Source organism: Falco biarmicus, chromosome 7 (assembly GCF_023638135.1).
Source record: "Falco biarmicus isolate bFalBia1 chromosome 7, bFalBia1.pri, whole genome shotgun sequence".
Lineage (NCBI taxonomy): Eukaryota > Metazoa > Chordata > Aves > Falconiformes > Falconidae > Falco > Falco biarmicus.
The window spans coordinates 39222036-39505011 of NC_079294.1; the positions used below are offsets into that span (position 1 = coordinate 39222036).

The 282976-nt window shown below is 45.1% G+C and overlaps 7 protein-coding genes and 1 non-coding gene across 29 annotated transcripts; 5 read left to right on the forward strand and 3 right to left on the reverse strand.

Moving 5' to 3' along the window:
* The first annotated feature begins 16026 nt into the window (after positions 1–16026).
* Positions 16027–28368, forward strand: MAPK1IP1L (mitogen-activated protein kinase 1 interacting protein 1 like). 2 transcript variants are annotated; one of them, XM_056346786.1, is made up of 5 exons: positions 16041–16137; positions 16627–16717; positions 23933–23960; positions 24498–25211; positions 25689–28368. In XM_056346786.1, the coding sequence occupies exons 2-5, from the start codon at positions 16644–16646 to the stop codon at positions 25698–25700; spliced, it is 828 nt and encodes a 275-aa protein (XP_056202761.1). In that variant the 5' UTR covers positions 16041–16137; positions 16627–16643; the 3' UTR covers positions 25701–28368. The 2 variants fall into 2 exon arrangements, with proteins under 2 accessions (XP_056202763.1, XP_056202761.1); XM_056346788.1 differs by lacking the exon at positions 16627–16717 and having other exon boundaries at positions 16027–16137.
* Positions 28369–40452: 12084 nt separating this feature from the next.
* Positions 40453–45266, forward strand: LGALS3 (galectin 3). Its single transcript, XM_056346744.1, has 7 exons — positions 40453–40532; positions 42714–42767; positions 42899–42921; positions 43239–43586; positions 43810–43898; positions 44154–44322; positions 45009–45266. The coding sequence occupies exons 3-7, from the start codon at positions 42904–42906 to the stop codon at positions 45162–45164; spliced, it is 780 nt and encodes a 259-aa protein (XP_056202719.1). The 5' UTR covers positions 40453–40532; positions 42714–42767; positions 42899–42903; the 3' UTR covers positions 45165–45266.
* DLGAP5 (DLG associated protein 5) lies at positions 45145–69236 on the reverse strand. Of its 2 annotated transcripts, none has more exons than XM_056346743.1 (19): positions 69180–69236; positions 66515–66762; positions 64991–65199; positions 63928–64020; positions 62900–62984; positions 60716–60829; positions 59529–59599; positions 57590–57864; positions 57061–57182; positions 56849–56978; positions 56373–56458; positions 55603–55763; positions 54069–54161; positions 52636–52855; positions 51249–51495; positions 50833–50890; positions 49252–49420; positions 48790–48839; positions 45145–45545 (listed from the first exon to the last, which is right to left on the reverse strand). In XM_056346743.1, the coding sequence occupies exons 2-19, from the start codon at positions 66750–66752 to the stop codon at positions 45537–45539; spliced, it is 2430 nt and encodes an 809-aa protein (XP_056202718.1). In that variant the 5' UTR covers positions 66753–66762; positions 69180–69236; the 3' UTR covers positions 45145–45536. The 2 variants fall into 2 exon arrangements, with proteins under 2 accessions (XP_056202718.1, XP_056202717.1); XM_056346742.1 differs by lacking the exon at positions 45145–45545 and adding an exon at positions 47525–47750.
* Positions 69237–75420: 6184 nt separating this feature from the next.
* Positions 75421–115737, forward strand: FBXO34 (F-box protein 34). 5 transcript variants are annotated; one of them, XM_056346510.1, is made up of 5 exons: positions 75421–75551; positions 89753–89831; positions 89950–90046; positions 103995–104194; positions 112968–115737. In XM_056346510.1, exons 4-5 carry the CDS (start codon positions 104118–104120, stop codon positions 115150–115152), a joined length of 2262 nt encoding a protein of 753 aa, XP_056202485.1. In that variant the 5' UTR covers positions 75421–75551; positions 89753–89831; positions 89950–90046; positions 103995–104117; the 3' UTR covers positions 115153–115737. The 5 variants fall into 5 exon arrangements, with proteins under 5 accessions (XP_056202485.1, XP_056202484.1, XP_056202486.1 ...); XM_056346509.1 differs by lacking the exon at positions 89950–90046; XM_056346512.1 differs by lacking the exons at positions 75421–75551; positions 89753–89831; positions 89950–90046 and adding exons at positions 100150–101092; positions 107781–111517.
* A 3644-nt stretch (positions 115738–119381) lies between these two features.
* On the reverse strand, positions 119382–139168 carry ATG14 (autophagy related 14). 2 transcript variants are annotated; one of them, XM_056346774.1, is made up of 10 exons: positions 138885–139168; positions 133391–133453; positions 133211–133253; positions 132719–132800; positions 127878–128115; positions 127229–127458; positions 126655–126772; positions 125483–125573; positions 125287–125372; positions 119382–122475 (listed from the first exon to the last, which is right to left on the reverse strand). In XM_056346774.1, exons 1-10 carry the CDS (start codon positions 139151–139153, stop codon positions 122169–122171), a joined length of 1527 nt encoding a protein of 508 aa, XP_056202749.1. In that variant the 5' UTR covers positions 139154–139168; the 3' UTR covers positions 119382–122168. The 2 variants fall into 2 exon arrangements, with proteins under 2 accessions (XP_056202749.1, XP_056202750.1); XM_056346775.1 differs by lacking the exon at positions 138885–139168 and adding an exon at positions 138351–138370.
* A 2556-nt stretch (positions 139169–141724) lies between these two features.
* TBPL2 (TATA-box binding protein like 2) lies at positions 141725–149174 on the reverse strand. Its single transcript, XM_056347859.1, has 7 exons — positions 149038–149174; positions 148341–148747; positions 147256–147343; positions 146493–146584; positions 145471–145638; positions 143759–143853; positions 141725–141961 (listed from the first exon to the last, which is right to left on the reverse strand). The coding sequence occupies exons 2-7, from the start codon at positions 148709–148711 to the stop codon at positions 141882–141884; spliced, it is 894 nt and encodes a 297-aa protein (XP_056203834.1). The 5' UTR covers positions 148712–148747; positions 149038–149174; the 3' UTR covers positions 141725–141881.
* A 2488-nt stretch (positions 149175–151662) lies between these two features.
* Positions 151663–151734, forward strand: TRNAG-UCC (transfer RNA glycine (anticodon UCC)). Its single transcript has one exon. It is a non-coding gene; the product is annotated as a tRNA-Gly (tRNA).
* Positions 151735–163905: 12171 nt separating this feature from the next.
* On the forward strand, positions 163906–241901 carry KTN1 (kinectin 1). 15 transcript variants are annotated; one of them, XM_056346145.1, is made up of 44 exons: positions 163906–164043; positions 187875–188433; positions 190045–190182; positions 192656–192823; positions 195170–195300; positions 197346–197462; positions 199987–200127; positions 202247–202353; positions 203937–204069; positions 205089–205176; positions 205471–205637; positions 206281–206349; positions 208174–208211; positions 208814–208904; positions 209247–209315; positions 210048–210085; positions 210202–210292; positions 212632–212700; positions 214031–214065; positions 214197–214287; positions 215177–215245; positions 216135–216172; positions 216802–216892; positions 217053–217121; positions 218728–218765; positions 219427–219517; positions 219620–219697; positions 220601–220638; positions 221679–221769; positions 221873–221941; positions 222364–222401; positions 223335–223425; positions 225574–225660; positions 227471–227560; positions 228699–228779; positions 229222–229311; positions 229400–229492; positions 230821–230892; positions 231353–231436; positions 231626–231709; positions 234096–234179; positions 235514–235606; positions 240100–240223; positions 241389–241901. In XM_056346145.1, the coding sequence occupies exons 2-44, from the start codon at positions 187914–187916 to the stop codon at positions 241391–241393; spliced, it is 4089 nt and encodes a 1362-aa protein (XP_056202120.1). In that variant the 5' UTR covers positions 163906–164043; positions 187875–187913; the 3' UTR covers positions 241394–241901. The 15 variants fall into 15 exon arrangements, 14 of the variants coding, with proteins under 14 accessions (XP_056202120.1, XP_056202126.1, XP_056202124.1 ...); XM_056346151.1 differs by having other exon boundaries at positions 163910–164039; positions 187875–188328; XM_056346144.1 differs by having other exon boundaries at positions 163911–164039.
* Positions 241902–282976: the final 41075 nt, after the last annotated feature.

A 282976-nucleotide genomic window follows, 5' to 3' on the forward strand; every position in this document is an offset into this window, starting at 1 on the left:
ATTTTGGTTGGAAGAGAGGAAGGCTCATCATCATCAGAGCAGCAGGCTTCTGGAGCAGCTTTTCATTTTGTGTCTTAGCAGTAAAAAGCGAACTAGTCATAAACTGGGGTTTGATCCGTGCCTGGAAAGGAGAATGATATAGATACTTATGATAGATGGGGCTTGGACTTGGTAACTCTGTGTTACTATTTCATTATATGAAATACTCTGTTTTCACTCTAGGACCTGCTGCTTCTTAAATGATACAGCATGGGGTGGAAGGGTGAGAAGGAAGATACTTCCCTAAAAATCTGCGTATTAAACTATCTGGTCTTGCATGGTTGATCCTGAGGTGATGATTAATAACTTTCCTATGTTGTTAGTGGGAGGGTTGTTTTTTTAATAACTATAGTTAAAAAAAAAAAAAGTGTGCAGATTTTTCTTACAACGTGAAGCATTTGGTCGAATGGCCTCCTGCCAAATTCCATGTACGGGAAACCCATGCATGGATAATGCTTCTAAAAGCATTACTTACATTACACGGATAGGCAGATCTGCTGCTGAATTATTGGTGAAATCCCCACGAGACTCAGTGGATCTGGGTTCAGGCAAGAAACTCCATTGCTTTCCATGCCGGCTTCAGGGTGCAGCTCCGGGAGGTGCAGGAGTGACCTACGGCTCTGTGGTCTTCATTTGTATGTGCTTTATCTCCTTTCACAAAACTGGGGCCATAACAACTCTGCCAAAAGTAGGTGAGATGATGGAACTACAACCACTGCACTGCTTCCTCTCCTTTGATCACAGGGAGCGTTTGTCTCCTCTTGAAATTCTTTTGAAACTGAGACCCCAAGCCTGCAGAATTAAAAATAAGTTTAATCTCATGCATGCAAAAGATCTTATGAAAAAATCAGTAGCTACCTGTGTGCGTGAGGTCATGTTTGTGTGCAGGCTAGGAGCAGTAGAGCGCAGTGCTGTAGAGTCTCACTCTGAGACTGTAGACTCAGATTAAGCAGTTTTTCTATTTGAATCTTTTAATTTCATCTTGTACAGAATCCTATGGATTTGTGGACATCAAATCTGTCCTGCAAGCTGAGTACTCTGGAGTTACCAAGGAGGCTTTGCCATGCAACTCCACAGGGGACCTGCTACCCTGCCCTTGCCCAGCCCTCGAGCAGAGAAAACCCTTTCCACTGAACTGCTGTCACTATGATGATGTAAACAGATTTCCAGGGACATCTGCTTAGAGACCAGCCCATTTGTTTTCACTGTGTTTTAAATAGGTTTTGAACCAAAGTCTCCAGGGAGAAAATGCTAACACATCAATCTATCGCATTGCACACGGATGAATACGCTACAGGACAAACTCTCAGCTGCTATAAATCAGCGTGGCTTTATTGATACGCTTATAACAGCTTATACCAGCTGAGATTCTCCCTCCTCCATATGCAAATGTAATTGTATGACTGATGTCAGAAAAATTACCCTTTTTTTCTGTAATCTTTTCCTTGTGCTGCTTCCATTCAACTGACATTGCCTTTTGCATAAACTGTATTTTATCAGGGACAGCTTCCTACTAGTAAATCTGTTTTTCCCTCTATCCCTGCCATTTTCCAAACACAAAGTGAGTGAGCAGCAGGGATCATCTTTGCTCTTTTATGTGGGGCTCATCACGGTGAAGTGGTGGCCTGTGGTGTGCATGGCTGCAGTATGCAGTCATAGTATCTGGTTCAAAATCTGACTTTGCAGAGTGACATAAGAGATGTTTGCAGGCTGCTTGATAAAAATTCTCTTTCAGAAACTCTTAATTAGGGCATAAAGCTCATAATTTTAGATAGCTATTAACATTGTTGTTATTTTTATTGCAAGATCACAGAAAAATACATTTTGACCAGAAGTTGTACTTGCTGTGGAAGTTAGGGGAGGCCACCGCCTCTTTCAGTATCAGCAAAGATTTTGTCCCTTCAAAATGAAAGGCCATGAAGAACCTTTTTTTGGGGTATAGTTCCCCAACACACTGTGTTTTCAGTGTCATTCTGTATGCAGCCTACATTGTTTTGACACTAGTTGATGCATCACTTACCCAAAAAATGTCTTGAATGCTCCAGTTTTAGGAGATCTATGTAATATAGCAGTTGAAGGAAGAAGGTGTGGCACATAAAAATAGTGCCTTTGGATTGTGAGCCAGTTCATTGCATTTATTTAGAGAAATCCATAGAAAACATTGAGGAATGGGGGTTTGTGGAAGTTCACCCTATTTTTTCCTGGTTTATTTGTCCAGGTCATACCCGTGTGACATTTATACCTAATGATGTTGAGTTGTGTATACACGTGCAGTCTGTGAGAGAAAGATCCATTTCATGAAGTATACATTTTTTATGAAACATGAGATCTCAAAAGGTCTGTTTTGCTTAAATTTTCTCTTTTTTTTTTTTTTTTTTTTAATAAGCTTTGTAGAAATTCAGGGTGTTTATAGTATGCCAGGAATTGTCATCCTGAAGTTTTCCCCCTGCTTTACCAGTCTTACCGGTGCTGCTCACTCCCGTAATACTTTATAACATCTTGCATCTGAAGTATGATCTGAAGATAACCAAGTCTTGAAGTTCAGTGTTGAAGCCCTCTAAAAAATTAGCCTCAGAAACAGGGTAAGAACTTCAATTTTCTAAGCCTAAGCTCTTGCAAGACAGAGTTCCCAAGTTCTTCAGGATGAAGACTAAATGTGGAAGAGGGAGATGTCTGGAAAAAGACTAGGCAGCTAGTCTGGACTAGACATGCTCAAGACACGGCAGCAGGTCAGTGGTGGAGCGAGGATGTAATCCAGAGGTGACCCAGCCACAGCCTCCTCCTGTTTCGGGGCACCCAGCCAGCTTTGCATCAGGAATTGTGTCTGCATGACGGGGTTTGTATCATTTTGAAGGCGGTTCCATAGGAGGACAGTATTGAATCGGTGTGAACAGCTTCTGGTAAGAGAAAAGATTTGATTTTGATGAATTATTTTGATACAAGGGGGGAAAAAAGGTCAGGCTTTTAGTGCATGCTGGGCAAACTAAATATACAAGCTATTTTTGCAGGATGGTTTAAAAAACCATGAAACATTCTTTCCACTAATTAGGTTCTCTGGAGTTTGCTTTTGCCTGAAGTGACTTTTTGCAGCTCTGTAGTAATGACAGTTGTTGGCCCAGCGCCGTCAATACAGAGCAACTTCAGCTCCATCAGAACCATTGATGGATTTGAGGTGGTTTGTGTGTCCGATAATTGGGAGTACACACTTCTCAGTTTTCCTATTCTCAGCACTTGCCTTGATGAAATCCAGGGCACATTTGGAACAGGATATGTGTATCTATATAGTAGCATATCCAACTTAAAAAAAATAAATGAGTGATCATAATTTGAATGCTTTCCTTTTAAAGATGCTGGTGTGTTTCCAATATAAAGAAGAAATCCTTGTATGATGCAGTCATACATGGCCTTACTGTAAAATTGACATGCTCTTAAATAATTAAAAAGGGGGATACTTTAATTTTGAAAAAGGATGCTGGAGGAAGGAGGTTAAAGGAAGCTTTTAGTCAGCTCTAAGGTTAGATTTATTGATCTAGTGATCAATCCCTTTCTCTTTCCTGAATTTAAAGCTAATGGGAGACTGTGGTCAGAGATGAGTGGCTTTTAGTTAAGGTTTTTGACTCTTATAAATAATACAACAAATGTCCTAGTAAGTAATAAGAAATAAGATACTCGCTCATTCTTTTTAAATAGAACAAATGTGGCAAACAAGACTCGGCTGTAATTTTTGAAGTCATTTATTAGACAAATTGCTCTCCTCTCCTTCTTTTACAAGAGAGACATAAACCATTATATTATTTATTCATGAATCATAGCCATTAAGATGATAAATCAAATTATCAGCTTCCTGTCTCTCTTCAGTTTTAATCATTTTTTATAGTTCATGCAATATAAAGACAGCTTCCTTCCTATGAAACAAGAGACCTTCAGAGACCTTTTTATTGTAAATGTACATTTCCTTCCCATTTTTAAGTATATCCTAGTGATTTTCTCTGTCAATTTTATCTACAATAAAAATCCAATAAGGAACTTGTACATTGATTCAATATAGCAAAGTTAGCTATGAAGTAAGTGATTTTGGTTAACCTCTGAAATAACGGAGTACTGGGGAATGCAGTTAAAGGATATTTTTGTGCCACCGCTAAATGTGCATGGTAGTATCATACATTTAATAGAGAAAAATACTTAATAGAAAGAAATCCTGACACAAGTTCACATACTGATAGTAGGACCTTTCTCAAAAGGTTTAATGTGAACTCTGCATTAGTATCACTTTTTAAAATATATCTAAGCTTTTTCTGCTATATTCACACAGCCAGTATGTGTTTGCCTCTTCCCATAACGTGGGAGAGCTAAGGTTACTCTGTACAAGCTGAGATGGTTTCACGCATCCTTTCTTCACTTGCTTTCCATCTGCATCTGGCTGGTTCAGCGTCTAAAGCAGTCATAGGACGAGTCACACGTGACATGGTGTGGGTGGAGAAGTTGTCCATTCAGAAAGAAATACACATTGATTTCCATTCCGAACAGCAGCAGCTAACTGGTTTTAAACTTGATCGTCCTTGTTAAATACTACTCTCAGGAAGCACCAATGAGGTCAGAATTGCCGAGGATGGAAGAGGAGCCTCTGTATCATTAGAAATACTTGTCTGTGCTACAGTGTAAAAATCAATACTTATTTACTCAACTCTATGAATAATAGAGTTTTGAATGTAAATATATAATTTATGCATTTAAAATCTATAGCATGGGGCTGACGCGAGGTGCAATAACTTCCCTCTTCCCTACATCCATTTTAAAAATCCCCTGGGTGTTGTGAGCGATGCGTTATCTGGCCACATGTCCTCAGCCCAGGCTCCCTGCAGACAGGTCATTACAGACACCTTCGTGCGGGGATCCGCACAGAGTTAGAAAGGACCGTGAGCCCCACAGTACCCCGCTTGTGGTATTGCTGGGGAGAATCCCGTGGATGGTGTGTGGGACCAGTCAGAGGGATGTCTGGATCAGACAGCATAGCTCCCATGGTTGCCACAACATAGCCGCCACGTAATTAAAAGTCATAGCAGGCTCATTGGCCCTTTAAGGTTGTCTGGCCACTGCCAAGGCCAGAGTCCCTCTGCTAAAGGTGGCCCTTGCGAATACAGGTCCCTCTTCCCCACACCAGTGCAAAGATACAAGGACAACTGTCTTGCAAGATAACAAGGACAACTGTCTTGCGAGATAATGAGGACAACAGCCTTGTGAGATACGAGGATGGCAGCCTTGGGAGATATGAAGACGACAGCCTTGTGGGGCAGCTGCCACACAAGCAGTGCATCTCCACATTCCCGCCATGGTAGTGATGCCTTTTCACAAAGAGCATGCCCTTTAAAATCCCAAACTGTTTCTCTCCCTGTCTCCTTCATCATGCTTGTGGCTCTTGCATGTCAAAATGATGCACCCGGAAAAACACTGGGCTTGTGTTATGGACTGTAACGCAACAGCACAAAGCCATTGCTGGGAAGTGCCAACTTAAGAAAGATTTGAGTCCAGCTTCAAGGTAGGAGGCCCTGCTGGCTATCCGGGAGCAATTCCATCTTATTTTCCTTAATTTTAATTCTTTGAGGGAGAAAAAAAAGATCTTAGTTATATCTTAAGCTCCTGTTCAGCCACCAGTGCTGAACTGCCATCATTGCATCTCAGAGTTTGTCTCAGCTGAAGAGGTTCATGGCCAGACTTCTTTTTCATACACGTCAGCTGGAACAGACTGCAGTCCGTTGCTTGTGCTAACGTGGGATTTTTTGTTTAAGGAAAAGGCTGGGTTTGTTCCTCGGAGCAGTTACATGATTGTATTTCTAGGTCAGGTCTTTATGTGTAGTCACATGAAGTTTCAATTTGGACAAAACGCTCAGTAAGGGTCTTGATGCTTGATGCTGTTATGATTAGAAAGTTGTCTAATCAAATTTTGTTTCAAATTAAAAAAAATTGGATTAGCTCTCAGACTGAGACCTTCACTGTTATTTTTAGTCTACAACTAATGAACCCCTGAAAATAGAGTGTATAATGAAAATACGGTGATTGGTTCTGCAGGGATGGTTGGGAAAATACATTAGCAGATCAGAAAGGGTAATAAATCTTCCATCACAACCTTCCTCATTAAACTAGATAATTTGAAATTGCCTCTAGTGTATTAAACAGTTCATTATTTTGTAGGGGAGCAACACACAAGACAAAAGAGTAGTGTTCTTGTAATTGATATCCAAAGCCTGAAAAAAAAAGATCAAGCAAATTTAGTCAAGAAAAATCAATCTGAGCACTGGCTGTGCTTCTGCACAACTTGTTCGGAGCCATCCAACACTTCACATCCTCTGACTTAGGGGAACGAGGAAAGGGCTCTGGAAAATACTGGGGGAGAGAGGGCAGGGGGAAGGGAATAGCTCTACTAAATCTGACACAGTGCTTTTCTCCACCAGCACAGTTGCAAAATTAGATAATTTCAGGTTTGCGGATATTTTTCTGATGGTAATTAACAGCCCCCCCAACTGGATTTCTTTATATCATCACCTTAGTGTTATTCCAAAGGCATCTAATGCTTGAAACAGGCAAAGGGTGCTGTCAGCCCGAGGGAAGGGTGTCTGGAGCAGCAGGAAGGATAACCTGCATGGGAAAGTGCAGCAAGAAAGAGGAAGTTGGGGTGACAGCTGAGGTGAGGAAGGAAGCAGTGCCAGGGTGCAACAGAGACTTGTCTTGGTGTAGCTGGCTATGACCAGTAGTCAGTAGGAATGGGAAATCTCCACCCTGGTGTTTTTGGCAAGGAATATCTCTCTGTGATCTTCAACCTCCCCTGCACTTCCTCATTTTTCAGGACATCTTTGACCTGGCAAGTTGGAAGCTGAGGGCAAGCTGAAGGCTTTTCTCGTCCATCTCTTTACAGCAAAAACAATTGGCATTAGACTAGAAGATGCCTGAGATCTTGCCGCCGCCAAGGTAACACAGGGTTGGCGAGAGAGACATCCTGTCATTTTTATACTCTTGTCATTTTTATTCTCTCCAAGCCAAATTATATCTCGGTGTGATGCTGCTGGCTCTCGTATCCTTGTACACAAGAAATCTTGGTCCTGTGCCCAAAGACAGAGCAAATGAGAAGGGGAAACAGGAGAAGATTTTATTGGGGAAGATATATTCAAAGGTGGTGGTGAGTGGGAGGGTGCGAGTTTGAGTACACCAGCCATATGAGGCACTTGCCCTTTGTTGATTCACTAAGAACACACACATTTATTAAGTTAAGCCAAAAAAAATAATAAAGTTCCCTGTTTGAGCAAATGCCTCTTCCCGAGTCCTCCTCTCCTCCAAATGAGTCAAAAAAACCCCAAAAAACCAGCTCTCACCCCCTTCCCAGCCAGCCTTTCTCACGCATGAGCAGTGCTTGGTTTCTGCTGGATATTCCCTTCTGACAGGATCTTCTGCTACCGCAGGTACAATCTGTTGGTACAAATTACCTGAGTGGGCGGCAGATTCCTGGCTAGACAAAAGACTAGCCAAGGTATAAAAGGATCCTTTCTTTCACATGAGCCAGGGTGATGCACTGAATACTTTGATATTGGGCTTCATTTAACAGCGAAAAAAGCACAAGGAAATAATCCCTTGCTTTATCTGATGCACTCCTTTATTGTGATTCCAGGCAGACAGGATTATTGAGGGGGAAGGGGGAGGGATGGAGAAGACCGAAAAGGAGGGAAAGCGATGGCAGGGAAACCGGGGAACCCGAGCTGACTTTTCCAAGGGCTTCCCAAGCAAAGCATTGTGCCTCTGCTCTTTAATCTCCTGTCCTCCTTCCCCCACATTGTACTCTGAACTGCTTTGATACCTGCACACTGTAATCAAATAGCGCTCCAAAACCCACATTTTAGAACCCTGTTTGTCAAATATTTGGCCATGTTAGCATAGAAATTCTTCCAGATAAATTCCTTCAATGCTTTATGAGCTAAAACCAGCTCATTTGTTATAACACAAATAACATATGGCATTAGCAAATGAAATTTAATATTGTAACAGCTGAAATGACAAGTGTAGCTTATCCACCTTAACCTGCAACGCACAGTGGTAGGAAGGAAAGCAAAAAGATGTACACCTCCCTCCGTCTCCCGCTGGCTGGGGTACTGTCACGAGCATCCAAAATTCTTTCTTTCACTGCCTCTGCCAGTTCCAGCTTTATCATATTTGCCTTCTAATACAAGACTTATACACTGACTTACCTATTTTATATAAGCCCATCGAGCCGAGTAGCCCATCCCCAACAGTGGCCATAAGTGAAGGCTCAAGGAAGAGCAGCTTAGACAGTGGCCAGCCCAGTTCGGCGACCTGTGCTTTGCTTGTCTCAGAATCAAAATAAGCATTACTATAGGAAGTTCTTTTGAATGAGGCGCTAAATGACTGTGTGCTGGTGTTTTTACAGTCTAAATATGACAGTGTGCCTTCATTTCTAACAGTAGGGAGATTGACTGCAAACCATTGAGAGCAAATTGGTGAATGAATGAGAGTACATCTCCACAAAAGTATACTTCATTTATTTGCCAATTATACTTCATTTTTAATTATGAAAATACATTTTAGCAAGCATGTGATAAAATATATACTTCATCTAAAAGAAAAGCAATTTCTAGCAGTATCAGACCTAACTACAGCGCTGGTTATTAAATTTTTGCTGAGAAGGAAGGGAGAGTGCCCATTTTTTACTACACTTCAGCGTAATCGTTTTGGAGTCTGATCCTGCAATCCTTGCTACTCCCTACTTGTTGTTTAGAAACAACTTGTGTGATTAGGAGTTATTTATAAGTTTAAAGAGCATTGCACTTGTTTTTACCTCCTGTTACTTCATTAAACCTGTGGTTCAAATAGTGGAGCTGGAGGAAGGCCTCCTGTTTGGGGAGTTGGTTCTTTCTGCAATTTTGGCAGCATATCTTGTTGTTCTCCCAGAATGTGTTTAGCTGAAGTAGCGCCAAGGAAGGAGTGTGACACGGTCCAGAATGAGACTGGTTTTCTCAGGTCACCAACCGGCCTGGACCCTGTGACGCTAGGCTGAAATATGACTGAGGAAGTGTTATTCATGTTCATTATTTGTGTTGCAACAGCAGGTTGATACTGCTGACCTCAAAACTAAAACAAGGAGATGCTCCACGTCCTAAGAATTTCAAGTCTAAGCATAAAATGGGAAACAATATATGAATATAGGAGAGCTGGTGGAGGGGAGTGGGCTCTGTAACAGTGCTGTTAATGAAGTCCAGGACAGCAGTCATGGGATGGGGAATTAAAGGATGGGAATTTCCCAGAGGAGGAGGAGAATGAGCTCCTGCCAAGCCAAGCAAAGGCAACAGGGGACCTGGGAAAGCAAGCAGCAGGGCGTGGAGTTTGCTGGAGGCAGTTTTTAGGTGCCCATGCTGCTAAACTGCCTCCAGCACAGCCCTGGGGAACGCGAAATAACAAGGCAATTACGTCCTCCGATCCCTCGGATACTGTTAGAGTGGAGCGCAGAATGTTTTGCCATGTACTTTATCACAATAGTCAGTTCCTTTTCCTTCTAAGTGGCAGTATAGGAGGAGTATTTCTGCTAATTAATTAGGATGCATTTACTCCGGGGGTGGAGTGGGGGAGTGGGATGTGTGTGTGTAGAGTTTACAGTGGAGATTTGAAAACTGTTTCTACAGACAATAGTACAAACATTTACGGGGAGGAGTAGTACTTGCCCCCAGGCAGGGAGAACTGAGATTAACATATAATGCTCACTCACACAGCCTGGAGCGGTTAGGTTCTGGCCTGGTGGGGAGAAGAGCAGCCTGACTGTTGGGAAGACTTGGGATGAAGTTTGGATGTAGGACTTCCATAAAAAAAATCCAGTGCTGGCTTAACATTTTTTTGCCCTCCTTCAGTGGGAACTCCCCAGGGTAAACCTGCACGAAAACAAACCCATCACCCAAACTTAGCCAGGCTGAGACTTTCTCAGCTCAAACCTCATACAAAAAGCCCCGAAATCAATGAAGAAGCTTTGAAATTAACTTTGGATCAGGCTCATTCCAAACCTTCCGTTATCTCGCTTCCAATTTATCACTGAAATGTCTGTAATTCTCCCCAGGGAGACTTTCTAGTATTTAAACAGCTACTACCTTGCATAATTTCTTCCTGTTTTTGTAAGAGAGAAAAGGAACTCAGAACATCATGCTAAATGCCTTACGAGTCCAAAGAATAGAGATTTTCATGGAATTTTCTGAATTTGTTAACATTGGTAGGGACGTGGCTGGAAACAAGCCCAAGGTTAAAAAGTTCAGATGTTTGTTTTCTTTTTTTAAATGACTCTTTCTTGAAATGATCTTGACTTCAGTTAATTCCAGCTACATTTGCACTTTAAAGGAGCTCTGTCAGACAGATCTTAAAAATATTTAAGTCTCATTTATTTATAGGAATCCTTCACACTTGGGTGACTATTGACTTGACAAATCCATTTGACCTAAAATATGACTAAGAAGTGTATTTGCGGTATGTTTATTAGTTCAGAAGTCTTTCCTGGGCTAATCTGTTTTCTGGCTGTATTCTTCCATCAGGCTGATGGAAAAATAAGACCCAGAGAAGGAAGTGGATTCTTAGGAGCGATCATGAAAACTGCTTTATTCTCAGGGCATTTTTGCATGGCATTAGCAACTAAAAGGCACCACTTCAGCACGGCATTTAAGCTATTTGCTGAATAAGGGCCTGAAAGCTGAAGGGGAGGAGGAATGACATGGGTGTTATTCCCACAGATTTTCTCAGAGCATTAAATGACTATTAGCCAATATGGCAAGATTTTACTGTATTAAAGTTGCAGTGGATGAAATTTGTGCTCTTTTAATGGGGTAGCCCAAAACTGACAAGGCACTTGCAGCCATGAAGTCCCTACCTGGAGCAGGGAGGGGGAAGGTAAGGCACAAAACCTTAGTCCTGGCATGGAGTGAACTCCCTCAGCTGCACCAGGTACCTGGAAAATGTCCATTCCAGATCAGCATAGAAATGTTGGGGGAAAATACCCGCACTCCGAGAGATTCCTAAAACTACTGTAATTAACAGGTAAGCATCGACTTGGATTTCGTCTGGAGGATTTTCGGTCAGGTGCCAGCATCTCTTCAGCTGCTATAAACCTCCCAGATGTGTGAGTAAAACTAGAGCACCCCTGGAGCCAGGCTCTCCACCAAACCTCATGCAAGCAGAGAAGGCAGCTCTGCCCACACTGCCACACACCGCTGGCTCAGCTCTAGATGTAACGCTTTCCACATGGTGTTTTATACTGAATACTCCTGTCAATAATTCATCACACACCCTTCGGTAGCACCTTTGTCATATCAGTGGCTTACAGATCCTTCACAAGCTCAAATGATCCTTACACACATCATTCCCTGAATTATTACAAGCCATTTCACTGTAAATGTGTTCTCTGGCACCAATCAGTGGATCATTGACCTTAGCAGCATGGCTACACCATCAATATACATCTGAAGTAGAGACATGAGCAACTTGGTACTGAACAATTAATTTCACATATAGAAATACATACGTCAGTGGCTGCGCAAAAAGCAGAGATCTCAAAGGCCCTCAGACAGTGTACAGAGAGAAGTGCCCAAGCAGAGAAGTGTCTTCTTAATAAACAAACAGATCTCAACTGCTTTGCACATAAAGGTAAAATGAAGCACAAAGATACAGTTGGACTCGATCTTAAGGGTCTTTTCCAATCTAAACGATTCTAGGATTCTATGATACAGCCACAAATGGCTTCATAGGGAAGTGATAAAAACCTGAGTGAGTGAGATTTAGCAATCCAGGCACATTCTCCCCACTGGGAGCTGCTCACATGACCACAGAGATACGCAGCAGGCATCCCTTGGCACGGACAGTACCTTCATACAGTGCTGGCCTTGCCTCTGGTGGGTCCCCAGCGGGTGAGGATGCAGATGGAACCCCACACTGCCAGCTGCCAGGGGCTTGGAGGCTTTGTGAGGGGGGGATTATTCCACATTTCTTGTCTTTCTCCTTTTCCTAAGGATCTGGCGTTGCCTGCAGTCACATGGGACTGGAGGCCAGCCAGACCTTTGGTCTGTCCCACTATGACTATTCTTAAGTTTCTCCAGCAGGGATGCGGGTGTGTGCCTGCGTGTTTGTATGCGTTAGAGAATCTGGGCCATGGGGAAAATCAATTCTCCCCTCACTGCCAGGCCCCAAGCGAGCTACTCCTCACCTCTTTCTCCCTCGCTATAAAACCAGCTCAATTTACAATTACAAAATAAGAGTGCAATAAAATAAGGGGTTCTTTGATTTGTTTTGAAGTTTTTGGAAAAAGACATTTTCCAGCTTGTCTCCACAGCAGTGAGCACTTGGAAACATGATCCTTCAGAGAACGAAGGGCCATAATTTCATATTATCATCTGCTTGTCAAAGCCGTGGCTGTAAGCCAAACAGCAAATGTCATAAAACTCATTGAGAAACTGTGAGGTGAGTTTCATTGGTGTCACACAGAGAGGAATTTTCTACTTCTTACTCACTAAAGAACAAAAAGAAGTAGAGAGAGCTCTGTCTTCTGCTGCCTGACATAATCACTAGCTCCAAAATCTGAAAACAAATACATGCAGTAGCTTGACACATGATCAAGGTTCTACATATCCACCACTGTGGAAAGAAAATGTACCCAGGAAATTCACTCCTTGTCACAAAAAAACTCATCTGTTAGTACCTAAGTGACTGCTGAAGTGTCTTCAATGACAGTTCACCTGCTCATCATTTCACAACAAGCAGACAGCAATGCTTCCTTCCCAGTTCAATCCAGTTTATCTCATGTCCTCAATAGGGTGCGTTTGCCATCCCAATGCACTTTGAACCAGTTTTATGATTTTATCTTCATGGCAACAAGCCTCTGCTTTGAGAAGGAGCACTTATTAACTAGAGACAGCGTCATTTTCAAAGTGATTTATTTTATGAGGGTTTTGAAATAAATGATCAGTCAGTGATTGGCCATAGGGGAAAAGCATATAAAAGCTTACCACATGCATTGAACATACCATCTGGTATCCTTTAAAATCTAGCTTCAGGGTGGCTCAGCTAATTCTTCAGAGCACATGATGTTCACAGTGCACAGTGAAGCACGAATACAAAAGCTGAGTGACATCGCCCAGGAAGAATCAACACTGTAACTGAAGCTTAATATCTTACATCTCACTGTTCTAGCCCATCGTCAGAGACTGGCATTTTTTTAACTAAAACTGACATGACATTCCATAGTTTTAAACTCATTACAAAAAATAAAACCTAATCCTTTTATTTTCTGGTTGGATAAAAAAGGGATGCCTCCACTGTGTCTCAGTTCCTCCTTCTGACTAGCTCATGTAAGAGCAGGAGGTACAAAAAAGATACTGTTATTGTTCTTCTGAATTTATTGTTTGTGGCATGTACAGCCCTCTGGGTGCGATAAAGTTTCCTGACTCTGATGCTTGTCACATTTCAGGATCTGTGTTATTGTCCCTGAAAAGTATTAAATCAGACAATTTGGGTATTGTCTGTTGTTCTTCCACCCCGAAGTAAAGGCTAAGGCAGGCAATTATGCTCGAGTTTGCCACTGAAAGATGAGAGAGATGTCGACAAACTGGAGGGAGTTCAGAGGGGGGCCACTGGTGTGGCTGGGGGGCCAGAGGGTATGAAGAGAGGTTGCAGAAATTGTGGTTTTGAGCTAGGAGAGAGGGTAGGAGGAACTCACCGCAGCCTCTAGCCACCCAGAGGGGTGTTAAAGAGCAGGCAGATGCTTCGCAGAGGTACGTGGCAAAAGGACAAGCAGCAACAGTCACAAGATACAGCAAAGGGAAGTCTGACAAGATGCAAGGAATAATGGCAGCATTCACAGTGACTGTATTTAGGGACTGCACTGGATGTCCAGAGAGGTTGTGCAATCTCCATCTTTGGAGACACTCAAAACTGACAAGGTTTGAAGTTAGCCCTGTTTTGAGATGCAGGTTAGACCGGAGCTTCTCTCCAACCCAAATATTTATATGATGCTGAAGGGAAAACAAAGTGGCCTGTACTTGTAACATACAGGCAACAGTGCAGGCCCTGCAACGTAGACCTGTAATAAAGAACTGTCCTCACATTATTATACCAAACAGCCTGTCTGAGTAATTTAAATAATACCCCAGCAGGTCCTACAATAGAGGCATGGAAAATAATGCCTCTTACTAATAGTAAGCCAAATTTCTTTCACACAACTTCCATTGTCTTCCTTAAGAGCTACATACAAGCTCTAAATTTGCAATTTCACCCCAACTTTTTTTTCTATTACATAATTCAGAGTGCAAAGTAATGTCTTCCAATAGGATGTGGCCAGGGCTTGACATTAGGCCCCCTGAGTCCAATTCCTGGCACTAAGACGGATCAATTGCACACAAATTATGTAAAGTCATGTCTGCAGCTCTTTTTACAGCTTTAAGTATATATGTACACACAGATGAAGAGCTGCCTTTGCCCGAAGGAGGGGAAAGCTGTGAAACAAATAAATGTTTGTGCAAAAATTCATCATCCTTTCTGCTTCTGCAGAAAGGGGGGTGACATTTATTACACATCAGGCGATCCTAATGTGAAGGCTGGCTGGTAAGGTTATTGATTAAAAGTGCTATTGCCATCCCAGTTTGAGATTTAAAGTGAGGCAACATCACCGTCATCGGCCGTATGTTTGCTCATTAATTAAGGTTTCTAACTACCAGATTGCTCAGGAAGAAACATCATGCTCTGGGGACTCCTGCTGTCACCGCTGGCAAACCAGGACCCAGCAGCAACTGCCCGCGGTGGAGCCCTTTCTAGGATGGAAAAGTGAAGGTGAGCTGAACTGCTGTGTGAGAAAGATTGATTTCATTCTTACTTGTTTGTTTCTTCCAACAGGGCCACACAAGATATGCTGTTTCTACACAAACTCCCAGTGATCGCTGTGCTCAGGAAGGCGGTTGTGACATCAGCCTAAATTTTCCATGGTGTTTAATTAAATTTGGAGGGAGCTGATTAACCAAGTTACCATGCCGTCATGGGACTGGGTCTGTAGTGAACGCCCATTTAGTTTTAGTAGTGATGATTTATGCAAAGAAATAAGTAAAAACGTTACAGTTTCATGCCTGTTGCAGCTACCATAGCTGCCTGGGGCCTGCCCCTGCTGGTGCTTTTTCCCAGTTGCTTCAGAAATGGCAGAATAACGACCTTGAGAAGTACAAATAGATGTGCAGTCACAAGGGGAAGGGCGCCAGCACATGGGGCATAACCGTTGGCATGTGCTTGGCATCTGCTCGGCATCGCCCATGCCCGCGTTTCTGCTGAGTTTAACGGAATAATCTGTGTATGCAAACGCTTGCAGGATTAGTGTCATAGCTTGGAGGGGCAGGGCAGGAAAACGATGCTGTATATTTAGTTCTCCTTACTACAAGGGTCTGAGGACATGAAGGTAAGCAGGGAGATGTCGTTATCTGCGAAAACCCGCCAAGTTATCAGGTGTGCCGCCCAACCCTTAGGTCTAAAATGCTAAAACTGTACGTTTTGGGTAACTTTACATAAACCTTGGTGGGATTTTGTGCTAGCTGAGGGGAAAGCGGCCAGCCAAGCCAGCAAAGGGCTCGAGGTCACCCTCCCGCCGCTGCAGACACCTTTCGGCGGGCGGTGGGACGCCTGTTGCCAAGTGGCCCCGCCGCCCCGTGCCCCGAGGCCGGGGCCGGGCCGGGGAGGGGCCGCCTGTCCCTGCGGGGGCCCGGGCTGTGGCCGGCGCCGGGCGGATCCTGTCAGCGCCGCTGCCAACCCCCGGCGCGCGGGGGCGGGAAAGCTCCACGTGACCGCGAGGCCGCGCGGCGGCGGCTGGCGGGGGGGGGTAGGGGGTGTGTGTCACGTGGCCCGCAGCGGGGCGGGCGGGGAGGGCGGGGGCGCTCCTCGGGGGTGGGGCCAAGCGCGGGAGCTTCCGGACGGCGGGGAGGTGGGGCCTGTGACGTAGTTCCGCTTCCGCCTGGGCGTCGGGGTGGCGGTGGTGCTGCGGGCCGCCGCCTGCTGCCTCGCTCCTGGCCTGCGCCGCGCCGCGCTCCTCCCGCCCAGGTACCCGCCGCCGCGCAACGGCGGGCTGCTGCCCGCCCGGCCTCTTAGCCAACGGGAGGGAGGGCCGGGCCGCTGTGTGGGGAGGAAGGGGAGGGGGTTCCATCCCCCACCTCGGCGGCGGGGCCGTCCCCCGGGGACTGCCGGGCCTCAGCTGGCTCTTCCCCCTTCAAAGCCTCGGGAGAGGCGGGTGGGGAGGTGCCGCCTCCTCTCCCGGCCCCGGCGAGCTGCGGAGGGGTGGTACCGGGGGGTGGCAGGCCTCCCAGCAGGTACCCTTCCCCGCCCGGAGACCCGCCGCCTGGGGAGGGCCGATCGCTTCGCGGGGCCGGTGGCGGCCTAGTGGTTGCCGCCGCTCTCCGTGCCGTGGGGCTGGCTTCGCTGATGCTGCAGAGCAAAGGAGGTTCCTTTGTAGAAGATCTGGTTTACGCTGTAACAGTGGTAGCTACTGTGTCTTGACTGGGCAAAATGTTTTGTTGGCTTTATTGATGCTAGATGATCGTCATCCGTAAATGACTAAAAATGAATGCGGATCGCACATAAATGACTGTTTAACTCAAAGGTTCTTCGTTAAAGAAGGTCTCAGGCAAGTCGATTTTTCATAGTTTATGAGAAGTTGATTCATTTTATCAAATGTTAATATACTTAAGGTAGCTACTTACTGGGAAAGCTAGCACTGTGTGGTATTAAAGGGTGCATTGCTTGGAGAGATATCTGACAGGTTTTTATCTCTGAGAGGGAACTTGTTTCTAGGTAGATTCCATAGAAGACAGTGTTGCTCTGATGCTGTTCAACCTTATTGTCAGTGGATGTAAAACCAAAGGTAGCTTTTTTAAAAAAAAACACTGATACACCTTGAAACTACCCTCTCCTAGACCTATGGAGACCAGTGGCTGATGCAAAAATTTGAGGTAAATATCAAGCCAGGCCTAGAAACCTCTTTTGATATTCTTGAAACTTGAGTTCATTCAAGTATGTTTTAACAGTGCCAGATCAGCATGTGAAAGATGCCAGCCATATCCATGCAGTGGGTTTGGAGCCTGAAAAGCGGTTATTACTGTATCCTGGAAAAGCTCTGAGCCTCTGTTCAGAAGCAAAAAGCTTTGTGACTTTGTCACATTGATGCTAGAACTGGAATATGACATGCAGTTTTGGTGGTTTTATTGGTGGGGGGCACACATGCGCCAAAAACCCTCCAGTGAAGATAGCAGATAGTCACTTACTCTTGGGGTCAGTATGTTTATTTCATCCAAAACAAATAAAAGTAAGTAAGCTGATAATTCCTGAGTATATAGCTTTGATAGGAGGAGAACACAGGTATTCTTTAAATAGTTTTTATAGCTAGTTCAGGAAGACTTCGTAAGAATTGATAATTGGAAGCTGGATAACGTGATGAGCATGGGGTCTGTAGTGCTAAACAAAGTTTAGAGGCAACTATGGAAGTTATGTTTTAATTGTTCTGAGCTGCTGGAGTAATAATCTTTTGCAAGATTCATGGGGTAGGATGGTGCGGACAGGAATAATCTTGCGTAGTGGAGACTCACTGTTCTCCGCTGATTCTGTATCACAGCTGGCACATGAACAATCCACCTCAGAAGTGATATATGTCTGCTGGGTTTAGAACCATCTGCTTGTGATGTGGTGACCATCTGAAGTGATTAGGTCTGGTCTTGGTAGGGAGGCAGCTGTGAAACTGAATGGCCTGTCACGGGTGGAAAACTGGAACAGATTACAGTCTTTTATGGCTTTGTATTTTACAGGTCTTGGAAACTGATAAGACTTCTATTTTGAAGATTTTTTTTTTTTTCTGGTAGTTGATAATTTATAGCAAATGCAACATTTTAGTTGTCTGGTCATAATTAAATCTGTCCTGAAAACGTGAAAACTAAAAAGCTGACTACTGTCCTTTTTGTTAGTCAAAACAGACATGGGAAGGGGCAAAAAGATCACCAAATCTCATCTAGCTACTAATGATATAACCGTTTATTTTGTTTATTTTTTCCCCTCCTTCTGTCTGTTTACCAGTTGTCTTTATTCTCCCAGTGAATAAACATGCAGGTCAAATTAAATGAATGCGTGGTACGCAAGCGCATCAGTGTGGCTGCTGAGAAGGCATTAAAGATAGGGAAAGGCCAGCTATAAAATGTTGATGTTTAATGCCTGAAGGTAGAAGCTGCAGGAATTTGCATATTTTAGGAAACATTTAGAAGCTGTCTAAGATTTGGTCTCTCTTCCATTTTATCTGTATAGCTATGTTGGGTAGTTATACTTATGTGGGCAGAAATCTTGTAGATGAGGTTATGCTGGTAGGTATTAGTCATGTTAGAGTGACAAAAGAACCTCTTTCCTGATAGAGCCATGCCACCCAGTGGAAATGCAGCAGAGCCTGTTGCATCTAAAAAGCATTTTTTCTGTGTTTGAAAAATGATCTTGGAGACGGGAACTAAATCTGGCACATCAAGTGTTTGGAAAATGTCATACAACTAAAAAAAATGAAAGCAGTTGATGCTTAGTTTTGGAGAGCTTTATTAAAAGAAAGTGATTTGGACAGCTCTTTCTAATGAGGGTCCCTAAGGACTGATGATGGATAAAAGTCAGGAAAGGCAAGAGTATGAGAAAAAGTACTACTACATCCATCCCTTTCAGTTGGGCTGGATGTGATCAGGGAGAGTTTAGAGCTTAAACACTGTGGAGCTGTCTTACTGTGGAAGCTGTTTAGTAGGACAGCTTTAGTATGCCACACGTAACACCACACTTCCAGAAACTTTCCAGGGCTTTCACAGACCTCTCTGAAAATCACCAGTTGGTCTTGAACCCTGTTGGTAGAACTAGCCAGCCAGTGCTGTGTTGGAGGGGTGCTTCCCAACCTTTCTCCAGCCTGTGGCGTGGAGCTTGGTACGCTTGCTTGTCTCACCTACCTGCTGTTAATTTTTGGGAGCAACTCATGTGTCCAGGAGAGCCTGGACTGTGGTTTGAAGATTTTGCTGCGTGTGCTTTCTGGGTAGGTGCAATGGAAGTCCTTCATGCCCTTTCATCACTCTTCAGGATAAAGGATTAGAGAGTTTCTGCTCCTGGATGCCTTTTTTGCAGACAACGGTGATCTCTGTCTATCCCTGGCTTCAGTTTGACACTTCTGGCCATATGCGTTCTCAGAGGTGGCTGGGAAATGGTGCCCTGACCAGTGGTTGGGAGCTGGCAGGCTCTGCACTTCTGGAAAGCAGGGGATGTTACCAGGGGCGGTGGCCTTCAGAAAACAAAGGAAATCGTATCTTACGGCACAGTGGATGTGAGCAGGACTTCGGTTTGAGTGCTGCCAGTTCTGTAGTCTTTCTACTCCCTGCCAGATTACTTAAATTCCTGAAGCCTTCTCCTTCCACTCACTCTTTACTTCCCTCAGCTCCAGGAAAGAATAATTTGAAGTAAAGTTTAGATGTGGCAAAACAGACGTCTGTGACATGAATCAGCTTTTCTCTGCTTGTATCGGTGCTTCTAGGAAAGCTTGAATAGAAAATGGGAGTCGATTTGTTAACTGTACTGACACTAAAACTCTAGTCAAGAGCCATTCAGTACATTTTTCTAAAATCTTGGGCCCATGCATGATGAGTAGGTACGTTAAAATGGAGTTACTTGGAGGTCTTCTGTCTGACAGTGTCTCTCAAGTCCAGTTTGCAAGCATCTGAATGCCTTCGGCAATATTCTTACAAATATAATTGATATTTCTGTAAGGTTTTGATTGAAATTCTTTATACTAGTGTTGTAGATTCTGGATTTAAGTACAAATTAGTTCATATATTGTCTGAATATGTCTAATGGTAATTTTCAGTTTCCTATTTACTAATTGAAGGTGGCAGTACCCAGATGAAATGTGTGCTTAAAAAACGTCCCTGAAGTAGGCCATCCTGTCTGCGAGAGGATCCTTGACATGCTTGGCATTGGCTCAGTAATGCCAAATGTTGCCAACAAATGTTGCTCTTGTCTGCTTGCCAAAGCAAAAAAGCCACTAAATCTCACTATAAGCTATGCTTAACTACGCTTTTTTTTTTAATAAGTCGCGCAGCAGAATTGTCTCCTTAATTTTCATGACACAGAAATCTGCTGACAAATATTGGGGTTATTTGTTGATATTTTGTAAGCAGGCCTGTTTCAACTGTATTCATTCACAGTTTTGACTTGAATTTACTACTCCCTGTCACTTTTCTGACAGATCATGGGATTTTCTTCTGCATTCGCCTGTAGGTCTGTTCTTTTCTTCCTTCTGTCCCTTGCAGCATATGTTCTAACTTCTTCTGTGGGCTTTTTTCAATCTCTTGTGGATCTGTTTTTCAGTTGGTCTTATCCCATCTCTCCATCTGCCCAAAAAAAGGATGATTCTTGTGGCCTGTTCTGGTGTTACTTTTTGTTAACCTGGGTTTGTGGTTTTTTTTTTCTTTTTTCTTATGAATACATTTACATGCATACCTCTGTAAAAAGTTATTTTTGTTCTTGTCTCTATATTAATGATTGATTACCTATATTTTGTGGATTATATTAGTTTCTGTGTCTGTATAGGTAAAGTACATATTGAAGTACAATGCCACTAAAAAGCACATACCAACTTGTGATTATTATTGATTATGGTTCATTGCAAAAAATAATGAATTTTAATGTAAGAGGTATCTATTGATGAGAAATTGAACTTTTTTTGGTAGATGTCTCTTGAACAGCTGAGCTGTTAATAATGGGAGCAAAATCTACCTTCCAGAAGTAGATCAGTTGGTTTCTCAACTTTAAACAAGTAGTCATTGATCATTGAGCACAAATAATGGGCTGGGCAGAGAACGGATCGAGAGCAGCCCTGAGGAGGAAGACTCGGGGGTGTTGGTGGACGAGGAGCTCAGCATGGCCCAGCCCGGAAAGCCAACCGTACCCTGCGCTGCATCACCAGCGACGTGGCCAGCGGGTCGAGGGAGGGGATTCTGCCCCTCTGCTCCGCTCTGGTGAGACCCCTCCTGCAGTGCTGTGTCCAGTCTGGGGCCCCCGGCATCAGGGGAACACGGACCTGCTGGAGCGAGTCCAGAGGAGGCCACGGAGATGCTCAGAGGGCTGGAGCCCCTCTGCTGTGGAGACAGGCTGAGGGAGTTGGGGCTGCTCAGCCTGGAGAAGAGAAGGCTGCGGGGAGACCTGACAGCACCTGCCAGTACCCAAAGGGGCCGACAGGGAAGCTGGGGAGGGGCTTTTTACAGGGGCCTGGAGTGCAGGACAAGGGGGAATATTTTTAAACTAAAAGAAGGCAGATTTAGGTTAGACAGTAGGAAGACATTCTTTACTTGTGAGGGCAGCGAGGCACTGGCACAGGCTGCCCAGAGCAGCTGTGGATGCCCCATCCCTGGGAGTGCTCAGGGCCAGGCTGGATGGGGCTGGGAGCAACCTGGGCTGGTGGGAGGTGTCCCTGCCCATGGCAGGGGCTTGGAACTAGATGGTCTTTAAGGTCCCCCCCCAAACCAAACCAATCTATGATTCCAATTTGATCAGTGTACCCCATCTGACTTAGGTATTTGTACTTACTTGAAGGAACTACTGCTGTTGTAAGCTAATGTTGAAGCTTTAACTAACCTTCAGATTCATACAGTTAGGCAGTGATTTCCACCAGGATGCTACCTTTGTAGATAACGTATTTCTTAAAAGGTTTATTTAAATTATTAAGTGTAACGTGGAAGTTCACTGTGTTTCCACCGGGGTCTAGGCTGCTCAGTGTGGTCATAAATAACTTGGGAAATGAGATGAGTGGTGTCTTGTTGATATGAAGCCATTCAGGAAAGTAAGGATTAGGTAATAAATGACAGGTACAATTCAATGTTGATAAATCTGATGTAATTCAGAGTAGATAAATGTATAGTGGTGGTGCATATAATTTCATATATAAAATGATGGGCTGACCCTTAACACTGAGGAGTGAGATATTGCTACAAAATTGTCAGTTTGATAGTCATCAAAAAGCAGATGAAACATTAAGAAGTATTAGGAAGGAAATAGAAGACGAACCAGAACATAATTATGGAACTGTATAAATCAGTGATTATCCTGCACCTTGAATTCTGCGTGGTTCTTCTTGTCATTCATCTCAAAAGGTATAAAAGAATTGGAAAAGCCTCAGAGAGGCAGTGAGAATAATCAAAAGTATGGAATAGCTGCTGCACAAAGGTCAATGAAATAAGATAGAGCTCAGCTTGGAGAAGGAACAGCTGAAAGAAAATGGTAAAAATCTGTAGAATAATAATAGCATGGACAGTGTGGATAAGAATAGACTTACTGATTTCCTCAGCTGCAAGAATGAAGGCGCAACAACTGAAACTAGTAAGATCCCAGGTTAGAACAGAAAGAAGGTGCTTTTTTGTATAACAGATAGCAGCCCTGCGGAGTTCCTTGCTAATGGATGTTGTAGGTATGAGTGGTACAACTGGATGTGTTTGTGGAAAAGAAATTATTTGAGGTTTATTATTCCATAGAAATTGCCTACAATTTTGGAAGACTCTGAGCTTGGAACTGTTGAAGTATCAGTTCTTGTTATTCCCTACTGGTCATTGTTGAAGATAAGATGGGATGCTGAGCTAAATGGCCCCTTGTTCTGAATCAGTACTGTCCTAAGATTAGGAAACGGTGTAGATAGTCTTCCCTGAAACTGTACAAGTTTATTACTCTAGTTTACATGTGCATTATTTGCATTATGTAATTTATAACCTAATGAAGCTTATACACTTGTTTGTCATAGGCTATCTATACAAACATCTGTCCTTGAGACCGATCTCTGTGTTAAAAGTGAGGTCTTCACCTTCAACAAGAAAAAACAAGGATTGTTTTTCATAGGGGTCAGCTTGACAGTAGTATTTGTACTCTTGACTTATATTTGGTATTTTTCCTCCTCTTATGTTCTTCTCCTTCTCCCACGCTCTTCCTTAAAACCTTCTGGCTGCACTGGGACATGTGCACCTATTTCACTTGCTTGTGGTTGTCTGTTAACAGTTCTTCGCCTCTAGTCAGTATTTGTTGTTAATCAAACTGACTATAACTTCAGCTGCCCTTTTGTATGGCTGACAAAGCCAGTCAACATTCATTGTGGTAAAGCTCTAAGTGCTGTAGTTGCCTTCATAAAAAGATAGCATGACTCACTGGTCCCTATATTCAATGTTTCTTGTAAGGGTTGAAAGGTTAGAAGTTAGGTACACATTAATGACACCTTTGCAATGTCTACGTTCAGTTAAGGCTAGCTAGCTGGAGTCAGTGAACATAAGTAAGAGCTTCCGCTACCGTTAGTATGTTCGGAAGTAATTGGAGGCTAAAGCATCAGCCAAGTATAGTTCTTTTATTTCTGACAATAAGGTCTGCATGGGGATTTAATCATGTTTTGCTTTTGATGCGTTAACTTCACCTGCAAGCAGCCTGCTGTACCTTTTCTGAGTCCCAGTTTAGAAAAGTGTGACTGCTTTACAGGCATCACTGTCTGGGTAGGCTGCCTACTCAGTATGAAAACTTGAAATATTTTTTTAGTGTAATGTGACCCATTTATGTTATGTGTTGGTCCTGTCTGAGATGGGTAGAGGCTGAAGACTTTCATTTTCATGAGAACTTTATCAAGAGGAAAGTATATGGGTGGCATGTACCTGTGTGGGCCAGAGTCATTAAAACAAGCCACTGCGAAGAGGCACTGCCAGTTCAGTACTTACTGTGGTTTAATTGAGACAAATGTAGAGTGTCTCATGAACTCTTTCTTGAAATACTTTTATTATTTTCAACAATTTTCACTTTATTTTGCCTTACTTTTCAGCAAAATGTCTGGAACTGATGAATTTTCGGTAAGTCACAGTTTTTCTTTCCTGAAGGTCAGCCAGTTCTGGTACTTCATTCTAAAAGTTGACAACCTTTTTCAAGATGAAGGGGAGCTTACAGTGTGAGAGGCTAATTCTCCACTACTGCAGTTGTGGTGTTTTCCTTTTGGGCAGATATAGCAGTCTGGGTTAAACATACAAAGCTGCTAGGTGCCTTGTGGTCTCTCCTGCTGTGCTATTAGCAAAGGAGTTGTGCTTTAATAGGGTCAGAATAGCTGTAATGGAAATCTATGAAAATCTTTTCAGATTTGCACTGAACTTGCTTATTGCTTTGTGTGGTCGCTTGCCTTTTATCTTTGGTTTTCTAACTGCAGCATGTCAGAATGCCTCTTCTACCTTAATGATAGAAGCTGCACAAAAATTAATGTAATCGTGTCTGTGCAGCAACAAAGAGCTCTTCTCCTCCCGTTTTGGCAACTGAAACATATACTCGTAGTGGGTGGATGTCTGCAACTAGTAAGTCCAGTAAACATTTTACATTCTCACTGATGCTTTATCTTTTAGTTGGCAGATGCTTTACCAGATCAGTCACCTGCTAAAACCTCCAAAGTGAGCAGTACAAAACCTGGCCAACAGCCTGGTCAGCCACCGCAGGGCTGGCCAGCTTCGAATCCTTGGAACAACCCAAGCGCTCCCCCTATGGCGCCAACCGGACTGCCACCAAATACGTCTGCTTCCAGTGTGCCATTTGGACCTCCACCAACAGGAATGTATCCTTCAATGCCCCCTGGACCGCCTGCTCCATTTCCTCCTCCTCCTACTGGACCCTCTTGCCCTCCTCCTGGTGGTCCATATCCACCCCCAACTGTGCCAGGTCCTGTCCCACCAGGGCAGTATCCTCCACCAAATATGCCCTTTCCAGAGCTTCCAAGACCTTATGGTGGTCCAACAGAGCCAGCTGCACCTCCTGCTCCGGTTGGGCCATGGGGATCCATGCCCTCTGGAGCATGGGGACCAACAATGGGAGGGCAGTATCCTGCACCTAGCATGCCATATCCACCCCCAGGGCCATATTCCGCTCCTACCCAGACTCCAGGGGCTGCACCGACAGTACCATGGGGTACGGTCCCACCTGGAACATGGGGACCTTCACCGCCGGGTCCATTCCCTCCACCCACAGGATCATATCCAGCTCCAGGACTCTATCCTACGCCCCCTAATCCTTTTCAAGTGCCATCTGGTCCTGCTGGTGCTCCATCAATGCCTGGTGGTCCCCATGTGAGTATTAATTTTGGTCTCAAATTACTCTAAAATGTAATACTTTTAAGTGTGGAAATTGAGTAGCATAAGACCTATTAGTGCAGGTAAGGGATTTCAGCACATCTGGTTTATTCCTGTAGTGAGTGGAATAATAGCCAACTTCTTAAATGCTTAACTAAACATACTAGAATGTTAGACACACTCCAACTTGATATAATTTAAGCATCACATTACAGTGGTCTTCCACTCTGTAGAAAGCCTTCTCTAAAAGGCCAAAAAGAAAGGGGGGGGCGGGGCAGGAGGGGAAGCCTTGTAGTAATTTCTGAAAGAGAAAATACTCTGTTCTCTGTAATCTAGTGAGATTGCTTCTAAGGCACATAGGGAAGGAATAATAAATTATAAAGATGAATTTGGTTTTAATTAAGAACTTCTGTAATTGTGAATTAACTGCTTTGTGAAAAGCCTGTATTGACCATGAATTATTGTCTCTTGCAGCCTTACCGTTGAATACATTCTGGGCAACAAAATACTGTAGTTTTCCACCTTCATCCACTACTTACAGAGATTTTTACAGTTTTTGTTTCAGTAATGTTTGGGGCTATGAAGAATACTTGCCTTCTGTATGTGCATTTGAGGTATGAAGGAGCAGTTTGCGTAAATTTACCTTGCTCATATGCTGGCATAATCATTTGGTTTCAAAGTGAATTACGAAGAACATACATAAAACTAACATCTGTAGTTCTTATGTTGGCAAGTATTCCTTGAAAAGACGGGAGTTGCCAAGTAAGGATTATAAAGAATCTGGCCCAAGGACTTAAAAAAAAAAGTTAATTCTTAAGTTTCCATGGATGCTTTAAGTCTTGTTGCCAGACTTGTACTGGTCACTGAATGGATGGATAGTCATATTTTGTCTGTTTTCAGGTTATTCTAAAATGTCAATAAAAAGTGTTTCAAGGTTTTATTCAAGAAATGTAATTTTTGAACATGCTACAGTAATTCAAACTAAAGAGACAGAGCATGAGAACTTGAAGGTTTTCTCAGCATTTTGTATATATTTAAAACAATTGCTCAGTCTGGGACTACGGAAGAGAAGATGCGCATTTGAAATACTTGGTCTGACTTGTCAGCACACTGTTCGTGTTCACAAACAGGCATTTATGTGCAAATTTAATAACCTGAATGTGCAGTTAACTTTGAATCGACAAATGTGAGTTTTATGCATGCAAATGAGGACATCATTTTGCCAGTTCTCATTCTGTGGTGGTTGGAAGTTTGGCTTGGTCTATGTAAAGAGAAACTGATTCCCACTTAGGTAAGGTACTTCCCTATTTCTAACCTGGGTTCTAGTCATTTAATATTTGACTTTGCTGCTGAGTTGCGTGAACTCAGCAGACTTTTTCAGAGTCCCTGGAAACTGAACTTGAGCTTAAAAGATCAAAAAACCCAACCTCATAATTCCCTTCCCGGCAGTTTCTGGCATGGTGTTTAGTTCCATCGGCTACAAAGATCCTTATTGCCACAGTTGAGAACGAGGAGGTCTCATTGGGGCTCTGTTGAGTATCGTAATGGGGAAGAGTCCTCTGTTCTCAGCTGTGTGTCTGCATACCTCACTGAGTAAGTGTAATTTGGGAGTAATTGAATGTTTAAAAGCCTGTGCACTGCTGTGTAGCTGTCCCCCCTCCTCCCCCCTCTGAAGGGACGCTACAGTAAGTTTTCATATTCTTGCCATATCTGTGCAAAGAGCATGCAAGGGATTTGCTGCAATGCTAGTTTAGTGTTATTGAGACACACAGCCATGTGTCTGTGAGAAGTTCTGGCACTCTTTGTGGTACTTCATAGCCTAGGCTTTGACCATGGACAGTTTGTTTCATCCCCAGCTGGGGATATCCTAACTTAGCCGCTGTAAGTAGAATTAAGAACAAATTTTGCTTAACATGGTAGTTTGTTAACTACCATGGGAGTCTTTGTATCATGGAACTGTGAAAGCGAGTTAATTCTCTTCCAGTACCTTATCGTGGCTTCCTGCATGCATGTGATGGACTATCTTAAAAACAAATGGGGTGACCTGGTGGTGATGCGTGTTAGTAGTCCTAGCCTTTACGGCAAAGTCCTGCAATATTTTTGCAGAAGGCGGCAGTCATCTTAGCTGTGCCTGTTTTACTCTAATGTCACGAAAGCTAATAGCAGAAGTATGTGTATTTTTTTGTTTTAGGGAGACAGTACTGAAGCTGAACAAAAATACTTAACGTTTCAGCTTAAAACCTGGCATCTGTAACCCTAGAAATAGGAACAAAAAGTGAGTCTTTACTAACCTTAAATAAGCCCCAGTTGCCCCCCAAACAGACTTGGCTTAGATCTTGGCAAGACTAATTAAAAATTAACATAAGAGAACATTGACTACATTTGCTCAAGTGCTTTTTTTGATACCTGCAGCCTTAGATGATAAATCAATGTAATGAAAAAACATTTATTCCAAATGAACGGATCGTGCAGTAGCAGCACTCCAGTTTGAAATTGCACTGGCCGTATGTCTTTGCAGGGAATGGGAAGAGGTAGGAAAGGATAAAGCAAGTGTAGCAAGTAATGATTTTTGGCAAGGGGATTTGTAAAAGTAACTAGACTTCTAGGTTCTTCCTGAAATAGGCAGGATTTATTACTGGAACATTTAGGCTAAAATTCAGTATATATGGGATGTTTTTCAATGTATATTCGTATTTCTTGAGATCATAAAACCTGTTTCATAACCCCTTTGTTTTTGTGAGCAAAGTTCTTTGCATAGCAGTGAAAAGGGTATACCTGTTAATCTATCGTGTAAAAACTCAAGTTGTCACTATATACCGTGTAGTAACTTTATCACATGTTATGTCAAGTGTGAGCAACTTCTGGCCTGAAGCTTTTGCAATGGAATTTGTACATTTCTATGCATCGTTTGAGTTAAATTGCTGAGAAGTTCGTTTTGACTTGTGCTTTGAGATTGACATACTGCATTTGTTTACAATATGAAATATAAGCAATCACATCTTTAAAGTATAGATTATCACCTGCTGCTGTATTTTCTTTAGATGAAACAAATATTGCTGTATGATAGTGAGAAGCTATAAATACAGGATTTGATATTTTTTTGAAAATGCTGTCACTTTTGTATAAGATTAGACATTAAACGTATTTTCAAGACTGTGGTGTTCACTGTTTTTCAATTACTGCTTTTGGCATGCTTGTGTAGACTTTTGCCTTGAATGAATAGTAAAAATAGGACATCCTTGATTTGCAAAGACTGAATATAAAATCAGAATTACTTGACTTCTGTGAGTGTTTTTCCTCTTCCTTTTGTGAATTTTTGCAGCTTGTGCATAAGGCATATTAAATGTGGATGCGACCATTGCGATATTGTAGCATATCAGCCTCGGGTATTGCCTGTTCACATAAATGCCCTGTTAAGAGGAAAAAAAGTAATGTGATCTTGCTTGTTCTAGAGGAGGAATGGGGCTTAATTTTTTTTTTACCTGTGAAGAGTGTGGTGTCCGTTTTTCCTGGCTCTGGACAATTCCTGTGCTGTGTTGACTCGTGGATGTGGTAAGTGACCCACAAACCAATGTTTTCATACGCTTGTCAGGAGTTTGATGGGGCAGGGTGGATAACTGAGAAACTCCAGGGCTTGGCAGCTGCGTGAACTACAAAGTTTGGGCATCGCTCATCACGATGTTTACATTCTTTGTATATAGTGGCCTGCAGAATGGTTCACACTGAGCTGGCCAGTGCTGCTGCCTTTGCTCACACCTTCAGCCTTCCAGGAAGGTAAAAATGGCAGCAGTGAGCAGTAACAAGTGGAAACAAAAATATTTATCCACTTCAAGGCTTAGAAAGCAAGCTCCTCTTAGACTGCACACCAAATGGAATCCTTACATCTGTTAATAGAAGAAACGATACAATGTCTGGCCAGTGCTTTATCTTACGTGTTTGGCTAGGGGGTTGTCTTCTCCTCTGGATTTCTCGAATGAATTGTCTCTTGCAACTGTTTTGCATTGGTAGAGATGAAGACATGGGTGTGCTGATCCTATTATGTTAGTTGTGGACTGCCCTGCAGACCCAAAAAATGTATTTGAATTTTTTATTTTTTTTTTTTTGGGGGGGGGGGGGGGGGGGGGCAGAATCCAACAAGTGATACTTACCTACATAATTCTATAATTCTTATGGGAGTAGTTGTGAAAAACTGTTCCAGGGATCTTGCAGAGCGGGGAGGATGTGCAGAGGTAGATCGACAATGTAGGATATGTTAGTTCTGGACTGCTGTTTTGAAGGCAGACGGCTCAATTCTCCAAGCAAGGTCAGGCCCCCTTGTGTGTGGAGGCATGGATTCACTGGCCAGCCTGTTTCCAGCCTCTCTGCGCTGTCCAGAGGGTGAGATGTTGATAGTCCTGAGCCTGTGTGTAGTAAGAGCCCTTAGGCATCTAAGTAAGGACAAAACTTACCATAAATATTTTTCCTTATCATATCAAGATATCCTTTCCATATCAAGAAATGCAAGTTGCAACTTTAACAGAAGCTTCTAATCAGCTAGAGCATGGTGCCAGGTTAACTGTCACTGCATGACACGAGGTGGGGTGCTTACCCCAAGACATCTGGAGAAAGATCTGGAGCGGCCTTGTGTCGGGACGCGCTCTGTGGGCGGGGGCAGGTATCTGTGAGGCTGAGAGCGGGGAACTCTGTGCTCGCTGGCCGGCTGCTCCCCAGGCGTCACCCACCCCCGGGTCCATGCACGCTCGTGCACAGGCAGAGGCTGTGGTTCTAAAGGTCACGCTGGGAAGAGGGCCGATGGCTATATAGACACGGCGCTTGCACTTCGCTTTGTATCAGCCCGGGTTTCCCAAATCCATTTCCAAGGTAGCTGCAGTGGGAGGATCAGCCATAACTTTTCCCTCTGCTCTCACAATTCGGGAGGATTTGAGTTAACTGATCTAGAAATGCACGTGCATACACACGCTCGTTAAGCTGCTAATGGCAGGGTGAAGTTTTTTTTGATCATCTCGCCTGCAGAATCAGGTGTGTGGGAGATGCAGCGCTGGAAGCTGTGTGCACCGAGGCAGCGTGCTGTTGGGAGCAAGTACTTCGTGATCTCCCGGCTGAGTTGACCCATTTAATGACGGTGAAGGCAGAAGAATGGCGACTTTGTATTCCCTGTGCGGCTGATCATAGCTTAGGGTAAAGTTAAGTTACACCTAGATAAGTAAAAAGGGATAGTCAGTGTATATATATATGTACGCTTCGGCTCTGTAATACCACTTTCCAAAGGGTACCCTCCCGGCTGAATGAGAGATTGGGAGATAAAATAGCAATGCCTGTGTTTCTGTCCTCTTTCCAACGTTCTCATGGCACTCAGCAGGGAAGGGCCGTGCTCAGAAGTCAGCCGGCACGCCTTTGGGTTTCATTTCAGGTCCTACTTCTGTTGTCTGTGCAAGATCTTACCTGCTCTCGCAGATTCATGTTCTTGTGGTGATTAGGGGAGGGAGTTCTTGTAGCACTTAACCCTAGAACTCCTGCATCAAGCTGTGCCATCAATCACTGGAATTGTTGTGCTTGGCATTAATGGTGGCATAATACACATCTCCCTATCGCTTCCCTATCTTTAAACCAGATAACTTCTCTGCTGCAGCCCCGTGTGCATCCCCCAGAGTTCTGCTGGATGGGGCAGAGGAAAAAAGCTGCTGCTGCCGCGGGGAGCAGCGTGAACAGGACAGTGGCCCTGGCGAGGAGGTGTTAGGCTTTTGTCGTGGGAGGAAGCTCATCCAGAGGAGCTGGAGCATGTGTCTGCCGTAAGCGTTTAATGTCATGCTCTGCGGAATGACTCGTTTCTCTGAGCTAGGAGAGGTGTCCTAGGGAGGATGAGCTATTTCAGTGGTTCAGGGTTGGCTGTTGGGGGGAGGCTGGGTAGGTGGCGGGTACCTGCTGTGCCTTACTCTGTTACTCACTGTCTCCCAGTGGTATTTAGGCCGGAGCTGGCATCCTCTGTGTGAAGCAGGGGGAAATTACAGCTTGGGTTTAAAGAGGAAAGCTTCCTGCTGGTGGTGGAGACTGTGTCCTAACACAAACACCAGCTCCTATTGCTGCAAACTGGGTGGTGGCAGGAGTTTAAGTGAGAGGTTCAGACCAGCAACAAAGAAACATTTTTCACCATGAGGACAGTCAAGTGCTGGGGTGGGTTGCCCAAAGAGTGGTGCAGTCTCCGTCCTTGGAGGTTTTGAAGGCTGGCTGGATAAAGCCCTGAGCAGCCTGAGCTGACCTTGGAGCTGGCCCTGCTCAGAGTGCAGGCTGGGAGCTAGCTGCCCGATGTCCCTTCCCACCAGAATCATGCCACGACTCATCAGATATTCACGCTGTTCTGTGTCTGATTAAAAGCAAACATGGAATTTGTTCTTCAAACAGATGCAGAAGGTGACAAACGACTGCAGATGTCATTGGTGACTTGTTGGTCTAATTAATGTGGTGGTGTTCCAGGGTAGCTCTGTGGCTTCTGATGGGAGCCCAGCATGTGCTAACGAGGGGTGATCTCTCGGGATATTCCATTTTACTAAGCTGTTAAAGGATAATGAAAAGTAAAACTGCATTAGGGTGCCTTTTCACAAGAAGGGGCTTGATTTGCACGATGTGAAAAGCTTCATATAGTGCTTTGTATGACAGAAAACATTCAAAAGGGTTTTGAATCTGGTGCCTTCTAATTTGCCTGCGTTCCCTTTAGTTACGCACAGAGAAGGCAGCACAATATCCTATTTTAAGTTTGCTTAGAAGGGGGAAGAATTAATGCTTTGATATCCTGGTGCTTGTTCTTGCTGCGCAACGCTGGAGTTCGTTGCTGCTCCTCAAGGAGAGAGAGTTGATGATCTTGAAAGATTTTAATACAGGCACTTCAAAGTCTTAGCAGCTTCCACGTCACACTTTCATGTTCGCATTTCAATCTGGATGCTGTCCCCATTTTCCTGCTCGGAATGCTGAGCGTGAGTAACACAGCGTGACCTGGAAGGTAGGGATGATCGCATCAGTAGGTCCGAGCTGCTGCTGCCATCCTCCTGGCCTTGGTGCTCACCTGTTGGTCTGTACTGGCTGTCAGAGTAAGTAATTGTTAAAAAGAGAGTGTCTGTGGAGCGACACCAAGCAAAAACCGCTCTGAGTGGCTCAAATAAATCAGATGCTGGAAAAATGAGCTCGTGGCTGTTTGAAAGCAAAGCCTGATGTGATCCCTCAGGGTTTTTTTTTTTGCTCTCCCAGCTGGGAGCTGCCCATCCACGTCCTGGTGCCGTCAGGAGAGGGCACTGCTGCTGCTCTGGGCTCCCTGGCAGAGGCGGCTGCGTTTGGAGTTGATTATTTTTAACACTGAAGTTGATAAAATAAAACGCTCAGCAAGGTTTTAGTGACTTACAGTGCAGTTCAGGAGATGGTGTTCTAAGTTGTGTCTTTGCACTGACTCGTATTAGAGGAACACAGACACATGGTACACCAGAGTTAAATCTGAGCCCTGTTTAGTGGAAGTTTTCATAGGAGAATGAATTTCTGTGCTTTGCAAAAATCTAGTCTCAAAAGCAGCAAAGAATGAAATTTGGCCAACCGGCCAGGGACCCTCACAATGCTTCCTTTACTCTTCCCCATCCCTGGTTTGCTGAGCTATGGTAAAAGCCACCCATTGCAGTTAGACTCGATGATCTTCAAGGTCTTTTCCAGCCTGAATTATGATTCTATGCTTGCTGTTGTAATGAAGCTATTTTAAAGTAAACTTTTCCGAGAGGTCAGGATTGCAGCTGCAGCCTGAACAGTCTCGTCTGTGGCCTTTGTGTTTCCTTGCCAGCCGGATACGTTCAGCGCAGCATCGCGTGGGGCTTTCGCTCTCCTTGTCGAGCATCTTTCCTGGGGCACAGCCGGCTCAGGGCCAGTGGGGGGCAAGGCTTGGCCAGGGGAGCCCCTCCACGGGTGCTGCACCCAGAGCGACAGCAGGGGCTCACCCCAGCTTTGGTGGGGCTGGGCTCGGACTGGTTCAAGCCCCTCCTGCAATGCCACGCTAGTCCTTTCGGCTTTGGGGGCTGGATTTTTTTCTTGTAAGGTTGAATGAGGGCTGCGAGTTTGGGCACGCAGGCAGCACAGCCAGGAAAAGCACCAGGACCTTGTCATTCTGATGGCAGCAAGCCAGGGGAGTCTTCCACTTCATCTTGCATGGGCGTTTGGGATCGCTGTAGGGATTTCTCATCCAGTTATTTAATAACGTTAGGATGAAGGACCTTCCTTAAGGGCCGTGGGGCAGCGTGCGGCACGGAGCTTGGTGCAGTGGGGGAGTTAGTTGCTATTAAGCTCCCAGCCGGAGGAGGTGTTTAATGACTTTGGTAAATCTCTAATGCTGCAAATTGCTACGAGACTCATTTAGCGCTTGGAAACAAAGGTAGCGCTCAGCTGGGCACGTCAGGCGCAAAGTGCTTCTCATTTATTCATCTTTAATAATGGAAAAGATTCAAACTGTAGCATGGTTCTGCTCGGCTGCGGTGTCAGCGCTGGAAGCAGCACAAAGCTTTCGGGGGCAGGGGGGGCTTGCTGTTCCCCTGGCACCTTCCTTCAGGGCGAGAGGGAGCTAGATGAGCTGCAGTCTTGCCTTAGTGCTCTGTTTTGTAGGAGAAGAAAACTGCAAAAGTGGGAGTTTTGCGTTGTGCTTCATAAAGAGAGAATAAAAGGGAGCTGCCACAGGAAAAAGAGTGAATCCAGGCTTGCCAGTGCATGTGAGCAGCAGGGACAGTGCTGCGGACATCGATGCTCCTTATCTGCTGCTTTTGCTTTCTTTGCTGTCAGACTTGAGTTATTGAAGTGCTCAACCTTCCTCTGCATTGCATTTTTCACTAGCAGTAGATCAAGGTGATGTTTGGGTGTTGGGGGGTGAGTAAAGTACCCCAGGAGGCTCTCAAGTGAGCCATCTCCCCAGAAAGGGCCGTATGCGGGGGAGGGGGGCTGCTGGATTCTCTGCAAGACCCTCTTCTCAGGAGTCCTGGGAGGGCATCACGTGAGCCTGCAGGCCACGGAGGAGCATCCCGTTGCCTGTTTTTGCTGCGATGCCCCTTTTTTATTGCCACAGAGAGCGGGGGGTGCCTCGGGGGGTGGCATGGAGGGCTGGAACCGAGCTGCCCCTTTGGGGGGGGTGCAGCGTGGGGCTCTGCGCCGGCACACGGAACCTCACCTGTGGCTGAGCAAGGAGGTGAATGTCGTCGCAGTTCCCCAGCCTGGGAGGTTTGCAGATGGAAGAAGGAGAGACGACGGTCGAGTTTAGCACCTTGGGATTGTGCCAAGCATGGCCTTGGTGGCAGATCTGCAGCCCAAGCACGGCATGGGATGGCACCAGCCAGGCCACAGAAATCACGCGAACGAAAAAATCCCACGGATGCACGTCGTTCCGCTCTGCAAAGGTGAGCGCATCTCCTGTGCCATTGACCTTGCCCTCCGGATTGGTACCTTTCCCATTAATCTACTGCCAAGAGGACAAGAGAGAAGCAGCTTTCTGTTTATGAATTTCTAATAAGAAGTTTGAAATGGCTGCTTTAAAGTTATTTAACTTTGTAGAGACAGGCTGCTCATTGGGGTGGGGTCTTTTGCCTCTGGGAGGCTCGGTAGCCACAAGAATAAGAGGCGGAGAAGGCATTAACTCCTGACAGAACTCAGCATAAAGGGTGCTGGGGCCAAGTAAAGCACTGATAATTCTGAATTGTAATGGCAAGCTGTCGTTTTTTAATATGTATATTTTTAATATGTGTATATATATTTTATCTGTAACAATGTGTGTGTATATATATATTTTTTTTTAAACTGTTCTTCAAAACAAGCCAACCCTCAAGCCTTAAGCGACAGAGCTCAGCATCCTGCAGCCTGGTTCCTGCAGAGGACGGGGCTGCCTGCGCCACTGGTGTGGCACAGCTGGCTGCCTCCACTGGTCCCTGCCTGTGCAGTGGCACGAGGTGGCTGCTGCTGCAGCCCCCTGCTCTCCTCTCACCTCCACTCCTGGCTTCTAGCACTCAGTCTCCATTAATTAATTTTCTATTTGCTCCGTCTTGTGCAGTTCTTCAGCTTAAATGGCTTCTTTAAGCTACTCTAGCATGTAGTTAATTAACCCAGTGGTGAACATCACCGTGACGCAATGGCAGGTGACCCTTCAAGAGGTGGTGGCACATCAAAGCTGTTGCAGAGCAGCCTGTCAAAGGTTATTGCTAGAGGAAAATGTTTAATAATGTATGTTGCTGTCCAGTGTAATGATGCCTGAGTGTCTGGGGAACCCAGCATTGGTGGGTGAGTTACTCCCCAGCCTGGACTGACCCTGAGCCCACCGTGGAACTGCAGGAATTGGCTCCTCTCCAGCCTTATTGCTGGGTGGCCGTTTGTCGGGTTTAACCCCAGGTGGCAGCTCAGCCCCGGTGCAACGGGGGAGAGAATCGGAAGAGTGAAAGTGAGAAAACTGATGGGTTGAGATAAAGGCAGTTTAACAGGTAAAGCAAAAGCTGTGATTGCAAGCAAAGCAAGCCAAGGAATCCCTTCACCACTTCCCACCAGCAGGCAGGTGCTCAGCCATCTGCAGGAGTGCAGGGCTCCAGCACGCGTGACCGTGACTCAAGAAGACGAACACCATCGCTCCAGATGTGTCCCCCCTTCCTCCTCCTTCCCCCAGCTCTATGCACTGGGCATGACGCCACGTGGTGTGGGACAGCCCTTTGGGCACTGGGGTCAGCTGCCCTGGCTGTGTCCCCCCTCAATTTCTTGTGCCCCCCCCCCCCCCCCAGGCCTGCTTGCTGGTGGGGTGGGGTGAGGGGCAGAAACCGTGTAAGCCCTGCTCAGCAGCAACAAAAACATCTCTGCCTTATCAACGCTGTTTGCAGCACAAACCCAAAACATAACCCCGAATTACCTACTATGAGGGAAAATTAACTCTACCCCAGCCAAAACCGGCATGCCGTTAAATATCACTTGGCTCTCGCCTGCTATCAGGTAAATGCTGGGTGTTTTAAGATGAGGAAAGTAAATTGCGCTTAGAGAATGGGGTGGTTCAGCCTGGAGAAGAGAAGGCTCCAGGGACACGCTCTGGGGACTTCTAGTAAAAGGGGCCAACAAGAGAGGGACTTTTTGCGAAGGCATGGAGTGATAGGACAAGGGGGGACAGCTTCAAATGAAAAGAGGACAGCTATAGATGAGATATGAGGAAGAAATTCTTTACTGTGAGGGCGGCGAGGCGCTGGCACAGGCTGCCCAGAGCAGCTGTGGATGCCCCATCCCTGGGAGTGCTCAGGGCCAGGCTGGATGGGGCTGGGAGCAACCTGGGCTGGTGGGAGGTGTCCCTGCTCATGTGTGGGAAAATCACCTTGGGGGGGGCGTGGGGGGGGAATAGAAAAAAATTGGGTCCTCATAGAAGCGTAGTGTTACAGAAAGCTTTTTAGGGTAAAATACAGCTATCACTTTCAGGATGGTTGGCATGCATGAAATGTACAGCACCACAGTTCCCTAAGCCACACAACCTGCTACCCTAGAGGAGCAGTGCAGGGTGGAGCGGAGTGGAGTCACCATGGCGAGGCTCTGCTGTGCTCCCTGCAGGACTGGGAACGTGATGGTACCAGCAGTGATGCATAGCAGCTGGAAAATATATGAGAAGATGTCAGTTGCTGGACCAACAACTGTGACGAAGACCAAGCAAGAGCCTCGTTATCTGCAAGAGAAGGTCAGGAACCAGGCCTGCTCAGCACCTCAGAGCCTTCTGACGAGGACGAGCTAACTGCTAAAAGCAAACAAACTGCTGAAGTGATAAGACTCAAGGATGCTAGGGTAAAATAACTCCTACTCAAATGGTCCCCCCTGAAGAGAGTGGATCCCCCGTGCCGGGAGCGTGCGCAGTAAATTTAAAATGAATCATATCATTAAATGAAAAGAACTTTACACCAATAATAATGAAGGAATGTATGACTAGGGTCACCCAAGCTCCACCTGAGAGTAAAGAGAAGTATAAAAAGTGAATGAATGAGGGGACAAGTGGGTAAGACGCCACCGAGAACAAGCTAGGGGAAGATGCCACCAAGACGGACTCCTGTGACCGGCCGATGGGCTGAGCCTTGCTTCTCCCCCCTTAGGTGGAACTTAAATTAAGAGCTTCTTTGGGAGACTTGGAAATATCTCTAGAGAGTTACTTTTAAATATTTGTAGCCAGGCTGTATTGTTGTAACTTTTCTGCACATTTTATACTTTATAACATTTTATTTGCATGTGCCTTTTTGCAGACAGTCACTATCATCGGCAGTCAAAAGAACCTGTCCATCTGTTGCTAATAAAACTGCACTGTTAAGTAGCTGGTCGTCGCAGTTTCTCATTGAACGTGACCAAACCCTAGAGTGGTTCCAAAGAATGTGTATCAATATGGTGATAGGCACTTTGTGTATATAAATATATATATATTTAGAGAGAGAGAGTGTGGCCATGCTAGTTCATGAGCATGGCTGGACTGGCGGTGCAGACTGCTATCAGTGCATCCAGACCCGTGGTAGTTTAATATACGTAATAAACACAACTGGACTGATAGTGGTAAATTGAACATCACCTAGAATTTAAACCTCGCCGGACCTAACCTCCCACCTCGGTGAGGAAAGTTGGAAGGTGGAGGGGATGGGTGTGTGTGTATGTGTGTGAGAGAGTGTGCGTGTGTGCTTGCGTGCATGTGTGCGTGTGTGTGTGTGTGTATTTCCTGCTAAATTACTCCATCCCCTTTAATCCTTTAATGCAAGACCATGGCAGGAGGGTTGCAACTAGATGGTCTTTAAGGTCCCTTCCAACCCAAACCATTCTGTGATTCTATGAATGTGTTTGGCCGCAGTGAGTAGCACATCAGAGAGTACATCCCTAAGAAACAGCATGATCTGATGGCCGAGCCACCTGCCAGGGTCCTCTGTCTCTTCCCACCCCTTGGGTTTGCAGTTTGGGACTTTAAATTGTACATGGTACCATGCAGAGTTGCATTTTACATGAAGAGTCTCTAAAGCAAACAGGTTGCTTATGAATGCTTAAAAAAATCCAGACCCCAAGTATATGCCTATTTTTGAGAAATGACTATTTTTTTATCCGCTTTTGAAAAGCAGCCAGCCCCACATTGCAAAGCTGTGCATCACCAGGCCTTGCACCATTGCAAGCAAGATGTGATCGCCGTGACTTAATCTCCTACAGCGCCCGTGTGCTTGTGCTCTGCCTTGCTTGGGGCTCTGGCAATAAACCCAACTGCTCTCTGTGCTTGATCTGGAGAGGCAAAGCTTGAAAACCACAGTTGCCACACCTCTGTGTCCGACTGTGAGTCACGGCGGGATGACTCCGGTGGTGTGGAGCAAAGCGAAATGTGGACGTTTCACAGCTCTGCGTGCAAAGAGCTCTCGGCACCCACCCCGTGAATACCGAAGGGATGCTCAGTCATTGTCTTCACTGCTGCTTGGTTTATTGAAGTAAAGAAATTAGCTCAGATTTTGGTTCACTTTTCCACTTTTGGTCAAACATTTTTTTAACACTGTGCATCTGTTGCGTAACTGGAAGCACAAAGCTTATGGCACTGGAAGTGGAAAAAAACAGGCAGACCACTCTGGTAAATGTGTGGAGCTTTTGAGCAAAATCCTGAAAATAACTACAGAGGTTTTTCATGAAAACACCTCTTGCCAAAGACATCTGGAGGAGTCCTAGGGAGGAAGGGAAAAAGCGGTGAGGACTAACGAGTTAATACAGCCTTATCCAGGAAGGCAGAAATCGCCAGTGCCTGTTTAAAAACACTTAGTGCACGTCACTCGAATAATTTCACGAACGTGTGCTCTGGACATGCACACCTCTTGATGAGTCTGCTCTCGGAAGGGCTGTGCTTTAGGCAGATGCTGGAGCCAGGACTTGAACGGTTGTTCTGAAGAGCAGTGATCTCCTCCTGCTCGCGTTACAGGCTCAGGAAGCTCCAGATACTCATGCAATGTATCAGGAATCCTTCAGCGTTACTGGCTTAAATCCTCTCCAGCTCCCTTTGCCCTAAAACATCCCCCAAGATAGCACAGTGTTTATTTATTGTGGTGAGGTTTGGGTGCTGTGAAAGGCAAATGAAGCAGTGCTCCCTGTTAAAGTGTTTCCCCGAGTGGGGCATCCCATTCCCTTGGGTATCCCTGGCATCTCTCATCAGCCAATGGCATTTTTTCATGCTTAAGTTTGGTCCAAATCCTGGTGACAAGTATTCAGCTGAATACTGAATTCAAGCTGAAGGATGCTAAAATCCAGGCGGGTGCCCCAGTAGAGAGGAGGGCGCCTTCCTCTGAAGCCCAATCTTTTAGCTAAGCAGAGATGAACTGCAGGAAGCTCTACTACAAATCATTACAACCAAACTCAACAGATTTTTGCCTTTTTTCTCCCTCCGTACCAGCTGCAGGACCAGCTAAGCCATTGAGTTCAGCCGCTGCCTTCAAGCAGTAGTTTCTATGTTGTTAATGACACCAATTAATGTGTGCATCCCTTAATAACCTTTGGTCAGCCCTGAAGTGGTCAGGCAGTTGGACTAGATGATCGCTGTAGGTCCCTTCCAAGTGAAATTATTCTATTTATTCTATTTTATTTTATTTTATTTTATTTTATTCCATTCCATCCCATCCCATCCCATCCCATTCTCTTCTATTGTACCAGCAGCACTGGGCAGCAGATCAGGATTTCAGCACGCAAACGCACCTTTTCCTTTTCTATCACTTTAAGCTGTGAAGCCCACTGAGGAAGCAGGAGATGATTCACCCTCAGCTCCAAGTACCATCGTGCTTGTTGAAATTCCAGCTGCCGTTAAGGGCTTCCCCAGCCTTGGTCTCCTGCCAGCCTTGCTGCGGCAGGTGAAACCCAAAGCTTTTTTGTCGTTTTTTTCTCGGCAGTCTCCGCAGTGAAGCAGAAAACGTCGGAAATTTAAAAGTAAATTTGTGGTTTATTGAACTTTAGTAAAGCTGGAGCCGTGGGCTATGCAGACGGGGCTCTTGCAAGGGCTACGGCCGCGGCTGTGCTCGCGGGGTCCGGCTGCGTCAGGGTCAGACACTGCGGACCCCGATGCCTGGAGATGGACCCACTCGAGACATGAGACACGGGACGGCCAAATGTTCCCCCCTTAGTGGGGGGTCACCGTTTCATAAAGGCAAATATGACGAAGGCCTCCTGCTGCCAGGGCCCTTCCCAGCGCGGGGGGCGGCAGCTGCCCCGTGCCCGCCCCGTCCCCGCCCCGGGCAGGCGGGTCCCCGCCGCTGCCGCCGTGTCCGCGCCCACGGGCGCCGCGGGACAGGAGCCAGTCGCCGCCGCTGCACCCGGGTGAGCGGCTGCGCCCACGCGCGGGGTCCCGGGGCGGGGGGAGCAGCGGTGGGGTTTGGGCACCTATTGCCTGGCAAAGAAAGGGTTAAGGGTGTTGCTCGTCCCCGCGGGGGGGGGCTCGGTGCATCCCCCGTGGGGATCCCGGGAGGGAGCGGGGGTGCAGGGCTGCGCTGTCCCCTTGTGCGGGGCTCTGGGCGGTGGGGGACGCGCCACGGGGCGCAGAGAAAGCCCTCGCTGGCCTTTGGGAATGCTTGGGGTCCCGGTGGGATGGCAAATAGGATGGAGCTGTAAGGCGGTTTGCACCTGCCGGGTGTCGGGGCGCCCTGCCCGAGCCCCAAAAGGCACGCGGGGGGGAGGGAGGGGCTGGGGGGCCCGCGAGAGACACCCAGGAAAGTCACCGCAGAAAGAGAGCCGAAGGGGAGAGGGAAGGAACCTCTTTCCTTCCCAAGTTTTCCCGTGTTGGGTGCCTGTAGGAAACACTGGGGACGCACCCGGGGGTGCCCCCGCTGCTGTCCCGCTGTCCCTCTGTCCCTCGGGGCGGCGGGAGCCCCGGAGCCGCTGGGGCGGCCGCATCCGGCTCAAGCTCAGCACCCCGGAGGTGCTGCCGAAGGGCAGAGCTGCCCGGTGCCGTGGGTGGGAAAAACCACCCCTCCCGTGGCGCCAGCGGCCGGGCAGCGGGCACCCAGCCCCGGAGCATTCCCGGGGAGATGTCCCAGGGCTGCGCGCTGCGGTGACTGGGAGACAAGTTGGCTGCTGAGCTCCAAGCCGGGTGGCACCGTTTGGTGGCAGAAGAACAGTGGTGTTTCAAGACTTTCCTTTCTTGATAACAAATTTTATTTCGTTTATTTATCAAATCGACCATCCCTGGACTGGTGGGGAGACACGAGACTCCTGCCGCGCTGGCCCCACCAGGCCGAAGCAGTAAGAAATCCAGGCAGGGGAGCAAAAATACTTCTCCCTGAGGTGTTGCAGGGTGGGCAGGGGGAGCAGGGGGACCCCCTGCCCAAGCAGCACAAGCCATCGGCACCCACAGCTCAGCCTGGCTGGATGCAGCCCCGGGGAGCCCGCAGGAGCTGTGCACCCTCGGCTCAGCGCTGCAAACACATGGCAAACCCAAGGGCTTAAAAAAAGTCCAAAACACCCCCGAAGGCAAATAAAAGCTTTTTGAGATACGGGCTGTTCAAACAGTCCGGGCTCCTGGATGCCGGTTGAAAGGCTGACTGAGAAATGGTGCGGGGGCAGTAGTGTGGATGTTTTGCAGGGATGGGGTTACCTGTTGGTTGTGAAACCTGCGGCGTTCCCACTGTCCGCAGATCTGCCGTGACCCTTGTGTGTCTGGACGTTCCTTTCAAAGAGAAGTTTTCTTCTCTGCTTTCAGTTGGGAATTTTCCTTTTCTTTCCCTGTTTCTGCCTCTCCTCTTTTTTTTTTTTTTTTTTCCTCTTCTTTTATGAATGCTGTCTTTGATGGGAGGAATCCAGCTCAGGCAGCAGCTATTCCTGCACACAGGCAGGTATGCATTTGGCGGAGCAGCTCGACATGGACTCATAAAACTTGAAAAGCAGCTTCTGTCCACTGGCCCGGAGCGGTTGGTGGCACGTGTGTCCCCCCCACGGTGCCCTCCAGCCAGTGTGGGGCAATTGGGTAAGGGGACCTCCACCCAGGGGTGCCACCCGCCTCTCGCCCTGCCAGGTCTGCTGCAGGTGTCTGTCCCGTGTGTCATGGGGTGGCTACATGTCCCCCGATGTGCGGTGCTGGGTTTGTAGCCCCCGCACCCCACCCCGCAGCACATGTTTGCAGCTGCAGCCCCTCCAGGGATTTTTTTGTTGTTGTTTTGTTTTTTTTTTTTAATTGAAACATTTTCTGGGATGATGCTTTGGGGATGGGGAAGTGAATCATGCTGACTGCGGCTGGCACGCAGGACGAAACCGAACCTGTGACACGGCTGGGTGCCAATACCACATTACTCATCCCACCAAGTAGCTCTGCTCCTGCATGGGTGTGGGGGTCACCCAGGGCCTTGCACAGGCAGCCAGCACCCCCCAGCCAGGGCAGGGAGGTGGCTGTGCCTCCCCCCCATGCTGCCATCACCCCCCCAAGGGCCTTGCTGGCAGGGTCCAGGGCTGGATTCCCCCCGGGGCCATGCAGGCTGCCCGTGGCCTGACCCTCCATTCCTCCCGCAGGTATCAGACCAGGGTTTGTTCTGCGCTGCCGGAGCCGTCCTCCCTGCCTGCCGGGTACGTGATTCAGGGACTCACCCCTTTCCAGCCCGTTGCCACTGTAAACTCTTAACTGGTCTCAAAAACCTCTATTTTTCAGGTGGTGTACGTTAAAAATTACTTAAGTGCGCTTTGTCTTTTTGTTTTAGGAAAAATGTCAGACGGTTTCTCTGTAAGTATGAATTTCTTTAAAAAACAAACCACCACGGGGGCTGCGACTGGTGCCTTGCCTTGAAGCGGGGACCTTTGGCAGGGCTGGGAACATGTGTTTGCAAACCTGCGTAACTCCTCAAATCCGCCCCAGTAACATCGGTGTTTACTGGTTTTCTGGAAGCCTCAGCCCAGGCGCTCAGCCACCCCTGCTGCTGGGGAGTAACTGAGCTCTTGCCCTCGCGCACGCTGTAGGCTACAAAAGATGGATGTTGGAGGACTCAACCTGACTCCAGCATTGCTGTCACCTAACCCTCCTCCTCTCCCCTCTGTCCCCAGTTAAACGACGCCTTGGCCACCAACAACAACCCGACCCCCTCTGCACCCCCACCCCAGGGCTGGCCCTCCTGGGGGAACCAGCCACCAGCTCCTGGGACATTCCCGGCATACCCCGGCCCTCCAGGGTCCTATCCTGGTGCACCAGGGGCATATCCCGGAGCACCAGGGGCATATCCCGGAGCACCAGGGGCATATCCTGGAGCACCAGGACAGGGACCATATCCCGGAGCACCTGGAGCATTCCCTGGAGCACCAGCAGGACCAGGGTCGTATCCTGCCCCAGGACAACCATCCAGTGGCCCTGGATTTGGGCCCCCTCCTCCGCAGGGGGGACCAGCTCCTCCAATGGTAACAGCTCTGTCATATTCTAAGGGTTTCTGTGTCTTCACTGCCCGATTGCGCTTGGCCATGGGAGGGATCTGGGGCTGACTGTCCCCTGGGGGGTGGCATGGGTGGTCACTGTGTCACAGGGCTGCCCCGGTGTGTTGTCACACCAAGCGCCAGCCTGTGCCTGAACATTTTGGCTTTCGATGTGCTTTTTAGCTAACACTGAATTCCTGTTGTCTCCCAGAAAGTCCCCTTCGACCTGCCCCTGCAGGCAGGACTCATGCCTCGGATGCTCATAACCATCATGGGAACAGTCAACCCCAACCCAAACAGGTACCGGGGCATCCAGCACCGAGGGCCAGGGGGGTCCTGGGGTGCCACTGGATGGAGCAGGGGTGCTGGAATTTGCTTTCCATTCCTGAATAACACCTGCCTGGTGTAAAATCAAATATTATACAATGTGTAAATGCCCTGTCAGTGCCCGACGGGCCCTGGGGTTCTGCCCACTTGCTGCCACTTTTGGCAAGCCCTGTAAGAGAGCCCAGGGCTTTTGTAGAAAAAGCAGCGCACCTGTTACTGTCTTTGCAGGTTTTCACTGGATTTCAAGAAGGGGAATGACATTGCCTTCCACTTCAATCCGCGCTTCAATGAAGACAACAAAAAAGTCATCGTCTGCAATTCGATGTTCCAGAATAACTGGGGAAAGGAGGAGAGGACAGCTCCCAGGTTTCCATTTGAAGCTGGAAAACCCTTCCAGGTAACAAAAAAAACCCCAGCTCAGTCTCAAGTGCACCTGCAACATGCAGTGGGTGGGTTCGGTCAGGGCTGTGTAACAAGACTCACTGCAAGGACCTCGATGCTCTTGCACAGGAATCAGCTCCTAGAGGTGCTCCTAGGGCTGGTGTGCTTCCCTGGCTGCCCCACACAGCCGGTCCTACAGCACATTCCCTGCACCTACCTGCTCCAGCAGGCCCAGGTGCCCAGGGTAGAACTTCTCCCCACTTCGGTTATTCCCATTTATTATTAAATCCTTCCAATTTACGCTGTCATTCTCAGCAGTTGTTGGGCAGGTTTCTAGAAGGTGTTTCCCCTGTTAACAGCCAAGCACTCTCCACAAACTTTTTCTCCTGCAAAATGGTTTCGTAGGTGATGGGAACACAGCTCTCACTGTGTGAGCCATGGAGTACCAGTTCTTGAACCAATGTAGTCACAAGACAAACCATGGGCTAAAACACGGGGGAAGGAAGAATGCGGCGGGGCTCTGGGGAAGGCAACAGTCACTGGTGGTTTTGCAGCTGAGAGCTGCTGCACCAGCTTGTCCACATGCCCCTCGGCTGCACTCCGCTGGCAACAACCTTCAGCCAGCACCAGTCTGCAGCTTAAAATTTCTTCAAGAGCAAATGCAATGGTTATTTTTTGGCTGAGCTAAGGTTTTTATTTCAGCTCCAGATCCTCTGCGAGGTGGATCACTTCAAGGTAGCGGTTGACGGTGCCCACTTGCTGCAGTACAACTTCCGTGAGAAGCAGCTGAATGCGATCAACAAACTCTGCATCAACGGGGACATCACCCTCACCAGTGTCATGCCAACCATGATATAATTAGGGTGGTGGAATTTTAATGCAAACTTAGTGGTCTTAATATGGCTGTAACAGAAGTGCCTTCTTACACGAATACTTCTAGGTAATAAAACATACTTTCACAAGCAGAACTTGTTTTCAATTAGATCTCAAAAAGACACAACTTCCTCCAGCAGGCTGAGTTCAAATGTGGAAGTATCTGGATTCTTGCTGTAGAGGCAGAAAATCTCTGACAAAGGATGACAACCAGGAGCTGTTCAGTTTGTACAGAGAGGAGTACTTGGGAAAGGAGCCTGTGGTGTACTGCCACTGGTCCTGAGAGCTAGGGCATCGATCTTTAACCCCATCTTCTCCAAATACCAGGCAGCAGTCAGTAACTTGGTATTTTTAGCTTCAGTTGCTCTGCCAGGTAGAACGGTTACTTCTTCACTAAAGGAATCAAAGTAGTGCAGTGAAGGATGGAAGTTGCACCCGCCGGGGGAGGAGGAGGTGCCTGATCAGGCTGTGAACACATTATGCAGAATTCACAGAAGTGTCACCTCACTGCAGTTGTCCTCTAGGAAACACTGGAGAACAGGGAAATATCAAGAGCCTCTGTGCCTGACCTGAAAGAGGTACTTTGGGAGGGAGTTCAGAGCTGGTGAAAGCAAAACTTCTCCCCAAGACCATGGCTAGAAGAGCCGCCCCTCTCCTTCACTTCAAAAGGCCCATTCTGCCCCTGTGGTGCCCAAACCAGCATGTCCTGAGACACCTCCCTCCCCAGGGAGGGCCCGCTTGTACAAGCGTTACGGACTCCACGGAACAGGTCACAAGCCTTGTTTCTCTCCCCTCATAACTTGCATGAGAAGAACAGTTTCCAGGGTGGGGAGGTTACTTGGCAAGTTCACCTCGTGAGTCAGGCTAGTTAAAAAAAAAGTATGTTCCCTTTGCTGTGAGTCATGCTCCTGGTCTTGGTTTGCAAAACAAGAACAGCGCAATAGCCACTATTGAAGTTTTCAAGGATGTCTTTGACATGTCTCACACTCTTTTGTAACAGTCACTTCATTTATACTGGGAAACGCCAAGATACAACAAGCACAGTGTTGAAATTTCAAGTAGATGCAGTGGCCCAGAGCAGCACTGCTAACATCGGCTTAAGCGTACACATTAGATAGCAGAAATCCCACATCACTGCTATTAATTACAGCGTTGATCCCCGAACAGAGCAAACAAGTTGTTCAGAGCTACCTACATGAAACTACCTGTATAACTAGAGTTTAGTAATGAAGATAGTTGATTCCAGCACAGTAACACCAAGTCACAATAGCTTCCTCTTATTTATTTCAGTGTAATCAGTACACAGCCTTCAGGTTAAAGCTTAAGGCAGATGAGCTCTCCCAGCTGCAGTGGCAATGCTTTCTGCTGAGGGGCTTGAATTACCTTTGCTTGCTTTAAAATAAAGACTTAACTAGCGGAAGAATGCATGTATTACACTAAAGTCACCACTGTAAGAGGAAGCGCAGTCAGGTATTCGTTAAAAATAGAGCAATGGGAGGTACTCTAATCATACTACTCAAATACACAGTATATGTAACTGGAATGCTCCTTATGTATAAGCATATTACAGTCCAGACAGAAGAATGTATAAGGAATAAGATACAACAACAGGCTGAGGTTAAAATGTCAAGTGTTCAGAGAAAGAAGGTGAGAGATTTTCACATGAAAAAGCAGAGAATAGGATTTCACTTTAAGGTCCTTAAAATACTCAACAGATAAAGGTGTCCTTAAAGGAAATAATAATAATTGATGCCTATTTTAATACATTGCCAGGAAAAGATATTATCCAACTTAAAAATCCTTGTTAAGAGATAGTTTCTATTTATTACAGAGCAAGTGGTTGTTAAACATCAGGAAGACTCCCACAGGAAAGAATTACATGCATGAAACCCTGCTGCAGCTGCTGCCGAGGCAGTTGTCAATGCACAGAATATTGGAGCCTAAGGGTGCAACCATGGGAGCTCACAGCAGTGACCAAGCAGGAAGCCGTGTTTTGGGGAGGTAACAGGCTGAGCCTTACCCCAAAGGTGCCCTTGCATCAGAAACAGGGCACAGCTACAGCGAGTCTGGTATGCATCTTACCAGCAATAATATGAGGTAAGTAAGGTCAGGATAGAAAAGCTTAATAATTAATCATTTTACAGCTTGAAGTAGACAGGAAATACATGAAATTATACAAAAATAAAAATATTTCAGGTTATAGTCAGAATATGCAAACATTGGATACAGCAGGTATAACCACCAAACACCCCACTACTAACATACAGCCATACTTAAGACATTACAAAATATTTTAGTAAGTTCCACTACAAAATACTACAGGTATTAATTCACTCAGGACACAGTTCAAGGGTAGAAGACTGTATTTCCAGATATCCTCTGTGGGTTTTCTTGTTAATATAATTTTTTGTGAATATAATTTACACATTTTGAATTTCTAGTCACCTTTCATTTTCCCCCAGAGGGAGAAAGGGGAGAAAATACAATAAGGTCGCTGAATACTTCAGCTGCTGCAAACTGCTGGGCTTTGCTCCTGACTGGAGTGGAGAGAAGCTCAGCATCCAGCATTGGCTGTGGGAGAAATCAGTGTGAAGTAAGTGTTTGAGGAACAGTTATCTGCTCTGCAAAACAGCACTGCAACAACATGAAATAAGCTATAGCAAATTCCCCTTTCTCCAGGACATCTGTATAAACACCAGACCAATGGTAATTACTCTCAGGCAAACACTTATGTATGTTAGGTGCCTGCCTGCTTGAGAAGCCACTTAAACATTGCAGGACAAAAGCTAGCAGAAATTGCTTTTGACAAAGGAACAGAAGCATGCAATTCTCTCACCCCTCAGTGCTGTGGACACGTTGCAGCTTTAGAGTAAGCAAAGCATGGATCTGTCAGGCAGAGCTGAAACTTGCAGCAATTCAGTAGATATAAGTAGACTAAAAAGTGCTTGCTTACATATGATACTGTCCCAAAGCAAGAGCCACAGGTCAAAATCATGTGCCACTGTAAGTACCATAACTTCTCTAACAGAAAATTTGCAAGCTTATTTCCATACGTAAAATACAAAGTGAACGTGGTCCATTTTGAAGACACTCATTACTCAAATGAGTAATCCATATTTTAAAGAGGATTTTTCATTACACCCAAATTCTTTTAACAATTTAAAAGTTTATGCACACTTTGCTTTTCTCTGTTGAATCTTACTTCCAGGTCTAAAAGTTAAAGGCATTAAAAAAAACAATCAAAAAGATGGCACAGACCTGAAAAATTTCAAGGAGGAAGTGGAAGAAAAAGGCCGGGTCATTCATTATGTTAGTACATTTTAAAGGTCATTCACAAGAAATATAATTTAAAGGATCAATCTGATAAGATTTAGACTTCTGCTAAAAATATCTTCATTCATCCTACTTTCATCATGTGCATTAAGGAACAATAGTGTGATCCCAAGCAGGGAGACAGGCTGTATTGTGGCTTGTATTTAGAGTAAGTTACATGAATTGGCTTGATAACATCTTAAAAGTTTAATTTAGTTTATGCAGTAACTGATTCTGTAGGAAAGGTTAACAGTACTGTAATGTGTAGATTGTCAAATAAACCTGAAGGTCAACTTACCATATCAAAAGGATTTCTGCCAACAGATGTCAAATCACTACATGAAAAGTCTGAAAAATAAGAATATTTGATTATTTTTTTAAGTTAGTCTGATGCTGCCGAAGTTGAAAAAACAGTATTGCTTTCTGCATTTACTGAAAAAAAAACAACCAAGAAAACACCAACCCCAAACCCAACTACTAAACTGTCTGTATTTACTTCTACTTCAAGCCTTTTATATTAGCTTTCTCCTTCACGTATCACAAGGAAACTATACAGAAAGACCTGAGGGGCACTGTTTGCTCACAAGCAATGTGTAAGTCACATGGGATAAAGGAGGTTTTGCCAACAGCACACATAAATTAACCAAGCTATGGTGACAGTGATTTCAGAGTAGTATTTAGACTACCACAAAACTCTGGAATAAACTTAAGGTCCCAGGCAATACCACACAAACAATACTAAGCAGCTTAAGATGCTCACCTGTTTGATGTATTTTTTGTTCTCCAGACTGAGCGAAGTTAGTCTCTGTGACAATACCCTTCTCCGGACTGCACATGACAGTATCTTGCCCTTGCTGTTCTGCAGCAGATACCTCCATCTCTTCCATGCTATCCATTACTTGTAATTCATTGCTAGAACTTTCCACCACCTGAAAAACAGGAATTTGCAATGTTTCTAGCCCTCTGAGAGGGCTAAGTTGACTGAAATAGCTGTATTTGCTTCTCAGAGAGCCAAAAGAAAAGCATCAGTGAAACCAGGCAGACATGAAGCAGTGCCCATGACACTAGGAAGCTTTCTTATTTTCCTTTTGTGTGCCATAAAAGGAAGTTTGACAGCTTTTGATGTAGAAAGCACAAAGATTAAAAGGTAGCCAGGATATTCAATGGATGTGAGTTTACAGAAACCAGCATGTCTCTTATGTCAAACCAAGTCCATACATCTAATCCACAGGTTTTATGAACAATTCAGGAGAGAGAGGGTTTTGACTCCAGACACTGTACAAAGCACAGGCAGGATAAAACTCGCAGCTTAGGGCTGTGATCCGTTGCACGTGAACTATTTCCCAAACACCCTTTCAAGCTTGATAATCGCTTCGAGAGTATAAAGGGAGTTCTTCCACATGAAAGAAGATTTTGAACTTCCAAGTGCCAAAAACATTCCGAGGATGTTCTCTGATGAGACTACCTCAAGAAAAACCTGTCAGCAATACTGAAAGTTAAAGATTACCAGTTTTCCCCAGTGACGTCCCCAACAAATGATTTCTCATTTGACAGGGAAAGCATGAAGTAAAAGGTGTAAGAGCAAATTAGTAACCAAGATAGTTTTATTTTAAATATATATATAATATATACAGGGCAGGGAGGGAGGGAGGAAGGGGGAAGTGCCTGCAGTAGTCATACACAGATCCAAGCAGTTACAAATAAAATTAAGATACTCCATTCCAATGAAAGCTACTAAAGGATGATTGCAGCTAAATACTGCCTTTCACAGAGTAGCACAGTATACGTAAGCTACGGAGGCTGTATTCCTTTTTTTTAAGGCTGCTCAAACATAGGCATGACACCAAGTCCTCAGACATTTCAGGGCACGGATTTCTGAACGCTGATACTTGTCTTAGTAACACTGCTCTGCTATACCTTTAAAGAGTGTAACAACCCAGTGCTCTGCTCTGACAACACGAGGACTGAGAGCGCCAAGTACTACTGTTGCCTTTAGTCACGGTCCCCAAATGCAAAAGCATCTTAAAAAAAAAAAAAAAAAAAATCACACCAGAAAGCAGGTAGTGGACTTCAAGGAACATGACTTGCCCAAGCAACAAGTGTCCTCATCGAACAGCCCCAGGACCTCCAAAAGACAGCTCCCAATGAGCTAGACAAGGTCCCCAAACTGCAGCAGTTCATATCTATGTCCGTAACGAGAAGGAAAAAGCACCAGCCTCAGGAATACAGAAGATCTCTAAATGAGGATTTGATCAGAAACGTCTGGGGCTAGTAAAAAGAACATTTTATTTTGCGAGTAGTAAAACATTTAAGGCACATACATGAACTATGCATGACTCACCTTAGTCCCCTCTGCCGTGCCAGCAACAAGACAGTGTTGTTCTGCAACTATGGGAATGCTGAAAGAGAATGCAAAAGGTTTTCATTCTTCTCAATAATCTTCATCAATTACCTTCAATCATCTTTTGATTTACCCAACTAATCTTCCCATTTGTTCTGCAATTACGCTTGCTTGTTTGGCACTGGTCAGCTATATAAAACTTTCTGGCCAAAAAATAAACTTTTACCCCAGCAGCAAAATTACATTTGGGCAAAAGTCTTAGTATTTGCTTGAGGGAAGGAAAAGACACAAGGACGTTGCAATCTTTATCACTGCCAAATTGGAAGATAACATTTAATGGGTATTAATAATTCTTCCAGTTAAAACTGTAAAATTATTTGTACAAAGTTAATTAAAAGCTGCCTTAACACGTCTACCTTTGTTCAAGAACACCAGGGAGCTTTTCCAGTGTGGGAGTTTTTCCACTGGGAAACTGGTGCATTATCGAATTTTGTGCTGGATGGAAGCCTTTGAGCACTGGTGGTGTTTGTTTTGCAGTTGTATTCTCAGGGTTATGAAGAATAGAAGGAATGCTCTGAAGCAAAGCTCTACTGGATGATCGTGGAGTTGCTAGTTTTTCAGAAGTCCGCTGGGAAGATCTGCGAGGTGTCTTTGAAAGCAAGCCTGAAAAAAAACATTGAATGTTTCATTACTACAGCAGTTTCCAGAAGATTAAATGTTTGTTACGATTCTAGCTAGGAACACTATACTGTTCTGCTTGCTGAATTGTCTTATACAGATATTATATTGGACTCTTATATACACTGCAAGGAAAAATTGAAAAAAGGTGACAAGAGTAGGTCATTAAGTTACAAAACTACCTAACTCCAGCCAAGCAAATCAGTAATGACTCTCCCTTCAGAAAGAATCTGAAATAAGATTTGCTGTTCTTATTAAGTCCACCTAGTGAAAGCTATCATTAATTTCCATCTTTCACATCAGATAATTTTAATGGAATTAAAGACAGTGATTCAGAATTGATTCTTTTAACTGATTCTCTGCTAGAGCTTGCTTAAACTGAGTGTTGCTCAAAGCTTTTCAGAAGGTCTCCTCTACTAAACAGGAGGCATATAAAGTAACTGCTTATCTTGTGATAAGAAAAGATCTACACACACAAAAAAAGGGGAAATTCAAAGTCAGCTTATGAATTAGAAATGGGAGAAAAGCAGAACAGCTCCCAGAGAGTCAAGGATCGCTAGAAGTACTGGCTTCACAGACTGCAGTAAGATAAGATACTGAAAATGAAGTTGTTTTGAGCACCTGCTAAAACACCCACAAAGTATTAAGCAGCTTTTATAGCGGACTGGAATTACGTTATAATCTTGTTAACCATAAATACAGGTTACGGGTATACTTTAATTGCAGCTTTGAAGACAGTACTGCAAGAGATTTAGCTCAAAAAAAGTCCCAGTTCTTGTCTTACAAATATTAGCCTGCACTGACTTCGCTGACGAACCTGTTCAAAGCCTAGCCTGAGAACACTCAGATTAAAACTTCGTTATTTAACATATGCTGAAAAAACATGAACCAGCTGCTTTTACCTCTCTAAGCAGAGATTTAAAGTTGCCATAATCATTCCAGTCAGTATATTCATGTAGAACAGCACGCTTTGGATCCTTGATGTAATTAACCACTAGTTGAAATACTGTGTCCAGTACTGGAGCTGAATCCAGCACCAACAGCATAATCCCTCTCCCCAGGGAGACTGGTTAAACTCTCTTCAGTACTTTCAGGCCATGAAAATCATGATTAAGCTTCACTCACCTGGTAAGGTTTTTACAGGGCTTTCAATTCTGAAAAATCCCGCGTCAAAAACCACTTTTTCTGCTTCTGGTAGCTTCTCCTGATGCATACAATCAGCAGTTCCATCAAGTTTCATTTTATTCCTCATAGCTGCTTTTATAGCAGCAAGCCGGTTTTGGGCAGCCGTTCTTCCAGCTGCTCCCAGCTTTGGTTTAGACACTCCATTTGGAATCGTTTTTTTCTGAAATTGTAAGAAAGTCTAGGTTACATCTGGAAGCTTCGGATAGAAGCAGTTACTCAACTGCACAGCTGCTGGCCATGCATAAAGACAGCAACAGGCAACAAACATGCTGGAAACAAGGTCCCTGTTCATCTCCAGAATCTCTTGGTCTGTCATTCAGCTTTTTAGATTAGTTTGTGATGTCAATATTAAGGATTTTTCATGTTGATGCTGCAGTGCAGAAATACTCCGTACAACTTTTTCCTAACAAATCCAATTAATGTTTCTGAAAACAGTGGGATACAGGGACTCCTAGTGGCAGGGAGATAAAGTAACTGCAGGACAGATACCAGTCAGCCAGTGAAGACTCTCCTGGCATTCCATTTTTCAAAGGAAGTTGTGTCTTGTACCATCTTTAGGGTTCTGACATTTATGGGCAGCTCATGCACACTACAGTCCCTCCAGTTTCCTGTGCTTGGAGTTTCTTATCAACCTTCATATCGTGTTAATGATTAGTTAAGCAGTCTCAAGGAACTGGATAGAGTTTTGGCAATGTGAATATGACTTGATATTTAGTCATCAGAAGCAATTACGTATTCCAAACAAAAAAGTAGATAAAATAGCTTACACTAAAGCTTATTTTGCAATATGCAATAACCTATTTTGGATAGTGTCAGACCCATCTGTGCTTACAGAACTAGTAGTTTAACACTACCCGTGGTGCTGTCTTAGTGGGACACCATTATAATTTAGCACTCCCTGCTCAGAACTGGCCATCACTGCCAAATTCCTGTGCGGTTTCCTTTTCAGTTAAGTCAGTGGCCCAGATACAGTGTTCTACATCTGAAGGGTAAATCTCTATTCTAAATGTAGCAGATGTGTCTTACTAGCAGAGAGCCCAATGACTCCAAAAGAGTCATCATTAATTCTTAGCTATAATCTTCCCAGCCAGAAGAGGCAACTAGCATTACAAACACCAACTAATACAAGTGCACTTGGGAGATGGACGGGAGAAGGGTGCATCTTGAGAGTAATTTCACTAATTCCAGCCCAACTCATTCTATGATTCTATGAATTTTTAAACATCTAAAGACAACAGATGAGTAGGGCTTTAGAAGAATTTCCATTTAAGATGACTATTCATTACAGCAATAGCAGCTTATTAGTTATTTTAGGTAACTCACACTGTTGCACCTTGATGCCTTAGGAGGCACACTTTAGGGGCTATTCATACCTTGACAATTGCTTTGATTGGGACTTCAAGTGGTTGCCACCCATTGTCTTGAAGCTTCTTCAGATTATCAAACTTTTTATTCACATCTTTGATCTATTGGAAAATCCAGGTTTAATTTTCAAGATACACATTTTCAGATTCACAATAGAACACCGTTAGTATTATATGTTCTCATACAGGTGACAGTGACATGAAGGTTACAAAAACACACACAAGCTTCAGATTAAATGACAAGACAGGTCTCATGTATGTAGTTTTGAGGTTAGGAGGGGCAGTATAGAATGGTTCAGTAACATCTGAGAAGTAAAATGAAGGAGCTGGTTTAAAACCTGTTCTGGTACTGAACTTAGGCACTTTGACAATGGTCGCGCTTAAGGAATGCAAAAGAACACATTGTGTAATAGTCTTTATCCAAACAAGTACAGAGTCTTCCATTATGCAGGAAACAGCCATGCAAGCTTGTTTGCTCTCTCGAACTGCTGGTCTGAACAGCTTCCTGATGTAATCTGTGCTTGTTCGGGACAAGCTAGCTCTGCAGCATTACCTCCTCCCTGATACTCAATGCAACAGCCCTGTTCTCCGACTTTGTAATGGAGACACTTGCCTCATTTGCAGGTAAGGCCATACAAGGCTTATTTACGTACAGCAGAGCAGTCACTGAAGTGACAAGTCCTTTACATCCTTACTGTAACTCAGAAGACACAAACAGAAAACAGATGCAAAAAAGGAACAGAGTCTGCAATTCTGTTACTCAAAGTTTATCTGAGAGAAAAGGTAAGGGAGGCTCAGGAGAAGCTTAAGCTGCTCCTAGACACACAGTAAGCATAGCAAAACTCTGACTGCCAAGTTACTGGTTCTAACAAAGCTCCCCTCAAGTATCTCTGAAGAAGACCAAACCCTCACACTTTCTGGGGAAAATTCAAGACCTATGACTACGACCTTAAGAATAAACCCATCTTCACATTTAATTTAACTAGTTACAAGTTCCTTTGTTGAATGCTGATTTACAAATACCGTCAGGAGCCCTTTTGATAATTTAGAATATTCTATATTGTTCTGAAACCAATGGAAGCATCAACAGAGAGAGATGACTGGTTTCTACCACTTAAGTTCAGCCCTAAAGAAGGTTATTGTAGTTTCTGCATTATTCTCTTATTGAAGCATGGAACTCCCACTTTTCAGGTTAGCTCCAGGAATTTTCCAAACGTTCCCAGCTTTTGGTCCAGGTAGACATTGTGACTGTATCCTCACCCCAAACCAGAATAAGACTTGACTACATGCCTTCATTCCAGAGCAAAACAACATACACAGGCACAAGAAGACATGACAGATTAATTGCTCCATGAATTATAGAACATAGTATACCAACAGGTACTATTCACTATCAGAACGTGTTAAACATGGACCTGCATTTTTTACAAAAGAAAAATCAGAGCCTGAATAATCAAAAACCCTCACCCAAAATAGCTTCAATCCATTGTTTACAATTAACCCCATCAACTTCATTCTAGTGGGTTAGCAAGCAAGGACATACCTGAAAATCAACCATATCCCAAAATCCATCTAAGTCTGTACACGATGTTTCTTTTTCACCTCGTTTAAATTCACAGTTATCCACCAGTCCTTCAAACTGTTTAAACCTCTCTGCTATGAGCAGTCTTGTCTGACCAACGGTGGTGCGAATAAGGTCTTTAGCTGATAGCAACAAGAAAATAATAAAGAAAGTACATCTTTGAATAATCCATCATTTTACAATTGATTTAAATAAGTATCTGAAGAGTCTGGAATTTGTTTATTAATTAACTATGCTCATCTATTGTAGAGTTGCAGCAGTCCTATTCATTGAACTGCTCTAAACTTACTTTCCAAAAAAAACAAACAAACTACTATCTCCAAGTTTTATCAGTGCTCCAAGATAAGCATTGATAAGTCATCTTCACTTTCCCAAATAAGGACACTTACTCTACATTAAAACCTAATTTTATTTTAAAAAGTCAGCTTGGTTCAAGTTCATACATTGAAATACACTTGAAATTGACAAGAAAAAAAAATATTTTGACATGTACTTTGCTCACTTTAGTGTCAACGACTATCATGTCAAGAACTGCACAAGCTTTAGTATTAGGAGATAAAGCATGCCTTTTTGCCTTGAAGTAGATAGAACTCTAAACTTTATCTAATATGACTTTTACTAAGTGCTGTAAACTATTTGCTATTTTACAAATATATTCAGATATAGGTGCTTCCCTCTGTCCCTGTCAGTCATAACACACCTTCTAGTGCCCTATTATAGTTGAGTCTTACCATCCTCTGGAACATCCAGCTCAAGTTTTCCATCCCACTGGAGGCACTGAGACATCAGCTTCTCTGTCTCAGACCGAAGAATGGTTCTAAAAATAGAGAGACAGCGAAAAAAAAAAAAAGGTTTTGGAGAATTTTTAAACTTCCATCACTACTTGTGACCATTAATGGTTACTATCCTTTTTGCTTTACACTGTCTTTGAGCAGAAGCCATTGGATTGTTTCAGTCTGCTGACTCGCTGAGATGCTATTTTTCTTTCCTACTCCCTTCAAGCTTGTGTTCCTTAAGACAAGGCGTTAGTCTCCAGAATTTTATATTCTCTACTTGCACTAACCATACAGAAGGGACAAAAATGGGCCTACTCAGGTCACTTCCCACAATCACCGAATACCACAAGCTGATCTTTACAAGATGTCTCATTAGTCATGTTAAGGACCTCCAAACAGACAACAGGGAAGTGAAACACACGAACACAAACCTGAAATAGGGCACGTCGTGCTCTTGCTCTCTTACATCATCTGACTCTGTTTCAAGTGCTGTTATATCTGTAGAGACAGGAATTGTTTCGTTTGCTCTCTGAACAGAAGTTTTCTCATCCGATTCACTTGCTGAAAAATATGAAAGGCATTTGTTCAGAATCTGGTGAAAACTAAAAACATTAGAACAATAAACTAAATGTAAAGCTCCTACCTTTTTCTCCTCTCAAACTTGTAGTGGTTTGCTGTTCTTGAACATCTTTACCAGCAGGTGAAACTTGACTTTTTAAATTAGGCTCTTGTGCCTTAGTGTCACTGGATTTTTCAATTTTATTACTAGAAACAATCAAAAAGTACCTTTAGAGTTAAGACACATTGAGAAACCAACATTAAATACAGCAGAATACAAATACACAAAAAGCACGATTTAGAAGGCAATCCTACACACAACACTGGAGAACTTAAGCAAATCCTATTAAAACGAGTAGATCTCTGCAGACATACACATGGTGCAGTCCCCAATATATGGAGCTGCTCTACTTCTAAAGCATAGACAGAATTACGGATTATATTGCTTTCTTTGCTGTTGTATTAAGTCCACATTTAAGCAATGATAGCAACCATGATGATCAGGTGTTTCAACATCACAGGTTGTTACACAGGGCATCTATAGAAAGATTGTCTTCTGTATCATCACAGAGAGATTCACTTGCATTTCAGGCCATTAAAAGAAAGAATCTTACACTGGAGAATTTGAAAAATCCCAGGAGGCATCAGGTGTCAAAAATGCATTCGCCCTAGAAGGAGTCATGGGTGTAACTTTGTAGGTTGCTAATCCACTTAATGGCTGAAACACAAAGTTTTGAGGTGCAAAAGAGCGTGTTCTGGGTCTCCCTGGAGAAAAATTTGGTTTGTTTTCTGCTGCGGTTTGCTCCTGTTGAGGTTCTACTGACACTGAACCTTTCAATGCTGGATCCAGTTGAGCATTTTTATCCACTTCTTGTTTAGAAGGAATTATCTGTAACAGCACAAATAGACAAAGCAAACACTACATTATCAAATCAACAAAGTGCTTACTATAGGCATGGGCTGAATTATAACATGGCTGTCTGAAACCCCTCAGGAAGGGAATAGTTTCAGATAAGTCACTTTCTAAATAGCGTACGTGTACAGAAGTCATTATTTACCAATAAGCCCAACTGGTTTTGACACCTACAAATCGTTCTAGCAACTGGGGTAGCACTTCACTACGAGGAATGCAACAGTCCACTGAAGGGGCTAAAGGAGCAGAACACCTCACCTACCAAAACAATAATTAAAATTAGTAAATGCTTGCTCCCACTACTAGAAAATAAATGCTTTAAGGTGATAAGCTCCTCAAGAGCAGAATTACTGGCTCCAAATCCACCTAGGTCTGTTGAATAATCACAGTTTATACACACTCTAATCCAAAGAAAAGCTAAAATAAGCTGATAGCAGAGGAATGCAGCCCAAGACAAGTGCAGTTAGGACCACAATGTCATTAAAAGAAGAGGGAAAGTTAATCAGTAAGTTGAATCCACATTCCTATGAGATGAGCGACCAGATAGTCATACAGAACACATTTCTGAGATATCTAGATTGAGATATTGTTAGCTCAAGCCAGCCAAAAGAGCTTAGATTGTTTTTCAAGAAACATGCATCTTCAATCCACTGAAAGTCTTGTTATACTTCAGATACCCCTGCTTGGAATGTAAGCCTTGAATTCAGCCTTCCACTCACTTCTAACTAGATGATTGAGGTTACAGTAAGAGTTTAACAACTGGCAGCACAAAAGCAACTCCTGCCTGTGAAGAGGTTCTTATCTAAGCAAAGATATAAGTGCCTCTTACCTCCTGTCAGTGTTTGTGTGTGACTGTACCACTTTCAATACTAGAGCACAGCTGCAGTTATGGAAACAGGAGTGGAGATGGAAGGCACAAAGGAGACACGAGATGAGAGGGAATAGCAGAGTGCAAAGGAGAAAAATCATTGATAGTTTTTGCACAGGACTGTCAGCGCATGAATACGTACACATATTGTTTGGGAACCTGTGTTGGAGGGCTACAATGAACCCACATACTGCCATGTCTAGGTAGAGGCAGAAAAGTCTTTTTATAGCAGTGACATTAAGAACCACAGCAACTGCCTTTAATTATGCTAAATCATGTCTACCATGCAGAGGGTAACATTTCCAGCTTTGTTTTTCAGTGGTTCAAAACCTAAAAATGCATTTATTTCTTCACTTCTAGAGTCTCATATCATTACCCGAGCAGGAAAAGGATACATTCAGAATATGTTTCGAAAAGGAATGAACTGCACAAAATTTACAAATGCCAGCTAAAACTAGCAAAGCAAGCTTATTTTTTTTTATTAGTTAAGACATCAGATGTGAGATATGTCACGTAAGAACTTCTTATCTAATGTAAACCATTGTCCAGATCTTGATTTGTAATCAAGTCATCCATAGAAGCACCAACTCCAATCTTAATTTTTAAAATATAGCAATATAAACACATACAGCTTCTTTCCAAAATCTAGGCTCTGAGTGAACTTCTTACTACTACTGTGCTTGAACACAAGTATATTTGAGCTACACTTACACTGTTATTAGCTCTTAAGTCAGTTTTACTGCTTTTCCATTTCAAATATTAAATAGCCTACCTCTGTGATGTCAGGTTTGACTGCTTTCCTCTGCTTCCCTGCATTTGCTGTCTTTCTCTGTGACTGGTTACCTAAAATGAGAGAAACTCCAGAAGGTCAAAAAGGCATCTAATTAAGAATAATCTTTCACCAAAAGACTCCCATAAAAGTCCAGCGCTTAAGACAGGGAGGGATTGTTTTGTTTGAGCGGGAGGTGGCTAGAGGGCAGACACCTAATTGCAGAAAGAAAACCTAGCCTAGGATTTCACTGCCTATCAAGAGATGCATGTTACCTAGAAAGGAAAACTGATTAAGTCACTAGCTTTTAATGTCATATACTAAAAATAAAAGTCACCTTACTTCCCTAAAGGCTGAAGAGGGACTATCAAGCTAATTTGAGTTCAGATTTTTTATTTCTATATGGCGTAAGATTTCTGTTGGTGAACTGAAACCGATACTATTAAAGCTGTGCTTTCAGCCTAGGGGTTATGCTTCTGTCATACGTAGCACAAGGGACACTGCAAAATAATCTGGAGAATATCTTGAGAACAAGAATACGTACTAAAATTTTCCCCTTCAGTAACCATCATGTTCCCCTAATCTAGTAAACAGGCAAACATGGATGAAGAGAAATTCCTGATCTGAAGAACAGAGGCTCTCATCTCTTCCAAAGATATCTGTTCCTGATCATAGACTTAATAATCATATGCCCTTGGACAGCAATACACCAAACTGGCAAATCTTTACCAGTTCTGGTTTTGTTCTTTCAGTTTATAATTACCATACAGGCATTGATGCTCCACACTGATGGGCTTCATGGGAAATGTCTTGATTTAAATATTGCAATAGAGCTTAAGTGATACAGTATCTAGTCCTTTTCTTACATGACAAATTAGCATGATTTACATAGAGTCTGTATTCAAAGCAGACAGCTACACAGCAGAACGTAGCATACTAAGACAGTTCAGAACAAGCCAATAGTAACTCTGCAGCACAACTGAGGGCCTGAGATATGAACAAGACCCTAAAGACAACAGCACTGTCTTAGTGTATCATTTGACAATGAGCCTAACAGCAGCATATAAACATACATACGTTGTTTCCAGTGCTCGCTTATCCAGTACTAGACTGTTATCTATAGCACACTATTCCAAACAAATCTCAGGCTTGAGCTACACAAGCAGGACCATACTCACTGCCTCACTTACCAGAAGTAGCAGCAGTAGCTGTTATTTTTGTTGTTTTCAGCGTCTGCCTAGCTGCAGAGGCAGCTGCTCTGGTGATTCTTACATTTGAGGCTGTCTGGACTGCAGTCTGCAACACTGTAAGAAACATTAATTCCAGAGTTTTCAAGCTTAATAAGGAAATGCACTCAAGTAACATAACTGAAAGTTTCATTTTGTTGAAGTCAAATATGCACCAGCAATTATAAATTGCATTATTTTGCCAGAATCAACAGGGTTTGGGTTTTTTTGTCAGTTCAGTGCAAGCAGTGCTAAATATGGACAGCACAGCTCAGCTTTGGCATCAAGGCCATGCTCTGAAGGATCTTGATTGAAAAATATTTTAGCTGTACCATAGTACCCCCAGGACCATCAAGGTACCAGTGTGCTAGATGACACGTACAAAGCTTAAGGCACCCTTCTCAATGTTCCCTGCAATCAGCGTCAGCACCATCCCCATTTTATAGATTAAGTTCTCCAGAGTAATAACTTGCCATGGTTATTTGCACAGCTGAAAGCTTAAGCAAACCATCAGAGTAATGAAGTGATGCCCTGGTCATTACACAAAAGTATTCTAAGGTCTCAATTTAATGTAATCTAACAAAGTATTCTTAAGACAAATTACCCCTGAAATATTTTATAAAATATGACAAGTTCATGCACTGTATTACCCATCTTAATAATTTTTATCTTTGTATTTTAGTACTGTTTGTAATATCCTCCAAGAATGATAGCATTCTCCCGCACAGAAACATTTAACAGCAGCTCTCTATTTCGTACCCTCCCTTTTTACATCTGCCTGAAATCCAGTAGCCCCACTTGGTGACTCTTCATGCTATTTGCGTTTTTAATGTCAAGATGCAATTCTGTGGAAGCTAGAATGACAACCTGGGGAAGAAATTACTGGATAAATAATTATAATATTTATCCAGACATTCAATTCCCTAACATTTTTACACTAGTGTTTAAATACATACAATGCATATTCTTGATTCAGCACAAAAGGAACAATCGAGTCTAGCGGATGACAATTTTTCAAAAATTAAATGCCTTGTTTTATCGAACACTGATAATAGATCTTTTCAGTATTCACCAAAGGCACTACTGAAATTTATTTAAATAAAGGTTTGCTGCTTGCTGATTTAATTACATTAGGGATGTGAAAGTCATTTCATACTGAAATACTGAGTATCTTGCATTAACAATATTCCACATGACTTAGCCTTGTCTACTTAAGCCATGGCCATCACTGTGCTATCAGGAAGAATTTCTAATCAAAAGTATTTCACTCCCTTAAAGGTGGCATGGGTTGGATTTTTTTATTGTTTTCTTAGAAATGTATACAATTATCACATAGAAAGTGACAGATACAGAAGGGGCTGTTGTAAAATATGAAAAATTAAGATAGTACTTGTCATTTATCGAAGATTACAATCATACATTTACTCAGTTGCACTAGTGTGCATCAGAAGTTTGGGCTCCTGTCTCTGACATTATATGCAAATATGCTCTACCAGTAGGCCATCCTTTTCCAAACCTTTTTCAATGCTGAGCTACACAAACAGTTTCATTTAGAGACCACAGACACCACCATATCTGCTGCACAGACAGAAGACAGACTTCACTGAAAATATTTGCAGCTCATATAATCAGCTATTTTTCAGGCTACCAACACCACCAAGGAAAATTCTTGTTTTACTTATGTCAGCTGTTCTTCATCTTTCCAGGTGAAGTCACTTGTTCTTTTGTAATAGCAGCAGCTACTACACATGGTATTCTTCTTGGAGACCAACAGAAAGCTCTGCACAGCTCCAGATGCTAAGGCAGCTAGCAGTCTTGCAATTCTGCGTACTGACCTTTTTCTTGTCCCTCTCTAGGGTGAATAATCAGTAACCAGGACAGCTAGTATTCTGCATTCCATTTCCCCAAGCACAGAGAGGCAGCAAGTACATGCGATGCCTAGAACCACACGCTTAATAACCTGCCAGCTGCTGTCCTTGTCATAGTTAGTAGGAATGGCTGTCCTAAAAATTCATTTCCTACACCCAAAAACATACCGCAGATCTCTCCCAGAGATCTCCCTCCCATAACATCACAACTACTGACTCAGAAAACAAACCCAGCAGCGTCCTTTCAGATTCAGATGCAGGGATCATACTACTTTCATACCTTTATCTTTTTCAGCTGCTTTGTCTGTACTCAGCTGTTTACATCCTGCTTGTGTAGGGTGCACACTACGCCCACTGGCACTGACCTACCAGAGAAGAAAATGTTTGTGAAGCATAAGATTTCCAGAAAATAAACACCTTAATTTCTTTCTTCATCTTTTTCTCCTAGGCTCCAGTAAAACAAATGGTCAAATAATTTGGCACAAAGGGCTTTAAAAAGTACAGAGAAATTAAGGATAACTAAAATAGCTTGTTTCAGACACGTGTTAACGTGCATTATGCAGTTAGTTAAGAATTTATCAGTAAAAAGAATGAAGAAAAATATTTAAGGAAGTTTCAGTTTACTATGAAACCAGGTGCCAATTACTGCCACATCTTGGTACATATTAGGCATTTAAAAAAAAAATCAGTTTTCAGAAAAAAACCCACCCAAAAAACAGTTTTATCTCAGTTGTCCCTTTGTGAAGTTGTGACTGGGAATCCTTCAAATGCATCAGGTTTTGTAAGGCAAGAGTGCTAGATTCAAAATACAGCTTCTTCTGTAGATTACTGCTGGTGAAATTTCTCAACAAAATCTACTTTTCTATACAAATAATAGCAGAGTAAGCTGCCAAGATTCACAGTAAAAATATGCCAACACTGAAGTGATTTTTGAGTGAAGAATGAACTGCCTCTTTAAAACCTGCATTCATGACAGCCCTTCTGCATGTAAGGGATACTAAAGTATGTAACTTCAGTCTCACTACTACCTCTAGAAATATTTGCAGTCCTTGCTGACTACAGTATTTCGTATTGAAAAACTCATCTGGAAGATCTGTGCATGCCTCTCTGTACTGACCTAATCAAACTCTGTAGTTCACTTCAGCACAATACAGTCTATCAGCTTGCTGAAACCTTTTCTGACCTGGTTTGTCTTTCTTAACAAGGAAAAGACAGCACTTAACTTGTAAGCACACAACCCTGAGTTATGGTCTGAAGGATAATTGGATCCTTTAAATTTATTCACTGAAGTTTATATAAAAAACAAACCGTAGAGTGCTTCGATGCAGTTGGTATCACAGTTTTTTCTTCCTGGTTCTTGGCCTTTGATCGAGTAATCCTCCCAGAGAAAGCAGGAGCTGCCTGGAAATGTCCACAAGGAAACAAGAATCAACATAGTCTTTCCCCTGCTGTCACTGTTCGAGTAGGCAAAAAGCCTAAGTGTGAAAAGCAACATGCTCGTGCAAAATGGGTCAAGGGTGTAATTTGGAAAACTTTCCAAAGTCCAGTGAAATAAGCAGGAACAAATTACCCGTTCTAAAATAAGTTCACCATTGCATTTGTGGATGAATCATCCCAGGTTTTGAGCTGAGAACACAGTCATAAATATAAAAAGCAACATATCACTAGTACTATTTCCATCTTTGTTTTTAAAAAAGTGAGCCAAATTACTCCCTTTATTGTTCAATCTTATAAAATAAATATTTATAAAGTAATTATAAAATCAACTGTTTATTTGGTATAACATACACAATTTTGTATACAAATAGAAATTTTAATGTACTACACTACTTATATGTAGAAGAATGGCTGCAGAAGCATGGCCTTAGAATCTCTGAAGATCTGCACAATCCAGGCCTGGTATTAGAATAGGCCCGTAATCAGAATTGTACTGAAGTTAACAAGAAAGGTAGCCTTGAGCTATCCTTGAATCCAGAGACCAAGTAATTATGTTGTGCCAACAGGCCGTGGCTGTAACAAGGTACAGCTGCTGGGAAAGCAGGTGCAGGGCCAAGAAAGATAGGGACCGGTATGGGAAAGTAGGGAGTAACAAACCACAAGGCTGAAGCACAGCAACACAATTAGCTACATGGGTAGAATGCTTATTTTAGTCATGATAATTAGGGGTGTGAGAACCGCGCATGTTTAGAGACTACTAACCAATTATATTTCTGCTTTATGAATATGCATGTTATCGGTTCTATATAAGTAGTGTTAGAAACTAATAAAGTTGAACAAGATGCATAACTCATATTGAGCGTCATCTTGACTCCGGTGAACCCTTCTTCCAACACTTACACCTCATTTAGATATTTAATATTACCCTGATTACCTTCTCTCTTGGCTTCACTATCACTGGATCTTCAGGTACAAATGAAAGAAATCCAGGCGCAGTTGGTCTGTATAACCCAACTTTAAACACTCCCTTTTTTGCTTTCTCTCTCTGCTCTCTCAGTTTTCGAAGTTCCTTTTCTTCTTTATAGCGCTGGAGCATTTCCTTGCGTTCATTAATCCTCCTGGTGGCTCCATTTGTAGATTGGCCTGAAGTAAAGATGGAAGACAGACTTGTTAAGAACATCTTGAAGATATTGAGCCAACAATATGCAAGACAGAAAATTTCAAAAACCTTTTCCAAGCTAGAAGAGAAACATAAACATACTAAGTCAAAAAGCAGAAGACTGGAATCTGTGCCTGCAAGTTTCAATAAGTCTTACAATGCAAATACATGTGATTGCTAATACATATTAGATTAATAAAAATTTAAATTCTCTTAATTGCTTTAACCCTTCCCACTCAGAAAAGTATTCAATGGTAAGTTTCAGCTTACAATATATCTCCCCAAATCTGCACCCAAGGAATACTGTAAATTCATACCCATTTTACAGTGTACAGGCTGTTCCTGCAAGGTTAAAGTATTGAAGTTAATACTTAAACTACTTATTTAGCTTATTTGTACCAGTTTCTCTATTCAAACTCTTGTAATGTTATTGAAAGCTGAAGTTTAGGTCAGCTGTAGATATTGAAGTCTGCCGCAGGCTGAGAATAAATGAGGCAGAAGTTTGTGAGAGAATAAAACCATAAGATGATGCTATACTTGAATTACATGTCTATCTGAAAAAAGTATACATAAAGTTAAAATTTATTAAGATACAAGCTTCCTATGTTTCTTACTTGCCATGATTACATAGGGATTGCACTCCTCCCTCCAATAATCTTCTGCTATCAAAATACTAAGGTGGAAGTATTTCTAAAGAAATCCATTAACATGTTAAAATATTAACTAATTTCTTAGACCATAAGCATCCAGGAGAGCCAGGGAAGCACATTTCAGTATATATGCAGATCCTATTTTCTGGGAGGAAAGGTAAGTCATCAAAACCTAACAATTTTTTTAAAAAAATTATACTATGCATTTACCTCTTTATAATGATATATACCCAGTTTTAACATAAAATTACCCATTTCTAAGCATATTTTAAGCACATGACAGACACCAGTTATATGTTAGATGAGACTTTAGATCAGGCTTCTTCACTTCTCAAACAAAGCAATCATTAAGAGACTTCCCATTGAGTATTAATAGCAAAACGCCTTCTTCCTTAGCTGCTGCAGACAAATCAGAGCGAAGTCTTATACATACCACTGGAGCAGTGACAAGGATAAAGCTGTATTAAGACTATTTTCTTGATTTTCTTAACAGTTAGAAGAACTGGTAGTCATGGGGTTCTAAATCTTTTAAACTTTTTCTTCAAATTAAAGCGTTGACCATAATTAGGTTCTTGTGATAATGTTACTCTATCTACTTAAAGACATTTTAAACAATTTTTAAAAAGCTTTATAACAAGTCTTTACTTACTCTGTTTTACACTGCTGTTCTCCTGAGAGCCCGTTTCATTGGTCTCCTTTAGTATAGAAATCCCCTTTTTTGAAAGCTGAACATTGCTATCTGCCAATCCAAGCTGTCTGCCCTTCTCAAACAACTTGTGTCTGTTCTCTTTTTGAAGCAGTGATCTTCTGCGTGCAACTTTAGTTCTGAGCGTTTCTGTGCTCAAATCCTTTTTGTATCGGCTGGCAAACTGGGAGGTAGCAGCCATCTTGGTAACCCTAGACAAAAATTATAATGATTAGGCAGAACGCTATCATGTTGTGTTTTGCCCTTTTCATTAACAGTTTGCATGTTACAAAGCCCTAGGTTCTTCGTTTCTGTGTATGTACCAGAGAAAATGCAAATGACAATTTCAGTAATGACTCTTCATTATTTCTCTTTATTTTACACATTCAAGGGGCTAGTTTGTTTTGTTAACGGTCAACAAGTCTGACACAGAATTAGTAGGGGACACTGTCGCTGCCAGGGATTGGCCTGCCAATCTGTTTTCAACACATGTTTTTCGTGTTAAGGAGACAAATAGTAAATGACAAGGTTGTAGGACAATACTTGGAAGCAACACTGCCACTGAGCATTTAGATTATACCCTATCTGATGGCAAGGCATTTTTGTCATGCATCAGAGTACTTGGCACCATTTCTCAACTGAGTTTCCAGGATGCAACTGCAATACAATAGTGTTTATTTCAGGCAGGATCTCTCCTTACTTTTTTAACCTGAGGGAGACTTAACACAGACATCAGCTGGTCTGCACACGCTGTGCTATGCTAACAGCAACGTAAAAAACTCCATCCCCTGCATCCCGCTGAAGCCTGTCTTGTCAAGGGGTTTCATGCTCTCTTCCTGGAGAGGTCAGGACCATTTCTTGCAGTTGGTCTTTGTCTGTCACCTCAAACAAGGTCTTTTAGAAATCTTACCTTCTGTTACTTACAGAAAACAGCTTTACAGTAAGGAGGGTGAAGAGCTAAACTGAACAGCCACCAGTTACTCATTTATCAGTAAACTGGTCACTTACTAAGGTTCTTAACTTCAAGACAGCAAGCTTTGATCAAACTAAAGGAATCATCAGTGAACGGGACTGAAAAGATCAGCCTTGACTATACGTGCACAGGATTTCTTCAAGCCAAACCCCTTCCCCTCCACTTGCTACCAAAAGCCAAAAACACCATCAGCAGCCGGCCTGAAAAACCCAAATGTCAGAAGAGAGTACCAAAATAAACAGAAAGAATACAGAAATAAAGTGTACATACTTAGAGGAAAAGCAAGCAAGGGGAGAACCTGAGCTATCATAAGAAGAAATACAGCCAAAGCCTATTCAGTTGCCACCACTGCTGGCAGTGGCAGCTCCTTGTTCATGGCAGCATTCATATAGTAACTTGCACAGCACCAGCAGTACCTGCACAACCATCTGCAAGTGCTTAGAATACATACTAGAGATAATGTACAAGTCAAATCTAAAACATTTTGGGTTTTTTTTCCAATATGTTCAGTGCTACTGGAAAGTAAAATGGTCAATGGAAGTTAAATGAGCAAACGGGAATAAAAATTAACTCTGCTTAAAGCACTCAAATCAGAGACTAGATCTCTTCTACATAATCCTAGAAGAGCTGGTGCACACCAGTGCCACCTGATTTGTGAATATCTTACATTTCATCCTGCATCTGACATTCCAACTGATAAATATTTAACACGTTTAAAGGATTTTTATGGTCTACCTTATAATTTGAATAATATTTTTCCTATGTTTTGTAGTATAAGTCCACTTAAGGCCTTCTCCCACAAATAAGCTTCAAGAGCAAGTGGCCTGCATTTCAGTAATTAGTCCTGTAGAAGAATTAATCTGAAACTTGAAGGTGGCAGATATGAGCAGAGATATAGAGAGGTATTATCTCCTAGCATCCCAGGTCTGCAAAAGCAATATAAGAGATGACCTGTGATCTCTTTGGGCTCATTAAAAAGGTATGGCATGTTCACTGTCCTAAACATCTCTTTAGGACAAAAATGTCTACCTCCTTTTCTTTCCAGGTTATGGCTCCTGAGTGGTACCTTGCTCAAACAGCAATCTAGATGACTAGTTGGAATCTAAATTAGCATAAATTAAAGATTAGTAGCAGGGAAAGGAAAAAGGGCTTATATAAAAGACGAGCTTTGTGACTGGCTAGCGTAAACTACCAAAATAAAGTGGAAAATTTATAGGACTAATTTTTATTCAAATAGTGAGGGAAAAGAACGACTTTTGAACAGCAACACCACAAAACTCAAATGAGAAATACAGATACGAATAACATTTAGATGCACAGTTAGCATTTTTAGCCTGAACAGTGACAAAGTAGAGCAGACAAAGCAAAAGCATCATTATTTTTAGCGGCAAGTTTAAGGGCTGCATAAGGTCTAGACTCAAGGGTTCCGAGACGGGGCCCCGGGGGTCACGACAGGACCACCACGTTCCGGTCCCCTGCTTCCCGCCGCGGCTCCGAAGGGTCGCCACAGTTTGTTCCCCTCAACCCCTTCTCCCGCCGCGCTTTTCGGTCAGCTCAGAGGGGAAGCACCGCTGGCAGGCCTCCTGGTCGAAACCTCCACCCTAGGGCCTGCTCGCTCGCCCACCGGCCCCCAAAACCGCCCGAGCGCCGACATACCTGTACCAACACCGCACTCCCTTCACCCAGCCCGCCTCGGCTCACTTTCAAATCTCACCTGACAACGCTCATTGGCCAGCCCCGGCCCGCCCGCAGGCTCTCATTGGCCAGTTCACGGCTGACAGTTGATAGGCGGAGCCGAAATCCCCGAGCAGGTTGTTTATAGGTCGTCCGTCACTGCCACGCTTGATTCTCATTGGCTGCGCTGAACATTTCCCCCTCGCACTTGCCACTCATTGGCCGGTGGGGTGAGGGAGCGAGGCCCGCTGGGCGCGGAGGGCTGCGCGGGGGCGAGGCTTGCCGCTAGCGGCCTAGCGGCCCGCCGCTGTAAGATGGCGGCGGCGTTATCTGGCAGCTGTGGGAGTAGTCCAGGCCGCGGCTCGCGGTGTTGTGCGGTGCCCTCACGCCCCACCGGGACTCGGGGGCAGGGTGAGGGGCCCGCGGGCCTCTCACCGCCCTCCCGGCAGCCAGGCAGGCCTGTGACTGTACTTCAGTGGCCGCGCTGTGCCGTCTCCTGAGGTAACGAAGCCGAGTTTATGCAGGCCTTCAGGAGCCTGGGGTTGTGCGCGGCCTTTGCTGCTGTAGCCCTTCTTATTTCTTCCTGTACTGCCATCGGACCGACCCAGCGGTTTGCTGCCGTGGGTTGTTTTTAATCGCGATTCTTATCTACAAGACAGTTTGTTCTGTGATTATTTATAATCTGCAAAATTAAAATGCAAAAATGTTAATGAAGAAACCAGCCACTTGGTGGCACTGCAAAAATGGCATTTGGAAGATTTAAAAATAAATAAATAAATATTACCAAACAGGAAATTGCTAAGCAGCAAGGGTGATGGTAAACGGCAGAGGACAACCATACCAACAGCCTAAAAATGCAGGACCTCCATATGGCATTACAGTAAAATGTCAGTAGATTTTTATACAAACGCGATTACAGTGGATGAAGACAGCAGTAAGTGGATTAAAGACCATTTGGTCAGAGCACAGAGCTGTTCCCCACTATAGTGATCAGTTCTGCATCGTTGGAGAGCAGCTCTGCGCATCACCGATGGTAGTACTCGAAGAAATGTCACCCCCTAGTTTCCTGCATATGTTGCCAGGGGTTACAGCAAAGATTCACAAACGCTGACCATCTGGACTAATCCTACAATCATTGATACAGAATAATAAAAGATTAGTATGGAGGTTATTGGCTGGTGCCAGGTTCCCCAATGGTATGAAAAAAGATCCAGTAAACAACAGAGCTCATACTTGTAGGCTCTGCCCACAGAGTCCAATCCAGCACAGTCCTTGGTGTTCACTGATTTTTGTTAGTCCCTTTTTTTCCCTAAATTAGTGGAATTTGAGGGTATTCAGCAGTTCTACCTTACGATATGAGGAGATAGCCCAATGACAAGGGCCATGCCAAAGCACAAGTTTTAGGGAAAAAATGAGTTTACATGTGTCTTCCTTTTAACCAAAAATCATTTTTTCTTACTGCATATCTGCATCTGAAGGATTCCTTCATACTGAAACAAGACTTGTTTGCTCCTTGGAGCATTTGGACTGATGCGTTTGCTAATTTCCCCTCATGTGGCTGTTGATACTGAATAAGGAAACATGGCTGCACTACAGCCAGGGCTTTAATCTCACTTGTTCAAATAACATCAGTGATAACGAAGTGGTATGCCCTTCAAGGCAGACTGGTAATCTGAGTACCTAACCTGGATCCTTGGCAGGCTCAGGCTCTGCCATGCACCTTTGCTGGTTGTTACCTGAGCTAGCTACGTTAAAGCCAGAATGGGTTTCCTTAACGTACCACAGTGACACCTTCCACTAACAATATCTAGGTCACCACAGGGGTCTTGATGTATTTGAATAATGCCATGATTTTAAAGTATTGCAATGTTGCTTTAAGATTACCCCGTGGGTAATGGGGTGTTTTTCAACCAAATTCCTGATTGCTACTGATTTTAATGTGTTAGGAGGAATAAACACATTACCATTTCATGGAGATAAACAAGCAATAAGAATATAAAAACTCATTATCCTGTACAGATATTACACATGCCTGAAAGGTTAAACCTGTCATCTTCATAAGTCCTGATGATTTTATGATAATATGCCTACATTTTAGCCATTGAAGCTTTGAGAACCAATTTGAATCTATCTATTTCTTGACAATCTAACTGTCATTATCAGATACATTTTGTACCGAGGAGATCATTATGCGAAAATCTGCTACCTTGCTCTTTCTACTCTTCATTTGTTCACATAGAATATTGTTCTTTGTGAGGGTAATTCTTCCAACCCTTCCATAAATGCACCTTACTGAAGAGCAATATGGAGCGTGTAGGGAGACCTATCCCCAAATTTAGCCCTGAGATAATTTCTATTTCTGAATATATATTTGGTGAAATTTCAGGCAAATGTTGTTGCAAAGGTGTAGACCACAGCGAGGCATACTTGCTACTTGCATGGAGTCAAAGAGACGCCTCTGTAGGCAAACTACTGTATGTGGAGCACAGTACAATGCTGCAGAAGGCGCAGAGTAGTCCTGCCAAATTTGGTTGATAACCTCTTAAGTGTTGTGCAGCAAAACCATTATGGTGCACTGGCTGTTGTTCCCACTTCTGCTTATGCTTTTCATCTGAGGTGGTCGCTAGTTTAAAAACCAGAACAAATTCTAGGAGCAGAAAATAGAAGGTAAATTCCTGTCTTACAACAACTAGAAAACACAATTAAGTGTTCTACTGCGTTTTCTTGCTCTGTTCTTTGAGCTTCATTTTGCACTGTAGCATGCTTTTAACAAAAGTGTGAGATAGCCACCCACCAAACCCCTAACGCCTCAGCCTGTAGCCTGACAGGTTGTGGTCCAAGCAGCTAGGAGACAAGAGACATATGTACTCTCACCAGGATGGGCTTGGAGAGCATCTTCCCTTTCCTGAGTATTTGCTCTGCCACCTAGATGAGCATATACAATGAATGACACCAAATGCAACCCCTGCAGCCCACAGTCTTCAAAAGAAATTGGTAACCTTGCTCTGTTCTGTCAAAGAGCTAAACCCAAGATGTGTGGGCCCAGGATCCCAAGCTGATGGAAACACCCACACGCTGGCTATGCAAAGCAAGTCTAATACATCCTCTGTTTGATTTTTCCTGCAACCAGGTCTCTGCTTGGTAGGTGTGAGTTGCCACTGGCCCTCAGGAGGTGTCTTGGCACTCTTCCAGCTATAAATAGAAAGACGAGGTACCCGACTCTGGGTATTACATTGCACTCTGGCAGCCTGATACCTAATAGCTAAATGTTGTAGCACATTTATAAGGTTTCCCTGGAGCTAGCCTAAAATGCAAACTAGCAATCTTATAATGCAAAGTACAGTTGGAAACAAAGCCTGAGTAGTTTTTATCTCTGCATATCTTTACATCCTCTGCTATATACAGTGCATTTACACTGAATGTTCCTTACTGTTAGACATTTTAGTCAAAAACCTGCTGTAGCTCTACAGGTGAAAGCATCCTGCAGCTGGTTTCATCCTTCAAGGCACAAATCACATTTCTTTCTGAACAGACTCAAACCTTTTCTTCCATGGGGAAGAGAGTTGCGGGAATTAACCCCAGAACAAATGCAGGATTCAACTATAAGCCACTGCTGAGTTAAGACCAAACTTCTTGTTTCCAGGGTCTTTGGATTAATTGTACTTTTACCCCCTTGAGAAAAGCAGGTGAAGAAACCACTTTGTGTGGTGGCATTAGATGAATGTTTCAGCAGCATGAAGTAGGTCTCTTTAATTGAGTTAGGCAAAGACCATTGTGTTTTGATTTGAAAAGAATGTCCTGTTCCTTTACTTAGACAAGACTTCCAGTATTTTTTTAATTATTATTATTTTAGCATAAAGCATGTATGTATTTTTTTCTCAGCATGCACCTCCTTTGTGTCTCCATTGCCCAGAAGCAGATCATATGGCAGATGGATGCAACTGCTGGAGTTGTGTTTCATGGTTAAAACAAATACAAAGGCGGTAAGAAATAGTTTGGTTTAGAGAGTACAAACCTAAAGTTTTGAGGAATATGACCATCACACAAGATGGAAACAATACAAGAGCTGCAATGACTTGGTTAATCCTGTGTACTTTGACAGAGTTAAACTTCTCCAGGCCTCTGATAAGATAGGACTGGTTTTCTTTATCTATTGTTTTTTTAATGTTCAAGGCTACTGAAATGCAAAAATGCCAGATGGCCATGTAAGCTCAACAATGTGCAAAATCTTTCTTATATTATCACTAAATGCCCTGGGGGGGTAGGGGGAGAAAGGTTATTTAATCATTAGAAGTCACTTAACAGCAAATGGCATTTAGCCATCTTTATCAACTTACAGAAAAAAGACTGGGTCTGTGCTGTTGTGGAACCTTTTTCCATTATGACAGGGCATATATTTAATTCCCCTTTAAGTCATCTGGCGGTACCTCGTGTGTGAGTGTATGTTACTGAACTGTGGTACCTTGCTAGTAATTTTTTTTTCACATGCACAAACAAATAGCCATGGTCCTATATGAAAACACAAAATTCTCCTCTGGAACACATGAAGTTACCGTCAGCAGCAGCTAAATCCCATTGTTGTTCTGGGGTTTTGTCACAATCCAGAGGAGAAAGTACTGGAGGGATGAGGAACTGTAGGTTCTGTTTTCTGTCCTGTCACTGATCTAATGTTTGACCTTCAGCAATTCATTTTACCTCTGTCTTCCCTCCCATCCTTGCTTTGTCTTTGTATATTGCAGCTGTAGACAACAGGGACTCCAGAGACTTTAGCAGATTCGTCCCAGCCATCTGAGACGCCATTTTAATGTGATCCTGTGTCTTGGCTAATTAGCTCTGCCCCTCATCAGGACTGCTGCAGCACAGAGCTGTGCTGACACACTTATACTGCTTTTTAGCTTGAGAATGGTCTCAAGGATCTTCTCACAGTATTGCATTACACAGAGTAAGCAGTACCTTCACTGCTGCCCTCCTGCAGGTCAGAGAAACCAGGCGGTTTTGGTTTGCTAGCCCTGCCTTCATCCTGGGTCATCTCCACTGGGACGTGCGTCCCTCCCCACTTCCCTTTGAACAGAAACAAACTGCTGACATCTTATGAGGAGGGGGGAAGCTCCTGGCAGGAACCCCTTCAGGCTCAAGCTACCGTCTGGTGCCACCACTTAACTTGCCTTTTCCCAATGCCTTCCCTTTGCATTTCACTCTTGTTCTCCATACCTTTGGTTTCAGAGGACTTCTCTGGTGCCCAATCTCTTTCTACCTGCCAGCTGAGGGCTTCGTGAGGACAGCACAGAGAAGATGGCTGGGGTGATACTAGCGTGACAAACCACTGCCCAGGGTCTGTGCAGCTGTGCCTCCTGGCATACATCTACACCAGGAACAGCAGCTCATGTTTTCCTCTGTCGAGGGTGGCATCCGCACAGGTGACAGCACAGGGTATTTGGTGGTTGGGGAGGTAACGCTGGCAAAGCAAGCTAGCTGGCAGGGCTGGCACCGCGCTGGTGGGGTTCCAGTGCCCTGGAGGACCCCTGTGCTCTCCTGGTAACCTCCCAGCAGCTCCTGGCCCTGCAGTCAGGAATTAAGTAGCTTTTAAAGCCAGAAGGTCTATCAAATTGAGTACCTCTGGCCTGCTGCAGAGAACCGTATAGATTTTTAGCCTGTTATCACCACATTAAACCCACACATAAGCTGCCAGTGCCACGCCGCAGGCCGGGAGCTGGCACCCCAGTGGCTCAGCCTCCCACAGCTGCCGGCACACCAGCGGGAAGCTCCGTGCCCGGGGAACCGGGCCGAGCAAGGCTGCGGGGCCCCCGTGCCTGCCAGCGCTGGGACCGCGGCGAGGCCTCGACGCTGCCGGTCCCCAGCCCCGGGGTCTGCCTCAAAACGTCCCCGGCCTCGAACCTGCGGGCGGGGACCCCGCGGGCCCGGCGCCGCTCCGGGGAGCGCGCTGAGGCCCTGCGGAGAGCTGCGGGCCCGGGGAGGGCCGCGAGGGCGTCCTCGGGGCCGTGAGGGGAGCTGCGGGCCCTGAGGGGACGCCAGAGGCCCCCAGCCGGCCCCCGGGCCCAGCGCTCGGCGGTGCCCGCCCGGCGGTTCCTGGCGCAGCGGGGCTGCCGGTGCCTGGCACCGCGCGGGGGCGGCCGGCGGCACCGCGGCCCTCCCCGGTGAGCCCGGACCCGCCCCGCCCCGCCCCGCCCCGGGCACGGATTGGCCCGGCCGGTGCGGCCCCGCCCGCCGCCGTTGGCCGCAGAGGGGAAACGGTCGCGCCGCGCCGAGCCTGGGCTGGCAGCTCCGTGCAGCTCGGCGCTGCCGCCGCCGGGACGCCCCCTCCTCCCCGCGGGAGCGCGGCCGGCCCCCCTTCGGGTAGGCTTCTGGCGGCGTGGGCTGGGGCGGGGCGGCCCCTCGGTTCGTGCTCGGCTGGGCGCGGGGCCGCGGGCCGGGGCGGGCAGGTGGGCGGTGAGCAGGCCCCGCACGCACCGCCCGCTCTCCGGCCGGCCATGGCGGCTGCGGGGGCCGCCGAGGGGCTGCTGGCCGCCCGCCGGACGGGGCTGCGCGGCGCCGGGCCCCGCGGAGGGCACCGGGCCTCCCCGCTCCCTCGGCGCGGCGCCTCCCCCTCTCTGGTTTATTTTATTTTTATCTCGTTCCTGGCGCTCCCCCTCCGCACCGGCACCCCTCTCCCGTTCCTGGGCGCCGCCGTGTCGGGGGCGGCCGCCTGTCCGGGGCCGCTGTTCCCTTCCCCCGTCGTGCCCCCTCCCCGTCTCCGCTGGCAGCGCTCCCGTGGCCTTCTCGTCTCCCGGCCCGGCGGCGGTGACAGCGGCAGCCCGCAGCCGCGGACCGCTCCGTGGGTGCCCGGTCCCGTCCCCTGCCCGCAGCCGAAGTCCGGTGGCACGGGGCGGCTGGCCCACGCGTGGCTGCGGGCAGCGCACCGGGCGGGGTCTCGGGGGCGCGAGGGGGGTGTTACCCCGGCATCGGGAAGGTCACGGCCTCGCCGCGGGGCCCGCCGGCAAGCACGGGGCGGGGGGTGTACCTGTGTTTTAAAAAAATGCACCAGCAAAGCAATAGCCGCATGTATTTTTCCCCCAAATTTTGGTCTTCTGAATATTTGCACTTCCTGATGGCGTTTTTCTGCACGGCTCACCCTGTGCTCCGGGCGCCTGTCAGCCTTTCGGGGGGAGGATTGTGAAGCTCGGTGGACATAAGGAATGGTGCAAAAAGGCGGCTTTAATCGCTATTAATTATTGCAGAAAATACTTCTCATAACGTGTTTGCGTGGGGATGGTGTAAGGACCTAAGGAAAGGTTAAAAGTACCATTACGGTGGAAGTGATTGCTTCTCAAAATTATTTCCTCTGAGGCCTGACTCGAAACAATAAGCGTAGCTTTTGATTTCTCCAGTAAACAAAGGTCATTGACTTGAATCTTGTGGCTTTCAGGTGGGACAGAATACCTTGTATCAGCTGGACAGGTGGGTCTAATGCTTGTCCTGCAAGGTGCTTTGTACAGTGCCCAACGGGCAGCGTACCTCTTTCTGCTCTGCTTTTAAATAACTGGGTTGGATAGGTCTGTAAAGCACTGCCACAGCAGCTCCGGGTTGGTTGTGGGCTGTAAAACCCGCCTGTGAAGCTGTGTAAATACTCAAGTGGTTAACCCTGCTGCACTGCATGCTATCTTGGCTATGCCATAGCTCTCGGTATCCAGTTTTGGTAGCTAGAGATATCCAGGCTAGCTTTGAAACTGGCTAACGTGCCGCGCAGACTCAGGTTCCGAGTCTTAATGAGTGTTTGCGTAGTGCTTCGTGTTTTCTCGGATGAAAGGTTTTACATAATTGGCCATTATAATTGTCTGTCACCCCTAGAGAAGAGGAGGGGAAAAAAAAAAAAGGCAATGAAGGTAGGCAGTTGTTTTGGAAGTCCAAAAGTCTAAACCTGTAAATGCATGTAAGTTGTTAATGTTGTTACTGCTTAGTGTGGAGGCAGCAAAATGACGGAATAAAAAAATAATAATTTAGATCTGCTCTCCTTTTGAGCCATCCGATCAGCATTGTCTGGACAAATGACATCCTGCTTACATTTGAGCTACTTGTTCTTCAGTGCCCAGAGGAATTCCTAATGCAACTCCAGTTGCACCAGCACTGCATTTATTTCCCCCCCTTGAAATCTTAACTGGAAGCCTTTTACAGTGTTTTGATTCCTTTTTAATAAATGGCTAATCCCTTGCTGCAGGGGATGGGAGTGTTCTGAATACAGTGTTTTTGGGTCCTGAGGGGAGGGGGAAGGGAGTGCCTTGTCTTGCTTTCCAGCAGCCACCCGCCTTCCCCGGGCCTGAGTGAAAGAGCCTTATTGACTGGTTTTGAAGGTAACATACCCAATTTTCCTCTTACATGCTAAAAACCCATAAATTTGCTGTAGCACAGAGCCTTTGAGGGAAAGAAATGGAATGTCAGGGAGCCTGGGCTTCATCATGAGCAGCCTGGTAACAATGGCAGTGTCTTGGTAATTGCATTGTGCTTATCAAAATCTCCCCTTCTAATGACAAAGTTCCATTTTAATAGGTGTGAAAAGTTGTGGGATTTGATTTAATACTGGTGTCTTAAAATCATCATGCACACTCTGTATGACTAAGTTGTCTCTTATTTAATTGGAGAACGAGCAGAGGCTGAGGAGGAAGTGTGTTTCACTTGCACTAGACACTCTTTAAACTTAGATAAAGATGGTGAAAAAGTGAGAGTGGCTTATCAGGTGCTAAGCTGCAACTCTGTTTTCTTATAGGCATATAACATAAGTTTCTATATCCATCAAAATCGGAAACTCATCTTGTGCCGTGGGTGTATACCACGGTGTTGGTGAGCTCTTGGCCGGCTTGAATAGCAGTGAGAGTGTGTGTTCATAGAGACTGTCTTCTGGTTCCTGTGCCAGAAAGGCCTATGGTTTTGGGGTACAGAGGTACTAAGTTTGATTTCTGGTGGTGAGAAGTTGACTGCTGTGTAGTAGATGCACAATACTACCTAGGTGCTGACTGTCCTTGAGGTTCCAGGTGTCAACACATTCGTCTTAACGTGTTATTTTTACTTTTGCTGCCCTGTAGCATAACAAAACAAGCAAATCTGTATAATACTCAAACACTGGTTGCTTTATTACCAGCAGATATGGCATGTTTTAGTATTCCAGTTGTAGTTTTGATACCTGGTTTCAGAGAAGATAGGAGCTTTTCTTCTATGTGGTAGTTGACTCTAAGGAAAACATAGGGCTAGTCCTAAGCCTGTGATTAAAGATAATGTAGCTTTGGAAGTATGCATCTCTCTTGTCCTTGTCTGCTGCTTTTTTTGGCTTTTCTGGATTACTTGGTCATCAGATGCATTACTAGGTGTTCCTGTCTGTACATTTAAGCTTTTGAAGGAGATCTTAACTTCAGTGAAAGTTGCTGGTTAGAGATCGGCTTCCAAGCTTTGTAAGCTCTGCAGTAAGGAGGGCACAGGAATGCTGCTTTGGTATGTGTGGCTGTTTGGTTTTTATTTGTACCATATTTCACTGGTTTTGTTCTCTAAGCTATTTTGATTCCATTAACTTATTAAACTTAAAATCTGTTCAAGTCAGTGTGACAGATGTTTTTTAATGTATGAATGTTGTCCTCCTTTTAATGTCCTTTTTATTTCTACCCCTAAAATGTGAATTGGGATAATTGCCCATAGTGTGGATTTTGGCTGTAGCTGTGGGATTTGTATTTGGAATTTGCGTTTGTAGTTGTGGAATTTGTGTTTATTCCCAAATATCTTTTCTTTATTGCCTTGTTGTTGAAGGGGAATATCTGCTGGATCTCTTGTTAATCCTGCTGTTGTAGTCTTCTGTCTAGAGCATAACTGGAGATGTATTCACAGCTTTAGGCATGCTGGTTGTTTTAAATCTAGTTATTTTGGGTATCAAACGCAGAGAAATCACAGCAGGGCTAGCAGGTATAGATGTAGAGTGGGCTTGTGCAACTTGCATCGATGATACTTGCTTGGACAGCTAGTTCATGGTAAGAGGGAGGTGTCTGCAGTGTTGTTGCAATGGCTATCAGAGGCAGATGGGTTAAATATAGCTCAGGTATGCCTAAACATGCTGCAGCTGCACCTCCTGTTGCAGTACAGAGGTAATATGAATGTTTACATAGATCACCTTCCTACACATCAGAGGTTCAACTACCTCTTTTGTAGTCAGTTTGCTGCTGGGCAACCACATGACTACTTAATGATGTTTTGAGAGTAAAAATACACTACAGAGGGACACATAAATGACTGTTAAGAAAATGTCAGTTTTTTAAAAAAAATATTGTTCAGAAATGGCTGACTGGTATTTTGGGGTACAGAACATAGTGCTCTTTTCCATGTGGTTTAAAAAAAAAATCCTGCTTTAGAAGCTGTTATGCCTGCAGTTCTTAACAAAGTAATGGCATTTAGGTAGCACAGAGGCTGAATTTCTGCCAGTTAAAATGTTGCTGTCCTAATGTGTCAGTCTGTACAGAGCTTGGAAGCTAATATACAGTGTTCTTCTGCCCTGCAGCAAAACAACTAGTGATTAAAAATTCAGCAGATATTGTGGTTCACTTAACTACTTGTTCTTGCATCATTCAGGTCATATCACACAATGTTGCTAATGTTCAATCTAGCTTTTTTTGTTCTAAGAGTGGAAATTATCTGAACTACCATGGGATTTACGGAACAGTTTTGGCAGGAACTGGGCTATGCAAAGTACATTATTCAGAACTGTTTTCATCCTTCTTCTAACTTGGAGAATCTCTTTTGATTTCTCAAATATTACTTGTTTGTGCTAGACAGGGCTTTTCTTTCTGTGGCTTTTCTCACTTTAAAAATCAAAGTGTTTTCCTTTGATTGCTTTGAGATAAATGAGACTCCCTAGTTTAGAGGGGGGAGGAAAAAAGAGCATGATAGGTGTAACTGCTTGCTTTCTTACTTGAACTCAGTATTCCATTTGGCCACAGAAATATTTTTGTATGAGAAATATCATTTTGTTTTGGGCAGGGTTTCTACTGCTTTAAGTACATCTACTTTTAATTAACACAATTTCGGTTAATAGTATTCAATCTAGTGCGTCGCTTGACATAGAGTTAAATTTTACTTTCCCCTCCCTATGTTCTTTCAGTTATGTAAGCTTGGGGTTAGTTTTGGAGCATGTACGGGTTCTGGAAACCTTTTCTGGGTTACCTGGAGCTACAAAGTAGTGTTCATGTAACAAGACTTGTAGCTTGTTTTCACTGCTTTCACCAGTTTTCTGTTTGGAAGCTGGTGCCTGTACTGCACGAGAAGCCTATAATCTGTGTGATCAGTGCAGTAACTCTGGTTTTGTTTGACCTCTCTACACGTTCTCGAGACCCATCTACTGATGCTCGCAGTAGATAGAATGCACCTAAGTGCCCCCTAAACTAGATGCATGTACATCTTTATGGATTGTGCTGTTATAAGCACAATAAAGGCAGGCTAACAACAGAGAAAAATTGCTGGGTTTGTCAGTGTCTTTGAGAGTAACTCGCTATACTGGGGCAGCTTTTGGCTTGAGTGCTGAAGAGAAACTAAATTCAGAATGTGGAACGCAGGTGGAGTATTTTGGTCAAGGGCACACACGAGGTTCAGCCATCACTCAGTGCGTTGCTGCAGGTAGCTTTGAGTTGCAGTGCTTAGGAGGAGGCTGTATCTTTTTAAGTATGAAGTGACAAATCAGTAATAGGAATGGAGAAGGTGGCTTTTTGTGTTGTGTAGTATATGATGAATATGCCTGTAAATCAGGCTTTGGAGAAGTACTGGGTGAAAACTGGAGACTTCCAGTTTATGCATGTTGATTGAACTTGCAAATTGGATGGCTTTTTGTGATCTGTCAATTTGCACATCAAGAGGATGTATTTTTAGTTAAGGCAGACATTTTTCTTTGGAAAAACCTGTTTGGACTATTAAAGCCAAGGTACTCTGAGAGAACTTGTTTCAGCTAAATTGTCAGTAGTTAGGCAATTGGTTTGAAAAATGAAGTCTTAAATATGTAAACCCTCCCCCAACCTCTTTAGTGTCCTGTTTAGAAGGATGGAAAACAGGGATTCAGTTTGGGTTTTGCATATTCCTGATACCATGTATGCATGTTTCTGATATGCTATAATTGCAGAATTGATATTCAAGATAATATGTTTGTTCTCAAATTGCAAAAAATAACTTCACACGCAGCTAATTCCATCTGCTGGAAAAATAAGACCGAGGCTAACTTCATCACTTACTTGGGACCTGATTTTTGCGGTTCTAATTACTATGCATGAACTTTGGAAATTAGCATACTTTTTTGGCAAACCTAAGCGGCAGCCATTTACTCGGGAATTTTATTAACTTTAAACATAGCTAGCAACTCCTAAGCTACTTCTGGTTCATTTTCTGGTTTTGGTGTTTTTACAAGCTTTGATTTAGTAAGCTTCAGTAACTTTTTTTCATCCTTGCAATGACTTTATATGTTACAGCAGCTTGCTGCTGTTTCCAGTAACTTTTCAGCCTGCAATCCAGTGCAAAATTATTTCTGTCATTCAAATAAAAAAGTGTTGAAACCAAATTCTCTTCAAATGAATGCTAAACCAGTAAAATTAGAAGTTAGGTTTTGGTTGCTCTTCTGTAGTGTGAGAAGAGCGCTTGAGCAGATGTAAGCGTAGATGGTTTTAAAAAAGTAACCTTGGGGAAACTGGGGCATGTCAAGTCTGGTCCTAATTCTGCTAAAAGCTGGTTTCATGATGTGAATTCTTAAGCTCCAAAGAGTTTGGATATAAAATAATCGTTGCAGATAGCAGCTACTAAATGTTCTTTCTTATTAAAGGCTGGGTTTTGACACATTTTCAGATTCTCAAGGTGTCTAGCAATGCCTTTTCCACTTGGTTTGCTTTTCTTTTTGTAGCCTCCTACTTTCACTGATTTTGCTGGTTGGCAGTGATGAGAGGCATATAACTTGTAAAATATTAAAATGGTCGGAATTTTATAGTAAAAAATAGTCTGCTTTATTGGAATGTTGTTATTTACTGGCTAATTCCCTTTTGGATGCAGTAGACTGGATTAATTTTAAAATCTGAACTATTCTTTCTGTGTTACAGTCTTAGCTCACTTTCTGTCCCATTAGAAACTTCCTATTTTGATATGTGCAATTGCAGTCCTGTGTCTTTGTCCCTCTCTCCTCCTCTCTCTTAAGAATGCAGTTTCTTCCTTGGGATGAACAGGGTTATATTGCTAGGCTCTTTAATTCCTCTCTAATTGGAAGAAAGCCAAGCATAAAATCTTTTTAATAAGTCACTCTAGAGATTTCTTTGTACATGCTATTATTTTCTTTGCATGCTAAAATCTCTGAAAAGACTTTTTTTCTTCCTCCCCCCCAGTCTAGACCAGGCATAATTATGTTCGTGTGTATGTGTAGGCTTGGGTGTTGCCACTATGCAGCCCAGCAAGCAATTTGAAGTCCTTGGGCTGTTTAAGACCAAAATTTCTTGTAGCATCAAAGGCAGCAGCTATCCCTCTGCATCTGGGTAGGTGAAATAATGTTCAGTTGTATCTAAACTTCAAAGAGTAACTCGCAGCTTGTGCCTGTGGTTTGGTTTTCTGTAATGTGTCATACTGGAGGCTGTATTTTTTAAAAAGACTTTGGACACTGGGTTCAAACAGGACTTGGTGTGTGTCGACTGGTAGTAGCTGGTGTTGAACTGGGGTTTGTGTTCACCAGCTCACATGCTTCCAGAGGCAAACCAGTTCCCTTTTGATTTATGAAGGTCTTCACTGAGGTCTTTGTTCTGAACTTTGCCTTACCTAAGTCATCATTGCAAAGCGTAAAAACCCTTCCCCATCATGAAGCCTCTGCTTTGGCATTGAGACTGTAGTCTTAATTTATTTATGCCTTCAAAGCTTTTGTGCTTCTCCTGTCCTGACTCCTGAGGTTGAGAGAAGCTCCCTGTAAACATACATGCAAAGCTACCCCTTATTCTCCTGCTGTTAGACAGCTCTTGCTTTGGTATCGTACTGCCTGTCACACTGACTGAGACTTTTCTCATTCATTTGCCTTCCTGACCACCTGCATGCGTCCTTGTTCTGGTGAGATTTTTTTTTTGTCCCTGCGTAGGACGTTTGCACCCCAGGCCATCCACTGCTGCACAGTTGGGGCATGCAAGGCATGGTAGCTTGAGACAAAGGTCAGGGACTTGGGAAGTGAACTCCAAAAAATACCCTTAAGGAAAGCTTGTCCTCTGGAACTGGTTTTCTAAATCTTGCATTTAACCATCAGGGCACCACAGCTTGCCATTGAGTGTGGGCCAGACTTGGTTTCTTGCCTATTTTTTTATTTAATTTCCTTTCTAAGGAAGGATGGCACTCTACTCTTGTGTTTTTTTTAATGAGTTAACTTTTATCTTAATAAACACATGAATGAAGTCATGCAAAGAGCACTTGTTTATGCATCTGAAATCTAAGTAAATCTGCTACCACTTCTGAAATTTGGGCTGTGGGAGGATTGCTGGTAGCAATGAATCCATCTTCCATGGTGTTAAGAAAAAAATCCCTGTGTTTCTCTTAGAATGCATATGGATTATTTTTTTTTTTGCTGCAGTAGGACTGCAGATGTAGTCACATCAAAATAACTTGATTTGAATTGGTCTTGCAGCACAAGCAGTTGGAGATGTGGCTTTGCTACAAGTTACTGGGAATTCTCTTTCAGTGCAGCTTTACAGCCCATACTGCGGATGGGAGCTCCGAGCAGTTTGAGTCGCACTCCCTCTGCAGATAGTGCATGGGATGCCACCAACAGTGGACTCAACCAGTTTTCCTAATGATTGCTTTGTTAGGCTTTAGCAGCTTGTGGTATTGTTAAAATGGTGCCTGCTGATGTGTCAGCTGTATGCTTCAGTGTAAGTTGTAGGACAAATAGTAGTAGTTCGTGTATGTTTGTAGCAAATGTCTCTGCAGTGTACTGTATACTCTTCTTAAAAGTCTTCTTTCTTCCTGTTTTCCCTCTTTTGGATCGGTAAATATAGCCAGTGAGGAAACGGTTCTGTATGGATTTTGGGACGTTAACACAGCTTCATCCCTGGCCTGACTGGATCCAAAGAAGGGAAGGCACCAGAGCATCCTGCAGGGATGGTGCATGCATCTTTGGGAAAACATCTTTCTAAGAGATTGGGAAGAACTTGACTTGGAAAAAAATCCAGGAACTTTTAAGTGTAAAACTGTTGCATCCATAGTGGAGCCATACAGAGCAAGTTTGTTGATGTTGCTAGTTGCATTAATACTGGTTGTAAGGTGGATTTTTTTAAAAAACTTTTTTTTTAGGGCTGGGGGAATCCCCCCTGTCCCCTAGCTCTTCCTTATGTTACCTGGGTCACAGCACACCAGCAAGGAGTTGCTTATCAGGTGGCTGTCCAGACAGAACAAGAGTCTGTCAGGCTGCTTTCCATTTGAAAAAAAACTAGCGATATTTTTTTTAAAATAAGTAAATGTAGAAGCCTGTGGTCACAGATAGAGAAACTTTACTGGGGTGTACATGAGGCAGAGGCTGATGGAGAAGATGTGTCTTTAATTAGACCAGCTGGTATTGCTGGGGTGGAGGGGAGGATGAGTGAACTTTTGGGCATGAATAAATGTCAGCTTATTTTATCAGAATTGCAGTTTGGAAGCATGGATTTACTGTGAGTTGCCATTTGGCTTTGGGGTTTCTGAGGCCTTTCTACGTATTCCCTATTAGCTGCTGTTATGGAAGAAGCTGTGTACAGGGCTTTACAAACATGACACTCTTTAAGGGAAGGTAGGTGCAAATGGCTCAGGTAAAATGAACCAACGTTTTCAGGCTGGAATCAGTAAAGCTAGACAGTGCCAGCAAAGGATACCTGTGTCCCGAGTTTAATATATTCACAGTGGCTGTACTGAGGAGGATTAGTGAAAGATGCTTAAAGCTAGCAGGAACAGCAATGCTTTTCTTCTCTGACAAGTGGTGTGCTTTTAGTGGAATAGCTGAATGCAGGCATGTTAAGCTTAATATATGCGTGTGTGGGTACCTGAGAAAACATCCCATTAAGTAAGCCAGTAACTTCCTTCTGAGGAGATGCCGAGAATATCACCTTTGCTGCCAGTCAGGGCCAAGCCAGGCTTGTTAGCAGCTTGTAAGTGACAGCCCTACTTTGCTTTGTTGGTATTTTAAGTGATGAGGGTAGCGGAACTAGAAGGAGAGGTGATAATGTCTGTGCTGTTTTTTTTTCTTTTATTTTGTGGGGGGGGGGGGGAGAGGCAAGAGGAGGAGGAGATGGGACTAATTGCATACCTTCCAATTCCAGTTACTTCATTACTGAATAATCACTGGAGCAGCCCTGCGATCTGCTCTGACAGCAGATAAGTGGTGTGGCTTGCAGCACTTTAATCTAAACAAAGTTTAAGTGCTTTTTCCTTTTTTCCCTGGAGTGAAACTGCAATTTTGTTATGTGAATGTTAGCCAGGACAAAGTTGTTTTTGCAGCTGTCACGATGCTTCTCTGGGCTTTGTGCATGTTAGAGGTGTGTCCCCAGTGTGTGTAGCAAAAATATCCTAAAATACTGCATAAAACTACAAAAAAAAAAAAGTAAAAATACTGAAAGTGAAATACTTACCTGGCAGCTTTGGTTGAAGGCTCTCCAAGTAGTTTGTCAGGTGAAGATCTGTTTAGCTTTGACATTGGATGTCTCAAAGGGTTTAGATATAAACCAATGAACATTTAGATTATATTTCCTTTCCATAGTGATATGTGTTAATTAGTTTCTGTCTGCATTAGGCCCTGAATAGTGAAGTAAAACAGCCTGAGTGCTTGTCTGCTGCTTCAGAATACGAGTCCCTGCAGTGAGGGTTGTCATGTTGATGAGGCCGTAGCAGAACTGCATAGTTTTGGTTCCCCAGTGTAGAAATGGCATTATAGGCGAGCCATATGATGCAAAAGAGAATTTCTGGGCAGAGCTTCAGATAGTGTTTTTGTCTTCCTTTGAAATGGGATAAAAATGCATTTGTGCATCAGGCTGAATCCTGATAAAACACCTTCTTGGAACTGATGGTGATCATGATGATGATTCTGAGTTGCAGTCTTAAGGCCGTGAGAGCACTGCAGACAAGTGCCTGGATTTTGCATAGTGTAGTACTGGGCAAAGCTTAAACTTTTGTCAGGCTAACTTTTCTGGACTGTCATAGAACTGTTAAATCTGATCTATTCCTAAAAAGCCAGCTGACAGTGCAATCTGAGCCACATACAATTCTTTGTCTCTACTTTTGACTTGAATGGAAAAGCAGTTTGTTTTCGCATTAAATCAAACTCAACTGTCACTGCCCCAAAGGGGGTCTGTCCTTGCAGGCTCTGCTTGGACTCTAGGCGGAGTGCTCTTGGCTCTCACTGCTTTTTGCCGTAAGCCTGGTAACTCAAATCAGGACGATGGGAGGATGGTAATACACTGAGACAGATAGTTGTTGGCAGGTAAAATGTCTTGGGGAAGAAAACGTAATATGCTTTTTTAATGTTGATAGTTTCTGTACATTTAGGCTTGGTTGTCTTGGTTGTAATTTTGGGTTGGCAGATGGGGTTGATCATGTAGAGCAACTCGGTATGGATCCAACTGCAGTGTTAAGCTCTTGGAATAACTGAAGGTGAAGTGATAGTGAATTTCAGAGAATTGTTGAGTATGAAGTTTCCTTAGGCAGGCCCTGCTTTTATAGGGTGGCTTTCAGAGGGAGACCCAAACATGCTTTACGAACTGGCCTGTGTTGTGCACGGAAGTGGATCCATGCTTTGATAAGAACAATATGGGTTCTTTTAATGAGACAAACTGCATCACCTTTTTTTAAGGAGGTATTTATTTGTATAGGGGGAAAATCTACACACACACCCCCCACCCCCCACCCCCCCGTGAAAATATGTAGCTGATCAGACTCCTGCATCCATTTTTAGCTGCTGATATCACAGGGACAGGAGGTTGGCAGGCTGGATTGGGTATTGCCTAAATAAAAACTAGGTTCAGACTTGGGGTGTTACGTGGCAGCAGGGCTGCCTGCCCCCCAGCCAGCCCGCTGGGGAGGTCAACCCAGTGTGTTCTTGCCAGTTTCCCTGGGAGAAGGTCATAGGACACGAGACTAGTGTGGGAGCATGGGTGCTGTGCTGCCTGTTTAAAAGAAGTCAGGGGCCTTGGCTTTGTGGGGAGAAGAAGCTAAAAGATGGGCTGTGATAACTTTCTCGTGCTGGTCAACGTGCTCAGAGGGTAATGTAAGTGGAAAGGGAGTTGCCAGTGGACAGGAGGTTCGGCTGGGTAGTCAGGAGGGGTCTGCAAAGCACAGCTTCTTCCTATGAGTGGGTGAAGCTCCTCCGCCTATATGCTTATGATGAGGGCAAATACATTGCATAGAGTAAGAGCTTGGCATCTTTTGCGCTGAGATGGACTGCTGGTTGCTAAATGGTCTCTCAAACCCACAGTGCTGGGTTCTGCTTTGTTAATTGTTAAACGGTTATGTGTGGCTGTGTTCCCTTCCTCCAGTAAAAAAGTTGATCCTACATCTCAAAATGGTCCGTCTGCCTTCCCAGCACTGTGCTTAGTATTTCTGGAATTGCCCTTGGGTCTGTGCAAGTTGACAAGGCTCTTGTGACCATTTGGGATGGTGAGTGGCCTTCCCCATGCTCTGCTTCTCCTCTTGAAGTTTGTTAACCAAGCTTCCGCAGCAGCCACCCAGCCTTGGCTCTCCTCTGGCCTTTGTTTGCCTCTTAATGGTTGAAGTGTGCCTCGGTACTTCCTTCCTCGCTTCCGTGTGTTCGGCTTGGGGATTTCATCGCCCTCTGAAGCAACGTAGCCACTTGAATCAACACTTGTGACTGGGAGCGTAGATGAGTGTCCACAGGTTTTTACATTGGTGTGTTCGTGAGCTGCGGTGGATATCGAGTACTTGGTTATGATCAATCTTGACTGTACAAAATGAATTGGAGGCAAATGATCCAGTACAGGAGACTTTTCTGGGGAAAAGGTTTAATGAGTACCTGAAGGGCCACAATCCTGTAGATTGTGTGTGGTGTCATGTAGCTGTGAGTGAGATTTCTTTATTGCAGAAGCTGGATTGATTCCTCAGGGCTGGGTAGCATCTGATCTTTTATGTGAGGGAGGGGAAAAAGCTGTCCGACTTTAATCTGAATTTACTAGGTAGTTAATAAGAAAGACCTCTGCACTAAGTAACATGTTCAGCCTCTGTTATGTTGCAGGAGCTCCATGGAGATGAAGCCTGCTGGCTTTATTTTGCTCTGAAAACCATTTGGCTTAAAGTTGCCTTCAGAATCTCAGCCTGTGTGGTACTCTCAACTGGGTAACCTGCTGGGTGTTTAAGGGCTGAGCTTGGGGCAAAGCCTGGATGCTTTGGTGGCTGAGAGGTGATATTGGCACATGGAGCTTGTCATTCAGCTGTTCTGCCAAGACCAGTGTGCTTCTTGCCTGTCTCTTCATCCCTCTATAATTTACCATTTGTATTTAAAAGTAGAGGGATTTAACTTTTGTTTCCTCTGCAGTTGTGGTCCATAGGAGCAATTAGCTGTTGTGAGGGTGTGCACTGGAGCTGCCTATGGTAGCTGATTGCGTAAACCGGTATTGCTAAAGCGAGCAGGGAGCAAGTGAATGTATTTGCACCAGTCATCTAGAAACTGGTATAATTCGGGCCTGAATCAATCTCAGGCTGAAACAGGTTGTGGAATTTATGTGTACACCACTGTTGGGGTGTGTGGCATTGCGGAGACTAAGAAACAATGGTTCCCAGCCCTGGGGCTTGTGTTCAGTATTAGATAACGACACATGGGGTAATTATAGGCAGGGACCTGGGCGGAGGGGTTAGGAGAGGGTGAGGGGTGCATCCATGTAGAGAACAAGAAGTGTTCGTTGTTGTGCCGGCAGCTTGTTAATGGCACTGTTAAGAAATTGTGGGTGCGTCTGAGGTTATAGGAGGGATGGCAGTCAGCTTTGTAGAAGGAAGTGTTGAGTGAGTTATAGGAGACACGTGGATTAATAAGAGAAAGCGGAAGAAGGTAAACTGAAACTAGTCAAGTGTATGTATGGGGAGTGGCTGTGTTTACACAGAAGCTGAACGTGCAAAAGCAATGGCACTCAGGGGTGATGAGGAATGTGGGTAGTGGAGCAGTGACTGGGAATCTGCACCCAGACCCCCAAACACATGTGCTTGTTGAGAATGGAGGAACAGGTGGAGAAAGGGATTTGGCATGGCTGCAGAGAGCTTTGTGGTCTCTCCTCTTGGCTGCCCCTGGGCTCCCACAGTGCCAAAGCAGCTTCTGCCCAGCTGCCCTGTGGGACTTGTGTGGCAGGGCAGCTGCCTGTAACTGTAGCTGCTGGACTGTTCGGGGTGTACTCAGGTATCAGCAGTGAAGACCTGCTTGAATTGATGGTGTTTCACATGCCAGCAATGCATTGGTGGTTGTTCCTGTGTGCCCTTTGCACTGGGAAAACCAGATCTTTTGGGTTTTAAGAGTTGTAACACTGTTACCATGCAATTAATTTCCTTTTTCCTTCCCTTTTGCTCTTCAGAAATGCCATTCTCATGAGTATGCAAGGAACCTACAGAACTGTAATGTCTAACCCTACATGGAATAACAGCTCTTTGAAGGTACCACCCTTTTTTAACTACATGGCTTTGTTATAGGTTGGGTTAATGATGCACTGATCTTTGCTTCAAATCTCGAAATTGAAGAACCATGTCTTATGTAATGCTCTGTCTTCCAAAGGGATGACAGTGCTGTTAACACGCCAGCCTCTGATTTCCAGTGCTTGATCTGGGGTGCCAAGGGGCCATCGCTGTTTTTCTGTGAACCATCTCTTTAGGTGGGTCTGAGATACTGCCTTGGGAACAGATGGTGGTTTCTATTCAGAGCGCTGAACTAAGCTTTTGTCATACTTGGTGGCCATCCTTGGAAACGTACTCCCCTTCTTTTTAGTGATGCCTGATGGCTTGCCTGTTTGTCATCTTCAACTTGATGACCTTCTGGATAGTCTTGATGAGAGGCTTCTAGCTGTATTTATGAAGAATGTAATGATAAAGTGCAGTTGTTCTTTAACACTTATATTGAAATGTCTTTGCTGTTTGTGCTGCATTAACCAACTCTCAGGCGTTGGCTTGCTCTGCTGTCTGGTCCTGCAGTGATGCCATAATACTGAATTTTGGACTGCCCTGTACGTTACCGTGGCAACAGGCTGATGTCACAGACTCAAGGACGTGACTTCAGTGTATGATCATGCAGAGGCATGATCAGATTCGTGAAGGAGAAAGCTGACTAATGCACATCTCAAAAGCAAACAAGGGGAATGCAGGTTACGGCTGACCAAGCATACTTCAGTATGAAAATTCCCCTTTTGGACAGAGGGAGGGGCTGATCATGTCTTCTATGACAGATGAGCTTCTCCTTACCATAGATAAGCAGACATCTTGCAGGTATCCTATACCTTTTAAAAAGGTGGTGTTCTGGGGTGGGGAAACTTGTTCTCTGGTTTCAGAGCTTTGAAAGGGCACTTTTTTGTTTTAGTGTTAAAGAACTCCTCAGTGGTCTTGTAAGCCCACTGAGAACACTTCAGCTTGCTTAATGTTGTTCAAACAGTTTAATTGGTTTTCCAAAGCTTTTATTTTATCCATAACATTGGAAGGTGAAAGGGGAACTCTGCATCTGCATTATGGTCACATTTTCCTATATCCTATTAGCAGATTCCAAGATTGTTTAATGTGATCTCCACCCATTTCATTTGGCTGCAACCTTTGCTCCCATGAAAACAAGGCTGATTGTTCTGAATTGCTGTGTGTATGTGCTTTGGCACGGCATGAAGGTACCTATAATAACACAACCATTGTCTGGAAAAAAAAGCAGTTTGCAGTAATAAGTACAAATAAAAGGGTGCAGTACTGGGGCAAGACAAATAATGGTCGTTTTCCCACCCATTACGTACAGCAGATTCTCGACATGGTCACCCCTCAGCATGACAGGGATGTGGGCTTTAGCATAGTATGTGAATATTGGGAATAAGGGACTGAAATATTTGCATGTTGTTCCAAGTTTCTTTCCTGGACGCGGTTCCATTGCTCATATCTACGGATGGGGAGACTGAATGACTTTTGCACAATGCGGTATTTTATTTGCATGCTGTGAGCAGTTTAACAAGTGTGTGTGCTAAATGAAGCATTCCCACTTTCAGTTAGCAGCTGACGCACCCTTAAAATAAAAAAAAAAAGTGCCTTTAGGTTGAACAGTGGGGTTTTGAGGGGTGACATTGTGCTGTGTGTTTGAGGAAATGGTTGGTTGTGCCAAGCCTGAATGTTAACTTGAAATGCTGTGGGATTCAGCAAACAACCAACTAAAACTCCTTCGTGCTGAAGTAATTTTTGCTCATCTCTGCACTTTGTGGAATAAAAGCTGTTATAGCGCACGATCTGGCAGTAACGTAATTGTTTTAAATGTTCGGTGTCACAGGAATAGAGGATATTTAACCAAAACTGGCATTTCTTACAGCAGTTTGGTTGCCTCCCAGGACAGGAAGCTGTAGAGTGTTAAAAAAGAGGCATGGAAGGAGTTTTAACAATCCTCTCTAAATCAGGATGCTTGAATTCAGTGCCTGGCCTTGAGCTGAAAGGACTGGAAGCTCTGCAAGATTCAGTGATTCATGCTGCGCTGCAGCTAACAAGAAGATAATGGTGATGGACTATCAAGAAGGCAGCCTTGCTGAAAAGAGAGGCTTTGTGATACGGTAAAGGGGAAGGAAGTCTGGAGAATTTAGAAAAGGAACAGATGTTTTTGGAGGTGGGGAAAAACTTAACTATCCATGTAGCTGGCTCTCACAGAGGAGCCAGCAGAAGGAACTTGATACCAAACAAAAGTAGGCACACCCAATATTTAGCACAGGGATCCTGGAAAGCTGCTTTTCAGTGCTGCAGCGCTTCCCTGTTTGACAAATACCTTGTATGACGACATATTGCAGAGGCAGAAGTAAATAATTTAAGCACCTGTGAGTGTGTGCAGAGGTGTGTGTAAAAAGAGTTTGGAGGTATTTGGTTCTCCTCTTGAACAGCAATGAAAAAAAAAATATATTAGTGGATATATGAAATGTTACTCAAAGCAGGAAGCAGAGAAGTGATGCCGTTCCCTGAGAAGGAAATAACAGCAGAAGATGCATTAAAAAAGCTGAGAGGCTGCTTGTAGGGTGTGTTTGTGAACTGGGATGATGGGAAGTGTGATAAAATAGATTGCTGATCTTGTGTATCGAAGTCCAGGTGGCAATGATTTTTCAAGTTGTTGAAACTTGCATTCAAAAAAACCCCTGTTTTGCACTTACTAATAGGTTAATGTACTGTAATTGACTGTGAAATAAACCTGGGGGAATTTTCGTGTCTGTATGTGATGCACAGCCTCTTTGCTGTCTACTTGGCAACTGTACCTTCAGATAATTAAAAGCTGTTTTTTAAATCCACTCTTCTTTCAGCTCTTAGGTTTTTGCATCTTGCTGCTTCTGAGAGCTGTCAGTCACTCTTCTGGCTAAGGTTTAAAAACCAAGATAATGTGGTTTCAGGAAAGGAAAACTGCGGGTGAATCTTTCTATTTAAAAAAAGCCCCTAAACATCAACCAAAACACAAAACTAGGTGAATGTGTGAGGCTTTTTAACACGCACATCACTGCTGCATTTCTATAAATAATTTAACTTTTCCAGTCTGGTGTGGAAAACTAAGTTCACTTTGACTTCCTAAGATCTCATGCCCCTTGCCCCTCTAAAATCAATTACCAAACTTCCATGGCTGCCTTTGCTTAGGAAGCAGTTGTAGTTACCCAGAAATTACAGGAGTTGTTCAGCACAGGGATCCTCTGGTTTCAGCGCATAGTTTCATCGCTCTGTAGTGTTTTGAGAGGCCGAAGGGTGGGATGCAGCTACAATGACTTTCCAGATTCCTAACAGTGTGAGGGACTGTTTTTAATAGTGATGATAAAAACAGCTATTCCCAGTTGGAGGTTAGTCAGTGGTACAATTATCAGAGCTATGAAATAGTGCAGGGATGGCTCAGAATGGAAAAACTAAGGCTTAAAATGTATTTTCTTGAGGGAGCTGTTTGAAACTTTCCTGCACGCTCATAGAAAATTAGTAAGAGATGTTAAACGGTGAGAGATCAAGCTGATGGGGCTTGGTGATTACTTCGGCAATTTAGTTTTGGGGCTAACAAACTTAAGCTGGCTTTTGGGAGAGGGATTTGGTAGCAATTTGATGAAAGCCAGCATGGTGAGTAGGAGCTCTGGAGCTGGCATGTTTGATTTGTAAGGTTATGGTCTTCTGCTGTATGGTGCGCTCACACCAGCTGCTCCGCTGGGGAGCCTAAAAATGTGCTGAGTATTTTCACAGTCAAGTAATAATCCCCACCTTAAAATCTGGTTTGCTTAAACCATCCTTTTTAAAACACAGTTGTGGGTACCTTATTTTCTGCTTAGTTTCTTGGTGATTTGTTGGTTCTCATTCAAATTTTCTCCATTTTGTCCAAGAGGAGGAAACCTTGAAAAGAGAATATTGATTGTTACTGGTGGGGAGCAGTGGGAAATACAGAGTTAGATAGCAGTATGTATATTTCTCCTTTTCTGTCTCGCTTATAAAACTGTCTGTGCATTAATAAGTCTAAGCGTCTTGTGAAACAAGCCCAAATCTGATGTTTTCAGGTGAACTTTTAGAAGAGTTCTAAAAGGATCATTAACCTGGAAAGAATTGCACCAGAATTATTTCTGGTGTCCTGTTGTAGGTCTGTGCTACTGAATTCTGAAGATGAAACATGAAAAGGGAAAGATAGGCAGCAAAAGTTCACAGTTAACAAGGCACTTGAGGGTGCAGAAGCTATCCTTTCCTGAAATTTAGCTGTTATTTTGAGATCTTTCTTTTCTTCTTTAAAGAAGAATGAATTACAGCAGAATTTGTGCTATGCTTGGATTTTCTGAAAATTTAATCATGTTAGTTGCTAGGCATATCAACTACAAAGCTCTGAAAATAAAAACCTATTTTTTACTTCAAGTAACTCTTGAGTTATTAATGGAAAAAGAAATCTTTAAAAATGTAGCCAAAAAAAGATTAAAGATCCACGGAATTGGTAGGTTTCAAAATTAGCTTAGATTTTAAAGAGTCTTTTGAAAAAACATGCAAAAAGATACTGTATTTTATGTTGGTCTACACTGCAGTTTATTGGCCAAAAACCCAGGTTTATCTGTAGCTGAGTTATTTCAGCAGAAGATGTTCTGTGTATGTTCTTCTAAAAATTTGTGTAAAACCAAACAGATACTTTGGCTGGGAAAGAGTTTTAGTGTGCATTCTTGCCTGCCTTCTGTCTTCATCTTAAGCTATTTAGCTGTGGCTTGTGTCAGAGTGTTCAGAATCCGTTCTGGTCTCTTTGAGCAGGTTCTGTGGTTTGCAGGCTGCAAAGCAGTCTAGTGGTGAGAAACATCCTCCACATCCAGATGCTGTTTCCTGGAACATTCACCTGCATTTTTGTGGCCCCAGCTCTGCTCACCAATGCTTCCTCCCTGTATCTGCTCCCGCTGAGCTGTACGTGCTTGGATGAGCTCTGCTGTGTGATGGCTGGGAGTACCTACTTTTATGTGATGGATAACTAGAGAGTCTGCTTTGCTTACAGGATTGTGCCAAGTGCTGTTGTGAGTCCCACCTGCATTGCTGTGTTATTCCTTCTGTCACTGGTTTGGATTACACCTCTGTTTTGCTGGCTTTGACAGCCTGCTGTCCCGTTTCCTTGCCATGTCATGGGTATGACTTTATACTGCAAGCCTGGAGCTGTTGGAGAGACACTAGCGCAGTGCATGATGGTAGGCAAAAACCATGCTGCTGGATTGAAATGATGGGGCCTCATCCTGCCTGTAGTGAGCAAGTGACTCTGGCACTGTGGCCAATTAATCCTCTAATGAAGAGTGAAGATCGGCAGCCTTTGATGTGCAGTCCAGTTGAAGATGTGTGATTCTTGTGTGTCGTGTCAGTTAAACAGCGCCAACATTAATGGCATAGTCAGGATAACTTTATTTAGGTTTTGTGAAAAGTTGTGTGGTGAGTTATCCTTGGCCAACAGCCGAATGCCCACCCAGCTGCTTGGTCACTCCCCCTCCTCATCAGCACCAGGGAAATAGGTTTAGAGAGTTTAAAGCTCCAGATAAAATCAGGGAGATTACTGTTGTGGACAAAACAAGAGAAACAATTTATTGCCAGTTAAACCTGATTTGAGTAGAGAAAAACAAAGATAAACATTAAACCAACTCCTTTCCTCTTGCATTTCACTGCAGGGGAATACCTGCTCTGCCACAGAGCACCTCCTCCCTATCCTTCTCTGACCTTGGTGGGCTTTTTCCCCTTCCTGTTGAGTATTTTTGCCCCTTCTTAAATATGTTTTTGCAGTGGTTGCTTGGCTGATGGGCTCAACTGTGTGCTGGGGTGGGTCCCGGTGGAGCCAGCTGGAAAGGGCCTGGGGCAGCCCTGACCTCCTCCTGCAGAGGCTGTGTTGGAACCTGACACTAATTAGTGATCTTTTTGGTCTTAGATTGTAGCCTGTTCTTTGGGGGTTTTGTTTGGTTTTAGAAGATACCACTGGAAAGACCAGTGAATCCAAAGCTTGTTGAGAAGGTATTGGGTAGTGGTGTGTCTTGTTTGTTTGCAGGTGGGTGGGTTGGTTTTAGATGAATGATCTATAATCTTAATGAATCTGTTTGTTGGAAGTTTTCTGTCCTCAGCAGATGTAATGATGCACTTTTTTCATAGAACGTTTTATAACAATAGTTTAAACTTCCTTTTACATGAATTCTGTCCTGAAGTTGGGTATAATACTTACTGTAACTTCTCCTGAGTTTGTAGAGCAGAATATGCTGACCTATAAGTTTGAAATGTTGGAATTCAGCATTTTTACATTATGCTTGCAAGGGGAGTTTTCTGTGAAAGCATGGCATTGGGGCATCAGTGTCCTAGTTTAAACAAAAATCTGAAAGGATTTAAGATTTCATGACAAATCATGAGGCATTGGTTCAAAAACTCATGGAAGATGCTAGTATGTGAAAACAAGGTTGATTCAAGAGTGTGATAGAAAAAAATTGGGCATTTTGGATTTCAGAAATACTTGCAACTAATGGCACAGTTACTTCCAAAAGGTTTGGGGTTTGAGTATTGTTACACTTAATGTAGTGTTTGTGTTGCTGAGCAAGACTTTTGTTTGTTGAATTCTGTTTTGGAGACCCTTAGGAAAAATTTGGATGCTTCAGAGATGCCTGGTGAATCTTGTAACATCTCAGCTCGGCAATGGATTGGTAGAATGAATCCATGTGGACAAAATTATGTCATTTTGCTTTGAGTTTTTTTTTGTTGTTGTTAGATGTTTTTGTTTGGTGTTTTTGTCTTAGGGGAGAAGTGTTGTTTTTTGGTGTTTCATTTTATGCCTGTGTCTTGGTGAGAAAATGTCCACAGTGGTGTAGGACAGAAAAATCCACAATGTGACTTTGGTTATAGGGTAAGATTCCACAGAATTAAACAAAAATGAATTATCCCTTGTTCTGCTAAACTATTGAGGGTAGGACCTGTGATCAGGGTATATGGAGTAGTCTCTGTGAAAGAAGAACTATCAGTCCAAAGGCTGTTTCAAACCAGTTAGAGCCATATAAACCAGTTAAAGCCATGTTTAATTCAGGCAATTAAGTATCAAAGCTGATGAATTTAGTGTTTAACATGGTCATCTTCTCTGGGATTTTCCTGACTAGCAAAGTTCTAAAGAAGGAACTGTATTTATTTACGGGATACTTAGCTGTAGGTTTGGTCTTTCACTTTAGAAGCCATTTACTACCCCACAGAGATATGCACAATTATTGCTGTACATGGTGTGCCCTGGTGCAGGGGGACTTCTTGCCTATATAGTGGCATGTATGAGATTTTTGGTTTCCTGCTGACATTTATTTTGTTGGTATAGGCCAGTAAAATGGCCAGTCCTGTGCTGGAGTACAGAGACTCAAAGATTCGCTTGTAATCAGAGAAGTATTGCAAATGGGTTGATTTTCACTGTGTTGTAAGAGCTGCCACAAAACAGGCAAAGGAAACTTTAAGAATTAGAGTGGTTTGTTATGCTGTGCTGCTGGATCACTAACAAATTTATGGGCAAACTAGTGAGTAATTACTGTCAGGCAGGCCATGTGATGGTCAATTTATTAGATGTTGCAGCAAAAACTAATCTACCAAATGTGTGCCAAAATGAGTCAAGTGGACTTCTCCAGCCAGGATCCCTAACATCCACAGGCAAAACAGGGTGATGAAATTATTGTTGACAAAGCTAATCTGCCACGTCAGTGTTGTAATAATCATCAGGATCATCTTTAGAGAGCTAATGTTGTGTTCTTGAAAAAGATAGGATGATTCTTCGTGCTGGTTTTAACTGGCTTTCTCTAGAATGGGTCAGGTTGGCTTTATTGGCATTCAGGCTGATCTCTTTCAGGTAGGCTGTTGGTGTTTCTGTCTCTGGTGTTTGTCCTAAAACTGCCTTTATTGTCAATTGTGCATTTTGCAGTCATTTCTACTGTTATTTGCACATACAGGAGCAATCTAGCGAGATCTCAGCCTTAAAAAACGAGGGCACAATGTCTCCAGAGCTCTGGGAGTGCTTCTTTACTATTTTTGGAACCAGCTCTATTACTTCTATTAATAGGGAGGCTTCTGGAAGCTTTCTCCTTCCCCTTGCCCCAAGGAAGCAGCCTTTCAGCCGAGCTTTCATTAATTCAGAATCTGCATGGCAAAACAAATCTAGTTTTACACACTAAATAATTCAGACATAGCTCATGGATCACGTGGCCTCGAATGCGCAGCATTAGTGTCTTCACCCATGCCCTGTAACCGGAGGATGCAGTAGCCATAGCCCTGCTCTGGGGTGGTTAGCTAGCCCCTGTTTATCATTCGGGGCACACAACAGGTTGTGTGGTGACGAGTGCCAGAGTAGGTGGTAGCTTTCTAGAAAGCAGAGTAGTGTGTGATCTGGGTGTGTCACCAGCACTGCAGCAGCATTGGCAAGTAAGGGATTTACTGTTTTTATTTTCCTCTTGGATCAAGCAGAACAAATCTAATGAGCTGGTTCTTAACTTCTTCCCAATTGAGCAATGGATGATGTCCTTACCCAGATTGTGCAAGACATCTGAAACCTTTCAGGAATAGTTGAACAAGAGAAACACTTGTAATATTTTTTTCCCAATATTAAAATGCAGGGTTAACAAGGTGCAGCAGAGCTTATCTTTATTTTATTTTTACTTTTGTTGGGAGAGGGGATGACTTAGTCGTCACCTAGAGGACAGAACGCATGAGAGCTACAAATTTGAAGCCTTTCATTTGTTGACACGATCTTGGAAGCAAGACAGGTTCTCCCTGTAGTGCTTCATTAGAATAAGCATTTCATATGCTTACTGGTACAGCAAGTAGCGCTGTTTGACAGAAGTGAAGAGTCAAATACTGCCTTGGAGCCCTACATGCTCATTTCCCTGCTTCTGAAACAGTCTGTTTTGCACACTGTGCTTTGTGAACTGTTCCTTTCCACTGACTTGAAAGAAGCCGAAACCCACTTTGTAGCAGAGACCGTTCCTGGTGTGATTCAAGTCAGCTGAGTCCAGTCTGAGTTGCTGGGAACATGGTCCTGCTGGGCTTTGCTAGTGCCTGCCGGGTCCAGGGGTAAGTGGGTTCAGGAAGCTGACCTCTTGTGGGTTAATTTTCTCCTAGTTCAGCTCCTTGAGCTACTTCAGGTGAGAAATCAGATGGGAACCAGTGCTGATAAAGGGGAAGAAGGTGTGAGAGGGGTGAGACCCTGGCATGACAGGAATTAGAGTGACTGAAAGAGTTGTGGGGCTGCACAGTGTTTCGGAGCGTCCATGTGCTGCTCCCTGCTGACATGGATGCCCAAGTTCAAATTTATGTGGGAATCTTCAGACTTCAGTTAAATAACTGCTCTTCTGGTGTTAACAAGGGTCCAGAGTATGGATGGGCGCTTGGTGGAGCTTTGAGAAGGGCTGGAGTGAATTCGGTGGGGAAATGAGCCGAGGGCAATAGTAATGAGGTCCTGCTGCTTGGCCAGCTCTGATTCCTGGTGCCTAGAAGTGGTATGAGTAGGCTTTGGGGTATAAGTGGACACAGGAACATCCCACCTTGTGGACCCCCTGTGGCAGCTTTATTCCTTTTAGATAACATTAGATCTATGCAAATTTACACTTTTTTCCCATCAGACAGTGGGGAAGCTGAGCACACAAGGTTTCAGAAGGCCAGCAATGTCTATGGTGGCTCCCATAGCCTCCTGCTGCAGGTGAAAAAGCCAAACTGCAGTTCACCAGGAGTGGAAGAATCTCATCTGATAGTAGTTAATAATCTTTGCACCTCTTAATGCTTGTGGGTTGGATACAGTGCTTTACTAATTACCTAGCTTCATGTGAGGGTTTGTTGGCAGTTGCGGGTAGATGGGAACACAAATGTGAGGTCACTCTGAAACTCCTTTTAGTTAAAACATGCTTGTTTCCTCTTGTGTTGCGTAAGACTTTCTATTAAATAAAGTAGTAAAACCTAGCTGGTAAACTTAGTGTTAAAAGGTGGTTCTTTAAGGTGTTTGAAATGGGTAGATATTGCATGAAGAACCCTAGAAAGAGAGGGTTGTGTTCCTCTAGGTGTCTAAGAGTGCAGTATGAGGAGCTGGTGTATCACTGCACTGTCCAGCCTAGTCTGGGAGCTGCTGCAGATCGCTGGTTGTTACCACAAACTGTGAATGTTGGGACTAGGGAGAGCTTTCTGCAAAAGCCTCTTGCTCAGGAGAGTGATACTCTTGGAGGTGTCCCAGGGTGGGGTTGGGGGATGGGGTGGTTTGGGGAGGGAAGGAAGGCTGAAAGGTTGGCTATGCTGGGAAATGGCAGAATTGCATGTCTGGTGAAATAAATACTTTGAGACAAGTACCATGTAACAACCTAAACTTGAGCTGAGTGGTGGGGGAATGGATGTGCAACCCTGCTCTTGCAAGAAAACAAAACCCCACACTGATGTCTCTTATCATAAGGCCTCAGCACTGGCTGCTCTTTTTTAAATGTTTTTTAAGGAGTGCTTGTCCCCTCATAATGACAGTTCTTTGTTCTGAGTTTTCCTCTGAAATACTTGCCATTGCTTTCTTCTGCATCCTGAGTGTGCTGATGCTCTTTGCCCAGCTGATCCAGTGCAATGGCCCAGCAGAGCATCCTAAAGCTAGCCCTGCATGGAGGTGGGGTGGTCAAATGTGGTTTTACCAGCAGTAAAACTGCTCAGAACCAGTCCCAAGGCCATGCCCTCCTTCCTAGAAAGCAAATTTTCTAAAAGGATGGGCCCATCCTTCGAGCTTGTTGTTTACCAGTTATTATGGCTACTGTTTAAAACGCTTGCTCTTGCAGTGGAGCTTCAGCTACCAGAGTATCAAAAGCTGTAGTGTATTGCCGCACAGATGAAGAGACAGTGACACCCCTGCCCCCATCCATGCTGGCTGAGTTAATACATTTGTTTTCCTAAACTGCAGCAGTGTTCAAAACTGATAAGACAGGGAGTTCTGTGGGACCATTCAGCGACCTGCTGTCCATTGCTGAGAGGACGTGATGCTTAACTGCTGCCAAAATCTGAGTCCTTCCCACATCTTATGCATAAAGGCATATGTTTGGAGGTGGTTTCAGAAAGGGATAACAACACGATTAGGTTTTTAACTTCCTCTTGTTTTGTTTCTCTGTGCATCTGTATTTCAGTTTTCAGGCTGTGTCCAACTCTATGCAAAACTAGCAAATCAACTGAGGCACCTACTGATAAGGATCAGCCTTGGTAAAGAAACACACTGTGGTAGTTAAAGGGCAGTAAGTATCTGTGCTAGCTTGGATGGTGATTTTTTCTTTTTTTTTTTTTTTAATTCACAAGTACAGCTTTTTACTACTTACACAGTAGGAATTTGTCAGTAGCTTGCTGGCATTAATAGTCTTTCAGCTCTTTTCTATAGCCCAGCAGCTAGAAGAGCGGGGGGGGGGAAAGCATGCTTTGTATGGAGCTGTGTTTAGATCTGTGCTGCAGTGCCTGTCTGAACTTGTCTGTTTTGTCAGCTTGTGCTTCCCTCTAGTAGGTGCTAGTCCCCTCTTAAACGCATGACATCCCACCATGCGATGCCAGTGCTAGGATCGGGGTTGTAGCTGTCCCTGACCTGAACCAGTTTGATGGTTTTGCTTCTCAAGCTCTTTACTGCAAACAAGATATCTTTTGGTTTCAATTTTTTGTTTGGCACTTTTATCATTTACTTCTCAATTGATCTGCAAAAAATTAGGACTAGGACAAAACATCAGGAATAAGGGGGAGTTTTGGCTGTTGAAAAAGTGACTGGCATTCTTGAAATGATATGGTTACACTTATTTGGGTGTGGATATAATCATGTTTCTGTGATATAGTTCCTGCTGAGTCTGAAATGCTAGTGTCAGTAAAGCCAGAAGCAAAGCCAGACAAAAGCTTGGATAAAAGTCAGAATTTCAGTGCCTCTTACTGATGGTTCATGGGAAAGTAATGATTTTCTGTTTAACTTTTGATTTTCATAAAGCACTAGGCATATGCTTTATTTCTCTGTGAATTGCTGTTTGTGGATATATATTTTGCAGCCCACAAAACATCAGAAATGGCTGGTGTTTTATGCCTAGTTTTCCCTCCTGCAGGCAGGGCCTCCTTGTAGGCTCTGGGTAGTCCAGTGAAGATGGTGTTTAACTACAAAGCTTCAATTTCTGCCGCTGTTAACCGTGGCAGCCTAACTCCTTGTCTTTCTGAATTTGTGGAGTAGAGGGCATGCTCTCATCCCCCCACTCTGCCGGTGCAGTGCCTCGCTCGTCTTCATCCAACATGTTTCTTTGCCTTGTGTAGAGCTCAGCAGAGATTTTTTTTTCATGAAGACTTGAATGTGTTTATATAATACTTTATAGACTACTTTAGGCTCCTGCTTACTCAAATGTAGGCAAATGATTGACCTGTCATTCACACTCACTAGAGGAATTGCTATGGCAGGCATCAAGTCAGATGGCTCTAAACCAGCTTCTGTTTTCCCTGCTTGGAAAGTCATCCTTCGTCACTTTCTTGGCGAGTGTGGCTACCCAGTTGGAGCGGGCTTTATGTCATGTTTAATACGTGTCAGTGTTAGCAGAGGTAGCATGGACTGAATGGAAAACAAAGTGCATCAGTGTCAAGGTGATTCCCCCAAATACCCAAACAGTCTCATTCAGTAACTCCTGAGGAGGTAACAGACCACCAACAGTGTGATGCTCAGGTCTTAGATTGTGTTTACCTGGTGCACTTGGGAGGGCAGCCTGAAGACTTCGCCCTTTCCCCCCCCCCCCCCCCCCCCAAAAAAAAAGGGGGGGGACGACACGGGACACCAAAAGTGCCAAAAAGGGAAAATGTCCTGATCACAGACTTAACAGTTAATAAATAGCCTACCAGATGACTCATCAAAAAGCCAGGTCTAGGGAATGGGCAAGTTATGGCCCTGACAGGAACCAGGGGAACCTGACACAGGAACAGGGTGGGCTTTCCAGGCCAGGAGGGGTTAGTGGCAGTGCAGAGCTGTAAAACCACACTGGTCAAGCACCAATTACTTATCTTATACACTGAGCTGTGCATATGTAGGTGCTTTTCTGTGTGGAAGTTTTTTCTTTGGCAGGTGTTGCGGAAGGGGTGATGTGAGAGGCTCCATCTCTGCGAGAGCTTGGCTGCCAGCAAGCACAAACCTCCGAACCTCTGGCGAGTGCCTCTGCCAGGCTGCGCTATGGAAATGCCACTGTAGGAATAGGGCAGCGGTAGGAGCACTGGGCGGAGCTGCTGGAAAGGAAAGAACAACCTGCTGTGCTAAATCACAAATCCCCTGGGGACACAGCTCTATAGTTAGCGTCTTCCAACGGCATTTGTTTATTGCAGCATCACTGTGCGTGGTCCTCTAGAGAGGAAGCAGACAATCTTTAAAACAATTGTTGGCAATTCAGGCTTGAGTATTTGAGTTTTTCCAGAGCTCTTTTGCTGTGTCACTCTTTCCTTTTATGTTCCAACTTGAAGGTTGTTTTTTTTTCACCATCAAAGTACACGAAGGCGCCATTAAGTACATCAAGTGTCTACTCCAAGGACAAGGTGTAGAAGGCTGCAACCTAGTGCGAATGAGAGATAGTGCAGAACAGTTTTGTTCTGGTGAAATCTGTGGTCTTATCTGTGTGTGATGCAAAGACCGGGCAGCTTTCACAAGGCTTGGAGGCTGCATAGTGTCATGTTTTGTCCTTTATGTAATCACCCACATTATTTTGATTAAAATGCTAACGTTGACTCCTGGCAGCATCAAATCTTACTGCTAGCAGCGATTACCCTCCAAAGCTTGATGCAGTGCTAATCAGAAAGATCTTGTGCGTCCTGTTTGCATGGAACTCGGAACACAGCGTGTTCCATGGGAGGTGCCAAGGTAGTGCTGCAGTCATATATAAGGTGAAGGAAGCATTGTATGTGCAGACAGGCTGTTGGGGGGTGTGTTAGTTTGTATTTTAATGGTGTTCAGAAACTCGTGCTGCGATAATGGCATAATGGTGTTAAGTTCTTTTATATTGTTATATATATCTTTTGTATGTATGTGTCTGCATATATGAGTTCATGTATTTTTCTTTTTCTTGGGAAAGAATCCTTGTCCTGACCATCTGTGCTTCAGTTGCTGCTGTACTGGAACGTGATCTTACTTACCGGTTGTTTGTTCAGTTTCTAGGTGGCAGAGACACGGTGAAGCTCTGTGTGGGGCAAGGAAAGCTGATGGGGAAGCCTTGCGTGTAACCCAGGATGGACTGGCTGTGACGGTGTGCCTTAGCTGGAGAGGTAGTTACGATGAAGAGTTCCTGCAGAGCTGGCCTCCACAGGGAACCGCTAAATTCCACATCTTCCACTTTCCATCAAGTCAAACGGTATGAACAGACTGGCTGGCTTGCCCATGGTTAAGTATTTAGCACTGATAACAGCCTTCTCCTTACTTTCCTATTGTCTTGAGTGTCATTCAAATGTTTGGTCTAAATTCTTACTTGCGAATAGTGTTTTATTGTAATCTTGTAATGGCTTAAAAGTAGAAACATTCTTTAGCATTTTTAATTGATAATGACAACTGTAGAGTCACTACAGCTGGTGCTGTACTTGGAGAAATCTTTGGGGTTTTTAGCAACAATTGTAAATTAGTTTGGGAGCATGGTTTTGTAGTAAAAATTGAAGAATGGCTTGTCATAGTAGGCTTTAAAACATACAGTCAGCTTAAAGCAAGTGGAAATACTGGCAGTCATTGTTGCGGTTTGTCTTACTATGGAGTAATTAAATTAGTTTAGGCTCAGATATGGTATTGCCCACTCTCCTGTGTGTCGTCTTAATAAGAAATGCATGATTGATTTCAAACACTTCTGCTTGTGACAATTAAGTGAACGCCTCTCACTGTGTCTCATTATAGGAACACCGTACAGAACAACTTGTCCTTATGCAAATGCAAGAACAAGCCAGTTTGTTTGAGTTCAAACTACTTGAAAATACATGTTTCTCTCTTTTTTTTTTTTTTTTTTTTTCTTTTTCTGAAACCAAGACTCTTAAACTTCCTCAGTCTGGAGGAAGAGAGCCAGCTTTCTGGTTTCCAAAAGCTGTGTGGGTTTAAAGCAAAATTTAACCTTTGTTCTTTGTGGTTGTGTAGACAGCATATGCTTGCTATGTTAGTTTCATGGTAATTTAGTGCTGGAAGAGACTTCCTGGGTCACCCAGCTCCTTGCTTTCCCAAGCAGTATCTCATAATCCCTTTTGTAAACTTGGTCCACCCTAAAAACAGTTATGTCTTTTCTTCTCTCCTCCCATAGATTAAGCCGTTACCGAAGATGTGTGATTAGGAACCTTCTTTTGATTTGCAGAAGTGCAACATTTGTGCCAGCTTATATACTCATTTGAGCTAGTGTGTTTTTTTATTAACTTTTGTCTAAGGACTGCTTCTTTTTTTCAGTGGTTTACTACTTTTGCTGTATTCTATAAAATATGGTTGTATAGCCTCATCTGTGGTTTTGCTGTGCTAAATGACCCAGGTGTTACCTAGTAGCTTCTTGAATAAGAAAGTGTGTGTGTTCTTGTTCTCAGTGTGGATGTATCACTTTTGAGTGGTGTCAAAAAGTGTATGTCGTGTTCCAGGGCACAATCTGGCAGGAGGGCTTTTCACTGCTGCCTTGAAAGTATCACAGAATCTCCTCTGCTTACCTCTGTTTCACGGATATGTCTGTGGTAGCCAATGCACCTTTCTTAGTTACCTCCAAAACTTCTTGGTGTTCAGCTTGCTGGTGCATCACCATCTGTATTTCAAAACTTGCTTCAGTTTCTGTTACTTGATGTTTTGTGCCTCTGCATTTTTGGAAATGCCTTCATTTCTGTGAGTGCACCTATAGTATTTGTGCTGAGGTAATTCCTAACAAAATCGGATGTTCCCAAGGCTGATTTTAGAGGCATGTCTTTGGTTTCCAGGCTGGTATTTTCTTATTCAGCATCACCTGGCGCCGTCTGCTGCTAAGCCAGCTCCTTTGTCTGTTTTCCCTTCCTCTGCCAATCTGTCTTAGCCAGTAAATCTCCTTGTGCCTTCTGAAGTCCATGTGAGGAAGATGTAGTACATTTGTCTAAAAAGATTACTTTTTTGAGAACCTTCAGGTTAGTCTGGCTTTTTGAACTATTTCCTCTTCCCCCTTTTTCCCTGTGTCACCTTAATCCTCTTTGCTTGCAAAGCACCTTTATATTGAAATCAGACTGCCAGGCCCAGAGAGGCTGTGATCTCTTTCTCCCTTGCAGTGCCACTTCCGATGTGCCACATTTTATTAACTCAAATTTTTGCCTTTCAAGAGGTTTATAAACCTTGCTTCTAGGCCTGCAGTTTATGAGCCTGTCTATTTTGGATTCTAAAGCTGACATGAGCCAGTCCTCACAATTTTCATGAAGCTTTGTAATCCTCCCCCTCACACCAATGGTTTTGTTCAAATTAGCCCCTGGGCTTTTGCCTTCAAGATCACTGTTCCCACCCCTCTTTAAAAATCATGCAAAGTTGAATTTGGTGTCTTGTGCTGTACCTAGAGTACTCTTAATCTCTGCCCTGACCTTGTTTGCAGCCCTCTTTCTCTCTCTGTCCTTTCCCACAAACTGAAGAACAGTTTACCATCTTTGTTTTGAAATCTTTTTGCTGTGTCTTAACACTGCACCGGTTCTCTTGTTTATTCCAAGGCTTCTTGATCGCTTAAGATACAGGTTTCTAAGTGATGTGACCTGGTGACTCAAAACCTGTGTCTGCTTCTTGTATCCTTCCTGAAGGAGGAATGTATTCAGGTGGTTTCTTGTGTTCTTGGGATGTGTTGTTAATAATGAAACCAGCTTTTTGACTCCTGGAAAATGCTTGCTGGGTTGTGCTGTCTGCAGTGAAATCCTTTGCACTGCAAGGCAGCTGACTTCATGATCCAGTTCCTTTCGGTCTTGAGTTTCAAAAGAACAACCTGATGACTTGCCTTCAATCTACTTTTGCTTATTCTCTCTTTTGAACTTTGAATTAAATAATAAAGATAGTGTGGTCCAAGGTTAATTGCTACAACCTCTCATGTGTTCTCATTATGTATGCACAAAAATGAGGACTAAATAGCATCACTCTTGTGGTTCATTAACTGCTTGAAGAAATTTGTTGTGCCGTGATATTAAGAAAGGTCTAGGCCCTCTTGCAGTCAATAAATTAGAAACCAGATGTTAAGAAAGAACATTTCCAGAAGGAAACATGTCACTTATCTGTGCTGCTCTGGGCAGTTGTATAAAACCACCACTTCTTTTCTTACCATGCTTCTGTGATTTCTTCTCACCTTAGCCTGTTCCACCACAGGCATGTGTGCTATCCTATCATCGGAGCTACGTGTTTCTGGAGCATCTTATAATCTTGAATACCAAATCTTTCAGTTTATTTTGTTCCCTTCCGCTTTGTCATCCCTGTGTCATCTGTAGTACAGTTGGAAAGCGGGGAGCATGGGTTTGAGCTTCCTCAGGCTCAACAAAGAATTGCTTCTATGTCACTCGCTTCATGCTAAGTGCTTTTGTATAAAAGACTGGCAAAGCAATGGCACTTGTGTAGAATTTAGAAGGTAGCTGAGGCTGCTGTGCTTTATGCTGAAGGGCATATGTGTGTGTGTTTACTTTAAAATGTGTTTAAAACTTACTAATGGGTGGGATCCCTCAGACTAGAGTAGTCTGTGTGTTGGGCTCGGGTGTGCAATCTCACCTTAAACCTCTACTTGGTGAAGAAGATGGATTTTATACGCGATAAATTTTTTAGCTGCTCCTGTGTGCAGTTGTATTTGGATGTTGTCAACACCAAAGTCAGGCCATTTGAATGCCTGGTGTGGGTGAACAAGCAGTGGGGGATGCAATAAGAGTTAGACACCTACTTTGCATTTAGCACCTCGGCTCTTCTGGGCCAGCTCTGCCCCACATGTTCAGCTTGCTCCTTTTTCTCCCCAGGCTCGCTGTTCAAGTGGAGAGCGCCGCTTCAGCAGTCCGATAACTTCTGTTTACCTTCAAAGCCCACGAAAATCCTCGCTTGATCTCTGATGCAGGAGGTGGTTTTGCAGGTGCTAGGAGGTGGGTCAGGAGCGGTTGCTTTAATATGAAGTTACTGCTGCAAGGGAGTGGGTTTTCTAGAAATTGGATGCCTCCGCAGCTGCTGAAGGCAAACCCGCCCCTGATCTGGAGCATCGTGCTTCCCAACCTGCTTTTCCCCAAGCTTGGACACTTGCCACATGCCAGAACAAGCTCCACTGAGTAGCAGAGTGTCTTCCATCCCGGCTGCTCTGGCTGGGATTTTCCCGCCCCGGCAGGATCCGTGGAATGCCTTTGGAGCAGCTCTGTCTGCTTTGCCTTGCCCTGGCAGTGCGAAGGGGATGGAAATGGTGCTGGAGACTGAGCCCAAAGGACCCACCAAGTTCTTCCAGAAATAACAAGGGGTTGACCATAGCTTAACTTGCATTCAGTACTCAGTCCTTCATAATTGTCAGTGTCCTTTAGAGAGGAGCAAAGCTCTATAGACAGAGAAATGGGATGCCAGGGAAGAGAAATGCCTTGCCAGAGGTTTGCTTGCTGTGGGTTTTATTGTAGTTAGGTTTTTTCTTTCTTTTTTTTTTGTTTTTGGCTCCTGCCTTGTGTTGGTATGTCCTGAGGGTTTTTTCAGAGTTGTAGTTGGCACTGCATGTGCAGTCAACAATGCTAGGAACTTTTGTCAACTGGGGTTAAGTGTTTACAAAAAGAAATCCACAGGAAACTTTGGGGTTTTGACTGAAATTTTCACCTTAAAACCTTCCGGTGCTTTGCCCAGAAAACTTGCAGTGTGATTATGTTGTTTGAGCAGATCGCACGTTGTTGTTGTTCTTGCTGGCCAGAGGAAATCTGTTGGCTTCGTGGGGCATTGTGAGAGTCCCTGACCCAGGTGCAGTGAGGGGCAGTTGGGCTCTCTGGATCTCAGAAAGGAGCAGTGAAAACTGAGCCTTTTCTACCAGTTTTACCTCCAACTTTGGAGCTGCCGTTAGAGCAAATATATTACTTTTTCAGGCTGCTGTGGTTTAGAAGATACGTAAAAAAGGATGCAGAAAGATTCTGACCAGCTTGGTGTGGCAGCTTATGGGTTTTCCCTTCAGTAGAGAGAGGAGGGGTGCGTGCGTGCCTGGGCATGTATAAAGGCATATATTTCCATATCAATCCGTTGTAGTAACTAACGTGATAAAACTGTAGTGGAAACAAGCTGTAGTTACAACCTGTAAAAACAGCAGTGTCATTCCACAAGTGTAAGTATCCTGTTTTTCAGATGCAGCTGATGAGAAATAGAAAAACTGGCCCTTTTATTTCATCATCCTAAGGATGGAATAACAGTATAAAGACAGCAGAGCTAGTTGTTTCAGTGCTGATCGTTCCTGGCAGAATTATCAGCAGTTCAAAATGGCACGTTTAGGATTGAAAAACCTTTTATGCTTACTCCATGAATTTCTGAAGAGTAATCTCTCAAAATGAAATTGGAAAGCTTGATGACTTAAAGGGTGGAGGGGAACAAACAGAATTATTCTGGAATTAAGTATCATAGGGAATTGTCAGTGAGTTCACCTTTTAACAGCTACTTTTTGTGTGTTTAAATATTTAAAAACTTAACTTCAGCTGCCGCAATTCTCTGCTTGCCAGCACTGAAATGTTGTAGAAAAAAGGTATTCTGTGGGTGAGGGCTGGGCTCTGGTTCATCTTCAAAGAAACTTCTGCTGGGAAGCCTTGTTCTAATTCTGGGAGCTAGAAATGAAATGTGCTGCTGCTGTGTGAGGAAGAAGCTCTGTTTGCCTCAGAGTTTGTTGTTCTTAATGCTCACCACAAAGGGTGTGGGAGTGGGGGCTTGTATTTTCCAAGTGACACCTTCAGGTAAGGTTTGTTACTAACTCTTCTAAAATGGAAGTTAAGTTCTCTTCCCCACTGCCTGAAAACTGGGAGGCAGATGGCACTGTGTGATTCAGCTGGTCAGGTGGAGTTAGCAGTACTCTTTATAGCTGTCTGGAGTTATTAAATGAAGGTTTTCTTTAAATCTGGATCCATTAAAACAGTGCAATGAACTGAATGCTGAATTCAAATGAGGCAATTATTCTGGCAGTAAAACTTCTGACTAAGGCATAATTTTGTTATGTAAATTATAACTTTTCAACCTTAAATGGTATTGTTGGCTGAGCCAGGGACTAACTGAAACACAGGAGGAAATATAACCTTAAATGAGAAATCTGTAATAGGTGAGGCATAACTCTGCCCTTTTGTCTTTTTCCATAGACCAGAAATAGCTGGGAGCAGCTGAACCAACTTTGCTGGCTAAACGTGTCCTCTAAGCATGTTGGGGTAACCAGTTTGGTCCTGTTTTCATTCGTATAAAACCTGGTCTCACGTTCGTTTTGCATCTTCTCTTAATGAAGGGTGTTGAACCGATTGTCCTGCTCGATTCCTGAAAACTGCTTGAAGAAAGCCTTTTAAAAACACGTTCAGCTCATCTTTCTAACACCCTGGCATGAAAACTCATGAATTGAATTTGATCTTCTGTTTCTAGCTCATGAGACTGAACATGCGGAGTCGTGTATTTAATTGTATTCACCTCTTCTCCCCAGGGTACGGTGGTGGGCAGCCATCAGAGCTTTTCTTTCTCTAGTCTGAAAAACCCAGCTCCAAAATGCCCTTCTGGGTGGAGAATGCAGGGCCGCAGGCACCGTTCTCTGCAGCGGCTTGCTGCAGTGGTTCACCTGCTGCTCTGGCCCGAGCACATCGGTGGCCTGACCCTGCTTAGCTGTAAAGTGCAACCGAAATGAGGCAGACCCTATGGAAAACGAAGCTGGAACAAACTACAGCAGCACTGATTCCCCATTCTCCCTTTTCATCTATTTCAGCACCCTGAAGTTCTATTTTTATCAGATTATTTCAGTTTTTAGCATCCAACTGAGAAGGCAAACAAAACAACTCGGTTGCGTTTTGCAGAGGAGACTGAATTGGGAGGTGACCCAATTCCAACAAGAGCTGGAAGTGGCATGCAGAAGGCATGGGGAGAGATCTAACCCAGGGACTAGATCGGGGTATCTGCAGTAATGAGGACTCACATCGTCACAGGCTGTAGGTGAACTGCAGATGGTTTTGGCACTGGTTGCAAGAGTGAGGTAATGATCTTCCTATGCAATTGGGAGGGGAGAGAACATAACGGCATCCCTTTCCAGTGTCTGCCTCCTGGCCTTCAAAGCGCACTGCATGGACCAGAGGGGTCCCCTAGGTTTTATGCACGCTCCTAGGAAGGTGAACCAAGCCCTTCCTCTTGATGTACCTCGCCAAATCCTCTACCAGCACTTGTCACCCATCCCCTCACTTCTTATCGCTAGGGCCAGGAGGAGGAAGCAAAACCTCAGGGGTAAGCAGTGGTTAAGCAGCATGGCCGCTTCTGGTGCAGAAGAGGTGCAGGTGGTGCCTGGCTGAGTTGTTGCCCTTGTGTGCTTGCGTGTGTTGTGTTAGCAGCTGGAAGTGGAGCATCTTGCTTTCAGAGCCTTCCCTTGGCCAGCTGCGGTGCTCTCTGGCTCAGCTCTCCGTTCTGCCAGCCGTTACTGTGGACAGTCTGCAGCCCTGGCTATCCTGTGGGGCAGGGCTGCCCAGAAGGTCCCTGAGCTGTGCTCCAGGTTGCTCCTACGGCATGTCCATGTGTGTTCTAGGTCAGTGTCTGCTGTTAAGACTTCCCTCTTACAGCCATCCTGTGCGCTCTGGAGGGTCTGTTCGAGGGGTGGGTGTGCTGGGTTCCTTGCTCCTTGTGTGCTGACCCCATGGGTACCCTGTGTGTAGCATCACTGAGGGAGTCTTGAGGTAGGTGTGTGTCCCAGCTGCACCGTGGCATGGCAGGGAGAGCCCAGCTGGACTTTGGCTGTGTCTGTCTGATACAAACCTATTATGTGTGCGAACTGCAGGTGTTAAACTATAAATTTGACCCACTTTTTAGACATTATAGCTTGAGTTTTTTGATTAAAAGCTGTTTTTAGGCTAGAAACGCAATACTAAAGCAGTTGTTTTGGTGGTGGCTGTCAAGGGAAACATACTCTCTGTCTGTGTCCGTATCAGCTTGTGGTAAATGTGGCATTGAGCCTGCTGTTCTCAAACTAGCAAGCGTGGATTATCCGTGTTTCAAAAAGTCCTTTTTGAACCTTTCAACAATTCAATTTGAACCTGTAACAATTCAAAGATTACCATGGAAACATAATCTATAGTTAGTTCTGTAATATGCTTATGTGATACTCCTGGGAGAAGAGGCTGAAGTCTCCTGATAATTGCATCCCATGTGGCAGTGCCCTGGGCTTTTGTGGTTTTGAGCTTTGAATTGAAGATTAGTGCGAAGGTGTAACTGAAAGGAGGAGTCGAGTGCCTGGGACTGTTGCAGCAGTGGTGCTGCTGCTGTAATGTCAGCAGCATCCAAGTGTCTCCTTTACAGCTCTTAAACTTCTAACCATAAAACCACATCCTTGAAAGTGGTTCTCTTCAGCTGTATGTGCTGCTTCTGTCACTTTTTTTGGAGGGCCATGTGATATATATAGCATAAGAACCCTTATGGGAAAGCACACCAGATTTGCCTTTGTTGATACACTAAAGGATAGGTTTAATCTTGGGTGGTATTAGGGAATCGGATATCTGCTGGGATCTCTGATGAATATAATTACACTCACTAATTTTCCTTTTCAGCTTTAACTGTACTGTATCTACTGAAAAGAACATATCTATCTATATATCTGGTAGCTAATGTCAAGATAAACCCTTTGACCCACGTGTACCTTACAGCTGGATTAAATGAACGGACAGAAGGATAGCTCTGACTCTAGAGTCTGCACAACACATATAAGTTAAACGTTGGCATTTCTCCTTGCAATTCCCTGGAAACAGATTTCTGTAACAGGAAGATCTCTGCTGTCCATAAGATCATGATCCTGTTACAAGGAGTTCTCCAAGGGCAGGTGCTGCATCCTTGGTTGCTGCTTTTCCTTTCTCATGTGTCCCTGTTGAGGTGTGGGCTGCTTGACATGGAGTGGGAGGTATGCTGGTGCCTGCTCCGGGCTACCTTCTCTAATTCCAGGCAGGCATATTTTGCAGCTATAACTTCTTCCTTTTCTCTTTTCCTAGGGTTTCTGGTATGCACTTAAAGCCATATCTGAAGTTACAGAAGAAAGAGCGATCTCCAGAAATAAGCCAGGATTCTCTGAGAGGCTCACCTGTGAGCCATCAGAGACCAGCACAAGAAGAAAAATATACCAACTGCACCAAACTGAGCGTTTTCCCAAAACCCTCCTTTGTGACTCCATCTCAAAAGCTTCTGGGGATTATTTATCCAAATACTATGTGCAATATGAATGGGAAAGGCCCAGCGGATGGTCCAAGTGCAAGGGAAAAGAAGAATGCCCTCTCTGCAACCATCCACCAGGGAGAAGAAGAAGGACCGCTGGATGTCTGGGCTGTAGTGAAACCTGGCAATACGAAGGAGAAGATTGCGTTCTTTGCAGCCCAGCAATGCAGCAACAACAACCGGCTAGGCTCTGTGAAAATCAAAAGCACGTGGGATATTGACGGAAGAACAGCTAAACGCAGGAAAAAATCAGTAGATCTTAAAAAAGCCAAAATTCAGCTGGAAAGAATGAGGGAGGCAAATGCCAGGTGCTCCCAGCCAGAGCCTTTCGCCTGCGGCATCGAGCACTGTTCGGTGCATTACGTGAATGACAGCGGTGAGGGTGTGTTCCCGGGCCGGTCCCTCTCGGTGATAGAGATGGTAGCCTTTCTGGAGCAACGAGCAAGTGCTTTATTGGTAGACTGTGCTAAAACCTGCACGCCTGCTTCCGCTACGAGGCTGAGCGCTCAGCCTAAAGGTGCGCTTCCCAGCTCAGACCTTTTCTCCTCTGCCGGGGCCTGCGAGGTCCATGTGGAGAGGGGACCTTGCAGCAATAGCGAGCAGCAGCAGAGCGAGCCTGTGCGTGTGCTGGACATGGTGGCCAAGCTGGAGTCAGAGTGCCTGAGGCAGCAGAGCGAGAGGGAGGCTGGGAGCCTCTCGCGGAACAACAGCTTCCGCAGAAATGTCGGGAGGGTGCTCCTGGCGAGCGGCACCCAGCCCGAGGGCGAGGTGGGGAAGGTCTCCTCGGGGGTCCTGGCTCAGGGGGTTGGCTTGGAGGAGGCAGGGGTAGCAGAAGCTGGGTATGGAGGGTGTTGTGGTCCTCTGGGTGACACAGAGTTGTGGGATGGTGCTGCCTCTGCTCAGCAGCCTTTTCCTTCTGGGCTGGATACTCAGATGGGGAATGTGAATTCGGGACTTGCTCATACAGCATTGGCTGTAGCTGCTGGCAGGAGTGATTCTGAAACGCGGATCGAGCCTCCCAGACCCCTGCTGTCTGTGTGTCCAGCTGCTGCCAGGTTGCCGCCGGATTCCTTGCGGAGCAAGAACGCGACTCTTGATTGCATAGCGAAAGAGCCTGTAATTTTCCCAAAGCAAAGTCTGCATCCTGCTAGGAAGGAGCCCTTATGCATCAGTATATCGGTCACCAAGACTGAGAAGGGATGCAGGAAAGAGAAGCTCTCCAACTCCAGTGCTAGTGAAGATCCGCTCCCAGGGAGGCTGTTCTTCCTCCAGGCTGACCAGCCTGCTGCTCATGAGCAACAGCCACTACGGGAAAGTACCCAAGAAAAGCCAGGAGAAGTAGTCCAAAATGAGGATGAGGATGCCTTGGCATCTGACAGGTCGTGTGTCAGAAGCGGTGTCCCTACAGAGCCATCTGCCCTTCCTGTTCCTCCGACAGAAGGGGCTTTGCAAGTACTTGATGCTTCCTGCTTAAAAAGGCAGGTTTCGCATGACTTTCTGGAGACCAGGTTTAAAATCCAGCAGCTGTTGGAGCCTCAGCAGTATATGGCCTTCTTGCCTCACCACATCATAGTGAAGATCTTTGGATTGCTTCCTACTAGGAGTCTGGTTGCCCTCAAATGCACTTGCTACTACTTCAAATTCATCATTGAATACTACAACATCAGGCCAGCAGACTCCCGCTGGGTCCGTGATTCCCGCTACAGAGAGGACCCTTGCAAGCAGTGCAAGAAGAAGTACGTGAAAGGGGACGTATCTCTGTGCCGGTGGCATCCCAAACCATACTGCCAGGCTTTACCCTATGGGCCCGGGTACTGGATGTGCTGTCACCGGTCTCAGAAGGGCATCCCGGGCTGTAAGTTGGGTCTTCATGACAATCATTGGGTTCCTGCCTGCCACAGCTTTAACCGTGCTATTCATAAGAAAACCAGAGGAGCGGGAGCTGAAGTGGAAGAGGAGTATTAGTGCACATACACTTTCCTGCGAGATTGTTTGGGGTAGGAGGAGATTCTCATGCCTTGTGCTGTTTACAGTGTATATAATTGTTGTGTGTTTTTTCACAGGGCTATGAAACTGCACATACTTAAACACAAGAGCCTTTACCTTTTAGATTAAAGATAGCTTTTAGTCCATCTATGTAAATAACACTATAAAAACTAATTGTACATACAGAGTCTACAGCTGGCTGAACAATGTAATCACTACAATGCAGCTATGATAGTGTTGCGGCTATAGTTGTGTGTGGTTTTAAGTGTCTTGTTTCAAAATCTGTATATCCTGTATAATATATGAATGTTTCTGAGAAGAAACTCTAAATAGGTAAAGGTCAACTTGTTTAAAGAATCTGCAGACAACTTAACTGGACAACCCTAAAGTTAGACTAGAACAGGTCCATTATAGTAGTGTGGCAGTGGATTTAAAAAAAAAAAAAAAAAGAGGAATATTATTGTATAGTCAGAGTATAAAAAGTTCTTGTCTACCTTACCCGTGCTCTGTTTCTTTTGTTGTTTGTGTTTTTTTTTTTACATAAATAAAATGTGCATTCCTAGATCTGCCTTACCAGATTTTCTCTTGTAAGACTTTTGCCCCACAATAAAAATAATGTAAAACGTGGCAGAAACTTGGTACTGTGAAGTAGTTTGGACATGCTTCCTGTAGAAAACTAGTCATCCTCCTAAAAAAGAAACAAAAAATACCCCAAAACTTAATATTACTTGAACAACTCCCTGCTGTAACATTCACAAGTTCCAGCTTTTCCTTTCCGTCCCATCGGCTGTGTGTGCAGCAGAGGCTCCTGTTGTTGGGAGGGCTGGTGCTAGGTCTGTAAAACTTGCAAAAAGGGGGGCACTCTGCTTTGAGTCCTGCTCCTCAGCTCTTGCACCAGCCCCTTACTGGGCCCTGGATGCTCGAGGATGTAGTGAGTCCAGCAGGAGGGAAGTGGAGTTGCCTTGGCTCAGCGGTGTGCTGGAAGCTTTGCTGTCTGCTGTACGCTGAACTTTTCCCTTGCAAGAGGAGGGGTCCTTGCAGTGCTTTGCCCTGCTCTGCTACAGCCTCTGTCGTCTTATGTCTGAGGTGCGAGTTGGTGCTTTTGGAGGAGAGTTGTGAACGTTTGCATCCGAAGAGCAGGTGAACAGTAATTCCTTGAACTCTGCACGGGAGCTGAGAGTGGCATCTACTTGAGTATTTCCTCAAACGCGTTCCCCGCTGGCAGTCCTGTGTTCTGGGCTCTGCTACAGCCTTCCTTGCTACAGCTCACTGCCTGTGGGGATGAAGAGTTTGGAAGCCTGGGAATGTACCCTGGACAGCCCGGCAGCAGCGTTTGGTTCCTGGGTGCGGAGTAGTGGAGCAGCAGCTGTTCAAGCAGCAAGTGGCACTTGTGCCTTTGCCTCGCCCCAGTCCCTTCTCTCCCCGCGCTTCGTGCCGTTGCTGTTTCTCTGCCCCTTCTCAGGACCAGGATGGACACCGAGCGATCATTGCTGCAGCTGGGGCAGACAAAAACCTCTGACCTGGTGCAAGAAGAGCTGGTGCCCCCTTCCCATGGGGCTCACCCGGGCTCCTCCTGCCCTGCGAACCCCAGGGGAGCACCTGGCAGAGGGCAAAGGGCTCTCCACGGGAGCAGCATCAGGAGGGGGGGCCGTGCACGCAGCGCAGGGGTGTGGGGGGGTGAGGAAAGCTGCGGCTGTGGTGGCCAGGCTGAGCCCCCCGGCTCCCTCCCTTTTGTTTGCCTAAAACTGGTGGGATCGCGTGGAGTGCCTGGCACTTTGGAGTGGGAGAACAGGAGGGAGGAGAGGGTGGAGGATAAAAGGTGGAAGCATCTGCCTTTTATTCTCTCTGTTAACAGTGAAAGAAAGAAAACGGAGCCCTTCCAGCATGAAGTGCGGGTTGGGTGAGCCCAGGATGCTCACGGTAGATTTAAAGAGTATGTTTGGTTTTTTGCTAGTCCCTGCTTTACCTGGTGCCTGCCAGGCTGCGCGTCCCGCACCCCTCCCCGGTGCCGCTCAGCCACCTCTGCAGTGCAGCAGACATTATGGCAACCAGGAGGAATGAAATTAGAAATCTAAGAGAAGGGTGCGGCTGCCTTGTAATCAGCTGGGAAGAGGGAGAGGAAAAGCAGGATCCCTCGTTAATTTGTGACTTCATTCTCTTTAATGGGGTGCAGGCTTCACCCAAGCTTCGATCCGCTTCATCAGCCGCACTGGGATGAGCTGCAAAACAACTTTCTGGCAGGAGTCGTCTTGCCAAAGCTGTCACCATCCAAGGCCTTCAGCTTAATTTCAATTAAGGAAGAGGGGAAAGAAACTGCTTTCCTGCCCCCCACCCAAGACTCTGGAAAACTTGAGATAACCCATGCCAGGCTGACAGCAGCGAGGAAAGTCCCTGTGAGGCTGAAATAGAAGCAGCAGAGGAAAATATTTTGTAACTAGATAAGGGGGCTGTGAGGTCATTTTCTTTGGAACAGGGTGTGAGATTTTGGTCACCTTTGTTGAACAAGGGGAAAAATGAGAATAAAATAATAACATTGGGCTATTTTGTTCCTTGAAGCAGTTAAATACTGAGGACAATTTGATCTCTACCTTATCCCATGCCTGCCCTCCCCCCACACTGGCTGAGGAGCATGGGCTGTTTTATACATCATTAATTATGTAGTTTGCAGGAACTATCCCTGTTGCCCAGCATTGCTGCTACAGAATTGTTTTACAGAACCAAGTTTTGCATCCTGAAGTGGGTTGGTTCTGAATGTAGCCATGCTGAGCTGCCTGCAGGCTTTTTCCCCCTCTAAAAAGCAGTAAAGTACAGATTTCTGTTTCCTGAAGGGCCAGTTCAGAGAGAACCTAAGGTCCAACGAACGTTTTTTTTTCTAAGAGGCAAATAACAAAAAAAAAAAAAAAAAAAAAAAAAGTCTAGTGTTGGATTTGTAAAATTCAGTGTTCAGAAGAACTGAGTGAAGACTGGGCTGTGTGCTTGACTTCCCTGCCTGGGAGCAGTTAAGAGTCTTTGGACTGAATTTCCAGATAGGCCTGTGAAGAAATTGTAATAACATTTCTATTGTTCGTAAACTTCTAGTTTTCATCAGGCTCTGGGGGTCTCCTGGCACGGACACCCCTGAGTAAGCCGTCATGTCTGAGGCTTGCCGTTGGGCTCCTGCCTGTGTGTGCGGCAGCTTTCCCCTGTGCTGCAGCCCTGCAGCGCCCCGCCAGCGCTGGGCTCCCCTGCCTTGGCCTCCGTTCCCTTTCTGCAGCACCTGGCATTGCACCCCTGCACAGAACTGCACTGACGCATCCGACCTGTGTCCCAAGTCCCACTTCTGGCAAGGTGGGAAGGGTGGTAAAGCCTCACCCTAGGCTGCTTCTCCTCCCCAGCCTGCGTTTGGCTAATCCGGGCAACCCTGGAGCAGGGGTGGGACTCCGGGTATGACGAGGCTGCTCTCCTGCCACAGCCCAGCCCACACCTCCTGCTGATGGCACTGCTGAGGCAGAAGTGACCTAAGCGACCCGCAGGGATGCGCTCAGCTTCGGTCAGGCTTGGCTTTGCACACAGGCTGCTCTCCTGCACAGCCAGGACCGACTGCGCTGCGGCCGAGACGACAAACTGCCCCAGCTCGGTGTGCGGAGCCCCAGCTGCTGCCAACCTGAACGTGCCGCTGTCGGGAATCACGGGGCATCAGCCCTCCCATCCCCTACCTGCCATAAAGAAAAAAATTAAGCAGCCAGCAATCCATGGCCTGCCAGGCTACCAGTCCCACAGGCGGAGCTTGCCTCTTGCTGACCAGTTAGTGGCCCTTTCCCACCCCTCTCCCTCAGACATGCAACGGTTCACTTCGTCACCTCTTTAAAAATTCCGACGCGTCCTTCTGAAATAACCGTGTAAAGAGGAGCGTCCTCCCTGGCATGCAGCAGTAATTCTGGCTCGCCACCTGCAGAAACCACCGTCACCCAGCAGAGGAGCAGTTCAAAGCCAGGCTTACACACGAGGTTTCTCGGTTCACACTACCTGCTCCAGAGGAGATGCAGTTATTTTATGCAAGATTATTTTTTTAGAACGCGTACTGCTTATTCCACCTCTGTATGACTGCACTGTAACAGGTCTGGTCCCTGTGATGCTTTGAAGGCTGGAAATTCTTGTGTACTTCCCCAGCACAGTTAAAAAGAAACCGCACAGAAGTAACAATTACAAATATACAACTTTAAAAAAACTTACTGTTAAAGATTTATTGCAATAATACAATAAAATTTAGAAAAAAAACCAAAAACATTTGTGTTTAGTTACATCTAGTTCGGAAGTTGCAGAGAGAGGCCCCGAGTTTTTGCAGGTGACAAGCAACCCTTGGGTGTCCCATCTGAGACCCTTCAAAGGCACCCGATTTTCAGCGGAGGGCCGGGCTCAAAATCAGGCTCTTCCTTGGCAGCTCAAACCGGCCACCCCAGATCACTGGTCATGGACAAAAGTCACGGCCCAGACCCAAATTCCCGCATTCATGTTACGCAAAGTGTTTTGTAAACTCTCAGCTGGCTGTCTTCAAATACCTATAATTACAGAAATTCCTGCCCTCCCTCCCCTGCCCCCAAAACAACCTGGAAAACTAATCCTGGCGATTGCACTCAAGGTTTGGACACACACAATTCTTCCTTAGCTACACATGTGCAAAACACTTAAAAAACAAAACAACAAAACTCACAATCTGTATTCTGTTACAAAAATGTTTCGTGAGAAGACCTAGCCCAATGCATTTTAACACCCTGGCGGTGCCATTGTGCACTTTCAGAATATGACGACTGCAAATAAATTATTTGGAAAACATGAAGTATATGGCTTAAAAAAGGTCTTGTGTCGGGTTTTCTTTCCCTAAGTAAATGACAGTGTACACAGCTGAATCACAGCCTGACCTTTAGGGATTCAAAGTAGCACAAAGGCAGCAATGAAAGAGTGACTGAAACGCAAAATTAAAACAAAAACAAACCAAAAAAAAAAGATATTTCTATGGCGGGGTCCAGTGCAAAATAAACGGGGAAGCAGAAGGGGCTGTTGCGATGCTAAGAGCCCAAAATACAGTACTGGTGAGAGTGTGCTGGTTGCTCTGAACTGCGAAGGGTCCGATAGCTGCAAGGAGTAAAGTGCTGTGAACTGAGCAGCGACCAAACCCTCCCGGCCCCGGCAGTGCTCGTTGCTGTGGGGCACCAGCCCCGTTCAGGCTGCAGTAGTCAAGGGAGCCTTGGCTGTTCTCTTAAGACAAACCCAACTCTTGGATTTAGACCAAAAGGATGGTAGGATCGAGGGTGTCTTCATCTAACCACGTCCATGGTGCTAGTGTGGAGGTAAGGGTCTTTGGTTTAAAAAAAAAAAAAAACAAAAAAACCCCCAAAAAAACCCCCCAACTGAATCAAACTACCAACAACAGATGCCAACTCCCAAGGCCAAAGAGAAAAGCTGCCATATGAGAGGGGTGGGGGGCTGGGAGACACGATACTGGGCTGGTACCCCTGGCGTGGAGCTCGCTGGGGTATGCAGGCATCGGAACCAAACCTGCTCTTCCACCCCCTCCTCAGTGGAGCGAGGAGGCAGCGCTGGCTGGCCAGGAGAGGAACAGCACAAAACCACCACAGAACGCTCCACGAGATGGCTAGGCAAGCCAGTCCCGGAGCTGGGACTTCAGACGTGCAGGAGGACACGGCCCGATGGCGGGGACGTGGCTCACGCAGCGCTGACTGCACCCTCGCTGTGCCCCCGTTAGGAGCTGCGTCCCCACAGGGAAGCTACTGGGCAGAGTGGCAGAAACCTTCCCTCTCGGAGGGACGGGAGGATGCTTTCATGTCAGTTTACCCCGTGGAGAAGTACAATGTCAAGCTATATAAAATGTAAACCGTATGTTGGAAGCCTCACTGAGCAAACCATCTTTAAGTAATACATACCGCAAGGCAGAGGAAGCGGAGGAGCACTTGCTAACGAACACATCTGTTGGCATCGCACCTCCCGTAGTTTTACAAGTGAGCCAGCTGCGCTGTGAGCATTTCTGCAGTGAAATGAAATCAACTTCTTGGCATTCAGTAAACAAGAGAAGAAAACCCCACCATAAACATAAAATAGGGTTTAAAAATGCATGTAGTGTGGAGACCCTGTGACTTCATTAAACTAGCTTGCAATGAGGTTTTTCTAATATTAAAAAGTGGCAACATGGTGTCGTAACTGATGAATATTATTGCAACAACGCAATCCTGTATCAGCTTCAAACATGGGTCTAGCTAAGAGAACGTCCAGTGTTTCTTTGGTGTATGATATTAAGAGTAAAGAGCACAACATGAAACTTGTAGACTACCTACCAGTGGAAACAGCATTGAAACAAACCAGTTTTCTATGGCAAAACTGGGTAAAGATTCACAACCAAACCTAAAGTAAGAGCAATTTGCTGTGTGAATTCTTGTCGATGCTGATTCTTTGTATTAAAAATATGGCAACAGAGATTAGAAAACATGTTAAAAATGCATAATTTTCATGTCCTGAATGAAAAAAAATTTAGAAATATGCATTTTTGCATTATGCAAGACAGATTTAAAACACACACAAACAAAAACCCTGTAAGGAGTTAGGAAAATGTGAACTGCATTTGCACCACTGTCCAGACCGCACACTGAGCAGCCTTCTCTCTGTACTCATCCTGATCCAAATACTCCAAAATCTGTTTCTTCTTCAGAAAGTAGAGCTGGAGGCTGCTGCTGGGTCCTTTTTCTTCGATACTCAACAACGCAGACAGAACCAAGACACAAAGTGCCGTCACAGAATCCATCAGAAGTACGTAGCTAGCTAATTTACAAAATGGTACCATCACAGTCATCTTGGGTAAATAAAAAGGTTTTTCTGGTTTACAAAATGAAAGTCTGACCTTTTCTTTGTTCCAGGCACTACTTAACTGAATAGGTACGGTTTTACTACAGCATTGTCAGGGAGGGATTCCTTCCACAAATCCTACGATCCTTTTCCCGTGCTTGTTAGCGATGTCCAGTGTACGCCTTCAGCCAAGAAGTCACCGAGGCAGCAGCAGACGAGATCATTCCACCAGCGCTGCTGCTGGCAATGGGCTGAGAGACCTGTGTGCTCTGACTCTGCAGCATCTCCACCTGCTGAGAGGGGATATCGCAGAACCTGGGGCTCGGCAGATTCTCCCAGTCTGTCCCTAGGTCTGTCTCTTCATCGCTGACGTGCTCATCTCCACTCTCATCTGTTTCACCGGTGGCACTGGGATCCACAAACTCCATGGAGTCTTCAAGATCAGCACTGATTTCAAATGGCCCAGACCTGCAAACACGGACCCAAAGCCATCAGCACGCTTGCTACCACGCAGGAGAGGGACCGTCCCTTCGCTCACATGAGTCCTAGGCATGCCAAAGCACCCTGCTCTGTCATGCGTACAGCAGAGAAAGAATAACACCTCTGTGTTTATCAGTTGGCAGAGAGAAACTCACTGGCTACAGAGATAACTGTGTATTATGACAACAGTGAAATGAACACAGTTGGCCAAGGAAGTGATAACTTGGGTTCCAACCCACGGAGCAGGAATGGCGGAAGAGCCGTTCTGCTTTGGCAGTGGACGGTGAGACACGTACACTCAAAAGAAAAAGCTACTGCTAATAACTCACAGCTCCACTGCTGGAAATCTCAGCTTGATGTGGAACGGCTTTTATTTTTAACGCTAGCCCTTGGCTAGGCCAAGACGGCTGCAGCTCTGTCAGCGAGGGGAAGGGTGCAGTTTACAACTTACGGAGCTGCGTTGGCACAACTTGCTGGTGCAGACTTCCCACAGCAGCGCTTCACCCTCAGCAACACCTCAAGTTCTTTTTTTTTTTTTATTCTGATCAAACTGGTCAAACACTGGAAGAGGTTGCTCAGAGAGGCTGCAGAGTCTCCGCTGGAGATACTCAAAACCATAGCGGCCACTGGTCCTGAGTAACCTGCTCTAGTTGAGTTCTGCTTTGAGTGGGGCGAGGGGCTGGATGTCCAGAGGTCCTGGCCAAACCCACCTGCGCTGTGACTCCAAGTTCCCTGCTGCCACTGCCTGGTGGGGGAAGCTACTGCATCCCACCCCAGCCCGCCGCTTCGGGCTAGCGAACAGGCAGCCAGACCCTGGAACTTCTTCACCGAGCCAAAGCTGGCGGTTTCAGAGGCTTGTGACCCATGGTCAGAGCCTGCGAGGTTTTCAGGGAGGTGCTGCAAGGTGGATTGCCCGCAGCAAGCAGCATCCCTGGCCAAAGTTCATTCCAAAACACAAAGCTGCTCAGTGGAACCGGAGCAAGAATGTGAGATGGGTAAGAGTGTAGAGTGGGAGGAGCCTGAAGTAGCGATTTAGCATGGAAAATTTTAATCCAGACAATTAAAGCCTGGTAAAATTATATGTATGTGAAAACAGCAGCCTATAAAAGAGACTATCGGGCATCTATAGGCTTAGATATCTAGAGAAAAATAAAGAGAGCTGGTTGCTGCAGACTTTGCAGACAGTTGAAAAATTAGAGGTAGCCACTCCTCTTCCCTAGTCTGGAAAGGAATGGGAGCACTGTCTTCTGGCAAAGCATTTTGCTTAACAAGGCAACATAAGAGAATCATCAGGTTTAAGGCCAGAAGGGACCATTAGATCATCTCGAGTGATCTCCTCCGTAACAAAGGCCATTATGTTCCACCCCTTCCCCCTGTCCTGAGCCCAGGAACTTCTGCCTGATGAAAGCATCCATTCTGGAAACTCCCCCAGCCTTGACAGGATGACATAAGGAAACAGAGAATCCCCACCTTCATTCTCGTGGGTAATCAATCTCTGTGTTAAGCACATGCGCCTCATTTCAACCTAGCTCAGACTCTCTGCTTCCAACGGCGTCTGTAAAGCCATTCAGTAGCCCGTTATTTCCTCCCCAGGAAGGCATGGAAACCAAGCCATCTATCGATCTCATCTCTAGCAAGCTAAGACAGTTTTACACAGACTAAACCACACCCCTCCCTGGTAGGTATCTTCTCCGACTCCTTCCTGTGACCTCCTATGCTGCTGCGTGGACCCAACTGATGCGTGCACAGAGAAGTGAGACCCACTGTGGCGCCTGGGCCTTTCACAGCAGCTGCTTTCCAGGACACAGTTCTTCATTCTCTGGGTATTTCCTGCACTTCTCCCCGTTTTCAGGCAAGCAGCAGCAAGCACGAAATTTTTTCCAAACTGAGCTATGTTACAAAGATTTGGCTCCCCGTATCTTTAGGCTGAATCAGCAGGGATATACCCAGAGAACTTCAGGTAAATGGTTAAAGGCACACACTCGGTCCCTCTTAGTGGCACTGCAGGTTTTCTAATAAAACTAGATCTGTACATGAGAACAAAGTGGAAAAGCAGATTTCAGAACATTACGGTGTTTAAGGGGGGATAAAGATTAAACAAATATTTGCAGACTATCTTAGGCATAAGTGACTTGTGACTGGATTATCCCAACAGGAAATCAATGTTGTTGGCTTTCTTATATTTCAGTTGTAAAAAAAAAAAATAATTATTAAACCTGGTGCACGTGGGCCCATGGGAACTGATGTTCTTTTCATCACATACTAAGTTAACAGAGAAGTTGTGCTTAATCTTGATTTACATATAAATTAATACTATTTGAAGTGTCGACTTTGGTCTAGGTTGTTCATTGACTGGAAGTATTTTGGGAAAGGTTTACCTAGGATTTGTTTTAGGGTTTATATTGCTGGATGCTCTTAGGTATTCACATGTTGGCAAGATGGGGGTAGGTCATATTTGGAACGCAGGGAGACTGCCTGGCATCTGTGCTGCTGTCCCCTGGAGGGAAGGAGCTCCTGCTTCTGGGCACAGGGGAAACAAGTCTCCAGCAAAGCCTCCAGCTGAGCCTGCCATACGCAGCAGCACAGCAGGCACGCATCTTTGAAATCTAATTTCCTACTCAGGCCCCTTCTTTTTCTGTCCTCCCTTGCCTCCTCCTTGTAACTACCCTGATTTCTGATGTAACGAGGCCTGATCTATAGGCACAGCAGAAGAGAAGAATTTCCCTCATAAGTAACAAGGCAAATGCATAACTTCAAAGGGATTCAGTCACAGGTGAGTTGAGATACTGCTTTTCTTACCTGCCCAAGTTCTCAGTGTCTGGGCTGACCAGGTACATAAGGTTCCTGAGCGTATGCAGTGGGTGCAACAGATCTAAATTTACATGCTACCATGGGGAAGGTAAGAAAAAGACATGATCAGTTACTGGAGGAAACCTGCAGGCACAGCTGGTATTTTAAAAGCTATTCAAAGAATCCAAACATGCATTCCCCCTACCTGAGAGAAGCAAAGGTGAAGGATGTTAGCATTCAGCTTCTTCACCGCCCGTGTGAACCTGTGCCTGCTGAGATTCTCTCCACAGAACTCGCTGTAGAAACACCATACAGAAAGAGAGAGCAAAATGCTGTGAAAATACACCTACTGGAGACATTAGCATTCTGTGCCCAGGCTTCCTAACAAATCCCGGAGTGAACACCCTCACGGCAAGTGCTTGTTTAAACTATACAGCCGGTTTTAGAGTGCTCAGGAGATTAATTTTTCACCTAGCAAGACTGTTAGCATTTCACCAGCCAGCACTGCTTGCCCTAGTCTCACTGGTGTCAACAAGACAGGTGATGTAAACTGTATGAAACTTGAAGATCTGCCGTAGCCAAGCTACTTCAGCTCTCCTTTAAATCTTGCATCATTGCCTGTTCCCAAGCTTTTCCTTCTGTGAAGACAGAGCACCCAAATAACAGTATTAAAAAACAACTTTTGTGCCCTTACTTCAGCAATCACTATTTTAAACACTTAAAAAGCATATCAGGAGCATATTTGAGCCCCCTGGAAGCCTGACCAGCTCTCCAGCTCCCTCAGTACCTCTCCTGTACACATCCCATCTGTTCCACATAGACGTGAAAAATCTGACAGTGCTTTTCATCACAAATGGGGTTTCTGCAATACACTCCCAGACATCTGGCAGCCAGGTATGTTCCCCATTGGTGTTTTATCCCTAGGAGAATTATATTGCTGTCATGCCACGTTATAAGGCCTTGTTCTACAGCACTTAATGCAGCGGAGCTATTCAAGATGACTAAGAGCTGCTGAACTGGGCTGCGATTTTGTAATGTGCAGTAGGGTCTCATAAAACGAAAAAGTTGCTATTCACCGACTGTCATATTTCATTTCTAATTTGAGGATGCTGAATACGTCAATTAGAAAGCTCTTATCGTCAACTATGATGGCTGGTCTACATACTCAGGAGCTAAAAAATGAGGGCGGGACTATTAACTGTGGTCTAAAATCCTGCTAGCCCTCCACCCAAAATTGAACAGGACAAAAATCCATGAGCCATCAACCGTTCCATAAAAGCCGTTCCAAGTAATGACTTCGTTCCCAAAACCAAACTGAATTAAGACCAGTCAAAACTGGCCACCGATTCACCTCCTCCGAGGCTTGCGTTTACTTGCCTGTTGCAGAGCTTCTTGGGAAGATTGACATCGAGTATGAGAGACAGAGTGTTAACAAGCTGAGTTGCATAGCACAATGCAGCACTGATGGTATAAGCAGGGTTATTATGTTCCATATCTAAAAGAAATAAAAACACCATGAAAGTCTCGTTTTAAATAAAGCCTCAGTGGGTGTGTTAATGCGTTACTGAAGTCTACTCTGGAAAATGTCATTTGTAAGTACTGAGAACAGCCTGAATCCAGCAATCATTTACAGTGAAATCTGTCAGAAGTTGGTAGAAAATAGTAATTCTTGGAATTCCTGTTAAAACGACAACATGTGAACCATGTCAAAACTGTGAATAATTAACTTTATCTCTCCATTACATTGCGCTGTGTCCCAGTGAGCATTTCCTGCAAAAGAAGATTTGAGTGGACTGATCCCTATCCCGGTGTTTATTTCTGACTCAGGTTTGTCTGGGTAAGGACAAACGGACCGAGCTACTGCTCCTCACTGCCTTCTGTTGGCATCCACGGCTGCAAGTTCTATGGCTTCTGGAGTATCCCAGATGCCTAATCAGACCTTCCTCCTTACCTGGTCCTTGGGTAGTCTTCTTCTCTTCCATCCAGTTGTAATACGCTGAGTAGTCTCCATTATTAGGAAGGGTTATCCAAGGCCCTGTGATACTGATGCTGGTGTCCCCGTTATGATCATCACACACCCATCTCCCAGACAGGTATGTGGTTCTCCTGGCTTCCGCGAGCTTGCTCACAGTGCTAGAGGTCATAGCATTGTCACTCTCAGAAGACACATCTGCAGGATCTCTGTAGCACCCAAAGAGGAACAGAGTGTTTTTAAAGGAGCTTAAAAAAAAAAATCCTCAGAGATGCACTTAGCAGGCACTCAGCCAGATTTCGCAGAGAGCAGAACACCTGTAGATACACCCCTGCAAAACTCCTCATTCCCCAAACTGCTTTCCTTTGTTCTAGGATTTTTAATTATCTGTTTTAAGGAAGTTTAACATTGGACACATACCTCAGATCTCTCAGTGGGGAGATGCTAGCACCTCCAGATTCTTCTATTCTGGACCTCTATCTCTGGGTCAGATGCTTTGCCTTTGGGAAACACCTCCTTCTCCCCACAGACGCTCAGGGAGCCAGAGTGTCTAGCTTAGACTTACATGACTCACTTCTGGGTGTCTAAAGCAGAGCAAAACGAGTCCAAAAGGATAAGCCTTCCGTACCTCACGCTTGTCTTTACTTCTTCAATGGGAAATATGACTGATGTTAGCTCCAGGATATGCGTCCGACGAAGATTTGCCAGATGCTCGTACTGGGTTTTCAAGTCATAGGTTTTTTTCTCTACCAAGTCTCCCAGCTTGCGGTTATGCCTCTGGATCTTCTCTTTCTTCTCCTGATGTCGCTGGGCCCTGCGATAATGCTTCTGGTTCTCCTCTTTAATTCTCAGAAGCCCCTCCGTGTCTGTGAAAGCAGCAGCAGATATTAGCCTCAGAAAAGGAGCTCTGAGGCACTTGTAGTAAGTTTGTGAAAAGTATTACTAATATTTATAGAAAAAAAGATCTATAGCAGCTTAAAATGGAAAACACTGCTAAACTATTAACAACTTCCAGCCGCTCAGCGGTACAACTTTTTGATCTTTTCTGAAGATCTCCAAAGAGACTGAAATTGGGATTATTCTTTCCCTGCCTTTTACCCAGCTATTTTTGGATTTGGAGCAGAAAAGCCAAGATTTCACAGTTTAATTAAACTTCTGAGGTAATCATCATGACAGAAATAGCTTGACTGTACATGTTTGCATGGTGCTGGCCAAAAAGACATACGTTGCTTGCAGCCAAAATCAAGCGCAGATAGCATCTTTATTCACCATTTCTGGCACCACTGCTGCTATTAGTGTATGCTGTTTGGGCTTTGCTCTCGTCCATGTGCTCTTAAAGCGCCTGGATCCCACCAGCGCAGACTTCTCGTTACCACAAGGGAACACTATCTCCCTTTCCAGTAACAAAATGAAACATGTGCTTGTGTACTGGAGCACTGCAACCACCGGAATTCACTCCACGCAGCAGGCACACAGAGGCTTAGAAAAATATCCTCCAAGAGCATCTGCTGATTCTCCTATAAAATAACTGACCACAGTAATGCAGTAATGCTTCCACAAACATATGGTGCTAGAGACAGTTAGCCACCTCTGTCTTTCAAAAGCACAGGAAAATATTTCTTAGACACACTCTCCAAACACATGTATTAACGTACCCTAGTTTGAACGAGAGCTATCTTAGTCACTCATTTTCTGGGTTTACAGCTGAAAAGAAACAGTGTTGGTCAGGTTTTCCTACAGCAAGGCATCACTTTCCCATAATTAAGAAGCGGGATAACTGTCCCTTGCACAGAAGGGAAGCACTAAGCCCTGACATCATTTTACTGATCTATTTTGATTGCAAGGCACAGATGAGACCAGAGCTACAACAAGAAGCTTCATGGCATCTACTACTAAAATCAAGAAAACCTCTAAGTAGCTGTACCTACTTCAAGCAACACATTCAGACCATCAGCCTTCCCAACAGGGGAGCACAAAAATTAAAGGCTACATCCAAAGAATGGGACCAAAGGCTGTTTCCCGTCTGCGGGTCTGTGCCCAGCCACGCTCAGCCAGCACACGATACCCTCCTGCTAGTCCCGGTTCACAGCCGCAGGGTTGGAACCACACAGACCTTGGAATGGTCCCTGTTCCAGCAGAGGGGGGAGACCAGGCCTGCTGGCACCCCTCAGAGCATGCCTGTCCCCACAGACACAGAGAGTGCTTTCTCTGAAGGTCAGGAATTATTTCTAGTCGTCTGACCTGTGGTGATCCATGATGTGTTTGATCGGAAGGAAGATCTGATACGCGGGAAATGCAAAGTCTCAGATTAAAGAAGGTGAGAATAGTTTCTCTGTGCAGATAAGAACTAACAATTCTCAAGTTTATCAAGTAAGTGATGCCCTATTAGAGGAATCATAGAAAAATGGACTTTTCTTTGAGCGATACCGAGAATCCCCGTGTTGGCTAGTAATTCAGTTTCCTTTAAACATTCCTGTAACCTCAACAGAAAATCAATTAATGCTTGCATTCATATTCCCAATCTCTCCCTTTGCATAACGAGTAAGAGACAGAGGAGGAAAAAAATGTCCGTCTGTTCAATTTTCATACTCATATTGTACTTAAAGGCTGCTTTTTCAGAGAGTGAACTCCCTTCTCTGCAGGTTCAACAGCAATTATTTGAGAAGCAGGGGAGAACACTGCACACGCGTTTCCTCAGTAGCAGTCCCGGTGCAGAAACAACTGTCCTTTTTTTGGCATAGCACCTCTGTTTTATGACCCAGTTTATGAGGTGATTAGAAATTGTCCCCAGAAGTATTTGTGGACATCACTATGTCCCACACACCTACGCTGCCTGGTACATGCAAGCACGGGCACACCGATCTCTGCCCAACAGAGCGCTACGCCAGATATTTGCAAGACTGTCTCCTTGAACTGTTCTCCACAGACAGAAGGCAAACATTTTAAAAGCTTATTTTAAGAAGCACCAATTATTGAGGTATCAAGGAGAGTCAACTCCAAAAGCAGGAACCCAATGTTCCAAGAAATCGTTCTTATTTCAGAAAACTAAACCATATCTAAGAGAAGAAAACCAACCAATCTGCATTTCCTAATGTGGTCCACGAGTGAACCAAGCTGGGTTCCTGACCTACTGGCCACTCATAGCAAGAGTTAATTTTGGGTCTCAAGAGCAGTTTTGGGGTAACTGAGCTAACAACAGGTCAACAGTTTGGTCAGTTCATGGGTTAAATCTAATCTAGTTCACTGTGAATCAGAGAAGTTGCAGAAGCTGCAGGTAATACACTTAACAGAATAGTAGAAAAGTGGAGGAACTCCACTCCCCAGTTGGTCCTAACATTTTGCCACTTTCAGAGCTGTATTTTGAGAAAAGATGACTAAGTTCCTCAAAGTCACACTGGCTTCCTATTCTTCTTGCTGCACAGGCTAAAGAAAGAAAGTAGTTATTACCTCCATAATAATCTTCTACCTACTGAAAAGCTTGCTTTTCCTCACCTTCCTCTTCTCTAAACCAAACCAAACATCAATTTTCTTAGACAATTCCTTGTGTTTTATTCCCAATATTCTCTTCCAGACTTTCTCCAGTTGATTTGTATCTTTCTTAACTTGCTCAAATTGGACACCAGACTTCCACTGAGGCAACGCCAGCACAGCAGGGTAACTGCTTCCACCTTAAATACAATCCTTATATTAGTATGACCCAGAACGAGGTCTGAACTTTTCTGGAGCAGCATTAGATTGCTCATTTATATTTAATTTGCAATTCCCCAGGTCCTTTTCCCATCAAATCTCACCACTGTCCCCCACTTCGGATTTATATATATATGTTTCTCTTTCCTAAACAATATGCACTTGACTTTGTCCTTTTCATGATATTGCCAATTTATCTGCATTATTTTGAATGTGATCCCGTTCTCTGCAGAAGTCATATCAACATCCTCCTTGGCTTCCTCTGTTCCACCTTCTATTCCACCATGCAGGCTATTATGGAGAATATTGGACAAAACTGGGCCAGGAACTGGCTCCTGCTGAGCTCCACCTGTCTCACCTCCTCAGTTTGACAAGTATCGCCACTCTTCGAATGCAGCCTTTCTAGCCTTTTGTGTCAACCTTACAGTGATACCCCCAGAGCAAATGTATCTGCTCGCTTGCGAGGCGGCACGGGGTAGCGCCCCAAGGTAAGGTATGTCGCATCTTCTGCTCCATCCTCCACTAGACCGCTTGATCCCCAGTTGATTTGACGTGGCCTGTTCTCAACAAAGTGGTGCCTACTTTTAATTACCTTATCTTCTAGCTACCTGTAAAGTGGGCAGAGGTTCATAATAAGGTGACCATATGTCATCAGTTCAAGGTTGTCCCTTCCCTCACCCTTTGAAAACAGATCCTGCTTTCACTGTTTCCTGGGACATCCTCTCTCCCTCATGTTCCCAAGTGCTCCACAGACTACTTCAGCTTGTTCCTCAAGTTCCCTAAGGTGAATCTTGTGAGGCCTTGCTGACATAATCAAAATATTATTTAGCTGGTTGTTTTCTTTCCTTAGCCTGCGGTCCTCTCATGATGTAAAATTTAATCTGGCTAAGCAGCTGATCACATTTTCTTCTCGAGAAGACAGAGCAAAGAAGGTGCTGAATGCTTCACACTTCTTTGCACTGCTATTTGCTCTCTTTCCTGTAAACTATCAGACTTGCCTATTTCTTCATCTTTTTCTTATTGTTACTATCCATCCTCCTTATTAACTGAAAAACATACTGCATCTCAGCCTTTTTGACATTATCACCACAAGCTTGTGCTAATCCTTTATAACTACTCTCAGGTATATGCTGTGGCTCCCACTGTCTGTACGGCTCCCTTGAATTTCAAGTCGTAAAAATGTTCTTGATTGCATCAATATGCTTCTGAATAGGCTTCCTATATTTTTTTTGCACGTAGGCCGTAACAAGTGCTGCATATTCTTTTCTGAAAATGACCCTACAAATCTCTTGTGTAGAACAATTCACTGCTCCAAAAGCGAAGCTGCTGAACGGTGGCAACTTACCAGCCTACGCTGCATTTCTGTGACCCCTGCTCAAGGAGGATTTTAGCATTTCTAGGCAGGTGTGGGTTAAAATTCATCAGTTACTTCACAACAGCTGCAAAGCTGTTTGCTCCTCTTTATCAAGAGGAAGTGATCAGAAACACTACACTGAATAAGGCCCTCTCTAGGGACCAAGCTGAAGCCATAGGCTGCTAAGCATTTACTTTTAAAGCTGTTGCAAAATGATTTCCATCCAGCTGAAGAACATCTACTGTTTTCTAATTAAAACTCAAGCATAAAAAGGCTAAAATCCACTCACTAATTTGCCTTCAAGTTGATTTAAGAAGTGACAGTTTGGAAATTCACCATTCTTAAAAACTAACACTCAAATTCACATCAATTGATTTTTCACTCTAAGGCACAGTTTTCCACATCACAAGAGCACAGGCATTACTCACGTCTTGTCATTTCATCATTTTCTTTGCAAATGGTCTGTTTCAGCTGCTCAATCCTCATCTTGCAAGACATTATTTTCCATCTCTGAAAAAGAACATTCAGCAACTCTAGGGCACAAACAACTTCAAACACACTGACTAATGATTAACAACAAAGCCAGCAGCTTTAGTGCAAAAGTAGCAGGATGTTCTTAATTGGATCAGGTGAACAAATAAATATTTCATATACTGTTTGGTGCACAGAAGAATGCCACAAACAAACCAAATGCCTAGTATAAAGTCAATCAGTATAATATGTTATTGATCAAATATCTAGTAAGAAATTAAAAATATTGACAGTTTGGATCACTCTGCTTGCAGAGCCAATTTCAGTTTTGCTTACAACAGGCTTTTTGGGACAGCAACACAATGACCTCAAGGTAAATTTTAACTTTAAACTATGAGATCTAGGAATTCAGAGACTTTTAAAACTATGGGACGCTTTGAACAACTCACCAGCTGATCAGTTATCTCTTTCCCTTCCATGGCCTTCAAAACACTAGAGGAAAAAACACGATTGAAAGTTTTATGACTGTCTGGACTACGTCTGTCTCCAGCAACAGTGCATTAAAGAGACTGGTTTGGTTTTTTCTGAGAGTTCTTACAGTTTATTTTCATTTAATAACTACAACTTACTGTTTTTGGAATTCTCTCTGTTTGGTTTTAAGATGCATCAGCCTTTCTTTCTTGTCTGAAAACCTGGAAGAGATTAAATGTTTTTATTGATATTTTGCATAATATGGCATTGTAAGTTTCTGAAAAGATAAAAAGACTTAAGCCTGTGGGAGTCTAAACCTCAACTATCTGCCTTATTCTTGGGAAGTAATGGCTGAATGTATAAAACTCTTGCAGAATTCTACAGCATGTGTCTCACAGGAATTGCAACAGAACCTCTACGATGAGGAAACATCAGCTTGTGGTATTACCCAACTTGTAAGCAAATTATTTGCTATTTCTAGAAGATTTATAGTTTCAAAACATCAATATTTTGTGTATTAAGAAAACAGATAGTACTATAAAAACCTTTAGTCGCTGGAGAAATTAACAGTACTATCTCAGATACTGTCATGAGGCTGAACTGCGTATTTTCACAAGCTGCGATGGTATTAGCTGAGTCCACTCTGGTGGTGGGAAATGCAGGTTTTCACACACTACACTGCATTTTCTCCCTTCTAACATGCAAGAGTCTCTCACACTTTATTCATTAAGGGGTCCAAATAGGACAGCACTCTCTTAAGACTTTTACATGACATCCAAATCTTTTTTGTATTAGTAACAGCAATAAGTTGCAGCCTTCTACTTCTTCCTACCAGGCACCTGTAGCCGTCACAAGCGCATGACCCAACTGTCTGCTGGAGTTCTGCTTCCCCAGATGTCTGAGGTCTGGCAATTACAAAGAACTGATCAGAAGGGGACTCTTTTGGATGCATCACCCTGTGTTTTCACCCTTTGAATACGCAGCAGCTATGTTCTGCTCCCCTCCATGTTCCACAACGTATTGAGAAATACATTTAAAGAAAACACGAATGATGCATATTGAGAAATGACAATGAAGCATGAAGCGACAAAGCTAACAGTAAGAGCAAACAGCAAGAGAGCCAGCCAAGAAATTTAGACAACACAAAAAATAGCAAATGCACTCTGTCTTCTGCCAGCGTATGGCTTCCCAGCTTCCCTTTGTGCCTGTGATGTTACAGCAGCATCCCCATCCAAGCCTCAAAAGTGTGTCTTGGGTTAAGTCCAGGCACGGAAAAACAATTCATTCTATCTCCCTCTGCAACATGCAAAATTGATGATTTTATCCTAACAGAGGTCTAAACATTTTACCTACAACCCACCAAGTCCTTTATTTAGAAAGAATTACATAGTAAGCCTTGACAGGATGGCATCTTGGGCCTCCCTCTCTACTCAACTCTGTGGGTTTGATTTCAGGTGTAACATTAAAATGCTTCATTTTTCTCATCGAAGCGCTGAAATCTGAAAGCTCGGTGACTAACTCTGGGTTCAGAAAGTGAGTAATCACCTTTCCAGATGACATAAGCATTAAAACAACAACAAAACTACTGGCTGCTGCCTCTGTAGTAAAGCAAAAATACCTATTTTCCTTCCAAAACAAACCAAAACCAAATGCAGGTGCTTGGCATAAAAGCCAGAGGCTATGCGTGAGCCGGAGGAATGTGGTGCAACTGCAGCCCAGCTGCTCAACCCAGCGCATTTGTTCTTCCTGTGTCCTCACCCCACCAGTCATCATGGAAATTACAAAAATGCACTGTACTAGACTCCAGTTTACCACAGAGCAATGCACACCTACTGCACCCCGACCTTTGGCTGCAACCAAAAATAACTTGGCCCAGAAACACCGCTCGGCACTCACACAGGGAGAACACGCTGGGGTAGTTTGGCAATTCTTGTTTTCAAAGCTGGGTTAATGGGCATGGAGTCTGACTAAACACAATTACCCAAATCACGTCCATCACATCAGCAAAAAGTTGAATGATCTGTCAAGAATCTGCGACTAAATTAAGTTCTTACTGTGGAGGGAAGATAGAAGTATTTGTGAAAGCCTGCAAAAATTACAGCTCACCACGCACTTCAGCAACTACGTCAAACAGCTCCTACAAACTTCTTTAGCAGGTTTCTCCTAAGCAAACATTTCCATTTCTTTATATAGCCCTAATTTTAATTGCGTTGCATCATGTAACTAATTTTTCCCTATATATCTACAGCCTTCCAATTTGGCAAAGACAAGACTTCAGATGAACTATTATAAGAACTCCCATACAATGCAAACAGAGAAGGAAAGAACTCAACATCTCGAATCATCCATTAAATGTTTCTCTTCAGTCTTACCACGTTAAGCTGACATGTTCTACAGTTACCTGGCTTATTTCCACATGTTCACAACTGGAGAGAAGCAACAAGAAGGGCTTCCTAATCTATAGGGACTGATTAACACCGAAGGAGTAGAGGACAGCAATAGGTACCTCCATTACCGCACCTGTTTGCTATAATAAAACTCCGTTGCTGTGAAAAGTCACTGTTCCTAATGATAACCCACAGCTTAAAACAAGTCAGACAGGCTTAGATGTCACATTCATATTGTCTTTGGCTTTTGCCACCTGCAGACACATAAAGCAAAGCAATGCAGCATGCCTGTAAAATACACTCTGAGAATTTATGCATATGACAGGCTGGAGCAAACTCCCGGGAGGAAGAAGAGTCTTCAAGCTGAAACCAACCTCAAGATGCCGGCTTAGTTTGCGAATATACAACACATTACTAATGAAAAGAAGAATGTCAGTGATTATTTTACCGGAGGACTTCCGGCCTACTCATCCTTAATTGTAGCTGTACTTTAATAATTAATCTTAACAGCTCCTCCATCTCTCCCCCTCACAGATACAGGGTGTGATTTTTGCCAGACAGCTGAACAACTTCAGTCTTACTGCAGCTTCTATAAAAATTAGCACACAAAACAGTCCAATGAAAAGAAACCTGACATAATTCTTACTGTTAGAACACAAAACAATTTATCTTCTTATAAGGACAAATCACAAGAAAATTCTAAAAATAGACCACCATTGGATACAGGGAGCAATGCTTGCTTCCTTTACTTTTCACAAGAGAGAGAACAATCCTTTTCCCTCATCTGTAATGCTTCAAAAAGACAAATGGGAGGCCCAAGTAACCCCATACACTTCCACATTCTGAATTTCTCACACGGCCCTTATAACCGAATCACACAGAAAAGCCCTTGTCATGACCCTGTCAGCCTCCTCCAGCACCGGCCATAACACTGATCTAAAATTAACCCATCTACTACTAGAAGGCATAACGTAAACAAATAAATAATGATGACAGTAAACACAACCTGAAAGCCAGCCAGTTAACTGCACCTGTCCCTGCATGACCTTGCCATGGTGTGTGGCTGCCGTTTAAAAAGTCGCTCCCCCTCTCTGTGCTCATGTGGCAAGAAATTCACAGGCACCCGCTCGCTACCTACAAAGAGGAAACTAAGAAAACTGCCCTCTGAAGTGACAGGCTCTTCCTCACTTTTCTATCAGTCATTCCACGCATGAATTATAGAATGCAGACAAAATGTGTCAAGCACAGTTTTAAAACCAAGGAATTCCGTTATCCTCAGAAGAACAAGAAGAAACCCGAGCTTTAGCGGGCTTTGACCCTACACTGAGCGTTCCTGCTGCCATCAAACATGTCTGTGTTACTAGGGTGTTGCATTATTCCTCTACGTTACGTCGTTCCTTTAATTCATTAATATGAAGTTGCTGTTTTCAATGAATTACACTACTGCTTGGGGAAGTTTTGAGCAGCAGGAGAAACAAAGCCTGGGGAAATTGAACGTAGAGGGAGACCCCTGAGAATGGAGGCTCTAGGAGAACAGAAGAGCAGTGATCCCTACAGATGGAACCATGGGTCCAGGCAGGGGGGGTGGTGTTGGGTGGGAAAAGGAAAAAAAATGAGAGACTTATTTCCTGCAGTTAAGAAACACAGTGTAAATATACATATTTCCTAGCCACAGATGAACGGGACAGTTAAAGCATCTTAGGAGGATGCAGTGAAAACTGTCTGACAGAAAAGCTGATCTTGTCTCACGTGAGAAGATAAAGTAAGATAAAGAGTTTTTTTTCCAACAAGCTGTTGACTCTGGCACTTTGGTTGGCTAAGGCTGCTTCTTCATGGCTTCATTTTTCTGATGGGTAGAAAAACTTCTTAAGCCTTAGTTAATGCAGAATGACAGAGGTTCCACTGTAACAAAGGCTACGGTTGAATTTCTATAATTAAGCCTGATGTTTAGCCAAAATCTTAAGGCTACAAAAGGGGCAAGGAAAAAAAAAAAAAAAGTGGTTTATGTTCCAAACTCCAAATCCAATTTTTTTTGTGGAAGCTGCAGATAACCCCAAGCAGTCTCACACAAACACAAATTTTCCATCTATTTTAGAAAGACTAAATACAGTTGGTGGTTCTATGACACAGTTTTTCATGTTAATAATAATAATAAAAAGCAAGCCCATCCAGCAGCTGACTAAGGTCTCGATTTCACAAGCTGATTCACGTCGGCTGACACCCTATGCCTACTCCCACTGATGTTAATGGAAGACAGACACCACTGTCCCCTTGGCTGTTCTTGTGTTTGGCAGAAGGATGTGAAGAGCCTTTGGTGCGAGGACCATAACACACCGCACGCTGCTTACCACCTTCCCAAAATAGTTTGAGAAATCACTCTCAACAGCTGCTAACGAAGCTACAAATGAAGGACCAAGAACACAGCGTCAGCCAAAAAACAGAGCTATTCTGGAGATGGTGCTGGGCAGACTTTTTAAGAATCTGGGATGGACATGCTGTGAACGACAGCTACGGAGGGGCGATCTGCATCTGAGTCATGTAATGAGAATATTTGCTTATTGATGTAACACACAGCCAACATTTTGCAAAACTGAGCAGGAAGGTACATGATTAACTCCAGCGGAGCATTTTTTGTAATTCTAAAAAAAAAAAAGGGGGGGGGGGGGGCATGATTACAACTATTTGTATAGGCAACAAAATAAAAAAACTCAGGTGCTGTTTTCTTGCACACCTTCCTGATTTTGTGTAATGATTTAGAAGGCTCCCGGTTGAACGCGTGCTGCTGAAAACACAGCCGTTTCCAACACCCTGCCGCAGCGCTCTCGCTTTGCCCTGAACCGCCGGAGTTTCTGCCAGCCACACCGCCGCGGGCACACCTGCTGACGGCCCCGCCGAAAGGAAAGTCGCGGGGGCTGTACTAGTTACATTATTATTATAAGGAAGGCACCGTGGGCCATGCTCCGCCCGGGCGGGGCGGCCCCCCCCCCCAGCAGGCAGCCCCGCGGTGGGCCCGGCAGCTGCAGGGGCGTCCCCCCACCCCCCCGCCCCCCGTTTACCGCCCCCCGCCCCAGGGCGGCGGGGAAGGGGGACAAGGCGGACGACCCGCCCCCCTCCTCCGACCCCAGCCCTGAGGGGAGCGGGGGAGGGGCAGCCCAACGGCCACCGCGCCAGGCGGGGCCGCCCGGCCTCCCCCCCCCGGGGGGGCTGGGCTGAGGGGGGAGAGTGAGTGCGTCCCCCGCCCCCGTCCCCTCAGCGCCGCCGGTACCTCTCGGAGTCGCGACCGTCGAAGAAGACGAAGTCGCCGCTCTGGACGCACTTGGCGCAGGTGAGGCGGCGGCGCGTGGTGTTGCAGAGCGGGCACCGCTCCACCGCCACGTACAGCCCCTCAGCGTCCTCCTCGGCGCCCCGCAGAGCCGCCGGCCCGGCCCCGCCGCCGCCCTGCCCGCCGGGCTGCGGCCGGCAGCCGCTGGGAGACGCCATGATGGGCTCCCCGCGCCGCCGGTCACGTGGGACTTTGTTTTCGGGCAGGGGCATTGTGGGAAGCGAGCGCCGAGGCGGCGGCGGGCCCGACCCGGCCCCCGCCTGGCCCCGGCCTGCGGGGCACCTCGCGTACCCCTCCAGGGCACATACTGGCCTTAAAAATAAACATTTCGGGTTTTCTCCTCAGTCTGGCTGCCCTCAGCACCTGCTGAAAGAAGGCGGGCAGCCCCATCCCTGCTCCCCTCACGACCGGGTTGAGCTCCGCCGGGCCTGGTAAAGAATTGTGTCATTTTACATTCTTTGTAAAAGCTGAGGTGGGAAAAAAAAAAACCCCAAACCCAAACAATCCCAAAACCCCAACAAAACGTAGAAAGCACCGACTGCAGATCTGCCATCATGCTTCAGAGCCAGCAGTAAGTGGTGCTTGCTGGGGTGCTGGGTGCTCACAGGAACCTCGTGGGTCTGTCACCCTGGGGAGGAATGGCCTGGCTTCCCAGGGGAGCACACCCACCCCCTAGCAGGGCTGGGGGGGGCTCCAGCTGCAGCCACCCTCGTGGCAGTCCCAAGGGGACCATATGCACCATAGCCAGTCAGTAAATGCTGCATGGACTATACATATGCAGAGCCAGTCCCCATACACATCCTTAAGGGTGACAGACTAGCAGGTTTCCTCATCCCAGCCTCAAGGTTGGAGCCAGGCTCAGGAGTTCAATAGATATGATCAACCAGTATGTAAAAGCAGAGCAAGTAGTCTGTAGGAAATGCCAGGCAGTTAGGAGAAGGAGTCCACCCAAGCCAGAATAACTTAAAGCAGTATCTCCCATCAAAAGGAAACAGACCACATATGCCTAAAACATGTTCCAGTTTTAAAAGAGAATTCCAGCCTACCCAGCCTGTATTGTTTCCCCTTCCTCATATATTTAAGTGCTACAAAACACTAGCATGTAGGTAGAACCAAGATAGTTAAGAATTACCATAGCAAACTAACTTAATCAGTAGCTCAGGGAAAAGGCACAGAGCCCTTTTCTCATCTATTAATGCTTTTTAAAAGTGTGGATAAAGCCTAACTTTACTGGTGAAATTATGTGGCAAGTTCATAATTAAAATGCAACTTCTTTAAGAGGACTCATCTTAAATAAACTTTTTCCAGCATCCCAATAACAGCAGGTTGGTTTTCGCTTGGAAAACATTATTGTAACTCAAGATCATCAGCTATTACAGCTACAATGCAAATAAAAGTCCAGCCCATAGCTGTGGGAAGCCTACAGTGTTAGAAAAGCAAGCCTCTGTTTAGAATAGATTTGAGTGTGGAAATCCAGTTTGACTGTGAAAAAGAAACTGGTAACAGTTAAGACCAGTTTATCATAAGGAAGTGCATGAAGTTGTTCAAACTTTTTTCCCCAGAGGAGCAGAGCGACTGTTACAGAAGCACTTGTAAGACATATTACAGACACAGAAGTTGAAACCACATCCTCACCAAATCAGAAAAACTTGTGACAGCAAAACTAAGCCCAGCAAGACTATGACACCCTGTTCTGTATTAAGCTGTTGTCCATACTGTGCATTTCCATCAAGGACACAGCTAGCTTTTGGCCTGGGTTATGCGTAAGTCATCTAACAGCAACCTCTAGTGGCTTAGGGAGCTTCTCGGCAGATCCATCCCATCTTCAGCAGGAAACAAAGGGAGGACACAAAAACTCCAGCACCACCAAAGCCCTGTTGTGGAAAAAACCACCTTGCTTCCAGGGAATTGTAGAAGGTACCTGAACAGTGAAGGGATAGTGTTTGTACTGCTCCTAGTCACATTGCCATTCCAAGCATGACACTTTTTTGCAAAGTAAGCCCCGAGTTCACTTGGAGATAATGTACAAAATCTCCATTATTTTAGCTGCAAAATTACCGAATGTGGTGTAGTGCCACTGGCTGAACTCTGGTTAAAACAAGTCTTGAGCATCCAACACTTTCTGTCTTTCCATCAAGTCCATGTTAAGGCAGTTCCTATCCAACATGTTTTTGTCTGGACCAGGCAAAAAACTCCCATCATCTGAGGGGACTTCAGTAATACAGTTGGGTACCATTTTGTCATGGCACAAATTAATTTTAACAAATTAGGCGATTTGATTAGTTACCCCTCCACCCACAACCTTTCTAGGTACATTCCAGCAGTCAGGGGCCTTGAACATCATCTCTCTTAAAAAGAGTACCAACACCATTACAAACAAGAGTTTATCTAACTGGTAGGATCAGAGGGGTTCAGTTTATGTCCTCTAAAAATCACTGTCTGCAAAACACTGAAGTAAACGCATGCTGGATTTTGTAAACTACACTGTAGACAAAAATATATTTTGAGTTTACACATGAAAATACAAAAACATTGCAGGAGCTAGGTTTCAGTACACTTAAAGCTAAGGATTTTGACAAAGCTAGTTTGAAACGGACTTGTTGATTCATCTGTTCAACAGGGGAAAAGACATGTGATTTCTATCACAAAATACTTTTAAGTCCCACCTTAATATGTATTCTATCAAAAGTACATGCATTTGGAAGATTTTTCGGCTTGACAGAAGTTGTTAGAACTCAATTGGATTACAGATAGCTAACCTGAAAGCAAAAAAGGACATCTCACAAACTACAAAAAGGCATCAGCATTTATAGCATTCAGAATAGCACTGTTCGCTTAACAATCCACAACTGTACAACGGGGTCCAGAAGTGCCCTTGCCTCTGTTCCATGCATAGTAATACAAACCCATGTATTATTCTTAGTTGCTTTACGGGCCACGTTATGATGATTTCTTGAAACCTCTTAGAATGGGGTAGATGTTCTCAAATGCCTCATAGATTTCAGAACGCTCTTTTGCTCCTAGAAAGACATTTAGGAAGAAACAAGTTAAGAATTAACAGAGTGTTGAGAATAACTGAATCCAACTCAAACCTAGTAAAGATTACAAAGCATGAAGAAACACAGGAGTTTAAAAGCAACTTACTATTAGTTTAAGGCAGAATTTCCATCATACTTCTGCCACCTCACAAAGAATAATTTCTAGCTTGCTTTGCTTTAAGACTAGACTAGCTTTGTTTAATCTGTGGAACCAAACCAGCAGTTGGCTACTCTTTCCAAGTGCTAAACATTGGCTTTGGGAGGGGTGGGGGAAGGAACTGAGAAGAACTATGGTGTTACCTGCTTAACAGTAACAGCTCTGCCTGTTCGTAAGTGGAAAGATAGAAACAAGAAATGATGGACACTTATCCCAATACTGGAAGTTGATCCATGGTTTGAGAACTCCCTTCCTTCAGTCCTGAGAAGCTTTTTTGGTTTTAAGCTTTGTTAGGGCACCTGTGATTTCAAAGCTAGCCTTTTCCATATTACTGCAAGAAATTTTTTAATGCCAAGTCTTGTATGCTAACTGTAATGCAGTAGGCAGCCACATTCCTTGCCAGTGACATGACTATCATGCTAGTACAACAAACGTCAGCTACAAGAAAAGTGCATTTAAATGAACTAGCAGATGGATTAAGCGCTACTCTGGATGAGCATGTAAACCTTTCCCTCAGAACACACTTGGGCATGACTAATTCATCTGCATTACCACAACTTTTACTTTCAAAGTAAAGTTACTTTCAAGTTACTTCCCTGACTAAGGGAAAAAAACCTCACAGCTCAGTAAATTCAGTTTTGTCATTACAGTTGCACCCCTTGTTCACAGTTCCATGTGAACACAAGTTCCAGGGCTTACCTCACTGCTTCTGGGCCTGCTGCACACTCAAGGGTGTTGCAGTTAGTGTACCCAAAAATGCAAGTACCAGTGGAATGGAACTGACCAGACTGATTTTACTGAGACCCAAGAAGAAGGTGGGCACACATTGGAGGGAAAAGCATTCAAGCTTTGTACAGAGTGTCCAATTCTTCAGTTAGTTGAGCTCATTCATGATTTATGATTGCGAGAATCTCTGGCTAAGGCAGGCACTTCTCTTTTTATCTTTCACATACCTCAAAGCTGTGTTGTGAGTGTACATACAGCATTCGAGTCCTCTGGGAACAAGTACCATTTACCTTTCAGTACATCTTGAGTAAAAGTATTTTCATGAGCTTTACAAAAGAACATGTTAGGGACATGCACTCAGAAATTCAACTTTTCTGACATGGGATCTGAGGTACGGATATCTACTGAGCACACTTACTCAGCAAGGCTTTTGCTTCATGAGTGTTTTGCCAAACACTCTACAACAAGTCCTTAGATCTCCACCCTTTCCTCTAATAATCCCTGCTAAATGTTGTCAGTGAAGTGTTTTAAGAAGTTTGCTTCCTGTCCAAGCAATTTTAAATTGCTTGTTGTGATATTAGTATTTAAGTGACTAAGTATGCATGTCAGCATCCTGTTGGGATTCTGTACATTGACACATGGCATTATGCTTTGAATAAAGACACTCAAGTTTAATGACATGGAAATATGAGACTCTATACGAAGCAATATGAGATTCTAGTACAATACTGATGTTGTTATCTGCAGAAAACACAGATAAGCAGTAGCAGGCATTAAAAAGATTTCCAAGTGGCTTTACTGTGGCAAGGTGTTAGTTTAGCTAATGTTCAATTTAAATGCTTCCTCTGAAGATATGGTAGCATTTGATTACAGATATACAGAGGGAGACCACTCACCAGTCAGCACAACTTTTCCAGACACAAAGATAAGCAGCACTATTCTGGGTTTGACCATCCTATATATAAGGCCAGGAAATAGTTCAGGTTCATAGCTGTTTCAAACCAAGCAGGTAAAATTAGTAAAACGCAAATACTATTTCAGTGTTGTATGCATAAACTGTTCTTTAATTATACTAAGAATAGAGTAATTGCATCCACAGATTTTAGCTAGCTACCCAGAGAAAGGCAGGTCATGTTTTAGACATCTTCACGAGAAAACTGGTATTCCCAGCTGGAGCTGGTACAAGTACCTCATGCTTACTTTTAAAGATTTCTGAGACTGTGACTTCCCATAGCATTGAAGACGTTATTGTAATCTCCGATCAGTACTCAAATCCTTTGTAGTCTGCAAAGAGCCCTTATGAGGAAGCATCTTGTGCAACTCAGACAAAATGACAGCCAAGTGAATCTTTAATATATGTATTTAGTCCCCAAATTAAATGCAAAATATTAAATGCAGTGCTAGTTGAAAAAGACAACAGAATTTTGGTTTTGTCAGTGCTGAAATCTTTATCCTTTCCTCAGCAATGGCAATAACTAGTTCTTAACAAGCCCATCTTGAAGGCACAGCATGCCCATTGCTCAACTACAGGTTTACTTTAAATTGATGTCTAACAGAGATCCAGACAGAAAGGACCAAAGTGATATTAGAGAAACACACTGTATTTTCAGTTCTATATTTTACAGCTGCAATCTGGCTTCATGCCTGAAGTTTAACAACCTTATCCTTGCAGATTGGCATCTGGTTTGACAGGAGTTAAGAGGCCCACTTCGTATTAAAGTTTCACATGGAGCAAGGGCACAGCCCAGGTTCAAGCAGTTTAAGAGCTGCTCCAGTTAAACCTGAAATGTTTAATCAAGACCAGTTATTTTCCTATTGACACTATAAACCTTATATATTGACAATATAAACTATATTGACACTATAAACCACTAAGGTTTAACGTTGCACTCAGCAATTACAGGAGACTAGTAAAATGATGATCACCAACACTGCTCAGATTAAAGAAAATCTCTGGTACATATTGCCAATATGCAGCAATACTGAAGAATCTGTCAACAGCATCACAGTCAAAGAAAGCTTTTGTAAAAGACAGCATCTTCATTAACCAACTGAGCAAACAACCCAGAAGCGGTTCTCGAGCCCTTCATCTTAACCAGATCTAACTTGCATCCCATCTACCCCAGAAGTGACTGAACAGTTTGTAGTATGCTCTCAGTTACAAGGTTTCTAGAGTTGGTGTTTATCGTGTCCCGGCAAGGAGAAAGCAGTGAAAAATGCACAGGAGGGCAATTTACAACAGCCCTTCACTGTTGAATTATGTCAGTCACGGTTTCAAGCACTGGAAGCTTTACTGCTAGCTGCTGCACATTATCCTGGCAATTAATCAGAGGGTCATTTTGGCCTGTGCCCCTCTCAGAACAGGAGTTACTGCAGAAGATAAACCTTACAATCTTTACTGTAACACAGTGGCATCTACAGCCATGTCACACTTGCTTGACCAGTAAGTATGTCTTTCTGTGAGCAAAAGACATGCTCGATATTCAGTATCCAGTTAATTATTACTCTCTTCTTCCAGGCTTGTACAGCCTCAGAATTTGAGTCTGCTTGTAGCTTACAATGACACCACTTCAAGTTGCATGGGGTTGTAAATCTGAATTCCACACACCTGCTGAACTGCTGATGAGCGAGAAGCAAACCTTCCAGCCGGATAGGGAACCTCACGTCACAGCTCCCAACCATATTCTGTATCTTGAAATCCAGGAACTTGGCAGGGAACCCAAGCTTCTGCACCACGCGTGCATACTTCCTGGCTGCGAGCCGTGATTGCTCTTCACTGAAGGAAGAGCAGAGGGGGCAAAAAGCATCTTTGATTAGTGCTTTCTTCTGCTGTCAAGATGGAAGTCAGTTAGGAGCCACCACCGTACTAATCTGTGCTCCAGAAAAAGATACGCTACTGCACAAAACAGCAAGCCTCTATCCCTAGAGCCACTTGAGCAAACTAAAAGGAATAAGGCACTTAGTCATTCACTTTCCTGTGGTCTATTTGAACACGATGGAGCACGTTGCATCACTCAGGAGTTCCCCTCTTCAGAGGTTTCTTTCTCAGTTCCTTGAAACAGCTTCTCAGAGCTGATCCAAGAGGTAGACTGCAGACAACAGTACAATCATCTAGCTAGCTGGGGTGGGAGAAGAGGTCTTCTAAGCTGTAAATTAATGCATTATCTCACTGACAATTTAGGGACATAAAAACCAAGGCAGATGCTGAACTTCAGAGTATAGAAATAAGCTTTGCTTCTCTCCAATTCCCATTTCCTTTAGAGGCAGATGTGTCAAACACAGACACTGAAGAGAGACTTGACAGACACAAGTTATGTCCTAATTCACTTCAAAGTCAGTGAGAAATTCAAATAATCCCTTAACAATTCCTGGGTGTTTTAGCAGCTTTTCTGCTAATGTCTGCTCAGCTCAATCTATGGTCAGGGACAGAAACACATAGTTCAGTAATTACTAAACTGCCATCATGAAGAAAGCTAGACATTTTTTAATACCAATGTTTCATTTTTTTTCTTGCAATTATGACAACCCTTTGCTAGATAATTTAAACAAGGTTTTCTGACATTTTTCATTACAATATAGGCATAGCTGCAAGACCCAGACCTTTAGAGGGCAGGAAAACCAAAAAAATACCTTTTTGCTCCTGTGCAGACCATTTTTCCTGAACTGAAGATGAGGGCTGTTGTTCGCGGTTCCCTGATTCTCATGATCACAGCAGCAAACCTCTACAAATTCAGAGGCAGACCTCACAGTCCAGCCAAGAGATTTGGCTGGTACTGCATTTCTGTTCATTCTTTCAAGAATTGTCACTTGCAAAGCTCAACACAGCATGCCTTTGCTTTGTAAAAGTGTTTATTTACCACCCTGAAACTATTTTCCACCTCCCTAGGACCAAGGGGCTTAAGACTATAGTCACAGGACCACTGCCTTGTCCCTTACATTTTGTGGAGCAGTCTGGAGTCACTTACAGAAAGCCCATTAATTCCCAGTGAGATTCTACAGCCTAGGCCACTTGATAGAAGTATCCTGTAATACCAGTTTGACTCCAGTAATTCTCTTTCCTCCAGCCAAGAATTTCAGGGCTGATCTTTCCTCCCCCCAACAAGGGCTGCTTGGGCCATTTCAGCTGGAGGTGGCTAGCCACAGGTGGGACCATTCATCTCCTTTCTTAAACAGCTTCATAACATCTCATTGCTGGGGCTTTATTAAAAAAAAAAATCTCCTTGTGGTCCCCTGTATTTCTTTCACTTTAACAGGCTCAAGTTGCAGGTTTTTTTCTGTGGGTCAAGACAGTGCTATTAGAAAAAGTACAAAGCTCATGGTGAACTTCTATATTAGAATCCATTAGCACTGAGAAAGCTAAGTGATAGCACAGTTTTGAGTCCTTAAGATTTACCTTTGGGTTATACTCTGCATTTCTGGCATGCAGAGCTATGTTCTTCAGATCTAGTTTACAAGCCAAGTTTACAGTTGACACTATATTCCTGAGGAATGAGAGAAAAAAATTCTTATTGCAAAAGCAAGCCACTGCAGAACCAACCCCCAGCATTATTAGCTTAATGTGAAGTCACACTCTAATTAATAATTGCCATCAACTAACTTCCTGCCTATCTCTTTCCCACTCTAGCATTAAGCGACTTTTGGCAAAACTTAAGTAATTCAATACCAAAATTACATTTTGAGGTACAACAAAGTACAAAATTATTAGTCCCTGAATACTGAGTTTGTGTGTCTTCCAATAACTACATCACTGAAGTCTTTTACAGCTTTGACTTGAACCATTAACGAGTATTTACAGAATTACTACAGCACTCAGGGTGGATAAGGGTATGTTATTCTCTACAGGTATAAATTACTCCATAGTTGCTGTAGCCTAGACAGGACAGGACCTTTTAACAAGGCCAGAATTTCTCACGCTTCTTGTCATGCCCCTTCCCCTTGCTCAATTCAGACTATTTCTGCTCACAAAAGCAGCAGGCTGACATCTTTAAACCCAGAGAGCTTGCTGTCACCCTTAACTTTCTCCCTGATGGAAGAAGTCCTCCTTTCCAAGTATTCTTGTCTTCTCATCCTGCAGACTGAAATAACTAGCAGTACATAAGATATACAAATTATTTCTACCAAACACTTCTGCCTTTAAAGAGACTTTCCCCCCTTAAAAAGCCACTGGCATTTCAGTTACTCACTCAGCATGTTTATTAAGTCCACTCTCCCCTGTTTTGCTAAGCTGCATATTGTTCTGTGCCACTTCCATTTTTGTGTTGTATTGCACAGCGCAGAATCCAGTTGCCTTCCAATATTGTCAGTTCATTTTCTCCACCTCTCCTCAAAGAGGAAGAACTGCCCCTCTATTTTTTTGGCTGGGCTTATTAAAGACCAAACCATACTTTTGCTACGTTCTCTTAAGTGAGAAGTCAGAGCACTACCTTGCAGTTTAAGCAAAACTATTATATATGCTACATATATAATACATGAACTTACTGCAACTGAGGCACTATGCCAGAGCTTTCTGATGCAGGTGTCACTGGGGTCACAGGAGTCATTGGCATCAGAGGATGACATACACCAGATGCCTCAGGAGATGGTTGAGTTGCATCTGGATGTGACAAGCTGCTTTCATCCTTGAAGATACCACTGTCCTCACTTCTTGATGCTGACCTATCAAGCTCTTTTTGTATTTCGCAGCCATCTTCAGATAGATTTTGTTCTGGGTTACCTTGGATGATATCAGGAAGATAGCTGAGATCCACAGATGAGAAGTCTGTAGGGAAGTCTTTGGGCTGATTAAATTGAGAAGCGAACAACGCATCTTCAGTTGTTTGAATTGGAAGGTCTACATCATAAGGGCTCATGGAAGTAAACAGCTGATCACTAGTTGAGAGGTCATCCTTGAATGAAGGAAAAAGTGTCATTAAGGATCTTGTATTAAAATGTTTAACTGGGAGACTAAATTAAGATTAACCTTCTGTTCAGTGAGAAAGTTTCAATCATTCCTCACCACATTTCCCAGAACATTATAGCAAGAAATAGTCCTAAGATCTGAAAGTGTGTCCTTTGCTTGTCTATCAGCATATAGATATCCAGGTAACTTCTATAGCAGAGATACACATTTTCCCACTACACTTAAAAGGCAGTCTAGAATACTGTAATACCACAAATTGAGAAATTAACTATATACCTTCAGCAGTAACTAGAGGTATTGTTGGTGCCTTGCCCTTCACAGCTGCTGTCGGGCCTCAGTTACGCACATAACCAACATAATTGCTCCTGAGTTTTTCCAAAGAGGACAGCTGGCATTTTCTGGCTGGGTTTAACTCCCATTCGGTATATTACTATTTCCTCTCCCTGCTACCAGGGGACAGTGTCAGTGTCGTGTTGGATTTGTGCAACAGAGGGCAGCAACTCACAGAATCACCGGCAGTTCCCTCTTCCAGCTGCTGGAGGTCACCAGCCTAATTTAAGTGAGGCCCAGTCGGCAAAGCCAGCATCCTTTCCCAGATCAAGCACGCAACATATCTGCAAGCAAGTTCTTGCATACTAACGTTCTTTGTCAGCTATTTATTCTTAAAAGCCATTTAAAAGGTTTCATAATATTGAGGAGGCAAGAGTTTAGGAAAGGATTTATTCCCTTCTCCATTAGGGCATAAGCCTCTAGTTACTGAAAAGCTTCTTGCAAGAAGGTGGTTTCTGCCAACACCCACAGCAAGCAACAGCTTGGACTAGGTGATCCATACAAGATGTTTTGTGTTCATTTACGCACTTTTAGGCTCAAGAGCCAGAAGAACCTGCGAAGTCCAAGCACAAAATCAGAACAGGGAACAGTGCACAAGACTGAGGCCCTTCAGTTGGCAGCAACTGCCAGAGCTCCAGTGGGAGCAGGGTTTCCAGATCAATGCTTTTCAGCCCTAAGCTACTGCTGCTTTATGTTCAGTGCTAATCATCTCACTTAGCAATGCAAGCATGCACACAGGGAGATCTCTGCTCCTACTTCGCAGTATATTTTCCTGTAGATACTTGGAAAAATCTTACTAAGTGACAACTCCTCCCAGAGAACCCTTACTTGCTTGAATACAGATGTGATCAGGTCTAGCTCTGAAGGCATCATGAATACCTAGGTCCGAAACTGTTTGTAAAACTGAGTTCTAGATGCATAGCCCCACACGAGATCAGTTGGGGCAGTATGCCAGTGAGTAAGGCTAGGTACTCCTTAACTCCTCAGCTCCTTGGAAAACAGGATCCAAGAGCACTACCTGAGAATTAAGCATTCAGATACAAGTGTGTTAACAGTTACAAAGAACAACATGCTATGGAATAACTAAAACACATCTGTTTTAAATAACTATATTTCAAGTTAGCAGCAGGTGAAGGCACAGTCCCTGCAAGACCTCCAGTGGATTAAGGCACAGCCGTACAGGAGCTAACTGGGAAAGTTTTGTATGAATCATGATGCAGAGAAGATGGCACAGAAAAGCCTCATCACTGCAAGCCTGTAGGACTACTCACACATTGTGCTAAGGGGCATCAGAGAATGTGATAAATGTAATAGTCAAACACACACATCCCAGTCTGTGGCATAGCTTAAAGAAAGAAGCTGATGGAGAAATTAATGGTACAGGAGGCTGGAAGTATTAAACAGCTGTAAAAGAAGTAAAAAAAAAAAAGTAACAGAAAGTAAACCACATAGAGCTGGTAGAAACGGAAAGCTAATCTTCCTTTCTCATCCAGTTTCCATATAACTGCTCTGGGAAAGAGCGCTTATAGGGTTAAGCGCTGGGGAAGATTGCCTTCTTGTTAGACAGATGCTCAGAGGCTGTGAAAGGGGGCACAAGACCATGTTTATATTGGGCTGGCTGCCAAGGGTTATTGCTATAGACTCTAGGTTAATTAACTTCACAGAAGGCCCCAGCAACCACATAGCTTTGGACATCTCCCAGCAGCTCCAGGAAGGAGATTTCACACACAGATCCTGTCTGAGATCACCAAGCTGGGGGCGGCTTGGGGGGAAAGGGGGAAAAGAGCCATTTTCACTTCCACTGCAGGAATCCCTGCAAGCCAGGTACATGTAAATCAAATCCAGCTGCTTTAAGCAACAGACTTGGATTTATTTTTTTTTCTTTCTGCAGTGATATTTCACATATCTGCTATTATCAAGTGTCTCAGCAAGCCTGAAATGCTTCAGTATTCAGCACAGTCAGTAGCATTTATAAACCCCTGGTTATACCTCACCACATTATTTTATAGGGCCATATTCAAAGACTTTTATTGACTGCCGTAAGGAGGTGTCTGGATTTAAACAGCCTGTGCTAAACCCATTTTTCTGAGCTGAAAAGTAGTTTACAACAGGATGCAGGTGAAGCAGTTGCATTCCCTGGGTGAAGATGCTGCTCAGCTGTGGAGTCTGACCCTCACCACCCGCTCCCTCACCCTCTTGTCTCTGCAGCCACCTGAGACCAGGAAGGTTAGTCCGAATACCGAAGAAAAGCAGTTTTTGCAAACATTTACCAGTCAGCATGAAGAGATCTGAGCCTCCTACCCCTTTAGTGTCAGCACACCCCAGTACACAGGCCACTCCTCGCAAACAGCGCTTCATAGCGAGTTTAACCACAGCAGCATTGCTCCTGCAGCAGGTAAGAGCTACCTCCCCTAGCAGAGAGCCCCTCCGCCCCTTCCTCCATGCTCCCAGCGGCTCCGGGCCACTGTAGCGCTCCGCTCCCCTGGGCGAGGCCGGGCCGGAGGCGGCGGGGCCCTCGGGCGGGAACGCGGCGCCGCAGTTGGGATTAGGGCGGGAAAGCTACTCAACGTGGCGTTGGTGGTATAGTGGTGAGCATAGCTGCCTTCCAAGCAGTTGACCCGGGTTCGATTCCCGGCCAACGCAGCTTTCCTTTATTATAAATTTTTTTTCCCCTCCCTACCTGCCCGCCGTAGCACTCCAGGTACCGCTTCAGCGGCGACGCGCCATCCATAGCTGCAGCCGCCCGTCCGAGCCCTCAGCGCCGCCCCGGCCCGGCTTTAACCGTGGGGGCGGCACCGGGGGGCTTAGTAGGGAGCCGTGCCCTGCCACCAGGCTGCCAGCCCTCCTGGGGGGATTTTTACCTCATCAAACAGCCTCAGTGCCCTTCAACTGCCCTGTGGGGGGCTCTCAGGTAGGTGGTCTGTGAACCCAACCTGCTCCTGAGCTCCCTGGGAGTGGGAGTTGTGCCTTGGGCCTTGCAGAGGTACGGCTTTGTTTCCAGCTGGTGTGAGCCAGTGTAACGTGCCCTTAATTTCTCCCACCTGCCTCATCATATGCAATAAGGCACATCTGGTCCTTTGGGAGGAGCCCCAGTCCAAAATTATAAATCTCCAGCTGGAGGTGTTGCAATGAAATAGCTTGTACTTAGTTAGACCCATGTGCCTAATGCTGCTGAGAGGGAAGAAGCTATTCTTCTATCCACTGTTGTTCTCCTCTTGCAGACATTTTCTTCACTGTTCTTTCTTGTTTCTGCTCTTTATGCGTGATGATTTAAGTAAATTTTTTTAAAAAAATAATGATCCTTTTTCAAAAGCCTCACATGTGCAGAGCCTGGGGAGGAGGCCTCACCAGCTGGTGCTGCAGGAGCCTGTTGTTGCTAACGCAGCTCAGCTTGGGTGCTGCTTGACTTGATGCCTACAGTTGCTTTCAGACTTGTTCCTTTCCTCCTGTGCTGTCGCTGTGCAGTGAGGGGTGGATGGGTTTCTGTGAAGGTGCAGCTGGCAACATGTCCCTGTTCATGTCTTGGAGGGGTAGACGTGCCGACTGTCGTGATTGATGTACTTGTTGCTCTGCTAGACTTTGCTTTGCTTTCCACTGTGAGATTTGCTTGCAAACAGCTGGCTGAGCTGAAGAAACCCTTTGGAAGAAGATGTCAAAGCCCAGGCATGCAGCAAGTCTTTAGGAGGTGTTGCCAGGCTCTTCTTGCTGCCCCAGAGGTGCAAAGGTTTAAATTAGTACCCTTCATCCCTGTGGCAAAGCATGTGTGGCTGACAGCATTCTTCCCTTCTCAGCACAGCCTGCTGGGCTGGTTTCGTGGTATTTCTAGGGCTTACCTTGCCCCAGTGCTTTACAGGTGCCAAATCCCTCTGGCTCTGGAAAAATTCAGCCTCAAGCAAGTTGATTTACATCACAAGCCTGTCCTGGAGCACTCGGGAGGCAAGCCGAGCAGCAAAGCAAGGAGAGGGCTCTCTGAGACATTACACCTGAGTTACCAAGGCTGGTGGAGCTAGCTCGGACCAGTTCAGGATGGTTAAAACTAAAACATCCTGTTTGGGGCTGGGGGGTGATTGGGGTGGTTCTAGACAGCTCCATAGCCTGAGCTGCTTTTGTCAACACAATTGCCAGTACCAAGGGCTGTGGTGGGGGTCGTGCTCCCACCAGCAGTGGCAAACACAGCCCTCACGGGCTTCTTTATGACAGTGTGGGCCTGCATTGCCCACAATGACAAGGTATCATTGAATTCAATGCAGGGGTTGTGCTGAATTTGTTTTGTCCTCACAGTGACATCTCACAGGGACAGGAGATTGGCACTCCCCCAGCCTGTGAACACTACTTCTGTGCTTTAGTTGGGAAGCTAGATTATCGAGGTGGTCATGGTGTTTCCTTGGTGTGGCCTTGTCTGTAGCATTGCAGCTGTGGTGCTATTAGTTTCCTCAACTAATTAATCCTTCGTTGCACTGCAGAACCCCCTGGAGATGAGATATGTTAATCTTACAGCTCCTGGGGACTGATTTGCATTTTGTGAGCCTGAGATGATCAGAGATCAACTTAAAATACAAATCTCTTAATATTGGTGTTGCTTCTTGCCTTGGATAGGGGCACCCTGCAAATGGCAAGGGCACCAGTGGAAGGCGATGTGACTTTGGGTAAGTCACAGAGTTTGGTGCCTCTCCTGCTAAATGGGTGTAAGATTGTTTACCCATCTTGAGGTAGAGAAGAAGGAAAGATGTTTAGAAAGCTGAAAGATCATCAAAGGAGTCTAGAGTCATATTGTGTGGGCAACTCAAGCTAAGTTGCTTTGATGTAGGGGAAGGGTCTTCTGGCTGCTGCCCAAGGGAGGGGAGGCATGGCTGTGCCTCGGGAAGGCTCTGTGCTGACACTCTCTTCCTCAAGGCTGGGTATTCACTCAGGGTGCCCAATGTGCAGGAGGCTCAGTGTGTGGGATGCCCAGAGCTGGGGAAACCCAGCGAGTGGAGGCCCAGGTAGGGGGACATCCAGAGAGTGGCAATGCAGTGAGTCCCTGGGCTTCCCCGCCACCAAGTTTCCCACTCTCAGGGTCTCCCCTTCTTAGTCATCAGAGGCATCATTCTCTCTCTGCTGTGAGGTAGTGTTTTTCCTTCCTTCTTGCGCAGGAGACTCTGACCCCTGTCATCAGTTGGACACATGTAAATTTAAAGCTTGGAACTTGTGAGACTTACCTGCTCAGTTTCTAATCATCCAGGTCAAATAACATTAGAAAGGGCAGCTATTTTTCCCATCCCAACTTGAAAAAATTATTTCTATCTCAAGCTACCTTCTCCCCCCCGCAACCCCCTGTTTGTTTGGGTTTTTTTTTTAATTCCCTTTTGAAAGCAGCAGCTGCCCAGAGCCAGGCTAAGGTGACTCATGAGCAGGACTGTTCCGAGCAGGGAGGGAGCCACGCTCCCTTCTGCATGGTGGAGGCAGCCATTACGCACTTCCTGGAGCGGCTGGAGCCAGTTACAGGGCAATGAATCATCTGATGCGCCTAGTTACTGCAATGATGAATTGTCATGAGTCTTAATTAGCAAATTGGTTAATTTTACTTAGAAAGTTGATGGTTAGTAGAACAATAAGTGCCTTGTGCATTCTTTGTAAGAGTCATTCAGTATCATTCTCCCTTGGATAACTAATTGGAGAAGACTATTTCACAGAGCTTCTGCTAAGCATTCCTGTATCGGTCTCTTAATGTTCCTGTAGCAGACATTCCCTCATTACCTGGATGCTGTAGTCTGGTTATGGGATGGGACTAGTCACAGTAGACTTCCAAAAACCTGGAAGGGACAAGGAGTAATTCAGTAAGGAAGCGCTACCTGTTTTATTCATTAGTGCTCTCAACAACTGCCTTCTATTCTAGCATGCTGTAAATGCCTTGCGGCTTGCTTTGAAGTTGGTTAATCTGCTTTGGCTTTATCTTATCTTTTTGAGGAGCCAGTTTGAGAATTGAGAATTAAAAGCTCGTGACTGACAGTGTTCTGCTGTCTGCTGTCCTGAGCTTTATGCTAAACTTTTATAGCTGTAATTGTCTCAGAAGTGTGTAGCTTGTCTCAGGTGTAGTTCCATCTCCTGGTACTCTTGCTGCCTGCAATGTTAAAGCCTTGCCTTTGGAAGGGGTAGAAGAGCAAGTGAGAGCAGGATCGCATTCCAAGAGCAATATATTATGCACAAGATGTCTCCGAATGCCCCAGGACTCTATGCTTCTCTATCAATGGCAGAATCCAAGTCTTGTTGTGAAGGTGATTCCTTCTGTTTGGTTTAGCCCTGTTTTGGTCCCTATGCCTTGATTGCCTTCTTGCCAGGGTTATAGATAGAGTGAGGACCCCAGAAGGGGGTCAGAGAGAGAAGTAGATGAGCTGCAGTGAGGTTAGCAGGCTCTGTAGGAGCAAAAGACCTGCATGGAGCTGGCAAGGCTCTCGAGAAGCAACTGCAGCCCAAAAGGCAACTTGGACAGAGATGCTGGAGTGCCTTTGGTCTGACAAGTGTGACCATCACTCTCTCATACTTACTTGTCCTGTAATATTCCATTCTAGACCTGATCAATGCTTGTCAGTGTCAGTAGAAACTGGATTTATTGCCAGGGAAGGAAAGAAGCCATCATGACTATTCACTGAGTAGCAGTGAGTAATGTGACTTTTAAGTGTGAATTACTAAGTGTATCATCATTAGATTATGCTGGTGTAAAGAGAATTAAATCCATTAGATTTGATATTTGGCTGTGAGTTGCCCCTGTGCAAATCAAGAGTAACCCTCTTACAGAAGTGAGGTTATAATGATTTGAAATTGGGTCAGAATCTAGTTTAATTTTCCAAGTTTATTGGGTGATGGGAAGAAGGACTTTAAGTTCCCATTTACCCCCTAGTGCCATGTGTCCCTCCCTGCATCGGATAATGCAGCCCAGGTCACACAGTGGTAAGGCTGCTGCTTCTTTGTCCCAGTTAAACTAGGTGCTCTTATTCCCTGAGAAGGACAGTAATGGGGGATTTGGTACTTTTTTCAAACATTAGCAGACTCTCAGCATTTGTCTGCTAATGCATGTGCTTTACATGCTTGCTGGCAGAGGCCAGCGTGAGGTCAATGCTCAGCATACATTGACTTCTGGATCAGGAAAGAAAGTCACTTCTATCAGATGGAAAAGGGGTAAACTGGCTAGAAAAGAGCCATTTTTCTGGCTTCTACAGCACTATTATGTGTAATGACAACACGTAACTACCCCTGTGTCAGAGAATAGCTGAGAACCAGACCCAGAGAGGATTGCCAAATCTTCCACTGAATGCCAGAGGAAGCACTGTAAGTAAAAGTCATCTGTCTCAACTGAAAGGCTGAATGGTGACTTTAAAACTATACAGTTAGCTTCTTTTAATTTTCCTATCTGTGCAAAGTGATTAAATGAAGGCATTCTGTATGTTGTTTGCACAGAAATCCACTCGTCCTGGCCCAGCTGTGCTCTTAAGCCTTGTACTGCTGTGTGTGGGAGAACACATCAGTCTATTTTTATTTCTCGTTCTGTATTGCATTTAAATATGGCTAGAAAAGGGGGGAAGAGGGGGGCTTTAAACATTGGCTGCCAACATAGCAATTAATGGCTACAGGCTTTCTTGGGCAGCTCCTCCATGAACATCATGCACAAATGTATCTGACACCTGGGTTCAGAAGTATTCTTCTGTGCTTTTTGTTAAGTCATCTTGCTAATTTTTGTGCCAAATGGTCTGTCTAAATTGAATTGCATTTAAATGAGGTGAATGTGCGATAGTTCATCTGACTGCTGCTGTTTCCCTCCAAGTTTTGTGACAAATCGCTCTAATGCAAACACTGTCTCATACCTTGAACCTACTGCTGCAATTAAATATTGATCCTTTAAGCCTTATCTGGAAAAACAATATAGTAATAGCACTCGTGTGTTTGCACAGAAAAGCAGAGCAGATGCTAACAGACCTCTGTTAATTTAGTTTACAGAGGCTGTAGTAACGTTGAAGACGTGAGCAATGACATTAGCACGTCTAGGACCTTCAGTGCAAGCTCTCCAGGAATTAGAGCATATACTGTGACGCCTTCACTGCTGCGTCAGCAAAGTTACGCCACCACTAGATTTTTACTAGCTTCTTGTACAGGGGAGGACAACTAAATACTGTGCAAACACAATGAGCCAGGGATGGGTGCTGACCAGTCACTGAAATCCCCGTAAAACTTAGTTTTGTCTCAGTGATCAGCCAGATATAATGACTGACACCAGAATGAGTCCGCAGGGTGCACAACTCGGCGATTAGTCAGTTCTCATTGCCTCTTCCTCCAGTTAACAGCAAGCAAATCAGTGCTTCTGAGTCAATGAAGACCTCAGGAGAAGCTAGATCCCCAAAATGCTGCCAGATGTCAGCAGAAGCTCCAATCCCGCCGCCCTGTCTTTTTTTTTAACTTTTAACACACATAATTAACTGTTAATGCAGTCATGTTTCTATCACTCTAGGCCTTCGCCTGTGGTCTGCCAATAAATGCAGTTAGCTTAGCCGTGATGAAGGAGTCCATACCCAGCTCTGCCGTCATGTGCACTTCTTGTGCTTCATCTCATTTCCATGCTCATCTCAGCCAGGCAGGAATCCAGCGTGAGATCCCTTTTGGTACAGCCTCATCCCTCCATTTGGATCTTCCCCACTCCTCCTTGCTGTCTTTGCAGTTTCTGTTGTTAGTAAGTTTTCCCTTGAACAGGCTATGGCATTAGACTATGGACATCATGCTTTCTTACACCTTAGCTTTTATGGTCAGTGTATAGAAGTGGAATATGAGTTAATTTCCCCCATACAATCCAAGATACTATTATGGAATATTTTAGTGTATTTTTGGTGTCTGCAGGCTGTGGAAGAAGCTAACTTGTCACAGTGCCCCTCCTTATGAAGGTGTAATTTTTTCCTCTCGGACCCCCCCCCCAGTTTACTTATCTGCAACTTGTCAGGAGTAATTACATGCTGTGATTGCTTTGGCCTCCCTTCAATGGGCATTTAACCAACTCATAAATACAAGAGTAGCTCCCCTGAGCTCTGTTTCCGCTCAGGTAGAGTTGCTAAGGTACGCTCAGCAATGCTTTGAGGAAAATGAGGAACCCAGATGGGCCTGTGTTTGGGAGTGTCCTAAGTTGGCTGTTTTCTAAAACCCAAATTGTGTTTCTCAGATCAATTAGGTTTTGCCTATTAACATTAAAAATACTCACATTTATCCCCAGGTATTTTTACAGTCCCCTTTACTCCCAGATTGGCATGGGCAGTGCTGCTAGCCAAAATAAATGAAGCATGTGAAGACAGATAGTTTAAAGGCGTTGAGGAATGCAGCTGTTTCAGACCTCTTACATCTCACTGGACTCTCACCTAATTTGTTAATGGGCATGTTTTTCCCTGTAGGACAATAATGCTTTTCTCTGTATTATAAAGCACCTTCTAAACCTCCTTTTGTCCCTTTGGTTATAATCAGTTCAATTGGTTTCTTTTCTGGTGCCTTTCTATTTTCCCTAGAGAATCCGAGTTGGTTCTTAACCCTTTCTGTCCTTACGAATGGTGTGATAGAAACCCTTAGACACAACATAGGCAAATGGTAGGGTCACTAGGGAGAGGCTTGTCACTATCTAAAACGATTGGCTATATAGCTGAAGAGAAGAATATTTGCTTATTTTAAGTATGAGGAGCTAAACAGCAACGCACAGAGGGATGTGTGTGGAGTTTGTGACGCTGCTGGGAATTGTCACTGGGTCTCCTGGGGCACCAGTGATCCTTGCACTGTTCACAGGACATCTCCTTGGACCCGAGGATTTGCAAACCTTTCCAAGTCTGCAGCCACCCTTGGGACACGGGTGCATGGCAAGGTGGCAAACTGGGGACCAAAGAACAAAGATCCCCTCTGGCATGACACTTACTACACCAGGCAGGTGGCTGCATCCCTCTAGTAGCCACAGACAAAATACTTAATATTAACTTACTCTCTGGTGGCATGAACAGCTGGGATGCTTCCTGCACTCTTTGATTTATCCAGACAGGCTATAAGCCTGTTTGCTGCACATTTCGTTAGAAGTTTGTCACAGCCTAACACACGCTGTTCCCGTGATGCCTCGCAGAGCTCAATCAATGTCCTTCCCTGGCTGCGGGAGGAAAACATGCTGAGCCAGCCTTGCAGGCTGCTTCAGCGGTGGGATACCTTACCCTCATATTGAAAGAGCCCTTGGAGCAGAAGGTCTGTCTGACTTTCCATTTCTTTTTTTCCTCCCTCTCTGTCACTGCATATTGTTTCTCTCTGCTACCCATCCTGCTACGTTTCAGGTGAATTATGGGTCTGTGCTTAGGAGGAGCGTTGCGTTGGTGTTTTGTTTTTTTGCAAAGGAAAATATCTTCATTCTATAGGTATTGATGAAGCAGAGTATTAATTTCAAACCTGCTAATGATTAATGTAGAATAGCATAAATAACAACTGGTACTATGAATGATGAATGGGAGAATGAATTTGAACTGTCACTGTGATTCCACACAAGGGAGTGTTTTACAGGAGACAAGGTATTTTCTGTGTCATTTCTTCATTTGCTTTGCTTAACAATACCCATCCAATCTTGAAAAAATCATCTTCTGCTAGGATGCTACCAAGAAAGAGGAAGAATATTTGAAACTTGCTTTGAAACAGTACTCGAATGTGAATTCAAAGCATGGTTATTATTGTGCTGCTCGGAAAGCTGCTTTTCTGTCCAGCTTCACTGTGATCCCTTTAGCTATATCTGATACTGAAGGCTTGAAATCTCCAGATTAGAAATTAAATTCCACCTTTGTGGCTCAGACCTGATGACCCACTGGAGTCACAGCAAATCGGTTTTCCTTTAAAGTGAGCTCTTCCAGCTAAAGCTGTTGCTTTTCAGTCAAAATTGAACTCTTTTGGGAAGAAAAGATAAAGCCATCCGATACAGGTGTAAGAATAATTAGTGACTTGAAAATTAGCAGAGATTATTCAGACTGATGGCAGGCCTTGAGTTTGCAGGGATTTAGGTGCTTGTTTTAGTCTGCTTGCCTGTGTTGGTGCATAGGATGGTCAGAAGGGCTCTGTCTTGGGCTGGCATGGATTTAGGGTGGCCGTGGCACGGCCAGAGGTGATGAGCTGTGCAGTCTGGACAGCCAGGTGAGATGCAGTGCTTACCCAATTGCTTCCACGCTAGATATAAACCACAGTGTTTCGGGAGCAGACGTTTGCGGCTTGGGTGTCTGGTATGGGAACAGCAGCCTGAGGAGGGAAGGCAAGAGGGTTCCTATTGGGATTTCCATTTTATTTTGCAAATGCAAAAGCTGAGAGTGACTAATCCCAGGTCTGTATTAGGAGGATCTGTATAAGGAGGTTAGGACTGAAGAGCCTGAAGTCCTAATTTAAGTCTGATCACTCTGAAAACATCAGTCACCGAGATGGGCACTGAGCTGTCTGGGTGTCTTTAATTGTGCTGCTTACAGTTGGTCCTCTGTTGAACATGATAGAATTGAACAGCACAAGCTTAAACCCCGTTTTGGGCTTTCCAGTGCTCTATTACAATGGTGAAATCCAGAAATGGAGGGTGGATATAGTTTATAAATAATTTTTTTCAGTGAGCTCTGAAACAGCTTCTAATAATTCATGTTATTAGCTGGATTTTCGGCAGTACAAAATGAGACTGTGATCATCACAGCTTAATTAGAAACATATGTATGTTGTGATAGCATGTGAATTATGTGGAGACTTGTATTAGCCTGATGGATTTTCACACTGATCACACACAGTGTCATGGTTTAAACTGCTGGTTTTTATTAGGAACTTTTATTCTTCTTGCAAGAGTTTCCAATGTCATTTCTGATGACAGATTCTGCTTAGGACAGATGTATTTTTATTTCCTTACAACTGGATTTGATCAAACGTCTTTTTCTGTGTAGCTCAAATTTCTGCAGTGGAGCTACTCTTCATTTACTACCATGAGAAGAAAATTGTAGTAATTTTTGTCACCTTCTTTAGCAGCAGTTGAAAACTTTTTTGGCACATGTGCGCATTATCTATTAATTTCCACTTCGTAGCAGTTGTAGGAATTCATGCTTGTAAAATGTATAAAAAATCTAGCGCAAATAGAGAGAAAAATCCAGCATTTGGTCATGTTCTTATTTTCCTAACTGGAATCAGCGAGCTGTTGAAACTTGCAGGGCATTTGTTTCCGGCATTGATAAGGATCTCTCACGTTCTTATATAAAATGCTAAATTAACAATAATCAGCTTTCATGACTTACAGCCCTGCTAAGCGCATAGCGTGCCTTTCTCTCAGGCCTTCTCTGTATCCACAGATCTGAAGGCTTTTTCCCTGTGATGTGAGAAAGCAAAATTCCTGACAAAGCTAATGACTTAGGGCTCCTGCGGCATTTTTAAACCTTTTCTTTTTCCCCATGAGTGGCTGCCTAATGTGACTGGGATTTCAGTGACTGTTTGCATTATTTCCTCCCTGCAGTTGGGGATATTCAGCATCATTACCCTGGCTGGCTAATCTGCACAGCAGTAGCTCTCCAGTGAGTTTTTCCACCAGGTTTCCCAGTCCACATAATCTAGATAGTTTATTGCCTTAGGTGTTGGGCACTGGTACACAACATACGAAGTAAAAGCATTTTCAGGTCCTTATATCATGCCTTATACTGTGATGTTGTGGCAAATGTATAAGACGTGAAGGACCTGAAATTTCTGAGCTGGTAGTAAGTGACCAGAGAGCAGGGCAGTTGCCTTTGAGAAAGATCTGTAGCTGTAAGCAGCTGAATTTGCACTCTCTGCTCTTCTGTTGCTGCTCAGCTTCTGGCCCCTCCTACGCTCTTCCCTGGCTCTTGGCCCCAACTTTTCTCCTCCTGTTGGCAGGACCCCCCTCCCCTGTCTGTGTGGCAGCAAATCTGTTCCCACTCTTGGGAAATGGTGATTTGGTTCTGATGCCAGCTGGAAAACTCTGCTGTGGACAAAAGCAATTAAACATCGGCAAAATCTGCTGCTGCCGAGCCCCACCACAACAACTGCAGCTACTTAAATGGCTAATATAAGCAAAATTTGGCCTTAAATTTTCACCTTGCAAGTGCAGGGTGCAGATACTGCCTTTGGCTGGCTCATGTGCTGCACTCAGCAACGGTCCTGCAAGAGCAGAGTGACCAGCTGGGATATGCTGAGCTAGGGAAGCTCTGGGATGAAGCAGCAAAACTCTGCCTCGCCAGCTGATGGCCAGTCCCGCTTTCAAAGTGGCCGTCTCCTGCACATCCCCGTGGACAAAGCTGCCACCATGGCCTTGCCTCCTGGACTCGCTTAGCCTTGCATGCAAAGGCACAGCTTCTGCCAGTGTCAGCCTTGCACTGCCGCCTTTGTTTGCTCCAGATAGTTTGGAAATGCGGTGGTAGCCTGCAGGTGAGTGACACACAGGGCTGGCTGGCGAAGAGGGTAATGGTGAGCTCTTAGCACAGCTCGATGCAAATTGTCCTTTGATATTGAATGCTTGTGGAGCAGTTGATTTCTCAAAGATGCTTTGGGACAAATACATTGCTTGCTGTGAGCAACAGAGCCTGGAAGTTAAACCAGACTCTTCATTGCCAGAGGTCTGGAGAAATGAAGGGAGGGTACATGCAAAGCCCTGGGGCGATGCCAGCCTCCCTGCTATGCTGGGATAACTCCCTTTTGCTGACTGCCTCCTGGCTGCAGAGTGGCCAGCCACTGTGGATTCCACAGCCGGGCTCGGGATGCTGGTCCTGACCAGTGCTGGCACTGACCCACACCCATCGCTGGCTCAGTGGTCCTTGTCATCACTCCTGCTGCCTGAAAAGGTGAATGTTCTTGAGTGCAGGAGTCTGCTTTTTCCCATCAATGTTTGGGACACTGAGAACTGATGTCAGTCCCCCAGCGATGGAGCTGGATGGGTGCCCTTGGTGGCTTCTTGGGCTGTTCTGTTGTCCCCAAGTAACTACATGGCAGAGCATCAGTTTTGATCCCTGTGGGTACCCACAGATCCATGGTCAGCTGTTGATCTCGTGCGCGAGCTGTTGTGATGTTTAAGGTGAAAAAAATCTGCCCCGTGAGCACTGCGGGGAGGATCCATGTCAGAGGGAGGAAAAAGTCAGGGCTTGAAGAAGTCAGAGCTGAAAAGCTCCCCGATTGCAGACTGGCAGGGCCATGATTGAACAAGCCCCTGGTACATGGCATGCTGCGCTCCTCCCTGCAGACCCACGTGGTTTTAAGGCAATTGAGGGAAGTTTAGGGGCCAGCCGTGCTTCTGGTCATGGGGAGGTGTCCTGGTGGCCTTCGTGTGCTGCGGGAGGCCCCGGGGTGCGCTGTGCCTGCTTGGCCCGGGCCCGTGGGGTCCCCTTGCCTGGCCACCCTGCCAGGCCCCCGGGCCGGGGGTGGAGAGGGGTGCTGTGGGACGGCTGGCACAGGGGGGTTAATTAGGGAGGTTGGGGGGGTCTGGGCAGGGGGACCCCAGTGCGCGGGGGGTCTGGGCAGCGGGGTCCCTGCATGGGGCAGGTCTGGCTTGGGGGGCGGTCCCCACGCATGGGTGAGGAGATCTCTGGGCATCTCCGCCAGGGGGGCGATCCCCAGGCGCCCGGGAAGGCGGCGGGTACATCCAGGGTGGGAGGCTCCCGGGACGCGCGGGTGGGCGATCCCCGCTCCGGGGGTACCCGTGGGGACCCCCGGGACGGGCTCCGGCCAGGGGTGGCTCCGCGCGCGGGACAGGAGGGGGGGCGGCGCGGGGCGGCGCGCGGCGGAGGCGGCGTCGCGCGTGTAACGGCCGGGGGGGCCGGCAGACGCGGCGGACGTGCGGTGCCGCCTCCTGCCGCCCGCCCGCCCTTCCTGCCCGCCAGCGCCGCGCAGGCACCGGCTCGCCGCCGCGCCGTCCCCGCCGCCCAGCTCCGCACGGCCTGGCCCGGCTCGGCCCGCCGCGCCTCACGGTGAGTCCCACCCGGGGAGCGCCCGGCCCGGCGGCGCGGAGGGGCCGGCCCGGGCCCGGGGCCTGCCCGCGGCCTGCCCGGTGAGGGGCGGTGGGCCTAGGCCGCGGCGTGGCTGGGCCGCGGGGCGCGGGCAGCGCCGGCAGGTGGGCGGCGGGGCGGGCCCCGGGGCTGCGGCCCGGCCGGGGGGCTCCGGCGGCGCGGCCCCCGCTGCCCTTCCCCGGTGCCGGCTGAGGGGGGCAGCGGGCGGGGGCTGCTCGGCCGGCCCCGCTCGGGGGGGCAGCAGCCGCTCCCACCCGCGGTCCTGGGGCGGTGGGGTGGCTGCTGCCGGGGGCCCGCCGCCGCTTCGGGGCGGCGCGGCCCCGGCGGGGCCGGGGGGGCTCGGTGCCGCCCGAGCACAGCTCCGGGTAACCTTTCTGAAGCTAAGTTAAGAGGTAAAAACGGGTAGGAAAAAAAATTTATCGCTCGTCTTCCGTAGGTTTGCCTTGTTACCTGCCGGCTGCCTGGGGCACAGGCCTATGCAGAGCGGCAGAGCCGGAATTTACCCCCAAAATAGGGTTTTTAAGAGTTCCCCGTGCTCCCGGGCCCCTGGGTGAGGTTGGCGTGAACCGAATGCTGCAGCGCCCGGGTGGCCTTGCAAACTTTAATGAAGCGCTGCGCTTCGCCGGCTCAGGCTGGCCCATTTCGTATTCCTGTGGTGGTGCGAGCGGCGCACGGTGAAATATGCTGCTTTTTCCTGTGTTCCTGGGTTACGTTGGTCCGGGGTATCTTATTTTTTGAAAATCGTCTGTGTCCTTTGGTACAGCACCGGTACGGGTTGCGTCCAGCTGGATTAACCCTGGAGGTGTTAATGCCTCTCCTGCTGCCTCCTCTACTCAAGGCTTACTCCCTTGATGGAAGCCTTCCTCTGATCTACAGGTTGAGGTTGGGTGTATGGCAGGGGGAAGGAAAGTTAAGGTGGAAAAGCTGTGTCTTTTGTACCCAACTAATTTTGATTGATGAAGTATTTTAATTATGTCAGTGGTTAATAAGAATAATGCAGCATAGCATCTCTTCTGCAGCGGGCAATACTAAATGCTACCTAGTGATGTGCATACATGCGTGCTTTTGGTTTTTCAGTTTATAACTTTTTTGGTTTTCAGAGGCTCTGTGTATTTTGAGGTCACTGTAAGAAAAAATTGAAGATCATTTCTTGCTTTTTGGAAGTGAGTTGTGGAAGAGGAGCTGAGCTGATGCTCTACTGTAGTTCTTTTCTGTTTAAAATTACTTTTTTCCTTAGTGTTTCTCTTGCTGCCTCTGTCCAACAACACACATGGTATTTAGCAGACTTAACTGACAAGTTCTATTTAACTTCACTTTATGTATGACAAGGCAAAAATCCCTCGCTGGAAAGTCTGAATTGATTGCTGCAAAACTTGAAAGGGGATTCAGTTCCCCCTGTGCCACCTTCTTTCAAGTATTTTCTTGCCTATTCTCTTGGTGGATCACTAATGTCTTCCTGCTTGCTTTGGGCTGGAAGCGTTTCTCTGCCTTGTGGACCTCTTCCCTATAACTGCACTGTAATTTCTGTCCACGAACAGGCTATGCAACTTGCTTTACCACATATTTTTTCTCTTGCCTCATATGCTGATGCTGCTTTCTGCATACTGTGATTAAAATATCTTTTGTGTGTAACTACAGCAGGAAAAGTTTGGGGTTTGGATAGAAACATAATTATCTGTTAGAGTTATTACCAAATACTGTTTTTGTTAATTTTTTTCTGCCCATTCCTTGTCTAGCCAGTCTCAAGAAGACGCTTTCTGCTTTCAGAGGTTGCAGCAGTATGATATGAAGAACACAGTTTAATTTGATCCTCTATCCCCCACTATTGTAAACCCTTACTACGGATAACTTTGCTAACTACTTTGTTTTTGAAACCCCTTGAAAAAGAGGGAAAGATTTGCTCAAGCCTGTATAAAATCTGGTTAGCCATGTAACAGCTTTCACTTGCATCATCCACTCTTACTGCTGGAGACTAGATGGTTATGACTCAGAAGTGTCAAATCACTGCTTGACCATCGATACTGTAAACCCAGGGTTAACAAAATCCCTCAGAAAATGAAGTTTCCACTGACTTTCAGAGGTGATGGGTATAGATTAAATACATTTTTGAACAAGACCCTTAAATCTAAGGACATGGGGGGAGAGGACGTGTGTTTTATTTTAAGCATCAAACTTGGTTGCTCCTAATCCCTTCCCCCGCTGCTGCCAAGACACCCACCTCTCGCCATTGACTTTGTGAGAGCTTCAGCTCCCAAGTTTAGTTCCCTGATCATACCCCAATTATGTGCCTGAGCAAATAGTGTGAATACCCCTGTGCTGTCCTGGAGGGCTGGGAAGAAGCAGAAGACAGAGTGGCAGGAAGGGGGTGATTTTTCATTCCTGCTATCTGCTCCAAAAGCTGTGGCAGCAAGCAGGCTGATAAGAACCTGAGAGTGGAAGAGAGCCCCCGATCAAGTTTAGTTTCCCTGTTTATAGCACCCATGCGTGCTGGGGTTGCCTCTAGTAGATAACTGCTTTTAGGGTGAAACTTGATCGGTTTATTCTTTGCCCCCATCTCTGTGGGAGAGCTGTTGGAGAGCCTCCTCTAAGCCTCACAGCAGTCACTGAATTTCCATCCTCATAGTGTTTATGGCCTCTTGGTATAATTAGGTTTTGTTCTAGCATTGCCATTTGGTTTAAATGGTTGTTTTCCCTCCCTGATGTAATTAGAGAGAGCAATCAGATACCCTCTTGACCACTTGTTTTGATAGGTTAAACAAGTCAAAGTCTTTAAGTCTCCTGTCGATATTCTCAGGATTTCCTTGTCAGTGAAAACCTTTTGCCTTTACCCATCAAAACCTTTTTAATATACAGGGAATTTTATTAATCTGTGTTTAGCTCTTAAGCTTTCTGCTCTGTGTTGGCAAAGCAGCAGGATTGGACATTTTAAAAAAAAAAAAAAAGTATTTTCTGGGGGGGCTACTTGCTGCACTGAACTCTCAAACTTTTTTGACATTCCGTGGGTGATTGTTTTAGGCTAATGAGACAGGGAGTTGCTGGATCAAATCTATCCCAGACAAATCACTTCTTGTTAATGACTGTGCATAAACTATGGAGATGATAGATTGGAGAATTACCAGCTCATGACTCTTAGGAATCTGTTTCTCTTCTCATGGTTATACAAGATGTCCAAGCAAATAAAACACATGATGCCTTGTAAAAAAAATAGTATTTATTTATGTTTTTAGAAATGTAAAAGCTTCTTTCTGTTAGCATGCCTGAACTATAGCTGCTTACAGGAGATAGGGGGTACTTCTGAGCTTTGAAAACTTCCAATTTCTTGCCAGAATGGAGCCTTTAAAATAATTTGGTACAATGTGGACTTGTTGGCACTTCTTCCAGGCTGATGCCTGTGGTCTCTAGTTTGGGAACACAACTGTGCCTGCTGGTGGGTGTGGGCACTGCCTGAGAGACTTGGATTCCTGGTTTGGTTTTTTTTTTTTTGCCCCCATGGCACTTAATGGTGGCAGTTATTTCCAATGAGTTCAGAGCGGGAGCAGCAGCCTTTGCATCCATAAGCACCACATGTTGATTTGGACTCTGCTGCAATTGAAGAATTGGTCTTTAGCTGTTGATGGGAGAGGAGCAGAGAGGATCCAGGTGCTTCTCAGGGCAGGGAGACGGTATGCATGCATCCGCAATTCCTGCCATTCTTCTGCAAGTGTTCCCTGCATGCACACACGCACACCCCTGCCAGCCATGTGAGAACTAAAGCAGCATCTGTGCCAGGTTACCTACTTTTGAACTCATCCCCTTGGTCGCTGTCATGCCTGTGTGCAGGAGTGCTGCAGTCTAATTAGATTATATTAGAATGAATAAGTGAATCTTAATAAATGAGCTTATGGGGGCACTGTCGGGTCAACTCAGTCCCTAAGTATAGGTAATGGGCAGAGTGCAGGCTTGGTGCAGTGTCTATGCATGCAGCAAAATGAAACAGAGATCTCCTGGGAATGCGTAAATTCTGCTGCCTTGCCATCTTGTTGGCCTGGATGTTCCAGTGTCTTGATATGATAAATGTCAAAATCCACTCGTACTTGAGCATTCTTTAATTGAAGCTTGGTGGGGAGTTGGAAGGGGAAGTCATGGCTGTGGAAACTAATAATTTGCAATGGTAAAGAATGCAAATCTCATGATCCTTTTAAATGCTTCCCATTTAACTGAAGGTGATTTTTCTTTTTTTTTAAGTCGGTCTCCTGGATACTGTTGAAAATGGGGAAAAATAAGTAGTTTGTGTTGCACCTATGCATGTGAAAACTCTGGAAAGCTGCTTCTCAGACTCCTTCTAATGCAAATAAAGAATATTGTCTTCTTGTAACTATGTGATGCAGAGAAATGGTTTAGGAGTTTCAAGCCTTGAATTTTCCTTTGCAGTGTGTGTAGGATGGGAGGGAGAGAAGAGGGACAGGAACTGTCAGGTTTGTGGGTTAATCAGAAGTGGAATAGTTACTTCATGCAGCTTTCTCGTTTTCTGCAGTGTTCTTTGTTTTTTTTTTAGCACTTTGTGGCTACGCTGCTTATCAACATTCACAGCCCTAAATTCCTGTTACTGAAGAGAAGTAGATGAGGTTCCTTCCCTTTTTCTTAATTACAAGAATGGTATTTTTTTCTTTTTCAAAAGAAACTTCATCTTTGCTTGTAGATCACTGAGGCTGCTTTATAGCTTGGAGAAAGTGTGTCTGTATATTAGTAATGTTGTCAAGTACCTAATTTTCTTGCACTAATAATCTGTATTTATAAATAACTTTGTCCTCCACTAGTATTAACAGTTCCCTGCTGCTGTCACTGTCAGGTGTGCAGGATTTTCAGTGGTAATAAAGTACCTGAAGCAGCACTTCTTGCAGGTTTTTGCTCTTCCCATTGGGCACTCTCCCTCCTGGCTGATCCTGCTGCCTGTGCTGCCCTGTCTGGATTTGCTTGCAGCCAGACAATCCTGCAAATCACTACTTTGCTTGAGAACAGCAGGTACATTGCTAACAGCTCCTGTGCTGCAGGAAACATCTTGAAGCCCTTTTAGGCTGTAAGGTTGAGGAAATAGAGCAAAACTCCTGGTTTCCTTCAAGCTGTAGTTGAATGACTAACTGAGCATCAGGGAGGGCTTTTTCTTTGTCAGGTGTGTTGATGTTGTCCAGCAAAACACAAGTTCTCATTTTTTGGATTGCACATATTAATTGAATAGCTAACCTTCTCAGCCTGCCTGTCTGGTGTCCAGCTCATCAAGATGTGTTGAATAACCCAGGGAAAATAAAGCTTGAGCTCAGAATTATATGTGTGTTGAAGGCTTTTAAAGCCTGGTATATTTATGCCCGTGATTCATGGTGCTTCCAAAAACGATCCAGCTCTCATCCTGTGGAGGGGAAGTACTCTCGCTCCAGTGTTATCATCTTTCATTTAGCTGTTGCCTGCCTGAGCAATATAAGCTGAACCTGAGTTATTTTGGGCTCCTTATTCTTTTGCTTGTGAATCCCACCCTGCAAGGTGTTTCTTGCGAGCTTAATTCTGCTTGACGCTCTCTGGTATGGACTGGAAATGGTAAGCAGGGTATCTTATTTCAGGGATGTGACAAATCTTGGTACATCTCGTTGCTGTCTGTGATGTGAAAAGGTGTCTTTTGTCTGCCTGCAGCTGCACAGGAAGTTGTTGAGCCCAGGAGATAAGTGCTATCTTTTCCCCTAAGAGGGGGCAAGCTGCCTCTGCTCAGCAGCACTTTGCTCCTGTCCTGCTTGTAGTAGGGCGGAGGGGAAAATTTTCATGGGAAAATGTGAGTGGACTCATAATCCATTTGCATGTGCGTAGCTGTCAAGGAAGATGATGACTAAGCTATTGCACAAGGTAGGTGCAGCTCTTCAGGGAGTGTGCCAGGATTGGACTGCATTGTGACTGACTGATAAAAGAGCCTATAATATCAGTCAGATGATAATTCATATTGTTAGTGGTTTAATCTGACCACTGGCTATGACTACTTTTTTCTCAGCCTATTTGCTGTGGGATTTTAAGTTGAAAAGTCTGTACTCTGTGAGTACAAAGGAAAAAAGTCCAGTTTATTGCAGGAAGCGAATGGTTCCTGAGTCTCTGGTGGGGGCTGCTGGGTGACAGGAGTGTCTAAAGTTCATGACTTGCATTTGGCTCATATGGATGTCTCTCCCCCAGGTGCCTGCCTTGTGCTGCTGCTAGGCTCTTGCACAGCACCTTCCACCTGCCCTGGTGTGCATGTGGGATGGAGGTGCTTACCTTCCCATTTAACAGAAGGGAAAGCAGAGGCTATGCACCTGCAGCTGAGGATGTCAAGAGGACACCAGCAGCTGATGCTGTTCTCTTGGTCCTGTTTGTGACCTGGCCCCTAGGGCATACAGTCCCAGCTCTGCTGTGCTGGCAGTTGCCTGGTGGGTGAGTGGGAAACCACTCCTCTGCAGTGACCAAGGCTGTTCCCCTATGCGTCTTCTTTTTGGGGTCTCTGCTGCAGCGTGGGTGGGAGGCCAAACCTGGTCCCAGAAAGTGATGTTTCTTCCTGGCTTCCAAACTGGTTTGAAAGGCTGCTCTGATGATTAGTGCTGCTTTGTCTGCTAAGTCATTGCTTATGTTGTCTGGGGACATCTGAGCTTGGCTTTCATGTAGGCATTGCCTTTTTCTTAACGCTGTGCTAAACAGGTATGTGAAACCAGTTGCAGCATCTCTTTTGCTCTTCCCTGTTTCAGCTCCAAGTATACCTGAGAGCAGCACCTCAGCTACAGCAGATCATAACCAACAGATCTTTGACAGGGCATTCTCACATCTGAGAAGTTACCAGAGTTTAGTAGTGCTGTGCCAGGAAGGGCCCTTTCCGCCGGGGCTAGGCAGGAACGTTTCTGCCTCCTTTAACTTGCTGTCCTCCGGGGAGACTCGGCATGTCGTTCTCTTGGATCAGGCAGCATCTGCAGTTCTCGGTGGGGTGTGGTGCTGGGAAGCTGGCAGAAAATGGACTTATGGGTGAATGCTGTATCCCGTGTCACACCTACTGACCTTTGCTTGTGTAAATACCTGTTGGCAGCATGTGTGGCTTCAGTTGCGATGGACTGATAAAGGAGTGTGCTGCTTTTTCTCTTTACGCTGCCCTGTTTTGTATTTACAGTGATGGTGGTGGAGGACCACAAAGCTTTGCTTCTCTGAGCTCAGACTCTGACTGAGGAGGAGCTGTTTGCCATGTTTGCTGAGAAGGTGTCCTCACCAAGCCTGTCCTAGCGTGGACAATGAGCAGCATTGTCCAGGAGAGAGGCAGAGGTAGCATCTCAAAATCTTGGAAACCGCCAAGCTGCACGGAGGATTTATGGAGGCTGTGATAGGATTTTACTGGGCTTTCCCGTGGCAGCTGAATGGGAGTACTGACAGTTCTCCCTTGTTACCTTCACCTAAGCTCACTTCCATATCTCCAGCCTGTGCTGTGCCACTGCTAGGATTGGGTTGCATGCGAAATTTAGTAAACCTCTTTACAGCTTAGTGTTTGCATATGTAAAACCAGATTTTATTTTTTTTTTAAAGTAGCTTTTAATGAGTTAGAACCTAGTTCAAGATGTACTACAAAGCTAGGCTTTCTCTGCACAAGTGGCAGTACAGCAGGCCAGTTGTGGGAGGAACAGGTATGCTTCTTGTCCACCTCAGTGGACTTCAACACATGGATTCAGTAAGCTGTGGAGCACTGTGGGTGGGAGGGAAGGTTGCAGAGGCACAGTTATGACTTGTGTGTAACATGGTCTGCAGTCTGAGGCATGTGAAAAGTGCTAGCAAAGAGGTTAGGTTTCAGAATTTATAAAGGCTTGTGAAGATTCTTGGTCAGATATTTCCATTACAAGCCTGCCTTTTCAGCCCCCTCTTACTCGATCTCCCTGTTTCTACCTTTTTTCCCACGCTGTTTGTGTGCCAAAAGAATTTCTTGGCTTAAGATCTGGTGTGCTTATTTCTAAGTAGATTTCTTAATCCCTGCTCCACATACAGGCTATTGGTTACACCTCAAACTATTACTCCAAAGTTGGAGGCAAGTAAGTTTAGATCTGTCTGGTTGCAGTGGAGTGCTAGGTTGGTCTTTGCATGCCAAAGGAGGAGCGAGCAGATTGTGGGACACTAAAGCAAGGGGAGTGAGAACCCAGAGAAGCATGAGAGAAATTATCTCAATACTCTGCGTTTCTGTTGCTGAGTGTTTTTAGGCCTTTTAAACAACTTGGCCTGTTCTTGAGTTCAGGTCAGTGCTGTGCTGATCAGTAAAGTTGAGTGTGCACGCATGTGTTATGAGGCTGTTTCTGGGGGAGAACTCTGGGATGTTGGGCTATTGACTTGAATTTAGAATTCTGAAAACAGTGAAATGTGTATTTGAGGTCCCTTTAGGAAGCTATTACAAGCTTGGTCCTTATGGTCGCAAGTGGGGAAAGCCGAGAAACCCTTAGAGATGCACTTTGAATGCATCTTCGAATGCATTCTTTGGTGGGTTCTTGTGTGTTGTCATCCAGCTCCCAACATCTCTCTGTATCCGGAGTTAGGCAGTGCACTGTATTGTGGAAGTGGGGCCAGTGTGGCTAAGGAGTGTTGCAGGGTCTGCTGGGCTGCTGCTGCTTGGAGGAACATTGGCAAGCCTCAGCATCGCTCACCTGGGGAATCAACAGCTACACAAGGAAGGTGGTAAAAGAAAGCTCTGTCACCACATGGCCCAGGTGTAATTCAGATGTATTAAGCCAGTCTATGGAGGAGCTGGAGCCTTTTCCCTGGCACTGGAGGGGAGTTTAGTCTTTTGCTCTGAGTGTTTTAAGACAAGATGCAAATATTGCATTGGACTTTGCCGTAATACTGCACATGAGTTGAGTACGTGACCTTCTTAAGCTGCCTGTCCAGATCCTAAAGGGTCCCTGCACTGAGATGATGCTAACTGTGTATCACTTCTTCATGTGTGAGTGCCTTCAGCAGACTCTTAAATGAAGCACAGAGAGGTTAAAAGGGTGAAACAAAACCTTATGGAGAGGGATGTGTGATGCTACAGTTTAGGAGCACATATCCTTGGAGTGGAAGTTGAAAGCATGGTATCTTGGTGGAGCTATAGCCAGTGAGGTCCTTGTTGTAGAGCAGGAGGTGTTCTGGACAGATGGTGAAGTGAGCCCTTAGTGCTGCTCTTGATAAATAGGCTATATGCAGTATCTCAAAAGAGAGTGGAGAGGGACCTTAACACTTCACCAGTCTCAGTAGGGAAATGACCACGGTTCAGCAATTTCTTAAATTTCACATTGTGCTTTTGAGTTAAAAGTTCCAGCTCATAATGCAGTTTATACTTTGAAATACACTGGGGTAACTTGTATGTTGCCGATCCTGTAGGGATTACTTCAAAAGCCTCTTTTGTTCCTTAACCATTTTGAAACTGTTTCTAAGATTATTAACAGTACAATGTTCTACAGCGTAAGGAATCTGGCTTGTATATAGAAACACTCTCTTTATGCCTGTGTGATGACATAATTTAGGATGAATGTTGAAGGACAGCTTCGCTGTGGAGCAGTCCAACTAACTCGTATCTGCTGTGGAAGGCTTGGTGGTGGGAGTCTGTTCATCCTTCAGCTGGTACAGATTTGTGCTGGAGCAGAAAGTCAAAACATCAGTGTTGTAGGAAGCCCAAGCTTCTGAGGTCCAAACTGAGTCCTGAATGTATGTCTAAACTTCCCCTGTGTTTGAAGACTTTTATAGATAGAGCATGAACAATGTTTTAATCTGGCAAGTAATTTTAAATTTAATGTACAGTTACAATGCAACCCTCTTTTGCAGGTGCTGTTCCTAATGTGGATGCAGATTAAAACTCACTGATTGTTACTAGCAGAAGAGTGGTAGATGCCTCTTGTATCAGTTAAAACTTGTTCCCTGCAGTCCTAGGGCTTTAGTTTGCTTCTGTACCTAAGTGGCAGGAGTTGTGAGTAGGAGGCTGCTGCTGTATGGCCAGGTGAAATAAAACACGGCACCCATGCTCTGTATGGAGGTTGCATATTCATCATTACAGCACTGAGCGCCTTGTGGGAAAAACTGTCTCAATTGTCAGTCTGATTTGCAGTCAGAAATGCATTCATGGCCCGTTACTACCCACTTGTTCCTACGCCAGCATTGTCCTCTGTCTTGAACCCCACCCTGCAAGGTATGAGTGGGAGGAAGCCGAGCTGTGGGTCTGGCCCCTGTTTGCTTGGGTGTAGTTCACAGCAGCATAGCTGTACGTGCACAGGGGGAAGCAAGGGTAGAGAGTAATGCCTGCTCATGCCTGGCTGTTGGGATTTTTCCGATGTTTTTGTGTCTTTCTGAACTATGACTGTGGTATACAGTATTAAAAGCAAAAATAGGCATGGTGATGCAGTGCTTGCACAGCTGTGTAAGCTGAAGAGGAGGCAATTCCTGGGGAGGCTTGTAGTACTCATACTTCCTAAGTCCTAGTTAGGTGGTTGTGCTGGGCGTGTTGATAATAACTCTATGATGCCTCTGTCAACTTATAGGAACTTTGACTTCTGTATGTTGAGCCTGCATTTCTCCTATCTAGCCTAAACCAAAGTTGCCCCTTTAAAATCTCGGGGTTGAGAACTAACTGCATATTCCTGAGTTTTAAACTCTAGACATATTTTAAAATTTATTACGGTTCTGAACTTCGATTGTTTAACTAATGGATACTTTTTCCCACCTTTTCCCCCACTATACTCTATTCGGTAAAAACAGAGAAAAATCTTGCCTGTTGATTTCATCTCCCTTTTTTAGCTGAAGAATTATTAAGACTTAGCCTGATAATGGGGTACAGCAATCTTGTTTCAAATGCTGCTTTCTGATGCTCTCATTTAGCTAGGTCTGTGCCACTTTACAGGAATTTTGATGGAGTAATCACACTTTCTTTCCCTTTTCTCTAAAGGGAGGTCACTCAAATACTTAGACATAATCTGTGTAGTAAAAAATATCTTAAAGCTTCAGGTAGTTAGGAGAAATCACATGAAAGCATCTACATCTAATATGATTCACAATCACTTAAGAGTTTTGATTTCCCTGTATGAGTTAACTCTCCTTAACTTGCAGCCTGGTTCAAGAGTGGGTCTGTCTCTTTTTTCCTTTAGGAATTCAAATAGACAAGAGCATCCATCTCTTTTTGTCCATTGCTGCTTAACAATAGGATTGTTGAGTCACCAAGAGGTTAATGAAGCACTTTTTTTTTTTTTTTTTTTTTTTTTGTCAGTGGTCCAATCTCTTTGTATAGTTGTGTGGAACAGCACACTGAACAGAAATAATGGGAAAATCTTGTTGGTGGAATGACTGAGATTGTCATTTTGCAATACTAGGGTAAAGACCTGCTTAAGCTTCAGGCTTCTGGCTGTGTACGGGGTGGCTGATTACAAATCCCTCTGCAAGAACATTAAATATTAGTTTCTCTGTATCTTTTGCATTCAACAGAGTTGGAGCTAGGGGGATCTGAACCATTACAGTTGGTTTAGCAATAGCTTCCCATTTAGTATTTAAAATGCTTTTGTTACGATGAGTCTTTTGGGATTTGGCATTAGAAAAAGGGTGAATTGTAGCCCTTAATTATGAAGTGCGGGAGCAATTGCAGCCGGACAGACAGGCAGCAGTCCAGCTCCTCTCTTACTGGGTGAGCAATGCTTTTGTTCTGTGCCATCCCACTGCACAAATGACTGTAGCGGGCTGTTGCTAGATTGATTCGTTTTGATCTCTTTTAGGAAGGGGTTTGAAAGCTCTAATTTTGGGGTTATCACAGTGGTCCTTCAGGCTTCTGCCCTTTTGCTCTGAGCAAATCTGTTACTGTGGCTGTCCCAAAGAGCTTCCCATGGAGGCAGCTGACAAGGGGGAGCATGGGACTAGAAACCAGTTACTAAATCCAGTTGTACTGGGACATTGGTGGCTTGGCTTGTGTAGGTGCAGTGGCAAAGTAACTGCCAGGAAGGACTTGAAGATGCAGTGTTTTGCTGGCAGCCTGACCCCTTTGCATGTGCAGGCAGGCGATGGAGAGCTTTGAGAAGTTTGGGGGAATTGAGCTTGGGAAGGTACAGGATGGGATTGTGCTCTGTGGCATGTGGGTGAGCTGTGACTTGCTAGATGCCACCTGTGGCAGGGAGAGACTTCTCTTCCCCTATCTCTGATCAGCCTGTGGGTGAGACCATCCCTTGCCCAGCAGAGCTGGGTGGCATGGGGACTTGCAGGAGTTCCTATTGGTGTCAGGGATCTAAGAAACTCTCACCTTTTGCCCCCAGAGCATCTCTCCAGGCTGGGCTTCCCCTGCAGTTCAAGTCAAAGTGCACCCATTATTATTGAGGCATTGCTGTTTGCCCAAGCTATGCCTCCTTTCCAGGCTTATTGTTAGGCGAAGACATCATCACGGAATTGATAAACCGCACTTTCACTGTGGTGTGCTTTGCTTCCAGCAGAGCTCATGCTGGGAAATGGAAAATACAGAACTCCTCTGTGGGACACTCCTTTTTTAACCCTCCTGGGAGCTGCTGAGCCTCCATGGCGGCTGATATATGTATAGTAATGCCTTCTCTTGTTGGGAGTGTTAAAAATACCCACTACAATTTTCCCTTTTCCCATACCAAAATATATTAATGTGCTGATGCTTTGATTAGTCATTTCCTCTTCCTTTGTTCCTTTTGCAACAGGGTAAAGGACTGTGGGTGCGTACCTCAGTAGAATCTTGTATGGTTAGGAAGTCTGAAGCTAGATTCTCCTGGGTTAATACGTGTCTTTGTTGGCAGAAGACTTCTATTCTCATCTGTTAAATACACATTTAAAAGTAAGTCTGGATAAAGTAACTTTTATAGTGTTCATACTAAGAATATCTTTGTTGCCTGATTTATGTTTTGTAAGGGAAAGACATTCTAAAGGCTAATAATTCTACTATGAATTTAATATATTCTTGCAAGAAAACTTCAGTGATGCGTTGCTATAGGAAAATTTCCAAATTCTCTCATTTATTTCAAGGTTTCTTGTCTTCCTTCTGCACTGTTGCCTCTGTGCATGCATGCACCCCACTTCCCGAGTTCCTGTGAGACTGTGTTTGGTGTGGGCAGAGAATTGGTGAAAGCACCAGTGTGACACTGTTAGGCTGTGCATGGCTCAGTTGTAGGATAGTTTTGGCAATGGTGCAGAGGTACAAAGGTTAATGTATTAAGCTATATGGACCTGCTTAAACGTTGATCTGACTGACTTGCTAGCACTTAAAGGCTGGTTATTTTTTGCTTCTCCATTGCTGCTGCTTTGGTGAGAAATTTGGAGAAAAGTTTTAGCACTGAATTGCCTGGAGACCCACAGAACAAGTGGTAGGTTTAAAACTTGCTTGTGTGTCTGGAGAAATTCAAGTGAGTAGGCGTCATCTGACCAATATGGTTAAGGGCAAAGTTGAGTAGGAATTTGAAGAATTGAGCAGTAAATTAAGACAGACCTCTTCATAGGTATGTACAAACTTCAGAAATACATCCTCTAAAAATGCCATCCTCATTTGCAATCTGTCATGGTTTTCCTGTCATTCTGGCTCTGAGGATATCTGCTTTGCCCTGGATTCAAAGTGGAGGACAGCTTGTGCCTGCCTGAGGAGGTGAGGCATGGGCAGCAGTGCTGCTCCTGCCAGGCAGCTTGAGGAAAAAAAGCGTTGGTGGGGCTGTGTGAGGCACAAGGGAGGTAATTATTTCTTCTGGGATGCATAGGCAGATAGGCAGATAATAGACTTGACTATTTGTAGCTCTTGTATATGAAAACCTGGGTTGTTTTTTTAATGAGAATTAGCCTCCTGGCCTCTGATGCCATTCATACTTTCACACCAATCTGCTAAGAGGGGAAAAAAAAAAAAAGCTGAACTGTCCTGGTTCTGGCTGGGATGGAGTGATTTTTTTTTTTATTTTTTTTTTTTTCCCCTAGTAGATGGTATAGTGCTGTGTTTTGAATTTAGGATAAGAAAAATGTTGATAACACACTGACTATAGTTAGATATTCCATACCATATGTTATGCCCAGTACATAAATGGGGAAGGCTGGCCGGAGCCGCTGCTTGGGAACTGGCTGGGCAGCTTTCAGCAGGTGGTGAGCAATTGCATGGTGCATCACTTATTTTGTATATTCTAGTTATTTTATTTTCTGTTCCTTTTCTGTCTTATTAAACTGTCTTTGTAGCAACCCATGAATTTTACATTTTTTTTTCTATGCAGTTCCCTACCCCATCCCATGAAGTAGGGAGGAGTGAGCTTTGTGGTGTTTAGCTGCCTGCTGGGTTAAACCACAACATGGACCAAAGGCCTTTCCTTCTTTTGTTTCTGCCTCCTCTTATTTTACATTTACTTTTTAAAACCTAAACAAGAATTCATAATACAAGAATGCATATTTAGATAGTTAATTTACTGTATACGCTGGGGAACAGAAAATGTTTCATTCCAGCTGTTTTTCTTTGCACATTGCTGTGAAAGTATGAGAGGAATTTGAGTACTGAGAAGTTACTGCTTGTACCTGCTTCCCTCTGTCCTTCCATGCTTGCAGAAACTGAATTGGATGTAAAGAGATGAAAGGGCTGTAGCAGCCCCACATTTCTCAACCGATGTTCTTTCAGTTTTTTTGCTTGGAGTTTGAGGCTCTGCCTTGTTTGTGACCAGGGGGAAGCCAACTCTGTAATTGCTGTGGGTGCTGTAGAGCTTGTTTTAATCAAGTTAGAATAATAGAGCATGGCAAGGGTAGGTGCAGAAGTCTCAGAATAAATAAACTTATGCTAGTGCAACTTACTCCTGTGTTTAGAAAGGATTAAGCCATGTTGGAGTAAGATAGCCTGATACCCTTCACCTGGCCTTGTTTTGGCAGTCAACTCTGGGAATGACACTGTGTGTGGTTATGTCAACAGATGCAGCAGGGGATAAGATGGGTGATGGGCAGCTTTGTGACCCCAGCTGAAGGATGTTCAAATAGTTGTGCTGGTGATGCAAAACCCGGTGTCCTAGGACAGGGTGCTGTGCTAGCTGAGCGAGCCATGGCAAAAGCCCGAGCAAACCCACCTGGGCTGTGCAGTGCTCAGCATCGGAGTTACTGTATAGTGCCTGCCCCTGGCTTTAGGGGATAGTAGCTGCTCTCTGAGGCTTTCTGTGTATCTGCAGTGAAGTGTATACCATGACTATATATTTATAGAACAGATGAAAACAGATGTCTAAAGTCCTTTGTTGAGGTGCATAGTGGCTTTGATCTTGTGTAAATGGCACTTGCGTGTGGTAAACTCGAGCTGTTATGGACTGTCACATCAACTTGGCTTGTACAGATCTCCCTTAACTTTTCAGACACCTAACTGGAACAACAAAACAGGCATGGCCTGATTCCTCCCTGCCATCTAGGTGCTGGGCAGAAACAGATTTCAGGTGTCATTGTGTGTGTTTGATGCTTCTGCCTGGCTGCCCCGGGAGTCTTGGTGTAAATTTGTACCAGACTCCTGCTGCTGGGTGGTTTTGTGTTGCAGGAGACCCCTTGATGCTTGAGAACTACATAATGTGGGGAACTGCTGCTGAGACTAGTGATCTAAACTCAACTGTGGCCATTAATCTGCTAACTTTCTCTCTTATTAATGCAGGATTGCATACTGAAAATAAGGCTTTGGCAAAACCCCAGGTTCTCTTATTACCTGCAAAGCCAGAACTGATGTGTTAATCAATGTTGGGCTTATTGCAATGAGCAAATTGCAATTATTCCTTGAGCAAACCTGTGAAAGCCATGCGTTGCAATGCAGCTGGGCAATGCCGTGGTAAGAACAGTGAAAGTTGTTTTTAATCAACTTGTTATGTTGAGACGATTAGAAATGTAAACTTAGTTCTTTTCTAAAACATGGCTGAAAGGTACAGCTGCCTTGCTGGCTGAGTTTGTTGGCTTTATCTGGCAGCTTTGGAGATGAAGTGAGAGTTGTCTGCTGCCCAGCTTGCAGAGGAGGTGCCTCTCTGAGCGGCTGTACCGATACCTTCCCTTGCCTTAACACCAGCAGAGTTGTTCCTGCCGGTGCATTCGTATGGCTACTCGTACAGCTTTTCTTGCTGTTGAACTGTGCTGTCTGATCTAGTGGGGGATCTTCTGGCTGTTTGGAGCTTCTGTGTGAGTGATCTTGGCTACTGTTGCTGCCCGTTTGGGATGTGAGCAAAACCACAAGCTGAGAAAATTGGTGTCTATGTTCAGCCTTTAGTTTGGGTTTTGCTGTGCTTTGGTCCTTGGTGAGAAAAACACAGCCAACGTTTTTTCCTTCATATTTTGAGAATTAGCATTTCCCAGTTCCGTGCGCACAGAAGTGAGTGGTGATTGAAGAGCAAGTGTCAGATCTGGTCTCTCCTTGCAAGGAGAGCAGGGAAAAGGGAAGCGCTTGCTTACCCAAGACTGTGAGCCTCGTGAATAGTTCATGGTGGTTGGGCAGAGCATGCCTGTACATGAGTGTGTGAAGGAAGGAGCTGGGGAAGCCTCAGGGGCTCCCTGGAAACAGCGATGGAAGGTGCAGACTTGCTGAGTAAAGCCGAGAGCCCTCTTGGTGTGTAGTCCTGGCCTGGCCCTCTCCTGCTGGAAGAAAGAAACCTTTGATCCTTTACAGGCATTTTGGAAGAAGGTGGTGTACAGATGACCTGTTATCTTCTGACTTTGGAGATAGTAGGGGTGTGTGTGTTAGAAGTTAGTGATTTTTAAGGGAAAACTTGCGGTTTCTGGAGTCTGGCGAGGCCAAGGAGGCTTTCCTCTCGTCCTAATGCAGGTCAGCTTTTATCCCAAATAACATCTCCTCACAAATACTGCAAGAAGCATTCTGATTTCCTGAGACTTCAGTCCTGAACGACATAGAATTGTTGAGGTTGGATAGGAGCTTTAAGATTGACTCTGACTCTTAACCTGGCCCTGCCAAGCCCACCACTGAATGACATCCTTAAGTGCCACATCTACACACCTCTTAAATACCTACCAACCACCTCCCTGGGCAGCCTGTTCCAGAGCTTGACAACCCTTTTAGTAAAATATTTTTCCTTGTATTCAATCTAAATCTGCTTTGGTGTAGCTGGAGCCCTCTTCTTCTTGTCCTATGGCTTGTTACCTGGGAGCAGAGACCAACCGCACCTCGCTACGCCCTCCTTTCAGGCAGCTGTAGGGAGCAATAAGGTCCCCCCTGAGCCCCTTCCCTCCAGGCTGACCCCCCCAGCTCCCTCAGCCGCCCCCATCAGCCTTGTGCCCCAGCCCCTGCCCGGCTCTGGACACGCTCCAGCCCCTCGGGGTCTGTCTGGTGCTGAGGGGCCCAACGCTGAGCCCAGGGCTCGAGGTGCAGCCCCCCCAGTGCCCAGGGCAGGGGGACAGTCACTGCCCCCAGCCCTGCTGGCTGCAGTTTCTGCTCTCAAGAGTCTTTGTGCTCATGCTTTGGTGAATGCTGTGGGTTGCTGCTGTGACAGGGTCTGTGCAGTTTTGGGGTATTTGGGTAAGCTGCTGGGCAGGAGTGCAGAGCATGGTTTTCCAGCTTGTTCCTTGCTCTGTGCCAACAACAGGTGTGTATGCTTTTATCCCTGGATAAATGTGAGGTTGCTAGTTCTACTTTCACTGGTGCAAATTCCAACTCTGGGCTTTATCCTGTGGCCCAGGTGGTTTCAGGGCGTCAGCTGCTGCACGACAGTGAATCCCTGCCTGCCTTATCCTGTATGAACTTGCCTGGACTGCCGGGCTGTGGTGGAAATCTCCTGTGTGCTCCTGGCAAACCCTTGCGGGAGGACCTGGGGCGCTCACTGCTGCTGGCACTCGGACAAGAGCAAGGTCATCTGCCAGATAGTGGTGGCAGTGTCATGTAGCTGTATTGTGTTTCTGGCTTGCTCTCAGCACTGCTGTGTTTTGTCAGGTGTTGGCTCTAAAAAGGTATTAAAAAACCCCAACGCCCTAAAAGTAAAGGTTTTTGTCGAAGCAAATCTGCTCTTTTCTGGAATTTAACAAATAACGTGTCTGTGTTAACTAACATCAAGCAACTGAGAGCAGGCAGAGCCCAACAGATGGTACAAACAGTGGCATGTTTGGAATGGAAAATATTTACCTAGAGGGTATTTGAAGGCACTGAGATTGTGCTCTGCAAATGGCTTAATTGTATCAGTGTAATAAAGTGAAGAAGAGCAAGATTTATTGACAAGTCTTATTCTCCTCTTGCTGTTAGCGGCTTGTAGGGGGTGTCAAGCACTGTTGAGCTTCACTTGAACAGGTCTCCTTCCTGGAGAAGAGTAACTTTAATACATGAATTCTTAGTCTGTAATTTCAAGTATCTGCAGCTTGCTTGTGTTGCTGCAAAAATCGTGCTGTCAGGGCAAGTATTTAAATGAAAGAAACCCATAGCTTGAACTGCTGTTTATTATGCTTCCCCCCCTTAGTTGTGAGAGGACTTCTGTAAACAGAGCAAGGAAATATAGATATAAAAGTGGAGTTTAAAAAGAATGCAAAAAAGTAGGTTAAACTTTGCCATCGGGGTCAAAACTGGCAGGGCCATTTAGACCTTCAGCTTTTCTAGGTGGTGGGTGCTTTGTGCATGCCTAAAGTTGTACAGTTTTAAGTGACCTGTGGGAAGATTGTGCATGACCTTACTGGAAGCTGCACCTTTTTCCTTATTGTAGGTGGCAGATGAGATTTGTATGTAGTATCTTACTGTCCTGTCTTAAAAAACAGTGTCCAGGTGAAGTTGTCTCCTTGCTGATGTTCTCAGAGCAGTGTGTTTTTTGGGAATGGGTAACCCTTGAAAGGGAACACTGAGGAGGGTGCTGAGTTGTTGCAAGGGCTCCCTTTGTTCCCAGTGCTGCTCACCTGCTGAAGTTAGCCAGGTGTTAATGAAGTCGGAGGAAGTTTGATGGCCTGAAATCCCTGTGTGCTTTGACAGCTCAGCTTTCACACTCTGCCTCTTAGTGTCACATCACAGAAGCTTTGCTGTCTTCTGTGTCTTGTCTTGGGGTGTGAAGAACACCTTGTGTTTTCAGTGACATACAAGGCTGCTTAAAAAACCCAAACTACGCCAACCTAGGTTCTAACTCTTGATTTTTTTCTTATCATATAGCAATGCTGATGTTAAATGAACTACCATTAGGTTTTTCTGGCAGCCCTCCTCACTGGAACTTGAGCCCAGCAGTGCTTTAGTTTGTTAATACATAGTCACAGGGAACTGGTTGCTCCTGCTGTATGAATGAGGAAAAGGCATGAAGTGGCTAAACATCTTGTTTAATTTCGTGTTTTACCTGTGGTGGACCTGGGTTTAGTTGCCTTGTTTAGCCCCAGTTGCAGGGCATCCTCTGCTGCAGAGCTCTGGGGGAAGATTGGCTTGGGAGTGAACCTCTGTGAGAGGATCCTCTTTGCAGCTGGCTGATGTGGAGTGTGTGGCAGATTAAGGAGAAAAAATCGTGTTACCTGTTTGAGGGGTTTATTGAATACAGATACTCTTGAGACTTCTTGCTGTGTTCCTAGTGACTGTTGCATGTGAGGGCTTTCTCTTACGTTTGCCAGCTTGAGAAAATCCCAGGGAAAATACCCCAATTAAAGGAACTGTTGCTGTAGCTAAATCATACGTGGCATCTCTTAAACTGCTTAGTATTTAAAAAGAAAAAAATAATCACCTTGGCACTTACATTTTGCCCTCTTAATGTTAGTTTTTCAGAGAGGCACAAATCCCTGGAGATACGCGCATCTTGGGACCCAAGCATTTACAGAGGCAATGCCTCTAATGTGCTGGGGCTAAGCTATGAGTGACTCATTAGCCAGATGGAGCTATAATTTATTTCTGTCTTCTTAAGTAAGCTAATCCCCTGGACCTAAACTGAATGAATAGCCCATGAAATGTGGTATCTGTGCAGGGTGAAACTTGAGATTTAAATGCAAAAGCAAAGGGTGTGTTACAAAATCCAGGGCAATGTTAACTAGTGGAGGAAATCAGGTGCAAGCAATGATACTGCAATGGAGTTCAGAAATTAGTTATTTTTTCTGTGGCATGGGCTCTGTTTAGGGGAACAAAAGTGCAATTCTTTTGTTAAATGCAGGATGGGAACAGTAACAGAGTCTGTACGCAGACCGGGACAGATGCGGTTTGTTCCCCTCTTTCAGAATGACTAAAGGGATGTTGTGAGTTCTTGAATTTACAATCGAGAGGGGAGCGTGCTTGCAAGTGGGGAGCCTGGCACAAGTGCCAGGCTCCTAGGCTCTAAGAAGTGTGCCTGATGGGTATTAGGTTCAATATCAAATACAGATGAAAGGTGAGTATTTAACAGAATACCTCGCTATTTAAACATAGCTGAAGTTGCTGTGCCTCTGGTTGGCAGCAGTGAGGGGGTGTGTGTGCCATTTCTACTGGGTGTGCCTTGTCTGGGGATTGCAGCTTGGAGTGGGTAGAGAGCTGATGCAGCCACCCTGGAAAGTTGTCCAAGGGCGGGCTGCAAATGATAGAAGGCCACTTGCAGCACCTTCTAGGGGGGAGAAATAACATTTTTGTGAGGGTGTCTTCTGTTTCTGTAGCTAACAGGAATAGGAGGGATGGTAAAACTAAACCCTGAGGAGCTCTTAAGCTGGTATGTGAGGGTGTGTAAAAGTTAATGTACCATTTTCCCCGGTTTAATAAAGGAGCTGCTTTGTCCTGTTCCTTTTTGTATGGCATGGGATTTTTCTTCCCTATAAATTGCTTCTGTTTTTTCTGATATGGTTTGTCAATGTAATATGGAAGTATAAATGGAAGTGGAGAAGCTTTTTTGGTAATTGTAGATTGTCAGAGGACAACTGGAAACTGTGAGCCAAAATGCTGCCTATTTACCCCCCATGGCAAGAATACCACTTTATAAAGACATCTTGACAAGGAGTGGATGGTGAAGGATGTAATCTTGTCATTCTGCACGCAAGCCAGCAGCAATGGTATCCTGCTAGAAGGTACTTTTAAATGAGGGCATTTTCCATCCATTTCCCACACTAATTTTCCATCTCAGCCCAGCATGTGCATTACCATCAGAGCAGAGCTCGTTTGCTGTTCCCAGTTGTGCTTAATCAATTATAGTTACACCATGAGGCTTTTTTTTTTTTTTTTTTTTTTTAAATCCTGCTTCCACATGAAAGGTTGGATTTGTATGTGAAATTCCCTGCTGGACTTTGGAGATGAAATCTGTGTACCTCTGATCACAGTGTTTGGGGTGGAAGCGTTCATGTGACTCATGCTCCGCTTTGCCTGATGACTGAGAGGAGGACAGGAGCAGGACCTGAGTCCGTTGAGGCTGTGAATCTTGTGTAGGGTGAAATGATCCCGTTGCCCAAGTGGAGGGAAGCGCAGAGAGGGGGGAGCTGGGTGGTGGATGGAGCCTCAGCAGAGCTTGTGTTGCTTGGCCAGCTCAGAGATCAGATCTCATGTAGTCCAGCACATATTCCTCACTTGGACTAGCTGTTCTAATTATTTATTTATGGCTCCTCTTCAAGCAGCTGAAGCTTTTAGATGTGTCTAGCCTCTTTGGTCTCAAAGCAATAGTCATTTCCTGCTAATACTTGGTCTTGCCTTGATGAGCGTTGTGTCTCCTGACACTGATGTCTGGAGCCTTTATAACATGTTTTGCTGAGGAATTGATTTGACCTGAGTGTTTGCTGTCAGGTGCTGGGAAATGTGTAGGGATGACTGCAGGGTGTGAGCTTTCCAGCTTGGCCAAAGCAGTGGGATGAATTTGTGGATAGCTGCATGCTTCTGTATCAGCAAGGCTGAGGTGGGCTGTTTGGTCTCTTTGTGGTTAGGTATTGTAGTTGTTGTAGTAATGTATTGTAATGATCAACTTAATTACACTTGTGAAAAATCTGCTTAATTACATATTTACTTTGGGGATTAGCTTCTCCCATAAGCACTCAATATTGACTTTGGCTGAGGCAAATTTTCAAGTTCTGCTTCCTTCAAGAGATGACTAATACTAGATCACTTAGTGCAAGAAGCTGGTTTTATCAAGTAGCTGTAACTAATCATTCTGAATGCTCCAGCTTAGTTTTGAGCCTCTGTGCTTTTTCTCCCTGAAAGACAAGATTTTTCTCACATCCCTCTCAAACCATTCTGAAATGTTCTGTGCTGGATGTAATTCTAGACCCAAGCTTTTTCAATAATCTGTGTGCTCAACAGAAAATAAATACAAACTGGGAGGAGACTTAACATTAAGACAACTGATGAATAATTAGTGTATTGAAATGTTAGTCTTTTATTTGGATAACTTAATAGCCAAATTAGATTTCTCAACCCTTGCTTTCTGTGCTGCTCAATGCACTATACAAATACATTATCACAGCGACTCTTCTGTGTCTGGGAACTATTACATATAACAACTCTTCCCTCTTGAGCTAGAGCCAGGCTCCAAACCAAGCCCTTGCCAATGTGGCAGGATGGCAAGCCAGCTTACGATAGCGGTTTCCAGCACAGCCAGGAGTTGAGGTGAAACAGCCTTAAATGTAATAGTACTATGTGGTATTTAAAGAGTAATCCTCTGTCGGTCCAGAAGCAAGGAGAGCCTGTCCTCTCCCTGCATCATGCAACTTCTACATGGACTTTGTGCACTCTGCGCTCAGTAGGCACACCTATTTTGTAAGTGGCAGTGGAAATACCTCAAGCAATATTGCTTTAAGGTGTGGGGCAGTCCCCCCTACAGTTTTTGGGGTTATCCCAAGATCCCTTGCCTTTCATTCCCAAGATAATGGGTCTTTCAAGGGACAGTTGAGTTAGTTGTCTTTTCTTGTGTAGAGGAAAATGTATTGAAGGTCATGCTTTCTCTGGTGACTTTTTAACCGAGTTGGTGAATCAGGAATTGCACTTGCTTAGAGTTTTGAATGTGGGTTTTTTTAATGGTTGCTTCTTTTTTAACTTGGAACAAACAATCTGGAAAAGATTTGCATTCTTCCTGCAAAAATCCTTGTCTGTTTGTAGCGATTAGTTGTGAAGTGGGAAAATCTGGCTTGTCTTGGCCCCAAAGTTAGGTTTTTTTAGCTTCATTCTGACTTCTACTCTGTGGTTCCTGCTTTTAAAAAAAAACAATAATGCTTGGGGCATAAGTAGTGTTTTTAGCAAATTATCCTGGAGACTTCTGGTCTGTTAGTGCCCTGGAAGTTGTACACCATTACATGTGCAAAATAAGTAACAGATCATCCTGTGTTCCTGTAAATGTGTAGATTTTTCATGAGTTTAAAGCTGGGTTTTAAACTTCAAAAGGCAGTTCTGAAAATACTTGGTTCTTTGTGGTTGACTAAAATTTAGGGTGCTCTCCCTTCTTTCCCTCATTCCCCTCATTCCACTTCTGAAGCTGTCATAAATCTGGGAACAAAAGGAAGTTGAAATTTAACTCCCACTTGCCAAGATAAAAATCTTAATTTGTTAAATTTGATTTACAGAAAAAAAAAAAAAGTGTTGCTCTGCATGTACTGGTCCTTATTTCACAGCCTCTGAAAGTGCTGTATTTTGATTTCTGAAATCAAAAGCTTTAACTTTATGAAATTCACTTGGGAGGGGAGAATGAGGAAGATGAAAAGAAAGGAAAGAGAACTGCAGTCTTCCAAGATCAGCAGTCTTGGAAACTGCAGTTGCTTCCTATCTGGGCTAACGGCTTTGAAGCAAGTGGTAAATGATTCCAGAAGTAGTTCCATGATTGATATAGTTTGGTAATTTTATTAAAAGCTGTTTTAAGGCTTCTGTAAAACAATGAGAAAGCTTCTTTTATTATTATAATTGGTGGAGGAAATAATATCGAAGGAAACCTGTTCAAAACCTAACTTTTTTTTTTTTTCCCCCCATAGGTGTTTTGTTTTTTTTAAATATAGCTAAGAAAAAGCACAATGGAGTTTTATGAGTTTACCTACTGTATTATCCTCATTCCTTCTGTGGTTGTTACAGTCATCTTTCTCTTCTTCTGGCTTTTCATGAAAGAAACTTTGTATGATGAAGTCCTTGCAAAACAGAAAAGGAACCTAAAGTTTCCACCTACCAAGACTGATAAAAAGAAAACAGAGAAGAAGAAGAACAAGAAGAAAGAAGCTCAGAATGGGAACATCCACGAGTCTGACTCTGAAAGTACACCTTGGGACTTTAAGCTGTCTGATGCCCTGAGTACAGATGAAGAGCATGTCGCTTCTGTTCCCCTGAGTGTGTCCGAAGCATCTACTGGCGTTAGAGAACGGAAGAAGAAGAAGCAGCATAAGGTCGTTCAAGATGATCACGTAACTAAGGATTCGGAAGGATCCAAGTCTTCAGGCAAGAAAGTAGATCCAGTCCCTGTTACAAAACAGCCCACTCCACCATCTGAATCAGCAGCATATAAGAAGAAGCCTGGGCAGAAGAAGCAGAAAAATGGAATGGGTATCTGATGTTGCATATGCTTCTTGCACAGAACGCCAAAACAGTGTTCTGCTTTTTTGCAAGGCCACAGAGTGTGTCTCTCAACTATTCTGCCTATCTCTATGGGGCAAAGCTCACTTCTAACCTTTCCCTTTTTACGAGTTACTGCTTTCCCCCCCCGATTTTCATCTGGCAGCAGTGCTCTGGTTTTCCTCCTCCCATCCTTGCTTTCTTCTGCTAAAGATTGTTGAATGTAATAGAGTAGCTCATATCTCTGCTTTCCTCTCAAGCTGTCAAAATTTTGATTACTTGAAAGAAGTCATTAGACATTTGCTGTGTGCATTCTGATGTCAAGCTATGAAAAAAGTGGAATCCTAAGAGTAGTTGCTCAGATGAAGAAGGGCGTCTAGAGAAACCTCATAGCAGACTGTGCAAAATAAATCACTGGTTATGTGCAGGCTTAATGTACAAAGAGGTATTTGGTGGCTGACTCATGGAAAGAAGCACTTACAGCTGCTTCCCACCTGCTACACCTCTATAACTGAATGGAACTGATGCTAAAAGAAAACTGGTCCAGCTGTTGTAACTGAAACATCTGACCTGGAGCAGACCAAAAACAGTACCTAGAATTGCCTGTGACTGTTTCGACCATATCCTTAGCAGGAGTTGACATGTCTCAGCATGGTTGTCAGACTATGAATTGAACTTAAAAAAGAATAAAAATACAGTTTCAGAAATAAGTGGAAACCTGAGGTATTTGTAGATCACCCTTTTGAGATGCAGGCATAATAGGTTTGCTACAGGGAGTGAGGAAAAAGAGCAACATTGCTGCTTGATGTGGTGGATTTTTCCTTTTTCTGAAAAAAAGGGAGAAAAAAGACCCACCCACTACCAACAAAAAAAGTACCAAGTCTTGTTTGTGGGTGTTCTCTGAAAATCTCTGTGGCGTGGTTAAAATGTGGTCTGCAAGCACTTTTCTGAGGGCAGCCACAACTCACTCTTATCCTTGATTACAGGAGCTAACACCATAACCATGTGTTGTGTGTGTCAGCTCTCACAAGAGTATTATATAGCACAGGCTGTCCAAAAAATTTCTCACTAGAAACAACTTTTTAAAAGAACAGTTCCCTAATGTAAAACACTTTATTTTCTGCTTCTCACAGTCCCAGTAGCTATTGGGGGTGTGTGTTTAAAATACCTAAGTGGGTCCATGGGGGGTGGTGGTGGTGGTGGTGATGGTGGAATACTTTTTGCAAATAAGAAACTAGTATGGGTAACAAATGCTGTCTGCTCTGTTGCAGTAAAACCTGGATTGGATATGTTAAACTGTTACTTGCATTGCCGTATGTTCTGCTTGCAGATAAGATTCCTGTCTGTCAAAACACTAGGTGCTGTGGCTCTTGACTCTGCTAAACCTTTCTATTGCTTTGGGGTCTCATCTGATATGGGAAGCATATGTGTTTGTGAGTGTGTGTGTGTACGCATGTATATAGATAACTTCGTGTTCCGATTTAAAATACATGAGTGTTTTTTTTCTGGGAGTGGAATTTGATGGTTATTACAGACTTACTGATTTAAAAGTAATGATGAGATTATACAGAAGAGCATATTGTCTTTATTTGTCTGTTACAGATGATCAGGATACTAAGACTGATTCTGTTGTGTCCCCTGCCAAAAAGCAAGACCCAGTGCTGCTCCACCAGGAGATAAAGCAAGAAAATGTATCGGGAAAGAAGAAAGTCTCTGCAAAGAAGCAGAAAGTTGATAATGGTGAGAATACAGACCATCTTAGTTCAGATAAACCTGACTGTTAAACCTTTTGTCATACATACTTTAGTTGCTCTTCCTTTGGAAAAGAATCTTGGAGGAGAGTAACTCTCTTAATTTGAAAAAGCAGGAACTCCAGATAGGAAAGATTGCTCAGCCTGAGATGCTGTTTGGTTTTATGAACATCTGGTACCACTGAACATGGGATGATGCTGTGAACCTTTCTGTGCTCTTTTCGATCCAAACAGCCATGCTTGAATTGATGAGTAATGTGTTGACTTGGAGTATAAGCTGAGCAGGCTCTAAGTTGCTGTAAGCAAGGCATGTCTGGAACTGCTGCAGTCATCTGCCCCAAACAAGACTGCAGTTTTTTTAGCTGGTTGCTTTGACCATTTTGCTCTCTTACTGTCCTTTTGTTATCTAGCTGTTGCTCCAGCATAAACTGTTCGTCTTTGCTGTCAAGGCCTTTACTGTTTGTCATCTCTCATTCTCTGCCAAGATGCTGCTGCTTGTCTCCTCTTGGCTCAGCGTGCCTCTGTGTTTGGTTTTTTTTTTACAATGAGTGCTGTTGTCTGCAGCTTTTGGGAAGAGCGTGACCATGAAGTTCTGTGAGGCCACCTTGTTAGTTTCTCAGAACGTTTCTCAGATCTCTTCTTTACTGGGACAGCTATAAAGAACTTGGTGGCTGGTGGACTGCTCCCAGCGCAGACAGTGTTGGTCACAGTTTCCTTTATACTTTGGTCAGGTCATTGGGGTCCAGATCAGTCACTGGCTCTGGTCAGACCAGGGTGGGGTTCTTAGAAGTGTAGGGTTACTGTATGTTGTAACAACTGGGGGGAAAAAAAAAAAAAAAAAAAAAAAAAAAGATTCCTGGAAGAAACCTATTGATGGGGAACCTGGGATGCCTTTGCCTTTTATGGACATTCTTCTGCTTTTCCCGATAAACCCATTGCCTTTTTTTGAGGGGCCATGTTATGGACCACAAACTGTGTTGTCTGTATGTGGCAAATAAGTGTCAGTACTAGCTCAGCCAGCATTAAAGCTAAGCTGTCAGTGCTACACAGGAATAGCTCATGCATTATTTGAATGAAAGCTGTTTTCTTTTAAAGCCACGTCTCCAGAATGACAGAGCAAAAGTTAGCTGTGGTGGGCATCCAGATTAGCCAAGACAGTATTATGGGGATTTCAGATGTTGCTGGCACTGCAAAAGGTCTCGTTGATACTAAATAATTTTGAAAGGAGGGGAATAAAATGAGGAGAGGAAATTAAGGAGAGGAAGGGAAAAGGTGAGGATGGTAACTGGATTAGGTGGTGGATACTTCTGCTAGAGGAGAGCTCTCCTCACTTCTGAACTTGCAGCGTACTGCAGATGTTTGCTGGCTGCTGAAGTGCAAAGACTAGCAGGTGACACAAAAGGTCCATCTGGTCTATTCTGCTCCTTAACAGCACAGAATACAGAAGTGTTTTATAATTTTATAACTGGCTCCTTGGCAGCCAGGAATGCGTATTTGTCTTGCACTGATGCCTGAAATTTTGCATCCCACTCAGTTCCTTCTCTCTCTGGTCCGCCATGTGGCATCTGTTGACCACCCGCCTTTCAGCCTGGGCTGGCTGGGTCAATGAGCTTTCCTGCTGTGGCATGGCTCAGCACACATCTTGCATACATTAGGTGGTCTGGACCAGCAGCTCAGGAGCTGGGCAGACATCAAATTCAGCTCTGTTCCTGGCTGTATCTGTTGTCCCTGGTCTGTTGCTCTTCCTCTCCCCTCCCCGGCTTTTCTCTCCGCAGTCTGAAAAGTTCTTTGGACAGAGGCTGATCCTCACCATGTTTATACAGTGCTGTGTGAATGGAGACCGGAGGTTGGTCAGTACCTCTGGGTACCTCTCTGAATAATAATGATGCCTAAAGCCTCCTCTGACAGATGAGATATCTTCATTAAGTGCAGTTGAGTCTGCATGTGAAATAAGCTTGATTGCTGTCCCTACTGCATGTTCTGTTTAAATGGTTTAGTTCACAGGTGGTGTAATGATCTAATCTGGGTGAAAATGCTAGCAGTGAGGTACCAGCTTTTAACAGAATAGGGACAAAAGACTGCTGTACTTGTACTTCAGGGATGCTGAATGATTTCGTATGCAGCCACAGGTAAACCAGTCTCATTGATGCCACGTGCAGCTTTCTCATTAAAGTGAAATGAAAGTCAAAATGTAAAGGTTCTTCTCTGTTACTTGTTAAAATGCTAAAAGGCAGCTTTGGAAATAGAAATTTAATTGAAGCTATTAGACCTTTATTTAATGAACTTACCTGAAGAGCTTTAATGAGTTAAGCTGTGAAGGATGATAGAACTAGAGAGTATAACTAACTATTGAGGTTAGAGGTGCTGTAGTCCAGCTCTCATAAATGTTGTGTACCTCTTTTAAAAATGTTGATGCTAGTTATTACAAAGCTTTGACCCATCCTGTGGACTTCTGATTACAGTTTTGGTGGATGAACCTCTTATTCAAGCAACTACTTATATTCCTTTGATGGATAATTCTGATGCTGGCACGTTGGAGAAGCGAGAAGCAGTTGAAGTAGCAAAACAAAATGTGAATGAGGGGATCCAGAAGAGCAGGGGCAAGAAACTGAAGAATGAAACTGATAAAGGTAGGAAACAGATAATGTGGTCTGTCTCTGGCATACCTGAACAGGTAAAACATGCTGTGTGTGTGTGGAGGTGAATCCTCTTTTATTAGTTAGGAAGAAGTGATTTGCGGAAAACATTTGTGGCTGCAGGACAGTGTTTGTTCTTGTCTGTGCTCGTTTCTCCCCTGTCTTTGGCACTGTTGAAAGGGCTTTGCGCTATCCAAACCTTTTAATGCTGACTGTAGGCTTTTGTGTCCTCACAGTGAGCAAACGGGTGATTGCAGACCACACAGATGCATGTGAGCTAGTTTTACAGTAGGTAGCTCAGGCATTGCTAAAAGTGATGGACTCTAAACCGAGACCTTTCAGCATGGGCTCTTGCAGTCTGCCTGAGTTTGGGGTGCACCCTCTATGCTCTAGTGCTGTTCATTGAGCTAGCTGGGGCCAACCAGCCAGTGTGTATCTCTGGTGATTCCGTGTTGCACTCAGAAGCAAATTGCCAGTGGAGATAGTCTGGCAGTTTCCAGGAAAACTTTGAATTTTCCTTTCAATGTAGTTGGAATTGATTGGGACAGGAGACTTTCTTTCTTCATATTCCCCCATAGAGGCCTGGAGTGATTCATGAGCATTGTGTCCCACCCTATAACTTTAAGTAGGCCACTGACCTGTTCGAAGCATGCCAAACATACTGAGCCATGAGGTAGGACCCTCAAATTTGTGGGCAGCTGGAGAGGAGAAGCCAAGTGACTGAGCAGTGATTCTCTGCTCAGGTTTGTGCAGAAGCCTGGCTCTCCAGCATTGTCTGCCTGGTCACTCGTTGCACTCTTTGGAAACTTTTTAGACTTGTCTTCCAAAATGCTTGCTTGAAAGCTTCCTGGCAACTTTGTGGTATCTAGATTGGATTCCCACTTGCCTGAGGCTCTCTTATGCAGCTATTGAGATAGAAGCACATCACTGCCCTGCAACATCAAAGCTTCCTACGTGCACCTGTCCATTCTCATTTCCTTTGCAAGCTGTAACCTTCTATATGAGCTCCTAATTCTTCTGTGTCAGCTGGGATTTGCCCTCCCAATATAGAAATCTTCCCCTATTCTGGTTGTAAGCTTCTTGGATGCAAGGGCAAGGTCTTCCTGTCTTCGGGGAGCACAGGGTTCGGACCAGTCTGGGACAAGCTGCTATAAACTGTTGGCTAACTGGACTGTTGTCTCAGGATTTTGGCATACTGCTGGTAACAGCATCATCGATGTCAGTGCAGCAATGACGTGATCTGATGTCTGTGGCCAAGACTAAGTTGCGTGTAGGACTAGGACAGAATGTGCTAGAACTTCTCAGTCCTTCTCCCCCACCCCCAGCTTTCACTCTGTGTTTCAGTGGTTTATTTTTATGCTCGATAATGTCTCTTAGGGACTTAATGTCACTACTACTTTTTTGTTCGTTTTTTTTTTTTTTTTAAACTCTGTAGGGGGTTGGGTTTGATGTGTATCTTGGTTTCAATGGTATGTTCAGCACCTGTGGTGAGAAACGTGGACCCTTCTCCATGATCTTTGGGACGCCTCCTGAACCAAGCATTACTTTTAAGCTTTTCCTTTTTCCTCCCATTCCTTCACGTACTTTTGTGCACTGGTGAATGTCTGACAGAGATGCTGTATGCCTTGGTCTTGTGCTTCCATTCCCTGAAGTTAGGGGGCCACCTAATGACCTATGTATGTGCAGCCAGTTTTTATATGAACAATGATTTTTATTCCTATTAGAGCATAGTTTGGTTGAATTGTGTTTCTTTGTTTGTGTCTTTTTAAACATTTAGTCAGCAATTAAGAGGGATCTTACAGATTTACCTTCCTGCTGCTAAACTCCTTCTGCAGCAGTTCATTTCCAAACATAGATTGAGGGAATATTTTTCTGCTTCCCATATATTGTAACCAGAAATGTGCTAGTTTCTAAATTCATTCACTTGTCATGTGCGCATTGCTTAGAGAGCCAGGCTGTTCTTTAAAGTGAGAGCTCAGTTTCAATTATTGTCACAATGCACTAGAAGGTATTCTTCAAGTTTTCACATTTGTGCTATTTTTTTCCCCTCCAAAATCTGTGTTATGCTTTATCATCTTGCTAGCAACACTATAAATATTACCCACTGTACAAACAAAGTGGTGGGATTTTTTTCCCAAAACTATCAGCTGGCAGGTTGTTATCAGATTTAAATTGGAGAGATGATGGTTTTGCTGAATGTTCATGACCTCTTGCTTCTTGACATTTCAGACTGAAATTAAATATAATGCATAACGATACCCCATCACATGCTGTTTTGAGGCAAAATAAATAGTTCTGTATGGTGTCCAAAGTAAATACATCCTCCCTTCTGTATTGCAGAGAATGCCGAAGTAAAATTCAAAGACTTTGTAATGGCCATGAAGAATATGATCTTCACTGAAGATGAGGCCCGTTGCATAGTGGAGGTGTTAAAGGAAAAATCCAGTGCAATTCATGATGTCTTGCAAAAGGTGAATAACTGTGGGAGTGGGGGAGAGAAGACTTTTAAATAAGCAGAAACTGGAAAGAGATGCTGTCAAATTTGCTATAGCAGTATTGTGATACCTGCATTCTGTCTTGGGAAGACTTTTCCCAGCTGGTCTGTGCTTGTTTTGCATGCAGGAAGCAGTTGTCAGATGTCTGTGTGCTGCCATCTGCCATCCCATGGGCTGGCTAGACAGGCTGATGGCTTTTGACTGCTCTTAAAGAGCAGACATAACCATGGAGAATTAAGGTACCTAAAGTAGGACTGCTCTGCAGCTGAAGTGTGTGGGGGAAGGCTATCTGGTGAATTTCAGGGAGTGATCTTTCACAACTGTGTACACAGGATAAACTATACAAGAAATTAAGGAAAAGCTGCTGTGGCTGTGCACTTATCATCTGATTTCTGTGTGTTTCAAGTATCTCCATTTTTTAAGTCTATGCATTCTGCTCTGCTGACTTCTTTGGATATTTTTCATAGGATTGTAGGACAATTCAGATTTGGAAGGGACCTCAGAGTGGTTTGTTGTCCAGCCTCATACTCAAAGCAGGGCCAGCTCTGAGGTCAGCCCAGCTGCTCAGGGCTTTATCCAGTCTGGCTTGAAACCCTCAGGGACTGAGACTGCACGGTGTCTCTGGGCAACCTGTGCCAGTGCTTAGCAGTTCTCTCTTTTTGCATTAAGACAGTAGAGAATGGTGACCACTAATATCTTAGAAGTATCTACTCCTGCCTCCCGTGACTCATTAGGATTGTCGCTTCGAGTTTGTAACATCCTGTTTGTCACACTTGAAGTCTTGCAATTCTGTATTCTTCTGCAGATATGGTACCAGAACAGAAATGCAGAACTGGGTATGTGTCAATTCGGTTAATACTTTATAGAAGTATATCATGCAATTCTGGTTGGAAGGGACTTCAGGTGGTCATGTCATCCAACTACCTGATCCAAACAGGCTCAGCTTCAAATTTGAGTAAGTTGCTCAGGGATGTGTGCAGCTGGGTCTTGAAAGCCTCCAAGACAGAGACTTCGTGTTCTTTCTGGGCCCTTGTTTCACCCAGTAGTGGTACACTTGCAGTGGTATTGCCTGTTTGATTTGGAACAGCAGCTAGCTTGCTTGCTGTATTTTTTTATTTTAAAGGAAGGTTGGGTGTTAAGCCTAAAACTCTAGGATCAGAATGGGTTCCTGGGCTTGTATGAAACCAAAACATGTAGGTTTCTGTAGATGAAAATGTGAATATTTTTCTATTTGTAGCTCGTGCAAGACACTGACAGTGTGTTTTGTACTGCATACGTATATGATACCACTGAAGGAGAACTTGCAAACAAATTCAGAGTGCATTTATGGAACTGACACTTCTTTGCTGTTTCTGTTATGAGAATTCGTTGAGTGAAGTCTGAGCACAAGCATTTAGAAGGTTTGCCCCTTACTGCAGTTCCTTTGTTTTTAGACCAGCATACAAGTGGCAGGACGGTGGGGATTGTTCCTCTGGTTCTGTTCCCTGTAGTATCGCTGAAACTGTGTGTCAGTGTGTCAGCAGAAACATAATCATGTCAACTGGAAGCTTTCCTGTGAAGTGGAGGGAGAGACCAGATCAGCATTGCCTTTTTCTCTTTGTAGTGAGATACTTCAAGAGATTAAGTCTATTAGAACGTACCTGCTTTGAGCTGGGTTGGACCAGGTGATCTTAGAAGTCCCTTCCAACCTCAATTATCGAATGATTCAGCATCTCTGCATCTTCATCCTTTATTTTTCCTAATGGCTGTTCTTTGTTTTCCCCAGTGCCACCACAGCAGCTCTCTTTCAACACAGAAGCACCTTAAGAGCCCATTTATTCTCTTAATTGGTTTCAGTGCATTTGAAAATGCATTTCCTTCACTAGAAGCAGAATTGGGTACCGGTGGTGCCATGTACGCCCTGCAGATGAACGTTTTGAGGGCAGGAGGGGAGTGTTTCTTCCTCTTAAGTTTCCTGCTTGCTAGGGGGCTGTGCAAGTACTTCTGGCATGTATGATCATTTTGGTGTGCTTTTGCTGCAGGCTAGCAAGGCTGAGTCGGCTGCAGCTGTGCATCAGCTGCAAGACAAGGAGAAAATGCTTGCTGCGATGAAGGAGGAGGCAGCTGTTGCAAAGGAGCAGTGCAAGCAGCTCACCCAGGTAAATGTAAAGAGGTTCATGCATATAGAGAGAGGTGTAGGAGAGGAGCAGGGGTTCTAGGATTAGCAGCCAGCAACTGCTGGTTTATTGAGCTTAGTATAAATTGAAAGGTGGAATTTTTTTATATTGGGAAAGCTTACCAAGATACTATGTTTGTGTTTATGATGCTATTAATGTATTTATGCAGTTATTTTCCAGTAGTTTTTTCGGAAAGTTCATTTGCTAAGATTGTTTTTCTTTTCAAAAGGTTGCTTTAAAACTACTTCCGTCATGAGTATAAGACTGTTTTGGGGATGGAAATATTAAACACCTCTTCTGCATTGCAGTTTTAGTTAGGTACATATTCTAGCATTTACATTCTTGTGTGCTTCTAGGCACAACAATCATCAGTTTTCTTCAAGAAGGAGGCTACAGAAAGTGAAGATGCTTGCTTAGCCCCTTGAGTTGCCATTCTGATTGCTTTAGATTTACAGGGATGCTGATGCACCACTGTCAAAGACTAGTTTATGAAACTTGACTTTTTTTGTGAAGGTTTTGGAGGAAAGCAGTTATGGCAGAACAAATAATTGGGCAGATATGGAGTGACTGGAGACTTTTGTGGGCAGAATTCTTAATGTTTTGGCTAGTTTGGAAGCATGTGGGCGTTAGGCTCAGGAAGGTGATGTAGTGGGACAAAGGTGGGAGCAGAATGGCCCGAGGACATGGGAGTTGGGAGCCATGGCAGGTGAGAAGGGAAGAAGGGCGTGGGTATTGTGTGAGCTTCTGGCAGGGCACAGGGAGATGTGTATTTGGATGGGATCAAGAGGTTTGGGACTGTCAATATGTAGCTGTAGGGAGAAAGGGCTTCTGATGTGTTCAGGGGGGAAAAAGAAGCTGGCTCAGCATTGCAGAATGAAAGAGGGGAGGTATCTCCTGCTGAGGAAGCAGAGGGGAATGTATGAGGGAGCCTGGGTGTGAGGGAAGCTGATGTGATTGGGGAAAAAACGCTTGCAAAGTGGCGCTTGTGAAGGCAGGGTAGGAGCTGCGGAGAAGTAGGGGTCATGGGTTTTTTTGCCATCTGTATTGGGGGAGGGAAGGGAGAAGTTGGGAGAAAAATGGATAAAAGCAAAGTTGCTGCGGTGCTAAAGTATCAGGATGAACAAGGGAAAGAGCTCAGCTTGACTGACAAAAAGCTCTTATCTTCTAATTAATGTGTTTCTCTGAAAACATTGCCAGCAGGTTGGGAGGGAGGGACTCTAGGGTGCAGAGATGTTCCTGCAGGGGTGTTGATAAAGATGGTAACTTGAGAGGATAAATGAGAGCAAGAGGTGCATGACCTTGGAGTTCCTTGGCAAAACACAAGCTAGGTGAAAGTTAATCTTCCCAGGATCTCTGGCACTGCCTTGACAGGGTAGCTGGGTTAGCGAGGATTGCAGGCGGGTGGTGGAATTGATGGAGGGGTAGAAGAAAACTGCAATATGTCCTGGTGCCCTTCTTTTTGCTACATCTTAGTGGATGATGGAGAAAGGTTTGTGTCAAGCTGTTGTCAATGTATTTGCAGACTTGAAACTTTTGATGTGACTCAATTCCTAAACTCTTCCCTGATCATGGGCTTGGGAACTGGTGTCGCTTACTTCGTTCAGGGGGAAGAGCCTCCTGAAGCTAGTAAGTTGGAGCTAAGAAACAGAATAGCTCTTACTTAAATTAGGATGCAGAAAAAGCTGGAATTGCTCTGAAGAGCGAAGGTTATTCAGGCTAATAATTTAGAGACTTAAAGTATGTGCCAAGGCTCCCTGGCACTGTAAGGAGCTGCATACTGAAGCTTACATGCTACAAATACCTTGTTCTGTGATGGGAGCTTGTTGCAAGCTACATTTAATATTTTTGCTTACTACTGCAAGTGCATTTTTATTGCACGGGAGCAGCTCCGTGGATTTCTCGGGTGTCTGTGTTGAATTATGGGCTAATAAATGATTAAATAGCAATGTGTATTTTCACTTGAAAGCTATAATAGGGCATCATGCTGGTGGGATTCAGGGCTTCTCTGACTGTTGCTGGATACGAATATAGCCTATCTCCTCGGGCAAAACTGTTGACTTTGCAATCTGCTGCAAAGCAAGTATTTGCTCCAAAATGCTCTGTTGTTTTGTCACAGTTCTTTACCTTTGTTCTTCAGCTCTGCTAAACTCGGGATGAAAATCTAAGCTCTGGCTTGTGTGATACCGGTGCTTTTAATTGTTAGGACTTTGTAATTTGGCCAAACTCGATAGAAATAAGATTCCAGCTCTTCTAGGACAACAGAAGATCGGTGTTTAAATTCGCAGACCTCTTTTTAATAAATGTGAAATGATGTGGATCCTAAATCCTCATAAAGGTGCTAGAGTTTTGGTCAGGTCTAATGCTGGAATTTCTCTGAGTGAAGATTGATGCTGATCTTAGTTTGATGAACACTTGCTGTATTTTTAGTTGTCTTAAAACACCAACTTTTAGACTCTAGAAAGGAGCAGTAGATGACTTCTTTCCCTTTTTTTACTTCCTGCCCAAGGAGCTGCTTGCAGAAAAGGAGAGGAATGGCTTGCTTATAGCAAAAATGCGAGAGCACATCATCACGCTAGAAAAGGAGCACGGCACTTTTCAGAGTAAAATACATGTTAGTTACCAAGAATCTCAGCAGATGAAGATAAAGGTAAATGCTTTACCAAAACAGTTAAAGCTGACGTTCATGCACAAGCAGATCAGTGCTGAGAAACCATTGCTTTAGCTGGGGTGCAGCATTTTTTACTTGCTCACACAGAAATTGGCTTCACTAGTGAATTCGGGGCCTTTTATGCAGTGTGCAGGTAGCTGGTGGTGTAATGCATCTGCATGAGGGAGGGGAAACTTTGTGGCAGTTTCCTGACTCGGAAGAAAGACAGGGTGATCTCAGAGTTTCGTACTCTGTAAATCAGGGCTGTCTAAGCAGCCAGTCTCTGATCTAGTTACTTTTCCTTCGTGGTATTCTGCTGTAGTATTATTCAATTACAGTGTAAAATCTAATTGAAATGCTCAACTTAAGAGAGCCACTAATGCTGATGATCATTTACCGCTTGATAAATCTCACTTTTAAAATTACAATAGAGAGTTGACAACATAATGTAATATACAAGAAATACCATGGCTTGGGAGAGTACTCTGCTGAAAGTATTTGAAGGGCGGACACAATTTTTTTTTAAGACCCTTGTTACTCTCCTGAAATTGCATTGTAATGGAGTGACCTCAGAAAGAGTGTGTTTTATCAGATTAAAAACTTTAACTTGAAGTTTTCTATGAAAAATGGCCCCTCTTATGCCAGCTTGACTGCTGCTTAGATTTTACATTCTATTATTTTTTTTCCCCTATATGAATGTCACAGCATCAAGCCCAGCATGTGAAACTTTCCAGCTTTGATACCCAATCTTTTGTCTCAGCACTTCAGAGAGTAGCATCTCTGCAGTTTTGGAGCAGAACTACGTTCTCCTGAGCAGAGACAACTTCTTTTTGAGCCCTGTATAGACAACTGTATAACGAGAGTGTCTTACTGCTGCCTGGGGAGGGTGAAGGAGATCGGGGCATGACTGAGTAGCTTGTGCAAACGCTGCACAGGCAAAGCAGCAGAAAGGTTGTGCGGCGGAACCAGCGCTCTGGTTCTGCTCCCCCTGCTGATGTGCTGTAGCGTTGCGGAGAAGCTGAAATTTGTCAAAGCTTCCAGTTACATGCGTTTTATGCCCCTCTTCTGTTGGGATCTTGTATATTTGTTGGCATTAAAAAAAAAGGGGGGAGGGAGGAGGGAAAGAGGTCCCCCAAAAACATCTGAGGACCAGCTTGTTACATGTAGTTGTGCTGAGCTGGAGGTGGCTGCCCTACAAGGGGCTGCTGTCTGCTGCTGTGGCTGTTAGGCAAATATTTGTTTGCTTTTTTTTATATAGAAAATCTTCATTGGCCAGTCAGCCATTCAGTGAAACTGGGTCTTGGAAACGGTGTCAGCCATATCTACAAACTGGCACTGGTAAAGGAAGCAAGTATTATAGCTGTATGAGCTTGAGGATTTTTCAAAGCAGACTGTTGGGCTGTGAGACCAGCTATGCTCTTATATGCAGAGTATATGCAGAGTCTGCTTTTTTCTTTGAATCCTGTCTTTTGATTTTCTTCGCAGTATTCTGAAGCAGCCTTAGGTTATCAGGGCTTCTTTCTGCCTCAGTTTGGAGCCATGTTGAAAATGAAGTCAGAGCATATTATCAACTAAATAAAGGATCTGTTTCATAGTCTTTGACTTCAGGATATTGGATGAGGACCATCCTTTTGCAGTTTACATGCTATAATCTGTGTGTGTTACTTGTTTTAGGTTTTTTCTGCTCTGTTCAAAGGCTTTGTAAACTTCTAATGTCAATTCACAGCAAGCTTGCTTTATTTCCCTTTGGAGAAGTAAAATATTGGTATCCAGTTACTGACAAGTATCTAAAGTTACACAGCTGAGCAGCTGGTATCCTAAGTAACGCTTGTGTGGTCTTTTAAACAAACAAATGAAAAATGTTGCTTTGATAAATAGGTTGATACACTGGTATAAAAGGAAACCAATGTTTACTTGAGCAAGAGGGTCTGAGTTGCACAGTTTAAATTAAGAGTGGGTGTATGAAGAGGGATATAAAGCTGCCCCTCTCCCAAAAAATCCACTTAGTTTTATTTACTTAAACTATTGTGATATCTTTTCTATTGTTACAAGTTGTTGGGGTTTTTTCATTGCTCCTTAGTTTAATCTTTTTTGGAATTGATCTTCCTTTCCCCATCAGTTCCAGCAACTCCGTGAGCAGATGGAGGCAGAGATAAGCCACCTGAAGCAGGAAAATGGTATCCTGAGAGATGCTGTCAGTACTTCTACCAATCAAATGGAGAGCAAGTACGTTAACAGCTACTTGGAGCTCTGTGTGTTTTTAAGTCTCCCCTGAAGAGTTGTCTGGCTTCTGCTCCTTTTGTTTCCATCTCCTTGGCTGTCTCTGAATTTGTGGTTAAACTACGAACACACATATTTTGGGCTGGGGAGGTAGTATTTCAATTAAGAACAATGCTTTCAAAATAGGTAACTGTCTTTTATCAATTTAAAGCCTGAGTGAGCTTTTAGGGAGTAGGTGCTGAGCAGAAAGAAGTGCTCAGCCACAGTAGGTGTTTTTGGCAGGGTATATATGTTTTCCCTTGGGCCTTTAGGAGACGTGCTGATGCTGGCCTCTTGGGAAAACAGCAGCTCTAAAATTTATAAATCAGTCTTGCAATAAGAAAAAATTATCAACACCCCACAGTTAATGATACTGCTGGGATGGCACTTGAATTTATCTGCTGCTGTTGCACATGTTTGGAGAAACAAAAAAGTCATCTCAAGGTTTTGTCTTTTGTGAGTTATGACTTAGGCTGCTCCAGAGCTGGCAGAGAGGACTGTATGTATTGTGGTAAAAGCTGAGCACCCTGGTAAGGTGTATAGTCAGACAGGTGAATTGCTGCCAGTAGGCTTCTGCCTCTAGAAAGCAAAACCAACACTTCATTTTTTCAGATATTTGATTTTTTTGTTACTCCAGCAGTTACTGTCGGAGGCTAGAATGTTAAAACCGCTGTTAGGACTTGGAAAGGGCTTTTTATTTTCTTCTCTGGCTATGCTGTTCTTGCAGAGATGCAGCTTCTGTGTGGACCTTCCTGTTAACAGCTTCTGCTCTGCCAAGTGCAGCCTCGCAGAGGTGTGTTCTGCTCCCTGTGCATGTTCTGCCAGGGCAGGTTGATGTAACAAGAAGGGTATTGGTACCCTGATTTTAGGTGTCCTGTTTGTAGAAATGAAGCATCATTATCTCTTAAAAGTTATCTTGAAAAATCCTTAATTCAGGAAAACTTAAGGCAAAAATACAATGCTTTTTGAAAGGCTCCTCTTTGTGTCTAAGTGAAAAAATTCTTCCCTTGGGCTATATAAATGCATCTTCTTTCCCTAAATGAGAGAGTGAATTGGATATCTTTGTAAATTAACGTGTAAATTAACATATAAATCGAGGCCAGGAGGCAACTGTGTAGTCTGAAGATGTGCATGCAGTCAGTAGTCTAGGAGGAACAGTCTTAAGTAGGTCTGAGATCAGTGATCTTTTATGGGAAGGGGAAAGGAATGTGAATTCGATGTGAGACCTTTGCTTATGCTGAGCCTCTTTAGTTTCTATAAGCCTGTCCAAATTGTGTCCATCAGTTTGCAAACCTTTTAAAGGAACTGATGCTTCTGACTTATTGCTGACCTTTTGTTTCTGACTCAGTGGGTTGTAGCTGCTGTGCTCTGACCCTCATCCCTTTCCTAGGATGAAGCCTTGTGAAAAAACAGCATGCCCAGTACAGCCTGCTGGCTGCAAATACAAGACTTGGTGTTGACTTAAGTACCTGTTGTTGTGGCCTGTGCTTTTTGGGGAAAAAACCTCAAACAAACAACAAAACCAAACCCCTGAAAATGTTTATTTTTAGGCAGTCGGCTGAACTGAACAAACTGCGCCAGGATTATGCTAGGCTGGTGAATGAGCTGGGAGAGAAGACCAGTAAGCTGCAGCAAGAGGAGCTTCAGAAGAAGAATGCAGAGCAGGCCCTTGCTCAGCTAAAGGTGACTTGGATTTTCTCTGCCTGTCGTGGCATTCAAGGCTTTATCTGAGCCAAGTTCTGAATCGGGGGGATGCGAGGTGTGCAAGAATCACTTTAGCTATTTCCCTGGCTGCTAAATCTCTGTCGTCTTTATATGTGCAAGTATCTATTTTCAGATAGGCTGAGCCAGCCTATGGGCTTATTTAATGCTTTTATTCAGTACTCTGGATTTTGATTGACTGAATTTAAACTTACCCTTCTAGGTAAATATCTTTAAAAAGTTTAACCGGTGATACTGAATTCTGCTCTCTGTGAGCTTACAATTCCAGCAAGACTTGGTATTTTGGAGCTGTTCATCCGTATAGTGCTGTTCTTGTGTGATTTTTATTTGAAACTACATGCTTTTGCTTAAGTGTTTAAGTTTTTAAATATACTTTTTTTTTAAAGAGTTAAAATGTAAATGGACTGGCTTCTGGATGCATCTCTTTCCTGTTCTTCGGAAGAAAAGGTCTTTTGTTTGTGTGGTTTTTTATTTGTTTGTTTTTTTTCCCCAGAAGAGAAACAGCATTTTTGGGTGAGAGTGCCAATCCAGAGCATGCTACTTTTTTCTTACTTGGAATTGTCTTAGTTACCAGAAGTTCTCCCTGCCTCTAGCCCTTGCAGATGGAGAGTTGGTACCTAGAGTTGAGACATATTTTAATTATAAATGCAGATTTGTGTGATGCCTGGCTAGTCTGGCTTCTGGTGTTAAGGCTGAACTTGCAGGGCAAAGATGTTACACTTTCATATAACAGAAACCATCCTGTTAAGAGTCTATAATGAATTCCTGTTCACAATTTGCCTTTCAAATTAATGGGCTAAACTACTCTGGGAGGAGGATTACAGGGCACTTTTTCTCTCTGATGTGTCCTAATGGAAACAAGAAATGGTTTTACTACTTTGCCATATGTTTTGGGAATAGCACCAAAGAGATGCACTCTGAATGCTTCAAAAATGAAAAAGGTTAGACTTCTTTTTATCAACTCTCTCTTCAATGTGAAGGTTCAGCAGCAGGAAGCAGAGAGAAGATGGGAAGAAATCCAGGCTTATCTCAGGAAAAGAACAGCAGAACATGAAGCAGCACAACAAGGCACGTATAGCAAAATTTCCAAATAATGTTTACTGCAGTGATCTGGCTGTTGTGGTTTGTGAAGGAAGGGCATTATTGAGTAAATGGCTTGAGTAAAGCTCAGGTGGAAGTCTGTGTTGCTTCAGCACTCTGGGGAGATTATATGTTGTGATACCAGTTGAATGCTGATGGGAGAGCTGAACCTTGGCTTTCTGGAATAAGGCTTCTAATCAGCCTGCCTGTTTACAGTGAAAATTATTTCCCCCAAAGTTAAATATTTAGTTCTGAATTAAAATCCTGACATTTCTGCTGCAGATGTGCAGAATAAGCTTGTGGCCAAAGACAATGAAATCCAGAGCTTGCACAGTAAACTTACTGATACAATGGTGTCAAAACAGCAGCTGGAGCAGAGGATGTTGCAGTTAATGGAGGCTGAGCAAAAGAGAGCTACTGCGGAGGACTCCCTGCAAATGCAGGTGCAGGTAGTATTGCTCAAGTATCTTAAGGGTTTGGTTTTTTTCCTTCCACTTTGTGCCTATGGAAATGCAGTAATATCCTTGAAGTGCTGCTTTGGTAAAGCTTTCCCACTGAATACCAAATGAGAAAACTGGTCCAGCCTGTTATCTGGCAATTTATGAATGAGACCTTGCATGTGGTGCTATGAGGAGGTCTGGGGCCATCTCAGACCTGAGCAGCACTCTGGGCAAGTCAGGGAAATGTGCCGAGCCAGGTGATTTCCCAAGCTGTGAAATGATGCTATGGTCTGGGGAACACCCTCGAAGAGCATCCATATACCTTTTGATGTTTGTGTGAGCTCTTCTGGAGTGATCTGTTTTCCTGGCATCAAGTGGTGAGAGGCAGTGTGGACATAGCTCTTGAGGGCTTCAGGGAAACCAAACGGTGTGCAGTGGGGCAGGGTATGCTTTTCTTTTGATACAGAACAGGTTGTTGTGCTTCCACTCAAACTGATTGATCTTAGTGGGGAGAAAAAGTGTCTTTCAAAAGTGTCTGAAATGTAAATGCTAAACTGTTCTTACTAACATAATCATGGCTAAGAGCTAATCCTAGCAAAAGTTGACTAGCTGCAGATCTCAGCCTGCTTTTCTTTCTGTGCTCTCTTACAAGGAGCTGATAGAGCAGAATAATGCTTTGAATGCTCAGCTTCAGAAGTTTCATTCAAAAATGGCAGCCCAGGTACAGCATGTTCTCAGACTTTCTTTTGTAGTCATGAATTGTGAACTTTCATTAAAAGCCAGATTTTTTTTTTGTAGCTGGATGAGATATGTAATGCTGAAGGCAAAGACTTGTTAGCATCCTTTTTTCTAATGTTTCTCAGACTGATTTAAAACTTAAGCTTCTGCTGTCCTTTTGGGGGAAATATCCACTTATTTAGTCTTCTGGTGGCTTTCATTTATAACCAAAGGGTAGACTACCTTTTTGAATGTTTGTTTTCTGTAGCTTTGCATGCGTACAATCCTATCTTGTGGTTCTTCTGGTCTTTTTGCACTCCTCCTATGAACCATCTGATCATGCTTTTCCCTTTTGCATCAGTGTCTTATGGGAGCGCCCATACAAAGCTATTTGTTCATTTCAGTGGTGATTTCTATGCAGAAGAAAAAAAAAAAAGCTAAAAAACCCAGCAAACCTGCACAATACCTTTCTCGATCTTTTTAATATCTAAAATTTTAATTTGACTGTCTCTCTGAGAAATTATTTCTGTTGTAAACACTATGTAAAACCCCAGGGTCACTGAAGTTGCTTCCATGTAGAGCTAGGCCACAGAAAGCAGCTCAGGAAGGCCGTGACTTCTGTAGGCGCAAATGGAGACTGTTCCTATGCAATTGGGTGCTGTGTTCTTTTAATCATGGGCGTGATTGATGTAGTTTGATTAAATTCAACATCAGACTGAAAATGTGTTATCTGGTTTTGCTTAAAGTGCTTTAACCCATTGGGCAGCGAGAGTAGAGAAGGAAGAGGCTCTCTGGATTTGTAGTGTCTTCATGACCTACTCCTCTCCGTCCCAGTCCTTCTAAAGGTCTTTGAAAATGCATCCCTAGGGAAATTTTACTCCTTAGCTCTGGGTGACACAGGGAGGCTGTTGGAAGGAGATGTGTGCTGTCTCCATGTGGCCCCACTGGCCATAGAAACACGGGGCCATTCTTCTGCTACAGATGCTGGCTGTAAAAATGGCGCTTTGGGGGGGTGAAGTTGGGCTGGGTGCTTCTCAGCACATTGGGATGGATGAAACTGTTTTGGTCATTAAGGTGACCCTCTGGGACTGGAACTCTTTATTCCCTTTATTTATTTATTTCTGTGGTACTGTTCTCTCTGGTATGGTCCAGATAAGGCAGTATAAGAATTGCTATAGGGGTCCCATGGGCACAAGCTCTGAAAGAGCCAGGATTCTGGTGGAGGGTAAGGCTGGGTAAGGAGGACCATGTATCTGAAGCACAAATGAACGTGAAATTTCTGCCACAGCTGATACCAAGCTGGATGTGAAATATTCTGCAGAGGTCCCTTGATAACCAGTGCGGTGGGTCTCCCCTACGCTGTTGTGGGTGACCACGTGAGAATAGGCTTTTTCTAGGGGGGAAAAAAATGCCACTTGTTGATTTTATGCTGCTGTTTCTGTTCCTAACACAAGTCCTGATGCCCTGTGCAGGGTTTTCGTTTTTTTAAATTTGAGTGGCTTCAGCAGAATGTCCTGTAAAGCACTTAACCCTTGAGAGATGAGTGCTGGTGATCCCTGTGGCTTGTTTGAATCTGGTAAAGGGCAAATAAGATGGTTCATGTTTTCCCTTCATGTCACCTTAGGCCAAAGGGGAAGGGACGTAAGTGTGTGCTGGTATTACTTCAGTGTTCCTTAGCCAGGAAATAGTTGGAAGTGTCCTGTGCCAGTTCAAAATAACTAGGCAAATCTTACAAATGCTATTTCTGGCTCACTGTAGATGATGATTCTTTGACTTGCTTTACTTTCAGCTATGTTGTGTTTTTCCCCCCTCCCCTCCTCTTCTGCAGAACTCGGCTTCAGTCCTGGCAGAAGAACTGCACAAAGTGTGAGCATTCATTTCCTCTGGTATTTGGGAGGTGTTACTGGCTTTTAATGCATGCTGCCTTTTCTCCACACACGTGCAGTGTGTATGGGAGGGACTGGTGATGGAAACGTTGCTGCCTATGCTTTTAACTCTCACCATGAGATTGACTTGGGAGCTGGGAAACAGCTTCCTATGGATTTCCCTTCTGTGGCTGGCCTCAGATTTGGAGTCTGTTGTACGTGGCTCTGTGCTACACGGAAAGCAGTGTCTCCTCTCTTGTTTGTCACTGCTTATGTTTAGGGATCAGTGCAGTGTGCAGGAATGTGTGTGACCATGAAAACTGTTAATATCTGGGCTATATGGCTGTGCCAGGAGACTTCTCCCTTTGGGAGATTGGGTAGTTGTGTTTCAGAGCTGGAAAATGTCTCATAAATTTTTGGCAAGCACACACCATTTAAAATGGATGGAAAAGCTTTTGGACCCAAAGTGTACTGTCAGCAGGAGTTAGAGTAAGAGCTGGGCTTAGGGGCCAGCGTGTATTTTGTGTTTAGCCTGACACTTCATGTACCACTTTCATCCAAGACCTTTCAGTACTGACGTGTCATCATTTCTCATTTGTGCAGGATTGCAGAAAAGGACAAAAAGATAAAGCAGATGGAGGACTCGTTAGGCAATGAACGTGCCAACTTAACCAGCAAGGAGGAAGAGCTCAAGGTATAGTAACAGCCATGTGCATCTGCCAGTGGATACAGGGAGAGGCTTGTTGGTTGCATGTACAAAATGAAACTTGCAAGGCTGCTGCCTTTGAGTCAGCAGCTACTCTTTCAGCAACGAGTCTGCTGAGATTGCTGTTCTAGGCAAGGCCAATGCTTGATGTTGGGAAGCTGTTGATAAGAAAGCTTGAGGTTTTGCCTTGCTTTTTACCCCTTTACCTTGTTTTAACTCTAGAGCCTTCAAAAAGTAACCTGAAATACTTTGCACTGGAGGGTGAACTTGCCTGAAATACTGTCTCTATGCGAAGTGCAGATAGACATTTTTTTTTTCTCCTTCCTTAAGGTTTTACAGAATATGAACCTATCTCTGAAATCAGAAGTACAGAAGTTACAGGCTCTGACAAATGAACAGGTAAAATAATTATTTCATTAAATATTTCTTTGTTCTCTTCCACTACCTATTCTGTCATAAATGCAAATGCAGATCTGTTGGCTTTAAGGGAGCTGTGCTTAAGCACATTAAAGACATCAGGCTACCGAATTGGGCTAATACGTGATTCCCTGGAATTCTTATAGCTGGTGGGAGGCCTGCTTCTTACCCGTCCTTCACCAGCAAAATCTTTCTTACTTAAATAACCAAGTTAATGAAGCAGTTAGCTTGGTTGGTGTAGATTTGCAGGCGTGCAGAGTGCTGGATGCTTCACAGGAGTGAAGACAACTGTGCTTGAATATGCAGTTTCAGCATTTGCATATAAAGGTCATGAGCATCCCTCAAACCCCAAAAGCATACAGCCCCTCTCTGCCTCACCATAAGTTCCTTTTTAGAACCGAACACAAATGCTGTCCCTCTGTTACTGCTATGTGGCCTGTTCATTATAGAGGTGGAAATGAAGTGTTTAATTAGAGATAATCCTGGTTGTCAAATGAATCTCTTAGGCAAAGGGAAGAAGACCTCTAACTGCATGCTTGCCTGCTACATAGCAGTCTTCTAAAAGTGCATGAAGACAAAGCTCTTTCGCTCTTGCTGGCGAGTCATGTGCTGAGAGGCCAAATGACTTGTTCTAGCTTTTTAATATTGTGGAATGAAAGGTTGATTGAATCATGTGATGTATCCTAAGTCTGTGTTAATCCTCTTTATATCTAGGCTGCTGCTGTACATGAGCTGGAAAGGATGCAGAAAAGGTAAATAGCTCGGGATTTGATAAACAATGTTTGTCAGTCTTCTGTGTTCTTTTGAATTGATGCTTTTTGTAAGACTTGGGTGAGGAAATGTATTTAACTGTTCTGCTGTGTCTCAGCATTCACATCAAAGATGACAAAATAAGAACACTTGAAGATCAGCTTCGAGAAGAACTTGCTCAGATTTCAAACACAAAAGAAGAATTCAAGGTAAGATGCAGAACAGTTATTCTTGTGCTTATTTACAGTAAGTTTTCCAGACTTCAGAGGTTGCAGAGCAGTTCATACAACTGAATGTTGATGTATGAAATAGAACTGAGTTTCGGGTATTAAGGTAAATTATAGTATTCGCTTCACAAGGCAAGAGTGATGTGGGATGTCACAGTAGCAGCAACAACCGTGCAGCAGAGTAAGAGGTGGCATAACACAAGCACAGTGTCTGCAGTTGTGAAGAGTGAGATCTTTGAAATCTGGAAAAGGAGGCTGTTTAGTAAAAACTATTGTGGTTTTCCTGCATTCCACCTTCTGAGTCTCAAGGCCTTCTTGTTGTGAGCCTTTGGATTATCATGTTGTCAGGTCTTTGTCTCCCTGCCCCTCCCCCAGAATAGGTGTAAAAGTGCTTATTTTTCTCCTGCTGTCTTCCCAATTATTTCTCATAAGGCTGCAGCTAAATTGCTGAAGCTTTTAGTTCTGACATCTGGAGTCTGCACAGCAAAGCTGGTACTTGTTTCTAGATGGTGTGTGCACTTAATTCCTCCTTGCCCTCTGCCACCTTAGGCTTTTTCTTCTGAACTTCAGCTGTTAGAAATAGACCTGCTTCCTGAGAAAGGTGATGGCTTCATCTTTGTAACTCCTTTAAAGCCCACGTTGAGTACTGCTGCTCTTCTGATGTTTCTGGTGAAAAGACATTATGAGATGCAGAGTGGGAAGTTGGTAAGTTTGCTAGTGAGAAACAGTAGGTGGGTAGTGGCAGAGGCAGCATGCTTTGGTAGGGGAAGCCATGCCTCATGAGTCTCCTGGAGCTCTTTGAAGGTGTTAGCAAGCAAGTAGTAAGCTTGATTCACGTATTACAGTGGCACTTTCAAAGAGGTTTTGATGAGGGTCCCTAGCAAGGCTCCATAGTTTCTCTAAGCTGTCAGAGAGCAAGAGGGAAGAAGTTTACTCAGTTAATAGATTAGGAAGCAAAGTACAGCTTCAGTTGTTTTTTCTAATAAAGCTATTGACTGAATCTTCAGTGTGTGTGCTGGGCAATCGGTGCATAAACAGTCTGGAAAGGGGAGTGGGAAGAGGTGGCAGTCTTCAGCAAGTTGGCAGGTCTCAGGTTAGTGATGTTCTCAGGGCTGTCAGCATGGTGGAACATTTTAAGATGGTAGGTGAAATGCTGAAAACGAGTATGGGGAGGAATAAACGGAACTTCCTTTAGCGTGTTAGTTCCTGAAGTAACTGCTACTGAGGAAAAAAGCCTTAGAGGTGTTGTGAATGGTTATGTGCTGAAATCAACTTGGTGCTAAGGAATGGCAAAAATCACCTGGATGCAATTTCTGGCAGTTCTTGGGAAGTGAATAGAGAACTGAACACAGATTGTCATCATAGTGATACTGTGGAAATCCCCAGAGCTCTCGACATGAATATTATGGGGCCTTCTAGTCTCCTTCTCCTCCTGTCTTTGATCCCAAACGTAAGCCAGACGGCTCTGTGCTAAATGTTTCCACCTGAGGAAGTACTGCTTTTTTCCCATGCACATGAAAGATGGAAAAGCCAGGTTCAAAACAGAGCAATTCTTTTAATCCTTGCCTTTGCTGTCCTTTCCTGCTTACATTGTCCCTGAAAGGCTTTGGGTCTGAAGCACAGATCATGTGTCCTGCTTTTTACTGTTTTAAAGCAGCAAGCAGGTCTTTAAAAAGACTTTGTAAAGCAAAAAACAATAATAGAGGAGGATTTAGAAATACATATGAGAAATCTAGACAGACAGTCTGTCTGTTAAGGGCTGCCATGTCTTTTGTATGGAGCAGGAGTGCAGGAGTGGAGGCAAGGTGCTCGGTATGCTTGTTCTTCTCCCTGATTTGCCTCTTTCCAGCCTGCAGTCCGACCAAGTGTAGGAGCTGTGCAAAGCTCTCTGCTTGCGGGACTGTCAATTCCTTGCTGTGCATCCTCAGCTGAAGAGAACTAGAGAGGTGATCCTGGATCATTTGCTTTGCCATATGAGTGTTTTGTAAGAGGCAGCTATCAAATCTTGACATGATGCTGATACTGCTTTAGGAGGAAAATGCAGTTTCTCTTGCCTGTCACACTTGGTACTGTCTGATTTTTCTGCCAGGGAATAAAGATGGTAACAGCTGAATTTCTCATGGGAACATAAGGACAAAAGTATTTATACAGAAAAGCAAGAAAGAAGGGGAAAGGATAGAAAGAAATAGAAAGCAGGAAAGTAGCTTCCAAAGAACTCACTGTAATGAGTTCTGTGCTATTTGATTACCTCATTGCTGTTATGAAATGCTGGAGTTAGGGTTTGTAGTTCTGAACTGATAAAATGTTTAAATTCCTTCCAGGTTCTCAAGGATCAAAACACAACTCTGCAAGGTGAAGTTCAGCAGCTGCAGACTCTCCTGTCAGAGCAGGTATAGCCAGCGTTTGCTGAGGTTGTATCAACTATCTTCTGTTCTTTTCAACTTGTTAAGTGTTTTTTTTCTTAGGCTGACCCTAGGCTGAGCTGGTTGGTGTCAAAGCCTGTTGCTTTTTAGGTATTTTGTTTTCCATGGAGGGTTCAAGTAAGGCAGTTGTGACTGTCTGCTAGACCTAGCCAAGAGTGTCCAAACAAAACGTTGTTTTTTCCTCCCCTGAAGAATGCTAGCCTAACACAAGCAAGGACTGACTTCTCCAACCTCTCCCGCTTTTATTGGCAATTTTTGGGAATAAAAGAAAATTCCCATGAACAGCCAGCCCTTCCAGGGGAAAGGTTTCTTACAGTGCTGTGGAGAGATCAGAGTAGGATTTTTACTGTACTTGTTTTCTTCCATCCTGGAATGAATTCTCAAACTGGTAGTAACCAAAGAACAGGCCAATGGAACGGGAAAACTTCTCGTATCATGATGTCTTTTTGCCTTCTCTTCTGTATTTTTGCCCATGGCACACCTGTTTGCAGCCATCCTGACTGGTACTTGGGCTGGATAAGCTGTTGTGTTGCTCAGCCCCATCTCCTTTGCAGGTATTGCCTGGGATGGGATAGCTCTTGTGAACGCCCCTGACTTTGTATCAGTGTGGAATGAGAGAACTTCCTGAAACACAGGAAGAAGACTTGCAGGACAGGAAACTTGTTTCCTTTTCTGCACTTGTGTCTGCTAGCCAGCAGCTCCCTGTCTGGAGCAGCTCAGTTTCTTCTGGCAGACAACCAGATTTGCAGCCTTATTCCCCTGGGTCTGCCTGATTTGCTGTCCTGTCTGAAATTGTGGGGCTGATTTTTCTTGGTAACTGGCTTATGTTCGTGTGGTCTCTCACAATATGTTGTTGAGAAATCATAGATGTTCTGCTGCGTGAGCCTCAGGTGGAGCTTGTGGTTTTGATAAACACTCAAGTAGATTTTTCAGGTGCTGAGCTAGCTGCTACAGATTAGATGCCGCTGCACAGTGCTTGTCATGCTTGATGCTCCCTAGGATCACTGGGGTCCTATGTCCCACAGCATCTTGTCACCAGAACTCCTGTAGTCTTATCACTGTAAAATCACAAAGGCATTTCGGCTAGATGTGTACCACCTCGAAGGACTGAAATCTTTCCAGCATCAATATTAGATGCACGTGCCATGAGGTTATTCTCCCCCTACTTTATTTTCCCTTCTGGATTAGTGTGGTAACTAAGCTTCTGGTTAAGTTGATGCTCTCTAGTTATTTCTGGCTTTAAAATCCCAACCCATTATTGATCCAATTAATGATCGCCCTATTGTGTTTTTTATAGGCAAACAAAGACTTGCTAGAGCAGATGGAAAGAAGGTAAGAAATACTTTTCTTTCGAATCAGCGGCTAAAACAAAGGCCTGGTTTTGTTGGCAGCAAAGTTACTGTTGATAGCTGAACTGCCTTCGAAGATTAACTCTTTCCTAAATCTCACTTTTGATTTCTCAGCATGAGAGAGAGGGATGACAAAATAAAGACAGTTGAAGAGCTGCTTGAGGCAGGACTCATACAGGTGGCTAATAAAGAAGAGGAGCTGAAGGTAAAATCTCTCATACTGTCTTTTTATGGGGAAGTAGAGATTAAGTGCTCTTGTGCAAAGTGTATGTTTGAGTGCTCATAGTGAAGTCTGAGGTCATTCCCTTTGATAGGAAAAGCATCTCATTGGAGACAAGGTTGAAACCTTTTTGATGAGATAGAGAAGCACTTAATGTATGCCATCAACGCACATGCTTACTCTGCTTAGTCTAGAGTAGATTTAACTAGGATGTGTACCTGGTGTCTTTCAGAATGAAGTGAGTATCTCCAGAGCAGTATGTTTGGCCTAACGTGCAACAAATCTTTCTTTAGGAAAGGGTGTTTGGGAGTCTTGCATCTTTTTGCTTAGTTGATAATCTGAAGGGTTAAACAGATTATAAACTAGTGACACTTCTGGAATGATGATAAAGGTATTTCCTTTCTCTTCTGTTTATAAAGGAGCTAGTGATGAGAAGTCTGGAAAGCCAGTACAAAAATTCCTGTTTGTTTTCAGCTGGGTTTTACTGGAAAGCTATGTCCTGTCTACCTGGACATAGCCAAGACAATGCTCAGTCTCTTAATGTTCCTACATTCCAAGTGCATCGATGACACCCCTGTACTGGGAAGGCATTGCACACTAGCAAATAGGTTACTTACTAAACAGCCAAATATATGAGCACATCACCGTAATGTTCCCCTGGACTTCAGCTTCCTATAGATTGAAGTCCAGTCAGAGTTGTCCATAGTGACTAATTAGTCCCTTGAATACTTTGGCTCCAACTTGCTGCAGAGGAGGGTCTCTTTCAGACTTTACAAGTCTTTCACTTGTTCTAAAATAAGCGACTTTTCTGTCAAGCTTAACGCTTTTCCTCCAACAAATGAGTCTTTCATTATCTGTGTGTCTGCTTTCAAAGGCACTGCGGACGGAAAATTCATCCTTGAGAAAAGAACTTCAAAGTCTGCAAATTCAGCAATCGGAGCAGGTAGCGCTTTTCATCTAAAACTTTTATTACACCTAAACTAAATCTAAAAGAATCTTGCTGTGGTTGCAAAAGTCAAGGGAAAAAGGTGAAGATGTCTTTTGAAGCCTGCTGGCAAACAATCCTGTTTTCTTCCAGCATTGGTCTGGAAGCTGATACTCTTGTCAAATACTTCCTTTGCATAAATGTCAGAAACATGGCAAATGTAAAGGTTCCACTTGGCAATGGTTCTGGGTTGGTGTGAGTTTGCACGCACTGAAATGGCTTTGGGTTGATTTTGCACACCCCCCCCCCCCTCCAGAAGCCCAATGCAGCAAGCATGGCTGGCAGGCAGATGATACTGCATCAGCTTCATTATGCATATTTGAACTTTTTAATGTTAATACACACTTGCGCAGGTGTGACAGCCCCCTTTGGTTTGTCTCTGTTCAGTGACGCAAAACCAGGATTGCTGTTTTTGATGTATACTTGGTGCTGACCAGGAAGTGCCTTTCCTTGACATCCAGCTCTGCTTGGACCACTCAGGAGGGCACTTAGTTTCTTGAAAGCCACTTATGGGAGAGGGTAGGCACAATAACTGTGGAGAGCTGTACAGTAGTGCCAGTGTGAAAAATTTGGCTAATCAAATGCTGGTCCTGAACCTCAGCCTCTCCTGGTAAAGATGGTGTGGGTTTGCTTTTTTTTTTTTTTCTTGGAACCCGTGGCAGACTTAGTATTTACTGATTTGCCGGGAACTGGAGACCAACAGTTAATCTTCCTCAAGAGCAGCCAGATAGATCAAATCGTTAGGGTGCTACATAGTTTATCCAGTGCCAGAGTGCTCAAGCTCTACTCCAAACCCCTCAACACCTGCAGATTGTTTTGCTGTCTCCTGAAGCTCTGTTTTGAACAGGTTTCCTTCCAATCACTGGTGGAAGAACTCCAGAAAGTGTAAGTTACTGCACAGATTTCATTTCTGATTGTTACTTCTGTCTGTTGTTATTCCAAGACTTCTAAGTGTTATGCTTCCCTGAAATGATTTGCTTTTAACTGGGTGAAGTATGTTTGTGTGGCAGGGAGCATTATCACTTTAGAAAACATATCACATGAGTAACTTTTGAAAATCCAGTTCCTTCTCTGCTAAGCAATTAACTTCATAAGCCTAACTGACTAGACAAGGATAGACTGTCAGATAATCGTTGGTGTTTGCTTTTTTTTTCAGTAGGCACTCTGAAAGGAGTGGGCTTGTTTATGCTCTGTGTGTGTATTTGAAGTTGATAAATACTTGGGCATGTTCAGTGAAGGCTGAAGTTATGTGTATGTCATTCCAGGGACTATTGATACCTTAATCTGCATTTTTAGACAGTAATAGTATCTATTTAGCATGTGAACTACTGGTTATATAAAGCCAGATTGTTCTGCATTATTCCCAGTCCTATTCCTCCTTTTTGTTTATTCTGCGTAGTCCCTCTGTGGATCCCAGAGGCTGGCAACATGATGGAATAGCAGAACCAAAGCTTGTGTATTTGCTCGAGTAGCGCATTTGTTCAGCCAACTAATGTTTGTCTAATCTCTTTAAGGATCCATGAGAAGGATGGAAAAATAAAATCAGTGGAGGAACTCCTACAAGCTGAAATCCTTAAAGTAGCAAGCAAGGAGAAGGCTGTTCAGGTATCTCTCTGCAATACCTACCTTCCTTTTTGTGTCTATGCCACTGACTACCATTTATTTGTTACTGCATGGCATTCTATAGTGATGATTTTGTAGCGTCCCTTTTTGTGGCATTTTTGTGTTTCCATTGTCCAATCCTGTCTGTTTTGTCATTGAAAAGGCTTTGACACAGGAAATAGAGGCTCTGAAAGAAGAAGTAGGAAATTCCCAGCTTGAGATGGAAAAACAGGTAAAATACCTTAGTACCAGAAGTGTGAAACAGCCTTGCCGTGGATGTGCTGCTCACTCATTTCTGTTCTAGTGTGTTTTGTTTCACTGGTGAATGTCGTTGGGAAAGGGAACATCTTAATGGTAGAGCTATGCTATTCTTGGGTACAAAGCTGTAAATACGTAGTATAACTACTACTGTCCTTCAAAAACCACATTCCTCTGGATGCCTGAGCTTTTTGAACTTTCAGTATGAAATTTGGCAAGAATTGCTATAACTTAAAGCATTGTAGCATTAGTTCTGGCTGGGCATGTTGCATATTGTCCCTGTAGTAAACATGCAACCCTGGGGCATCCTTTGAGGCCAGCAACTCAGAAATCTCAAGTGCTGAAGGTGCGAGTTCTCCTTTTGTTGGCCTTTCTGTGTTGCTAGAAAAATACTACAGGCCCAAATAGTATCTGGTTCCCAGGTAAAGCTAAGACTGTTTTCTTTCCAGTGTTCAAAGAAAGCTTGTCTTGGCGGAGTAAGTTTTACTCTAGCTATCAGGAACGCAGAAGTGGAAGAGTACTGGCTTTTTTGGCATGCTTGCTGTCTAGCATCCACCACAAAGGGAACCTGTGTTTCCTTAGGGAGGCCATTCTGCAGGCAGCTTAATCCATTTGTGCTGTCAGGAAGTTTGCTTACTTGTTTGTGTGTGGGTCGTGGGTTTTTATGTCTGTACTTTCTTCACTCTTTCTCACTACATTCCAATGTCATGCACTTTTCTTCTTTCCTGAGTGTTCAAATTTTGTCCTTTTTAGGCAAAGCTTTATAGAATATGTTTCCATCTTGGGCTTTTCCTCCAAAGCAAATTCTTAGGAACTGGAGGCATTTGTGTGTGTTTTCCTTCCCTGGAACTGACACGGAGCCCAGAACAAAATGCAGTTTAGAGTTACTATCTCCAGAAGGCTACCTATGAGGGGTGCTTGCTCCAGAGGTGGTGTATTATGCACCTTTTGTTCTCCTGCAAGCAGAATAGAGATTTTTGGGAATGTCTGAAACTCCCGTCATTTTGTGGTAGAGGACTAAACTAAGCAGGTGGTTTGGACAGCCAGTATCAACACAGATAGTCACTGTCAGGCTTTTATACAAAATTGAAAGGAAGTGTTCCCATTAAATGGTATTTCTTTGATCCATGTTCAGCTTTAGAATGGGAATTTAAGGGAGTGCTGACATTGCAGAGAGCATCTAAGAAGCACCTGCTTGTGCAAAGGTCTAAATGACCAGGGGTGGTCTCTGATGTGAGCTGTAGTTGCTACTGAGGTGGTTGTCTTCATCAGTGTTTGCTTCTTTGTCTCTCATGGTGGGAGTGTGCTCCATTGGGCCTGCTTGTGTTCCTGTTCGCACGGTTTTCTTTTCTGCTCTGGAAGTCACATTTTAAATGTGGAAAAAGTAAATAGTGAACACACTTGATTTCTCATAATTTATTTTCCCCTACAAAAAAAAAAGTTTGTGCTTACACAACTGTAACAGTGCCTATTCTAATAATTTCTAATGGATTTTCCCCCTGTTTCTCCTTAGAGCTGTTTATAGCATTTATCTGTCTCTTCCATGTGCATTGAACTGAAGTAGTTATTATTTTCTTTAGGTGTCGATTACATCACAAGTCAAAGAACTTCAGACTCTGTAAGTACAGTTGTTAACATGTTGGATCTGCCCTGTGCTGCACCCCTTGCTTCCCTGCCTCACTCTAAAATGTTCTTGCCTGGTGTCTGCACTTTGCGTGAAATGTTCCAGGCTATTAACACTTGTCTTACTAGACATGTGTCCTTATTAGAAATACCTAGGCCTGAGATGGCAAACAAGATGAAGTGCTGCATGGCCTCATGAGCCCCAGTTAAACTACAAGGGGTAAAATTCAAGTTGGGGTGGAAGGGTGTAGGGCAAGGCACTATGGCAAACTTACTTTGATAATACCTGTGCTGTAGCTGGGTGGATAAATGAGAATTGAGCCACCATGGTCATCAGTCCCTTGTGTCCCCAGCTGGGGAGGGGGAAGTAAGTATTTTTAGGTAAGGAGTGTAAAATCCCTGCAATATATGTCAGTGCAGCATTTGTCTGCTGTCACTTAATGAGCATTACCATTGATTAAGGGCATCTTCTGCCAACCCAGACTGAAGTGTAAGTGTTCACACATTGATCTTTAGCGGATGAATGGAGTTTGTGCCTTTGATCACATATGCTGCTTTTATATGCTGCAAAGCATAGGATGTCCCTTTGTTTATTTTTCAGATGGATAAAAGAGCAAGGGTTTATGCTTTGTGTCTGTGTGTGTTTAATGGTACAGGTTGAAGGGGAAGGAAAAGCAGGTGAAAACCATGGAGGCCTTATTGGAAGAGAAGGAGAAAGAGATTGGTAACAGAGGAGAACGGCTGCAGGTAAGCTTCCTAGGTATTCTAAAGGGAAATAAGTTCTGTTGCAGTATTTCTGGCTGTGGAAATGTTATATTTACACTTTTAAACTTCTTTTTTTGTCCTAAGGGTCAGAAGGATACAATTGCACAATTAACCAGTAAAGTTCAGGAATTGGAACAACAGAACCTGCAACAGCTCCAACAGGTATGTCCTGCCGAGTGGATGTGGTTTGGGAGTGCTGCATAGTTGAACTGGAAGATGTTTTTGTCCCCTGTCTCTCACAAAGGACTTGCATTGGCCTGAACCTACAGAGCTATTTTCAATCCCACTTGACTAAACCGGTAGTGTACAGTGCAAGGAGCCCACTAGTTCAACTGTGTTCATCCGAAACAGGTTTCACATGGATAGCAAGTTCTGAGAGCTTTTCTTTAACCTGGATGATACTGTGAATAATGAGTAGCTCTGGTGGTCTGAAAACTGTGAAACTCACAGACAAAAATCATAGCTGTGTCGTAAGTACCTCCTTGCCAGACTGAAGCAGCGTCTCTGTAGGGCTGTGGTTATGGAGGAGCCTTTGCCATAGCTGAATGTAGCAGCTCCTGTTGAGGTGGTCAGGCTTGTCTGTGATTCCCTCCTGCCTTTACCTGCAGCAGAAATTGCAACTGCCTGGAATATTTTGGCTTTTGATTTCTTGCACTGGACTTGAGAACAGCCAACTGGACATCCTTGAAGCCAGGTGTAACTTAATGGAAGAATTTTTCCAATAAAGTCGTATTCTAGTTCAGTTCGGATTTTTGTTGATGGTAGAAGGGAGAAACTGAGTTGCAGTCTTATTTTGGGTGGATGTCGAGACAGGCATTTATTCTCAGGGAAGGGTAGAATGGAGAGAAATTGGCTGGTGTGAATTAGGATGGTGTAAGCTGTGCTTCTGAAATCCATGATGTGTTTGGATGTTGTCGGAGCAATGTCTGATGCAAAATTCCTGGTATTTCTTTGGCGAGTATCTTGCGAACTGTGTGGTGCCTCTGCTCATGCAAGGAGTTGCTGTCGATTTGAAAGCTTTACTGTGCCATCAGAATGAGGTTGGAAATCAACTTTGTTTTTCAGGTGCCTGCTGCATCCCAAGTCCAGGACCTAGAGAGCCTGTGAGTATGCTTAGTAGCAGTTTCTCAAGTGCCTGCTGATAATATGTATTCAGTGCGGGTGTTTATCTTAAACTAGAATGTATGAATTGGCTTTAAGAATTTTGTGGGCTTCGCTAAAATAAGCTGTTGGTGCTGATGGACGTAGAGCAGCCAGCTCTACTGTGTCTGCTGCTGTGTATAATAGCAAGTGTCTGGTGTCCCTGCCTGGCGTGCCTAAGTAGTAGTGCTCATACACGTTGCAAAAGTGACTGATCGCCCAGGGCTCTACTAACTAGTGAAATTGCTGCTGCTTCTTGTGTCTAGTGATAATTCCTCCTTCTGTTTAGCGTGTTTAAAAGAGTGGGGATTTAAGTGCCTGTGGCTCTTAGTAAAAGCAATGAACAGATAGTTTGCCATATTCAGTCTGAGATGCAATAGCCAATTCTCCAGCTCCCTTGTCATGGAGAAACGCTGCCAGACTTTCCTCTGTTTTGACTCTGCTTTGTCTGGCTGCTGTAAGTCAGAGGAAGGTTGTACGAGGCTGTGCCAAAAAGGGCTCCAGCTTTAATGCAGCTCTCATAGTGTGCTACCCTCCCAGCAGAGCTCTGGTATAGCCTGTATGTGGTATCTAAGGCAGCCTCACCTTTACGAGACTGTCCCTGGCACCTTCAGAGTCAGCTGACTTGCAGGATGTGCTCAGATGATCAATTGCTTCTCTCCCACTCTGGCTCTGAGTGTTACTGAGATCAGCTATGGCTACATGTGTTTGCTGATTGACATGTGAAATGACTAGCTCGCTTCAGGCCAGTTCTTAGCAGGTAAGTGTGTGCAATAAATGCTGTTGCAGCTGGCATGTCTTTTTGTTAGTTCTCTTGATTTGGAGCTGTAGTGCAATGGTTTCTTCTCCGTGTGTGTGGTCTCCTTTTCTGATTATTATATATAGCATACAGAATTTATTTACCTTCTCCTGCTGAAAACCATCCTAGCTAGAGCATCTGTCCCTTTTTAGCCTAAATTCTTTCTTTAACCATTTTTTTTAACTTTATAAACCATGTCTGCAGATTGAAAGCAGAAGAAGAGCAAATGAAGAAGCTGAAAGCTGTAGTGGAAGAAAAGGAGCGAGAAATTGCAAGCCAAGTAAAACAGTTGCAGGTAAAGCTTTGATAGAAGTGCCTTGTGTTGTAAGGAGTGTATGTACTGTGAATTTATATCTATATGTATACATGTGTATATATTGCTTCTTTTCTTTCAACAGGATGTGCAAAAGGAAAATGAATCTTTTAAAGTTCAAATTCAAGAATTAAAGCAGGAGAACTGCAAACAGGTACAACTTCCCACTTCAGGTGTCACTGCGTGAAGTCAAAAGGGGGTGGTGGTAACTTATATGGGTGGCATGGGAAACCAGTAGCTGTACTGACCATGCAAATCTAGGGACAACTTCAGGGTTGGATTGACTAAGCCGGCTTTTCTGACTTGCATATCTGTTCCTGCTTCCCTTTATTGTGTAGATTTGCAGCTGTATGCTGTTTCTTAGACCTGCTGCATTCTCATCTGGCTTTCCACCAGTCTTTATGTGCTGTAGTGCAGCCAGGTTTCTGGCCAAAGGAGGCTGGATGCAACTCCCTTGAAGGCCAAGAGTGCAGCTGCTTAGTGTTGCAGCAGTGCCTGGTTAACAAGGCACATCATGCCCTCTGCACCAGTCTTTGTGGCTGATCTGCTTCTGATGTGTTTCTGATCTGTTTGCAGGCATCTCTGGCTGTCCAGAGTGAGGAGCTTCTGCAAGTGTGAGTACTGCCCAAAACCTGGATGCGATAGATAAGTGCTTCATTTCACTTGTTGCTCAGAAAATTTAAAAGATTAAATAAATGCTAAAAGTACAATATTGGTGTGTGAGAAGTGGCCAGTAAAAAAAAATAAATCTTTACAATCTAATAAAACTTGAACATAGAGGTTCTGCTCACACTTATAATCCTCAGCTGCAAACTTCTGCAGACAGTGCTTTCAGTATGTTGTGCCCCCAATGTAAGCAAGCCATGACTGATTTAATTTTAAATGCATGCTAGCTCATCTGTATGTCTGAAGAGTTAAATGTTGGTGTTTCAAGCAAAAGTGACAGGCTTTTTCTTGGAACCTCAGTTTAGTAGAGGGTTGTTCATGTTATGAAATTGTTTGGTGGAAATCTCTTCCCAGGGAAAATCCTAGGGGTAGAATTGTGTTATGACTTAGTTCTTAAGTGTGCTTCAGCTCTTTGTGGAAGATAATGCCATACTGGCTTATACTATTCTGCACAAATTGCTGCTGTCATGCGTTTTTGGCTGGCTGAATTATTTTTCTTTTAAGTTAAATGACTTAAATTGTGGACTAGGTGCTTGAAAAAGAATGCTCTTATCCAGCAGGCAGCGCCTGTTTTGTGGTGGTGTACTAGCGTGGGCTGACTGACTTACCCTCGTCTAATGCATTGCCTTTCTGTGGCCTTGATAAATGTGTGCAGATGCCTGTTGTAGGCAAACAAGAGCTTCACAATGGGCTTTTCTCTGGCAGCCTGCAGTTCACAGAGCAGTAGGAAACAAACGCTACTGCCAAGTCAATGAGAGCAGCTTTTCCAAGTGTGTTGCTAGAAGGGAAGGCAAGTTGTGTATGTGAAAAAGGTGTCAGTGCCTCACTTGAAATTTCTCAAATTTCTCATGACTTGTTTATGATTTTTTTTACTAATTCAGGGTTGCAGGAAAAGAGAAGGAAATCACCAGTCTCCAAAATGAGCTTGCCTCTCAGAGAAATGCTTTTGAGCAACAGAGGAAAAAGAACAACGTAAGGAGATTCTCCCCTCTGCCTGTGCCTGCCCCACCCCCCCCCCCCCCCCCCAACCACCAAAAAACAACCCAACCCAAAACCCAATAAAAAAACCCACAAGAAAACTAAAACCAAAACAACGAAACCCAAAGAACAACCAAACGTGTGTGCACAGCGCTCCTTTATGCATAGGACGTTCTGCTGAGAACATGTTTCTGATGGTTGTCTGCTGTATTGTGTCCCCTGGACACTCCTCCCCTCTTTTCTTGACAGTGGTTAAGCATACCTTACTTTACTGCTGAAAGTTTTGTCAGCTCTTTGACATGTTGTGGATTTGATGCGAGTGAGGGGACTTGCTAGGGGACACATCCTGCAGCCAGTTTTCTGACTTGGACTCAAGCCTTGGTAACCCAGTTCAGCAACATGTCCTTTGCCAAGGGAAGAAGAGGGAGTTTGGGGAGGGAGGGTGGGAGCAGGTAAGGTGCTGTGCTCTGACCGAGTTGCGGTCCTTGTGCTTGGACATGGGAGGAGGCATTACCTTCAGGGCTCTTGGATCTGGCTCTGGCCATCCCTAAGAGTGACTAATTCTGGTCTTCTGAAGGAGGTGAAGGACAAAAGCCTTCCTTTACAGCAGCTGCTGATGGTGCAGTATGGGTTGTCTGTGGCTGGAAGTAAAGACTGTATCTTCCATCACAGAGCTGTGAAGTTACCTCCTTGCAATACATTACCTGTGCAGGGCAAGAGAATGACATATTTTAAGTTATGGGGGAGAAAGCTGTTAAAATACAGGGGTTTTAGCTCTGCTGTCTCTCCTTGATAACCTGTAGAGTTGGTATACTGTGCAATGAGCTTTATTGCTTAAAAGTGGGACGATATAAGGAAGATGCACAAGGAGAATATGGAGAATGTGAGCTTTTGAGCAAGTAGTGTTGCTTAAGACCTGAGATAGAGGGGAAAGTGGCTGGATAACCTCAGAAGACAGATGAGCTGGACAGGTAGAACATATGCATGCCTGTTTCCTGGGGAATTGCAAGGTCTAAGTACCCTTCGTGGTGTAAGCAGAAATCTGACAACTGCTAATGGCAGACCATGCCTGTAAGTCCCAGCTTTCCACATTGCAATTTTATCCAGTCTTGTTTGTATGTCCTGTGAAACAGCCCTTACAGGAAAGCAGGCAAATGGAAGTCGTAAAGTAAAACCAGTGTAGGTACATGCTGGTATTCGGATGCCACTTTGCGTGGCGAATTTAAAAAATACAGCCTTTCAAAAATAGTCCTTTGCTAAAGCTGATTGCTCTGAGGGTTGAGGAAAAAAAAATTGAAATCCCAAGCACCATAATCTCCTCCCCACAAGATGTACCATCCTTCCTAGATAAGAGAGGTGAGGCTCTTTTTATAAGAGCTCTCAGCCTCCTAACTGAGCTTGCATGTTGACATCTTGTGGAGTACACGTTTGATGACCTCGCCAAGAAAGATGCAGGAGCGCAGCACGGCACAGTGGTGTTTCCATGTGGATCTGGGTGTGCTCACCACTGGTGAAATCCCAAAACCTCCCAGGAGGGCTGGTGAGCAGCAAACCAGTTTTATTTGGGTACAGTGGAGAGAGCTGTACGGATAAATGCTGCAAACCAAGGCTGTGAGCTTTGTGTTTCTAAAATCGGCCCTGGCACGGTAGGTTTGGGCCGAGGCCCAAGGCTACGCAGCTAAATCTGGCTGCAAGATCAGGGGCATAAATGTGTACACCTCTATGTATACTTGGGTCCATGCTGGGTTCTGCAACGCGACATGCCTAACACTCTGTTGTGTAATCTGTGGTTTGGTGTCTGTGTTCCTCACTACTTTTGAAAACTTCCCTCTTTCTTCTTACAAGTGCAGTCAAAGTGTGGGGTCGCTGTAGCAATAACGCTCTGCAGTAACACTTGGATCGGTTTTGGACATGGGGGCAGGTTGGGCAGAAATTGGCATTTTCCCCCCCTTTTCATTCAAACTCTTTGAACATAACACTTACTTTTGCTAGTGTATGTCATCTTGCCAAGCAAAATCATCTTGCAGTAACCAGCATTTAAATGCAAATGGTGGAATGTAATGCAGAATATATCTCTGAAGTAAAAGCGGAAACAGTTTGAATATTGGCTGAACTGAAATAATTTTTTCTAAAAATGATTAGGACCTTCGGGAGAAAAACTGGAAAGCAATGGAAGCATTGGCATCAACTGAAAAATTGCTGCAGGACAAAGTGAACAAGACTGCCAAGGTTGTAATGTTAACTGCTAGAAATGATGCATTAAGCTAGAAGCAGATCTGCAGCTGGTTTTCTTTAAATGAAATGGAGGCATTAACTTTTACTGCAATTTAAATATAGTCTGTTCTGAGTGATCATTCATATACTTTCACCTCTGCTTCCTGTTGTCTTTAGGTTTCTTTTATTATTTTTTTTTTATCCTTAGTTTGTGGGCATGCTGATTTTTGATTTCTGTTTGCATAATTGTTAGAGCTGTTGTGAATTGTTGTGGGGAGCTCTGGAATAAAAACTGCTGGTGAGCAACCTGCTTTCTTCTACTGGGCTTTCATGGTGCTTGAACAAATTTATTGGACCTCTGAAGGACTAAATTGGTATTGAAAAAACTGGGAACTTTTCAGGAAAACTGTGTCACCACAACTGTGAATTTCCTCCTTGAAAGCATATGAAGCTCGACAGGTACCGTCAGAGCCAATGTTCAAAATGATATGGGGTGTGAAGCGCTCTGAAAGGTGCTTGCGTTTATGAGCCTGATTTGGTGTTAATTGCCATTGTGCAGAATTCAAAAAAGCATCAAAATAACTTTAAAAACACAAGTCAAGTAGCTAGAAGCAGAGGAGCTCTGATTTGGGATTGTGCATCTGTGTTGGAGATGTGTCCACTCTTTGCTTGGCCCCGTGTTCAAAGAAGTTGTGTACCTGCTTTTGCTGTGTGCTAACGCTTGCCTGCTTTCTCTTGCAGTTGGAAGACTTCATCAAACAGCCATTTGCCACTTTTCAGTCGTTCCTATATTGCTGAAAACTAACACACTTAGCACACCTTCACAACCCGATGTCTCCTGTCCGTTTCTGTCTCTGAATCTCAACCTACTAATGCCACCGATCTCTTGCAGCAGAGGAACTCAGAGCAGCAAGGCGCAGTAGCACTGATGTCAAAGGAAAAAACCAAACCTGAATATTAGTGAAGGATTTTTGCTGAAAGCTGCCTTCTGTGCAGGGTTTCAGGCTTTCTGCATTTAAACTTATATGGGAGCCTGAGCATCATATGGCTAAATTAAACCAATCTGCCACAAGCACAGCAAGCAAACGTCTTGTGGCTGGTCTGCTTTTAACGTTAAGTAAAAGGAACAATAAATCTGTGGTGCCTTGGCTCTGTGTATTCACATTTGCAGAGCTATGACAAAGAAAACCTGGAGATTGTCACACAGCTCTAATAATTATTTCCCATTGCATCCAAGCTTCGGGAAGGAGGATGTAAGGGTCTCCCTCTCGAGTACCTAAAAATAATACTTCGAAGCTACAGTCTTGCTTTCTTGGCCTGGTTCAAATGTGCATTAACACAAAGTTTCCTTTTGACTTTAATTGTATTTTTGTTGTGGTGATATTAATTTATGGTAATTTTTCCCCCCACCTAAAAGTGTTTAAAATAAGTATGGATTTCAAAAAAATTGTTGATCAAACTTCTTGTTTTTGAGATAGCTCAGCCTGAGTGGCAGGGTTGGTGTGATCTGTGGATGCAGTACTCGGCACAGTGTAGTTTGTTGGGAACCAGTGAATGATGGTGTAATTTCTGTACAGACAGGCTAGATTGGAGGAGAACTTAAGAAAATAAAAGGTTAAGCATGAACAAATGCAAAGACCAAATTCTGAAGCAATTAATTGTGAATTTTTGAAGCATTCACTGGCAATTTTGGAGACTATAGTGCCTTTCTCACTTGAAAAAAATACTTTCTGGGTTAAGTATTTTACTTCAGGCACAAAAGAGGCTATTGCAAGGTTCTTGAAGTGTGTTGCCCAGTTTCATGTGAGCCTTTCTCTTGGTTTAGGAGAAGCAGCAGCATTTGGAAGCTGCTGAGGCGGAGACACGTGAACTACTCCAGAAGCTGTTCCCCAAAGTCTCTCTTCCTTCTAATGTGGTAAGAGAAGTGACCCTTCCTACCCCGCTACTGGGGGCTGGGGAGCTCTGGTTCTGCTGCGCTGGGCAGTCTGGAGCGTTTCCCTGCAGTCCCCTCTGCCCCAGGGCTTTTGCAGTGGGATGTGAGTAGCGTCTTCTGGTAATAAATACCTGGACTTGCCAGCGGCAGAGGCAAAACTGTAGTCTGTTATTTCAAGAAAAGTGTTAAAACAAAAAAGTTATCGTTATCTTGTCTTTTCTTTTTTTTTTTTGTTTTTTACCGCCCCAACATCTGATTAATCTGCCTGCGTTATCTTGTGTCTAACCAAGATAGTAAATTTTCAGGGCTGGATAAGGTCTGCCGTGTGTTTTCTCAGTGTCTGGCATGATGTGGATCCATATCTCTTGCATCAGCTGCGCAGATAATGGCTGGCCCCCCTTTCCAGAGGGCTGTGCTGCCTCAGTGCCAGTTAATATAGTTCAAGAGGGTTTGTTTTGTTCCCAGAGTTGCTTTGAAAAGCACCGATTTCCAACTTCTATATTCTTGGTGGTTTTCAGTTGTTTGCAAGGGAAGTGCACTGGGTTCGTGTGGTTTGGGTTGTGCGAGTGATGTGAAGTGAGGCTGGAAATAAGGGGTCTGCATTTCATCTGTAAGGTCTAGAGGTTTTCATTACTCATATTTAAAATTATTCTCAAATGTGCTAAAGTTAATCTGATGAACTAGAAATAGTCTTTAGGAAGGCTGTTTCTGTAAGGTTATAAAACAGTCTTCCTAGTGAGCTCCCCCGAATTACGAAGCAAGTGTCTGCTTTAACTGCTTAGGGATTTTGGAAGAGATTCCCTTAAGCCTTCAGATACTTCTTGTAGAGCCCTGACACTTGCAGGGAGACCTCTGTCACCCAGTTGTATTTCAGCACTTCCAAGCCCCTGTGAACCTTGTGTGTCTCAGCCTCGTGCTCCTGGATTGCTGCCTGCTGACTGTCAGCTCGCTCAGCTGCATAGGCAGTACTAGCTGAACCACTGCTGTCAGGCTGTGTTAGCTCCAGGGAATTAAGGAATGGAAACGCTGCTCTGTTAAACCTGTACTTGGGAGGCAAATGTCCTGAAGGTAGTTTGACTGAGGTTTTTCCTCAGCTTTAACTGGATGCATTTCCCAACAGAGCCACAGTGAATGGATGCGTGGGTTTGAAAAGATGGCTGAAGAATACTTGAGAGAGGCTTCAGGATCTGAAGATGTGAAGGTAGGCACAAACGGTGGACAGCTTCCTTGTGTGTGGCATAGTGTATTTTTCAAGTATAAATCTTGCAAATTGTGAAGTTAAAATTGGCAAACAGGTGACAAGAAAATAGTTTTATAAATATTTGCATCGTGTAAATCAGGAAGGTATTTGCATCTTCAAAAAGCACCTTGTGGAGTTGTGCAAACATTCATGAAATTCAAAATACCTGTTCCCTCTTCCAAGTAGCTGTTTTTTTCAGGCAACTCAGAATTACGGCTGTAGCTCAAATGAAGTTTGTGGTTGAGAGTTGTAGGTGACCGTTGCACTTGCTGTTGTCTTTGCGTGGGTTGGAAAGACAGACCTGCCAGTGAATGATACCAGCTTGCTTGCTGAAATAAGTTAAATAATAAACTCAAATCCATCAGCTGAGATGTGACTCTTCTGGTCCCTTTTCTCTTGCCAGGCAATGGAGCAGAAGTTGAAGGAGGCCGAGGAAATGCACATACTGCTGCAACTGGAGTGTGAGAAATACAAATCTGTTCTGACGGAGACGGTAAGCAGGATGCCTGGTCACCTGTGCCTGTGATGTTGCAAGCTGCCTTTCTTTTGCTGCAAGCTTTCAAACCCTGCTCTCTTCTTAGGAGACAATTTTTCAAAGGCTACAGAGGAGCGTGGAAGAGGAAGAAAGCAAATGGAAGATAAAAGTTGAAGAATCACAGAAGGAACTTAAACAGGTATTTCTGACGAGCTGCTTTTTGTGGCAGCCAGGCAGTTTCTGCTTGAAGTTGCAGAGGGTGTTTGAGCGCTGTGAAGGCAGGTGTAGAACAGCCCTGGCTGCCTGGTTTGATGTGTGTGTGCCCAACGGATGAAAAAGGTGAAGTCTGCAACCACTATAATAGGAATGATCCCTCCTTATAACAATCGTATTTTTGGTGCTCTGATCCTTAGTTTCATGCCAAGAGTGACTTTTATTTTTGAGGAGCACATTTCCATTTAAAAAAACCCTAAAAAGTCGAGCAATTGTTGCTGCTTTAGATTTGTGTGGCTATGCCTGTTGCCTTCTTCAGCGAAGCAAGAATAAGTGAACAGCCCAGGTATAAGATCTTTGTGACACAGATTTGTCATGATGGTCAGTCTTTTACAGGTGATGCAGGAGGCAGCCAAATAGCACGTAGTAATACTAATGCTGACAGGATGGGAAGCTGAAGATTCAGGAAGGTGTATGTGTCCTATTAATATGCCCAGGAATGTATGTTTTTCTGATCCTGGCAACTCAAACTATATTGCTGTTGAGCACCTGATTTTTTTCCAGTGTGCATTTGTGAACAGACACAATCTCTTTGTGCTAAAATTTAAGTATCAATAACAATTTTTGGAAGCTGTTGAAATACTGCTTAATCAATTGTGGTCAATTAATTAGATTGAAATTGCCTGCAAAGCTTTCCCTTTTAGGAAGGCTCTGTTGCTAGCAAAAATGGTAAGAAAAAAAGAAAAAAGCATTTTATATTTCTTTCCTGATCTACAGTTCAAGCAGGTCAAACTGCTTTTCATTTCTAAAGTACTACTTAGTAAATTTGAGTGCCATGTGTGAGTCCGAAGCAAAAGGATAGATGACTTGTAAACATCTTCTTGAGGGACAAAAGGCTGTTGGATCTTGAACTATAGATGTGCTACCATCTGCCACGCTTAATAAAGCTTCTAATAAGGCTTTATTAATATGGGTTTACTACATACAGTATGTGGATGGAGATGGTCTTCCCTGTCTAGGACAGGTATTTCCCTTATCGTGGCTAATGGGCAACTGGCTTAGTCCTTATATTTCAAATCTTTCAGGCATCTAGGCTCTGAATATGTCAAAGAATGATTTGTGTTGGGAGAAGGTAGGAAAGGTGTCCTTAATGCAGACTCAGTATATTGAGTTATTTGAGTCAGCATCCTATTTTGTTCAATCAGTCTGATTTCATCCCTAATATTTTTAAATTGTAGATGCAGGCTTGTGTGTATATAGAGTTTGTCTTCAACCAACCCAACTAAATATGTTTATCTTTCTTGAAAACTGCAGATGCGTTCTTCAGTCATTGCTTTGGAGCATGAAGTAGAGAGATTAAAGGAAGAAAGCAAAGAAGTTGAAACTGTACGTGCAGGTGGCTTTTTTTTGTCTTTGAAGCTGTCTGTTACTTAAACATGATTTAGGCTTATGCTGGAAGTCTGAACTTACTGGGACTTCTCTCCTGGAAGTAGTACAGCCTGTGCTGCAGTCTAAACTGAATCTTTTGGCCAATGTTTTTAAGAAGCAAAGAAGCTGGGTGCTGGAAACTGTCCTGTTTTGTACATCTGTATTCACCCACTGGGACTCTTGCCTTGTGAGACTGAGCAGTTTACTGCCTGGTGATGATCTGGGGCTTGGTTCTTTATCTTTTCATCTTTTTGAAGTATAACAGTTTAAATCTGTGCTTTGCCTTCACTGGGTTTCAAATGCTTTCTAAATGTCATGGAATATTTGATAGACATTTATAGCTAATTATAAATCAAGAAAATGATACTGCGAGAAAGCATTGAAAACATCTGTTTTAACTCTGTTTTTCTGTTTCTAGCTTAAAAAAGAGAGAGAACATTTGGAAAGTGAACTAGAAAAGGCAGAAATAGAGCGATCTACTTATGTTTCAGAAGTCAGAGAGGTAAACATAATTGACCAAACTGTTATTTTTCTTTTGATTACCAGTTGGCTGACAAACTAATCTAATGCTTAGCCCCTGTGGCTGAGGAGTTTGTATGCTTGTGACCTTAGGGTAGAGCAACACTCACTGAGCAGAAGAAAAGTGGGCATCCTAAGGAGACAAATCCTAAAACTCTAAACTTCATTTCAGCTCAAAGATCTGTTGACTGAATTGCAGAAAAAACTTGATGATTCATATTCTGAAGCAGTAAGACAGAATGAAGAGTTAAATTTGGTAAGAAGCTTGTTCTCCGCTGGGCACAAAATAGGCTCCCAGCATACTTATGAAGCGGAGACTTATTTCAAATCCTGTCTGTTCTGCTAACCTCTTCAGCTTGATATTTTTGTCCATTGCAATCATTTATGTAGTCTGACTTTTACAATTTGTCTCTTTCTCTGCTCCTAACAATAGCCTGTCTGGTTCTTAAGACTTTTTCCAAAGTCTGTAAGACTTTCATTCCTGAAACTTCTTGAGAATCAACGTTTTACAGTGGTAGACATGGGCAACAGCAAATATAATGTCCTTAGAGCAACAGAAGCTGTGCTCCCATCAGTTTCATGTGAGGATTATTCTCTGGTGGTTTTTTTTCCAAAGCTTTTGAGGATGCAACTGTGGTATCTGTGTTTGGCTGTGCAGAGCCTTTTCCATCCTCCTCTGTATGTACAGAAATTGGCCCAAACCGATGTTGGATTAACTCATAGTGTCCAGCCATTCAGCGGCTGGCATCCTGATGTGGCTGAATAGCTGCGCTGGCTTGGGGCATGCACTGTGTTACGGTGTGTTTGGCTAGGAATGCTCTCCAGCCAATAATGCTCCTATACCAAGTTTTCTCAAGGAGTTGGATTAACTGAGGCCAGACCTGTATACCCGGAGATGCATGGCTTCCTGGATTAAGCCCTTTCATTTCTCACTTGTTTCAGTGATGTGTTTTTTAAGGCTGCAGGAGCACTGGATCCTTCCTCTGCATGTGCTTGAACAGTGCTTTCTTGCTTTTGAGCCAGGATCGGGGAAGGTTGTCTCTGTCACTATGTCTTTGTTGGGTTTTGGAGTAGTTGATGGGACAACCTGTCACTGCAGGCTGAGCTGCTGATCTCACCAGGGTACTGCCGCTAACGTAACTGGCTTAAAATAGTTGATTTTAAAAAATAAAACGGAACCCACCACCACAATAACAATCCGCTTAAGTTAATGGTATGCTTGGCAAGTCTAGTACAGCATTGATTAGCATCCTGCCTCAGCAACCAAAGCCTCTCCTTTTGAAAGCAAGGGAAATGGGAATTGAATGCATATCTTAGAGTTAATCAGTAAACGCCAACCTCTTGAATATAAGAGGCAACAATCCATTATGTCTGTAACAACAGCAGCTTGAAAGGCTGAGCTCCCTGCTAGGGCAGCTTGACTCTGCAATCTGGTGATGCTGTGCTGGTAGGAGCATGAGGAGGTGGTAAACAACTACCTTCACGAAAATGGCTCAGGAATGCTGTCCAGTGTATATGAGGGTGGGTTTTTTTGCTGTAGGCAGGAGGTTGAGGAGTGGAAGCGATGGGATTTCAGGATGTTTCCTACTAATTTATAAGGTGAGCAAGGTGAGAAGCTGAAACTGCAGAGGAGCTCAACAGTGCTTCCCCAAAATGTAGAAAACTAGCATCCATCAGCCCAGGTGCTCCAAAGGAGGAAACTTTCCAGGGGTGAGACAAATACAGTGCAAAGGTTTGGAATCGGTGAGAATTCAGGGCTCTGAGTAGGCTATTGTTCACTTCTTTAATCCCCTGCTGGCTCCCAAGAAGACTGACAGCAGAAATAGTGAACATTAGCACACTGCACTTCAGAGGCACAAATCCAACCAAATTGGCACTCGAGCTTCTTGTTAGCGCTCCTGTTTGAGGCTCAAGCCTTAAGTGCTGTGACTGGTTCTGTGTGCTGCGTTGAAGAGCAATGGAAATATTCTTTAAAAAATGTTTATATCCTTTGGAAGGCTGTAGTTTAAGGGCAGCTAGTACGAAGTATTCATCCCTCTTGACTGAAATAGTTTCACTTTTTTTGGATTGAATCTAAACACAATTGACAGCTTAATATACCCTTGTCAGTGATTCATGCCTCGATGTGACATTAACAGACTGGTTAAGTCAACATAGTTGTAGTAAGTGGTTCTTTATGAAGATGACAAGTAGAGCTTTTTAGTTTATTCATCAGTAAAGTGACTGTTTTGCCTGAATTAGGAAGATGACTCTACGTTTTTGCATATTTGCTATGAATTAAGCTGGAGTCTGGGCTGACTTTTGTGTAAGAGTGCTGGAGAGGCTGATGTACTGTTAGTACTGCTAATATTCCTACTGGCGATGGAGTTTAGAAGTTGAAACAGTGTGTAACGAAGCTGATGCCAGCCATGTCTCTTCTTCTGTAGTTTCCTTTCTTTACGTTTATCTTTACAGATGGAGTCTCTTTTCCTTGACTGTCATTGTAAATCTCATCATACATGTTGACTAATCCGGTCTGTGCAATAATTGTTAGTAATCTTAGTCCATTTGCAGTCAGTGTGCACTGGGTTAATCTGTGGGACAGACAGATGAAATCCATCTATGTGTGAAGGAAACTGATTTTCTTTGTTACTGTTTTGCAGCTGAAAACACAGCTAAATGAAACATTATCGAAACTCAAAGTTGATCAGAATGAGAGACAGAAGGTAGCTGGTGACCTGCCCAAGGTAAGCAGAGACCCTTAACGGTTACAGATCTAAGTGTAATTGAAACCCTCAAGATCTGTAGTTTTGCAGTCCTGGAAAATGTGCTGATTTGAGTGGCTTGAGGAGACTGCCTTCTTGGTGGGGTGGCTTACTCCACTTGCTGGTTCCCTGGGTGACTGGGGCTGCAGGAGTAGCTCATGCAAGCTATCTGCATGTCTGTTGAAATGATAAAAATGCAACTAACAGCTCTACTTAATTAGCCTTCTTGAAAGAGTCTCTTGTTCATGATAATCTTACGCCAGTGGGAATAAGTGGTGATTTGGGATTGACAAATAACTCTTTATTTAAAGAAACCCAGCCTAACAAAGAGCCCACACCACAGCCTGAAGCTTTTAAATCCAGTCTCAAATGGCAGTGGGTTACAAGTTGGTTTACAAGCCATCTGCCCGTTTGCACTTGGTTACAAATAGGCTATAACCTAGGACACTGCGAATCTTTAGAGTTAGCTCTGTGCAAGCCTGATGAGACAAGCAGGTGGGTTACCTCTGCTCTTCCTCAATGGCCTCTCTGGCAAGATGGATTGGAGTGGGCAGTCTTTACGCATGAGAGGTCCCAGTGCTGTCCGTCAACCTAGAAACGGACCTCTCACAGGAGAACTGATAAATGGAGACAAGAATAGCCTGTAGAGCAGCTGAGCTCTGGCTCCAGACTGTATAATGCCTTTTTCCTTCCGTGGTAGATGCATAGTAAGGATATGGGGCTGTGTTTTTGCAGCGCTGGAGTGGGGAGAGCTGTTGGTGGGGCAAGGCTTGTCTTGGGACAGGGACACATGGAAAAGCACTGCCAGGAGGTGAGAAGCTAAAGGAGACCTGCTGTAATAAGAAGGTGGTTAAAACATTTTGCTTAGGACGATTGTTGGATGTTGACATACGAAGTGAGCTGTGCAGGTGTCTGTGGTTCATGGTATAATCTGTATAAATGTGGATCTATGATCAGGTTTTTGGAGACCTGCCCGCACTTGCTACAAAAAAAAACCTCTTGCACAAAAAAATTTGCGGCACAATTTTTATGTAATAACCTTACGTGAGACTATTAAAGCTTCCCTGTAGAATTGCTCTCAAATGTAAGTGGGCTGATGTGCAACATACTAATTGTAAGGAGACATGTCAGTCTTGGCACATGTGTTGGTCCCCTGAGCAAATCTGGCATAAAACAGATTTCCTCCTGAACAGTGATTTCTGTGTGTCTAGTGCTCTTGGAGAAGTGGGGGTTTGCTTCTCAGCCTTTGCTAGTTGTTGTCTCTCTCCTGTTTTGTGTTTTGTTTTGGTTTGTTGTTTTTTTTTCTTTCCCTACAGGCCCAGGAGTCTTTGGCATCTCTTGAGAGAGAAATTGGAAAAGTTGTTGGGGATGCCAATGTTATTGAAAACAGCGATGTTTGCACAGAGTCGGTGAGTGTTTCTTTTGAGCCCACACTCAAGGGCAATGCAAATATCATACAAAGTATGATCTTACGGAAGCGAGGTCCAGCAAAGAAACAGGTTATGTGCTGCTGATGGTAAATTAAGGCTTGATGAGATTTCCTGTCCTACAGCTTGTTGGGGTGGTGTCCTGCAGCTGGATCCCACGGTTGCATTGGGACTTTTGCTGTCATCTGGATTGTGACCTCTTTCCCATGGCTCAAATTTGCAAGGAGGAAGAAGGGGAGAGATTCTGGACAGGAGATCTGTGCTTCTGATGGGTTGTTGGTTTGGGCAAAAGTGGGAAGATCCCAGCCTTGTCCCTTCTTGAAGGGAAGCTAAAAATAAATCTGCTGATAACTAAATGAGCTTAAAATACTAACTTTTGGGTTGGTGCTTGCTGCCATCTGTAACTCCAAAGAAGGCAGTCTTGTGTGCCCTGTGACACCGTGGCAGAGAATGTCTTTTGCCAGAACGTTGACCCTTCTGGTCCTCTGCAGCTGTGGGCCAGAGCCTGTCCTTAGACACTGGTAGGTGTCAGAATTCAACTTCAGCCTAGTCCTGGCTCCTGGGAGTTTGTGCTGACCTTGAGGTGGTCCAGCAGCAAATTCTTGCGAGGCTGTGCTTCAGTAAGCTACAGGCTTGAGCACTGCCTTGTGCTGTGGATGGGCAACTCTCCAGACCGATGGTGTTTTTGTGTTCTCCAGTAATGGCATTGCAATTGCACAGTCTGGAATTGTGCGGACTCTGTCTGGGGTGGCCTGTTTTCACACTTACAGGTAACTCACCTGAGCCTGTGGGTTACTCTTAGCACGGATGATTGCAGAACTGCTTGTGTAGCTGGTACTCGGAGTGCTCCCCTAAAAACACACCACCTGTACAAGCAGTTGATTTGTGGCTTTGTAACTGGACTTCTCCATCTCTGGAAACGAGAGCTTTCACACCAGCTTCAAAATAGTGTCAGGTCAGCTTTCCAGAAGGCGGTTGGGAAGGGAAAGGCTAAAGCAGATGCTTTCCCAGCACACTGTACACAGCTAAATGGGGTCAGCGGAACTCACTACCTGTGATAGAGTGGAAGGAAACACTCTTGTTGAAGCAGAGCACTTGCTGATAGGACAAATAATTCATGTTGAGTCTTCTGAGGAGCACTGCCAAAAAGCCTTTGTCTTTGTAGTCATTAGCAGAAATGGAATGGCTTTTCCAGAGTCAGTCAGCATCCACGACTAATCACACTTGAGTTGTGGGCTCATCCTGTCTGAGCCGGAGATGCAGTGAGACTGTGGATGTCCCACCCCTGTGAGCTGGTTGCCAGGGAGTGATGGTAGGTCTGGTGAGCCCTCTCCTGTGTTCCCAGCAAGAAGCCAGCTGTGATGGTGACAATTGGGTGCTCTATGTCTCCGCAGCAGGCAGGAGAAGAAAAGCTCTTCTCAAACCAGTGCCAAACTGCTTGCTCTCTGCTACACCTTACCTAAGCAATGCCATCAGCTGTGGCATTTTGTGGCTGGTGACACTGGTGAGACCTCCTGCGCTGGGTGTCATTAAATGTGCCCTGTGGTGGCCCAAGTATGCTAGTTAGGTTTAATCGTTTTAGCCTTAACTTGCATAATCCCTCTGGATCATGCGTTGTTCTGTTGTAGCTGCGTGGGCACGCTGTGGAACCCTAACCAGGTTTCCTCCAGAATATCCATCACTTTATTCTAAAGAGGGGTGTGGAAAAACAGTCATAATAAACCTGTAATTAAGCCTTCATTAGTAAAAATATGTAAATTGTCTAAACAGTGCTCTTGACAGGTAGCCATTGGCAGAGGCTGAAATTAGAATATTTTCTTTATCTTCTTCCCCAAGCTCTTCTTACTGCATTTTTTTTAGGGAGAAAAAAACCCCACAAACCTCTCCCCAGAAGCCTAAAAACGCAGCTTAAAATAGCTTTCGGATTAAAAAAGAAAGTCTTCCAGCCACTTCCACCTAGCAACAGTCTCTCTCTTTCCTTTTTTAAGAAGGACCTGAAAACACGTGCTTGAAAATGAGCATATTTGTTCCTTCTGGGGACTGGAACTCAACCCACAAAATTGAGAAATGATGCTCGCCTAAACCCTCAAACACATTCTGTGTGTTTTCTTTCCTTTTCTTTCTATTTAAAAATAGACCATTTGGTTTTTCTAATCAGCTTCCTTGTCACTTATAGGACTAGATGATGACTAAAGGGCGCCTTTTAGTATGCTTTAAGGAAGTCATTTATATTCAGCAGCTGGCTTAGGCGGTATACTTATTTTGAGGCTTATGAAATCTAATGTGCTTTCCCCCCCAGATCTCAATATAAAACACTCCATCACTGAAAACTGGAAATACCGTGTGTGTAAAGCACGGTGGAGGGGAATCTGTCAGTTCAGCACCAGCTCTGTGATCGCAGGGGGTTCACTACTACCATCGTCTTTCTCTCTTCATCCCCATACACCAAGGACATGCTTTCCCCTGAGTCACAGAGAGCATGGGGCTGGGGCACAGCAGTGACTGCATAAGGGCAGCCTTGCACTCCTGGGTTGGCAGAAGCTGCAGTATGGCTGTGCTCAGCCCGAGTCCATCGGGACCTGGTCAGGATTGGCCCCAGAGGGTTGGGGATGTTTGTGGGTAAATATCTCCTGAGATCAGTGAAGTCACAGAACAGAAGGGAGAGGAAGCAAGTAGGGGAAGAGTAGAGCCGTTCCCAGAGATGAACGGAGAGCGAATTGAAAGGCTCCTTCACTGCTTGTGATGGTTTCCATGCTAATGCACGTGCACTTTCATACCCAGTACTATTAGTGCTGCAATTCATTCATTTGCTGGGATGCTAATTGCATTTGCCTCTGCACTTTCATCAATCTGCACGAGACTGCTAAGTGAAGTCTCAGTCTTGACAGACCTGATTTTCTACTTTAATAAGGGTAAAACAGGTTAAGGCTACCCTATTATGGATTCCCGATGATTTTTTTTTTTTTTTTTTTTTTTTTTTACAATAGAGAAATGTTTACCAGTTGCATCAAGTAAAAGCTTTGCAATATATTGCTTTGTTCTCTTGCCTGAGCCTGGAGTAGTGTCTATAATGGTGCAGGTGGTTGAGTTTGATTTACTTCCCGCCCTGCGTTACAGCTAGTCTAGCGGCATTTCCAGCCAAATGGGAGCTGGGAAAGTGGCCCTCTCTGAACTCGCTCTGATTTCTCTGAAACTCTGGGGAGAGATTTGCAACAGCATTATGCATCAGTCTCATTCTGTTAGTAAAGCTGCTTTCAGTTGGAGTGGTGTTGGCTGATGCTGAGTGCTTGTGAGCACCTCTGTGCTCATGTTGAGAGCTGCGTACTTCTGTATCACTGACACCAGGGCAGAGTTGTTTATTTTTAGCTGTTAAATTGCGAAGGAAAGCTGTCCTGCAGGTTATCTGCGTGTCCATATTATGAGCTGAATAAGAAGTAGTAAACGTGCATGTTAGAGGTGGAGTTCTTTCTGTGTCTCTGAAGGAGCTAATCAATAAAGGTAATAAAACAGGTGGTATATCACTGTTAGCTTAGCAAGACTGACTTTGGAGAGGGGGACAGGCAAGAGGGGAAGAGTCCATTTTGAGTTGTGACACTTCCCTATTAATAAACTGTTGAACGCCTTAAAAAAAAAAAAAAAAAAAAAAAGAAAAGCAGCACTTGTTTTAAAAAAGCAAGCTCAGCATTTTCATTTCAGCACAAGAAACCAGTTTTCTATCTCTTGGTAGCTTTTTTTCCTTTTCTCCATGTTAACTGGTGCTCAGACTGCTTTGTGAAGTCCTCATCCAAGTGTGGGTGTCACTGGCAAGCAGGAATTTCTCAGGGGCTCGGAGCAGAGGATGAACCAGTAGGGCAGCTGCTGGGCAGCAGCCCATGTCCTGAGCCTGGAGAGGAGCGCTGGTGCTGTGGTGTGGGTGGGGAAAGGTGTGTTTCTCCAGCCAGCTCTTTCAAGTGGTTTTACAGCTGGATTGGCCATTACATATAGCTGAGGACACCACCCCGCAGATCCTCTTACAGACCAAGTCCTTGGTGGTCCAGGAGCCTTGTTGTTACAGCTGAGGGGATCAGAAGCCATCCCTGTGTTTAGCAGCCTGTGTTTTAAACCATATGCTTTCATCTGCATGGGGTTTTCAGCCAGGCCTGTGGGGTAGTAACTTCTGAGGCTGGATCAGCTGTGGTTACAAGCACAGTTCCTGGAAGCAGTGAGTAAGTGGAGTCCTGGGCAGGCAGGGTGGGAGCCAGAGCTCCGTGATGCTCTCGCTGGCATTCGGTGTGTGCAGGTAATTCACTGGAACAGGAAATAGCTTTATGACTTTGAACCGTGTTCTCTTTAAATGTGGCCATAACCCTCTGACTTACAAGAGATGTTCCCATCTGTGCAAGGAGTTGTAATTTTATAGGGAAGATCTAATTCTAGGCTTTCTTGGTAATGAGATTGTAAATGAGTTTTTAATGATTTTTTTTTTCCTCTTCCAGGAATTGACTGATGAAAGACTAAATGTGGCAGTGAATCTTAACCAGGATGTAGGTCATCTCAAGAAGCTGCTTGTGTCAGTAAGCCAAATGCTGTCAAAGGGACGAGAACACTACCAGCTAGTAGGTAGGTACAGCTGGTGGCAGTCTAGTTGAACCGGTGGGGTGGCTGTCAGGAAGAACACTGGTCTGATGGTGGGACCCTGTTCAGATTTAAGAAGTCAGATGTCAAAATCTGAGACTTTCTAGGTGCAAATCATCAAAAGCTGTTAGTAGGTAACCAAGTTGTTCCTCCCTGGATACGTATCTCAGTGAGCTGGGACTAATCTCACACCCCTGCGTCCCTCTCTAGGCATGTAACTCTTTTATCCCTCCCTTCCACTACCTGCTACTTCATGTAGCAGGTTGCCAAGGTTTTGTTGTGCCTGTGCCTTGTTTCCTTCATCCCAGCTGCACAAGAAAAATGTCTGCACTTCCATGTTCCGATTGATTTGGGATGGAGGATATAAAGTAACCCACAGGGCTTTCAGTGAGTTAATAGCAGTGGCTTGCTGTGGTCACGGGGATATGAGCATCGGAAGCATCGGTCTGGCATGAACTCTTCATCCAATTATAGACACAAACAAGACTCTCTATTTTCATATAGAGCCAGCTTGGAAACCTGGGCCTTTATGGTTGACTGCATCATGCTGGTAAACTTCTTAAATAACCGAAAGTTAGCTAATGGTTGGATAAAGTCGAGACGCTTAAACTTTCTCAGGAAGCTGATGCAGCTTGTGAGCCTCTGCTAATGTGCTGTGAGCTGGGTCTGAAGGCGGGTTGTGAACTGTTCGGTTTGGGAGGCAGCGAAGCCTTGGCACTGAACGAGCTGCTGCAAGGAGTGTCAGAACTCCCTCTTGTCTACTGAGCATGGGGAAGTGGTTTTTTGCTTCCTAATTTAGGTGTGGGTTTTGTTTTTTTTTTTCCTGCTCCTGCCTCCGTAATACAGCGTGGGCAGCAGAGCTGGTCTTAAAGGCTGGTGACAAGATGTTCACAGTGGGGTAAACCTGGTCTCATAGGATGAGCCTGGTGCACATGGGGGGAAGGTGCTACCTGCACCTTGGCCTCTGCTCTGGGAGGCTGTTCTGGCTTGATCGCCACCACCCTGGTTTGATCCTGTGGGCTTCATCAAGGGCAGGTGCTAACGAAGTGGCTGGCGTGAGCCGCTGAAGTGCTGGCAAGGCACAGATTTGCTTGTACGCTGCCCTTTGGAAACTGCTCGGCTGACGTGGTGTTTTGTGTTTCTTTTGCAGAATGAAGTCACGGGGGAATCGTTAATTTGAGGATAGCAGAAGGCATTGTATTATATTTTGCCAAATTAAAGCCTTATTTATGTTTTCACCCTTTCTACTTTGTCAGAAGCACTGAACAGAGTTTTGTCTTTTCTAATCCTTGTTAGACTACTGATTTAAAGAAAAAACCCAACTCTGTAGACACCTCCAGAGTTTAGTTTTATAATAAAAACAAACCTGTTTGGATAATTAGACCTTTACATTCCTGGAGAGACAGTAAACACATAATCTTTTATCTTGTTTTGCTGAATAAAACTTGTTCAGAAAACTCCAACATGGTAAAGTCACCAGTGGGATATAACATTTTAATACTGATGTTGTACACTGTTATACTTAATTACATTTTTGGGATTAGCTGCCTCTGACTTCAACCTCAAGTAAACACTTCTTTTTTTTTTCTCTTGGGGTTTTTTTTTTTTTTTTGGTTGCTAATGTAATCAGTTTTTGTAATGGTGTCACCAAATAAAGGGATGCTGTTATTCAAAGTGTTGCCGCTCTCTTTTAACTGAAAGTGGGTGACTCGGGTGAGATTTCTACCTCTCCCCTCCCTGAAACAAGCATCAGGCTGCACTTGGTGTACTTGGTTTTGGGCAGAGGAGGAGGCGCAAGCTTGAGAAGAAGCAACCACGAGTGCTTCCAGACTGAAAGTAAGAAAAGGTACTCAGGTTTTAAAAAATACAGGAAATCCCCAGCAAACCATCATGCAAAATGTGGTTCCATGTCATATATAGTCTTGGGGAAAAATCAGGGAGCACAAGGGGGAGGAACGGTTGGAAACATCAGATCGTATGGCAAAGCCAGCTGTGGTGGGAGGGTCAGACAAGCCTGCTTGGCTGCCAGTGGTGCGCAGAGTATCTCTCTTTGCCCTAGACTTGCCTTCTGGATGGGAGCCTGTGGTGGAAGGAGTTGTTCCGGGCTTGGATGCTCTTGGGTGCTTTGTTGGGAACAGATCTGGGGAGGGTCTTTGATGGGACAGGGATTCATTTGGGGGCATGGAGAGATCAGTTGGTTCTCCTCCGCTTTGGATTTTTAAGTGTTTCTTAGAGGAACCCTTCAGTTCTGTGGGAGATGCTTCAGTAAGCGAGGTGTTGCTTAGTTCTTGGTTACACTTGAGGACATGATTATCTGAGGGAAGGCAAAAGAACAGGGGCCAAAGTGAATTAATTGCTGAGTTAAAATGGTTCAAACTGCTTACTCCGAGCTTTTCACACTCTTGCCTTTGCGAGATATTTGTTGTTAATGTTTTGGGTCTTTGTCACACACACACACCCCTCCTTGACGAGATAGGAGCTGAAATGAAGAAGTTTTTCCTTATGTGGACCCAGTGGTTTCCTGAATGATGCAAGTCCTATTGAGAGCTATGAAATAGCTCAGAAGAGGGGTAGAAAACTGAAAAACCTGTTTCTTCACAAAAGCTACCCTCGGGTTTCAACTGTAACGGTTCAACTGTCATGTTCCTTGGAAATGTTATTTCATTGAGTAAAAACTGAAATGCTGTTAGCCTGACTGTTCTGTAGGGGAAGCAGAAAGCGTTTCTGGAGCCAGGGACACCCTCTGCAACTAGATGTAAGGAAAACCTGAACCCTGGAGGGTCTCCACAGTTGCCCAGGTTATGGTCAGAGGCTGATCATTTGGCAGATGTCTAGAGAACATTTTGGGGTTTTGTTTGGTTTTGTTTTTTTTTTTTTTTTTTTTTTTTGGGGGGGGGGAGGGGGTGTAAGTAGCAGTTTAATGGATCTGTGCAGGTTTGACTGTTTCAAAACAATTGACATAAACCCACAACGTTCAGTGATGCTGTTTTGGGCTGGGGTTAGGTGGAAGCTCAACCTGGATCTGATACTCTCCTCTGGCTCCTCCACACATCTGTGTCTTGGCTGTGTTGTGTTTTTTGGGGTTTTTTTTTTCTTCCTCTCCTTTCCCATTATCCATAAGGGCAATGGACAGCAGGGAATCTTCATGAGGACCTGTTTCCCATCCTCCTTGGGCTTACCAGGTGACAATTCTCCCAGTATATGTGGGTAACTAGTCCAGGGGTGCTCAGAATCTTCCTGCGTGCCTTGCCACGTGCACTGCTGGTTAGTGAGGGTGCAGGGATGGGCACCGGTGAATTCCCTCCATCGTGAGCCTCCTTCCCTGTGTTCAGGTGGGGCGGCTGCTTTGCCAGACCCTGGGAAGGCTGGTGGTGAGACGCAGGTTGCACGGGTACCAGGTGGAGCAGGGTTGATCTGCCTGTATCTGTGCCCAGTGTGGTGCTGGGAGGGCAGAGCAGGCTGAGGAGCTGCTATCTTACCTGCCTCCCTCTCCAGTGCTCCTGGGGATCTCCAGGTGAAGCGATGTCTCTCTTTCCTCAAAAAGATGCTTTTGCAAATGCCGATGGTGCCTTGTTTGAGGAAGAGGCATTCCTGGAAGGGACAGTAGTGCCTGGAGAGCCTCTGGATGCAGCCGCTGGAGGTGAAGGTGGTCTTCATGTGGAGGTGGAAACCTGGCTGTCTCCAGGCACTGGGTTTTCTGTTGGGTTATGCTGCAGAGCAGGGGGTGAAGTTACTGCTGCAGTGCTTAGTTTAGAAGGGGAGAGATTTGCAGCATCATTCCCTTTCTCTCTTGGCAGAAATCCTCCCAGGAGAGTATGTGAGACCTTTCATTTTGAAATTTAAGTGTGGTTTTTTATTTTGCTTTAGGAGATGTACGGAGGTGTTAAAGGCAGCTGTAAAAAGATCCTCTGAAAGGCCTAACTGAGCAAACCCTAATCCACTCTGAAGGGTGAAGAGGTTAGGATGGCTCCCCAGGAGCAGTGGGAAGGGGGATGGATGCTGTTTCATCTCTGTGTCCTCTCCAGCCCTTGATAAAACCCGGTTGCTGGCACTCATCTCAAATGTGGAAGGCTCTAGCTTCCCTATTCGGTCACTAAGAAATTCCTCCTGCTCTGAGCATCTGCTGAGATAAAATGTAAAGACAACAAATCCCCAAACAAAAGTGTGTGAGAAGCTGATTCATCAGTGCAAAGGTGGAGCTGGTACTTGGTGTGTTTTCCCAGTTCTCTGCAGAGATTCAGCCCTTGGTTTCCAGCCAGGCTGGGAGCTGCAGCCGCGGCGGGAGGCAGGTCAGTCTCTGCCCGCGCTAGAGGGAGACAATAGCTAATGGATACAGAGATGCTTTTCTTGGAAAAAGCCCAAATAGGGATGTTCAGATGCCGGCAATGGATTTATTGTTAATTGCAAGGCCGGGGTGACTGGCACTAGCAGAAGCTGCGCACCGTAAGCTGCGTGCAGTGTGGTGCTGAGCGCTTTCAGCGTGGTGCTGGCTATTGAGTGTTGCTGAGCCTGGTTTGTGTACAAAACGGGCTTCTCTTGCTTTCTGTTCTTTATCAGCTCTTCAAAATGGAACTGAGAAATGCCGGGGAAGGCTGTGCGCTGTCTGTTTACTCTCGTTAAAGTTGTGCTGCCTCCTCTTCGTCCCCAGGCACCAACCTCCCACCCTTTCCCGGCTGTGCCCAGCAGACGTGGCAGCAGCTCGCTAGCAGCTGCTGTTGGGTGTTCTCGGGCCGTGACTCACTTGGCTATTTATTATTGCGATTAAAAAAAGAAATCTCATGCAACTTTAACTCAAATAATTCAAATCATTTTGCCATAAAACCCCTTTGCAATGACATGGCTGTATTTTCCCCCTAGGGCAGCTGGTGCCATGGGGGGCACTGGTGGTCCCTGTGTTGCCCCATCCCACCGTGGTCCCCGTGTCCCCCTTGCTCAGCGTGTGACCTTAGCCTTTTTCTGCAGCACTTGCAGTGCTGTTTGTAGTCAGCTGTGAATTTCCTTGAATGATTTACTGGCCACCAAGGCTCTTGCCAGTCTGGTGTTGGCAGGGCTCTGCCTTTCGCCTCGGACGGTGGGGTTATACTGGGGGGCTCTTCTGCAGATCTTGGTGGAAGCTGTGAGTGAGGAGTGCTGCTGCTGGCCAAGTGGGAGTTCCTAAGGGAGCATCCAGAGGTGAGAAACGTCGTGTCTGCCTGCTGTGTTGGCTTCAATATCTTGGCTAAACTTAGACAGGATACCAAGTCAGGAGGTAATCCACTCCGAGGTGAGTGTGGACAGCACCACACAGCAGCTTCCCTTCACCACCTGGACCCTTCAATAGACTCAGATTTGTTTGGTTAAACGTCGTCTTCCAGTAAACTCTTCTCTGTGGGTCCAGAGCTGGAGAGGAAACGCCTTGGGGAGAAAGGGTCTCTGGCAATGCTATGGGACGCTAACTCTCCAAAAGCTTCAAAATAAAACGGAGATAGCTTGAATGCTGGAAAAGTAGTAGTTTTCTTTCACCTTCTCTCACAGATCTAGCTTGCTCTGACAGATCCCTTGGATCCCTTGTCAGCCCTGGCTGGGCTCCCCTGCCACAGCATCCTGGGGTGGCTGGGGGGAGCGATGGGTGAGGGGTGCTCCTTGGAGGGAGGTTTAGCCAAGTATCTTCATGGGGAGCATTTTCTCCCCTAGTCTTGCTTAAAATAAGCCTGGACTAGCTTTCTGAAGGTACAGATCGTGCTGGTTTTGCTGAGGGCTCTGCCTGTCACAGGGGCAGGACTAGAGACCCAAGAGGTGGCCTCAGCCAGTCTGAGCTTCATCTGGACTTTGTCCTCTGCAAGACTCGACCAAAGCAAACAGGTCAGTAAAGACCTTGAGGAGTTCCCTAAGTCTATATAAGAGACCAGGAATACAGGGATAGCCCATGGGAATGCCAAGACTTGCTTGGGTGACCACTGGGGGAGGTCACCTGTGGTGCGCTCGCTTTCAAAACCTACTTCTCCTCGCTCCCAGCCACCAGCTATTCCCCCAAACCAAGCACAGGTCACCAAACCAGTGACAAAATCTTTGCAAGGGGCAGGTGTTGCAGGCATCCCTGGTCTCAACAGCTGGGAAAGAAATCATGCCAGCCTGATGGAATGTGGGTGGTTTTTCCATTTGGTTTTGTTTTTCCTCTGAAACTGATGTCTCCTCAAAAAAACCTTTTAGTTTCTTTGGGGTTTTTTTTTGTTTTGTTTTTTTTTTTAATTATTATTTTTTATTTTTAATGGAAAAAACAAAAGCCAGAGTCAGGACCAAAGAACTGGCCCTTGTGGTTTTTTACGCCAAGATGAGGCTCTTTTTTTAATGAAAAAATCACAAAATGGCTTGGCTTGGAAGGGACCTTAAAGACCATCCAGTTCCAGCCCCCTGCCATGGGCAGGGACACCTCCCACCAGCCCAGGTTGCTCCCAGCCCCATCCAGCCTGGCCCTGAGCACTCCCAGGGATGGGGCATCCACAGCTGCTCTGGGCAGCCTGTGCCAGCGCCTCGCCGCCCTCACAGTAAAGAATTTCTTCCTACTGTCTAACCTAAATCTGCCCTTTTTCAATGTAAAACCATTCCCCCTTGTCCTGCACTCCAGGCCCCTGTAAAAAGCCCCTCCCCAGCTTCCATGTCGGCCCCTTTGGGTACTGGCAGGTGCTGTCAGGTCTCCCTGCAGCCTTCTCTTCTCCAGGCTGAGCAGCCCCAACTCCCTCAGCCTGTCTCCACAGCAGAGGGGCTCCAGCCCTCTGAGCATCTCCGTGGCCTCCTCTGGACTCGCTCCAGCAGGTCCGTGTTCCCCTGATGCCGGGGGCCCCAGACTGGACACAGCTGCAGGAGGGGTCTCACCAGAGCGGAGCAGAGGGGCAGAATCCCCTCCCTCGACCCGCTGGCCACGCCGCTGGTGATGCAGCGCAGGGTACGGTTGGCTTTCCGGGCTGGGCCATGCTGATCTCCTCGTCCACCAACACCCCCGAGCCTTCCTCAGGGCTGCTCTCGATCCGTTCTCTGCCCAGCCTGTGTCTGTGCTTGGGATTGCCCCCACCCACGTGTGGGACCTTGCACTTGGCCTTGATGAAGTCAATTGAAAACAGCTGTATGTGAAAAATGAATCTGCCAGAACACCCAGATCACCCCCAACCCTTCAAAGCACTGAATTCCCCTTTTTCAGTTGGAAGAGGAAGAAAAAAGTGATATATATATCTTTTTTTTTCCTTCTGGTCTGATGTTCGTTCTAGAAAAGAAAACAAAACACCTTCCTTCTGAAATACTTGCAATGACAATTTATAACAGCTTGGGAATGGTTTTGCCCAACAACCCGGACCTGACAGCCCTGAGTGTTTTCTTCTTTAAGCCCGTCTCCACATTCCCGGAGATGGGGGATGTCCTGCTGCCCATCGCCTTTGCCGGGCAGCTGCTGCCGCTGGTGCGTGGCGTTGGGGCACTTCACCTCTGCTCCAGCAAAGGAACCAGGAGAACCGTTGCTGTGGAACCAGGAGAAACTGTGGTCCTCCTGGGGTGGATCAGGTGAGGTGTGGCACGGATCCCTATGAAAGACTGATTGTTTTCATTTTTATGTTTCCGTTTTTGTTTGGTTTTATTTTTTTGTAAGTGCATGTTTGGGAAGTTGCTGAGGTCCCTGCCCGAGGGGAGCCTGTTTTGACCTCCCCTCCATGTGGGATGGATGCAGGGTGTGTTTTCAGCTGAAGCATCCATGGTGCAGCCTGCACGTGGCTCCTCAATGGCTGCTGGCAGCTTCCTGCGGGGACACTTCTATTTTTGGAGCAGTTGCACCTAAAAATACATCTTTAGGCTCCTGGGGAAGCTGGCTCTGCATCGTTGAGGAGCTAATGAAACTGGGGAAAAACGCAGGCCCTTGAGCAGGGCCTGTTCTCTGTTGCTGAAGATTTTAATTTTTTTTTTTTGTTCTCCTTCTTGCAATGATCCACATTCTTCTTGCACTGCACGGGCCAGAGCCAGATGTTGACCCTTCCTCTGCAGGAAAGGCAAGTTCACAGCCCAGGTGCCTGGGCATTAACCTTGCTTTTGTGCAGCTCTGCCGCCTCTACCCCCTGAACTTCAGCTTCAGCCCCACCATAATGGTTGCACGACCCCATGAGCAACGTTGGCCACCATCCCCTTCGATACACAGCTGGACAAGGGACAGGGGCCTGGGCCAGCAGCTTAGGCTATTATAAATTTCATCCTATTAATTTCCAGAGGTCTAGGGTTAGTGTCCAGCTCAGATGTGCCAAGGGGTCCTGATGGGCTTTTTCACTCCAGGCTGGCCATCAGCAAGTCTTTACATTGACAAAGTCACCATCAAATACAGCCATGGGTCCCATTTGTATTGCTGTGGAACCAAAAACCATGAGATGGATGAAGGTTCATGGGCTTTACCCTTGTGATGTTCTTGCAGGACCTATTAGGATAAAAGACCCATCACCACCAGGACCAGGATTAAAGCACAGTGAAGAAGTAGCCCGAGACCATCTCAGAGCTTATATCCAGAGCCAGCCGTGTTTCTGTGGTATGTTAACGCGTCTGGGGCCATCCTTGGAGACCTGATCTCTTGCTTAAGCAAACAGGCTTGTCCTAATCCAACCCTGTTGAAAACAACCTGAGCTGCATCAGGCGTTGGGATATGATTCTTTAAAATCAATAAATATTTCAGGAGCAGAGGGAGCAGGTTTGTATTAGCAATGCCAGTCCTGGCTGGCTATTATGAATTCAATGGATGCAGTTGTAAATTGGCTGAGGAAGCACAACAGCCGAAATTACAAGTGCTGCTTCCTCCTGCATTGCTGAGACAGTTTGCTGGGTCTTCAGCAAGTCTGAGTGGGACCCCCAGCCTTCAGCCAGTTATAAATTGCAAAAAAACGCAGTTGTTTTTGCTAACGCCTGGGCCTATGCCCTTGGTCACTGGTTTTATAAAGCGGCGTGCAGCAGGACTTAGACTCTCAAACAGTAAGTTGCCCTCTATGGGCTGTCTGTCCTAAATCTCCAGCTCTCGGGCTCCTGGGATGGAGTCCCGGATTCAGGAGGCTGGGCAAGCTGCTGGCTGCGCCGACAGCAGGGGGTCAGGCCCCGCTCCCAACCCTGCAAGCCGTTTTGTTACCGTAAGCTTCACGTTTCACCAGCTGAAATAAGGAGAAACTGATACCTCTCTTCTTTCAAAGCGCTTTTCAAACCCGATGAGGGGAAACAGCAAGAGCAACCTCTTGTTGGTGCGGGGAGAGAACCCAGCGCCTTTCTTTAATAAGTGTTTGTAGGGGAAAAAGCCTGAAAATGGGACTCTTGGGGAACGGAAACTTGTATATACATCTGTGCGTATATATGCATATAATATAGTTGATTTATATGTATTGTATACACATATATATGCATATATGCACCCCTGCCACCTCCTCTTCCCGTTACATTGCCGGGGAGGGCAGCTGGGCTCTGTGCTGATGCTGGGGGATGCGGGGCGGGTGCGGGGCTCTGCAGCCGTGTCCCTGTGCCTGGTGTGCCCACTCGAGGAGAGGTGGCTTTGGAAGAGCTGTGCAGCACACAGGTGTATCTTAAACCCATCTACGCGTGTTGCTCCCGGGCGCTCGGGGGCTGGAGGGGCCGTACTGGCAGAAAGACAAACTGTCTCCAGGTTTTCTTAGCTCAGGGGTTCCGGTTGTTGCCAGTTGGGGTGAGTTTATCCTAAATCTTGCGGTATTTGATGGTTTTTGGCAAGTTTGTTTGCAGGGCTGTGTAACCAGTATCTTGGCTCCTTTTGGAAGCTGAAACAATTTCATCCCTTATAGCTGGGTAAAGGGGTGACTCCTATGGGACTGGGGGTCCCCCTGTGACTGTGTTTCACATGTCTTGTGCCAACTGGCGTTCTGATCTGATATATATACATGCGTATACATCATATATATATATACATATGCATCACATATGGGTGTTTAACCCATAAGGCTAGGAACACTAGCTCCTAATTTGCAGTTAATGTTGCCCAAGGGCGCTAATTCCAAGCGTGATTTTTTTTTTACCTTTTGCTTAAGATCTGGATTATAGGCTCATCTTTTACAACCTAAATCCACACTTCGGGGTCAGCCTTTGCTGTTGTCTCGGCTCTCCTGGCCCCGCGGCCAGCAATAGGCTGCTGTAACAGCAGCCGGCATTAACGAGGGGGCTACTCTTAATTACGGGAGCTGCTGTTTATCTCCACAGCTCTGTTTGCTGCTGACAAAAGCCAGCTCAAGAGGGGGGTCTCTTGTTAATAAGCTCTGTGTGCACCCCAGCAGTGATATATTGATGTATTTTTAATAAATATCCTCTTTTAAAGGGCCACATATGTATTCTGTGCTAATCCGCTCATTACAAGATCGCAGGGCGGCTTGCAAGGTCTGCAAGCGTGCGCTTTGCAAAGCCGGTTTTCATATTCATTGCTGGTGTGTTAGATCTTGTACTTCCTGAAGGGGAGAGATGATGAGAGTAATAAAGACTAGCTGTGCTAATTATTGCCATCCTTGAAGTTTAGAGGATGGAGGTGCACCACCTCAATTACAAAAAATGGGGAGCGATAACCTGGTAATAGAAAAACCTTTCATTAATCAGTCCCTCTGGAAATGGGAGGCTCCGCCTCTGCTTCCACCTGTCCACCATCACCAAACGCCTTCGTTAGGGTGGAATAATAGTGAGCGACGCAGTGGCAAGGGCACGGGGCTGCGTTGTTTTGCTGTCGAAGCAGGAGCAGAGTTAGCACCGCTTGTTCACGTAGCACGCCTGAAGTTAGTGGGAATAAAAGGTGCATTAAGCCTTCCTTTCTGGTGTTTACCTTACTCTGCCACTCAGGTTGCATGGACTTTAATTCTGTTAAAATCTGATTAAAATATTCTGTTACCATTTGCTCACTGGCTGCATAACAAATGCACTGTGTACATTGTGAGCACAGCAATGGGCATCTTATGAAATGGAGACGAGGGCTCAGGTTAAAGCAGCTTACACAGACCAACAACCACACAATGGCTTTGAACTGATGCATCCTGATTTTATTCAGTGTTTTCCACTCTATTTTTCTCCTATTTTCATCAGTTTTCTCCCCCCCCCAAACCACTCTTTTATGTGAAACCCCTGAGTCTTGTCTTGTTGCTGCTGACTGGGGAGAATGAGATATCTTGTAGGTAGGAACTTTTAAAACGGGTTGGTATTTGACAGAAGAAAACGTTCTCAACTCTGGACATGCAATTTTCCTTTCCATAGTGGCTCTTGATTGATCCTGTGGGCTGGTCAATTAAAAACACGGCACCACCATTGCACAACTGCCTACCTCTGCCTCCCAGAGCTGCAGCGTAGATGCTTAACAGAGCATCTTAATTAATTTTCTGAAATATTTACACATTGCATAGAGCAATGGTAGGGCTGATGGTGTGTGTCCTGCCAGTTTTAAGTGGGATTGGATGATTCGCCTCTCTTCCTACCTGGCTTTAAGTTGCTTGGTTACCAAAGGCAGGAGCACATGGTGGAGGCAGTCTTGGCTTTGCAGGAGCCTTTTGCCTCCACAGTCATGTCTGCTCTTGGTGGCTTGGAGCTGCAAGGTAAGACAGCCATCCACCTGGTTGATTTGCAGCAGCCTGGAAGGAAATTTGGGAGAGGTGTGAGCTGTCCCTCACTGCTCTCCCAAGGTGGGAGCGAGCGGTAGAGCCCCTGGGAGATGTGTGATGCTCCTTCTGGCCTTTTCCAGTTGTTTCGGTAACAAGGATAGAGACTTTCCTCTTCGACAGCCAGCCCGCAGCAGCTGGAGATGCCTCCCAGCATGGGGCCTGCAGTGGCCTGATGCTGCACGTGCCTGCAAGGAGCTGGTTTTGGGGGGCTGGGGCATGCGGCCACTCATGAGCAGGGTTGTCCTCTTTGTCCTTTTGGTTCAGGATGCTGCTGCAGGGGGAACATTGGGCTGGGAAATCACTTTTGTGGGTGGCTGCTGATGTGGTCTGAGTCTGCACCCAGGGATGATGCTGATGGGTACGGGTGATGCTCTGAGAGCTTTTACTTCATTGTTGCTGAACCTGGGGAGCAGCAAGCGTCCTTTGTGGCTGCAGGGATGGGGTTTTGGCTGCTTCTCTAAGGTTCTTTTTGTGCTCTTATAGGCAAAGAGGGAGCCTGAAGGGGAAGGATTGCTTCCTGTTCTTTTCTAGAGGACGCTTAGCACTGGAGGAGGAGGTGGCAATGGAAATGAGTCATCCGTCTAGCAGGTCGCTTCTCCCCCTTCAGCTCTGCTCCCACGCGAGAAGGTGGTGGTTCTCCTCCTTCCTCATCAGGGGAAACAATAAAGCTGTCATAGCCTGTTGTCTCCTACGGTATGAAGCTCCAGTTGCTTTCAGAGATGTCTTCAGCGAGAGTGGGTCGGGACCTTTTGGTGAGAGCAGTGTGGCCCCCCCCTTCCCCCCCACCATGCATACCTCCCAGACAGCAGGGTGATTTGTGGTTTTGTGCTTCCCCTAAGAGGTGGGGGAGAAGAAAGAAAAGGCTTTTCAGGCAGGGTGAGAACCGAAGCCCTGCAAGCCCCTCGACCATCTCCAACAGCCACCAGCACAGGGCAGAGCCCGGGGGCTGGGCAGGGTTGTAGCGATGCTCCCCCAGCTGCTGGTGACCTGCAGCATGGGATATGGTTTCCATGTATTTGGGTAACCATCCATGAACTTACCCAGTCTCCTCGGAGCCCACTTAACTTTGGTGTCCCGAGGCAAGGAGATCCACTGATTAAACACATGCACTTGTAGGGATCCATCATTAAATCCTATGCAACTGTTGGTCCTGCGTTTGCAACCCCAAACATGAACAAAGCTCTTAAAGCCTGCAAGATTTGTTCCAGAAATTCCTAGCGTGTTTTAGCAGCTCTTGGGAACTTATTTCATATTTAGTATGAATGTTTCCACGGCCCCTGTGAGCAGAAGGTGAGCGAACGACTCATGCAGCAGCTGCTGGTGCCGCAGCTGATTTTTAGCCCCAAATTCAGCAACTCTAAGCAAATGAGCAGAGTCTGCCAAAAGGCTTCAGCTTTCTAATCCCCCTCCCCGTGGCGGAGTGTGATTTGGGTGCTGCTCTTTTCCTTGGTAAGAGCCAGGTTCAGACACCAGTCTGGGTTCCAGTAGTTTGAAGCAGGTTGTCATTAGCAGACATCAAGAAACCAGATTTAGCATCTTCTCAAGGTTCACGTGTGCTGCTTCAATCAGTTAGCCCGGTGATTATAGGTGTTGGGTGAAGTAGCAAAGCCTGGTGGCTTCTCGTAAGCTATTGGAGAGCCCTCCAAAGGTACCTGCGTGGGAAGGGATGGAACAGGATGGGTGATGCTGCAGCTAGTCTGATGGTGCTTGGCTCTGGGAGAAGCCAAGACTGTTCCTTCATGTCTTTAGGACAAGTGGTTGTCACTCCAGGGTTTTGGAGAAAGAAGGGTGTCAGAAGTTGGGGGAGCCTGGAGGAGGGCAGGGGCTAGAAAGGGAGGCTGGTGGCAGTTTCAGATAGTGCAATAGCCCGGTTTGGACTCAGGGAAGGGAAATAAGGTGGGTCTCTGTCCTCCCATGCATGGGAGTAATGAGGAGGAAAACTGCCTTTCCTTTAAATGTTGACTGGCAGCGGTTTTCCTTGGCCCCATCCTGGAATTTTCTAGTACTCTGTGGTTGGTGCCTGGCTGTGACCCATGGCAGAGATGTCATCCCTGTGAAGCGAGGGGTACGGTAGACTCTGCAGAGGGACTGGGGCTGCAAGGTGGCTTGATAGAAACATGTGTCACATGCAACTCCAGCAGGCCCAGGGGCCGTCTTGCTCAGGATACCGTAAAAGATGCTCTTGGCTGTTGTTTTTCCTTTGACTTTCTCAGGAACTTCTTTGGTGTAATCCCAGTTCTGTGTGAAGGCAACATTTCTACCCTCGGTGATGGCCTCTCTCATTCAGCTTAGCCTTAAACTTCCCCAACACATGAGCTGGTGCCTCCCACTTTTACCCCCACAGCCCTTGTTTTGGGCAGTGGTATGTGGTATCCTGCTGCAGATGCTGCTGGGGCCTCCTGGAGCTCTGCTCGTGGTGGGTAGTAGCTGGAGCCGATGAGTCCCCTGCTGTTTTGTGGGGCCAGGGTGAGGTGGGATTAAGGGGAATTGGCAGAGGGGGGGAATTGGCAGAGGGGTGGCCACAGGGGCTCTTGGTCCTGCTGCCCTGTGTTGTGCACAGAGGGTTGAGACAAGCGATGTGTCCACAGAGAGGCTGGAGCAACATCTGGGGTGGCTGTCTAGTGCATCAAGGTGGTGCTGGGGACATCCAATCCTTCTCTTCCTCTTCCTCCTCCTTTTCCTCTTCCTCCTCTTGTACTGTGAAGCCACCTTCTTCCACTTTGGGGCTTCTGCTCCCATCCATAACACTGGTCAGAGCAGAGGGTTTTATCAGCAGGACCCACGCTGCTTCCGTGTGTGAGACGGGCTATGCCGGTACAAACACCCTTACGGGAGGTTGTGCCAGATCCGGGGTCCTTGGTGACAATCGGGTTTCCTGGCCGCTGCCACAGCTGGGCTCCTGCCCTCCCAATGTCTGCGGGAGCCTGCCTCTGCCAGTGCCTGGCCGTGTCCAGCGCGAGGTGGAGGCGACTTCGCCAGTGACATTTGGGGATTAAAAAGAAACTCCACGCCCACACACGCGTGGCTGAGCCCCATCAACACCGTGAGGGCACGGGCCACAGTGACCTGCGTCCCACGAATGTCCGTCCATCCGTGTGCCCACAGCTCTGGCCTTTCAACTGCTGTGCTAGGAAAGGTGAGCATGATATTAGTCTCTGGGTTTCTTTTTTTTTTTTTTTTTTTTTTTTGGCTATTTATAAAGTGTAGCTTGAACTAAAAAGCCTATTGTAGCAAATAGTAGGCTTCTTGTGTGGCATCCTTGAATAGGAGGGGTGTTATCCTGTCCCCATGACAACGAGCATTTGAATTAAGAGCCGTCTACTCTGAACAATTTGCCGTCACATGGTTCAGAGGAAACACTTTGAAACCCTTGTAGTCTTTTCAATAGGCTTGATTGTTAGCGTCTCCCAAACTTAATCATTAACAGGGCTCTGTAACAGATAATTACTGTGCTTTGCATTTTTCTGCCCCCTGCACGTGACTGGCGCAGCCCGGGGGCGCAGGTCGCTGTCAGCTCTTTCTCCTCTTTGAGGGGGTGGATGAGAAGTGGGTGATGGACTTTGGCTGGCCGGAAAAATTTGGGCAGAGGCCCCACGTGCTGCCGGACGGATGGTTTGCAGGAGGGGAGGCTGAGCCCTGCTCAGAGACGAGGTCCGCCGGCGTGCCCACGTAATGAGTGGGACTTTCTTTCCTTCCCTGGAAACAGCCACCTCCCCTCCGCGTTCCCTGACCGCGCAGCAGTCATAAATGAGGGGTTTAAAAAGCACCCGAATGCCTTGCCTGCTTGTAGGGCTTGGCGGAGGGCAGTCGGGTGCTGACTGCCCCGCTCAGTGCCTGGGGGAGGCAGCCCTGCCATGGCTACACCACCCGCTCTGACAGCAACAAGAGCAATATCATTGCCATATAAACGGCTTGTTTGTTGGGGTTTCGTTGTTCTTTTTCTTTGTGGCTAATGATTTTTTTTTTTTTAATTGCCCAAGCAAGCAGGACGTTCGTTTTGCATCCCACGGAAGGACGACCTGCAGGGTGATCCCAGCAGGACCTGACGTGTGTGGGTGCGGTGCGCGTCCCCCAGCCACCCTGGCCGGGTGGGAAGGGCATGGGTGCAGCGCTGGGTCAGCCGACGGGCTCGCGGCAGCGTGGCCGGCAGGTGGGCAGCAGCTGCAGCCGAGGTGCCCCCTTGCCCTGCATTAATAGGGTTTGCATTGTGTGGGAGCAGGTGGCAACAACCTCATTTGCAATTTCTGTGCCTGCCACATGTCCTTTCAGAAACGGCGCGTTTTAACAGGGTGTTAAAATAGCTGGGGCCCGGCCGGCAGGACTGCTGCCGTGAAAAGAAACAGGCTTGAAAGAGCCTTGTGCGCCTGCAGCATGTGCTTGGGTGGGTAAGATGTTCCTGCTCCTGTCCCTCCTTGGCCAAGGCATGCGATGCTTGGGAGCAGCCCAGACTCAGCAGGTCAATAACGCAATCGCCGCCCTTGTAACACTGCCATCCATCAAGTGACATGATTACATCTCCGGCGGTTGCAGGGTATAATGTAAATTATGTCACAGTGACAGAAGTGTTTGGAGGATTCATTTCTTCTGCCTTGGAAATAAATAACTTGCCCCTCCCCGCATTTATGGGGAGTCAGAGATAGTGTTATCCCACGCCAATGGTGGTTTTGGTTAATGCTATTGCTCCATTAAGAAATATTTGCATTTTATTTTGCCTTTAGAAGGGAAACCTTGGTGACTTTTCAGCTGGATGGGTGATGCGAGGAAGCAGGGCTGGGCTGGGTGTCGCTGGGGGTGGGCAGCCTGTCCTACGGTAGGTCCCTGCATGCAACTGCTCCAAGATTTCCCTGGGTAATCTTCTCCCAGTCTTTCCCTTGGGGAAAAAAAAGATTTATTTGCCTTTGGAAAACACTGGAAAAATACATGGGGAATCAATGCAGGCTAAAGCCATCCTGCCATCTCTGGAGTGGTGGGGAGAGCGAGGCTTGGGCTTGCTACTGCTGGTTGTTTAGAGCAGGGGAGCTGAATTCAACCCAGGAACTGCTGGAAATCAGAGGAATGATTTCCCCAGGAGCTGCCTTTTGGTCTTCTATCTACTAAAGCCTTGGTCCTGTGACAGGCTGAGCAGTCTTGCTTCATGCCAAGCCCCTGTAAAGGCTCAGCTCGCTGGCCAGGGAGGATCGAGGGCTGGCCGGCAGGTGGGCTGTAGCCCACATGCTCACCTCTGGAAGTTGCAAAATGTCTTGGTACACAAAAAGGGGGAACACACGGGAAAGGGAGGCTGTGAGGTGCTTTAAAAGCAATAAAACGTTAGTGGCAAGGTGCTGGCAGGAAAGCAAAAATACTGTTCTTTCAACAGGGGCCTGGCTGCAGTTGTTTTGTGTGTTTGAGTGAGGAATAATGGGGTTTTACAAGAACACTTCAAAAGGGAAGCAGGGGTGCTGCCGAGCGCCCAGACAACACAGACAGCAGCTTTTCAGATGCAGTTGCCTAATTTTACAGTTCTTTTGTTCTCCGCTTCTAAAAAGATCTGTTAGTGCATTTATTTTTGAATGGAAAGCATAGAAGGAAATAAGGAGGAAAAAAAGTCCAAACCCACGACTAAAAAAAGAAAAAACCAAACCCAAAACAACCTCCTTGCAACAGGCATTTTAGATGGGAGCAAGCCCTCCTAGTCTTCCACTGAGAGCGGTGGATCAGTGGGACCGCAGCAGGTTCACCCTCCCCGAGGATGCTGTCTGCAGGACCTGAGCCGGCTTATTTATTTCGTGCTGGACCTGAACTGGCTTATTTATCTAAAGCAGCAGGTTCCTGCTGGTTGGGATGGTGCTGCTGGGCTGCTACTCAGGGCAGAGGAACTGATGTGAGCCTGAGCCCTGTGGCAGCCACCAGCCGCACATTCAGTGTTTGTAGGGCTCAGCATTGCCTTTCTCACCATGCTGGACTCTGCGTTGCCTTGTGGCTTTTGGTTTTCACGTGCAGAGAGGCATTGGGTTGCCTTAGCTTTAAGCTGTGATGGAGCCTCAATGGAGCACCAGGTCCAGCCGCTGCCGCTGGAAAGGAAGGATGCCGGAGAAAGCGCTCGTGCTTTGAGCTTGGCCTGTTCTTGCCTGTCACGTAAGCACTGAGTTTTTAATTTTTTTGTTTGTTTGTTTCTTTCTTTCTTTCTTTCTCTAAAACAGAGGTATTTTGTCGCTTCAGGATGTAAAATCCTTGTGGGATTTGCAGAGGGATGGAGATCTGAACGTATGGTGGGCTGGGACTGGAGGCGGGTGCTGGGGAAGGGGTCAAGAGTGGGGAGGGTCAGTGGGGCCGAGGAAGATGAGGGATGATGGTGCTGCCTGCCTTCAGGGATGTACAAAGTTAACCTCTGCAAAGGGACTTGTTTAGTATCTGCCTTCAGGCTGTGTGGATGGGCCAGGGAAGTGTCCCAGCTGCCCGGCTCCTTTTCCCATTGGATTTGCCATTACATCTTGCCTACAGTAAAATCCCCGAAAGCTGGAAAAGGCAGATTACGGTGTAGCAGTGGGTTTCTTAGCAGGCAGCATTGGCCTGTAGGCAAAAACATGTTCCTCTTTGATTTGGTGTTGCCCATAAACTGATGTTATTTCTGCTTCTTTGCGAAAACTAGAGCAGAAAGACTTGCTCCCACCATCTCCCTTTTTTATCAATGCACTCATCAATGGTGACCCCGGAAAGGTTTTAATACCACAGACTGATGCCCAACTTACACTGCTTCTTTTTGGTCTGTGCATGATGTAGCCAGGGTGCTGCAGGGAGGTGGTGACAGTCCCAGAGGAGCAGCACTGTCCCCACTGGCTGCAGCACTGGTTATCAGGGGGAGAAGAGTGGAGCGGGCATCGGATGTGGTTGCATTTGTTTTGGGGGATGGAGGCTGTTTTTGTTACACTGGAGGAGCTGGGTGGTGAGTGGCATCTCGGGTGAGAGGCAGCTGTGCGTTGGAGCTGGCCCCCAGCGCGATGCTGTGGTACCCTTTGGAAATCTTCTCGGAGCTCGGAGGCAGGCACGGACTGAATTTCACCCTGTAGCATTAGGGCTGGGGGAAGGGACCCAAAACCACGTGGCAAAAGGAGATGTAGGGATGGGGCGCTGGTGGCTAGTTTTGGCTGAGCAGGCTGGGATCTCCATGCACATGACCTGGCTGGGAAGGGAGCGTGTCTGGGATGACCCTACTGGTCTTCCATACTGGTGCTTCCAGTCTCATGGAGCTGCATCCCCGTATCTCCATCTCTCCCATGCCTCCCCGTGGGAAGGAGAGCATCCAGACATGCCAACTCCTCCTTTTCCTCTGTATGGGCTCTGAAAAACAGAGTTTGCTCCATCATCCATGTTTCAGGAGCAGTGGGTTCTCTGGGACAGATAGAGCGTTGGACTTGGCAGCCAAGGGGGAAGGCACTGGGCACAGGGTCAGCTGGTGCCTGAGCCTGTAGCTGGTGACCAGTGGCCTCAGGTTTTCAGCTGACCCAGCAGCATCTTGCTTCTCCCTCAACTCCACCACTGGAGAATCTCCTTTTCCCTGTTCCCAGCTGATAAGTCCCAGTGTCTCGTTTCTTAATAACCCTCATTATGCCACCCTGAGGTCATGTTTGCTGGCCATAAGCTGTCTGGGATCTGCTCCCCTCTCCTCTCCCTGGATAGGGACCAGCCTTGCAGCTATGCAGGGATTTAAAAGAGCTGCAGATAATCACAGCCACAAGCCACCGCAAGGGCTGAACTGAACAAGTCCAGGCACTGGAGGTAATTAGGAAGGGACGGTGGGAATGAGCTGGGGAGGTCATGGCAGACAGACATGGCGAGGGGTTAACATGGCTTAATCTTTAAGCAGGCACTTGAAAATGAGAGGGCTAAAGGGACAGGGATTCTGTGTTTCCCTGTAGCATACAGGTGTGAGGGTTCAGTACATCTTGCTTGTGCGAACCTGGAGATGGGGTGGCCTGGTCAGGGAGTGGAGCGAGAGCAGCTCCCAGCTCTGGAGTGGGGGAAGATGGGGATTTTAGGCACAGCAGAGTGTGGGGCAGTGGTTTATGGCACCAGCAGGAACACTGCCATCATGCTTTTCCTTCGGCGCTGAGTTTTTGGGCACCAGCAGAGATTTGGTCTGCACCCACAGGGACCTTTGGTCTCACCCAGCGCTTCCATCCTGGGTGGGCTTAAACATTTCTGTGGGTCCAGTCCTAAAGACACAAGGAGGGAAGAGCAATGGGTTTGATGCCAGCCATGCAGGAGCAGTATTTTGGGGTGAGAAGGGACAGAGGAGGTCTCTTACCCGTCCTCCTGGAGGGAGGTTGCTCAAGGCCAGTGAGAGAAGTCAGGGTTGCAAACCTTTCCAGGGTTTCACCTGAACCAGGGGCTGGAGATGCAGGTTAGCCTGGGGAGAGGGGTCAGACCCTTGGCTCTAGGTCTACCTCTGTGTGGCAGTTGCCTCCTCTGCTGCTTTGGGCTCTCTGGCACAGGGGATGGATGGGTTTGTGTGCCACGGCAGGCTGAGCATGGAAAGTCTCCCTGCAGGTACGCACAAGTCGCCCAGCCTCCAGCCAGGCTGTTGATATGCAATTAAAAGCTTTTGCCAGTGAGAGGCTTAATTAACTCTGGCTTTCTAGGGTTATACCCACACATGTATGTTTTGCAGCCTGGTCATTCTGTTAGATTAGCTGGAGTTTGGCCTTGGCTGCAAGAAATTCCTTGTGGGACTTGCCTGGGCCGTGGCAGAGTTTAGCTTGGCTGTTGGTTCTGGGCTGTTGGGAGGGACACAAACTGTGTGACTGAAACATTTCCATGGAGGAAAGGTGAATGCAATGGGGATGGAGTATTGTAGGGTCTTGAAAACCATAAACCACTCCCAATGATGGTGATCCCACCATCCCCTGGACAGCCTAGAGCAGTGCTGTAGTGAAGGAAGGCCTTGGCCATCCTACCCATCTTCTGTCCAGCCTTTCACGTCTTTAAACAGTCAACACCCTGGCCCTGCAGTTTTCAGGGTGTTTGAAGGTGTTTAGTGGAAGAGGGTGGATTTTGGGTGGGCTGTGGCACACTACATGCCAGTGAAACAGGAGAAAACTAGTGGGACGAGTCCGGATGATTTAGTAACATTTCTCTAGCTTTCTCTTACAAAGCACTACGAGTTTTCCTTGCCCATCCTTCTATCCGTGCTGGTTATGAGACAGCCTGCAAGAAGACATTAGCCTCTTCAATCTGAGCCAGTTTTGAGTTATGAGGTCCACAAAGCTGCTTCTGGAAATACACCGCTCTTACTTTCACGACACCCAATAGTTTTAACGGGCTCAGTTAAAAACCAGCCCCCCTTTCCCCTTCAGCTGTTGTTTTGTGGCAGCCGGAGATATTTTGTGCATTTGAAATGGACACCCTTGGGAAGAGCTGTAACCCACTGACCCCAGGGGATGCAGCCAGTGCGCGTCCAGCACCCCACCGCTGGTGGAAGGAGTTAACTGGGGTCAGCAGCCTGTTATTTCCCACCCCCCCAGCTGATAAGGAAAAGGAAGTTGATATTTTCATCCCTGCAACAGCCTAATTAAATAGGAAAATAACACGTTTCTGAAGGTACCCCTCTTTCCTGAAGCTACAAAAGAATTGCTTTGGCTGGCTCTTCTCCTGCCACGCAGGAGCAAGCATTGGTCATCTATTTTGTAAGGAATGAGGCTTTTCCCTGGTGAACAGGCTGGCGGGGAACACCCTGGCACCACTTGGAGACTTGTGCTGTCTGTTCTGAAAAGTTGGTGGTGGAACGGGGCTAACTGGGGAGCAAATGGTCTGTGCTGGCTGCTGCCCCTTGTGCTGTGCCCCAGGGTTTCCTTTGCCCTGTCTCTTCTCGTTCTTCAACCCCAGCCTTGAGCTAAATGTGCTTTCATCTCCCTTTTTTGTTGGCTTTTTTTTTTTTTTTTTATACCAGATGTGAAGTTTAAGGAGGTTTGTGAAGTTCCCAGCCCAATGTTGTTCACTCTTTCCTCCATCCCCCGAGTCCCGGGCAGCCTCTAGCTGCTTCTTCCTACAGGGCTTCACCAGCGAGGCCTAACTGCCATCACTTGCAAGGCTGCAGATGCACGCGAGTGGTGGTGTGCGCTTGGGTCACTCTGGATTTACCCTGCAGTAACTAAAAGCCGATGCTAAACTGTGGCCCTTGCAGCTGGAGTAACTCCCTTTGCTCTTGCAGGTGTCTCTGGACTCATGGCCACCAGAGGAGGACCCCCCCCCTCGAGTACCTGCATGTAAATCTCCATGGTTGGCTCATCCCGTTGATGAAAGATGAACCCTCGTCGGGTTCGCTTGACCCATTTTGCACCTCTGTCTTAGCACAAGGTGAGCAGCGCCCGTTCCCTCCGGGGCAGGCATGGCCTTGGTGGCCAACACTGGGGGAGAAGTCTGCCTTGGATGAGGTTGGTCCCACCTGGATGACTGCAGGGCGGGCTCTGGACTCACTGATATGAAATTGCCGCGATTTATGCAGGTTTCCTCCCAAAGGCAGAGGTGCAGCTGTGCTTGGGAGGGTACTTGGGTGTGAGGGTCGCTGGTGCCAGGTGCCTAAATTTCTCTAAAGCAACCCCTGGGAGCCTGCCTGGTCTGTGCAAAACACGGTCCTGCCCCTGCGTGCTCTGGTAAGCGGTGCTTGTGGTGCCACTGAGGTTTTGTATCTAAAATCTGCAGCCATGCGGGAATGAGAAATGAGAATTCCCGCTGATGTCGGTACCGCGGGGATTGTTACCATCCTCCGGCATTTATTTCAGCCGGCCACCTCAACAATCTCATTATTATCTGCACGCGACAGATAAATGAGCATTTCCACGTAGTCAAAGCAAGTATTGATTAAGGCTCGGGCAGCGGCTGATCAATGCAGTGCTGGTTTTCCCCGGTCAGGTGCACAGTGCTGCTCAGCTGGAGGCTGTCCCAAGCGCTCGGGGATTTTGCCCATCATTAACAGTCATATGCACTTGGACAATAAGGGCCTATTATACTGCCTTAATGCGGGGCCAATCTGGGAATTAATTGGGATATTTGGAAGCACCTTAGCTGCTCACGCTGATACAAGGTCCTGAGTTTTCTCTCCTAATCTCCTCCAGGCAACTAGGATCTCCCACAGGTCCTGGTGCTGGATAATGTGCGTAAGCTGGTTACAGTGAATTTGCATGAATAAGCAGGCAATTCTGCTCAGGCTGAATGCAACTTCATTAAGGCCCGGCAATAATTTGAGCTTGCTTATTGCCTGTCCCTTGAACCCTACAAAGGAAGATTTTGAGCAACAATTGACTTTGTGTTTGGGGTCATGAGGACTGCTCCAGCTCCCAGGCAGAGTTTGCCTCTTTAGAAATGTCTTTTCCTCTTTGCTTCCCTCCGCAATCACTCTCTTAAAGTGAATAATTATTGTGGAAAGTTTTATTTGTGGAAAATGTTAACCTTGCTCACAGGTGAGATAACGAAGTGCTGGCTGGCTGCAGAGTGGCATGCCATGAATTAATGGAAGCTCCCTGCCCCTGTGCTCAGCGCACTGGGTGTGCCCATCAAAATCCATGCCTGGAAATCAAATTGGGCTGGGATGGATCCCTGATGGTGGGGTGATTGCTGGGGGGGAGCCAGGTGCATTGGGGTGGTGATGGGGAAGGGGCTGTGGGGATGGGGGAGGTGGAAATTGGCCAGGGAGTATTGGGAGGCAGGGGATGAGCATCTGTGCTTGGGTGGGAGCTGAAGTGGAGCAGTAGGGCAGGGAGGTGCCTGGAAAACCTTTCCCATCTTGCACTGTGCAATCGTGAAAATGAGCTATGCAGCCGCAAGAAATGCAAAGCTTTTTTGGGACTGAGAGAGGAGAGGCAGGGAGAGTAACCCTGGCGGGACGGAGGGTGCAGCAGGGTGAGCTCGGGGATGCTGGGGACAAATCCAGCTCCCTGCAGAACTGTGAACAGAGGGCGAACAGCTCTTGTTACAGCATCAGCTGAACACCACTTTGCTCTCCTGCCTCCTCCTGTGCAGCCAAGCGTTGCGTTTTCCCCGAGAGCGGGGCTGCACGTTCCCTGGATTAATTAGCTGTCATGGACGTGTGGGCTTTGTGACCGCTGTGTTTCCCAGCCAGGCTGGAGCTGCCAGCTCAGGATGGGTGCCCGCTCAGAGCCACGTGTTGGATTTACATTGGGGACTCACCCTGCGCTCAAATGCAAGCATCCGCGGTGGTGGGCAAAGCGCGGATCAGGGTCGGGGCCAGCTTTGGGGTCAGGAGAGATGCCAATGCTGTACCCGGATACAAGCAGCATTTCATATAAACACCACACAATAAATAATTCCTGCTTTGGAAAGGTTAGCAAGGGCTTATTCCCTCAGAAGAAAATGTGCGCAGGTTGGCCTGGTGAGTAACGTGTTGATGGCTTTCAGCCTTGTACCCAGCCCTTCAGCCCTCCAGCCAAGGAGGTGCCTCCATCCAATGTCTGGGCAGTGTCCTGGCATGAGCAGGGGCAGGAATACCTATTTAATTTTTAGATGAAGCTCAGTCACTTAAGGAAAAGGCTCTTCTCTTTTTTTTTTCCTCCCAGGCTTTTGGGTACGTGTTCTTGCATACACCATGACATATCAGTAGCAATTTTGGGAAAATTACTGCATTTTGCATTAAGAGCAGGCACCGAGCCTTGTTTTCAGGGCTTTGAGATAACTCTTAGACTGAATCACATCCCATTTTGACCAGGCACTGGCAAAATGTCCATGAGGCCGTCCTCAGGAGGGGATTGCCTGTGCTTTCCCTGCTTCTGAGCCAGCTCTGGCCAAATAGGCGTCAAGAGCCATGGGGCCCGTAGAAAAATCCTGAGCTATGAGATGAAACTCAGGTTTCTGGCTAAAATGACCATGTGTAACGATGCTGTACAGTGTCAGGGTTGATAATAAGTGTCTTTCTCCCATTAGCTCAGCTGAGCAGTGCCCAAGCCTGTGTACATCACTCCTACCTTGGTGTTTACACCACAATCTGTGGCTGGTGCCTGGTATAGTGCCAGAAGCAGCAGCCTTCCTCTGGTCTGGCCCTGGTGTAAGCAAAAGCAGGATTTTGGCCCAAATCAGGGAAAAACTAGAGGGATTTTTAAGGGGGGAGCTAGGATCTCTTGAGAGTCTATCATTGCCGTAGAATCTGCTTAACCAGCTGTTTTGCACATCTGCAGGGCTTGCCTGAGCTGAGAAGAAAGGCTGGAGTTTGTCCTCTGTTACTGTGAAGTGATCGTGGGCTGGCACCGGTGGCTTCAGTGCCCTTTCAATGGCTCCAGCAGCAGGGTGGTGGCAGGAGACAGAATGTCCCATGCCGGTAAGAGCATCAAGGAGGGGACAATCCGGTTTGGGTTGCAGTTGGCCCACGTGTCTTTGTTTTGGGGGTGCCCAGCAGAGACGGGGAGCCAGGAGGAGGCGGAGGGCTACGGCACGGCTGTGCCGGGAGCCCAGCTCCCATCTGGCTGCCTTATCAAGCCCCACACAGCCTCATGTGTCACATTGGTATGTAAATCGCATTAATTGAATTCACTTTGGCTGCGCTTTTGGGAGCAGACAACGACTGAGTCAAAATCTCATTTACATACTGATAAGACACAGTTGAAAAATGATGCCTTCTAATGAATAAAATGTGTGTAACTGGTCCAGCTTGATATTAGCATTAAAGTGTTAATCACTTTGGCATACAAGTTTATAGTGCTGAGTAAATTTGTCTTCAAAGGGTCCTGAAACAGAAATCTATGTTTCTGGACTGCCATAGCAACATATAGACATCTTCATTGTATTTCTTGGTCAGAAAGCAGGTGCCAGCTTCTAATTAAAGCCTAATTTGCAATTTGTGTCCTATTCAGTGTTTTCATGGGAACTTTGATGGCTGATATAGTGGTAAGCAATAACCAGCAGCAAGACTTGAAAGCAGTAATGGAAATTCATCCTCCCCTGGGGCTGCAGGGCTGAGCAGGCACAGGAGAGGGAAAGGGCCAGGGACATGTTGTGACGTGTCTCTAGTCCAGGAGGCTGCTCTCAGCGAGGGAAGACGGAAATCATTGCATGAGAGCTGATGCCAGCCTTGCAGGGGCTGCTAGTCATTCTGTTCCAGCCTCCTCGGGCCAGCTCTGGCCCTCCTTTAAAGACAGATGGAAAAGGCTTCTTCCAATCTCCCAGTTAAAAGATCCAGATTAATGATGCCCACGGAGGTCTCTTGTTGCACATGTTCTCCAGTCTGCCTGCTGACCTGCAGCATCTCCTGCTTCCCAGTCTTCCCCCGTCACCAATCCATCACCTCCTTTTGCTTCTAATTACAGGCTTATGAGCTCTTGACAGCACTAATATCAAGGGTAATTAGCAGCATCAGGTCCATCGGTACACGGACCCACAGTGGAAAGATGTCCTGCTGGAGCTGGCTGCCCTGGGAGCAGAGTATTTTGAGGTGCATGGATCTGGGGGGCCAGCACCGATCTGTAAGAGGAGTTGCTGATGATAAAGTGACGCTGCTCTCCCAGGACTGTGTTTGCTTCTGCTGGCTGGGGGTTTGGAAAGGGACCTGAGGCAGATGGGGCTCAGATCCTGTTGAAATTCAATGCTGCTTCAGATTCCTTTCAGCATTGCAGCCTCTGGCGCTGGCTGAGGAGCTGCGTCTTCCAAAAAGCTCAGCCTGGAGGGTGCAGAGTGCTGCTGCACAGGGGCCAGAAGAGCCGGAGTGGGTCTGCTGAGCCATCAGCTTTTCTGAAGCTGTTTTGCAGCTGCAAACACCGAGTGCCTGCATTCCCTGGCTGTGCTGGGATTTGCATTGCCCATGGGACCCCATCTCTGCTCCTTGCATCTCACTGAAAGTGGGGTGAAAGCCCCTCGGTGTGCTTTGCACCATCCATCAGCTTGTTGTTGGGTTTGTTATTGATAATAACTGGTGTGGCAGCAGATTCCAGGATCAGTGGTCACACCGGGGCTTGCTGAAGGACCACAGGGGTCTCTGCCTTGATGAGGGGACAGTTCACATGGTTGGGCCTGGCAAAAAGGAGACCCAGGATGGGTGGCTGGTCTGGATATGTCAACAACATCTCAGGAAGAATTTTAGCACATGCAACAGGAATGTGCTGCCACGTTGGGTTGGTACCATGGGGTGGCTGGGGACAAGATAACAGGGAAGAAGTCACTTTATATTGTGTCCTTCAAGAGCAAACCACATACACAATCATGGATCACACCAGTGCTGGTGGGGAGGGGTGTCAGGGGGTGTGTCTGTAGTCCAGCTTGTTCCTTGAAATGGGATTTTGCTGGTTTCTGTTGTTTATTTAGCTGAGCCCTGAAAACGCCCAGAGAGGGACATGCCACCCTGGGCCCCTGTTCCAAAACTGCAGCAGCCTCTAGCAGGGAAGTTTTTCCATGCCTCTCTGCTGGCTGCTCCTTCCCATCTCAGCTCAGATTTTCGGCTCTACCAAAGCCAATTTTAGACCAGTCGAGGCTCTAACTCCTGGTACTCAACCTCCTGTCTCTCCCCTTCCTGCTGAATTCATTCCCTCCACAGACACTGTACGGTACATGCTTGCTAAGGTCCTATAATCCATTGTGGAATGTCCCTGCTTTTATAGGAAAAAAAAAAAAAAAAAATCAGTGGCTTAACCCGAGCTTTGCTGTGTTTTGCTCTAGGAGATGTTTCAAGTGCATCACGCACATGGCTAAATGTGATGGCAGACATTACCCTCAGCCCCCTAACTCCCCTCTCCATCTCCTCCCAGTTTGGTTACCGTGCAAACAGGTAAATTGCTGCAGGCCTGTTTAGCAGCTGCTAATCTCCTTCCCAAGGGGTTGGATCCCCCTGGGCAGGCCTACAGCCTGCTGATGTCCTGGGACTGTGATCATCTCCTAATAAGCCTGTTCTCCTGATTGCCTTATGGCTTAATTATAGCATGCACAGCCACCAGAGGAGCACCATACGGTTAAGATGCTGCGGCACCTTGCAGGAGACCTGATTGTAGAGCTGACCTCTCCCCTTGGCTTATCTCCTGCAACCCCATGGGAATCAGGAGTAGCACCACCAGCCTGGATTGCCCCTAGGAGCTGGCACTGGGGCCAGTGGGATGGTTTTAGCAGGAACCTGGGTGATGGGCTGTGCTTTTATCAAGCTTTCTCTTTTGGGCTCAGGGCCCTGGCAGCAGTCGGACTACAAATTAGAAATACAGGTGAAGATGGCAAGTGAATGGGTTTGCACACAGCCAACTGATGCTGCTTATGCCCTGTGAGTGAATCCCTAACTAATGGTCCAGAAAAAAAGGGGGATGTATGTGTGGTTGTTTATGTGACCTAAGATTTCAGCTGACAATTTTCTATTTGGTGGTATTTCCTCCACCACATGGAGCCATGCTGATGTCTTTGCTGGGAGTCCTTCCTAACCAGTGAGCACTTTTCACGTAGTGTGAAAATCATCCTGGTCTGATGTACGTGCACAAGCAGATATATAGACATCATACATCCTGAAGCCAGGGTGAAAATCCCAATAAATAGGTGTGGCACACTTAGATGTTCCACTGAATCCACAAAATAGATCTGGAATGTCTGAAAGCAATGGAAAAAAAAACCACCCACCCCCAAAAACCACCTAAAACTTTGATCACATAACAGGAAAAGAATAGCCTGAGGCTCTGTCCACCTATTTCTATCAGTGAGTGGAAAATACTCTGCTCCAGGAATCCGCCTCTTTCCTGCTTGCTGGGGGATGTAGCTGCAAGTGCTGTCCACAGGGAATATCCTGTTTACCTAAACCCCCACTCTCCACCGGCAAGCTGTATGTTCCAACAAGCGTTGCTACCATTTGAGTGAGATCTCCTAGGGAGCTGAAATAGTTGTCCTAATAAGTAATTATTAATATAAGGCTTTTTGGCGAAGTACTGGCAGGATAAGAGATGTAGGAAATCGCTGCAGCCACCGGAGCAGGAGCACCTGCTCTCAGCGAGTGGGGTGGTGGCATTCAGTGGCCACGATGGCTTCTCTGAACCTGGCGGCTTCTCTGAATCTGGCACCTCCTCTCCATCCCACTCAGTGCCTGCTCCAGGTGATGCCCCAGGATCTGTCACACCTTTTCCTGCCAGGTAATTCCCAGGGGCTCGGTTCAAACCCTCATGGGAATGTTTGCTTTGGTACACCCCGAAATCGCTTTAAAACATCTGGCTTTAAGCCTGCTTGGCTTTGTGTGGTCTTATGAGCCTAAGTCATTTAGGCCATTAAAAAAGCTTTTCCCCAAGGGTTTAGTGCTGCTTCCCGTCACTGGGGACGGGCTGGGGAGCATGCGAGCAAGGGACGTCAGCTCACCATGGAGAGAGAGTTATTTGGGTCCTGGGGTTTCTGCCAGCTGGAGTTACGTCTTGTTCTAGCCCAAACATCCCTAACCACATGATAAATATTATCAGTGTTATTAGAATATTTTAACAGAGCCTGAAATGTTTGAGACCTGTTACGGCACTGAGCTAAGCATTTTAATGCGGCGTTAGGAACAGGAGCTCTCTGTTCTTAGCACAAACTGGGTGATTTTTTTTTATTCCTAAAGCAATTTGCCACAGACAGGGGACATGCCGGTGCACAATGGACCCGGACCAGCCCTGCCAGAGGGTCTGTGATGGCACCAGTGAGGTCCTGTGTGGGTCCTTCCCTAGTTCCATGTGGTTCATGTTTCAGACTTCCCTAGGTCCATGTGGGGCACTTTGTGGGTCTGAACGTAGCTGGAAAGGAAGGAAAGGGGAGCTGCTATTTTCCAGGCATGGAGGAATACGGCCGTGTGTGAGGGGAGAATATGGCATCATGGGATGAAGGCACAACATCTGGGATGCAGCCTTTCCCACAGAGCCAAGAGCTGATCCAGCCATGAGCTCAGCTCATCTTCCCAAAAGCCATGGCTTCAGCATGGTGCTGAAACACCTGTTATGCACAGACTTGAAACCCATGATTTCACGGAGCAGTTACTTCTCCAAGCATTTTGGTGCCTAAACCAGTGTCTGACATCTTGGGATCTGCGTCTAGAGTATATTATGGGCTCGTGACATCAACCGACAATTAGATCCAACTCGGGTGGACTCGGCCTCTCCTCCTCTGCTACCAGAACGGAGGCAGATGGCAACAGTGTGGCTGTGGAGGCAACAGTATTTAACCCACCTAATTCAAAGCTTGAGCTCGAAGAAGACCTCCAGAGAGAGAACAGCGGTCCTTGAGAGTTTTGCTCATCAGTGCTTCGTGCTGGGATGCAGCATGTGATTTGCAAGCGCAGAGCAGCCAGCACAGCACGGCCTGGACCACTCCCCATAGGTGTGTGCTCACTTGTTGAGGTCTTTTGTCCCTCTCTAGTTTAGCAGCTATCTTCTGGCCTGCAACCAGATGCCTTCCACAAAGGAGCCAGTCTGCAGGTGTGACAAAAGTAACGGTATTGCTCAAGAGCAAATATTTGCAAAATAGAGCAAAGCCGACTCCACAATGGTGCTGTGACTCACTTGGTTCTTTAGGCTCATGAGGAATAGTTGTCATGTGATGCTGAATGTGTGGTTCAAAGGTAGATCTCTTGTTTTTTTGCTAAAGGGAGAGTGTTTGGGATTGACTCTATGTATACCCTATTAGTTCACATCGGAAATTTTTATTGCCTGTTTCCTCTCCTATGTGACTATAGAAATAACACAAGGTGTCTCCTTTCTGTCTGCAAAAGCAATAGTGGGGTTTTTCCCACTGCCTGGGAAAGGCTGTCTTAGTGCTGTTGTGGAGCAAGGACCCTTAAACACCAGTTGTCACAGGCAGCATCTTTTCAATACAGGTGAGTGGCCATCTCCGATAGCTTTATCTGTGTCAGATCAAGGATGAAGTTTCACCCAGCATCTGCAGAACCATCTGCAGGCACTGTTGCCATGACCCAGCTGTATGTTTTCATTCCCTGGGGCCAGAGATCGCTCCTGTTTGCTGTATTCACTGTGTCATGCAAGGGTGTCCACTGCATGGCAGAACATGCCCCACCTGAGGGGGTCAGTGCCAACTCAGTCAATCCCTGCCGCTCCTGGTGGTGCTCCCAGCGAACATAGCAGGATCTCAAAGAAAAACACCCTAGTGCTTTTGAAAGTGCATTAATGCCAGATACTCCTCCAGCTGCTTCTTCAGTAGGAAAATCCTGTCCATAAACACCTGCTCAACTCTTCTCCACCCTCTGCTCTACAGCTCCCCTTGCAGAAGATGGAGGAAGCTCAGCCAGGAGAGAGGACATCATCTGGAGCCTCACAAAGGCAGGTGCAGCCTGGGACCAGTGGCTTGAGTCCCAGCGAGGAATTCAGGTAGAGCTCAGTAAACGTTATGTCTATTACGAGCTTGGCTGCTTTTTAATTGAAGGGGAGCCTATGTTCTCAGTTATTTGCTGAAGAGTTTTGGGTGGCAGTTGACTAGAAATGCAGATTTTCAGCTTTTGTGCTTGCGAGAAACATAGGTGATGTGAAACTTCCAATGTGAAGGAGCAAACACACCTTCCTGTGGGTTTCATCTTCTGCTTGCAAAGGGATCTTTGAATGAGTGGGATGGAGACCACCAAATGCTTCCTCAAGGAGATCCATGGGTGGATGGGGAGGGCTCAGCCTGTGACTCACTGGCCCCATTAGCCATGCTGACACCAGGGTGCAGAAAATGGAGGAAATGTGTCCTTTGCAGGTGGGTTTTCATTTCTTTCTGGAGTAAGGCAAAGATAAGAGGGAGGCAGGATCCACATGAAGGCCTTGTGGTGGAGGTAGATGTCTGAGCATGCTCTGAGTGACAAAATCTCCTGGCTTATGTGCTGACAGGGGGGTGTGTGCTGGAAGAGCAGAACAGACCTAGCATGCAAATATTTACTCTGCCTTGAGCAGGTTAACAGACACTGTGAGCCTTTGTCTTATTTTATTCAATCCTTCAGTCTGGCTTGGTTCAGGTTTGGTAATATGGGATGTCTTTTTAAATTTAGGGCTGTTTCCTCTCTGTCTGTCCAGCTGGAAACATGGTTTCAAAAGAGGATGGGGTTATCCCCATCTCATGCCATGGTCTCTTGCTTGAAAGGTCCTGCGTCTCTCCCTGGTGCCCCAGCATGCAATCCCGCCTCGGGGCAGAATGGCCTCCTGAAATGTCTGCGACATGCTGGTGGGCTGTGGTGGTGCTCTGGCTGGAGGAGGATGGGGCTCAGTGCTGGGGTGGGAGCCTGGGGGCTGCACTCATGGACCTCCTGCAGGTTTGCTCTTCTGGAGGCTGTGGCTCACTGCTCTATGTCCTCCAGTCCTCTGCAGCTTCTGATCCAGCTCCACTCAGAGTTGTATGTGTTTTTTCCTCCCTCCCTTCACTAGTGTCACACCCATTTTAAGAGATGTAGGGTCAGATACCTCATATGCATCATGTGCTTCTTCCACCGGTGCTAAACAGTGGTCAGGGCTGATCCCTGGCCCTGGAAGAAAGCAAAAAGTGACGGGGAACACCTCTGTCATATTCAGAGTTTGCTGTCCCAAATAAGAACCTCCAAATCTGGAAGCCCAGATTTAAACTTACTTAGTTTAAGGTGAGACAGAAGATCCTACTAAACGCACCTGGAGAGCACAAAGCATGGTCATACAGGTAGAGAAAGACCGGGGATGCACAGATTTTAGCAGAAATAAGTAAAGGTGGAAGGCTGAGTCCTAATATCCGGACTTTGTCAAACACCACCGGCCAAGGATGTGCTGATTTCTCCCCCACGTCTGTGGAGACGTGAATTTCAGTTTGGTTTTGGTTTCAGTCTGAGGTACTTGGTCTGTTAGGAGAGCGATGGCTAAGGGAGCAACGTGGGGAAGTCATCGGCCCCTGCAAAAGCCAGGTAAGGACAGTCTGACTTTCCGTCTTGTTTTTGCCTAGCAAGGAGGCCACGTGGTGGGGTTAACTGCCAAGCTGTCCCTAAAATCCAGGTGGATTTGATCTGGAGTTTATTCTCAGTTCAATCCCTGCTTTAGTTTGAAGTCCTGGTTTTAGGAACCGGGTTCAGACTCAGCTTATTCTGAAATTTGGTCAAGTATTTCTGATTTTGGCTTATTTCCCATTTTAATGTTGGTTTTAGTTGGAGAAGAGCTAAGGGTCTGACCCAATGCCTGCTGAAGTCTGATGGAGCTTGGAATTCGCTTGATACCAGGCTGGCCTGTGGGCAGACAGTCTGCCAGCAGATCCAAGCCCAAACCTGCTCTCCTTTACCCCTCTGTAAAGCCAAAATTGAGCCAAAGGAAGAACAGTCCTCCAGGCATAGAGCCTTCTCCAGGGACAGGATTTGGCAAGCTGTAAATAGGCAGCACATCCAAACCCCTCCTGGGGGAGCAAGCGATATTACAGCCACACTCAATAGACTCCAACTGCAGCCACAATTACTTTTCACACCTTTTTAGGCACTCGTATTGTCATCTTGGTGTCTTATTCAACACTGTCAAACAAAACTCTTTCTTTCCAAGTCACAAGTGGGGCTTAAACTGAAGGGCTGGTTGACTCCACTGCAGAAAGACACTTTTATGGCACATTTTTGTTGCCACAAAACCTGTCTGAAATAATGAGACTCATGAAAGGATATGACCTAAACTATAAAATGCACTTATTAAAGTTGTATGATAAATCAGGGAAGGACACGCTTGCCTCTTTCTAAGGAACTGCATGCAGCTGGACAAGAAATCGAGGCAAGACAGATTGATTTCTGGTGTGTGGCTCTCTCCCAGCTGGGGGTAAAGAATTATCACAGGTCAAATTGCTCACAAACTTCTGTCAAGGAATATATATGTCTAGCCTAAATGTCAGGCTAGGGGAAAGAAAGCCTGAGCAATGTGTTCCTGCTATCTCCCAGCATGGCTGATTTAATTAGTTATCTCCCACCCTCTCTGCTCTTGTGTCTGGATGCTGCTTTTTTGCCCCTTCTTTTTCCCCTGCTAAGAAACTAAGTGGCAGGTCTCTAGCAAGATGCCCTCCTGTCAAGTCAGGTGCCCCAGCTCCCAATTGTCAAGGTCTGCTGCTTAATTTCCACCCGTGTTTCTGACATTGATGTTGGTGCGTTCAGTTCTGCCGCAGGGGGTACCCAGAAATGCATGGACCAGATTTGGAGAGATTTAGGTAAGTAAAGTAGGATGATCTGCTCAAGGTGAGGCAGGGCAGTCTGTTAGGGTTTAATTTGATTTTCTGCAGTCTCACGCTAACGTTGCACTCAGCAGACAGGGAGCAGCCACCTGTCCGGTGGGCTGGAGGGGCCTGGGTGTTGGTGGTGGTAACAGCCTTCTTGCTGAGTGATTAACTGCGCCAACAGAAGGAGGGGGGAAGAAAAAAGTTTTGGGTTTTTGTTGTTGTTGTTGCTAAAAATATGTTCTCATTCTTCAAATGCTTGGGAATCTTTTTTTAACCCACTCAAATGGTTTATTCTTCTGCAAAAGGTCTGGCTGGAGGGGAGGCTCCCGGATTAACTTTCACCAACAGTGAGCTGTAACGGGGAGCAAAGCAAGGAACCGTTAAGGAGCTGTGGGATGCTACAGCGCCTGTGATGGGAAGGCTAAGAGGTGTGAAGTTAAAGCAGTTTGTATATGGAGGGATCAGGCAAGGTTTTCTCAAATCCTGGAATACCAAAACAGCACCAAAATGACCTCACGTCCCCATGAGGGTTGAGGCTGAGCCCTCCTGTCCATGCAGGGCTTACGTCAGGGCCAGTTAAGGTGCAGGAGCTGCATCTCTTCCCTTCAATTCCTCATGGCACTAAGACACCTCAGTTCTTAGCTGCCAAGTAATTTTCTTTTGGGTAATGCAATAGCGTATGGAAGAGCCTCTTATTTGCCAGTAGCAAGAGACTCAGCAAGCACTAATTGGACAAATGAGGCTCCAGGGATTTACAAACTAAGCAGATGAATATGCAGTTGGGGAAATAAGGCAAACAAGGCTCTGAGCCACCCTGAAGGACACCTGGGATGGCACTTTGCTCCTGAAAGCGAAGGGGCACGTGCTGCCTTTCCCAGCTGCAGCAGCGTTAGGGACCATTCTGTTCAGAGAAGTCCTTCCTTCCCTGCAAACCGTCTCCCACCACTGCTTTCACAGGAGCATCTCTGATGAACAGATTTGTTTTAGTCTGAGGATGCACAGACTGCACAGTGCAGCAGGTATTTGGAAATATTTCCCAGGTTTTTGGCACCCTTCCCAGCTCATGTTACCCACAGGGACAGGATGCCATCGGTTCTCAGTGTTGGCTACTGTGCTGGGAGGAAGACTTTCTAGCTCTTCACCTGTTCACAGCCTAAAAGCTGGGAAAGGAGGAGGGAATGGGTGGAAAAGCAGGAAAGCAAAGGTCATTATGGGAGAAAATTGTTCCTTTTTTTCTTTTTTTCCCCCTCAAATATTCCTTTTGAAAGAATATCCTGAGCTATGCTGGGCTCCAGCAGGTCTTTTGAAAGCTCATCCTTGCAGCTATGGGACATCAGCCTAGCCGTGCTCTGTGCTGGCCTCCAGTGAGCCCAGCCACCGCTCGCCAGCAAGCCAGCTCCTGACCCGGGAAGGCAAGGGCAAATCTCCCATGTGTGCATGGGACCTGGGTGGAAACTGTTCTATATCTCAGGGGAGGCTGATGGCAGAATCTTGACAGCCACTGCCTGTCCCAGCCACGCACAGGCATGGGCTTGGGCTCACCAGTGAGACAAGGGGCTGCGGTAGAGCAGGAGAGCAGAGTCACAGGTCTTTGCTAAGCCATGGGGGCAGCGCGGGGTTTGGGGCTGAAGGAGGAAGAGGAGGAGGGCAAAAGGAAGGTGAAGAGATGGCAGTGATGAATGCCCCCTCCCTTCTCCTTGTGGCCCCATGGCCAGCTCGTTCTTTGGGGGCACAGCTTCATCTCTGTGGTCTGAGGGATCATTTGATGCTGCCTCCCCACTTGGTCTGTGCAGGAAGACAGATTGGACGGTGATTTCCAATATGCATGACACAAAGAGGTGGAGTGCTTAAAAACATTGGGGTTTGACCCCTTCCAGACATAATTCATTACCAGTTCACTTTTCCTTCCTTTAACGCTGCCCTTTCCAGCAACCCTTCCATAGGGAGGAGTGTTTATTGCACCACCATCAAAACACAGCATATCCTCAAACTGCAAAGTCTCCGGGCGGGAGGTCTGCTGTTCTCCACGGCTGGGGCTTGCTCCATGACCTGGGTACCGTAAAATGAATAATAAGGTGTCGTGTTTAATCAGTGTCTGGGGCTGAAAACTCCTGGTCCTGCAGCACTTGGATGTAACACCGGGAATGCCCCCGAGAGGACAGCCAAGAAATGACTGATGGTGTCGAGTACGTTACTGCAAGTCCTTCTCATAGAAATAAGTGGTCCTGGCTGGAGTTTGGATGATAGATCACTGCATTTTTCTGTAGTGCATTAGCACTTGATCTCAGAGGTCGGGCCAGAAAATAACCTTCTCCCTCTAATTGACATGCAAAGTTACTGCTGTGTATTAATTTGAATTGGGGCTGAACTTTGAGCACCATAGCTGAGATCAGAAAAATGGAGAGTGGTAAATCTGCAGTAAATTGCTTGGATATTTATAGGCTTTCATATGTGAAACATATTTTTTTTTTTTTAAATGTAGTCCATAGGATAGCCTGGCTTTCTGCCAATGGCCAGGGTCAAAAAGTCCATAGCTTAGTCTGGTTGAAGCAGGAAATACGGCATGGCTTTAACTACATGGAGAGCTAACCAGGATGGGAGAGGTGGCTGTTGTCTGCATTTTCATGGCTTTAAAAATGAATGGGCTGGTTTCACTGTGAGACTGATCAGTGAGGAGGGGAAATGCTGAGGCTGGAGTGACACTGGATGGTAAATGGAGGACTCCAATACTCTCCAACTTCTTGTAGTTAAAGAGCATAAATCAGCCAGGTGAGACACTGCTTTTAAAATCTGAGAAAAAGAGTAACGAAGGGGCTCTTTTCCCAGCATCCGAGCCTTTGTTTGCACCCAGTTAATGTTTTCATGCTTTCTTCTGCAGTTCTGATGGCCAGAAATGTGTTAGAAGAGAAGATGTCTTCTTCACATGGCCCCAGATGGTGCGGTACTCACAAAGAAACCATGAGTGCTGGTGTGGCACTGAGGGGAACGGGTGAACATCCCTTTAGTTTTGGGGAGCACCTCCTTGTTTTTGTGGTACATCAGGGCTTTAGGCGCTGGGGACCAAGGAAAAGCACCCAAACCTGGGAGACCTGCTATCACCAATATCTTCTGCACTGGGGTTTTCACTTGAGGTAGGACCTGTCAGCTAACCCAAAATGCAAAACTGGCTAAAGGTGAGATGAACTACATACAGTGTAAAGAAATGATGTGATCACCCCTTTCCTTCAGTCTGCATTCAAAATAACCCAGGCTTGTAAAGAAAAGTATTCCAGATCCTCTCTGGAACCTAGGAACTGTGAACCTCAGGAACTGCCTGGCTTCATTTTTGCATGACTGAAGGAGCTCTTCATTATGTCTTCCAAAATAATGGGAGAAGTCAAAAGGAGAAAAACATAATGAAGGCAGCTGATGTAAACATAGCTGTGCCTTTCTACAGGTCTCTATAGTTAGCTGCTCTCATTAATCATTGCTGTATCCAAGGTCTTATGAATTCCAACAATTATTTTCTTTGTGTACTTTTCTTGGGAGGAGGACAACGACTAATTGGTCCTGGGTTTTGTTATGGCTCCTGGGTACCACAGGAGCCAGCAACATGCCTCTGGCCAGGCTGTGTGCGGGCACAGGCTTGCAGAGGGCGAGTCCATAGAAGTGGCTGTTGCAATGAGAAGGAAGAGGACTTTCACCTCTGGGGTTGGGGATGGGGAATCTGGGGAGATTTTCACCTTTTTGGGGGTGGGAATATGTTAGAACTGGTCTTGAGGGAGCGGTGTCATGGACACCCCTTTAGCTTTCAGAAATGCCCTTTCCATCCAAGACATCTGCAGATGTCCATGACCTGAAGCATGGCTGTTTGCTTGACCTATTTTTCTATTTATGACTCGTTTTGCTATTTTTCTCGCCCGAGTCATGTGCCATTCTGGTCACATTGAGTGTGAGACACATTGTGAGCTACTGCACAGTTGGGGCTGTACCACACTGCAAACACCACCATCTCCCCCAGTGCTTCCCTCTCCCCTTCCCCTATTATAATTGAATCACAAAGCCTGATAGTAGCATACCCATTGTAGTAACACACAGCACTCCAGTAGCCTGCTCGTGCTAGTAAACAGGACTGCTACAAGTAGCTTTCCCCAACAGGCATTTGCTGGAGAAAATCAGTCTGGTTACCTCTCCATGCCCAGATGCATTCTGTGCAGCATGTGGAGAGCATTTCAGGTATCTCCAGCTATAGCATGCACATCAGGCTGATTATTATTATTGGCGATTACAGTAGCAACACCAATGATAATAAATGTAATAAATATTAAAATCACTACTACTACTACTACTACTATTATTATTATTATTATTATTATTATTATTATTATTATTCTACCACCATTCCTGACCTCAGGAGGAGCTGCTGCAGCCAATTTGAGCCTGAGCACAGAGCAGAAATGAGCTGCTGCAGCAGTGAGCAGATGCTGGGACTGAGGGAGGGCGCATCGGGCAGTGCCTTCATCTTTGAAAGCTGGAATGATGCTGTGTCCTGGTTCGAGTGATTAATGAGCCCTGACTCCACAGCAGTCGAGCAGCGTGGGGTGGGTGGGTGCCCCTCAGCCTTCTGCTCTGGTTCTACAAGATGCCTGGTCTTTGATGAAGCCTCAGGGTTTGACATTTTGGGGTGGCTGTGGCTCCTAGCTGGCAGTTCGGGAAGCCCAGTGGCTAATGCTGGCCTCCAGAGACCCTGATTCATTACAGATGAGGTGCAGGGGGTGCAGCTGGGCTGGATGCGATGTTAGGGGACCAGGTGCACATTATCGCCCATGGTGGGCTATTTGGTTGATGAATTGACTCATGTTGAAGGGAGTCTGCTCTCAACCCCAGTAAACCAAGACTTTGCCCAGTAACTGACAGCTTGGTTTGGCCAACTGAACCTATATTTAGACAAATGCACTTGTATAAGTGACCAGCGGGAAGGCAACCCTCCCCACGTCCATACTGCAGCCTTGGTCTGGCCCACATTTAATTTTTTGAGGTTATACTGTGGTAAAAACATTTCTGTAGATGTTCTCCAGTCTCTGCCTCCACCTTTTGCTCCCCACCCTCCTGCCTGGGTATTTTTTGGTCTGGACTTCCAGGTCACGGTGAATTTGTACAGTAGGTTTCTGTTGTTGTTTGACTTGCGCCAAAGAGGGAGGGCTCTACCATTTTCACTTTGTGAATCCTGCTGGGACATGATAGAGCGTTTTAGAAGATGCTATTTAATTAAAACACCAACAACTGGAATTTCTGGAAAAACATCAGAGGTTCTCATAAATTATCCCAGTCTCCCGTATTTCACACTCCCAATGTTCTTCTACCTTTTGTTTAGTCCATATTATTTGGGACCATGTTTCAGGGGAATACTGATGGGCAAAGCATGTTCCTAGCTCTGACTGGCTTACTTACAAATTACCCTTTAATCAAGAGATTTGATATTAATTAATAATTCATAGACTGCTCTTAGGATAAAATTGCATAATAATGTCTTTGATGCAGCCCAAAGTGTCCATTGTAGATGGCATAAAATGTTAATTAGCAGGAAAAGCAGTTAGGAGAAAACTCTTTTAATTATGTAATTGGCCTCATTACAATGGGTAATCAACAACGCTTCCAAATTAGCCCACTGACAGCATTTATCTATACATAGCAAATAAACTTTTGTTTGCAGAAAATACATTTGAATAGTCAGTTTCTTAATTGCTTTCAGGCAGTTTTAAAGTCATTGCAGTCTCTAGCAATATTTTATAAAGGGCCATGCTTCTCAGCTGAACGGGCCGCATGTAAAGCTGAGAGAATAATGGGGAAAATTGTTCACAAATATTTGTTCAGATATGCAAGCAAATTTCAGTTTGACCTTTTATAGGACCCTCATCTGAATATTGGAGCATTTTGCTGACAGCGGTGCCCGGAGGAAAATGTAAAACATCAGTGCATGAATATCCCTTGAATTTCACATTAGGTTGCCTGGCTGACACTGGCTGCTTTGTTGATGAGTTGCATAAATCACCCAGTTGGGCAACTGCAAACTGGGCCATGTGGCCAATACGGCCAACAAGACCCAAGAGTGGGCAGGAAGACCTGGTCGGAAGCTGCTTATAAATTGAGCTTTCCCTGTGAAGGAAAACGGGAAGGAGCTCAACAAGCAGATGCCACATTTGTAATCTGTGTCCCCAGCTGACTCGTCTAAGCCAGAGTCTAGTGGTGTGAAGGGTTTTGTGCTGGGGTGGCTGAAATGAGTCAATTAACCCAAAGTCAATGCCACATCTCAATTTGCACCTTGAAGCATTTTGCTGTTTCTGCCTTGATTTTGAGAGTTATCTGTGCTTCTTCAGGCGTGTCTGCAATCCTTATTTCTCTTGAAAGTCAGCCAAATCTAGGACTTTACTAGGTTCCGTAGACAGGTATGATCCAGCTGGGTGCAGTTCAGACCTTTTGGGCATGGATGAAGGAGTTATCATGTCGCAGCCGCAGTCCAGTCCGGCAAACCTTCATCTCTCACTACAAATAATTAGCAGTGGTAATAATATCCTGCAGTCAGTTGCTAAGCAGTACTAATGGCTGCTGATCTTCCTCAAAGGGATGGCATGAATCCTTGGGATACGACGACCTTTACTTGTTCTCTATGGTCCTGCTTGTAATTCTCCTTTTAATATTGTACAATACCGATAGCCCAAGTTTATCCATATTGTCGAACAGACGGATACTCTATTATTAGATTTATTCTTGCTATATTACACCTAGCTATATTGGCCGAATGTAATTTATAGTCTCTAAAATCTGTGGACACGGATTTCTGCCTCCTTCAGTGTCTGGTCATTTCTATTCATTTCATCTCTGGAATCTAATGTAATAAAATTATAAAAGGCTCTAACTCCTCAGCATTTAATCAGCTTAGCATGAGAGAATTACATCAGCAGCCCTTAGGTGTACTTTATCCTGCAAAGGAAATCTCACATTAGGACACAATCTCATTATTTTGACTACTAAGGATTGCATGAGTTTCTTAAAAGCCACCAAGAATACAGAAGACTTGAGATAGGCTGCATCTTTATTTATGATAGATAAAGAGCAGGAGGGTTTTGCTTTGCCAGCAAGGCCAGCTGGAGGGGTAACCTGGGCTCAGAGCCAGCATCCTGGATCCTTTACTAAGATCCCCATGTGGCCCAGAGTCCTGGACAGGATAGTATTTAGGGGTGGGTAGATACCTGGGAGCCCCGTTCCCATCCCTGTTCAAGGCACTTTCCATGCTCGCAAGAAGAGCTCTGGATCGATCCTGTGTGCAGCAGGGGATTTACCAGGGACTTTAGTACCCTCCTAACTTAGAAAGGCATTTGTTCCTTGCTAAAGAGATGTTGGTGCCTCCTCTCTCTGCTCTTGATCTCAGCTTCTAGAAAACCTCTTCCTGGGTTACATCCCACCCACATACCTGGGTTTCTCACCCTGAAAGGATGAAGCTATTTCTGGAAAGCTCCCTATGCCCTGCACAGGTCTGTGTGTCTCTCCTTCCCTGAGCCTGGCTCTGGCCATGGGCTGCTTAATTCAGTGTACTGGCTTGTAGGGCATTGGTGGGGCAATTTTTTGCCTCCTTTGGGTCTGGAGAAATCACAAGTTTTACTTTATTGTCTTTTTCATATCAAATTTCTCTATTTCAGCCTGCAAAATTTCAGCAACTGGGACAATAAGGTGGTTCTTATTGCCCAAAGAGATGGCGCTGCCATCTCCATGCAAGGGAAGAGATGTTCCAAAGGGTGATGGATCATGCTCACCCACCCAGGGCTGCACGGAAGCTCTGCGGTGAAGCAGGAGACTAAACCCAGGTCTTCTCTGGGTTACAGTATTGCAAAGCCACCATGCCCCACATCTGCTCTCCAGCCCTGCCTGTGGGTGGCTGAAGCTGGGTGAAAATAGGATTTCCAAGACTATTTTTGGTGCATCCAGATGTAGGCTTGGCTGAGAGGTGGAGGGAAAGGAAGAGGCAGAAAGGGAGAGAAAGAAGCTGTTTAATATAACATCGGGATTACGGGAGTTTTACTCTCTGGGCATGTTGAGGCCAGGGTTCTCCAGACGTGTCCTTCTCTCCCACCTCACAGATCCGTGCTGCCCTGATCCCGCAGGATGGTGTTCCAGCCTCTCTGGGCATCAGTGTTATTTTAAAAGAAAACAGCTTGCTTGTTTTCCAGCCCAAGCTGGCTCAGCCAAGCTCAGCCCCTCTAACCACAGTCTGGGCATTTATTTTTGTCCTCCAGACTTTCTGAGGCATTTCTTGGGATTGTTTGTCTGGTTCTTGCTGGGACTGATGGAACATGATAAAAATAGAAAGGAGTCCCAGGCTTGGGTTCATTCTTCTGAAAAATTCACAATGAAAGCTAACACAAGGCTCAAGGCACCCAGGCAGGGTCTCAGTGCCAGGGCAGGATACCTGATATGTCTTGGAGCCATGCATGGGGCCCGGCTGATTGAATACAGCTCGTTAGGGTGGCTTCCAGCTTGCCCTTGGGGCTGAGTTCAAAATACAGATTTGTTAAAATATTTAAGAAATTGAGTCTCCAGCTTCAGGGCAGGCATTGAGGGCTAAAATGGGTTGGAATGTAGAGTGGAGCCATCTCCATTATCACGTTGACTCCAAAACCTGGGGCTTAAATTATGATATCAACCATGATGAGACTTGCACCTCAGTTGGAGGGTAGGTGACACTGAGTCCTGTTTCCTCAATGCCTTTGGTAATGTCAACGTTAAGGGAAAGTACTGGACTGTCAGAGCTCACGTTTTGTTTCACAGGCTGGTGCACCACATCAGAGTGTCTCCACGTCATGCCTGGAGCCAGGTGGCCAACATCTGCTCCATGTTTGTCGTGTTATCCTCTCCTCTGGGAGTGAGAGGAGCAGTCACTCGTGTTGTTTTGTTTCTGTTAATTTGAGAATGTGTTGTTTTGCCTTGCTGAGGTAAGCAAATGCCCTTTGCACGCGATGGGGAGGTCTGTGAT

Excerpts from the sequence above, each read along its gene's own strand:
- MAPK1IP1L (XM_056346786.1), top strand. The coding sequence starts at position 16,644 with ATGACTAAAAATGAATGCGGATCGCACATAAATGACTGTTTAACTCAA. Across the intron at positions 16,718-23,932 it reads TTCGTTAAAGAAGGTCTCAG|CAAAATGTCTGGAACTGATG; the intron begins GCAAGTCGATTT and ends CTTACTTTTCAG. Across the intron at positions 23,961-24,497 it reads CTGGAACTGATGAATTTTCG|TTGGCAGATGCTTTACCAGA; the intron begins GTAAGTCACAGT and ends TTTATCTTTTAG.
- LGALS3 (XM_056346744.1), top strand. Across the intron at positions 43,899-44,153 it reads GTCAACCCCAACCCAAACAG|GTTTTCACTGGATTTCAAGA; the intron begins GTACCGGGGCAT and ends CTGTCTTTGCAG. Across the intron at positions 44,323-45,008 it reads AAGCTGGAAAACCCTTCCAG|CTCCAGATCCTCTGCGAGGT; the intron begins GTAACAAAAAAA and ends TTTTTATTTCAG.
- DLGAP5 (XM_056346742.1), bottom strand. The coding sequence starts at position 66,752 with ATGGCTGCTACCTCCCAGTTTGCCAGCCGATACAAAAAGGATTTGAGC. Across the intron at positions 52,856-54,068 it reads CAATCAAAGCAATTGTCAAG|AAAAAAACGATTCCAAATGG; the intron begins GTATGAATAGCC and ends TTACAATTTCAG. Across the intron at positions 49,421-50,832 it reads GCACGGCAGAGGGGACTAAG|GTGGTGGAAAGTTCTAGCAA; the intron begins GTGAGTCATGCA and ends CCTGTTTTTCAG.
- FBXO34 (XM_056346510.1), top strand. The coding sequence starts at position 104,118 with ATGAAGAGTTCCTGCAGAGCTGGCCTCCACAGGGAACCGCTAAATTCC. Across the intron at positions 104,195-112,967 it reads ACTTTCCATCAAGTCAAACG|GGTTTCTGGTATGCACTTAA; the intron begins GTATGAACAGAC and ends CTCTTTTCCTAG.
- ATG14 (XM_056346774.1), bottom strand. The coding sequence starts at position 139,153 with ATGCCCCTGCCCGAAAACAAAGTCCCACGTGACCGGCGGCGCGGGGAG. Across the intron at positions 133,454-138,884 it reads GACGGTCGCGACTCCGAGAG|GTTTTCAGACAAGAAAGAAA; the intron begins GTACCGGCGGCG and ends AATCTCTTCCAG. Across the intron at positions 128,116-132,718 it reads AAATGATGAAATGACAAGAC|ACACGGAGGGGCTTCTGAGA; the intron begins GTGAGTAATGCC and ends CTGCTTTCACAG.
- TBPL2 (XM_056347859.1), bottom strand. The coding sequence starts at position 148,711 with ATGAGCCCTTATGATGTAGACCTTCCAATTCAAACAACTGAAGATGCG. Across the intron at positions 147,344-148,340 it reads GGCATAGTGCCTCAGTTGCA|GAATATAGTGTCAACTGTAA; the intron begins GTAAGTTCATGT and ends CTCATTCCTCAG. Across the intron at positions 141,962-143,758 it reads TGGAAAAGTTGTGCTGACTG|GAGCAAAAGAGCGTTCTGAA; the intron begins GTGAGTGGTCTC and ends ATGTCTTTCTAG.
- KTN1 (XM_056346145.1), top strand. The coding sequence starts at position 187,914 with ATGGAGTTTTATGAGTTTACCTACTGTATTATCCTCATTCCTTCTGTG. Across the intron at positions 222,402-223,334 it reads AGTGAGGAGCTTCTGCAAGT|GGTTGCAGGAAAAGAGAAGG; the intron begins GTGAGTACTGCC and ends TTACTAATTCAG. Across the intron at positions 223,426-225,573 it reads AACAGAGGAAAAAGAACAAC|GACCTTCGGGAGAAAAACTG; the intron begins GTAAGGAGATTC and ends AAAAATGATTAG.